This window comes from Salmo salar, chromosome 10, assembly GCF_965601325.2.
Source record: "Salmo salar chromosome 10, fSalSal1, whole genome shotgun sequence".
In the NCBI taxonomy this organism is placed as follows: Eukaryota; Metazoa; Chordata; class Actinopteri; order Salmoniformes; family Salmonidae; genus Salmo; species Salmo salar.
In genome coordinates, this window is record NC_138300.1 from 20,157,782 (window position 1) to 20,446,139 (window position 288,358).

Sequence of the window (288,358 nt, forward strand, 5' to 3'; positions counted from 1 at the left end):
GAATGGCACACATACACAATCCATGTCTCAATTGCCTCAAGGTTTAAAAATCCTTCATTAACCTGTCTCCTCCCCTTCATCTACACTGATTGAAGTGGATTTAACAAGTGACATCAATAAGGGATCACAACTCTCACCTGGATTCACCTGGTCAGTCTGCGTCTTAGAAAGATTTTTTCTACGCTCAGTGTAGTTGTCTATGTAATGTGATTAACAGCAGACTGGGTTCAATTTTGTTTAATCACAGGCTTGTCTGGAGTCAACAGAAAGGATTGACAGGGAGTGTCCCTCAGATATCAGCAGAGTGATTGAGGTCTTCAGTCCAATCAGTCTGAATCTCCAGTGGCCCAGGGAGGAAGGAGTTCAGGCTCCCCTAGCCGAGGAGGGACCAACCAGGCAAGAAATTGCATGTTCAGGCCCCTGAACCAACTGCCACCAGCTCCATCCAACCACTGACTAAACAAATCCTCATCTAAAATTAAAGCCCATCAAAAAGCAATTATTTGACAGAGTTTAAGATGACAGTTGACTAGACAAATTGCATTTTTTGTGTATTTACTGCAACTTTAAAATTAAGCATTACCTGCCATGAGGTCATCAATAATGGAATGCATAACTTATGAGTGAAGGAGTTCTGGAGGTAATTATGTTGGGCCAAATGGATTTCTGCAGCAAAACTAAAGTGTGATATTTATTGATAGGGACTCTCCTGATTGCATGGGGGAAATCACTGAGTCAAGCAGTGTCCATAGACTGGTGATTTGTCCCTCAAAATTCACAGTTATTAGGATAAAGTCTGAGGAAAGCCCATAAGAGTTCTTCAAGGGGGAAGTTCAGATTTTGAATGACCATTTGATCACAGTTGACCTGACCATGAACACCTGACCATGAACACCTGACTGAATACAATGAATTAAGTTTAGTCGCGCTGAGGTTGGCAGGTCAGAGGAAAATCCCTTGTTAGTCTGGGAACCGACCTGACCTGTGTGGTGTTAGCTGAAGCAAACGCACAAGAAACTTCTAAGGAGCCATGAAGGAATTCACTAGACTAGACCAGGGTGAAGTGCAGAGAGAGGGAGAGGGAGAGAGGGAGAGAGGGGGAGAGAGAGAGAGAGAGAGAGAGAGAGAGAGAGAGAGAGAGAGAGAGAGAGAGAGAGAGAGAGAGAGAGAAGGAGGGGGAGGGAGGAGTGGGAGCATTAACATTTCTAATTGGCTCTGCTGTTTCCATCAGTCACCAGTAAAGGGAGGTGGTGTGGACATCGGGTTGATTTTGATATTTTTATCTGGGATTTAATTTCCTCCCTTTTCATATTTTATCAAAAGCTTCCCCTGCTTCCTAAATCTCCTCCCTCCTCCTCCCCTCCTATCTCCCTGCTCCCCTGCGCCTGCTATCCATCGTGCGATCTGACTTTAATATGCTTTAGCGAGGAATATAAGACATTCATCACGCTGGCGAGGCCCAGGCACTGCCATGCGACACATTTCATAGGCCAGTAAGAGGCGGCGGAGGCCAGCTGTAGCGCCGCTAATACTGCCATTTATTCCGACAGGCAGAGCCGGATACATCCGTCACTCCCAGCTGTCTCACCAGACACCCCCGGCCACGCCTTTTGTGGAGCCATGAGCCGCTCCTTAGTAAACATTGTTTTGTCTCTTGATTGGCCTTTTGTATGGGAGAAAGGGAAGGGAAGAGGATAGGGCGAGGGGTAGAGGGAAAGAGTAGAGAGAGAGAGAAAAAAAGACAGACAGACAAACCGACACAGACAGAGAGTATGTCTGTAAGTCAAGGTGCACTTTGTGAATAGATACAGAGATACAGTAGTTATATACAAAGTACAGTAAGATTTAAAAATGAAACCCCTCAAGGTTTTACCATCAGGATCCTCCTGGGAAATCAGGGCTGGACTCACCTATAGGGTTTTTTAGCAGTATGACAGTATGGGACCTCAATATTCCAGGAATAATAAGTCACTAATACTTAAAAGTGCTAAAGCATAGATTTCAACGTCTGGAATTAGCATGCATAGTTATGTAAGTCACAGTGCTAATTAGCCATTTTTAATAAATGAAAGACACTATTATGACTGATAAATACTATACCATATAATTACAGTACAATGAATACAATAAATACAACTATGGGTTCAGTTCTTTAAACTCATTCCATATACTTCCCTATAATTAATTGTGTGTAGTTCACTATAACCCCAACACTCTCTCAATCTCTCAACTAATCCTTAATGAAATACAGTAAATTGTGCTGAGCAAAGCCAGCTGTAGCTAATTGTGGTGACATGGTTGTCTTGCTAGTTCTTGTAAAGTCACTCAACGGGTCTTTAAGTCTGACTAAAGACCTGACCGTCAGCAGTTTAATTTTACTCAACCCTTCCCCCTCCTCATACTCATACTCACGCACTTCCTTCAGCTGTCAAATGAATCTCACTCGCTGCTCACTATATAACCCTGACCTCCATTACTATTGATGATGGGAGCGCCATGTTTAATCCCTCCTGTCATTTCACAGTCATGCTAATAGTAAAGTACAGCAAACCAACCAGACTAAGGGGAAACCACTGTACCTTTTGAATGCATAGCTGCACTTAACCTAGTCCATTTCTCCTGTCAGAACACCTGGCTAGCACACAGCCTCTTAACTTGGGCTCCTCTACCTTCTCAGTCTCATTTGAACTCCTGGTCTATATTTCATCCTATCTTTCCTCTTCTCCTCCCATCTCAGAGTAGAAAAATGTATCGCAACGTTTCTAGTTACTTGTGTCTTTACAACAGTGGTCACCAACCCTTGCACTGGAGAGCTGCATGTTTTGTTCTAGCCCAGCTCAATAGGCCACTGCTTCAAGTAATTGCTCTTTGGGCTGTCTCTCCATCTGGATCTCCCCATGGTTTCTCTATGGATCTCCCCATGGTTTCTCTATGGATCTCCCCATGGTTTCTCTATGGATCTCCCCATGGTTTCTCTATGGATCTCCCCATGGTTTCTCTATGGATCTCCCCATGGTTTCTCTGGATCTCCCCATGGTTTCTCTGGATCTCCCCATGGTTTCTCTATGGATCTCCCCATGGTTTCTCTATGGATCTCCCCATGGTTTCTCTGGATCTCCCCATGGTTTCTCTATGGATCTCCCCATGGTTTCTCTGGATCTCCCCATGGTTTCTCTGGATCTCCCCATCTCCCCATGACTTGAGTTACCACCCAGCTGCTTCTACACGTTAATGAATGTCTGGTGGTGTTGAGGGTCTGCCCTGTTGTGATTTAGTGGGTCTCTGTAATAACTGAAATAGTGCCTGGGGCTGAGCGGAGTGGAAACGTAATCCAATAGGACCTCCATCACTATTAGGGTTATTGATATGGCATTGAGAGCAGGGACGGGGCTACCCTGTGGCCCACCCCACTGCTCCACACACTGATTTACTCTTACTGTCGTTGAACCAGAGCAAACAATAGCTTAAGGGAAGGGAAGGGGAGCCCCCACACATATTACTCACAAAGATACATATGGCTGGTGTATGGCAACCCCCAACACAGACAAGGCTTCTCTTCTCTCCTTCTCTTTACTCTCCTTTCACTCAACCTCAAAGCCATCTATTCCATTATTTCCATCATGGTGGAATGATGCCTGGTCACTGACTTTTCAATGGGATGCAATTTTCATACTGAAAGAGAAATACAGTCGAACATGTTGGCACAACATCCTCTCACCTGGGTAAGTGATTTCAATTACGAACCCATCACTTTGATATTCATGCACCAGCTTATAGACAGTACGCGTGCAATACTGCATCCCAGGTACACTGTCTGGGGCCTCTGCCAAAAGATAATGGCCGTGGCTGACTCTCCCAGACAACTTATGAAGCCATTTGTGTCTGGTTAAGACAGGAAGTTGTATTTACAGCCCGGCTCCTTTTGTACTTTTACAGAAATCATCTCTGTCTCCCTCCTGACAAAGGCAGATATGACTGGCCACTAAATCTTCTGAAAAATGGCCGCCCTAAACAGCACCAACAGAGACACAAGGGGAAGGAGACACTCAGATGGATGAAAACAGGATTTGTTCTCCTTTCTCACAGCAGAATCATGGATCCTCGTAAAGAATCCACCCTCACAATTGAAGGACTGTGTGTGTGTGTGTGTGTGTGTGTGTGTGTGTGTGTGTGTGTGTGTGTGTGTGTGTGTGTGTGTGTGTGTGTGTGTGTGTGTGTGTCTGTGTCTGTGTGTGTGTGTGTCTGTGTCTGTGTGTGTGTGTGTGTGTGCGGGAGAGAGAGAGAGAGAGAGATTGCGCCCAAGCTTGGCTGTTCTCCTCCTCTGCGCCTGATGCTAATGTGCGGGCTGTGAGTTACGGCATGTCCACCCTCCCCCCCGGTCCCCCTCGTCTCTCCGCCGAGATGGCAGGGACAGAGAGGAGACTGGTCAGTGCACAGTCCTAACACATTAGTGCTGAGCAGGCGTGCCGATGTCACACACTCTCCTAGACCCTGATCTCTAATGCAAAACAAAGAATGTGAATCTAAAATGGCCTATCTATTCGATAAGTGGTAGATATATTCATGACAGATGGTTTTCCCACCCATCTGATATCGCTGGCTTATCTTATAGGAGAGGAGAGGAGAGGAGAGGTATGAAAATGAGATAAGGTTATTATTTGACAGGGGATTTGATGAGGACAAAAAGTAGCTAAGCTGGAAAGTCCTGGAGAGCATCACTCACTCAAGCAATAACAAGATCGTCTTTATGAAAAGATGAGAATGAGGAGATGAGGAAGATAACTTTTAAGAACAAGTCATTGTAACAAAAAGCAATATCACCAAACAAAACTGAGGAAGTTGCAGAGGAATGTCCATTATCAGCATTTTTAGACCAAGATAATGCCACTACTGTCCTGCATGTTGAAGTAATAAAAGATGAATGTGATTTAACCTTGAAAGTGTTACAGAACACCAGTTAGACCATGGGCTTAATGAGACTGAATCTGGAGACTCGGGATAATGAGAAACCCAGTGAGAGGGATGAAGAATGACTGTGTTAGTCTCACAAGCCCAGACAGACAAATCAACTACCAGTCCCACTGTGCCTGCTCTCTGGTGTACAGCACACTGCCTTGTTACTATACTCTGACCGTACACAGTCACGGACACAGCCACCACCGCACACGGCAGCTCTCACACACACACACGCTCTCTCTCTCTTTCTCTCCCTGGCCTCTAGACCGTTCAGAGAAGTATGGTCCACTCGAGACAAATAGACGGATCTTTGGTTGTGTGGTCACCAAAAGCTTAATGAGCACCTTCCTGATTCGGAGGCTCTTTTCCAGAGTGAACATTTTAACAACATGATGACACCTGAGAAACATGCTCCTGGTTTTTACCTGAGGGGTTGAGCTTTCTCCTCACTGGCTTGCTCACCTCTGGCACTTCGTCTATTACAAACAGAGGGATAAAGGAGGGGGTGTTGCTGGATAGGGAGAAGGGTGCTGGGGGAACTCAATTTCAGCCAACTTAATAGAGCATCAGAAAAGGAGGAAGAGAGGGAGATTAAATTAATAGAATAATTGTATTTTTATTAAAAAGATATTTAACCTTTATTTAAGAATGACAGGCATGAAAAACTTAAACTTCACAGGTGGGCAAGTGTCAGAGATGGCCATTTGCCTGACTATAACCATGAATACTGAATATATCACGTAAAATAATATAGCTTCGCTGACAAGTGGTAGTGAATTGAATACTATAGTCAACTGACTTGAGGAATTACTTTCCAGTCATCTTCCATTAAATGCATTCCAATTGATTTGGTGTCCCTCAACTAGGGAAGATAACTGATGAAAAGTGGATATCGAAAGTACACTGAGTATACAAAACATTAAGAACACCTGCTCTTTCCATGACATAGACTGAACAGGTGAATCCAGGTGAAAGCTATGATCCCTTATTGATGTCACTTGTTAAATCCACTTCAATCAGTGAAAATGAAGGGAAGGAGACAGGTTAAATAATTATTTTTAAGCCTTGAGACAATTGAGACATGGATTGTGTTTGTGCTATTCAGAAGCTGAATGGGCAAGAAAAACATTCTAAGTACGTTTGAACGGGGTGAGGTAGTAGGTGCCAGGTGCACTGGTTTGTGTCAAGAACTGCAACGCTGCTGGGTTTCACGCTCAACAGTTTCCCTTGTGTATCAACAATGGTCCACCACCCATAGGACATCCAGCCAACTTGCAGGCCAGTCAAGTTCTTCCACAACGATCTAGACAAACCATTTCTTTATGGACCTCACTTTGTGCATGGGGGCATTGTCATGGTGAAACAGGAAAGGGCCTTCCCCAAACTATTGCCACAAAGTTGGAAGCACAGAATCGTCTAGAATGTCATTGTATGCTGTAGTATTAAGATTTCCCTTCACTGGAGCTAAGGGACCTAGCCCAAACTATGAAAAACAGCCCCAGACCATTATTCCTTCTCCACCAAACTTAACAGTTGGCACTATTCATTGGGGCAGGTAGCATTCTCCAAGCATCCGCCAAACCCAGATTCGTCCGTCAGACTGCCAGATGGTGAAGAGTGATTCATCACTCCAGAGAATGCATTTCCACTGCTCCAAAGTCCAATGGCGGTGAGCTTTACACCACTGCAGCTGACGCTTGGCATTGGGCATCTTAGACTTGTGTGTGGCTGCTCAGCCATGGAAACCCTGTGGCTCAGTTGGTAGAGCATGGGGTTTGCAACGCCAGCATGGTGTGTGCAACGCCAGGGTTGTGGGTTCGATTCCCATGGGGGGCCAGTAGTGGATAAGAGCGTCTGCTAAATGACTAAAATGTTTTTAAAAAATTAAGCTCCCGACAAACAGTTCTTGTGCTGATGTTGCTTCCAGAGGCAGTTTGGAAGTCGGTTGAGAGTGTTGCAACCGAGGACAGACTAATTTTACGCGCTACAGCACTCGGCAGTCCCGTTCTGTGAGCTTGTGTGGCCTACCACTTTGCTAGTGAGCCGTTGTTGCTCCTAGATGTTTCCACTTCATAATAACAGCACTTACAGTTGACAGGGGCAGCTCTAGCAGGGCAGAAATGTTACAAACTGACTTGTTGGAAAGGTGGCAACCTATGATGGTACCACGTTGAAGGTCGCTGAGCTCTTCAGTAAGGCCATTCTACTGCCAATGTTTGTATATGAAGTTTGCATGGCTGCGTGCTCGATTTTATACACCTATCAGCAACGGGTGTGGCTGAAATATCAGAATCCACTACTTTGAAGGCGTGTCCACATACTTTTGTATGCAGTGCATCCGGAAAGTATTCAGACCCCTTGGCTTTTTCCACGTTGTTACCTTACAGCCTTATTCTAAATTGGATTAAATAAATGTTCCTCATCAATCTGCACACAATACCCCATTATTACAAAGCGAAACCAGGTTTTTAGAATTTTTTGCAAATGTATTGAAAATAAAAAACAGAAATACCTTACTTACATAAGTATTCAGACCCTTTACTCAGTACTTTGTTGAAGCATCTTTGGCAGCAATTACAGCCTCGAGTCTTCTTGGGTATGATGCTACAAGCTTGGCACACCTGTATTTGGGGAGTTACTCCCATTCTTCTCTGCAGATTCTCTCAAGCTCTGTCAGGTTTGATGGGGAGCGTCGCTGCACAGCTAATTTCAGGTCTCTCCAGAGATGTTCGACTGGGTACAAGTCCGGGCTCTGGCTGGGCCAATCAAGTTCATTCAGAGACTTGTCCCGAAGCCACTCCTGCATTGTCCTGTTGGAAGGTGAACCTTCGCCCTAGTCTGAGGTCCTTAGCAGGTTTTCATCAAGGAGCTCTCTGTACTTTGCTCCATTCATCTTTCCCTCGATCCTGACTAGTCTCCGAGTCCCTGCCGTGTGCCCAAAAGTTTGGACACACCTACTCATTCAAGAGTTTTTATTTTTACTCTTTTCTACATTGTAGAATAATAGTGAAGACATCAAAACTATGAAATAACATTTGGAATCATGTAGTAACCCAAAGATATATACATATGAGATTCTTCAAAGTAGCCACCCTTTGCCATGACAGCTTTGCACACTCTTGACATTCTCTCAACCAGTTTCATGAGGAATGCTTTTCCAAGTCTTGAAGGAGTTCCCACATATGCTGAGCACTTGTTGGCTGCTTTTCCTTCACTCTGCAGTCCAACTCATCCCAAACGATCTCAACTGTGTAGCACACCAGCTAGGGGAATCCATCATCACAGACAGCCCTGAAATAGGTTGGCTACTTACTACCATGTATGAATCAATAAGCAGGAGGTGTGCTTGTTCATCAGTTTTCCCAAGGCCCGGGTAATCAATCCTGGTGCATCAGAGCTGGTAGCATCCACATCCACCCACTGTCCTCAGCAAGCCCCGCTGCTCTGCATTCCACTAGCTGTGCTGGACGCCCTCACAGGGGTAATGGGTGACATCAGTCATGATAAGGACCACTTTCCATGTATTGTAGCGTACTCTACAGTCAGACTTTCACATGCAGGAAAGGACAATTAAGGACACTGGCTTACAGGGAGTCTATAGAACATATTGTCTCTCTGTTTTGAAATGTATTCAGTTGTTCAGTCAGAGAATAAAAAGCATGCACATCCTCAGTTGGGAAACTTTACAAGTGTGCTCATATTCTCAGGTTTCAAAATGGCAGCCTGTTATGACACTCATGGGCTGAAGTTCAACAAGTTACATTAACCAAAACAAGTTTGGCATTAAAAACAAATCATATGGTTGGAATTTAGAAAAGTTTATTAATTTGACTCATTTTGGCCATGACATAACGAGAAACTACCATCATAAAAATTCACCAGTATGTGGAGCCTTCTGTCTATGCCAAGTGGGCTTGATATAAAAACAAACACTCAAGTATGACATACATTGATCTCTGGGGGGAAAAAAAGCTAAATAGCAGCAAATCACAATACAATGACTTGTCAGAAGAGTGGTGGATCCACGTGTACATAAACGTCTGTATTAATAATGAGGTCTGACTAGCCCCTTGCGTGGCACCATTGTGTTAGGACTGTTTAGCAGCATGGCGTTGTTTGGAGGCCTTATAAAAAACAATGGAATTCCAAATCGACTGTGTGCCATACCACCAAGTTCACAGATGCTAAATGGCTGAATGCTAATTAGTGACACTAAAACAATAGTGTTAATATTTGGTGCAACAGAAAATCTTTTAGGATTTATGTCCTCTAAAAAATAAAAAGCTCATGCCATACATTGAAGTCCCAATTCGTTGAGGTTTTAATAATAAACAGTTTGCCGTCAAAAATATCAGCAGAAATGTCCAAGTTTATTTAAGGCAAGCCTAAACATTTTACAGCAAATGGGTACAAAAAAACTCCTCAAACAAGATGTCTGAAGGTGAAGCAGGGTTTTTATTTTTTTTAATAATAAATATAGATTTTCTCAATTCAATAATTAGACTGGGCTATCATAGAAAATGTGTGTATAGGGCACTGGTGGACCACATGGCATCCAAAATGTCCTCCCCAAACTGGGAAGGGATCGACAGAGAAGCATTAAAGACACCCTTCACTTTATCGTCAATCCTCCAGTTAACAGAATTATGTCTGGGAGAGGAGGAGGACAGTATCAACTTATCTGACTATGGTGTGACAGACAGAAGGACAGAGCGACTGCTCTGAGTGGACTACTGCCCCTAGAGTCACCCAGTGGGAACACAGGTCTATCCAGTCTGGGTCTCCTCTATCCTGGTCTGTGAACACTGCCAGTCTGGTACATGAGGGGCAGCCATAAGAGACAGTCCCCAGTGGGCCACCCAAAACCATGCTGGAGGAGGAGTTAGCTGGGTTGCTGAAAGGGTCCGCACTGCTTGTTCATGTCCCTGTGGAAATTCCATGCTCCTCAGTCTTCCAGCCCTGGGTGTATGTGTGTGTTGGTCTCAGAGGATCTGTTCAGTGCTGGAGGCAGAGATATCCAGGAGTCTCCAGGCTGCGTAGGGGTTGAGCTCCTCTTGGTCTCGACACAGGGCCCACACGTACATCATCCTCAGCACCTTGTCCTGTGGGCCAAACAGACAAAGGTATTGGCAAGTTGAAAATTAAGTCACTTTTCAATGCTTTTGAGCAGGTGTCCAAAGTGTACAACCCTCCCTGCTAGCCTGTCCAGCTTATCCTCTCAGTGAGAGACAAGGGGGAAAAAAACGTTGTGTCATCAACAATAGAACAAATAAAACGCCCAGCCTCCCTAAATCCCCTGGCAGTACCTTGCGGTAGACTGAGGGAGTGCCAGTTTCTTGCGGCTGAGTGGATGCCCTCACATTATGCCGAGCCCCCCCCCCCCCCCCTCCTCCTCCTCCTCCAATCCAAAGACTCCCTGAGGTACCCTCATTGGCCTATCAGACAGATTTACAGCTCAGGAGGCTTTCATGTGGAGTCTGGCTGACAGTCAGCCGAGCATCAATAGACTAGTCTGGCTTCCTCTCTTTCGTTCCTTCGAAAGACAAAGGGAGGAAGCCACTTTAGACTATAAGAGATGCACCCCCAGGTCTGAAACATTGCCATGTCTGATTAGCCAAGCTCAGAGACAAACAGAGCCCTGTTTGAATACTTTTACAATTGATCCTCATTTCCAGAGTAGAGATGGAGGGTGTATTCTACTCACAGGGTCTCCCTCTATGACATCTCCTTTAGTGTTGCGGATCACCATGACCAGCTGGGCCTGGAAGGTGATGATCAGCACCGGGCCCTGCTCCATCATCTTCCCCATGGCCAGCTGAACACACACACACACACACACACACACACACACAATTAAAATACACTATTAGAAAAGCAAATCCCACAAACAAATATTAGGATGAGACTGTCATAAAGGCCTAGGGTAACTCGCATCAATGTTGTCTATGTCCAGGATCTTAGAGTGGAAGTGCAGGCCCATAGCCTTGGCCTGTTGAATGGGGTGGGCCAGCTGGCTGTAAGTCTACACATAAGACAGAGAGGTGTGGGTTAGGAACAGCAAGGGCAGGGGGGAAAAAAATAACTGAAAATCTCAACATCACTATTGCAGGTCTACATTTACATGACTTCAAAAATAATCAATTCATCTTCAGCCGGTGTCCAAATGAATAGTCAATAAACTGGTCAATAAAAAAAGTGCTTACCGCTTCATAACACCAGTCCTTCAGAACCTCCAGCTCCCCTCGGATCATAGCCTGCAGACAGAGAGGTAATGCAGACAGAGGGGTCAGAGTAGGGTGATATCCACACCTCAAGAGGCACTGCAGACATAGACAAAAAAACCTAAACAATAAAATGTATCTGAACAGCAGGGAAAGAAGTGCTCCATTGATTTTACAATTTGTCTGGATATTCATCAGATTTAAGTGAGACTGAGACTAATGTTTCATGTAATGTTCAAGATCGCAGATCAAAAAGTGGATAGTCTCTAACTGCAGTGACATAACTGTTACATGAAAGGTTCTCTCCCCCAAGTGTCTTCAGCTCAAAACGAGAAACCCGTTTTCAAACTGTATGCCTTCAACACAATCTGTACCGCCCCAATGTCAGGGAGGAGAGATCTTTCTTTACCTCCAGGACGTTGGGTATGATGTCCAATTCACACTGCTTGAGGAAGACATCTTTGTCGAATGACGGATCCACCTTCAGAATCTCTGTCAGCACCTCAGACATCTCGGTCTTGGAGAAGAGCCCACCTGACCAGACATACACACAACTTTAAAGCAAGAACAAAGACCGAGCGCACCTACCCAATACGTGATTGGGGTTAGGGTTGGTGGCATGGAGAAGTTAGTAGGTTACCTAGGAGGTCGGTCATTTTATCTGTGACGGCACGAGACGCTCTGACGAGGGCATTCTCGCTCTCGTCATATTTCATCTTCATTTCGAAGAACCCTGGGAAGAGAGCGCAAATGGTGAGTCATCTCATTTAGTTGCAGTGCATCAACGTCAAACAAAGAGTAACAGGCTGGGGGAAGATGTCGTTTGGACTCAGCATAAGTAGTGTTACCCCAAGGTCAGGGCATTGAGTTGGATTGTATGGATCAAACACAGGGACTGAGCTGTGGGTCGCTGTACAGTATCGCTTTGATATGTGATTGATTACTTACTGTACTTCGCTTGCACATTCTCTGATAACACACGCAGTACCAACATACCCAGATTGGATTCCATTATGTATTTACAGCGGCAGGCAAGTGGTGATGTGACAATAAGAAAGAAACTTGATACAATTTATTTCTATTGACTTTGCACAATGTCCTTACTGTAGATCATAGGTCCTTTCCACAAGTCAGAAACATGATTTATATTCGGTGCAGTTTCCTTAGGTAATGCTTAATTGCTTGCTCCCTGTATAAGGCTACGGTGAAAACCCACAACAGGAACAGTCGTTTTCAAGGTGCCTAGTAAAAAAAATGTTTTGAAGAAAAAGACACTGCTCCCCAGTCTCTCATACCCGACCCCTAGGAAGTCCCTGGGCTCCCATTACCTGCTGCTCGTTAGTGAGGGCCCATTAGCACCAAGGTTTTAATAGGAGCAGGACACTGTTCACCAGTCTGATACAGCAGTCAATAAGCTAGCAGAGGGATCCCATCTACACTAGGTTTGGATCCCTTACAATGTGCACCCTCAAGACTATGATTTTGGAGACCGGAACGTTTCTGACTGCCAACCATGACGACAGTTCGAATTTGGAAATGTTCAAGGTAAAGTCAAAAGTTAAGGACAACGGGCACTTAGTAAAGATAAACGCACCACGCCCAGCAGAGTAACAAGCACTAAGCCACTGATAGGTAGTTTATACACTTAGCCCCATCTACTGGACAAACGTTTTACAGCGGCAGACATGCATACCATTCTTTGACGTAGCAATAATGTAATATTTTAGAGTAATAACTCGGTCTTCATCATATAAATATCATCATCTTCCTACATTATGAGTCGGAAAGGGTGATACTGAGACTGCAATGACTACGGCAGGCATCAGAAAGGTTAACAAACTGATAGTGAGACAGGCTGTCCTTACTGTTGAAAACCATGTTGTTATCCTTGAAGTCCTTCCACTGTGCGTACCATTTGGAGTCCTTGTGCAGCACCACCCCCATGGCCTCCCTAGAAAACAGATCACTGCTCAGTGCTCACGGCCATGCCACTACACACACACACACACACACACACACACACACACGTCTAGACTAGAACTGATTTTCACCCTTACTGTGAATCCAAATTATACTTGCAAGTACAATTTGGGCACTGATAAACATTGTGTGATATTGAGCTCGTCTGAGAGACAAATTTTGAGTTCTAAAGATAATTCTGCTCAAATAAAAATCTAGAGCTCTACCGAAACAGAATGAGAGTGGGAGACTGTCAGCACATACTCATTGGCCTCGAAGACCTTGTTCTCATTTTCTGCAGCCTTAGATGAAAAGTCACTCCTCTTCCGTAGTCTTTTGGGGGCCCGGTAGGGCCCACTCTGATTAAGGTCATCAATCTCCTTCTTCACACTCTCTATACCCTGTATGTGCACATACAGCAGGCTTTAGGGAAATGCATGGGCTGTTGTGATGAGCTCCCTCAGCAATGGGTTGTTTCTGTACATTCCCTCCTGATCATTTGACTTGCTTAGTTTATGCAGTGACAACCCCAAACAGATGGAGCAAGTGACTTCTATAATGCAGTGAACATGACCAAACCCAGTATTTGACTTTGAAGTGCTGAATTGGTCCTTTTGGACCTAGGAGAACCTATCCAGTTCGCACCTGAGATATTGCCCTGAAGGCACCGGTCTTTCCCAGTTTCTCTCCACTCTTGGACACAGACTCCGCAGACGTCTTGGCTGTCTTCGCTGCTTCCTCCACGCCCTCCTTGATCTTCCTCCCTATATCTGTACGACTGACCTCTTCCAGACCCTAAAAACAAACAGACACTAACTTTGTCTGAAACACTCACACACCGTTTCTGTTAACATGCCCAAGGCATAGACCTACATACAGTGCATTCTGAAAGTATTCAGACCCCTTAACTTTCTCCACATTTTGCTACATTACAGCCTTATTCTAAAATGGATAAAATAGTTTACTCCCCCTCAAACTACACAAAATACCTCATAATGACAAAGCAAAACCAGGTTTAGAGATTTTTGCAAATGTATAAAAAACTGAAATATCATATTTACATAAGTATTCAGACCCTTTACTCAGTACTTTGAAGCACCTTTGGCAGTGAAATCAGCCTTGTGTATGACGATACAAGCTTGGCACACCTGTATTTAGGGAGTTTCTCCCATTATTCTCTGCAGATCCTCTCAAGCGCTGTCAGTTTGGATGGGGAGTGTCGTTGCGAAGGTATTTTCAGGTCTTTCCAGTGATGTTCGATCGGGTTCAAGTCAGGGCTCTGGACTTAAGGACATTCAGAGACTTTTTCCAAAGACTCTTCTGCAATGTCTTGGCTGTGTGCTTAGGGTCATTGTCCTGTTGGAAGATGAATCTTCACCCCAGTCTGAGGTCCTGAGCGCTCTGTACTTTACTTGGTTCATCTTTCCCTTGATCCTGACTGCCGCTGAAAAACAAACCCCACAGCATGATGCTGCCACCCCCATGGTTCATGTGATGCTTGGCATTCAGGCCAAAGAGTTCAATCTTGGTTTCATTAGACCAGATAACCTTGTTTCTCATGGTCAGAGTCTTTAAGTACCTTTTGGCAAAACTCCAAGCGGGCTGTCATGTTAGTCTTAATGACAGGCGGCCAGCTCTAGGAAGAGTCTTGGTGGTTCTAAAATTCTTCCATTTAAGAATGATGGAGGCCACTGTTTTCTTGGGGACCTTTAATGCCGCAGACATTTTTTGGTACCCTTCCCCAGATCTGTGCCTCGACACAATCCTGTGTCGGAGCTCTACGGACAATTCCTTCAACCTCATGGCTTGGTTTTTGCTCTGACATGCACTGTCAACCGTGGGACCTTATATAGACAGGTGTGTGCCTTTCCAAATCAATGAATTGATTTTCCCACAGGTGGACACCAATTAAGTTGTAGAAACATCTCAAGGATGATCAATAGAAACAAATGCACCTGAGCTCAATTTTGAGTGTCATAGCAAAGGGCCTGAATACTTATGTAAATAAGGTATCTGTTTTTATTTTTAATACATTTGCAAACATTTCTAAAACCCTATTTTCGCTTTGTCATTCTGGGGTAAAACGAGAGGAAAAAATAATTTAATCAATTTTAGAATAAGGCCGTAACGTAACAAAATGTGGAAAAAGTCAAGGGGTCTGTATACTTTCCGATGGCACTATGTAATTCATGTCAATGTTTCCATTTAATTGACAACATGCAGCTCTACATTTACCATGCTCAAGTTTAGTCATCAAGGCTGATGAGTAACTAAACAGCAATTCATGTACCTCTTTCACAGTCTCTGAGAAGGTCCCTAACTTCTTCTTCAGAACTTCAGACGTCTTCACAGTTTCAGACTCTATGGTTTGCTAAGGAAGTAAAATAGTGATGGAAAGAAATCAAGTAATTATTCAATCCAACCTGCCTAACAACATCCTTTGTCCAATGTGACAATGAAACAACGCGTGACATGAGCTTCAAATTATTTGCTGGGCCACAAATGTCCACCTGAAGATAAAGGAATAAAGCTGGTCAATATATGGGAGCACTTACATATTTCCTCCGAGCTTGCTTCAGAGCTTCTGATTCCTCCAACTTTTTGGCTTCCTCACGAAACTTCTTGATGTTCTCCTTCATTTCCTTGTTCTTGCTGAGTTCCTGTTTGAGGTTGTCCAAGAACCCCCCAAAGAAGCCCTTTCGGCCACCTCCCCTGTCTGATGCATATCGTACCTAGAGCAAGATATGGGCATTGCATGGGTTGGAGAAAAGGGAACACACACACATATATATACATATACACACACAAAAGTATGTGGACACCCCATTGAAATTTGTGGATTCAGCTATTTCAGCCACACCTGTTGCTGACAGGTGTATACAATCAAGCACACAGCCATGCAATCTCCATAGCTGCATTGCCAGTAGAAGGTCCTTACTGAAGAGCTCAGTGACTTTCAATGTGGCACCGTCATTGGATGCCACTTCTCCAACAAGTCCGTTTGTCAAATTCCTGGCCTGGTCAACTATAAGTGCTGTTATTGTGAAGTGGAAACGTCTAGGAGCAACAACAGCTCAGACGTGAAGTGGTAGCCCACACAAGCACACAGAACAGGACTGTTGAGTGCTGAAGCGGTCCATACAGAAATGGTTTGTTGAGATCGGTGTGGAAGAACTTGACTGGCCTGCACAGAGCCCTGACCTCAATCCTATCGAACACCTTTGAGATAAATTGGAACACTGACTGCAAACCAGGCCTAATCACCCAACATCAGTGCCCGACCACACTAATGCTCTTGTAGCTGAATGGAAGCAAGTCCCCGCAGCAATGTTACAACATCTAGTGGAAAGCCTTCCCAGAAGAGTGGAGGCTGTTATAACAGCAAAGGGGGGACCAACTCCATATTCATGACCATGATTTTGGAATGTGATGTATGACGAGCAGGTGTACACATACTTTTGGTCGTGTATTTCTGCATAGGAATCAAAGAATTTTGGTTATCTGTCTACTTCTGCATTCAACAACAGTACATTGTTGGAGAAAACAAGTTGGCTAAAGCAGAAATGGGATTTACACAGCCTGCACTTTGAATGTTAAAAATAAGAACTCTGAAATATAAAACTGAAGGGAAGTAGGGTACAATTCAAATTGTCTACTAGTACGCAATTAATGATTATCACAAGCGGAACAGTCACGGTTACCTGTAAAGAACTTGTGAGAGACCCACATATCCTGTATACGTGAGGTCTGTTGTGTAGGAGCAAATATGAAGGACAGGAGACAAGCAAACTTCTTCTGACACACAGCTGGAGAGAGAAATACACAATTAGAAATAATCATTATAAAATTGTGTTCTGGCCACATTATGATTGGCAGAGAAACTTTGTTACACCTACAATTTAAGTGCCCAAGAGAATTGATGTTGCCACCTCAGAGATTATGATTGCAAAAATGTTGAAGACAACATAGCCTTTATTGCTTGTGAAATTAACAGATTCCTCCTACTAGCTACAATTGTTAACTTTGGCCTATGCATTGTTTTTTCATTTTCAAAAATTACTTTGAGGGTTAAAAAAAACCTTCAGAGTCTTGTCACATTCAATTGTTGCACATGTAAACGATATCCATGTCATCTGTCTATGCTATTGAAATAAGTGCGCAAAAGTGTAAATAATGCATATTCGAAATGTGCATACAGAGAGCCGCAAACTACTGCTTGGTACACATTTTATACGGTTATGAATCAAGGGCCAAACACCGGCATGACACAAGATTCCATTCAGAGAAGTCTTGCTGCTAAGTTAGTCTGAATCGGCGTTAAAACGTATTGCAGTGGAGAAGACGGTTCGAGTATATAGGCATTCCATCGCTATTTTCAATAATAGATTACGTTAATTATATCTGGTTAAAAGACAATGTGGAAAAATATGTTTTAATGACAACTAACCTGATAACAGTGACACAAGGAGGCCGCCATCTTGGTTGCATTGCCTGTGACCTTTCCCGCTGATGACCTTCTGACGTATATGTGGAGGAGCCTGAAGAAGGTTGGACATTTTCGCCTTAAGCGAAAAATAAATTGTTCGGCTCGGATGAAAGCACCAACTTTGTCACATAGGCAGATGCATGCATCATGATTAAAAATATATTATTTTCAAAAATAGCAAAAATCCAGCCCAGGAGAGGTGTTAGCAGTAGCGCCAACTGTGGCTCGGACAAGGATAGAACAATGTGTTAGTTATAAGAATCTTTGGTTTTGTATAAAAGTAACCAAACAGACGCTGACAGCAACACGTAGAAATAAGTAATGCCGGATAATGCGCAAGTACTGTATCACTGCCGCTTTAGGCTCTGGTCCATATGCTGAATGAGAAAGAAAAGAATCGGTTGTTTAAAAAAAACTCGAAACCATACAAGAGGGTGAAAATTTGAACACTGCAGCGACAGGGTCGAGGTCAAGTTAGCTAGATATTTATCCAACATTAGCATGCTAACTAGCAAACATTTCCGCAATACCATTGCTTTTACTTTCAGAGAAAGAACATATGGGATTCTCTCCGAACTCACAAGCTTCCCTCTTCGAGAAGGTATTGTACAAAAAGAACCGGCAGACTACATTTCGAGCATCACACGAGGGATTTCTAATCTCCTGACCCCCAAGGCATTTGAACTGACATTCATTGAGGAAAGTAGTTAGCTGCCATCACATGTTGCTATGATAAACAAATGGCTTCTCCATTCTATTCCATAGTGTACACTCACAAGCTTAGTAACTTCTTGCTTAGCCAAATGATCGTTCTTCAGATAGCTAGCCAGTTATGATTGTTTCTGTGTTGAAGGATATGGATGCATCAGATGACATCCGCTCACCTATTGCAGAGAACTACCTCAGGCCTAGTGTGAGTAACAGCGGGACAACAGTAATGAGCCTGACGTGCAGGTTGAAAAGTGAAAGCTCTGCAGTTCCAGCCACATTTCGCCTAGAAGAGAAGCTTGGAGAAATTGTCAGACCTTCCAGCGTGAACAGACAGTGTTCGTGTTACTGGGCGTCTAATTTATATATTCTATAGTGCTTTGTTTATACCCAGTGACAAGTCGCGTTTGCATATTTATTTTGCACAAATAAGCGGCAGGTGACTGCACCGATTAGCTGGCACCTGTTTTTTCCTCCCTTACGTTACCCTGTCCGATGTCCCAAAATGTTTCGACTACTTTACTAATGCCACTGGCAAAGACCTCCATGGTGACGTGCTTGATTATCACCCAGTGGCAGGGTCTTGAAATAGATAAGTGTTTCATTTCATACATGCAGTACACATGTTGACTAGAATAGTAAAACAAACCTCTACTCCATTGGGATTCCACGCTACGATAGTACATTTGATTGGCAAGGAAGAGACGGAAAACAAAATTCCATTGATATTTATTATCAAAACACCTCAGAACAAAAGGCAATGAAGTGAAGCATTAAGTAAAATAAAGAAATACAATTTGGTCACTAAAAAAAAATGCACGGATGGGCAATAACTAAAATTACACATTTGCACTGTTACAGATGTCCAACAAACCAAGAAATATGCAAATATCAGGGTCAAAATGACAATCTGTGGACGATTATGCGTTTCTATCAATTCTGACGTCGATCTCTCTTCCATTCAGCCTATAGCCATTCATGGTGCGACAGGCTCTCTCGGCAGTCTCCGGGTTGTCGAAGCGAACCACGCCACAGCCCTTGGACTTGCCATTCTCTGTCTTGATGTCAGCATATTGGACCATACCTGCAGAAGAAAGCACATACGGGTTAAAATCATTTGGCTGAAGTTTCAATTGAATCTTGTTTTTCCAATTCTGTTAAATTACATTTATGATGATTACGTCAACATTGCAATAGACTTGACTCCCTAGAACTCAACCAGAGGGGAATGCGTCAGAAAATCTCTTGGTTGCAGATTTAACATACTAACTACAACAGCAAATGTTGCAAGAGCTGTAATATCTAGTTACCCTTAAAGTAACAATTCAGTTTTTTTGTTTTAAATTGTTGGACCACAGCTTTTAGGGACTTCTGACTCGAGTTTAAATGACTAACACTAGGGACTACAGATGTTTAGTGACTTGACTATAGCACTGGTCTTTTGGGTGCAAGAAAGTCCTTACGTACAGTACCAGTCAAATTGACCAACTCATTCAAGGTCTTTTTAATTTTTTTACATTGTAGAATAGAAGACATCAAATCTATGAAAACACATGGAATCATGTAGTAACCCAAAAAGCATCAAACAAATCAAAATACATTTTAGATTATTCTTTGCACATGCCTGGCATTCTCTCAACCAGCATCACCTGGAATGCTTTTCCAACAGTCTTGAAGGAGTTCCCACATATGCTGAGCACTTGTTTGCTGCTTTTCCTTCACTCGGCGGTCCAACTTAAACTTGACCATTTTATCCCAGTCAGACTCAATCATGGACACTCTTACTGACAGTTGTGGCTGCTTTGAGTGATGTATGGTTGTCTCTACCTTCTTGCCCTTTGTGCCGTTGTCTGTGCCAATAATGTTTGTACCATGTTTTGTAATGCTACCATGTGCTGCTGCCACATGTTCCTACCGTGTTGTCGTCTTAGGTCTCTTTATGTAATGTTGTCCTATATTTTTAATCCCCCGTCCCCGCAGGAGGCCTTTTGGTAGGCCGTCATTCTAAATAAGATTTTGTGTGTGCAAAGCTTTCATCAAGGCACAGGGTGGCTACTTTGAAGAATCTCAAATATATTTTGATTTGCTTAACACTTTGTTACTACATGATTCCATGTGTTATTTAAATAGCTGATGTCTTCACTATTATTCTACAATGTAGAAAACAGTAAAAATAAAATAAAAACCCTTGAATTAGTAGGTCTGTCCAAACTTTTGACTAGTACTGTATGTGGAACTCCTTCAAGACTGTTGGAAAAGTATTCCAGGTGAAGCTGGTTGAGACAATGCCAAGAGTGTGCAAAGCTGTCATCAAGGCAAAGGGTGGCTACAAGCATTTAGGTTTAGGGTTGTAGTTCATGGTTTCTACATGATTCCATGCGTTAGTTGTCTTCACTATTATTGTACAATGTAGAAAATAGTAAAAAAGCCTCCTGAGTGGCACAGTATCGCAGTGCTAGCTGTGCCACTAGAGATTCTGGGTTCGAGTCCAGGATCTGTCGAAGCCGGCAGTGACCAGGAGACCCATGGGGAGGCGCATAATTGGTCGCCAGGTGTACGGTGTTTCCGCTGGCACATTGGTGCGGCTGGCTTCCGGGTTAAGTGAGCATTGTGTCAAGAACCAGTGTGGCTTGGTTGGGTTTCGGGGACGCACGGCTCTCAACCTTCGCCAGGAGTTGCAGTGATGAGACAAGTGGATACCACAAATTTAAGAGAAAAAAATGTTAAGATTATGTTCTTACCGCATGTATTGAAGGTATCCTTCAGCACCTTCCAGGTGAAGTCATAGGGCAGCTACAAGAGAAGAGTCAAATCGATCAGTTGAAGTTTACAATGGTGACTGTCAAATACTAGTTCAATATGCTTTAACCACAACAAAATCGGGACACTTATTTCTCTAGAGACACTTACATTCCGGACAAAGATCTGACAGCCCTTCCTGGCGTTGGCTCCGGCTCCTCCAAAGCCGTTTCCGCCAAAGCCCCCACGTTCCATCTCAGCAGGCCGGTCATACTGGCCTCCAACACCGGCAGCGCCCATGTGGTCCATGGCGGAGCCCATGCGGTCAAGCCCGGTGGTCGGGAAGCGGTCCATGCCAGCAGACCCCATGCGGTCAAAGTTGGTTCCCATCCTCTCCATGCCGGTGTTCATGCGGTCCGCCATGCCCATGGGGGAGGCGAAGTCCAGGCCGGTGGACATGCGGTCTAGACTGGATGGGCCTAGGCAGTCAAACCCAGCTGGGCCCAGGCGGTCCATGCTGGAGCTCATACGATCCAGGCCAGAACCAAGTCTGTCCATACTGGGACCCAGCCGGTCCAGCCCAGAGCCCATACGGTCAAAGCCAGAGCCCCCCAGCCTGTCCAGATCAGACACACGGTCCATCCTCTCCATCCCACCCAGACGGTCCATTCCACCACCCAGGCGATCCATGCCAGAGCTCATGCGGTCCATGCCCAGTGAGCTACCTGTAAGTCGAGGGAAAAAAGAAAACACAGAAAAGAAAAGACAATGACAGGTGAGGCAGAGTTTAGGTCCTGTGAGAAATCAGCTCCAGGCGTGTTTAACACATCAGCAAGAAATGTTGCAAATCCTTAAAGTACTAACCCATTCCTCTATCAAAGGACTCTCCAAAATTATTGCGAGACATGCCCATTTCATTTCGACCACACTCCCGGTCAAAAGCACCACCAATCCCATGGTCCATATCTGACAACACAAGAGATGAAACTATTAGAAGACCAGCCAAACGTGAATGTTCCACGTCAGAGTGAAATTAATTTCCTTACCATTCATACGTCCCATTCCTGATGGTCCAAAGCGCTCCATGTTGTTCATTCCTCCACCAAAGTTATCCATGCCTTGGGAAAAAAATCCGAACAAAATGTAATCTTTAACACTCAAATGTATTAGGAAAAAACGATGCAAACGATTTGATAAACTGTATTCATTCAATGCAGTACAAAACATACAAACCTCCCATTCTACCCATGCCACCACCGAAGCCCATGCCATCCATGCCTATAAACCAAACAATCAGTGAGTGACTGAAGTCAAATTAAAGTTCAATGTGAAGGAGGATCACAAAGACAGCCCCTTACCCCCAGGTCCCATGTTGCCCATTCCTCCACCACCACCTCTGTTCAGTGCGGTGGCGTCAATGGGTTGGCCACCAGGCCCCAGTCCCTGCCCAATGCCACTCAGGCCACCTGAGGGAAAAGCAATGGATGACTGAGAGAAACAAATACTACCAGCCCTTCTATTGAAGATCCTATGGAAGCTAGCCTTGAAGATACTCAACATTTTGGACAGATTAGTTTCTGTTTTTCATTGACTTTAGGGGGTGGGGGGGTGGTGACACATTGTACATACGGGGTAGTGCTGGGGGTCTCTCCGGTGGTGCAAAGTCTCCTTTTGGCAAGGACTTCTCATCCTGAAATATCCAACACAAGCATTGCTTAAAATGTGTACAGTTTGTACACTTACTAAAATGAACAAATGTTAGTCTCTAGAATATGTTGCTTACCAGCTTGACATGCATGACCCGATTGAACAGTAGTTGACCGTTGAACATGCTGACGGCTTGGACAGCTTCAATAGGCATGTCAAAGGTGACAGTGCCCATGCCCCTGCTATTCCCATCCTTGTCCTCCAAGATGTCAGTACGCACCACCACTCCTGCCATGCCAAACACCTCCTTCAGCTTCTTCCAGCCAACCTTGTAGTCCAGCTGGAAACAACATTGCATTGACAATAGGGATGCACGATATATCGGTGAGCATATCGGAATCCACCGATATTAGCTAAAAATGCCAACATCGGCCCGATGTCTAGTTTAACGCCGATGTGCAAAACCGATGTCAAAGCTGACGTGCATACCTCTAACGTAGGTAGATTATGTAATGGCGCCAAGAAAAATACAGCGCTCCCACGCAGAAACATACTAAGCGTACACTTCCAACAACTAAACAAGTTCAAGTCGAGCAGTCATTTGAAAGAGTAAGAACATTTCTGCGAGACAGCTCAAAGGCGAAATCAATTAACGGCAAGATAATGGAATTCATTGCCCTTGACAATCAACCGTTCTGTCGTAGATGTTGGCTTTCGCCGACTGGTCGAACACCTCGAGCCCCGGCTGTACCAAGTAGGTGCTATTTTTCAGATGCTTCCCTACCGGAGTTACACAGTATTATTGAAACGCACATCCCTGAGCTACTTGCTATGGGCGTCACTGCTATTAGCTTCACGACTGACATTTGGACCAGCGATGTCAGCCCCATGAGCATGCAGAGTTTGACAGCACAGTGGGTTGACAAGGACTTCGTACTGAGGGAATCCGTATTGCATGCTCAAGAATGTGCTGGTTCTCATTCCACTGCTGCCATTTCAATGGCATTTGAGAACATGAACACACTCCTAGCTCCAGTCGAACAACTGACTGGAGAAATAAGCTCATCAACTGTGTCTTCAGCAGACGTGATACCCTCTGTCATGGCATTGAAACGCCTGCTCAACAAAAATGCCAACAGACCGTCGGGTTAACTTGGAAAAGTACTCTACTATAGGCTGTGAACAAGCGAGTCGGGAGCATTCTCTGAGACAGTGCGCACCAGAGGAAGAGAGGCCACGGACAGACAGACAGCTGAAACTTCGCTGCTTGACATGCATGATGAAGTCCTGGTTGAGACTGAACAAATGAACAATGAAACAGCACAACGAGTGAAAGAAATAGGTTTTGATTATGTTTTACTGGTAATGGGGACATGCGTAAATGCCAACTAATTAACTTTTTGGCAGTGCGTGTGTGTTTGAATTATTTAACTTTACTAGAATGCTTAAAAGGCAGCAAAAATTTTAAATATCAGTATCTTTTTTTGGCAAGGAAAATATAGGATATCGGTATCGGCCAAAAATGTCATATCGGTGCATCCCTAATTGACAAGGTTAAAATACTTGCAATAACATATACTGCAATATAACTTCAACTGATATTTTTTTTAACTATGTATATTGGCATACTGGACTACAATCCGCAACTTACGTTAGCTACGAAGACCGTGCTTCCGATCTTGCCAGCCTGCAGCCCGTGGATGATCTCATTGGGGATGTTAGAGTTGTTCATGAGGCTGGGGGGGATGTTGACCATGGGTGGGCCGCCCGGTCCTGGGCCCATGCAGTCCATGTTCATCCGCTCCATATTCATGCGATCCATCCCCATCCCCATGTTCATTCCACCATGGCCGCCTGGGGGGCCACCACCACCTCCACCACCACCCTGGGCCCTGTGTAAATCCCTCTGGGCAATCACACCATCTGGGTCCTGGGGAAATAGGATTAGAGAAACATTGGCAACATTACCAAACAGGAAATACAAGCCTATTGATAGATTAGTTTTATTTCTGGTGTGACGTGTCAGTAGCTTAAAAACAATATTGCTTACCTCTTTAACCTTCAGGGGCCGACCATTCAGGTTGTGCTTGTTGACCTTCTCCACAGCCTTCTTCATCAGCTCCTCAGTCCTGAACTCAACAATCCTGTTGAGACAAACCATGATGAATATCAGAAACTTAAAACTTTGAGGCATCTATTAGAATAAAGACTGAATGAAGAAAATACTTACGCACAACCCTTTGTTGATTGAAGACCGCACAACAGCATCATTGAAGTAGAAAAACAACATTTGAGTTAGTAATCAGTCGTGGCAATGTAGAGAACAATGACTTCATGCATATTCAATAACAATGTTAAACACATTCTACTCACTTGTATGGCCTTAGCCTAGAACAGTCAGCTACTCTTTCAAAATGAGCTGACAGCTTAAAAGCTGGTCACCAGACAATATAACAAAATGCAGAAGTCTGGTGAATCTAAACCCTTAAAACATTGTCCACATCAAAAGCAGAAGTCCCACAGACAAAATGGACTCTTGAAGGAAATATCTGTACCACAAAAACAATTCAATGGACTCAAATCTATTGCATGTTACAACCTCTTGGGGGCTGGGCCCCACTTTAGTCCCAGATGAACAAATCTGCAGCAAAATGGACTTTCCAAACTACTGGAACCTGAATTCCCAATACGCCGCCAACCCATGAGATGACGTCATTCAGCGCCAGACTGCAACATGTTCTGTTCAGAGTCACCCACTTGACACGCTTTCATCAAAACTCCATGTCTGAAAATCCCCACAGTTAAAGGAAACTCAAGCTGACAAACACAGGTTTGTCTATTGCACTTACCCTTGATTTGCCTTCTCCATCCATTAAGTGTTCCACGTACGTTACCTCACCCACTACAAATCAGATTCCAGACGACACACACCAAGGGAGAGAAGCCGAGAGAACAATGGGGGTTTAGAGCAGACACACAAGCGGTTGGTGACCGTGAGCTCGGCCTGCTACTCCAGAGCCTCCCCCGAAGCACCTCAATAGCACAATTCTGGTACAGATCTACAAAAAGCTCTTAATGGATCTTAAAATGGCTTCTTAGCCTGTCCTTGCCGAGTCCCGAAACACAAAGACCAATAGAATGAAAAGAACAATAGTCAAATAGCTACCAGCCCTGTTATCGGATGGATTGTCATCATGGACGAACCCTTTTCTAAATATAAACTTGACAGAATGAAAGTTTGCGAAGCCTTTTGAAACCACGAGTCCACCCTTCCAAAATCCATGTTCCTTGTTAAATGTATTTAGAACCACTGACTGATACAACGGTTCTACCGCACCTTTGAATGAATACACACAAAAAAAACTAAAAATTGTACCAACTCAGCTATCTCCAATGTCTGAAGAACATGGAATGACATTTTTGGAAAGTTGTACATACATTGGACCTGGAGGCACAAGTGGCCAACTTTGTAACTAACAGAGGGACAACCATTGCTAATTCGAGCAAATGAGTCAGCACCATAAATGGACATGAACCAATCCTCAGCTGAAACAAGAACAGGCGTAAGAAGATGCTTCATTTTGTAGACCTGTACCCCAAGAAATCGCAAACACACATCCGTGATCGGTACAACATGGAGATCTGCGGAAACAACAAACCTAAAAAAGAGAATGCAATTTAACGCCACATTCAATTATATCCAAACACTAAATTCTGTTTCTGAAAAGCATTGGTAACCTCAGAACACCTATGCTTTATTGTGATTAAAAGCAGGTACTATTTACTACATTCGTTCTAACATCTATAGCTTTGCCAAAAACATGTAAACGTCTGTTTAAACTGTTAGATAAACAGTACACCGTTGCTTTTGTTGCAGGATTCAAATTGAAGTTGAGGACAACTGATCCATGCTGCAAATTAAGATTACAGAACCATTTATCAAACATTATAAAATTCTTACATTTGACAATCTCCAAGAAAAGGATCACGCAGAACATAAGCAGCAAGAACCGCTTTAACAATTGTAGCGTAAGCACCTGAGAGCAATTCATTATGTCTCAAGGTAATAAGTACGTTTATCTATTTTTCTGCATTTGTGAGAAACGCAATTTGCTATATACCATTCAAGACCCAACACAGGAATTGATTGCCCATATACTATAAGCTCTGTACTTCATTTGAATTAGAGCCCCCTTTAGTTGGTAGATTCCCACTGTTCAATCAAGTACTCCAAAGTTGAGCACAAATTTATAATGCTATTCGCAGCACTATAAAAATGACTAGCCAAAGGCAGAAATCACAGAACTGTTCTGAAATCTGAAACACCCCGGAGAGTTAGCAGAACACAGGCCAATCCATGGAAAAAGCCACTCCCCTTTGAAGTTTTGCCGCATAGTCCGCATACCAAGAACCTCATCGCTAATAATTGCAACTTGGGTCCTTTACAGGCCAGAGGCCTTCCAGTCAACATGGTGAAGTGGTTCAACACAAATGACCAGTTATGGGAGGCTTCATAAGCCTTGCTGGTCTTCATATCTACAGCGGATCCAACACGACTCTTAACTTCTTATGGATGGTGGCAGTATTGAGTCGCTTGGATGACTGACGTGCCCAGAGTAAACTGCCTCCTACTCACTCCCAGAAACTAAGATATGCATATTATTAGTAGATTTGGATAGAAAACTCTGAAGTTTCTAAAACAGTTTGAATGATGTCTGTGAGTATAACAGAACTCATATGGCAGGCAAAAACCTGAGAAAAAGTCCAACCAGGAAGTGATTTGTAGTTCTATCTAATCCCTGTTCAAACTAGTGTCTGTGGGGTCATTTTGCACTTCCTAAGGCTTCCATTGGCTGTCAACAGCCTTTAGAAACTTGTTTCATGCGTCTCCTGTTACTGGGCAGAGAATAGGAGCTCAGTCTATCAGTGGACTGCCTGGAACCAGTGAGTTGTTTACTGCGCAGGCACGTTTGGCGCGCCGCTCATTCTTTTTCTTCTGTAATGAATACGCTATTGTCCGGTTGGAATATTATCGACGGTTTAGGTTAAAAAGACCCTAAGGATTGATTGTAAACATCGTTTGACATGTTTCTACGAACGGTAATGGAACGATTTGACTTTGTCTCTTATTTTACGCTCACGTGTTATGCCTTTGGATAGTTATCTGTACGCACGAACAAAACGGGAGGTATTTGGACATAAATATGGAGTATTTCGAACAAAAATTACATATCTTGTGGAAGTAGGAGTCCTGGTAGTGCAATCCGACCAAGATCAGCTAAGGTAAGGGAATATTTATAATACTAATTCTGAGTTTAGTTGACTCCAGAACTTTGCTGGTATCTGTATAGCTTGCTTTGATGGTTGAGCTCTGTACTCAGAATATTGACAAAATGTGCTTTCGCCGAAAATCTATTTTAAAATCTGACACATACCAACGTTTATGATGAGTATTTTTGTAAATTGATGTGCTCATTCACCGGACGTTTTGGTGGGAATACATTTTCTGAACATCACGCGCCTATGTAAAATGGGGTTTATGGATATACATATGAACTTTATCGAACAAAACATACATATATTTTGTAACATTGAGTCCTGGGAGTGTCATCTGAAGAAGATCAAAGGTTAATAATTAATTTTAGCTGACTTGTTTTTGTGATGCCTCTGCTTGCATGGAAAATGGCTGTGTGGTTTTTCTTGTTTAGGTGCTGTCCTAACACAATCTAATGTTTTGCTTTTGCCATAAAGCCTTTTTGAAATCGGACACTGTGGTTAGATTGAGAATCTTATCTTTAAAATGGTGTATAATACTTGTAGGAGAAATTTTGTTCGAGAAATTTTAATTATGAGATTTTTGTTGTTTTGAATTTGCCGCCGTGCACTTTCACTGGCTGTCGTCATATCGATCCCGCTAACGGGATTCAAGCCATAAGAAGTTAACACCTTACCTTTTTCTTTCATTAGATCTTTGAGTGCCTGCCATTTCACATCGTATGGGATGTTGCTGACAAACACACGGTATCTCTTTGATGGGTTTCCATAGGGCTCAAAGCGACCACCTCCACGCTTCTGGGGCCTCTCTTTCCTGGTATTGGGTTCATGCTTGGCCTTGCCGTTCATTTCCCTTTGTAAAGAAAAAAACACAGCTAGATAGTTAACTAATACATACATACGAATAGATGAACTCATTAAGACTTTAGTTAGCTGGCTAGCTAAATTAGCTGCAACAAAATCAGACCGCTTTGCTAGCTGCCCGACCGATAAGCCTAGCTACCTGGAGTGGAGCCTGATATCGCACTCACAATCATGGTAGGGAGGTCGAATTAATGGGCTGCTGCACAGTCATTATGGGGAGCTCTTTCTAGAGCGTCCGGTTAAATTGTGCATAACAGCATTTTTTACATTTCTAAATTGCTAAACTTATGATAAAATTATTAATGAAATCTGAGTTTGCTTCATTACTATCAGACCAAATTAAGACAATTTTACCATATCTAATTAATGTATATTACGCTACTTTCCATGATGCGGACAGTATGCGTTAGTACACTGCTCAAAAAAATAAAGGGAACACTAAAATAACACATCCTAGATCTGAATGAATGAATCTTATTAAGTACTTTTTTCTTTACATAGTTGAATGTGCTGACAACAAAAATCACACAAAAATAATCAATGGAAATCCAATTTATCAACCCATGGAGGTCTGGATTTGGAGTCACACTCAAAATTAAAGTGGAAAACCACACGACAGGCTGATCCAACTTTGATGTAATGTCCTTAAAACAAGTCAAAATGAGGCTCAGTAGTGTGTGTGGCTTCCACGTGGCTGTATGACCTCCCTACAACGCCTGGGCATGCTCCTGATGAGGTGGCAGATGGTCTCCTGAGGGATCTCCTCCTAGACCTGGACTAAAGCATCCGTCAACTCCTGGACAGTCTGTGGTGCAACGTGGCGTTGGTGGATGGAGTGAGACATGATGTCCCAGATGTGCTCAATTGGATTCAGGTCCGAGGAACGGGCGGGCCAGTCCATAGCATCAATGCCTTCCTCTTGCAGGAACTGCTGACACACTCCAGCCACATGAGGTCTACGCTCGTCTGCATGTATTAGCTCTAGAATTGCCACAGTTATCCAAGTAACGTTGGAGCGATCAAAGGAACCATAACTGATTTAATGAGCCATTCGCAGTTTCACTGTACCGGCCGTGTGTACTTAGACTTGCATGGCTTAATCTTTGAGACAAGCATATGCTAGCATTGTCTTGCATTAGGAGGAACCAACCGCACCAGCATATGGTCTCACAAGGGGTCTGAGGATCTCATCTCAGTACCTTATGGCAGTCAGGCTACCTCTGGCGAGCACATTGAGGGCTGTGCGGCCCCCCGAAGAAATGCCACCCCACACCATGACTGACCCACCACCAAACCGGTCATGCTGGAGGATGTTGCAGGCAGCAGAACGTTCTCCACGGCATCTCCAGACTGTCACGTCTGTCACATGTGCTCAGTGTGAACCTGCTTTCATCTGTGAAGAGCACAGGGCGCCAGTGGCGAATTTGCCAATCTTGGTGTTCTCTGGCAAATGCCAAATGTCCTGCACGGTGTTGGGCTGTAAGCACAACCCCCACCTGTGGACGTCGGGCCCTCATACCACCCTCATGGAGTCTGTTTCTGACCGTTTGAGCAGACACATGCACATTTGTGGCCTGCTGGAGGTCATTTTGCAGGGCTCTGGCAGTGCTCCTCCTGCTCCTCCTTGCACAAAGGCGGAGGTAGCGGTCCTGCTGCTGGGTTGTTGCCCTCCTACGGCCTCCTCCACGTCTCCTGATGTACTGGCCTGTCTCCTGGTAGCCCCTCCATGCTCTGGACACTACGCTGACAGACACAGCAAACCTTCTTGCCACAGCTCGCATTGATGTGCCATCCTGGATGAGCTGCACTACCTGAGCCACTTGTGTGGGTTGTAGACTCCGTCTCATGCTACCACTAGAGTGAAAGCACCGCCAGCATTCAAAAGTGACCAAAACATCAGCCAGGAAGCATAGGAACTGAGAAGTGGTCTGTGGTCACCACCTGCAGAACCACTCCTTTATTGGGGGTGTCTTGCTAATTGCCTATAATTTCCACCTGTTGTCTATTCCATTTGCACAACAGCATGTGAAATTTATTGTCAATCAGTGTTGCTTCCTAAGTGGACAGTTTGATTTCACAGAAGTGTGATTGACTTGGAGTTACATTGTGTTGTTTAAGTGTTCCCTGTATTTTTTTGAGCAGTGTACATTACACAAGCTGATGTTTAGACCACATCGAAATGGGGGGAATTACACATCCTTTTTACCTCAGATTGTGTTTACTATAAACTTTTATACTAACATCACCAATGACAAGATCAATTGCTTAAAAACAGATCATTATCTTCCCCCCCACATACGCACACACTGGGGGTCGCAATACTTAGAACGCTATCATTTCCCCCCTTCAAATGGCACGGATAATTCAGGGCAGTATCCAGATTGTCATACCAACCATGTGCCATCACGGGATATTTGGTAACACTGAGCTTCTAATACCAAAGATTACCAATGCTAACAAGTATATGTAAAAGCAATCTTTATCGCATTTACTTCAAATGCAGCTACAAAGACTCAAATGTATATAAAAAAAATAAAACACCCTCTGGCTATTTCCAAATACCCCGGTTTGCAGTATAAACGGTATACCGCCCAAGCCTCTAAAAGTCGCTGGCCAAACACCAATACACTGATTCGACAGTCAAACTATCACTTAAATAGCAGCTAACCATTGTCACTGTTGATATCCTATGGCGGGTCATGATTCGTTGAAGTTAACAGTTTGTTCCCTGTTCCGTGATGGCAGCCTCCCAAAACCATCATTCCAAAATATAGATAAGACAAGTTCTCATTTAACTAACCATGTATATGTTATTCCAAGTTTCCTTGTGGCCTTTGAATTAGGACTCTACGATATGGCCTAAAAAGCATATTGATTTTGTTGAACTTATGGGCGATTCATGATATACTTAAAATTAATATATGACCAACTAATAATTTAAAGTGCAATATGCAGAAAATCACACCGCCATTTACCGCTTTCTAAAATTCAAATAGTTTGTCTAATTTCAGTTTGACAAAACTAGTGTAGAGAATCATTGTACCATCGAAACCGCTGTGAAATATATTCTCAATAACCAAAAATGTATTTTTGGCTGGTGAACAAACCCAAAAGATGCAAAAACAAATGTAACGGGAAGCATAGAAATAGCCCACAAAGAACAGATCTACTTGTAGAGGCATTATAGAGAATGAACACAGGTCTCAAACAATCTCTCAAGCACAAGCCCACGTGCTTGGGATTAGCCAGCTAATCTTCATATTTCAAGTTTAGCCAACTTCGATCTGCTAGCTAACAAGGTACAAGAGTTGAATTGTTATGTACACACCCTTGTCTGTCTCCAACTGTTTGAACAGCATGCTAGTCTGTCCACTTTGTTCAGACGTTGAAATCAAGTGGCAAAGTTTATTTCTCAGAATGAGAACGAGTTGCCAATTCCTTATATAAATTGTGTTTTATGCTTATTGCACATTTATAAAACAGACCAGACAGCTAGTAAGTCTTTGGTTAAAATGCAGCTAGAGGTACTGCAAAACCGCACGTGGCAAACTGGGCATTAATATTCCAGAATCAATGTTCATTGATACTCCTGCTTTAGTAGTGTCTGCTCTGAACAATTTGAGGAGTTTAGACATAAAAAAAAGGTATCGTTAGAAAGGTTAACTACTCCGCTATTACAGTAAAATAAAGTCTAAATGTATTTCGGTGTCCATATGATTTTGTGTTGTAGATATGTGGTAGTCGAGTAGTGGCCCGAGGGACACGCTTAATGTGTTGTGAAATGTATTGTAATGTTCAAAATTGTATTTAACTGCCTAAATTTTGCTGGACCCCAGGAAAAGTAGCTGCTGCCTTGATAATAAATTCAAATTACTGATCGTTGGACCAAACCTCAAATGCAAGTTTAAACCTCTTGTCAGAGATGAAGTGATCTCGCATCTTTGTTGTGACTGGCAGGGGCTTGGTCTGTGTGAGTAAATGGAAAGGTGCACATGGCACAGAATGGAGACAAGACAAAAAGATATGAGAACAAGGGGACATAAAAGCTAATTCTTGTGATAGGCATTGGGAATATCGCACCAAAACATGAATGTAAATTAATTTGATATAACCCAGTTCTACTTTGAATAGGCTGCACAGAGATGCAAGAGATTTAACTTCACTGAGTTTGCACTATATAGATAAAAGTTTGATCAAATCAACATTATAAATCAGCCCCTTTTCAATGCAACAAACCAAAACAAATCTAACTTTGCAATATTGAGTCTGACTTTGTTGTAGGCAGAGCGCAAAGGAGTAGAATTCTATCGGCGGGGATCTCTTTCAATTACCCACAAGTGAATGCGCTTTTCAGATCAGAGCCTCGCGTGTGCACATTGGTTGCTATTCTTTGCGAGTTATAACCCAGTTATAGATAAGTATAGATCAGCAATGGGTAGTTACTGCTTCCTAGAAGAGCACCAAACATGTAGGCTACATTTCTTTGAAAATTCTTGGTAAAAAGCTTGTCTTAATTTAACCTGTTGGGGCTAGGGGGCAGTATTTGCACGGCCGGATAAAAAAACGTACCCTTTTTAATCTGGTTACTACTCCTGCCCAGTAACTAGAATATGCATATAATTATTGGCTTTGGATAGAAAACACCCTGAGTATAACAGAACTCATTTGGCAGGCCAAAACCTGAAAAGATACCTTACAGGAAGTGGCCTGTCTGACCATTTCTTGCCCTCCTTGATCATCTCTAACAAATACAGGGGGATCTCTGGCATGACGTGACACTTCCTACGGCTCCCATGGGCTCTCAGAAGGCGGGAAAAAGCTGAACGATGTAATTCCATCCCCAGGCTGAAACACATTAGCGCGTTTGGCAAGTGCTCTATCAGAGGGCCATTAGACTGAGGCTCGTGCATGAGGGGATAGCATGCTTTTACTTTCACTCTTTTTGTAATAAAAACGATTTCCCGGTCGGAATATTATCGCTTTTTTACGAGAAAAATTGCATAAAAATTGATTTTAAACAGCGGTTGACATGCTTCGAAGTACGGTAATGGAATATTTAGAAAAATGTTGTCACGAAATGCGCCATGCTCGTCACCCTTATTTACCCTTTCGGATAGTGTCTTGAACGCACGAACAAAACGCCGCTATTTGGATATAACAACGGATTATTTGGGACCAAACCAACATGTGTTATTGAAGTAGAAGTCCTGGGAGTGCATTCTGACGAAGAACAGCCAAGGTAATAACATTTTCTTATAGTAAATCTGACTTTGGTGAATGCTAAACTTGCTGGGTGTCTAAATAGCAAGCCCTGTGATGCCGGGCTATCTACTGAGAATATTGCAAAATGTGCTTTCACCGAAAAGCTATTTTAAAATCGGACATAGCGAGTGCATAGAGGAGTTCTGTATCTATAATTTTTAAAATAATTATGTTTTTTGTGAACGTTTATCGTGAGTAATTTAGTAAATTCGCCGGCAGTGTTCGTGGGAATGCTAGTCACATGCTAATGTAAAAAGCTGGTTTTTGATATAAATATGAACTTGATTGAACAAAACATGCATGTATTGTATAACATAATGTCCTAGGGTTGTCATCTGATGAAGATCAAAGGTTAGTGCTGCATTTAGCTGTGGTTTGGGTTTATGTGACATATGCTAGCTTGAAAAATGGGTGTCTGATTATTTCTGGCTGGGTACTCTGCTGACATAATCTAATGTTTTGCTTTCGTTGTAAAGCCTTTTTGAAATCGGACAGTGTGGTTAGATTAACGAGTCTTGTCTTTAAAATGGTGTAAAATAGTCATATGTTTGAAAAATTGAAGTTTTTGCATTTGAGGTATTCGAATATCGCGCCACGGGATTACACTGGCTGTTGAGTAGGTGGGTAGCCCATAGAGGTTAAGGGGCAGTGTTGTATTTTGAGAGGCTTGAATATGCAAATAAGCCAATAGCCAGAGGGGTAGCCTATATTGTCTAATTATCTGCATGGTAATTACTTTGTGGTTTCTTGCGTCATACAATGCAATTTACAGTCAAGTAAAATTATTTAATGGCAAGCCCTTCATAATGTAAAAAAAGAGAAATTAGTCTCATGCAATGTAGGCCTGCATTGAACACCACATACAGGCTACTGCAGGCTCTCTCAGAAATCCAAAACGATTTCCAAGTGGAAATCCATTGGTTTTGTTGGTAGACCTACATTATGCTCAAATAGCCACAATGGCCTATTGGCTACAACTGTACTGGTACAGCCTCAGTGCTCACAGTAAACGTGCACCGGAAGTTGCATAAAGTTCTCACAACGTTCTAGTTTCTGCTCACAAGACCTAAAATATGTCCTCAGTGCCCCAGAAAATTAGAGGAAACATTGATGACGTGTTGCTTTTCTCTTTGTTTTGGTGACCCTGTATCAAAACGCAACATTCCAAAATGTAGCTGACTGTCCTCTAACCAGTGATGTAAAAGTCTCCAGTTCCCATGTATTTTTCGAATCTCCCGATCAATGAGAGAAGACTTGAAATAGACAAGATGGCGGAGTACACATTGTTGGATTACTTAAATGACCAATTTTTTTTTTAAATAAACGCAGCATTTTATGAGACCCGTCTCCACGAATTGATGAAGATATTTTCAACTAACCTGGTATGGATGATACTCTCTGGTGACATTTTGTATAGCCACACCTATAACTACCAGTATAATGGTCCAAATATTTTTGATTTAAATCACATCTGGTGTAACAATCTGTAGCTATTGATTGATGAGTCGGTCTGATGGTGAACAAGAGTTGAAACGTCCACTTACCAAAAAAATGGCTAGCTACCCTTTGTATTGATGTCTAGAAATGTAGCTGTAATTTATTAGCTAGCTAAATGCAAACTCTTCACTCGTGTTGTATTGGTTATTCTTAGACCAACTTCAAGAGCCTGTCAGAGTTTTTCTGGCCTGGTCTAACCAGTTGCTCTAGCTAGCTAAGGAGTCACGACTTGGCTACAACTCCCATACAAGCTGGCTAACTAAAGGCACTGACAGACAGCACGCGGCGGACGGGGTGGCTCAATCATTTTCAATGAAGCCTAGGCGGAGGGCAAAATTCTATCCAGGTGAAGCAGTCGGCGGTGCTCGTGGAAGCTGCTCAGCAGAGGCGGAGAAAATTGGATTCTGCTCAATTTTTTTCCCAAGCGATGCAGTTGTTGTTGACCAATCACAGTAGAAAACAGTCTGCGTGGTTAAACAGTGTTTATGTCCACTCTAGCTAGCAATTTTTTTTATTAATCATTTCTGATGAATGTAAATTCATTTTAATGCATGCTTATGGTGTCAAAGCGCACATTTTTTCAAACGTCAATATTTATTTAGCTGCTATGGTCACTGTTGGCTGTCAGCTAGTGCCTTCAAAACACAAGGATGCTTTGACTAGAGGGGCAAGTAGCGTACTCGGCGGGGAACTCTGCAATATTCTGCTGGCTGTCTGAAAAGAGCTTAGTTTCCCTTTCGCCCTAGCCAATTAAACTCAACTCCAAGATTTACAATGGAGTGGAGCAGGGAGTAGTGTGGGTGTACTGAAGCACCGATGTCACAAAATGTAGTTAACAAAAACTACTGATTTTAGCACCCAAAGAATAGCCCGAAATTACACATTGTAGTTGAGGGCTTTTCTTTGGGTGCTAATCAGAAGACTGCTAAAACCTTCCATTGTATGTGATGTCGAAGCTACAGTCCACCCACACTAGTCACTGCTCAGCTCCATCGTAAATTGTGGCGAGGTTTAGTCTGCTACTTTCACCCCTTTTCCAGATATGCAATATATTCCATAGATGGGTTAGCTGACAAAAACGATGTGCATGGAGCAGAAGTCTGCGTGTTCTGATTCTGAATGGCCAGATCACTGCAAGAACAAGATGAAACAAGCTAGTTTCTTGTCATTGATACCATGTCTTATTTTGAGGTGACTGATTTCATGTCAATAACAATGTATTTGAGAGAAGTGCTGAATGTGCAAATATATATTATTTGTAAATATTGAAGACGAAATATAGCTTACATGTTGTCAACAACCTAAACCAACCCTGTCTGTTTTTCCCCATAGTTGCGTACGGCTCAGTTATTGCTAAACAATCCCATCTCGTGTTTGAATAACTAGCTAGTTGGCTATTACGCAAGTCCAAATACACTGAACAAAAATATAAAAAAACGCAACATACATACTGAGTTACACTTAATAAGGAAATCAGTCAATTGAAATAAATGAATTAGGCCCTAATCTATGGATTTCATATAACTGAATACAGATATGCATATGTTGATCACAGATACCCTCAAAAGAATGGTAGGAGCGTGATCAGAAAACCAGTCAGTATCTGGTGTGACCACCATTTACCTCAGAGTGACACATCTTCAGTTGATCAGGCTGTTGATTGTGGCCTGTGGAATGTTGTCCCCCTCTTCAATGGCTGTGCAAACTTGCTGGATATTGGCGGTAACTGGAACTCGTCATGGTATCTCTGTGCATTCAAATTGCCATCGATAAAATGCAGTTGTTTGTGTTGTCCGTAACTTATGCCTGCCCATCACAACTTTGAGATTAGCAAACTGCTCTCCCACACAACACCATACACGCTATGCTGTCTGCCATCTGCCCAGTACAGTTGATACCGGGATTCATCTGTGAAGAGCACATTTCTCCTGCAAGGCCGAACTGCAGTCAGGTCAAGACCCTGGTTAGGGCGACAAGCATGCAGATGAGCTTCCTTGAGAAGTTCTGACAGTTTGTACAGAAATTCTTCAGTTTTGCAAACCCACTGTTTCATCAGCTGTCAGGGTGGCTGGTCTCAGAAGGTGGCTGGTCTCAGAAGCAGGTGAAGAAGCCGGATGTGAAAGTCCTGGGCTGGCGTAGTTACACGTGGTCTGCGTTTGTGAGGCCGGTTGGACATACAGCCAAATTCTCTAAAATGACTTGAGGCGGCTTATGGTAGAGAATGTAATATTAAATGATCTGGCAACAGCTCTGGTGGACAATTGGCAGTAAGCATCTGTGGCATTGTGTTGTGACAAAACTGCACATTTAAGAAAGGCCTTTTATTGTCCCCAGCACAAGGTGCTGTTTAATCAGCTTCTTGATATGCTACACCTGTCAGGTGGATGGATTATCTTGGCAAATGAGAAGTGCTCACTAACAGGGTTACATTTGTGCACAAAATTGAAAAATAAGCTTTCTGGGATCTTTTATTTCAGCTCATGAAACGTTAATAAACCCCCCCCAAAAAAATTAAAATCAGTGTAGCAAGTGATGCGTACTTCACAAAAAAAAAAATAGGGGGGCGAGGACAAGTTGGTCAGTTAGCTAACGTTAGTTAATTTGTGTGTGGGGGGGCTAACTAGTTGCTGTAGCTAATTTGCAAATCTCATGCCAGTGCAAGGACGCACGCACATTTGTGGCTAACGTTAGCAGAATCAATTGATTAGCTAGTTAGTGGTGATTAGCCAGTTAGATAACCATTAAGCTAACTGCTACTAGGTAGTTGAAGACAATGTACACGTAGCCAAACCTTAGCGATCAGGAAGGTAAGTTAACTAGTTTAGTTAGCCAACTAGCTAACAAAAGAATAAATTAATGAAACGTTACCCCTGGCCTGGTTTCTCCGTAGCAGCGGCCTCGGTCGACATCTTAGCAGCTTATCCTGTTTCCGCTGTTTTGTTGCTGAATGAATTTGCGGTCAGTAGAGAACCTCAACAAAGTTATTAAAATATTGCTTAAGTTCGGCAGTGGACCTTCACTTACGCAGTATTGAATAAATATCGTGTTTAATGTATGACTTTGGAGAGGCTGGCCGGCTGCACGCTAGTGAAATGGCGGATGAAGTCTTCTTTGGGTTTTATGGCTAACTGCACTCAAAAGGTATATTGTTGTCGCCACCAACTGGCCGGAGAAATGCATCCGTTTGGGAGAGGCTATAGACGGATTAGCTGAGAACTTCATGAAAACGATGCCCACGCAAATGACAACAATGAGAAAAACACATCTTTCAAAAATACATATAAAAAAAATACATAAATAAAATAAAAAACAAATAAAAACAGGGTCAGTTCCGGGACTACAGAATCATGGGAGATTGAGTTGCACAGTCCCGTCACTGACCGCGCGCCACTTTTAAGTCATAATATGAGTCTGAAATAAATACATCGCTAAAAAGTATTTCCATGTGCTTACACAACTTGTATTATTGTCTTTTTACATAAATTATAAAAGCTATTAGATTTTTAAACAGCTAGCTAAAAGGCCAGCTAACGCTAACCTTAGCATACAACACTGTTTGCCAGAGCGAATAAAGATCACTTCCTGTCTACAAGATAAAGCAATACACGTAACTGATTAAAATAAAATTGTTTAGAATTATGCGGGAAGAAATACAGAAAATATTAGATTATTGATTATCGGAAAATGTACCTCGCTTTTCACGGTCAAATAGCTAGCTACGTCCAAATAAGCAGTTGTGTTTATTTATACTACAGCACAAACTCCGAGTGGATGGAGTTATGGGGTTAAGAAGGCGTGGCATTGATCGAGTTCGATGTTCCATGAATAAGCATGGTTGCACCGAGGTAAAGATGGTTTTGTATTCACACATTCGGACATTCAACAGACAATCAGACATTCGCCAAATGCCATTTAAATTTTTTGAAATCAATAACTAATTCACCGTTTGTCACAGAATCATCAAACTATGTATGATTTATTCTATAAATGTCTAGCATACTTTTACAACCTTTGTTTCGAGGAAAAATTCTAGTTTTAATTTAATAGAAATACATAAAATCTATAACATTTAATTTAAAGCGGTAAAAATCAATAACTAATTCATCGTTTGTCACAGAAACATCAAACTATATATGATTTATTCTATAAATGTATGGCATACATTTACAACCTTTGTTTTGAGGAAAAATTACAGTTTTGATTTTATAGAAACACATTCGACATTCAACAGACATTCGCCAAAAGCCATTAAAAAATGTAAAAATCAATAACTAATTCAGCCGTTTGTCACAGAATCATCAAGCTAGATATAATTTATTCTATAAATGTCTAGCATACTTTTACAACCTTTGTTTTGAGTAGAAATTCCAGTTTTGACTTGATATAAATACATAACATCTATAAAATGCCATTTAAAGCTATATAAATCAATAACGTTTTCACTGATTATGACAGTATCATCAAACTAGGTACAATTTATTCTATAAATGTCTAGTGTACTTTTACAAACTTTGCTTTGAGTAGAAATTCCAGTATTGATTTGATAGAAATACATAAAATCTCAAATATTGCATTTAAAGATGAAGAAATCTAATTCAGTGATTGTCTCAGAAGAAAGTGAAAATATGCATTTATTTGCAATAACTTTAAAGAAATGTTAATTTCAAGTGCAATTTGTTCTATATGAAGTTAGACAATGTTTACATAATGTTGTACAATGTTTACAATCTTAAATTGTATGCCAAGTCAATGTTCGCATTTTTAGTGCAACAGCTCCACATTTTAAAGTAGTTACAAGGCACAACAGTCATTTATTAATAGGTCTCTAATTTAACAGCAAAGAGGCCCCTTCCAATCATTTTCTGTTTTGGCTTTGTTGAAGTTCTTCTTTGTCATCCCCAGACAAGCTGAATGGTACCATCTCTGGCACACAGAGCATTCTATCTGCAGTATTAAAAACATAAAACAGTGTTATGTTTATTTACATGTAAATTACAGTTCTGGAATACCCAAATTCTGTTACATGCTTTTGCAATTAGGAACATTTTCAAATTGAATTGGATTTTTGTTCAATTGCTAAATTGACTTTAAATGACATGCATTTGACCACAACCCTGACAGAAGCACACATAACTGTGGTGTTAATCATCGTTGAGTATTCAGGAAATATAAATCATATTGTAATAAAGGCATAAAAAAGGTATCACACATCAATGTTGAAATATCAAACATTACAATAATTCCTGTCTTTGAAATACAAATCAGTTTAATCGTAACTTGTGCCAGATACAACGTGTGTTGAAATTTTCCATGGAAAGTTGGGGAGTTTTGTGAATTTTACTTAAATCCATCAAAAAATGTAGCTTATAACAATGAACCTTTTTTGTGGGATACACATAAGGAAATTCTAGGTCTTGTGGCATATTTTGGTTAAACTATCCCCAAGTCAATGGAATTGCAACCCTCTGCATTCACAGTGCATTCTTCCATCGCATGTGCAGTGCACTCTTCCATCACATGTACAGCTGCTTCTCAAGAACTTTCACACTAATGAGACGCTATTGAGCCCACACTACTAGACTGTCTGAGCCAAGGACTACATGTTTTCTGGTAACTTTGAATTACAATACTGGGTGGGGTTGTCACGACACCGACGGATGGTGGCGCCCCTCCTCGACCGGGCGGCGCTCGGCGGTCGTCGTCGTCGGCCTACTAGCTGCCATCGATCCTTTTTGTTTCACTTTCTGTTGGTTAGGTCTAGGTAGGCACGCACCTGTTTTGGTTTAGTTATTAGTAGGGGGGGTTATTTAGTCTAGCAAGGTATGTCTGTGTTTGTGCGTGATTATTTTCGTCAGGTTGTACGCCTGGGGAACAGGTGTTTTTTCCCTTCTGCCTGTAGGTTTTGTGGCAGTGTGTTTTGGGCTGCGTCCCTACGCTGTGCTCGGGCTGTTTATGGGTATTTGTTTTACCTTGCCCTGCCCTACCTGTTTTTGGCAAGCGTGGATTATTTATTAAAAAGAAACGAGTGTTCACGGACTTGTGTCTCCTGCGCCTGACTTCAACCCTCCTGCTTCCTTGAGCAGTCTGACAGGGGTGAATATATTTTATATGACATACATAATATTTTGTTAACTAGTAAATAGTAGCCTACAGCAAAGTGTGTTTAAATAATTTCTAACTTGTTAACAATTTCTGCTGGTTAGTTTTTGCTACCATGTGGGGTTTAGCTTGCTTGAGCCTGCTAACTGAGGAGTGTTAATTCACCTGTTTCCATACATGTTTCATTTTAAAACATTTATCTTACAATGGAGTTGTTTAATCTAACTGCTTAACTATTTGTCTGTACATGGAATTGTATTTGTTTTTTTTGTTACTCATTGTTTTCTAATCTTTACAGGAAAATGCCACGGGCACTATCTGATGTGTGGAGACATTTCACTGCATCTAATGTAGAAGGAAAAGCTGTGTACATTTGCAAATACTGTGCCAAATCATTTGTGAAGAATGCAACAAAGATGCAGAATCATCTGGCCAAGTGCATAAAGTTCCCTCAGCGCTCACAACAAGCAACCTCTGACAAAAGTCCCTCTACTTCTACTCGAGGTGAAAATGATGAATCAGACACCTTATCGATAGCAACAGGTCATGGTCCTCCTGGAATCAGAAGTTTTTTTGACTCAATGGAGGAACATAGACAGAGAAATGCTGATGAATGTCTCGAGCTGTGGTTGCAACTGGTTCACCTCTGATGCTCACAGGCAATGTGTATTGGAAGAGATTTCTGAATGTTCTTCTCCCAGCATACACCCCTCCAACCAGACATCCTTTATCTACTAATTTGCTGGATGCAGAGTTCAACAGAGTTCAAGTGAAGGTCAAGCAAATCATAGAGAAAGCAGACTGTATTGCAATCATCTCTGATGGGTGGTCGAATGTTCGTTGGCAAGGAATAATTAACTACATCATCTCCACCCCTCAACCAGTATTCTACAAGAGCACAGACACCGGGGACAACAGACACACCAGTCTCTACATTGCAGATGAGCTGAAGGCAGTCATCAATGACCTTGGACCACAGAAGGTATTTTGGTTGCTTGGTCTAAAGAGGAGGAGTCCTACCCTCACATCACACCCACTGGCTGTGCTGCTCATGCATTGAATCTGCTCCTCAAGGATATCATGGCACTGAAAACAATGGACACACTCTACAAGAGAGCCAAGGAAATGGTTAGGTATGTGAAGGGTCATCAAGTTTTAGCAGCAATCTACCTCACCAAGCAAAGTGAGAAGAATAAGAGCACCACATTGAAGTTGCCCAGTGGTGTTGTCATCATGTTTGACAGTCTCCTGTCTGCCGATATGGACAGCCCCATCAAGAGGATCTTCCTGGATGATGTATTTTGGGAGAGAGTGGTAAGCAACCTGAAACTCCTGAAACCTATAGCAGTAGCCATTGCACAGATTGACGGAGACAATGCCATCCTGTCTGATGTTCAGACTCCGTACTGCCCTGCCCACTTCACTGTTGCTCCAAGCAGAGGAAACTGCAGTTCTAAAATACATCGAAAAGCGTGAAGACTTCTGCCTGAAGACCACACATGCCGCAGCATACATGTTGGACCCCAAGTATGCTGGCAAGAGTATCCTGTCTGGTGCAGAGATCAACAAGGCCTATGGTGTCATCACTACCATGTCTCTCCACTATGGCCTGGATGACGGCAAGGTTCTTGGCAGTCTGGCGAAGTACACTTCCAAGCAAGGGCTTTGGAATGGAGATGCAATATGGCAGTCTTTCCAAACATATCTCATCAGACACCTGGTGGAAGAGACTTTGTGGATCTGAGGCTGTTCCGCTGTTGCCTCCATCATCCTCCAAATCCCACCAACATCAGCTGCCTCAGAGCGCAACTGGTCCTTGTTTGGGATCACACACCAAAGCACGCAACAGGCTAACCAATACAAGAGTTGAAAAATTGGTGGCCATCCAGGCAAATTTTAGGCTTTTTGAGCCTGACAACGAGCCATCCTCAACCAGGTTGAAAAGTGACAGTAAAGATGAGGCCTCAGAGTCTGATGTTCAAGAATTAGACATTGAGGAGGTCCAGGGAGAAGACATGGCAGCCTTAGAGGAAGACAACCAAAGCTTTAGTTTCTAGACTATCATTTTACAGATAGATGTATGTTGAAAACATTTTTGGGAGATGGGATGGATCATTGGGGATCATTCAATATTCCCTTTCTTTTGTTGTTCTGTGAAATCATCCCATGTGAAGAGTCAACTCATTCAAATAAAGTTCAATTCGTAACTAAATTTTTTTTTAAAATACTATTGGAAGGATTTAGTAATATGCAATTTGTCTACTTATGATAAGGTAAGATATTTATATTTCTGACTCCATATGATATGGTAAATATATTCAAAGCAAAAAACATCTACATATAAATGGTATTAATATTAAATTGCATATATTTCCGTTAATTCCCATATATTCCCTTTAATTCCCATATATGCCCGTTAATTCCCACTGAACATTTCCACCTCTGAATATTTCCCAAATTGTGCAACCCAAGCAATAACACAAGGATAACCTTGATAAAAAAAGTTTCAAGACAAAATTTCATACTTCTAAATGTCTTGAAGGATGAAACTACATGAGTTTTCATAGCCTACTGTTATATTACACAAAGACAAACCCAGTTAGTCACATGATCATCGGTTTTCTCTGGATGATGCAAAGCACACATTGATTGGTCTTGCTCCGCATTGAAGACTGGAAAAAAAGAGGACCGCATTTGTATGCATTGTTGACACATTTAAAGACGCTTTCTGGAACCCATAGTTCTAAAGGTTGTGCTTCAACAACAAAATCTGTCCCTCACAGCTGCATACTACATTGTTCTCTCACTGTCTGTGCTTTGCCCCCTTGTTGAATCTGACAATTAATCTGGATGGTTGTACAGTCGTCTCAAATAAAACTGTGAAGGACCTCGGCGTTACTCTGGACCCTGATCTCTCTTTTGAAGAACAAATCAAGACTGTTTCAAGGACAGCTTTTTTCCATCTACGTAACATTGCAAAAATCAGAAACTTTCTGTCCAAAAATGACGCAGAAAAATTTATCCATGCCTTTGTTACTTCTAGGTTGGACTACTGCAATGCTCTACTTTCCGGCTACCCGGATAAAGCACTAAATAAACTTCAGTTAGTGCTAAATATGGCTGCTAGAATCCTGACTATAACCCAAAAATTTGATCATATTACTCCAGTGCTAGCCTCCCTACACTGGCTTCCTGTTAAGGCAAGGGCTGATTTCAAGGTTTTACTGCTAACCTACAAAGCATTACATGGGCTTGCTCCTACCTATCTTTCCGATTTGGTCCTTCCGTACATACCTACACGTACACTACGGTCACAAGACTCGGGCCTCCTAATTGTTCCTAGAATTTCTAAGCAAACAGCTGGAGGCAGGGCTTTCTCCTATAGAGCTCCATTTTTTATGGAATTGTCTGCCTACCCATGTGAGAGACGCAGACTCAGTCTCAACCTTTAAGTCTTTACTGAAGACATATCTCTTCAGTAGGTCCTATGATTAAGTGTAGTCTGGCCCAGGGGTGTGAAGGTGAACGGAAAGGCTGGAGCAACGAACCGCCCTTGCTGTCTCTGCCTGGCCGTTTTCCCCTCTTTCCACTGGGATTCTCTGCCTCTACCCCTATTACGGGGGCTGAGTCACTGGCTTACTGGTGTTCTTCCATGCCGTCCCTGGGAGGGGTGCGTCACTTGAGTGGGTTGAGTCACTGACGTGGTCTTCCTGTCTGAGTTGGCGCCTCCCCTTGGGCTGTGCCGTGGCGGAGATCTTTGTGGGCTATACTCGGCCTTGTCCCGGGATGGTATGTTGGTGGTTGGAGATATCCCTCCAGTGGTGTGGAGGCTGTGCTTTGGCAAAGTGGGTGGGGTTATATCCTACCTGTTTGGCCCTGTCCGGGGGTTTCATCGGATGGGGCCACAGTGTCTCCTGACCCCTCCTGTCTCAGCCACCAGTATTTATGCTGCAGTAGTTTATGTGTCGGGGGGGCTAGGGTCAGTCTGTCACATCTGGAGTATTTCTCTTGTCTTTTCCTGTGTCCTGTGTGAATTTAAATATGCTCTCTCTAATCTCTCTTTCTCTTTCTTTCTTTCTCTCTCTCGGAGGACCTGAGCCCTAGAACCATGCCTCAGGACTACCTGGCTTGATGACTCCTTGCTGTCCCCAGTTCACCTGGCCGTGCTGCTGCTCCAGTTCCAACTGTTCTGCCTGCAGCTATGGAACCCTGACCTGTTCACCAGACGTGCTACCTGTCCCAGACCTGTTGTCCCAGACCTGCTGGAACCCTGACCTATTCACCGGATGTGCTACCTGTCCCAGACCTGCTGTTTGCAACTCTCTAGAGACAGCAGGGGCGGTAGAGATACTCTCAAAGATCGGCTATGAAAATGCCAACTGACACTTACTCTTGTGTTACTGACTTGTTGCACCCTCAACAACTACTATGATTATTATTATTTGACAATACTGGTCATTTATGAACATTTGAACATCTAGGCCATGTGCTGTTATAATCTCCACCCGGCACAGCCAGAAGAGGACTGGCCACCCCTCATAGCCTGGTTCCTCTCTAGGTTTCTTCCTAGGTTTTGGCCTTTCTAGGGAGTTTTTCCTAGCCACCGTGCTTCTACACCTGCATTGCTTGCTGTTTGGGGTTTTAGGCTGGGTTTCTGTACAGCACTTTGTGATATCAGCTGATGTAAGAAGGGCTATATAAATACATTTGATTTGATTTGATTCCCACACCCTGCAGCAAAGGGTACCCCAAAGATCATCTTTCTGCTTACACGACCCATTGGAGCCAAAAGTTTACCTTGAAAACACCTAGTCAACCTTGTTGTAAGGTACTGTAAGTCTGAGAATTTCCCTCCTTTTTCTGTATTTCCTGTTAGCCTAATGCAGAATAAAAATAACACCTCCTCCTAATGGCTAAGACATAAAAACAGCAAGGTTCCATGAGATCACCATGTGGGATTTAGAAATATATATAACACGAATTACAATAATTATAGTAGGTACATCAAACCTACATCAAAGTACATTAAACCTCCCAAAATGTATTTTCCAGTATCAGTATTTCCTTTTTCAGGCTTTTTTCCTGAGGTAATAGATTCAACTGTTCAACACTTACAGCCAAATGTTTAATACCCAGGGTATTCCCAGAACACATTCTGGAAAGTCTATAGATTCAGTGGTCACTTTATTAGGGAAAACCCCCTATGCATCTAGAACATCTTGAATTCAAAACAGTTGATGAAACTGGGAAAGGAGATAGACTGTTCAAGTCCAGTTGGAGTTTATTACAGTTAGTACAAGCTGAGTGTTGGAATTATTAAAAAAACTGTTGTAACTCTTCTGAGTTACAAAAGACCATCACAGACTGTGCTGTCATTTTGCACTTTCTAAAGTTCAAACAAACAGTAACAGAATACCTGAATACTTCTCTGCATGCTTTAGTGTCTAGCAAGCCAAGACCACGGGACTTGGTGTATGTAAGAGCAATTTATTTTCGTGAATAGGGTGGTGAACCTAATAAAGTGGCAACTGAGTGTAGATATCACAAACAAGTCCCTTTGAGCAGTGTCTGTCTGTTATACGTTTGATCAATGGGTATAATGGTAAATCTGATCCCCAAGGTCCTCATAGGCTCACTTGGATATATAGAGTTGGAGGTAAAGAAAAAAACATGAAACTAGGACATTTAAACACTGGCAGAATGCTTTCATCCACATCCATCCACATAACATATGTATTTTAAAGTATAAATACCCTTCTAAGACCACTGTCTTTCTGGACGTTTTAAAAGGTTTGCAAATAGTTGTTTCTGCAAGGAATGTGAATTGAAAAGGAATTGGTAATATCTGTGTAGGTGACGTAGTTTCTACACTGGAAAATGGGTATAGTGTGTGGTAGTTGCACACCTCCCTGCTGAATTACGAGCTGATTTGGGCCAGTTTTCATGATCTTTTGTGATTTTTGTTTTTTTCACATAGGATTTGTGCTAGCAGTTTAAGAGAGAGAGAGAGAGAGAGAGAGAGAGCAAATAGCATAGGGACAGCCTGGTTGAAGTCCTAGTTTTTAATGGTTAGTGCCAGTAGATTGCAGAGGGGTTCACATACAGTTCAGAGGCAAATCATAATGTATACATTTAGCCCAAAAACAAAACATGTACCATCTACTTCTTATATTAGTGTTTTTTTTTTAATCCAGCCTCTGGTATCGTTCAATACCCATGCTAATATATATATATATATATATAGAAAAAAAGGAAAACTAAGAGTGAAACATAACATACGTCGTATATACTGTATATATACTGTGTATATATATATATATATATATATATATATATATATATATATATATATATATATATATATATATATATACACAGTATATATACAGTATATACGACGTATGTTATGTTTCACTCTTAGTTTTCCTTTTTTTCTATCTCTCATGCCATATTGCCATTGCTAACATTATAGTTTTGCTATTCCATTACTTCCGTTCCATTGCTATAGTTTCTGTAGTCTGGTGGCCAGTTAGTAAATGAAAAGAAGAAAAATATTTCCATTCTTCCCATCACGGACTGGTAGAGCTGGGACACCAGGTGGGTGCAATAATTATTAAGTAGAACAGAAAAACAGCCGTACTCAGAACCTCCCTACACGTACCTCTAGCCGCTGTCCTCTAAATGTATTTCTACGACAGCAAAACTCTCGTTGTAGTGAACGGGACTATGACGCAACTTTTACAAAATCGGTATCACTTCTAGCAATGACTGCTACCAGAGGGGAAGAGGCAAAGCGAGAGGGATAACCGGCAGCAAAATCTATCTTCTCCAGCAGGTGGCGTTTTTTTTCGCATACCAAGCGAGGAGTTTTTGTATGGCCAATGAGAGAATATCGAATTTGGTTAATCGGAATCGGTGTCCCAGCCACGGGACGGTTGAGCTAATGTAGGCTAATGCGATTAGTATGAGGTTGTAAGTTGCCCCCCATCTATCTTCTGAGCTCATGCTACTAGGTGGCCTAAACTGGGACATGCTTAACACCCCGGCCATCCTACAATCTAAGCTTGATGCCTTCAATCTCACACAAATTATCAATGAACCTACCAGGTACAACCCCAAATCCGTAAACACGGGCACCCTCATAGATGTCATCCTAACTTGCTCGCCCTCCAAATACACCTCTGCTGTTTTCAATCAAGATCTCAGCGATCACTGCCTCATTGCCTGCATCCGTAATGGGTCTGCGACCAAACAACCACCCCTCATCACTGTCAAACGCTCCCTAAAACACTTCTGCGAGCAGGCCTTTCTAATTGACCTGGCCAGGGTATCCTGGAATGACATTGACCTCATCCCATCAGTAGATGATGCCTGGCTATTCTTTAAAAGCGCCTTCCTCACCATCTTAAATAAGCATGCCCCACTCAAAAAATGTAGAACTAGGAATAGATATAGTCCTTGGTTCACTCCAGACCTGTCTGCCCTTGATCAGCACAAAAACATCCTGTGGCGTTCTGCATTAGCATCGAATAGCCCCCGTGATATGCAACTTTTCAGGGAAGTTAGGAACAAATATACACAGGCAGTTAGAAAAGCTAAGGCTAGCTTTTTCAAACAGAAATTTGCATCCTGTAGTACTAACTCAAAAAAGTTCTGGGACACTGTAAAGTCCATGGAGAATAAGAGCACCTCCTCCCAGCTGCCCACTGCTCTGAGGCTAGGAAACACTGTTACCACCGATAAATCCACTACAATTGAGAATTTCAATAAGCATTTCTCTACGGCTGATCATGCTTTCCACCTGGCTACCCCTACCCCGGTCAACTGCCCGGCACCCTCCATAGCAACCCGCCAAAGCCCCCACCATTTCTCCTTCACCCAAATCCAGATAGCTGATGTTCTGAAAGAGCTGCAAAATCTGGACCCCTACAAATCAGCCGGGCAAGACAATCTGGTCCCTCTCTTTCTAAAATGATCTGCTGAAATTGTTGCAACCCCTATTACTAGCCTGTTCAACCTCTCTTTTGTATCGTCTGAGATTCCCAAAGATTGGAAAGCTGCCGCGGTCATCCCCCTCTTCAAAGGGGGTGACACTCTAGACCCAAACTGCTACAGACCTATATCTATCCTACCATGTCTTTCTAAGGTCTTCAAAAGCCAAGTTAACAAACAGATTACCGACCATTCCGAATCCCACCGTACCTTCTCCGCTATGCAATCTGGTTTCAGAGCTGGTCATGGGTGCATCTCAGCCACGATCAAGTTCCTAAACGACATCATAACCGCCATCGATAAGAGACATTACTGTGCAGCCGTATTCATCGACCTGGCCAAGGCTTTCGACTCTGTCAATCACCACATTCTTATTGGCAGACTCGACAGCCTTTTTTTCTCAAATGATTGCCTCGCCTGGTTTACCAACTACTTCTCTGATAGAGTTCAGTGTGTCAAATCGGAGGGCCTGTTGTCCGGACCTCTGGCAGTCTCTATGGGTGTGCCACAGGGCTCAATTCTTGGGCCGACTCTCTTCTCTGTATACATCAATGATGTTGCTCTTGCTGCTGGTGATTCTCTGATCCACCTCTACGCAGACGACACCATTCTGTATACTTCTGGCCCCTCTTTGGACACTGTGTTAACTAACCTCCAGACGAGCTTCAATGCCACACAACTCTCCTTCTGTGGCTTCCAACTGCTCTTAAACGCAGGTAAAACTAAATGCATGCTATTCAATCGTTCACTGCCCGCACCTGCTCGCCCGTCCAGCATCACTACTCTGGACGGCTCTGACTTAGAATATGTGGACAACTACAAATACCTGGGTGTCTGGTTAGACTGTAAACTCTCCTTCCAGACTCACATTAAGCATATCCAATCCAAAATTAAATCTAGAATCGGCTTCCTATATCGCAACAAAGCATCCTTCACTCATGCTGCTAAACACACCCTCGTAAAACTGACCATCCTACCGATCCTCGACTTCGGTGATGTCGTCTATAAAATAGCCTCCAACACTCTACTCAACAAACTGGATGCAGTCTATCACAGTGCCATCCATTTTGTCACCAAAGCCCCATACACTACCCACCATTGCGACCTGTACGCTCTCGTTGGTTGGCCCTCGCTTCATACTCGTCGCCAAACCCACTGGCTACAGGTTATCTACAAGTCTCTGCTAGGTAAAGCCCCGCCTTATCTCAGCTTACTGGTCACCATAGCAGCACCCACCCGTAGCACGTGCTCCAGCAGTTATATCTCACTGGTCACCCCCAAAGCCAATTCCTCCTTTGGTCGTCTTTCCTTCCAGTTCTCTGCTGCCAATGACTGGAACGAACTGCGAAAATCTCTGAAGCTGGAGACTCATATCTCGCTCACTAGCTTTAAGCACCAACTGTCAGAGCAGCTCACAGATCACTGCACATGTACATAGCCCATCTGTAAACAGCCCATCTATCTACCTACCTTATCCCCATACTGTATTTATTTATTTATCTTGCTCCTTTACACCCCAGTATCTCTACTTGCACATTAATTTTCTGCACATCTACCATTCCAGTGTTTTAATTGCTATATTGTAATTACTTCACCACCATGGCCTATTTGCCTCAACTTACCTCATTTGCACTCACTGTATATAGACTTTTTTTGTTCTACTGTATTATTGATTGTATGTTTGTTTATTCCATGTGTAACTCTGTGTTGTTGTATGTGTCAAATTGCTACGCTTTATCTTGGCCAGGTCGCAGTTGCAAATGAGAACTTGTTGTCAACTAGCCTACCTGGTTAAATAAAGGTGCAATAAAAAATAAAAGTAACAAACATTTCCCAGGACATAGACATATCTGATATTGGCAGAAAGCTTAAATTGTTGTTAATATAACTGAACTGTCCACTTTACAGTAGCTATTACAGTGAAAGAATACCATGCTATTGTTTGAGGAGTGCACAATTTTTAACATGAAAAGTTATTAATAAACAAATTTGGCACATTTGGCCAGTCTTGATACAGAAATGCAATGGTTCATTGGATCTGTCTAAACCTTTGCACATACACTGCTGCTAGCTAGTGGCCAAAATCTAAATTGCACCTGGGCTGGAATAATACATTATGGCCTTTCTCTTGCATTTCAAGCACGATGGTACAAAAAAATACAAAAGAACAGTTGGGTTTTTCTTTGTATTATCTTTTACCAGATCTATTGTGTTATATTCTCCTACATTCCTTTCATATTTCCACAAACTTTAAGGTTTCCTTTCAAATGGTACCAAGAATATGCATATCCTTGCTTCAGGGCCTGAGCTACAGGCAGTTAGATTTGGGTATGTCATTTTAGGTGAAAATTGAAAAAAAGGGGCGGATCCTTAAGAGGTTTTTAACAAAAAAATGTAATCTCTTATTTGTTACGTGTGACTTATTTGATCGAATAGAAGTTTCGTAATGATTAGGGTGTTACGAGTGTACTGATATTGTAGGACACATGACATCCCGGCAACTTTGAGAGAAAAAAAACACTTTATATCGTGCCTGGTCATCACGAGTTACCAGCCAGAGTCCTAAACCCTGCCTATTTCTACAATTGATCTTCTTAAAATTTTATTTTGAACCTAACATTGACCACACTGCTAACCTTATGCCTAACCTTAAATTAAAACTAAAGCCCCGTTTCATTGGCATTTTGACGTCAACCCTTGGGCTGGCCTTGGTGGGCTAGCTCAAAGTGCACTACTTCTTGACACAATGCCCACTTAACCTGGAAGCCAGCCGCACCAATGTGTCGGAAGAAACACTGTACACCTGGGGATTGTGTCAGCGTGCACTGCGCTCGGCTGGGGTCGCTAGTGCGCGATGGGACAAGGACATCCCTGCTGGCCAAACCCTCCCCTAACCCAGACGGCACTGCGACAATTCTGCGCCGCCCCATGGGTCTCCCGGTTGCGGCCGGCTGCAACAGAGCCTGGACTTGAACCCAGAATCTCTAGTGGCACAGCTAACACTGCGATGCAGTGCCTTAGACCACGGCGCCACTCGGGAGGCTGGCCTCCATCATTCTTAAATGGAAGTTTGGAACCACCCAGACTCTTCCTAGAGTTGGCCGCCCGGCCAAATTGAGCAATTGGGGGAGAAGGGCCTTGGTCAGGGAGGTGACTGAGAATCCGATGGTCACTCTGACAGAGCTTCAGAGTTCCTCTGTGGAGATGGAACAATCTTCCAGAAGGTCAACCATCTCTACAGCACTCCACCAATCAGGCCTTTATGGTAGAGTGGCCAGACGGAAGCCACTTCTCAGTAAAAGGCACATGACAGCCCGCTTGGAGTTTGCCAAAAGGCACCTAAAGGACTCTCAGACCATAAGAAAAGATTCTCTGGTCTGATGAAACCAAGATTGAACTCTTTGGCCTGAATGCCAAGCGCCACGTCTTGGAGGAAACCAGGCACCATCCCTACGGTGAAGCATGGTGGTGGCAGCATCATGCTGTGGGGATGTTTTTCAGTGGCAGGGACTGGGGGAGACCAGTCAGGATTGAGGGAAAGATGAATGGAGCAATGTACAGAGAGATCCTTGATGACAACCTGCTCAGGACCTCAGACAGGACAACGACTCTAAGCACACAGCCAAGACAACGCAGGAGGGGCTTCGGGACAAGTCTAAATGTTCTTGAGTGACCCAGCCAGAGCCCGGACTTGAACCCGATTGTACATCTCGGGAGAGACCTGAAAATAGCTGTGCAGCGACTGTCTCCATCCGACCTGACAGAGGTTGAGAGGATCTGCAGAGAAAAATGGGAGAAACTCCCCAAATACAGGTGTGCCAAGCTTGTAGCGTCATACCCAAGAAGACTCAAGGCTGTAATCGCTGCCAAAAGTGCTTCAAACAATGTACTGAGGTCTGAATACTTATGTAAATGTGATATTTCAGTTTTTTATTTTAAATACATTTGCAAAAAATTCTAAAAACCAGTTTTTGCTTTGTCATTATGGGGTATTGTGTGTAGATTGATGAGGGGGAAAAAACGATTTAATACATTTTAGAATAAGGCTGCAACATAACAAAATGTGGAAAAAGTCAAGGAGTCTGAAGACTTTCCGAATGCACTGTATGCTTAGTTCAATACACTGAAAACAAACTTAAAGATACCAAAAACATTTTAGTCCAATCAATGTTGCTAAATCTCCTACTAGGCTATAGACAATCTGATGCTGTCTGGAAAGAAAGAGAATGACATGTTCCCGGCCTAGCATTTGATTGATTGATGCTAGCAAGCATTTGGCTTCCCTTGATAAAAAATTTACTAAATAATTAACCAATCAGCATTGAGCTGAGCTCAACTGTGGTTTCTCCTGGTGCAGCAAAACACCCCCCAAGGTAGGCCGGTTTGGATTTTGCTTCACACTAATCAAATCACATCCTAAGCTAAACGTCATTATTGTCAGACAAATGTGACTGTTTCTGGTCTGCTTGTGTTAATGTCCTGCAGTAGCTAGCTTGCTAAAGCAGTCCTTTCCTAAGCCATGGAGGGAGATGTGGATTTGGACTTGTGGTTTGGACTGAATTCTCTGTAAAGGCTAATGATTGTGAAAGCGATTCTGATCTAACCATAAATTCCTATATTGTGCCACATGCCTGAGACGATTGAAGTCACGTGTACAAGTACAGTGAAATGTCTTTCATGCTTGCTCTTTCCCAACAATGCAGTAATCAATATCAGTAGCAGTGGTGGAAAATGTACCCAATTGTCATAGTTGAGTAAAAGTCAAGATACCTTAATAGAAAATGAGTAAAAGTAAAAGTCATCCAGTAAAATACTACTTGAGTAAAAGTCTAAAAGTATTTGGTTTTAAATCTACTTAAGTATCAAAAGTAAAAGTAGAAATCAAATTCCTTAAATTAAGCAAACCAGACGGCACCATTTTCTTGTTTTTTTAATTTACGGAGAGCCAGGGGAACACTCCAACACTCAGACATCACTTACAAAGGAAGCATTTGTGTTTCATGAGTCCGTCAGATTGGAGGCAGTAGGGATGACCAGGGACGGTCTCTTGAGTGTGTGAATTGGACAGTTTTCCTGCCCTGCTAAGCATTCAAAACGTAAGAAGTACTTTTGGGTGTCAGGGAAATGTATGTCATAAAAAGTACATTATTTTCTTTAGGAATGCAGTGAAGTAAAAGCAAAAGTTGTTAAAAATATAAATAGTAAAGTATAGATACCCAGATACTACTTAAGTAGTACTTGAAAGTATTTTTACTTAATTACTTTACAACTGTGATCAGTAGTACTATAATAATAAGTCAAATAGAACAAAAACACAAAAGAAATAGAAATAAGAAGAACACGAGAAAGTAAGTAAGCTATATACAGGGTCAGTTCCAGGGTTAGTTTCATTACCATATTTCCGATGTGCAGGGATGCTGGAGTTAGAGGGTTAGATATGTGTAGGAGTAAGGTGACTGGGCATCTGGATATACTGACTCATGTGTGTAGAGTCAGTATGAATGTGTGTGCGTGTAATGAAGTGGACATGTCTAACTATACTTGTGGGGACCAGAAGTCCCCACAAGAATAGTAAACATACAAATTATTTGACTAACTGGGGACATTTTATTAGACCCCACAAGGTCAAATGCTATCTCTAGTGGGTTAAGGTTAGAATTAGTGTTAGGGTTAGAATTAAGTTTAGGTTTAGGAGCTAGGGTTAGATTTATAGTTAGAAGCTAGAGTTAGGTTTAGGGTTAAGTTTAGGTTTTGGGTTAGGGTTTAGGGAAAATAGGATTTTGAATTGGGTTAGGGTTAGGTCCTGTACCCTACCTGCCCTAAGCTCTCTCCTGGCCCCTTACACTAAATCTGAATTTTTCCTGTTAGGTGACCTAAACTGGGACATGCTTAAACCACCTGACCAAGTCCTAAAGCAATGGGACTCCCTAAATATTTCTCAGATTATCACCAATCCCACAAGGTATGACTCCAAACACCCAGAAAAGGCTACTCTCCTCGATGTTATCCAAATCAAATCAAATTTGATCATCCTCACAAATAATCCTGATAGGTATCAGTCTGGTCTTTTCTGTAATGACCTTAGTAATCACTGTTTTACAGCCTGTGTTCGTAATGGCTGCTCAGTGAAACGACCTGTCCTGATTTGTCATAGACGCTTGCTAAAAAACTTTAATGAGCAAGCCTTCTTTCATGAACTGGCCTCTGTAAAATGGTATAGAATCAGCTTGATCCCTCTGTCGAAGACGCTTGGACGTTCTTTTTGATATTTTCAGTGATATTGTTAACAAATACGCCCCCATAAAGAAAATGAGAATTAAAAACAGGTTCATCCCCTGGTTCGACCATGACCTTGCAGAGTTAATCCACCTCAAGATTTGAGGTTTGATGAATGGCTCGGCACACACATACTCAGGCTGACTGGCTCTCGTTCAGGAAAATGAGAAATAAGTGCACTCAGACTATCCGGAAGGCCAAAGTTAGTTACTTTAAGGAGCAGTCTCTCTCTCTCTCTCTCTCTCTGTGGGTCTAACCCCAAGAAGTTCTTAAACGGTTAAAGACCGGTAGAATAAACCCTCCTCCTCACAGCTGCCCATGTCCTTTAATGTTGATGATGTGGTTGTTACTGACAAGAAACACATGGCTGAGCTCTTTAATCACCACTTCATTAATTAAGTCAGGATTCCTATTTGACTCAGCCTTGCCTCTTTGCCCGTCCAACATTTCCTCATCTCCCACCCCTTCTAATGCGACTATCCCTGATGCTTCTACCTCTTTTTCCTCTGCCCTGCTACAAAGTTTCTCCCTGCAAGCAGTCACTGAGTCCGAAGTGCTAAAGGAGCTCCTTAAATTTGACCCCCAAAAAACATCTGGGTCAGATGGTTTAGACCCTTTCTTCTTTAAGGTTGCTGCCCCTATCATCGCAAAGCCTATCTCCAACCTTTTTAACCTGTCTCTCCTTTCTGGGGAGGTTCCCATTGCTTGGAAGGCAGCCACAGTTCGTCCTTTATTGAAAGGGGGAGATCAAGCTGATCCTAACTGTTAATAGGCCTATTTCTATTTTGCCTTGTTTATCAAAAGTGTTGGAAAAACTTGTCAATAATCAACTGACTGGCTTTCTTTATGTCTATAGTTTTCTCTCGGGTATGTAATCTGGTTTCCACTCAGGTTATGGATGTGTCACTGCAACCTTAAAGGTCCTCAATGATGTCAACATTGCCCTTGATGCTAAGCAATATTGTGCTGCTATTTTTTTTGACCTGGCCAAAGCTTTTGATACGGTAGACCATTCCATTCTTGTGGGTCGCCTAAGGAGTATTGGTGTCTCAGAGGGGTGTTTGGCCTGGTTTTCTAACTACCTCTCTCAAAGAGTGCAGTGTATAAAGTCAGAAAATCTGCTGTCTCAGCCACTGCCTGTCACCAAGGGAGTACCCCAAGGCTCGATCCTAGGCCCCACGCTCTTCTCAATTTACATCAACAGCATAGCTCAGGCAGTAGGAAGCTCTCTCATCCATTTATATGCAGATGATACAGTCTTATGCTCAGCTGGCCCCTCCCCGGATTTTGTGTTAAATGCTCTACAACAAAGCTTTCTTAGTGTCCAACAAGCTTTCTCTACCCTTAACCTTGTTCTGAACACCTCCAAAACAAAGGTCATGTGGTTTGGTAAGAAGAAGGCTCCTCTTTTTGATAAACAAGGCAAAACCCTCTTGGGCTGTGCCGTGTCGGAGATCTTTGTGGGCTTTACTCGGCCTTGTCCCGGGATGGTATGTTGGTGGTTGGAGATATCCCTCCAGTGGTGTGGAGGCTGTGCTTTGGCAAAGTGGGTGGGGTTATATCCTACCTGTTTGGCCCTGTCCGGGGGTTTCATCGGATGGGGCCACAGTGTCTCCTGACCCCTCCTGTCTCAGCCTCCAGTATTTATGCTGCAGTAGTTTATGTGTCGGGGGGCTAGGGTCAGTCTGTCACATCTGGAATATTTCTCTTGTCTTTTCCGGTGTCCTGTGTGAATTTAAATATGCTCTCTCTAATTCTCTCTTTCTCTTTCTTTCTGTCTCTCTCTCGGAGGACCTGAGCCCTAGGACCATGCCTCAGGACTACCTGGCTTGATGACCCCTTGCTGTCCCCAGTTCACCTGGCCGTGCTGCTGCTCCAGTTCCAACTGTTCTGCCTGCAGCTATGGAACCCTGACCTGTTCACCGGACGTGCTACCTGTCCCAGACCTGTTGTCCTAGACCTGCTGGAACCCTGACCTATTCACCGGACGTGCTACCTGTCCCAGACCTGCTGTTTTCAACTCTCTAGAGACAGCAGGAGCGGTAGAGATACTCTCAAAGATCGGCTATGAAAAAGCCAACTGACACTTACTCTTGTGTTACTGACTTGTTGCACCCTCGACAACTACTATGATTATTATTATTTGACAATGCTGGTCATTTATGAACATTTGAACATCTAGACCATGTGCTTTTATAATCTCCACCCGGCACAGCCAAAAGAGGACTGGCCACCCCTCATAGCCTGGTTCCTCTCTAGGTTTCTTCCTAGGTTTTGGCCTTTCTAGGGAGTTTTTCCTAGCCACCGTGCTTCTACACCTGCATTGCTTGCTGTTTGGGGTTTTAGGCTGGGTTTCTGTACAGCACTTTGAGATATCAGCTGATGTAAGAAGGGCTATATAAATACATTTGATCTTCCCACAGGTGTGATTACTACCTCTGAGGGTTTAGAGCTTGAGGTAGTCACCACATACAAGTACTTGGGAGTATGGCTATACGGTGCACTGTCCTTCTCTCAGCACATATCAAAGCTGCAGGCTAAAGTTGAATCTAGACTTGGTTTCCTCTATCTTAATCGCTTCTCTTTCACCCCAGCTGCCAAATTAACCCTGATTCAGATGACCATCCTACCCGTGCTAGACTACGGAGACGTAATTTATAGATCGGTAGGTAAGGGTGCTCTCGAGCGACTAGATGTTCTTTACCATTCGGCCATCAGATTTGCCACCAATGCTCCTTATAGGACACATCACTGCACTCTACACTCCTCTGTAAACTGGTTATCTCTGAATACCCGTCGCAGGACCCACTGGTTGATGCTTATTTATAAAACCCTCTTAGGCCTCACTCCCCCCTATCTGAGATATCTACTGCAGCCCTCATTCCCTACATACAACACCCATTCTGCCAGTCACATTCGGTTAAAGGTCCCCAAAGCGCACACATCTCTGGGTCGCTCCTCTTTTCAGTTTTCTGAAGCTAGCTACTGGAATGAGCTGCAACAAATACTCAAACTGGACAGTTTTATCTCAATCTCTTCATTCAAAGACTCAATCATGGACAGTCTTACTGACAGTTGTGCCTGCTTTGTATGATGTATTGTTGTCTCTACCTTTTTGACCTTTGTGCTGTTGTCTTTGCCCAATAATGTTTGTACCATGTTTTTGTTCTCCTACCATGTGTTTCTACCATGTTGTTGTCATGTTGTTTTTCTACCATGTTGTTGTCATGTTGTTTTTCTACCATGTTGTTGTCATGTTGACAAGACGGAGCTGCTCTTCCTCCCGGGGAAGGACTGCCCGTTCCATGATCTCGCCATCACGGTTGACAACTCCCTTGTGTCCTCCTCCCAGAGTGCTAAGAACCTTGGCGTGATCCTGGACAACACCCTGTCGTTCTCCACTAACATCAAGGCGGTGACCCGATCCTGTAGGTTCATGCTCTACAACATTCGCAGAGTACGACCCTGCCTCACACAGGAAGCGGCGCAGGTCCTAATCCAGGCACTTGTCATCTCCCGTCTGGATTACTGCAACTCGCTGTTGGCTGGGCTCCCTGCCTGTGCCATTAAACCCCTACAACTCATCCAGAACGCCGCAGCCCGTCTGGTGTTCAACCTTCCCAAGTTCTCTCACGTCACCCCGCTCCTCCGCTCTCTCCACTGGCTTCCAGTTGAAGCTCGCATCCGCTACAAGACCATGGTGATTGCCTACGGAGCTGTGAAGGGAATGGCACCTCCATACCTTCAGGCTCTGATCAGGCCCTACACCCAAACAAGGGCACTGTGTTCATCCACCTCTGGCCTGCTGGCCCCCCTACCTCTGAGGAAGCACAGTTCCCGCTCAGCCCAGTCAAAACTGTTCGCTGCTCTGGCACCCCAATGGTGGAACAAGCTCCCTCACGACGCCAGGACAGCGGAGTCAATCACCACCTTCCGGAGACACCTGAAACCCCACCTCTTTAAGGAATACCTAGGATAGGATAAAGTAATCCTTCTAACCCCCCCCCCCCCCCCCCTTAAAAGATTTAGATGCACTATTGTAAAGTGGTTGTTCCACTGGATATCATAAGGTGAATGCACCATTTTGTAAGTCGCTCTGGATAAGAGCGTCTGCTAAATGACTTAAATGTAAATGTTGTGTTTCTACCATGTTGTTGTCATGTTGTTTTTCTACCATGTTGTTGTCATGTTGTGTTTCTACCATGTTGTTGTTATGTTGTTTTCTACCATGTTGTTGTCATGTTGTGTTGCTACCATGTTGTTGTCATGTTGTTTTTCTACCATGTTGTTGTCATGTTGTGTTTCTACCATGTTGTTGTTATGTTGTTTTCTACCATGTTGTTGTCATGTTGTGTTTCTACCATGTTGTTGTTATGTTGTTTTCTACCATGTTGTTGTCATGTTGTGTTTCTACCATGTTGTTGTTATGTTGTTTTCTACCATGTTGTTGTCATGTTGTGTTGCTACCATGTTGTTGTCATGTTGTTTTGCTACCATGTTGTTGTCATGTTGTTTTTCTACCATGTTGTTGTCATGTTGTTTTGCTACCATGCTGTGTTATGTTGTTTTTCTACCATGTTGTTGTCATGTTGTTTTTCTACCATGCTGTGTTATGTTGTTTTGCTACCATGTTGTTGTCATGTTGTGTTTCTACCATGTTGTTGTTATGTTGTTTTCTACCATGTTGTTGTCATGTTGTTTTGCTACCATGTTGTTGTCATGTTGTTTTTCTACCATGCTGTGTTATGTTGTTTTGCTACCATGTTGTTGTCATGTTGTTTTTCTACCATGTTGTTGTCATGTTGTTTTTCTACCATGTTGTTGTCATGTTGTGTTTCTACCATGTTGTTGTCATGTTGTTTTTCTACCATGTTGTTGTCATATTGTTTTTCTACCATGTTGTGTTATGTGTTTCTGCCTTGTTATGCTATCTTAGGTCTCTCTTTATGTATTGTTGTGTCTCTCATGTTGTGATGTGTGTTTTGTCCTATATTTATATTGTATTTATTTAATTTTGTTTAATCCCAGGCCCTGTCCTGCAGGTATCCTTTTGCCTTTTGGTAGGCCGTCATTGTAAATAACAATTTGTTCTTAACTGACTTGCCTAGTTAAATAAAATAAAATAAAAATAGGGTTAAGGGGAATAGTGTCCCCACAAGGTTAGTTATACAAGAGTGTGTGTGTGTGTGAGTAAGTGCATAGAGTGAGTGTGCATAGAAGGGTCAATGCAAATAGTCATTGTAGCCATTTTGTTAGCTATTTAGCAGTCTTATGGCTTTGGCATAGAAACTGTTCAGACGGCTGTTGGTGTCAGACTTGCCGTTCAAAAGCAGAGAGAACAATCGATGGCTTGAGTGGCTGAAATCTTTAACAATTTTCTGGGCCTTTCTTTCACATTGCCTGATGTAGAGGTCCTGGATGGCAGGGAGCTCGGCCTCAGTGATGTACTAGGCTGTCCGCACCACCCTCAGACTCGTACAGTTGCCATAACAAGTACTGATGCAGCCAGTCAAGATGCTCTCAATGGTGCAGCTGTAGAACTTCTTGAGGATCTGAGTAGACCCTTGATAAAGTATAATTTGACAGGAGTGGTCATCAGATGAAAAAAGAAGCCAGCATTCTTTAACCACCAACTGTAGATATTATCACTGATATAGCCTAGCTATGTAGGCCTATTACTACTGTAATGGAATGCCATGAATATTGTAGTAGAGTTTACATTGGCGCCAGTGAACTCCTCCCCTTCTGCAGAGCCAGGAAGATCCCCTCTCTTCCTGCGGTCGGTTGGAGACTGTGACAGCCAAGGCATTGTTTCGCGCATTGGGTTACAGGGGGAAAAAAAGGGACGGAGAAAACACTACAACCAACAGCTGAAACGCTAGACCAGGAATATATCGCAATTAAATTGGAATCAGACGATTTTAAAGACATGGGTAACCGAGATGATGAATACGATTTCTTGTTCAAAGGTAAACTAACTGTCATCCATGTCTACACATCTAGCTGTAGCTAGCTGCTTTTTGTGGTAGCTACAACAAATAGAATTGGTCTGATTTTGTTAATTACGTTAGAGGAAGCGCCCACAATGTATTTTATTATAACAGATTGTTTTAGAATGTAGATAGATTTAGCAAGCCTCCATCTGATCTGGTGGCATGCTAATTCTTAGTTTTGTCGCATTGTGTTGACAAATGCACAGTTCTAACTTGTCTAACGACAGAGGATTTCTCAGGTCTCGTTCCTTTATAACACCTTCATCATACTCAAAAGGTGCTGGCCAGCAACATGCAGATTTCTTCAAATACAAATCATAGCTAGGATTCTTTTCACAAGTGTACCAAAGGTCAAACCTGAAATGGGTGATTCATTAAGTCATTGTCATTTTTTTATTTGTTGTATATGTAACTTATAGGTAATACCCATAAAGAATACACCTAATAGAAATACTGTTATATTTGTTCATCCCATAAACAGTTTGCTTAGATTATAATGTGACTGACAGTATGCGATGTAGCTGAACATGACTATCCCTGATAATAGACTGCCCATTTAATTGTATCAGATAGGAATGGGATAATGAGCAGGAAGGAAGTCCCCGGCACAAGAAACCACATTTGTCAAAATCTTACAGATACCCATTTATTACCCTACTGATGAGTTCCTGTTAGATGTTTCAATCCCACAGAAGCACACCACACCCGTTACCAGTCTAGTGTAGTATACAGCAATATTCAACATGAGACATTCCAAATGACACTTAAAACATGATGATATAAAATGTCATCAAAGGGACAGAGTGAGAACAGAGGATTTCCAAGTGATTCAGAGGGTGAATCACTGGAGAAGACAGGAAAGGAAGAGGCCCTCTGAAAGTGTTAACTCAGGTTTCCCAGTAGGAACAGGTTCTCAGCTTCCTGCAGCATGACTTCAGAAGGACAAAGTTCACAACGTTTTCCTCCACTAAAAAGACAGAGCAGCACTTTCTACTCATTTAACCACTTTATTTCTGTTAAGAATGCTTTTCTGTTGTTTTTCGTCATCTTGGCAAGGCCATGCAAACAGCGGTATTCAATCAATGAACATATTGTCTTTCCAAAGCATTCAAAGAAGTCAGACATTCACAGATCCATTTGATTACGGCCATTTTCCTAAGTAATCCACTTGGCCTACTTGGTTTTGGTAATTGGTTTACTGTATATGATCTGTTATGTGGTCTAACATTTTCCACTGTACTGAACATACAGCAGCAGCCTGTCATTGCAATGCTAAATGTGTGTTTTGTTGCCAGTGGTGCTGATCGGAGACTCTGGTGTGGGGAAGAGTAACCTGCTGTCCCGTTTCACACGGAATGAGTTCAACCTGGAGAGCAAAAGCACCATCGGTGTGGAATTCGCCACCCGCAGCATCCAGGTGGACGGCAAAATGATAAAGGCCCAGATCTGGGATACAGCTGGACAGGAGCGCTACAGAGCCATCACCTCAGCGTGAGTGGAAGAGGGAGCTCACTGTTCAATAATGTTAAGGATGCTCGTCTTGGAACTAGCATATTTTGATAGCACTGAAACCATTGTGTGAAATCCTTCTCTATCTTAGTCTCACAACCTATGACCTCGTATCCTCCCTGCTCTGTCCCAATCAGGTACTACCGGGGGGCGGTGGGGGCACTCCTAGTGTACGACATTGCCAAGCATCTAACCTATGAAAATGTGGAGCGCTGGCTGAAGGAGCTGAGGGATCATGCTGATAACAACATCGTCATCATGCTGGTGGGCAACAAAAGTGACCTGCGCCACCTCAGGGCAGTGCCCACAGACGAGGCTCGCGCTTTCGCAGGTAAACAACAAAAACACTGGAGTAGATGACAGCTCACTCCGTGGACAAAAATGGTTAAGAAGACACCCCTGTTTGTCTCAATGCAATCTTTTCTCTTTTTCTCCCTCAGAAAAGAATACGCTATCATTTATTGAGACCTCAGCTTTGGACTCCACTAATGTAGAAGAGGCGTTCAAGAACATCCTCACAGGTAAGAAGAGGGAGCCACGACACACCTCACATTACTGGAAACAAACTAGTGTATAAGGTATGTATTATTGGCACATTGTATTTTCAGTTACTGTCTCTTCTTTTTCCTCCAGAAATCTACCGAATCGTATCACAGAAGCAGATAGCTGACAGATCAGCACATGACGAGTCTCCAGGCAACAATGTAGTGGACATCAGTGTCCCCCCCACCACCGATGGGCAGAAAAACAAACTACCGTGCTGCCAAAGCCTGTGACCCTCAGCACTCCTCTGACCCCCTTTCCCCAACCCCCCTCCACTTCCACCATCACACTGTCTTATCCTGTACCGCCCATTCTGTCTTTGTTACCATATGTGGCGACGCCCTACTCAACCCTCCCTCCCTGTATACAAAACTTACTTTTTATTACTTGTGAACTCACATATGCTCTTCTGCCATGAAGTGAAACTTAAAAAAGCCTTCCATTCACTTTTTCAGTTATTCATGGGTTCAACATTGAGGTTCCTGCAGTGTAGCAACAGGACTGTGAAATGGGATGAGCTGGATTTGAAGTGCTGTAGTGTTTTGGACTCTTGAGATTTGAACAATGACCACTAGATGGTGCTGTGTATATACCCACTCACAGTTTCTCTTGAATAAGGCAGTATTATTACATTGGTATATGCATTTAGTTAGTTATCATGCCAGAAATGACCTTCATTGTGTATTTATTCAAATGTTTGTCTCACCTTTTCATTGTTTTATTTTCAATAATCACTGTAAGACTTTACAATAAACTCAATGACAAAGTAATAAGTCATTCATTGATCTTTAACATATTCTACCCTTATTAGTGTGCTGTACAGTACTGGAATTCAAAATGCTCAACTTTAGATGTATGCAGGTAGACTGTCTTGTCCTGTGTGTGTGTCTGTCCTTATGGAGGCTTGTTGTTGTAGTGGCAGGAGTCTACAGGAGGTTGTTTACGTTTCCTCCAGGCCCAGTCCTGTTCCTCTGCTCTAGGACAGCGCCACACCCCATTAGAGCTAGCCTAGTGTCAAGCATGATGCTACAGCAGCATATGAAAAATATTAGAGCCGTGTTTATTGTAAGCCCCTTAAAGGCCTATCTGCCAGGCATTGCATGGGAGGGAGATCCAGGAACTAACTGTTCACAGGGATTCAATTCAACATTTCATCAGTTGTTGACCTCTGTGTAAGCCAGTAGTGGAAAACAGAATTGAATTATCGAATGACATGACCCTCTCATCTTTGGCGGTCTATTTTAGGAGGATGGAGGATGGATTAGAAAAGAGCCTTAGATGGAGAAGAGTTTTATATACTGAACAAAAATATAAATGCAACGTGCAACAATTTCAATAATTTTACTATGTCACAGTTCATATAAGGAAATCAGTCAATTGAACTAAATTCATTAGACCCTAATCTATGGTTTTCACATGACCGGGCATGAGCGCAGCCATGGATGGGCCTGGGTGTGCATAGGCCCAAGCCAAGCCAATCAGAATTTGTTTTTTCCCCACAAAAGGGCTTTATTACAGACAGAAATACTCCTGTTTCATCAGCTGTCTGGGTGGCTGGGCTCAGACGATCCGGCAGGTGAAGATGCCGGATGTGGATGTCCTTGGCTGACCGTAGTCTGTGGTTGAAAGGCAGGTTGGACATACTGCCAAATTCTCTAAAATGACGTTGGAGGCAGCTTATGGTAGAGAAATGAACATTCAATTCTGACAACAGCTCTGGTGGACATTCCTGCAGTCAGCATGCCAATTGCACGCTCCCTCAACACTTGAGACATCTGTGTTGTGACAAAGCTGCACATTTTAGAGTGGCCTTTTATTGTTCCCAGCACAAGTTGCACCTGTGTAATGATTATGCTGTTTAATCAGCTTCTTGATATGCCACACCTGTCCTATGGATCAATTATCTTGGCAAAGGAGAAATGCTTTTTGTGCATATGGAACATTTCAGGGATTTTGTATTTCAGTTCATGAAACATGGGACCAACATTTTACATATTTATATTTCTGTTCAGTATAAGTTGAGAATGTAACCAGTAAGTGAACGTACATGACATGGGACATTTTGTTGATATGTTGACCCTCTTGTTGACCTGAGAGTGACTGGAAACCAGAGCACTGGATACCAAACAAATTCTACATTTTCCATGTGAACAAAAAGTGCAAAACCCCTATCAAGAGTAATGTGACCTAAGATAGTTCATGCAAATATTGTGTGGACTTTGGAAAAGTTCATGTGATCAAGGAAGATGACAGTTCAACCAACATTTTGCAAACAATTCTATTTTGACTGAATGTGTTAACTGTTGCAGATAACCGTAAAGTCTGAAATAACATCAAATAAGAGGCCTGTGTAGTACATGCAAGTGTCCACATCATTAAGAAGACAAAAGGAGTCGATGTTTATCCATTCTGTAGCTTCATTTTTAAATTTGCTTTGCACACTTTTCTTGGCTGATTGCAAGCACCAACATATTTTGGTGAAGACATCTTTCTTTTTTACATTGCACAACATAAATGTTTTGAAATACTATAGTGTAAGATTGATACAAATCCTGTGCTTCAAGGAATAATTGAAACAAATTACAAATGATACACATGAATATATTAAAAACTGTGGTAAAACGAACACGAGATTAAATCATTAACAAAAACAAGTCTACAAAGCTGGTATGTTGCTCCTTTTACATACGAGCATGACAATGCCCTGGACCCTTGGTTTCATCTTCAAATCAAAAACGAAATCAGAGGAGCAATATCCGAACATCAGAAACAGGGAAAATTGTACAATATCAGTAACACTTTTAAATCCCTTTCAAAGTCTGTATTAGGAGATAATATAAACAACCACACTGTATTCATTTCCATTATAGTTTTGTGAAAGTGCCGTTTGATATACTGGTATAAAACACAAGAATCAATGCTTCTTTGGAGAGAAGGAACTGTTTGAGTTAGCGGTTATAACACTGGAGTTTAATGTCTCTGAGCATATTGTAGGCAACTCAAGACTCGCATAGAAAAATCCAACATCCTATCGTGACCTTCTCAGCCTGCACAAGTGAGCGAACTGCTATGATCCTTCATATGCACTTACTTCTACATTATACTTCTGCTTTCATTACATATTGTTAAGATTATAGGTAAGAATTGCATTGTAAAGTGATCAAATTGCACACTTGCTGTAACTACACCCTACATTGCTGACGACGTAGGTAAGAACTCTCTCCACCCTGAAAGATCCTCAACACGGTTCCACACCACCACACACACACACACAGGAAAATAACCTCATACTAAGCTCCAGTATTACTATTGCACAACGTTATCTACCCTTTAACACCAGATGAGGATTCCTTCAGAGTGACAATCGCCACTTTACAACAACAAAAACATTTCTATCCATTTTCAGAATGGGTCTCCCAACAGGACACTACACTGAACTGAACTGGGCTGACTAGTGTCCATCTATGCTGAGGATGACTTCCTACTTTGTTTACTGTAGATCACCATTGTCCCCCCAAGCTTAATCTGATTTCAGAATGCCACTCCCACAACCAGGTTTCTTGCAGCTGCATAAATAAACCTTCCAGTGCATAGCTGTTCCACCGCAAAGCCCTTCAGGTGATCAACCCTCAGGTCCCGGAGGAGTTGAACTTGCCCCTACAGATGAGCAGTAGATAGGAGCATGATTGCTATGAAGGGGTTAAAATAAAAGAGTGACAAATCTAGACCTATGTTTTTGGCTTCTGTGCACCATGACGTGAGCTTCCCCTACTGAGGAGGATATTTGCATTAATCCTCCTCTCTTTAGGCCTGTTAACAGCTTTTAAGATTCAGGGACAATACTTGTATGGTCAACCAAGGACACTATGATTAACAACACATATACAAATATGTCGAAATGAAGCTTCGCTAAGACAGAGGGTGTCTGAAAGGTCCATACAGCGTACAGGGAAGAAATCAAATGCACAAAACCCACACAAAGAGCTATGCTGTTTTTGCACATCTCTCTCATACAGAGGTCACCTCATATGTTTTAAAGTTGTGGCAGATGGATAAGAACAAAACTCATAAGAGTCTAGAACCAGACACTGGGTTCTACTGTCAAGGTACAGTCTGTAGGTACGTCTGAGTGTAGGCGTCCGAGTCTGGTCGACTGCATATCGGAGGGAATACAACTTCTACAAAACCTGAAGTAACATCAACCAACCAATCTATGCTCTTGCTGGATGTGATTACTAGCTATTGTTACGTGACGACACCAAAAGAAAACACACCAATACCAAAAAACACACCAACTAAAAGCTTTTCATTGGAATCTCATCATAGGAGAGCAATGTACTATTGATTTCCTGTAACCAGTTTCCCCTCAACCACAACAAGTTTGAAATTCATGTTTGTGGAATACACATTTCCATAAAGGTTTTTCTTCATCAGTGGCATCTAGACCTACTGTACATAGATCAGCTCACTCTATAGGAACAGTTTTTTCTATTAAGTGCTGACAGTATGAGACCTCTATACTCCCAGGGAGGAAACCTTGATCAACATACAAACTAGCAACACTAATCAACGGAAGCTCGACCAACCGATCTTTCAATCCCCCAAAGTAAAAAAAAAAAGTAAACAATATTCCCCCCCACCCCAACAAAATGAAAACATAAACAGTGCATCGCATGCATGCAAAACTGTGCGTGTTGGGAGCAGTCTCCTCACATACTGCGAGAGCACCCGCGTCCACAGTGTTTTATTGCACAATTCCTGCTCACCCCAAGGGGAAAACAGATGGGAGTTAAATTGAAGGGAGTCAACTGAATTGCGTATAAAAATGGCATGAGCATATATAATCCCCCAGTGGAATAGCCTGTGGCTGGTGAACCGGAGTCAAAACTTCTCACTTCTGCACTCAGTGGTTAGGGAATCAACTGCTGGATGAATCGCCTTAGATCAGCATCAACGATCCATGCCTCACTTTTATAGTCGGTTGTGGAGAACTGAAAATAAAGAGAGTAAATGTTCACTTAAACGCTAGGTCGTGGTTTTAAGGCTTCAGCAGCCATCTCCACTGAGCATCAGTCCAATCCTTTGTCGTCTCCTTGCAGGGCCCAGTGGAGTACCATCCAATCAACTGCCCATTTCCAAACCTTCACAAAACACTCTACTGCACGGTACTGAATGGCCTCTAACATAATGCTTTCTTTACCTGATCAATATAAAAACACCAGTAGAGGCTATAACACGACTAAATAAAAACGAAAGGTATTAAATGAAGAGCTGATGATGATACACGTAGGTAAAAAAGGATTTAAACTGAAAAATAAAAAAATCTGCATCCACAAGTGCTTAGGCTCTGGTTGGAGACTTGGTTTTTTTTGCCACAAACCTCCAGCACACGGAGAAGAACCCTAACATCAATTTTCCCACCTTTGACCTCATACTATGGTCTCGTCAGCTGTCTTTTTCAGCAGCTTCGTGGAGAGCAAGGAATGCTGGCTAGAATGCCCACCCTTCGCGTCTGGAAGGAGCAGGCGCACTTTCTGGTTGGTTCGTCTCCACTCAGAGTAGAGCTGACAGTGGTAGCGGAATGAAACCTGCAGGGGAGATGGGGGTTGAGGAGGAGAGATGGGGGTTGAGGAGGAGAGATGGGGGTTGAGGAGGAGAGAAGGGGGTTGAGGAGGAGAGATGGGGGTTGAGGAGGAGAGATGGGGGTTGAGGAGGAGAGAAGGGGGTTGAGGAGGAGAGATGGGGGTTGAGGAGGAGAGATGGGGGTTGAGGAGGAGAGATGGGGGTTGAGGAGGAGAGATGGGGGTTGAGGAGGAGAGATGGGGGTTGAGGAGGAGAGATGGGGGTTGAGGAGGAGAGAAGGGGGTTGAGGAGGAGAGATGGGGGTTGAGGAGGAGAGATGGGGGTTGAGGAGGAGAGAAGGGGGTTGAGGAGGAGAGAAGGGGGTTGAGGAGGAGAGAAGGGGGTTGAGGAGGAGAGAAGGGGGTTGAGGAGGAGAGAAGGGGGTTGAGGAGGAGAGAAGGGGGTTGAGGAGGAGAGAAGGGGGTTGAGGAGGAGAGAAGGGGGTTGAGGAGGAGAGAAGGGGGTTGAGGAGGAGAGAATATTGATGCTCCTCCAAGGCTAAAAACAAACAAACTGGCACGCTAAAGGTTTGAGAACTGCTGTCCAAGCACATTCAGGAGTTGAAACATTACAACTGGTAAATACAAAACAGACTCGATCAAAGTCCATTTCTGTCTTTTAAAGCAAAGTCTTTTTAGTAGCAACAGGCATGACAAAAGACTCATAAAAACAAATCAATTACACATCAAATGTAAGTGGGACTGTCTTGGACGGTCTTGTTGTCCCACTAAGTATTTAAAGTGTGATTAGTCAAAGACAGGCTGCTAGTTTCCCAACCATGATATAGCATGCTGAGACGCTGATCTAAGGTCAGTTCTAGCCGGTCCTAGATGTGGGCCTACTTACCAGAGTCCAGAGGACGTAAATGGTGAAGAGGGCGATGGTGAGTGCGATGAGGCCCACGGCCTCCAGTCTGCTGTTGAAGTGCAGGTGGTCCTGAGCTCCCCTCAGACACAGCCAGCCAGAGATGGCTGCCAGGGGCGTGATGAACAGGAAGCACAGCATGTCACAGAACAAAGTGCGCTTCTCGTTCCGAGGGCCCGGATCCCGCATCCACTGTGAAGACAGAAGAGAGGGGAGAGAAGAGAAAGAAATAAAGTGTACTGAGCATGCACTACAGGCCCAACAGGGTCACTGGAGGACTCACACTGCTTTTTCCTCTTCTTCTGGGTTTGGTTTATTGAGATTCGCATTAGTAGATGAATGACTTCCTGGGTTCAAACATCATTCATTACACGAACACATGATGATACATTACAATAAATAACTAAAACAAAATCCATAATCCCTCCCTAACTAGATTTCCGTTGACATATTCAGCATTTACTACACAACTAAGTCAAACTAAGCCAACATTGCTTCATGTTTTTGACCCATGAGCAAGGCCCAAAATTCTATATCAACACAGAAGTATTGCAGCTACAAGCACAATGTTTGCATTGAGTAATCTACGCAAGCAGAAAGAGACAAAGAAGAGTGAATCATGCTCATGTGTTTTGACACAGCATAAGCAGAACCACACACACACCGCAGGCAGAGGAATGCTGACAAAGGCAAAAGCAAGCAGCAGCAGTCTCTCACACACACACACACACACACACACACACACACACACACACACACACACACACACACACACACACACACACACACACACACACACACACACACACACACACACACACACAAGCTAAAGGCATTGACCTTTGTTACCTCTGTGAGGGACCTGGGCTTGCGCTCAATTGTGAACTCTGTGTGGCACAGCTCACAGTAACTGGTGTTGGAGGAGGAGAGCCACTTCTCTAGGCAGCTCTTGTGCACCGTGCCCAAAGTCCCTGTGCAGTCGCAGGGGGACAGGAGGCCCTCGCCGTTGGCCCCCTCGTGACAGATCCGGCAGATTGGCCCATCGCTGGAGGAAACAGAAAGGTCCTGAACAGGATACTTAGACTGGGTTTACTTACTACAGCCTGCCAAATATTACTTAGACTGGGTTTACTTACTACAGCCTGCCAAATATTACTTAGACTGGGTTTACTTACTACAGCCTGCCAAATATTACTTAGACTGGGTTTACTTACTACAGCCTGCCAAATATTACTTAGACTGGGTTTACTTACTACAGCCTGCCAAATATTACTTAGACTGGGTTTACTTACTACAGCCTGCCAAATATTACTTAGACTGGGTTTACTTACTACAGCCTGCCAAATATTACTTAGACTGGGTTTACTTACTACAGCCTGCCAAATATTACTTAGACTGGGTTTACTTACTACAGCCTGCCAAATATTACTTAGGCTAACATAACATTTCAGTCTTAACAGCTAAGCAAATTCTCATCAATTCTGAGGCTAACTGTGAGACATCTTTCCGGACACATACTCCCAAACATTCACGAGTTCCAGATATGACTAGGATAACTACTATAACAGCCTGTTATAAAAGCCCTAAACATCTCATAAATGCTCAGCTCTGAAAGTGAGTTTTCAGCCACAGTACCTCTGTGTGCTCACGGGTTTGATGACAGTGGAGAGCAGCCGTCCATCTTTGGCTGTGACCTGGGTGACATACTGTGATCTGCAGTTATCCGACTCCTCCACGCTTTTGGACAGGGCAGCGTTGCCAGTGCAGTCACACAGAGAGCCCGGGAGGTGGCAACACTCCCCCGTCGTCATGGTTACGTCGTCCAGGGGGTCAGGGGTCAAGGGAATGATGAGGAACAGACTCAGCTCAGAGCAGTTAGGCCTAACAGCTGGAGTGATGCGAAGGAGTTAGGACCTCATTCACTTCATACAATACACTTCTACTACTAGTTACATCACAGAGCTTATTATGAGACAAATAGTGAGGTTTAAAATATAATATCATTTTCTTTGACCAACATTATTAGAACACTGAGCTGAATGAGGCCTAAATTATGACAACATGAAAAAGGCTCTTAAAATGTTTTCACAACACTGAGAATTTGTATTGTAGGAAATAAAATAATGATATTGTCTGAACTGTAGGCCTATTTGCCCCAAAATCCAGTTGAGCCAATTTGGCAAAACACAACACAGCTACTTCTAAAATTCTATCTCTGTATGAGCAGCAGGGCACAAGGGAGTGACCGCCGATCCCGGCCAAGCTGTCTCCTAGATATCCTCACCCAGATAATTGGCTACTCAGACACTGGATTCATATATCTGTCTGTATGGGATGTCAGCATCTTACAGTTTCTAGGAAATATACTGACATGACCAAATTATATATTTTGAAAAATAACAATTTAAATGAAAACCTTTGATCAAAGAATTCTTATTTGACCCTCAAAATACAATACAGACACCATTATCTATCCAGATATGTTTTTATTTAACCTTTATTTAACTAGGTGAGTCAGTTAAGAACAAATTCTTATTTTACAATGACGGCCTAACCCTCCCCTAACCTGGACGACGCTGGGCCAATTGTGCGCCACCCTATGAGACACCCGATCGTGATACAGCCCGGGATCGAACAAGGGTCTGTAGTGATGCCTCTAGCACAGAAATGCAGTGTCTTAGATCGCTGCGCCACTCCGGAACCCTCAGATAGCACAATATCAGGGGGTGGCTAGACATTCCCTGGTCTTTCCAAAATGACAGAGTATCATCAAGTCTACCAATCATTATGTTTTGTAACGTTAGATATCAGGAAAACATATCATCTTGATTTGATGGTGATTAATCAATGTGGTTACTACAAACAAACATAGTTAGAACGCTAGCTAGCTACATCATGCTTGAAGTGTCGAATCCCGACGAGAACACACACACACACACACACACACACACACTCAAATACAGACACAAAACCCCGACCGAAGGACACAGCTGGATAATTTGGTCAGCCAGCTGTGTTTAGCTCTAGCTACAGTAGCTAGTGCAGGAAAGAATAGCAACCATACTGATTGCTACATGACAATGGATTATGGTTTAATTGTGTTTACAGTATCGTTCATTTATTAAGCTAATGCCTTCTACTAGGAAAACGGTCTAGTGAGCCAGCTAACTTTATTTTAGCTAACTATAGTAGCTATTTGTTAGCCGCTAACTTAGCTACTGTAACGTTACTAGTTAGCGAGCCGACAAAGACCGTAGAAGAAAATACTCACCGGGTTCCTTCTTTTTTCATTTTAACAGCTGATATGTGGGTTTGTCAATGTATAAAATAGTCCTCTATAGAAACCATCAATGTTGAGAATTGCTTTATTTCCTTTCTGATGTCTCGCTAGCTATGCCAGTTCTCGTCTAGCTGTCAGACAACAGTAGCACAGAGTTTCTAAACCCAGAAGCGCAACATCGCGAGACTACCGGGAACGCTTGCGAAACAGACCAAGCAGACACATGCTGGGGTTTGGGATTGGAGAAGTCAAAGAGCTTGTTCGACATTGCAAGCGACTGCCGACTGACTGATCTTCAAATCACTTTGCATCAAAAATAACTACTCATTAATATTTGTAGATCAGCCAGTCACAATTTACCCACAATGCATCATGGATTTGATGCTCTCGAACAAGGACAATATGTCCATGTGATCTGGGATCAGTGAGAGAAGTGAAAATATATTCCTTAGTTCATTTTCTAGAAATCTAAAGGCACAACCTAGATTCCAGGCAATTTCTTAAAAGATGTTGAACATGTTATTACTCCAATCTCGTGAAACTGACACGTTTTCATTTTCGTCAAACACAACTTTATATTGAAGGAGTGCCTTTGATTTGACGGCATGCACATGCGCAGTTCGGCGCGAGACGACGGTCAGACCCGATGACGTATATCTGCGCATGAGCTTAGATAGCCAAAGCCTCCATGACATCGCCCTCAAGTGTGATCCGGGATTTCTATTGGAGAAGCAGTTTATGCCTAACTTCATTATTGGTCAGTGATCTTCATACTGTACGGTCTTTGACAGAGCCTCCTCCACATACGGACGGCGTTTCCGATCAGCATAGCTTGTCATCTTTCTCGCCAACTGGATGTGCACGTTCTTTTTTTGTAAATTGTTTGGCATTCTTCTCCCGATTGATAGGATATAAAAAAAATTAACATGGAAACCTGATAGAAATTCAATATCTCACCCATTTGAATGTGAAATAAAACAGATTAAGTTATAGGTATTTTTCCATATGGAAGAAAAGCACCTTTATTTTATATAATGTAAACAAACACCAGAAGCAAGCATACATTTTGTTTGTCAATGTATTTATCTACGTTTAATTGTTCACAAATTAAGCGATTTATATTTACATAGTGGATTGCACCTAGAATAAATGAAATACCCTCATTTTCTTAATCTGATTTTTTTTCTAAAATAAAATCAACTATTCAGAAAGACTGAAATTAATGACTGTAAAGGGAATCAGGCATAAAGTAAAAGAACAATTCTGATAATATATCAAAGTAGTTGCAATTCACTTAATATCTAATGAACACACTTCTGGTGAGCATGTACAGTATTTTGAAGTTACGTGTTGTAACTTATTCAAGTAAGTCTACCACAACATTTCAGTGCACTCTAAATGTTTCTGCATTCAATTCTTCAAAATGTGTAAATAAGTCTCAAATTGCACTTTAAAGTTGCAATTGGGATATTGGTCCTACTGATAGCAGTTACGTGAACATGTATTTCTTTATCACACATTCAACGTTATAACTAACTACACCACTAGAAGTTCTGCAGGATATGTTTCAGCATTATAAGACTTGAGAGGAAAACTTGATGTTCAAAGAAAATGTCTGTCAACAAGTGACATTCATTTGGTTTATTTCCATTTCAATGCTCCCTGATGAAAAGGCAAATTAACACGTGTTTATTGATTTAAAAGTTGGACCTGTGACAGAAAATTACATACAGGCAATTCTACTAGAAAGGAGAGACATAAGGCGTTATAGCCAACCATACAAAAGCAACCTTCCTTTCTTACAAATTCCACTGTCAACTACATTTTAGAGGCTTAATGGTTTGAGTAGAGTGAAGCAATGAAAACATCCTCCACCCTAGATATTGAGTGTTACTGTATATCAGCCCCCCCCCCCCCTCAAACCAAGCAATCTAAGTGTTGTCATTTAAAAGATGTTAGTCCTTCGGAATTAGTTGTTGATTTTACATGGCGAGTTCCATTGAAATGATTGGCAGGACACAAGATGCATATTTACGTTTGCTTTCAACTGTAGTCAGACTACTGGATCAATTCATAGTATGATCTAATTACAGAGAGAACACAGTGGCTGCGTCTAACAATAGTGAAACAAAGTGCATGATACAATTGGAAAAAGTCCAATTTTGACAAAAGTGCCTCTCTGCAAGTTTACTGTTTAGATTAGATTATTTTAGATTGAAAATGATCACAGCCACACTTTGGCATCTCTTTGAACCATAGGCGTAACAAAAAAAACACTTAATATCAGCCCAAGTCGGTCACTACCCCGGGTCTCTGTTCTTGCCCCTTTCATGCCACACTCAGGACAGGGACTGAGGACAGCAGCAAGGCAACCAGAAGCACAGGACAAACTGATCTCTCACCATTCCTTCTACAGGATTGGGTCACACGATCAGAGCCTGAATTCAAAATAGACAAAAATCCTATCACTTGGTAAAAGACATGCGCTTTGAGGTTAGAAGAGGATAGCATACAGACAAAAAAGGGAGAAAGGACTTATCTAGAAAGTCTGATTTCCCTAAGAGACTTCTAAAACACATGGAGGAATAGAGACCGCAGAAGTTCAACAACCAGGACAAAAGAAAGATGAGTGAGGGGTGGGGGTAGGAAGGTGGTATTGCAGGTCACAGGCTTTGGCAGCACGGTAGTTTGTTTTTCTGCCCATCGGTGGTGGGGGGGACACTGATGTCCACTACATTGTTGCCTGGAGACTCGTCATGTGCTGATCTGTCAGCTATCTGCTTCTGTGATACGATTCGGTGGATTTCTGTGGAGAAAATATAAATCAGTTACTCATTATTAAATATGCCATTGCATTCATGTGTAAGAAATCAAACAATTTGACTTGAAACTAACTAATCTAAATAGCCTCGTATAGTGGCCCCTGCCCATTACCTGTGAGGATGTTCTTGAACGCCTCTTCTACATTAGTGGAGTCCAAAGCTGAGGTCTCAATAAATGATAGCGTATTCTTTTCTGAGGGAGAAAAAGAGAAAAGATTGCATTGAGACAAGCAGGGGTGTCTTCTTAACCATTTTTGTCCACGGAGTGAGCTGTCATCTACTCCAGTGTTTTTGTTGTTTACCTGCGAAAGCGCGAGCCTCGTCTGTGGGCACTGCCCTGAGGTGGCGCAGGTCACTCTTGTTGCCCACCAGCATGATGACGATGTTGTTATCAGCATGATCCCTCAGCTCCTTCAGCCAGCGCTCCACATTTTCATAGGTTAGATGCTTGGCAATGTCGTACACTAGGAGTGCCCCCACCGCCCCCCGGTAGTACCTGATTGGGACAGAGCAGGGAGGATACGAGGTCATAGGTTGTGAGACTAAGATAGAGAAGGATTTCACACAATGGTTTCAGTGCTATCAAAATATGCTAGTTCCAAGACGAGCATCCTTAACATTATTGAACAGTGAGCTCCCTCTTCCACTCACGCTGAGGTGATGGCTCTGTAGCGCTCCTGTCCAGCTGTATCCCAGATCTGGGCCTTTATCATTTTGCCGTCCACCTGGATGCTGCGGGTGGCGAATTCCACACCGATGGTGCTTTTGCTCTCCAGGTTGAACTCATTCCGTGTGAAACGGGACAGCAGGTTACTCTTCCCCACACCAGAGTCTCCGATCAGCACCACTGGCAAAAAAATAAAAATAAATATCGGAACTGCAATGACAGGCTACTATGTCAGTGGAAACGATTGGGGCTGAGAGATGACTAGTACAGAGCCATTTGTTCAACAATGACTAAATTGAAGCCCATACCTACTGAGCATGTTTTTCCTGGTAGCTAGTCATTTAACCACTATCATGATAGATACCAGTCATGATGACTGGTGCAGCCACTTAGAGGGGTCGAAATTTACAGAATGATTACCTGTGAGGAAAATGGGAGAGGGTCATGCTTTTTCAATTTCAGTCAAGGGGAGAGTTTAGTTTTTTTAATCTAGTCCAGGGGAGGGTCATGTCATTTGCAAATGATTAACCTCTTTGCGCTGGGGGGGGGGGGGGGGCAGTATTTTCACGTTCGGATGAAAAGCGTGCCCAGAGTAAACTGCCTGCTACTAAGGCCCAGAAGCTAAGATATGCATATTATTAGTAGATTTGGATAGAAAACACTCAAGTTTCGAAAACTGTTTGAATGATGTCTGTGAGTATAACAGAACTCATATGGCAGGCAAAAAGCGGAGAAAAATCCAACCAGGAAGTGGGAAATCTGAGGTTTGTAGTTTTTCAAGTGATTGCCTATCCAATATACAGTGTAAATTTGGTCAGATTGCACTTCCTAAGGCTTCCACTAGATGTCAACAGTCTTTGGAATGTTTCAGGCTTCTATTGAGAAAGGGGAGCGAATAAGAGCTGTTTGAACCAGTGGTCTGGCTGAAAGCCTTTAGTTTAGTCATGCGGCGGCCGTGCGCACGAGCTCTGTTCCCTTTCATTTCTAAAGACAAAGGAATATTATTGAAGATTTATGATAAAAACATTCTAAAGATTGATTCTATACATCGTTTGACATGTTTCTACAAACTGTAATGGAACTTTTTTTGACTTTTCGTCTGGACTTAGTGCCCGCGCCTAGTGCATTTGGAATAGTGAACTAAAAGCGTGAACAAAAAGGAGGTATTTGGACATAAAGATTAACTTTATCGAACAAAACGAACATTTATTGTGGAACTGGGATTCCTGGGAGTGCATTCCGATGAAGATCAAAGGTAAGTGAATATTTATAACGCTATTTCTGACTTTTACTGACTCCGCAACATGGTGGGTATCTGTATGGCTTGTTTTGGTGGCTGAGCGCTGTACTCAGATTATCGCATGGTGTGCTTTTACCGTAAAGCTTTTTTTAAATCTGACACAGCGGTTGCATTAAGGAGAAGTTTATCTTTAAATTACAATATTTCTGAATGTTTTGGAATTAGTTGCTTATTAGGATTATATATCAACTCAGCCAAAAAAGAAACGTCCCTTTTTCAGGACCCGGTCTTTCAAAGATAATTTGTAAAAATCGAAATAACTTCACAGATCTTCATTGTAAAGGGTTTAAACACTGTTTCCCATGCTTGTTCAATGAACCATAAACATTTAATGAACATGCACCTGTGGAACGGTCATTAAGTTTTCTGAAAATAAACAGCTGACAGTGAGAGGACGTTTCTTTTTTTGGTGGTAGATATACAGTTTAATTTGGAAGTTTACATACACTTAGGTTGGAGTAATTTAAACTCGTTTTTCAACCATACTATTTCTGATCGTCTTAACTCACCATCACGGTGGGGAGCTTCTCAAAGTAATTTTTTCTTCTCCTCAAACAGCAAGTAAACAAAGTCTGTTTTTTCATCCATTGAGAATGACAATTTGAAAAATCTTTCCAGCGCTCTCCCTTTCAATAACTACTCAGCATGAAAGGAGGAGAAAAAAAAAAAGAGTCATGCTCTGATCTGGTGGAAACATCATAAAATAGTTACTTCTTATCCCTTGCGCAAATAGCCTACAGTTGTGTCTGTACAGAGCTCACTGGCCTGGGAAACTGAGGACCCAGAATATTTTATATAATGTTGCAAGTTTGCTAGCTCCAGCCTCAGGCTGACCAAATTAATGGTTTAAAAAATGTTTCAAAATTCCTTGCAGACAGGCCATGCATAGCCAATGTGATTCATAGAAAATATCCTAATAAAAATAAATATTCTATCTGTGGGCTGCAATCTTTTTATTTGTTGGTTTTATGTAGGTTATTTTGACATATTGGCAATAGAAGTTACTTTTAGATGTGTATCATTTTCATTTAGCTAGTTTTGATTAACCACATGACATTGATAACCAGGCGGCGAATCGCATCTCTGCATGTCTGTCAGACATATCAGTGTGGATGACGGATCACCACCTCAAGCTGAACCTCGGCAAGACGGAGCTGCTCTTCCTCCCGGGGAAGGACTGCCCGTTCCATGATCTCGCCATCACGGTTGACAACTCCCTTGTGTCCTCCTCCCAGAGTGCTAAGAACCTTGGCGTGATCCTGGACAACACCCTGTCGTTCTCCACTAACATCAAGGCGGTGACCCGATCCTGTAGGTTCATGCTCTACAACATTCGCAGAGTACGACCCTGCCTCACACAGGAAGCGGCGCAGGTCCTAATCCAGGCACTTGTCATCTCCCGTCTGGATTACTGCAACTCGCTGTTGGCTGGGCTCCCTGCCTGTGCCATTAAACCCCTACAACTCATCCAGAACGCCGCAGCCCGTCTGGTGTTCAACCTTCCCAAGTTCTCTCACGTCACCCCGCTCCTCCGCTCTCTCCACTGGCTTCCAGTTGAAGCTCGCATCCGCTACAAGACCATGGTGATTGCCTACGGAGCTGTGAAGGGAACGGCACCTCCATACCTTCAGGCTCTGATCAGGCCCTACACCCAAACAAGGGCACTGCGTTCATCCACCTCTGGCCTGCTGGCCCCCCTACCTCTGAGGAAGCACAGTTCCCGCTCAGCCCAGTCAAAACTGTTCGCTGCTCTGGCACCCCAATGGTGGAACAAGCTCCCTCACGACGCCAGGACAGCGGAGTCAATCACCACCTTCCGGAGACACCTGAAACCCCACCTCTTTAAGGAATACCTAGGATAGGATAAAGTAATCCTTCTAACCCCCCCCCCCCCTTAAAAGATTTAGATGCACTATTGTAAAGTGGTTGTTCCACTGGATATCATAAGGTGAATGCACCAATTTGTAAGTCGCTCTGGATAAGAGCGTCTGCTAAATGACTTAAATGTAATGTAAATGTATTGATTTTGAAATATGAAGACGTTATTATAAAATGAAATTAAACTGTTCCACGAAAATGTGCATATGAAAATCATAACTGGCACGCCGTAGAAATGTTTCGATAACTTGGCACCCCAAATGGAAAAGTTTGCCGACCGCTGGTGTAGCCTATTACTGACAACTTCAGGAGCTTAAAGGCAGAATCTGTGAAGGACAGCGGAATTGGGCAGCAGGAGTTTTTTTTAAACTTCTGGTTAGGCTATATTAGTCTCCGGCTCCCTATTCAGTAATTTTCATTTTTAATATCGCAGTGCTTAAACGCATCAGAGAAGCTCAGTAGCCTACATATAGTTGATTTTATTCAAAACATAGGGTGTGTCTATATGGAAAAATACACTTAAAAATTGACCAATCGATTAGTCGAAAGAATAGATGACTGAACAGAGCAAAGTTACATTTCTAAAACAGCTGCTGGGATGGTGTAAATACAACTAGGCTGCATTACACAATGCAAGGATATTCCAACACAGAGCCCCAGGTTGCTCTGCTCTTGCTGCTTGTGAGCAGCCTAACCAATGGCTGTGTTGTGTAAGCCTACAGTGGCAGTTCCGGAGAAGCAAAGGCTTCTTAGGAAAATAATTTTCTTATTAGATCTAGTCAACAACAAAAAAAAACGCGCTCTTACATGCGGACTAGGCTATGGCCTATGTTCTGTTCAGTTTGAGGAGAGCGTGAAGATACGGAGGATTGGAGGTCAACTTTGATAGCTTGCTATAGCTACTATAATTGATTTTATTAAAAACAATGTTTCTAGCCCATGATGTATTTATCAGTTCTTACAGCCTTATTCAAAAATGTAATTGTTTTTTCCCCCCTCAATCTACAAACTGAAAAATAAACATTTGCATAACTATTTAGACCCTTTACTGTACTTTGTTGAAGCACCTTTGGCAGCGATTACAGCCTAGAGAGTCTTCTTGGGTATGACCATGAGAGCTTGGCACACCTGTATTTGGTGAGTTTCTCCCATTCTTCTCTGTAGATCCTCTCAAGCGCTGTCAGGTTGGATAAGGAGCGTAGCTGTACAGCTATTTTCAGGTCTCTCCAGAGATGTTCGATTGGGTTCAAGTCCAGGCTCTGGCTGGGCCATTCAAGGACATTCAGAGACTTGTCCAGAAGCCACGCCTGCGTTGTCTTGGCTGTGTGCTTAGGGTCATTGTCCTGTTGGAAGGTGAACCTTTGCCAGTCTGAGGTCCTGAGCGCTCTGGAGCAGGTTTTCATCAAGGATCTCTGTACTTTGCTCAATTAATCTTTCCCTCGATCCCAACTAGTCTCCCAGTCCCTGCCGCTGAAAAACATCCCCACAGCATGATGCTGCCACCACGCTTCACGATAGGGATGATGCCAGGTTTCCTCCAGACGTAACACTTGGCATTCAGGCCAAGTTGGTTTCATCAGATCAGAGAATCTTGTTTCTCATGGTCTGAGAGTCCTCTAGGTGCCTTTTGGCAAACTCCAAGTGGTCTGTCATGTGCCTTTTACTTAAGAGTGGCTTCCGTCTGGCCACTCTACCATAAAGGCCTGATTGGTGGAGTGCTTCAGAGATGGTTGTACTTCTGGAAGCTTTAAGAATGATGGAGGCCACTGTGTTCTAGGGGACCTTCAATGCTGCAGACATTTTTTGGTACCCTTCCCCAGATCTTTGCCTCGACACAATCCTGTCTCAGAGCTTTCCAAATCATGTCCAATCAATTGAAGTTACCACAGGGGGAATTGAGTCTCTTAACAAAGGGCCTGAATACTTATGTAAATATGGTATTTATAAATTATTTTAATAAATTAGCAAAAAAAAAAAGTTTTTAAATGTTTTTGCTTTGTCATTAAGGGATATTGTTTGTAGATGGATAAAACATTTTTTTAACGCAGCCTTGAAATATGGGACCTGTTAATGATGGGTCGCGACGTGTCATAGTAAATGTATAATTATTTCATGAATTACTGGAATTGATTTGGTCAAGTGCAACTGTACGCTCGGTTCAGTGCACTCTATGCTTAGCAGCGGTCTCCAGGGTTGCCAGGTCAAGCTAAAATTTCTAACCAATGACCACTCAAAACCTGCCCAAAAGGCCTGAAACTAGCCACATTTATAAAATAAACCCTTTTTCGATAACATTATCGAGCAAATTAACCGACATGGGATAGGTGTCCCTAAACCGGGACGATTGTTGCTAACGTGCGCTAATGTGACTAGATTGTATACAACAGCCAACTTTCTGGGACATAGACATGTCTTATCTGGGCAGAAAGCTTCAATTCTTGTTAACTTGTTATGGATAGGGGGCAGTATTTTCACGACCAGATAAAAAACGTACCCGATCTCTGCTGTAACGTGACATTTTCTAACGCTCCCATAGGCTCTCAGAAGGCGCCAGAATGTTGAATGATGACTTTGCAGGCCATGGCTGAAAAACAGTAGCGCATTTGGATAGTGGTCGATCTGAGAACAATGAGACTGGCGCACGCGTGCACGAGAAGGGTCCATTTTACTTTCTCTGTCTTTGAACGAAAACAACGACTCCCGGTCGGAATATTATCGCTTTTTTACGAGAAAAATCGCATAAAAATTGATTTTAAACAGCGTTTGACATGCTTCAAAGTACGGTAATGGAATATTTTGACATTTTTTGTCATGAAACGCGTCGGGCGCGTCACCCTTCGGATAGTGTCTTGAACGCACGAACAAAACGCCGCTATTTGGATATAACTATGGATTATTTGGAACCAAAACAACATTGGGTGATGAAGTAGAAGTCCTGGGAGTGCATTCTGACAAAGAACAGCAAAGGTAATCCAATTTTTCTTATAGTAAATCTGAGTTTGGTGAGTACCAAACTTGGTGGGTGTCAAAATAGCTAGCCATGATGGCCGGGCTATCTACTCAGAATATTGCAAATGTGCTTTCACCGAAAAGCTATTTTAAAATCGGACACCGCGATTGCATAAAGGAGTTCTGTATCTATAATTCTTAAAATAATTGTTATGTTTTTTGTGAACGTTTATCGTGAGTAATTTAGTAAATTCACCGGAAGTGTTCGGTGGGAATGCTAATTCTGAACGTCACATGCTAATGTAAAAAGCTGTTTTTTGATATAAATATTAACTTGATTGAACAAAACATGCATGTATTGTATAAAATAATGTCCTAGGAGTGTCATCTGATGAAGATCATCAAAGGTTAGTGCTGCATTTAGCTGTGGTTTTGTTTTTTGTGACATTATATGCTAGCTTGAAAAATGGGTGTCTGATTATTTCTGGCTGGGTACTCTGCTGACATAATCGAATGTTTTGCTTTCGCTGTAAAACCTTTTTGAAATCGGACAGTGTGGTTAGATAAAGGAGAGTCTTGTCTTTAAAATGGTGTAAAATAGTCATATGTTTTAAAAATTGAAGTTTTCGGATTTTCGAGGACTTTGTATTTCGCGCCACGCCTATCATTGGATATTGGAGCAGGTGTTCCGCTAGCGGAACGTCTAGATGTAAGAGGTTAATCTAACGGCAGTGTCCAATTAACAGCAGCTATTACAGTGAATAAAATACCATGCTATTGTTTGAGGAGAGTGCACAACAAAAAACGTTTCATGGCAACTGGTTTGATATATTCACCTCTGAAGGTAAATAAATGTACTTACATTCAGTAATCTTGTTCTGATTTGTCCTCCGGAGGGTCCCAGAGATAAAAATGTAGCATAGTTTTGTTAGATAAAATCAATTTTTATGTTAACTTTTTAGTGACAGGGGGCACTATTTGGAAATTCAGATGAATGACGTGCCCAAAGTAAACTGCCTGTTACTCAGGCCCAGAAGCTAGAACATGCATATAATTGGTAGATTTGGATAGAAAAGTCTAAAGTTTCCAAAAATGTTAAAATAATGTCTGTGAGTATAACAGAACTGATATGGCAGGCAAAAATCTGAGGAAAATCCATCCAGGAAGTGGGATTTCTTTGATGTGGGTGGTTTTCAATTGAATGCCTATTGAGTATCTAATGGGTTAGGACCCAGATTGCAGTTCCTATGGCTTCCACTAGATGTCAACAGTCTTCAGACATTGTTTCAGGCTTGTTTTCTGATAAATGAAGAACAATAAGACATTTCTGTCAGGGGACTGTAGAATCATGCAGTGCTGGTTTGCGCAAGTGACCGTGTATGCGCCCTTCGTTGTTTTTCCTTCCTATTGAATACGCTATTGTCCGGTTGAAATATTATCGATTATTTAGACAATTGCCAACCTGAGGATTAACTATAAACATCGTTTGACATGTTTCGACGAACTTTACCGGTACTATTAGGATGTATTCGTCTGCATGTTTTGACCGCCTTTGAGCCAATGGATTACTGAACAAAACGCGCCAACAAAACTGAGTTTTTGGGATATAAAGAGGGACTTTATCGAACAAAACTAACACTTATTGTGTAGCTGGGACTCTTGTGACTTCAACCATATGAACATCTTCAAAGGTAAGTGATTAATTTGATTGATGGTTGGAAAATGTTTGTATGCTTTTGTAAGCGGGGCGCTGTCCTCAGATAATCGCATGGTATGTTGAATCTGACAATTAATCTTGATGGTTGTACAGCCATCTCAAATAAAACTGTGAAGGACTTCGGCGTTACTCTGGACCCTGATCTCTCTTTTGACGAACATATCAAGACTGTTTCAAGGACAGCTTTTTTCCATTTACGTAACATTGCAAAAAATCTAAACATTTCTGTCCAAAAATTATGCAGAAAAAATAATCCATGCTTTTGTTACTTCTAGGTTAAACTACTGCAATGCTCTACTTTCCGGCTACCCAGATAAAGCACTAAATAAACTTCAGTTAGTGCTAAATACGTCTGCTAGAATCCTGACTAAAACCCCCCAAAAAGTATCATATTACTCCAGTGCTAGCCTCCTGTTAAGGCAAGGGCTGATTTCAAAGTTTTACTGCTAACCTACAAAGCATTACATGGGCTTGCTCCTACCCATCTTTCCGATTTGTTCCTGCCGTACATACCTACACGTATGCTACGGTCACAAGACGCAGGCCTCCTAATTGTCCCTAGAATTTCTAAGCAAACAGCTGGAGGCAGGGCTTTCTCCTATAGAGCTCCATTTTTATGGAATGGTCTGCCTACCCATGTGAGAGACGCAGACTCGGTCTCAACCTTTATGTCTTTACTGAAGACTCATCTCTTCAGTAGGTCCTATGATTGAGTGTAGTCTGGCCCAGGAGTTAAATCCTGCCTGTTTGGCCCAGTCGGGGGTATCATCGGATGGGGCCACAGTGTCTCCTGACCCCTCCTGTCTTAGCCTCCATTTATGCTGCAGTAGTTTGTGTCGGGGAGCTAGGGTCAGTCTTATATCTGGAGTATTTCTCCTGTCTTATCTGGTGTCCTGTGTGAATTTAAGTATGCTCGCTCTCTCTCTCGGAGGACCTGAGCCCAAGGACCATCCCTCAGGACTACCTGGCATGATGACTCCTTGTTGTCCCCAGTCCATCTGGCCGTGCTGCTGCTCCAGTTTCAACTGTTCTGCCTGCGGCTATGGAACCCTGACCTGTTCACTGTGATTACTATTATTTGGCCATGCTGGTCATTTATGAACATCTTAGCGGCCATGTTCTGTTATAATCTCCACCCGGCACAGCCAGAAGAGGACTGGCCACCCCTCATAGCCTGGTTCCTCTCTAGGTTTCGGCCTATCTAGGGAGTTTTTCCCTTGCCACCGTGCTTCTACACCTGCATTGCTTGCTATTTGGGGTTTTAGGCTGGGTTTCTGTACAGCACTTTGATATATCAGCTGATGTAAGTATATATAAATACATTTGAAATTTGATTTATGCTTTTTTTGTAAAGCCTTTTTGAAATCTGACAAAGTTGCTGGATTAACCTCTATGGGCTAGGTGGGACGCTTGCCAGTGTAATCCCGTGGCGCGTTATTCAAATACCTCAAAAATGCAAAAACGTAAATTTTTCAAACATATGACTATTTTACACCATTTTAAAGACAAGACTCTCGTTAATCTAACCACACTGTCCGATTTGAAAAAGGCTTTACAGCGAAAGCAAAACATTAGATTATGTCAGCAGAGTACCCAGCCAGAAATAATCAGACACCCATTTTTCAAGCTATCATATAATGTCACATAAACCCAAACCACAGCTAAATGCAGCACTAACCTTTCATGATCTTCATCAGATGACAACCCTAGGACATTATGTTATACAATACATGCATGTTTTGTTCAATCAAGTTCATATTTATATCAAAAACCAGCTTTTTACATTAGCATGTGACTAGCATGTGACTAGCATTCCCACCGAACACTGCCGGCGAATTTACTAAATTACTCACGATAAACGTTCACAAAAAACATAATTATTTTAAGAATTATAGATACAGAACTCCTCTATTCACTCGATATGTCCGATTTTAAAATAGTAGATAGCCCGGCATCACAGGGCTAGCTATTTAGACACCCAGCAAGTTTAGCACTCACCAAAGTCAGATTTACTATAAGAAAAATGTTATTACCTTTGCTGTTCTTCGTCAGAATGCACTCCCAGGACTTCTACTTCAATAACAAATGTTGGTTTGGTCCCAAATAATCCATTGTTATATCCAAATAGCGGCGTTTTGTTTGTGCGTTCAAGACACTATCCGAAAGGGTAAATAAGGGTGACGAGCACGGCGCATTTCGTGACAAAAAAATTCTAAATATTCCATTACCGTACTTCGAAGCATGTCAACCGCTGTTTAAAATCAATTTTTATGCCATTTTTCTCGTAAAAAAGCGATAATATTCCAACCGGGAATCTGGGTTTAGGTAAACAGACGAAAGAAAATAAAGCATGGGGTCGACTCGGGCACGCGCCTAAGCCCATAGTACTCTGATTGGCCACTTGCCATACGCGATAATGTGTTTCAGCCAGAGGATGCCTCGATATCATTCTGCTTTTTCCCGGGCTCTGAGAGCCTATGGGAGCCGTTGGAAGTGTCACGTTATAGCAAAGATCCTCAGTCTTCAATAAAAAGATCCAAGTGAACAACAACTTGTCAGACAGGCCACTTCCTGCATGGAATCTTCTCAGGTTTTGGCCTGCCATATGAGTTCTGTTATACTCACAGAAACCATTCAAACAGTTTTAGAAACTTTAGGGTGTTTTCTATCCAAAGCCAATAATTATATGCATATTCTAGTTACTGGGCAGGAGTAGTAATCAGATTAAATCGGGTATGTTTTTTTTATCCGGTCGTGTCAATACTGCCCCCTAGCCCTAACAGATTAACAAGAAGTTAATCTTTAAGCCGATGTATAATACTTGTATTTTTATGAATGTTTATTATGACTATTTCTGTATTTTGAATTTGGCGCTCTGCAATTTCACCGGATGTTGTCGAGCGGCACACCTGCGCCAGAGAGGTTAATGTAGAAACTGGGGGTCTACAGTTTGACGCCACTGCTGACACTGGATCCACACCCACCCTGCCATCTAGATGTGTGAATGTTAGTGTATAAACTAATGATCCATCATGTATGGCATTCCTGGGAGTGTGTAAAACTTTTTTTTTTATTACCATAGCATTTTTACATGTTCTATAGGCAACCTCCTGGCAGACTTGATACAAAATATTGTGCAGAAATGTTATTCTTCACTGGATCAGTCTGAAACTTTGTAACCACCAGATGGCAGCAGTGTGTGCAATCTAAAATTACTCTTGCATTTGAAAGATAATCTGTTAACCTCAAAACCTTAAAAATCCTATTACTTCAATTTCTCAAACATATGACTATTTTACAGCCATTTAAAGACAAGACTCTCGTTAATCTAACCACACTGTCCGATTTCAAAAAGGCTTTACAACGAAAGCAAAACATTAGATTATGTCAGCAGAGTACCAAGCCAGAAATAATCAGACACCTATTTTTGAAGCCAGCATATAATGTCACCAAAACCCAGAAGACAGCTAAATGCAGCACTCACCTTTGATGATCTTCATCAGATGACAACCCTAGGACATTATGTTATACAATACATGCATGTTTTGTTCAATCAAGTTCATATTTATATCAAAAACCAGCTTTTTACATTAGCATGTGACGTTCAGAACTAGCATACTTCCGGGGAATTCGCTAACATTTTACTAAATTACTCACGATAAACGTTCACAAAAAGCATAACAATTATTTTAAGAATTATAGATACAGACCTCCTCTATGCACTCGATATGTCCGATTTTAAAATAGCTTTTTGGTGAAAGCACATTTTGCAATATTCTAAGTACATAGCCCAGGCATCACGGGCTCGCTATTTAGACACCCGGCAAGTTTAGCACTCACCATAATCATATTTACTATTATAAAAGTTTGATTACCTTTTGTCTTCGTCAGAATGCACACCCAGGACTGCTACTTCAATAACAAATGTTGGTTTGGTCCAAAATAATCCATCGTTATATCCGAATAGCGGCGTTTTGTTCGTGCGTTCCAGACACTATCCGAAATAGTAAAGAAGTGTCACGCGCATGGCGCAATTCGTGACAATAAAATTCTAAATATTCCATTACCGTACTTCGAAGCATGTCAACCGCTGTTTAAAATCAATTTTTACGACATTTTTCTCGTAGAAAAGCGATAATATTCCGACAGGGAATCTCCTTTTCGGCAAACAGAGGAAAAAATCCCAATGGCGGGGGTGGTCGGGGTCACGCGCATAAGCCCGTGTCCCTTGATCGGCCACTTGAGAAAGGCGATAATGTGTTTCAGCCTGGGGCTGGAATGACGACATTCTGTTTTTTCCCGGGCTCTGAGCGCCTATGGACGACGTGGGAAGTGTCACGTTAGAGCAGAGATCCTTAGTAAATGATAGAGATGGAAAAGAAGAAGTTCAAGAAATGGTCAGACAGGCCACTTCCTGTAAAGGAATCTCTCAGGTTTTGACCTGCCATTTGAGTTCTGTTATACTCACAGACACCATTCAAACAGTTTTAGAAAATTTAGGGTGTTTTCTATCCATATGTAATAAGTATATGCATATTCTAGTTACTGGGTAGGAGTGGTAACCAGATTAAATCGGGTATGTTTTTTATCCAGCCGTGTCAATACTGCCCCCTAGCCCTAACAGGTTAAAAAAAAAAGGAAAAAAAAGATAGATCTTTTACCAGATCTAAATGGGTTATTTTCTCCTACATTCCTTTCACATTTCCACAAACTCCAAAGTGTTCCCTTTCAAATGGTATGAAGAATATCTCTGCTTCAGGTCCTGAGCTACAAGCAGTTAGATTAGGCTGTGTCATTTTAGGGGTAAACTGGGAAGGAAAAAAAGGGTATTATCCTTAAAGAATATCGACGTAACTTGTCAAGACAGAAGCAAAATTTGATTTATCAAAATAACAATTATTGCAAACTATGACATGACATAATAAGCAACAAAAAAAATATATAAAAAATAAGAGAGCTAGGGACAAATTCTTATTTACAATGACGGCCTACCCGGTCAAACCCTAACGATGCTGGGCCAATTGTGCGCCGCCCTTTGTGATACAGCCTGGAATCGAACAAGGGTCTGTAGTGACGCCTCTAGCACTGAGATGCAGTGCCTTAGACCGCTGCGCCACTCGGGAGCCCATGGCGGCCGTGGTGCAAGTATACCCAAAACCAATACATTTTTCACCCACGACAAAGTTTTCCAAGTAACCCAATATCAGGAAAACCGCAGACATCGCAACCCTGGGTGTCTTTGCTCAGTTTGGCAGCTGCACGAGTGGGTGGAAGATGCCAGTGTGCTTCGTGGTTTACCAGATGTTTTTTTCCGGCAGTTTTCTGGAAGATCAGTCCGCGACCCAGACGCTGCAGCACTGTCGTTCAGCAGCAGCCGATGCGCTGTCAGCCACTGACTTGTCATTCCCATTCGCCGTCACTCACCGCTGTCATCAAATGGACTCAAGCTAGCCACAAGTTCTGACTAAGTTCAATTGTCATGAAATGCAAATACAGTGATGAGTTTCTCTCTTGGTTTAATACAAGCTTTGAGAAATAACGAGAAGCGCACACGTTTTGTGCGGGAAGTGCTTAGTAATGGGTCTCAAAATGAACAAATTAAAAATGACACATCCTGATCAAACATTGACAGCATGACGGTAAACCCAGGGAGTTATATCAGATCAGGGCAGAATGCCTCAGGAAACAGTGCTCTGACAATGGAAGAGTAAGTCAGCAAGCAAGGCATTGTTGTCATTTTGTAACAGGTAATAAGCTGAAATAAAGGAGTACTGTCTCTCATAGTAGTTGATGTGAGTTTCTCTTTCAAACAATCCCCTTGTACAGAGCTAATAGCTAGCTAGCTAACGTTAACCAAAGCAAGCTAGGTAGCTACTAAGTAACAGTACAGATGAACAATCATCAGGCCTACTGTACATCTTACTGTAGAAATTGTTGAAAACAAGTCTAAGTTGGAACTGTTGCTGTTAAAATACAGTTGAAGTCGGAAGTTTACATACACTTAGGTTGGAGTCATTAAAATTCGTTTTTAAACCACTCCACAAATTTCTTGTTAACAAACTATAGATTTGGCAAGTCAGTTAGGACATCAACTTTGTGCATGACAAGTAATTTTTCCAACAATTGTTTACAGATTATTTCACTTATAAATCACTGTATCACAATTCCAGTGGGTCAGAAGTTTACATACACTGAGTTGACTGTGCCTTTAAACAGCTTGGAAAAATCCAGAAAATTAAGTCATGGCTTTGGAAGCTTCTGATAGGCTAATTGACATCATTTGAGTCAATTGGAGGTGTACCTGTGGATGTATTTCAAGGCCTACCTTAAAACTCAGTGCCTCTTTGCTTGACATCATAGGAAAATAAAAAGAAATCAGCCAAGACCTCAGAAGAAAAAAAATTGTAGACCTCCACAAATCTAGTTCATCCTTGGGAGCAATTTCTAAATACCTGAAGGTGCCACGTTCATCTGTACAAACAATAGTACGCAAGTATAAACACCCAGCCGTCATAGCGCTCAGGAAGGAGACGCGTTCTGTCTCCTAGAGATGAACGTTCTTTGGTGCGAAAAGTGCAAATCAATCCCAGAACAACAGCAAAGGACCTTGTGAAGATGCTAGAGCAAACAGGGACAAAAGTATCTATATCCACAGTAAAACGATTCCTACATCGACATAACCTGAAAGGCCGCTCAGCAAGGAAGAAGCCACTGCTCCAAAACCTGCACAAAAAAGCCAGACTACGGTTTGCAACTGCACATGGGGACAAAGATCGTACTTTTGGAGAATTGTCCTCTGGTCTGATGAAACAAAAATAGAACATTTTGGCCATAAAGATGTTATGTTAGGAGGAAAAAGGGGAACGCTTGCAAGCTGAAGAACACCATCCCAACCGTGATGCACGGGGTTGGCAACATCATGTTGTGGGGGTGCTTTGCTGCAGGAGGGATTGGTGCACTTCACAAAATACATGGCATCATGAGGATGGAAAATTATGTGGATATATTGAAGCAACATCAAGACATCAGTCAGGAAGTTAAAGCTTGGTCGCAAATGGGTCTTCCAAATGGACAATGACCCCAAGCATACTTCCAAAGTTGTGGCAAAATGGCTTAAGGACAACAAAGTCAAGGTATTGGAGTGGCCATCACAAAGCCCTGACCTCAATCCTATAGAAAATGTGTGGGCAGAACTGAAAAAGCGTGTGCGAGCAAGGAGGCCTACAAACCTGACTCAGTTACACCAGCTCTGTCAGGAGGAATGGGCCAAAGTTCACCCAACTTATTGTGGGAAGCTTGTGGAAGTCTACCCAAAACGTTTGACCTAAGTTAAACAATTTAAAGGCAATGCTACCAAATATTAATTGAGTATATGTAAACTTCTGACCCACTGGGAATGTGATGAAAGAAATAAAAGCTGAAATGAATCACTAATATTATGACATTTCAGATTCTTAAAATAAAGTGGTGATCCTAACTGACCTAAGACAGTAAATGTTTACTAGGATTAAATGTCAGGAATGTGAAAAACTATGTTTAAATGTATTTGGCTAAGGTGTACGTAAACTTCCAACTTCAACTGTACAATGAATCATTTTTATTCTGAACTGGAATAAAGTGATTGTAAGAATGCTGTTCATTGACTATAGCTCAGCATGCAACGTCATAGTACCCTCCAAGGTCATCATTAAGCTCGAGGCACTGCCCGGTCTGTACCCCGCCCTGTGCAACTGGGTCCTGGACTTCCTGATGGGCCGCCCCCAGGTGGTGAAGGTAGGAAACACCTCCACTTCGCTGATCCTCAACACTGGGGACCCACAAGGGTGTGTGCTCAGCCCTCTCCTGTACTCCCTGTTCACCCACCATGACTGTGTGGCCACACGCGCCTCCAACTCAATCATCAATTTTGCAGACGACACAACAGCAGTAGGGTTGATTACCAACAATGAGACAGCCTACAGGGAGGAGGAAAATAACCTGTCACCCAATGTCAACAAAACAAAGGAGATGATCGTGGACTTCAGGAAACAGCAGAGAGAGCACCCCCCCTATCCACATCGACGGGACCACAGTGGAGAAGGTGGAAAGCTTCAAGTTCAGGAGGCTGAAGAAAAGAAAATAACTAAAACCCTCACTCTTACAGATGCACAATTGAGAGCATCCTGTCGGGCTGTATCACTGCCTGGTACAGCAACTGCACCGCCCGCAACCGCAGGGCACTCCAGAGTGTAGTGCCGTCTGCCCAACGCATCACCGGGGGCAAACTACCTGCCCTCCAGGACACCTACAACACCCGATGTCACAGGTAGGCAAAAAAGACCATCAAAGACAACAACCACCTGAGCCACTGCCTGTTCACCCCGCTATCATCCAGAAGGCGAGGTCAGTACAGGTGCATCAAAGCTGGGACCGAGAGACTGAAAAACAGCTTTTATCTCAAGGCCATCCGACTGTTAAACAGCCATCACTAGCACATAGAGGCTGCTGCCTATATACATAGACTTGAAATCATTGGCCACTTTAAACAGAACACTAGTCATTTTAATAATGTTTACATATTTTGCATTACTCATGTCATGTATATACTGTATTCCATTCTACTGCATCTTTCGTCTTTGCCGCTCATTGCTCGTCCATATATTCTTAATTCCATTCCTTTACTTAGATTTGTGTTTATTGGGTATATGTTGTGAAACTGTTAAGATATTATTTGTTAGATATTACTGCACTGTCAGAGCTAGAAAGAAGTATTTCGCTACACCCGCAATAACATCTGCTAAACACGTGTATGTGATAAATAAAATTTGATTTGAAGCAAGATGCTTTTTGAGGCAAACACTCAGTTCTGGGTTGCTCATCTACAGCAGGAAGCATTCTCCTGTCTGACTGAGAAAGCAGTAGATTTTTTGATCTGGTTTGGATCACATTTCTACAGCAAGATGTACAGTCGGCCTGAATTTTTCATCTGTACTGTTACTTAGGGTTGCACTATCAAAACCTGAGGCTGTGTGTGTTCTGTTTTACATCTGTGTGATCAGTCAGTTTTTTCTGGGTCAGAATGAAAATGATTTATTGTATTTTAACTGCAACAGTTCCAACCTAGACAGATATATGAGAGTGTTTTTATTGGGGAAAAATAAACATGAATAGCTATTTATATGGGTATTTCATTTCATTGTTATTTGTCAATACTGCATTTGTTTTAGGCATAAGGGCAATGAAATGTACCAATAGTTGCATGTTTTCATAAGCTTGGGTCCCAGGAAAACACAGAATAAAAATTAAAAAAAACCTGCTGTAATGTAACAAAATGTGGAAAAAGTCAAGGGGTCTGAATACTTTCCGAATGCACTGTATATAAAGTGATCTATAAGAGTGCTTTGGTCCGCGATGCTTTATGCTAGAAACAAGCTGTAAAATACAGGGAAAGATGCGACTCCAATGTATATGGGAATATCATTGTGTCATTTCTTTGACATTGAGGCTGAGCTACAACCTTCTATAGCCGAGGAGACAAAACATTGACTTTGCTTGGGAAGTAATCTAATTCTGTCACTATCAACGGATTAAGCTATTCACTTTCTGTACAATAGAAGATTCTTAAACCCAGACAGCTTTTAGGGAAACACTTGTGACCTTCTCTCATTGGGTTAAGCCACAGAAGAACAGTAGCCAGCAGTTAAAGCTTACATTTTTCTGAGTCGGTAGGCCTACTGTCTGGGGTGGAAATGTAGACCTAACTTTTGAAAGTACCATGCTCAGATTCCTAATGATTTCTCAGATGTAATTATTTGCAAACAGGGACAGTTACGTTGCAAACAAAACACAGATTTGGCATTGGAGAAATATGATAAGAAACTAATAGGCCTCTGTCCATTCTTAGCCTGTAATTTCTGTAATTTGTGCAGTATTTAAGCAGCAAGGCCCGAAGGGGTGTGGTATATGGCCAATGTACCATGGCTAAGGGCTGTTCTTATCCACGACACAACACGGGACTTCCTGGACACAGCCCTTAGCCTTGGTATTCTGGCCATATATCACAAATCCCGAGGTGCCTTACTGCCATTATAAACTGGTTACCAAGGTAATTAGAGACGTAACAATAAATGCTTTGTCATACCCGTGGTATACGGTCTGATATACCACGGCTGTCAGCCAATCAGGAGATGGAGATGGTGGAGGAGATGATTGTGGACTACAGGAAAAGGAGGGCGGGGCTGTAGTGGAGCAGGTTGAGAGCTTCAAGTTCCATGTTGTCCACATCACCAACAATCTAGAATGTTCCAAACATACCAAGACAGTCGTGAAGAGGGCACGACAAAGCCTATTCCCCCTCAGGAAACTAAAAAGATTTGGCATGGGTCCTCAGATCCTCAAAAGGTTCAACAGCTGCAACATCGGGAGCATCCTGACTGGTTGCATTACTGCCTGGTACGGCAATTGCTCGGCCTCCGACCACAAGGCAGAGGGTGGTGCGTACGGCCCAGTACATCACTGGGGCCATCCAGGACCTCTACACCAGGTGGTGTCAGAGGAAGGCCCTAGAAATTGTCAAAGACCCCAGCCACCCCAGACATAGACTTCTCTCTACTACCGCATGGCAAGCGGTACAGGAGTGCCAAGTCTAAGACAAAAAGGCTTCAACAGTTTTTACCCCCAAGCCATACGATTCCTGAACAGGTAATCAAATGGCTACCAGGACTATTTGCATTGTGTGCCCCCCCAACCCCTCTTTTACGCTGCTGCTACTCTCTGTTTATCATATATGCATAGTCACTTTAACTATACATTCACGTACATACGACCTCAATTGGCCCGACCAACCAGTGCCCCCGCACATTGGCTAAGCGGGCTATCTGCATTGTGTCCCACCACCCCCTCTTCTATGCTATTGCTACTCTCTGTTTATCATATATGCATCGTCACTTTAACCATATCTACATGTACATACTACCTCAATCTGCCTACTAACCAGTGCCTGTATGTAGCCTCGCTACTGTATATAGCCTCCCTACTGTTTTTTTTTTTTCCACTGTCCTTTTACTGTTGTTTTATTTCTTTACTTGCCTATTGTTCACCTAATACCTTTTTTACACTGTTGGATAGAGCCTGTAAGTAAGCATTTCACTGTAAGGTCTACAGTATACTACCTGTTGTATTCGGCGCACAAGACAAATAAACTTTGATTTGATTAGCATTCAGGGCTCGAACCCCCCCCCAGTTCATTTACATTTACATTTTAGTCATTTAGCAGACGCTCTTATCCAGAGCGACTTACAGTAGTGAATGCATACATTTCATTCCATGCTCTATCGACTGAGCCACACCGTAATACAAATATTCTGCTAATATGTAAAATGACGTAGAACCACATGAAATGTTTATAGAAGGCATATTTTTTTCTCTGACCTGCAAATACAATGATAGATTCATGCAATGTTTTTACTGTAAAATACATATTTCCACCCCTACTCTTGTCCACGGTGGTAGGCGAACCCACAACCTGGTCCACAGCCCTGTGCGCTATCAAAATTCCTGCGTTGCCATGTGATGCTTACCGGATGACGAACAGTTGCTAAAACTGCATATCTAAGGCTCTGTCCAAGAAGTGAGGGGTAAACATGTTCTCTGGTCTCCACTTTTTTTTAAATTATTATTTTGGGTATAGGGGATGGTCACTTGTTTAGATAAATTAATTTGCTTAAGGGAGGGCCATCCATTTTAATTTACAAAAAGGTCCGATTTTCTTCATGTAACCCTTATTATAAATAATGTTCACTCCCTTTGGGCAAAGTTAGTTGTGAGAGAAAACATTTCATATCTTGGATACAGACGTTTTCAGTCATAATGGTTCTTCATATTTCAGACAAGTGGTGACCAAGCTATACTAACATCGTAGTTACTAATATACTGCAGTCTGTTATGGCTAGCCTAGCACATCGCCAGTGGCTTTGGCTAACATAACACCAAATATTTATATCTGTGCTCATACCAGCTGATTGTCATACATTAGCAAACTAACGTTAGCCGTTTGCTATCCACTCCAGTAGAATAAAGGAGAACTAGCTAAATCTTATAAACGTTTATAACTAGTAGCTATTTTTCTCCACATTGTCTATATGTAGCTTACGTTAGCTAGCAAACTAAAAATGGTGATGAGACGCTTATTAGGCCACAGATAACCGCTTGTTAGCTAGCTTGATAACATGTTAGCAAGCTAGTTTGGCTAACGTTAGCTAGCTGAGCAGTAAGTTAAGGCAGTGGAGACGTCATCATCTGCTTTGAACTTCAACTACTGAGAAAACAAGTAAATGGTTCCTATACTAACTAAACTTCTGGGGCGCGTCTTACCTTTGAATAGATAGTCGTATTCGTCGTCTCGGGTTCCCATTTTGACGATTCCCACTTTATTAAAATATTAGACTGCCAAAGAAATTCTCCGGACTCCTAAATGCAGTAAAACAGTCTCGGGAAGGAATACGCACGTGAGCTGAGGGACAACTGCTTTGACCAATTAGAGGTACATCTCTGTTAATTGACAGATACATTGACAAATAATACCCTTCACCATGTAATATTGACCAATGGCCATAGGTAAGGGCGTGATCAGATGGAGAAGGAAAAAAAACCTCTGCAAATCTACATTCTAGAAAATGTGAATTGAGCAATCATTTTTTCCGCAATAACAGTATTTCAGTTCATACATGAATTTGATGGCTTAGGAATGTGATATTATTGAAAATAAAAGACGACAAAAATGGACTAGAACCAATTATTTATTTGCCATGAATTCATTCTGATTATTTTAACAATTCTCAAATTGTCTGGTATTTTAAAATGATGGGGTTTCCCTCAGTTGTAAAGTAATTCAATGGTCCAAAAGAGTCTCGCTGCTGGTGCTATGATGTCCGGAGTAAACCCTTGATATTCCTCTGGAATTCAACTAAGACAAAACAAATTCATGCTGCATTCATAACTTACAATTCAGCGAAAAGTTCAATTCATAGTCTAAAATGATTAACCAAATAATTTGGTGGAACAAATGCCAGAACAAGGGCAAACATTGGCCTACTTCTGTCATAATGAAGGCCTCTAAGCTTTTGTTGTGTAAACGAAAGCAAAACAATGGGATATCAGGCCATATAATTAGTAAAATATGCCTTTCTGTAATTCAATGGTCTCTTAATTTTGTGAATCCTTTTTTCCTATCAAAAAGTTCCATTGTTATGACTGACCTGGAATTGACGACGGGGTGGAGCCCGTCTACGAAGAGGTCAATGGATGTATGTCATCTACATATTCTCTGTGATAGCTTAACGTGATTACTTTTTACCTGACTGGAGGTTCTTCAGTCTTTTTTGGATTGTTAGTAAATGCTGCATGCCTTCAGAATCATTCAACCCACGGAGGGAGCTAGACCCAAGCCTCTTCCCCTGGCCTAAATTTAGCCTGTGAAGAAAAGATGACTGAACAATACATACAGATCTGTAATGGCACTCAATAATGTAAAAGCATAAAACCCCAGAACCTTCTATCCACTCTCCCAGGAGACAGCAAATTGAGCATGAAAAGAAAAGATCTGGGCTAAACTATGAAATCTATGCAGAGATGTGGATTAGATTACCCATAGGGATATGGAGAAGCAGGCCTCGTAGAGAGGTTCCTCTGGGGAATCGTCTCAGCAGAAGGGGAACGGATAGAGGGTGATGCTCCACTTTTCCATGCTCCTGCTCTATATTGGTACCTTTCATCCCCTCCTTCTTCCAGCAGCTGGTAACTCTGCAGAGAATCTAAACTGTCCACCTGCAGAAAAAAAAGGTACATAAAGCCAACAACTTCGTCAAACTGCAATACTGATGCAGAAATTCTAAGTATTCTGTGGATTGTGAAACCTCAGCTGTGCTTCTTCATTAAATTATGCTACTAAGGTAATGTAACAAGTATAGTAGCAATACATTGAAAGTGATTCTTTAGTCTGAGCAACCGTGCTGTGAGCAAAATATACCAATGTGTATCGATTGTCCATTATTTATAGTCTCACCAGTTTTTCTGCCCTTTTCTCCCGTTCCTTGCTCTCATCTAACACCTGCACCCAATCTTGCCTCCCCGGGTCGTCTCTCCCAGCCTCCTTCTCCAGGACGGAGTGCAGGCTGGTTCTCAGGTGGAAGAACTCCTCCTTCAGGCCACCCTTGCGGGGGGCTAAGTGCTGCGGTCCCTTCTCCTTGCCACAGACCTGGCTGCACCTCTGCAGGTCTGCCTGTAGGTGGCGCTGTACATCTGCCAGGTCCTTCTGACGCATCCTCAGGCTATTCAGAGCAAACCCCTTCTCTTCAGTTTGAGTTCTCAGATTCTTCCTGTCAGAGTGGAGAAAGGGGACATAAGGGAGTGAGTAATGTCCAACCATTGGCTAGGGTGACTATTTGTATCAATAAAGGAAAGTCTGTGTGTGTGCTGGTGTTTACCTGAGAATCTTGATAGTGTCTTGCAGCTCTTTCTCATATCCAATGGATCTTTCAAGGTCCTTGCTTGCCTTTGACTGCTCCTCCAGCAATTTAGTGTTCAAGGCAGCAACTAACAGAACCAATATAAAATCAAGTTTACACAGTTAAAGGGAAACATCTGATATAATCTTAAACATTATTTTGGTGGATTTTCACATTGACGAAGCAAAATTATCAATTTCACTCACTCTGGCTGTGCAGCTCCTGCTCTCTTGAAGACAATTTCTTTGCAGCTCTGTTCAGTTTCTCTTGAAGCTGCCCCACCTCCTTCACATGCCCAGACTCAGTCCTGTTCACTGCATCCTGCAGAATCTCCACCTTCTCCCTGGCACTCTGAAGACCCACCTGCAGGTCCTGCACTGTGCGGTGGTGCTCCACCTCAGTGACCCTGAGAGTCTGCATCAAACTCTTGATCCTCTCCTCCAGCTCCTCTTTGCATTTCTCCAGAGACTGCTGCTGGGCCTTGGTTGCCCTGATCCAGCTCTCATTGACCCCCAGGGCCTCCTGTAAGGACTGGTTCTTCTTCTCTGAAGATCTGAGAGCTTCCTTCAGGGCTTTGGCTTTCTCATCTGTAGCCTTGAGCCAATGTTGTGTCGACTGGAGCTTTTCCTCTGAGGAGTTGAGGCTCTGCTGCAGGGACTGGGCTCTCTCATCCAAGGCCCAATGGTCATGTTGGAGGGATAAGACCTTCTCCTCTGAAGACTTCAGGCTCTGCTGCAGGAGAGAGACCTTTTCCTCAGAAGAGCCGAGGGTCTGCTGCAGAGACTTGACCCTCTCCTCAGACTTCCAGTTATTGTGCTGAAGGAAGTCAACCTTTTTCTCTGAAGCGCTAAGGTTCTGGCTAAGGCACTGGTTGTTCTTCTCAAAGGAAGCCAGGTTATGTTGCAGAGTCTGGTTCCTCTCTTGGGAGTCCCCAAGGATTTGCTGCAGGCTTTGGCCTCTCTTCTCAGACTCGTCCAGGTCCTGCTGAAGGGACTGGAGCCTATTGTCAGAGAACTGGAGGGTTTTCTGCAGACTCTGAGTCCTTTCATTGGAGCCCATGAGATTGTGCTGCAAGGACAGGACCTGTCCTTCAAACTCCTTGAGTTTCTGCTCCATGGAGTTTACCTTGCCCTCAGACAGTCTGAGGTTCTGCTGGAGTGTGAGCTTGGAGCTCTTATTCTCTTGTTCAGCAGAGTGAAGGGAAAGGTGCAGGCTCTTCATCACAGTCTCATGTCGAGACTTTGCATCTCTGAGCTCCATTTTCAGGGCATCGTTCTCAGAGAGTAGGAATGTTCGGTCGGACGAGATCAGGTAACTCTGCACGTCATCCTTCAGTCAAACAAAGCACAGAGGTTACATGCATGATGGTCATATATGACTATGGAAATGATCCTATAGCCTCACATCAAAAACACAGTCCTAAATCAAGAGGGAAACACGCCCAGAGTACCTACCGAGTTTTTGGTAAAGGCTAATTTCAAAAGGAGCTCTTGGAGGGAGGGGATGTATAAGAGAATGTGTCTGTCCTGCTGGTCTTTCCTGGGACAGCCATCCTCCAATGCTGATGACTTAATCACCAATTTACATGCATCTGAACGAATTTGATCCAAAATAGGCTGAGAACACAAAACATTACTGGATACTAAAGAAAACCATTAGAAAAAAGAAGTCAAACAGTCATTTGCTACTATGCATCATCATACCTTCATGTGGGCTTGGACCATAGCCTCTACTTCTTTGTATGACATTTTGGACCGGTCTATTTCATCATGAAGCTGTCTTATTATAACATAATGGGATTCTAGTAAATAAAAAGAGTGAATTAGCCTACAACTTTAACATTAGATTTTTTTAATATTTGTTATATGAATTTTTAGAATTGTATCCAAAAGGCCCAAATCCAATACAATGTTAGTTTTACCACTGGGTTGATTTTCCTCGTCACTAAGAACTCCATATGCTGGACTTGAGCATCTACTATTGCTTGCATTTGACATTTTGTCTCCAAGACCCTGGAACAAACCAGATACAGTTACTGAGTAAGACAAATATAAAATAAACATATTTGCTAATGAACAAAGTTTTGATGAGAGGACAACAAACCTTGCAAGACTGGTCCTCAAATGTGTGGAGAGTGTTAGTGAAGTCTCCGTTGTCCATCATCATGCCAAAAATGGGTGAATAACCTTATCGCTTGATTAAAATAGGACACTTCCAATTGTCATTGTTAGACAACTTATGCGCTAGCTAGATTATATTGGCCACATTTTTACAAAATAAAAAAGTTCCAGAATGCGCTAGTGATAAAATATCACTACTTTTCAAAATGTATGTTGTTCTCCAAGGAAACCTGACGTATGATTCTATAATTCCATTCGACCATTCCCGCCCTCTTAGCTCTGTTCTTGATCCGAATGTAGCGGTATGGAAACGTAGAATGGCTGACGCGACACCCACGTGGTTACACAGCGCCCTGGGGCCTGTAGCTAAACGTTTTGCAACAGAAACAGTTTCTATTGAACAAATTCGGGCACAACGCTCCCCGTATGATTCCGTTTAATCCGCTTACTTCCGTTTGGTTCTATGTGTACAGTGCGTTCGGAAAGTATTCAGGCTCCTTCACTTTTTCCATATTTTGTTACGTTACGCAGACCCGGGCATTTCTAGTCCTCCAGGGCCTGATTGGTGTCAGACTTTTCCCCTATCCCTAGCAAACACAGCTGATTTAAACTAATTGCATTCTAAACTGAAGATCATTAGCCGGGACTGGGGCACGGTTATGGCCTTTTTCTAAAATGAATTAAATAATTGTTTTACGTCATCAATATACACACAATACCCCATAATGAAAAAGTAAAAACAGGTTTTTAGAAAATGTTGCAAATGTGTTAAAGATTTTTTTTTAAATACCTTATTTACTTAAGTATTCAGATCCTTTGCTATGAGACTTGAAATTGAGCTCATGTGCATCCTGTTTCCATCGATCATTCTTGAGATGTTTTTACAACTTGGAGTCCACCTGTGGTAAATGTAATTGATTGGACATGATTTGTCTATATAAGGTCCCACAGTTGACTGCATGTCAGATCAAAAACCAAGCCATGAAGTCAAAGGAATTGTCTGTAGAGCTCCGAGACAGGATCGTGTCGAGGGACAGATCTGGGGAAGGGTACCAAAAAATGTCTGCAACATTGAAGGTCCCCAAGAACACAGTGGCCTCCATCATTCTTAAAATGGAAGAAGTTTGGAACCACCAAGACTCATCTTAGAGCTGGCCTCCCGGGGGAGAAGGGCCTTGGTCAGGGAGGTGACCAAGAACCCGATGGTCACTCTGACAGAGCTCCAAAGTTCCTCTGTGGAAATGGTTGTCCTTCTGGAAAGTTGTCCCATCTCTGCAGCACTCCTCCAATCAGGCATTTATGGTAAAGTGTCCAGACAGAAGACACTCCTCAGTAAAAGGCACATGACAGCCCGCTTGGAGTTTGCCAAAAGGCATCTAAAGGACTCTCAGACCATGAGAAACAAGGTTCTCTGGTCTGATGAAACCAAGATTAACTCTTTGGCCTGGATGCCAAGCATCACGTCTGGAGGAAACCAGGCACATCTCATCACCTGGCCAATGCCATCCCCTACGTTGAAGCATGGTGGTGGTAGCATCATGCTGTGGGGATGTTTTCAGCTGCAGAGACTGGGAGACTAGTCAGGATTGAGGGAAAGATTAACGGAGCAAAGTACAGAGAGATCCTTGATGAAAACCTGCTCCAGAGCTATCAGGACCTCAGACTGGGGCGAAGGTTCACCGTTCAACAGGACAACGACCCTAACTAGGAGTGGCTTCAGGACAAGTCTCTGAATGTCCTTGAGTGTCCCAGCCAGAGCCTGGACTTGAACCCAATCTAACATCTCTGGAGAGGCCTGAAAATACCAGTGCAGTGACAATCCCCATCCAATCTGACAGAGCTTGAGAGGATCTGCAGAGAAGAATGGAAGAAACTCCCCAAAAACCGGTGTGCCAAGCTTGTAGCGTCATACCCAAGAAGACTCGGCTGTAATCGCTGCCAAAGGTGCTTCAACAAATTACTGAGTAAAGGCTCCGCATACTGATATTTCAGTTTCATTTTTTATACATTTGCAAAAATGTATAAAAACCTGTTTTTGCTTTTCCATTATGGGGTGTTGTGTGTAGATTTGAGGGTGGAAAAAACAATTGATTACATTTTAGGATAAGGCTGTAACATAACAAAATGTGGAAAAAGTGAAGGGGTCTGAACATTTTCCGAATGCACTGTACATATCTACCTCAATTCCCTCTTACCCCTACACATTGACTCGGTACTGGTACCCTATGTATATAGCCAAGTTATCATTAGTCATTGTGTATTTATTCCTTGTTATTATTTCTCTTTCTCTCTGCATTGTTGGAAAGGGCCCATAAGTAAGCATTTCACTGTTAATCTAGTCCTGTTTACGAAGCATGTGACAAATACAATTTGATTTAAACGGAAAACTGTTTACGTTGCAAGGGGTAGGCCTAATGAATACCCCCTGGTGTTAGCAAGACTAATGCCAAGTTCAAAACAACTGGGAACTCGGAAGAAAACAAGCTCCAACTGGGAAAAACCTTTTGAACAGTCTTCCAACTCGAAATTCAAAGTCGGAAACTCAGGCATCTTTCTAGAGCTCCAACTTTCTGACCTGAAGATCACTGACATTATGATTTGACCTCGTTTCTTTTCCGAGTTCCCAGTTATCTTGTGCCGCGTTCACATGCTAGGCGGAACTAGGAAACGTAGACATTTTTCGACTTGCTAACTGGTTGAATGGGGCACATGTATAACTACAACCAATTAACAAGTTGGAAATTTACTAGTAGCACGTGAATGCGGCATTTAAAGCACCATATTAAAAACACGTCACCGACAGAAAGACAAAATTTATGTTGGCATTCATTTTGGAACTTTATTTTTTTTCCCCCACCTATTTGATTGACATAAATTAAGAGAAGGTTGTACAATTGAATTTCATCCCTGCTCTTTGACAGTTGAATTCGGTTGACAATACATTTTAATGTCACTTCACTCTGATATAGCTCAATGTTTTAATGAGAGGGCTCTTTCACAGGGAATATTTTCTCTATGTAAAACATTCAAGCAAAATACTAACAAAAAGACAAAACCAATCAAAACAAAGATCATGTAGCCACAATATGAGAGACACTCTTTTCACGGCACTTTGATACAGCTACACCCGGAAGTGATTTTCGTAGCAGGTTAGGAGCGCATTTTCCAAAGCCCTAACCCTTAATAACGTTAGCCTAATTCTCCCAACCTGCTATGTTAATTCTCCTAACCCGCTACGAAAGTTACTTCCGGTCGTAGCAGTATCAATATTTGGGTAGGTAACAGTGCAAACAGCTTTTGAGAGCATGCATGACATTTTGTTAGAACAGGGAAATTATGGACCAATGTCAAAATATTTCCTAAGGACCTCATATTTGACGTAATAAAAAATGATTGATTGCATAACACATTTGAACATTTTCCCTCTGTTGTATTGTGTTATAGCAGTACTACTTTTCAAAAAGCTGTAACGTGTAAACAACAGTCCAGTAAGTATGATCTCCATTTGTGGGCCACGCCCACCATAATAAATTAGCTCAGATGACAACTGACTGGTAGACTCAAACATTTCTGTTTTGATGAGGACCAATCATAGTAGTGTCATGAAACATTTTCTTTATACCTTCCTCATTCACCAGTGTTGCTTCAGATAAGATGGCATAAATCAAAAGAAAGACATTCTTAGGTAGCGTGTTGCTATTCTCACCAGTTGAAAATATTGAATTCTATACTAGGCTGGTCAATATGCTTCTCTTACAATGCATCTTCTGTGAGCCTTCTTGCAGAATAGGGGGAAAAGGCCACACAAAAATCAAGCACGGCACAATTATGTTTTTCACAGCATGCGCTGAACAGTAGCACAAGAGAGACACATGGAGGGAATTTCCTTGCTTGCAAACATCAGCAATATAGACATGGAAGTCAACAGACAACTTTGGAAGCATGAACAAATACACTATATCATAGACATAGAACTGCTTTATTTTGTATTCATTCTCATCGTAAGAGTCCAAACACACACAGACTTACAGCCATCTATTTATCCTCATGTATAAATAGATGAATATACACAGATATACATAAATACATATTTCTGATATGCATATTCATTTTTAAACCATGCTATGTCTCTGTAAAGGAGGGCACACTGTGATTTGAAAACATGTACACTAAACTGGTACAGTAAAACTGACAACTCTTCAGTAACGGATATCATACAAAAAAACAAAAAAAAACAGCGGTGATTTATAAACCATAAATCGAGCTGCATCGTGTCAACACCTTGAAGAACATGGTACAGTAAATCATGTATAGCTCTTAATCATTTTCTGCCAGCAGCAAAAAATGTAATCAAATAAAAATAATATTCTCCAATTCAAATGGAAAATATATTTATATATTCTTTATATATGTATTTATAATTGTATATACACATTTTCTGGCTCACAATTACAGTATTGAAAAAAGAAATGACTTAAATAATAAATACAACAGCACTACTATGAGAAAAACATCGACATGATATGTTTTAATTTCTCAATAAGGCAATTAAAACTAACTAAGACTGCACCTGTACTGTACAACATACTGCTGCTACGGTCTCTTGATGACATGGACAACAGCAACTGGTTACAACTGGCCACTGCACATTATGATAGAATGATCAGTATTTTACAAGTTTTGACATTGACACCTTCTGTCACGCACAGACATACAAAACACACCAACTAACTTAAACAGCCAAGTGTGAAACAGAAAAAGAATAAAAACATATTGAAACACAACTTAAACCTTAAAACATGGAATTCGCATAAAGACTATAACAGATGATTATGATGAAGACCTCACTTTCACATCTGATGATGGTTGATACATAAAAGTGCTGTCTAAGAGCAGCCTGAAATCCCTCTCGGATGAACTATTACTAAATAACAGAAGTATTAATTAATTCTGGACATATGTGATACTGTGAGTTTTTTGGCCTAAGTAATCAAATCCATTAGCCTAAATCCCCTCCAGCAGAGCTAACATTCAGAGTCAAGGTTTGACTGCTGAAATATTGGTATTTCATGACATTATGACAGCTCAATGAATCATTATGCTTAGAAAATGATTTGTTTGCATTCCTCTGAAAGTTGGGCGGTTCTGGAAGACATTGTAATGATGTAGGATTTTGAAATGATTGACAATACCCAGCCTTATTTAGTGTTGCAATGATCTGGTTTTGAGGCTAGAAGCCTGTATCAATACTGTGATAGAAATGACAAAATAAACAAGAAATAAACAAACCTGTAAAATAATACAGTAGGCTTATCAGATTTACCAAATCATGTTTTCTGAAACACATTCTATAGATCATTTTTAATCTATTGGAAATAAAGTGTTCCCTCTCCAATGGTAAAGTACCATTCAACATAGCGGTAAAGCGGTAAAGTACCACTTCGATAGCGACGTTAAGATTGCTGCTAGAGCTACATTTGAAGCACACAACATAACTAAATATATTCACAGTACTAAAAAAATGTCTGAAAAAAGTGCACAAATAAAAAAGATAAAAAAACAAAATAATAAACTAAGAAAAATCACAATATAAATTAACATGATATCAATTAAATACATGTGACCATTTGACTGTATCGACATTTGGGAATGTGAGAGGAGTAGCAGAGTTGCCTCAATGCCCATGTTTTTATGGGGCATGCTAGATGTATAGCCTAGCAATTTGAGTTCCGGCTTTTCTTCTGCTATGGCAATTTGGGGTTGGTGTGGGTTGAAAGGAGGGGAATCGATCATATAGTACCATCACCACTGTGACTACGGGATGTCGAGGGGGTTTCCTCACAGTATTTAGTCTGTTTTGTTTTGTATCCATGGTTTAAAATACAGGTCTGGATTGGAACGCTTCCGCTGCCTGCCAATCAGAGGCCCGGGGATCAGTCTGATGGCTCCTCTCTCCACGGAATCATCCTCTCAGCTCTACGGAGGAGTGTTTATGGTTGGTTGAAGGAGAGAGAGAGAGAGGGAGAAAAAAAAGAGAGAAATAGAAGTTGTAAATCTTTGGCACATAATCCTGTCGAGTGTAAAATAAAATCTATTCTTCCCCCACAGCACGATATAACTGAGGTATAACTCTTATCAAAGCACATCTATTGATCAAAGGTATATCAATAATTTAAAGGGAAAGTCAGAGGACATAGTGAAAATAAGAGGGTAGAAAAATGTTGTATTTTCCTCTCAAATGAACATCCCCTCAACACAACTAAATAATGCATTTTTCCATGACATTTGTATTAATCTATTCATAGACAAACCCCAGGAGACAATCTACTTCCACTAGGCACTGTAATGCCATGTCCCACGGCTCTGATTCCACTTATTCCTCTGGCAGCTCCTGTCCCTGGGGGACGTGGAAGTGATGATTCTCTGTGTGTGTGTCTTCTCTATGGAGAATAATGGGACGGGGGAGGAGTGATTGTTCAATCCACTTCCTCCTTGCCACATACGAGTGCAGTGGGCTTTGACCAGGGGTTAGCCAGCCTGCTACAGCTCTGAGCTTCTACAACTACTGCAGCTTAGGACTGTTAAAATACCCTGGACGAAAAAAGCTCAGAGGGCGTAATAGGGTCATTTCATCTTCCCTACAAGATGAGTAGAATGGCCTTTAGTAACACTTTATTTGGATAGTTTCAAGTAGATGTTCAGTAGCTGTTCAATTACCGTCAACAGCATTTCAACTAACTATCCACTAACCCTAGCCATAACCTTAACCATTATCCTAACCCTAAACTTAACCCTAATCCTATACGTAACCTTTACCCTTATTTTAAACCTAGGCTAACAATAACCCTTACTTTAGCACGCAGTTGCTTATTAACGGTTTGTTGATAGTATAACCATCTGTAGATCATCTATATGGGACTATCCAAATAAAAATGTGACCTGGACTTTAATCATGACATTTGTCAATGAATTCATATATGTTTCTTTAAGAAACAAATGAGTGATTGCTCATCCATCTCCACCCAACCCTTGCCATAAACTAGAAGTCGCGTAATGGGATATGCCTGCTTAACTTTCCAAAGCCGTAATAGTAGGTTTAGTAATAAGAGTTTAATTTATAATTTATCTAAAATCTCAATTACAGAACATTCATGAGATTTGGCACTGAAAATACCCAGTGAAATAGAAGTCATCAGTAATATAACGGAGTTTGTACAAAGGGATCAATTATGGTGTCTCATAACACAAAGTCGTTTCTGATCATTTGTGCAGAGTGGCTGAAAGATGATCATCTGAAAGCAATACTGTCATATTATATGGATTCATGGACAAAGAAAACAGTTATTGGGTTTCATAGAGGAACTGTACAAATCAAATCAATTTATTACCATACTTGCCACCATTCATCTGACCAACTGCTTTGTGCTGTATGTGTCAAAGCGATTATATGTTGGTCAGTTGTTTCAGAAAAAACACATGACATTGACAACTGTAGCTGTGTGGGTTTGGGATCTGGCAATGGTGATGCATGAGCCAGGAGGAGGTAGGTTGCAAAATTCGGCTTACTTTCCCAAAAATCCCTGGTTCTCCAGAAATCCTGGTAGGGAGGAGCTGGATTTCTTGCTTATTCCCTCCTGATTCCGGGAATCTTCCAATCGGGATTCCGGGAAAACCTGGGACTTTTGGAAAAGCTACCGGAATTTTGCAACCCTAGCGGAGGAGACATGTACCAAGTTGCCAAACCACATGCAGCCAGACAGATCCAGGGTTGTGAAGAAACTGAACAGCATGCTGGGTGTTGCATGGTGAAAGGAGGGGGAACCAAATGGTCATAACTGGCACGGCCATACTGAGTGGGCATGACAGTCAGGCCGGCCAATACACACTGGTACTGGAGGTGTAATTCATACTACTTACTGTCTCGCTCTCCTCCCCTTCCCCATCCGGCAAGGTCTGAGACTCACTGCCGTAGTGCAGAGGGGAGTACACCCAGGTCTTGTCCTCAGGGGGCTGCACAAATGACACAGCAGAGGGCGCCAGAAAGAGAGGGCCATTGGATGCAGCACAGAGAGAAGCAGAGGCAGGCAAGAGAGATAGACAGGACAGGAAAACACAAGACAGGCAGGAAAATAAAATTAGAAATGCAAAAGGAGGAAATGCCATTACAGAAAGTGTGAGCTTGGAATATAGATTAGCCTAACCGTAGAAATGTGAAAATGAAACACTAGCAGTGAAATCCTATTGGAATACAGCCTAGAGCAGGGGTCTCAAATCTTTTCTAGCACGACAGCTAAATAAATGAAAAAATAGTCACATTCTTTTCTTTTACTCTGCAACTCTTCCTAGGTCCTTGGTGTACAATATATATTTTTTCTGTCAATATACCTGGTAAAATAATGCTTAATAAACAACTAAGTGGGACCCATAAAATTATATTTAGTATTATCCTAAATTATATTTTCTCAGTACATTTTTTCCAGGTTTGGGATTATTTTTTATTAGTTTTACAATTATTCATAGAGAAACATTGAAAATCTATGTTCTGAGTCCATGTCAATACTTAAAGGCCCAATGTAGATGTTTTTATATCATTTCTGGGTAACAATTAAGTACCTTACTGTAATAGATTTCCATGAAAATTGGCAAAAATAGCTTTTTAATTATTTTTTTTATCTCAAGCAATAATTTTGCTAGGACTGTCTGGGAGTGGTCTGAGTGGAGGGGGGGGGACTAGGTTTGGAACTCTATTAACCAGTTTACCGCATGGTGATGTCACCATAGAAAGCCGATGTTTGCGCCCATGCAGACCTGCTGATTGGAAAGTCCAGTGTAGATTGTATTTTCAACCAGCAACTATGAGGAAATAACACTGATACAAGTTTAATCAGATGTTGTACAATATGATATAAAACACAGGTAAAACTACATTTTGACTGCACTGGGCCTTTAAATCACATCAGAAGACAATTTTTTCAGTCTGAAAAAAATATATATATAACATTTATATTTTTGAGAGTAATTCACCTTTAATTGCACATCTAGCAAGAGAGGCATTTGTAGGTCTAGGATGTTTCTGCTGTGGCCTACTGCTGCAGCACATGTCATGGCAGAGTTTGCAAAACAATCACCACCCAATTGATACAAATAATCATGATATAGTTCTGTCAGGTAATACTACTTTGCAGTTAACATTTAATATAGTTTTTTTAAAAAAGTATTTCTTCTGTCTACCCATAAGACAGTTATCATTAGCGTCGCTAACTGGCTGCATTCAGAGTGATAGACAAACGCAGGCACCAAACAGACAGACGGGAAATTGATTGGCAGATATTGTGTTATGTTTGGGTTTTTAAGCCAATAGTGACTAACCAAGGGTGGGATAATGTCAATGTGGCTTTGATTGGATAGTAGCCGGGAGCTTTATGTTTATGACAGTATGCGATGGAACACAGAATAGATTGGCGAGCTACTCATAAGTGGGCTGTGAGCTTGCGATCTACCTGTTGGGAGACCCCTGGCCTAGAGGTAGACTACATGTACTAACATCAACATTGCATTCAAAAGAATGTTAGTTCTTTCCTGCTATCACTTTCAAAACTCTTCATTTGTAATGCTGGCTGGGAGGCCTATGCATGTGACTAAGAATTGCTTTCTATGACTATGCTATTTCAAAAAAGCCAAGGTGAAGTGGACAAGAAAAATTATGAATCTGCAGTATGTATCAGCCAGAAAACAGGGTGGGAGTGGGTGGTTAGCGGTGGGTGGAAAGCGAGCGTGCCAGCACTGCCAACAGCCAAAAGGACATATTCTCCCAAAGCATCTTCCCCCCTTTCTTTCTTATTATGTGCATTAAGTGTTTAGCCCTGTCAGAGCCTCAGCGCTGCTCAGTCTCTGAGGCAGTGACCGTGGCCCCGTACGGTACTTTCCCTTTCAGAAAGAGCAGCAGCTGCCACACACTGCCTGTGATGACGTAGTTGGAAGCGGCACTGAGGTTTGACGTCACATACACACTTGTCGCTCACACACGCTCATACACACACCACACACACACCATATGCACACACACGCCACACTCACAGCGCAAGAGCTAACACACCATCCACAGGGAGACCCCTCAGGTGGAGAGAGAAAGTGAGAGAGGTGGGAATATAGGGAGTGAACGAGAGACAGATGGCCTCAAATGAGAAGTCAGAGCCCCCTCCTGTCACTCATCCGCCTCCTCCCTTCTTTCCCCATCTCTCCCCCCCTCTCTCTATACAGCCGGCCATGATTTGATTCAACATGAACAGGAACAGACGCCAAGGGGAGGAGGTATATAAATAATATTAACAAAGACATGATATGAAGGCAGAACAAAAAAAAGACCATGACCCCTTTTGTTACGAGAGGAAACACATGACATGATGAAATAAGAAAGGTCTAGAACAATACGTAGAGCATATAATGCGTCATGCCCTCTTACAAATCAAGTATCCCTTGAGAAAAGGAATATCAGTCCATAATGGATCTTGTCTAATTTTCACTGACATCTTTGGAAAACATTGAGAAGATCAACTGAGGAATCACTACAGTTACAGCACTAAGACTCAAAGTAAGCAGACTGGGGGACTAAGCTACAACAACTCCAGTCACAGCTATAGGCCATTGATGTTTGTATAAAAAGGTGCAACTAACTGAAGCATTGACTAAGCAGTTAGCAGAGCTACCAGCATGTCCCATAGACTTACACTGCATCTGAGAGCTGGTCTGGAGCTTTCTCCTCCGCAGGACAGGAGAGAACACCCAGGTTCTCCCTGCAAGCTGACAGCACATCCCCACAGAGAGATGGGAGACACCAGAGAGGGCAGAGGAGAGAGGGGTGAAAAGGATGGAGGGACAGACAAATGAGACAAAGCTGGAACATGGAGAGAAATGAAAAAGGTTAAGTATAGAGGTGATAGAAGAGATGATTGCTGGTTTGACTATGTTACGGTGAAGGGTGAAGAAATTAAATGTCAATCAGCCATGATGATGAATAAGTCAGGTGCTTTCTTTCACTCTCTCACCCTCCTCTCTCCACCTTGAAGGCGTCAGCATGCTTCAGTTCGGCTGGCGCCTAGCCGAACAAGTGTGCTCACATACTCCCTTAAAACACCTTCACTTGAAAAACTAGAAAAAAAGCACCAATAGTACTGTCGCCAAAATACAAGTATACATGCAGTGGACACTATATCCGTGCTTTAGAGCCCATAATGCAATTTCTCAGAAAATGGGCGTGGCTTCACAACGTTTTCAAATTTGAAGACAATGGCGGAAAATATGCAGCCGAAGACCGACGAGTGGATACAAATTCATTGCTTTAACTAATTATGAAAAAATGTTGGGCAAGGTTATAAAGTAAAATGTAAATCATTTTATAACATTTTTGACATGCGTTTTTCTGGATTTCTTTGTTGTTATTCTGTCTCTCACTGTTCAAATAAACCTCCCATTAAAATTATACACTGATCATTTCTTTGTCAGTGGGCAAACGTACAAAATCAGCAGGGGATCAAATACTTTTTCCCCCTCACTGTAGCATTACAGCAGTATGTACCAGTATGTTTGCTTGTTACTTAACGTTAGTTGGCTACTAATACATCGAACTTGTCAGGCAGTATATTAACTAATCTGCTATTTAACTAACTACCCAACGTTTATTGACTTGATTATTCACATTCTTAGCTAAGTGGTATAGTCGTTGTGCGTTTCAATGGACATCGTTAATTCTGGCTATCTACTCAGATTTCAGAGCACTCTCGCACAGAATAACTCAACACCCGTTGTATATGGCCGTTGTCAGTAAATGTCGGCAAAAAAAAGTGTCATTAAATTGTTGCCAGCAGCACAGTTACAGTCACCAACGCTCTGGATAAAATGAAAACAGCCTAACCAGCTCTGCTAGGGCGAGTAAGATGGTCAGAGTGAGGTGTTAGTCATTTGTTATGCTAACAAGCTAGCAAGAGGTTGCATAGCAACAGCATCAACTTCCGGTAGACATGCGAAGCTCTAGTACTCTCAACTGAAACGATAGCGTTCGTTTACAGTATACTAAAATGAACTAATAGCAGTGGTCTAAAGTACTTAAGTAAAAATACTACTAAAGTACTACTTAAGTAGTTTTTTGGGGTATCTGTACTTTACTATTTATATTTTTGACAACTTTTACTTCACTACATTCCTAAATAAAATGATGTACTTTTTACTCCATACATTTTCCCTGACACCCAAAAGTACTTGTTACATTTTCAATGCTTAGCAGGACAGGAAAATTGTCTAAATCACACACTTATCAAGAGAACATCCCTGGTCATCCCTACTACATCTGATCTGGCGAACTCACTAAACACATTTTGTAAATGATGTTTGAGTGTTGGAGCGTGCCCCTGGCTATCCATAAATAAAACAAATAATATGGTGGTCTGGTTTGCTTAATATAATGAATTTTAAATTATTTATACTTTTACTTTTGATAGTTAAGTATATTTAAAACCAAATACTTTTATACTTTTACTAGGTAACTCTCACTTTTACTTGAGTAAAACCGAAGTCCAAAACGAACAAAAACGTCACAAAATGTTGTCGTAATATATGCACGAACTCTACCGAACTGTTTTCGGTTGGGAAGCATGCGGATGCCTTAAGCCTCCATCATAGCAAGACAGAGAGAGAAGAGAGAGTGTGAAAGACAGCAATAGAGAAAGGGAGGTGGTGACTACTAGGGTAGGGCGGTATCCAGATTTTCATATCGTCCTTCTCTCATCCCGGGATTCACATCATTATCGGCTTAGTACTACAAGGGGGCGCCAAAAATGCAAAGAATACCATTGGGTGTCAGTTACCAGTAATAACGAATTTCCATGGAGGCTAAATATGCAAACATAAATATGCAAACCAAAATAAACAAATTGCAAAGACAGTCAATTCAGCTCAAAAAGTTACACATATATAGGTAGGAGCTAACGAATGTCATTTTTTGTGAGTTTGGACATTTACAAGCGAATGTGAACAAGAGACATTGTGCCAATGAAAAAAGTTGACGCGTGCTTGTCTGAAGGAAGAACAGTACTGGCTCTGAAGCAGCATGTGTAGGCCTAAATGCTGTGTCTGTGTGGAGTCTGGAGTCGCTAGGGAAACGAGCTTGCCTGCTCTGCTCTGAGAAGATGGGGAGGAGCAGAAGGGCCGAGAACAGAAAGGAGAAAAAAAACGCAAGGAAATCAAAAGATATCTGTACAGCTGCCACTGCTAACTCATCCAAAGGGCTTTGACTTCTCAAACAGAGAGCTTATACAATTCACTTTAAGCAAAACATTAAGAAATATAGCTGCCTACATTCTAGCTATGATAAACAGACATTTTTGCAAAAAAGGCCTTGCTTTTTCATTGTAAGCTCATTTACTTGTGTGGCTGCCAGTCAAATAGCATTGAACTTCTGTTGTCATCTGATGAAAATTAAGCTATTTTCTGCCAAATGTGTTGCACTAATGTATTTTCTGTGAAGGAAAACTACAGTTGAAGTCGGAAGTTTACATACACTTATGTTGGAGTCATTAAAACTCATTTATCAACCATTCCACAAATTTCTTGTTAACAAACTATAGTTTTGGCAAGTAAGTTAGGACATCTACTTTGTGCATGACACAAGTCATTTTTCCAACAATTGTTTACACACAGATTATTTCACTTATAATTCACTGTATCACAATTCCAGTGGGTCAGAAGTTTACATACACTAAGCTGACTGTGCCTTTAAACAGATTGGAAAATTCCAGAAAATGATGTCAGGCTTTATAAGCTTCTGATAGGCTAATTGACATAATTTTAGTCAATTGGAGGTGTACCTGTGGATGTATTTCAAGGCCTACCTTTAAACTCTGACTCTTCACTTGACATAATGGGAAAATCAAAATAAATCAGCCAAGACCTCAGAAAATAATTGTAGACCTCCACAAGTCTGGTTCATCCTTGGGAGCAATTTCCAACAGCCTGAAGGTACCACGTTCATCTGTACAAACAATAGTACGCAAGTATAAACACCATGGGACCACGCAGCCGTCATACCGCTCAGGAAGGAGATGCGTTCTGTCCCCTAGAGATGAATGTACTTTGGTGCGAAAAGTGCAAATCAATCCCAGAACAGCAGCAAGGGACCTTGGGAAGATGCTGGAGGAAACAGGTACAAAAGTATCTATATCCACAGTGAAACGAGTCCTATATCGACATAACCTGAAAGGCTGCTCAGCAAGGACGAAGCCACTGCTCCAAAACCACCATAAAAGATCCAGACTATGGTTTGCAACTGCACATGGGGACAAAGATAGTACTTTTTGGAGAAATGTCCTCTGGTCTGATGAAACAAAAATAGAACATTTTGGCCATAATGACCACCGTTATGTTTGGATGAAAAAGGGCTTGCAAGCCGAAAAACACCATCCCAACCGTGAAGCACAGTGGTGGCAGAATCATGTTGTGGGGGTGCTTTGCTGCAGGAGGTACTGGTGCACTTCACAAAATAGATGGCATCATGAGGGAGGAAAATTATGTGGATATATTGAAGCAACATCAAGACATCAGTCAGGAAGTTAAAGCTTGGTCACAAATGGGTCTTCCAAATGGACAATGACCCCAAGCATACTTCAAAAGTTGTGGCAAAATGGCTTAAGGACAACAAAGTCAAGGTATTGGAGTGGCCTAAGACAGGGAATGTTTACTAGGATAAAATGTCAGGAATTGTGAAAACAGAGTTGAAATGTAGTTGCCTAAGGTGTATGTAAACTTCCGACTTCAACTGTATATAGTTACTCGTCCCTGATCGCTCTATTGAAGCAAAAAAACACTTGACTTTCAATATAAAACGCAACCCCTGTCAATACACAGCTGTACTCCTGCTTTCTCCCGTTGTGCTATTTACAAACAAACATGACTGGTGTGAGAGCAAAATTGCAAGATTATGTTATAATACTTTCATTGCATCAAATGGTTGCTTTATGCAACATAATAGAGGGTTCTTATAACTCTATTGTGTCTGTGTGAACTGAAAATGGGCCACTGGGAGAACACTGACAGGAGATTTACGATGTCTTTGGGTGATACCACATTCCAGAGCATGAGTTAATGTTTCTGTTCTATAAGGTACCAGGGAGAGATGACCCCAGGGCCGGACCCTGGTCTCTACACAATGACATACTGTCTGCTGTGAATTAGAAGTATCTTTCATACAAATCTTAACCTTGTGACCCATTCCATACATCTGTTGGTTGTCAAGAACATCCAGGAGGATGGACTTTGCTGTAAAAATGAGTTCTCAGTGATCACCTCCAGGGGTGATTACCGACCAGCTCCATTACCGCAGTAATGAAATAATAACGTTTGATTGTTTTGAAGAAATGTAAGAGTTTCTCCTTTCGATTACAATATTTCCACCACACTTGCTCAACTGTTCTGGGGAACTATGGTTAGCTTCATAATGTAAAATAAAGAATGAGATCTGCTTTAACTCCTAACGTATTGCACAAGTTGACTGCAGGTATTTACTTAAAAAGTAGCTACAAATATGAACATTTATTGAAAAACTTAAAAGAAATTGTTTCAAATGGTATTGAACAACCATCCTGTGGCTATTTCCAAATGCTTCAGTATACGGTATACCGCCCAAGCCTAGTGACTGCTGATGATAAATTAATAATTCAGGCTGTAGCCACTCAACAGGGGCTTGTGAAGCGCTCTTCGACCATCTTCCCAACACCTGCTCGGACCAGAACAATCACTTAAGCCTTCTCTCCAAGGGCTCTCAGAGTAATGTCCACTCTGTCTCTCAGGACTGGTGCAATCTCCCATGAATTGTTTTGATGAAGTCATCTCTGCTTTTACCAGTCAAATAATCATCTGTTTATGCTACCCAGAAGACAATCCTCTGTTTGTTTATGCTACCCAGAAGACAATCCTCTGCTTATGCTACCCAGAAGACAATCCTCTGTTTGTTTATGCTACCCAGAAGACAATCCTCTGTTTGTTTATGCTACCCAGAAGACAATCCTCTGTTTATGCTACCCAGAAGACAATCCTCTGTTTGTTTATGCTACCCAGAAGACAATCCTCTGTTTATGCTACCCAGAAGACAATCCTGTTTGTTTATGCTACCCAGAAGACAATCCTCTGTTTGTTTATGCTACCCAGAAGACAATCCTCTGTTAATGCTACCCAGAAGACAATCCTCTGTTTGTTTATGCTACCCAGAAGACAATCCTCTGTTTGTTTATGCTACCCAGAAGACAATCCTCTGTTTATGCTACCCAGAAGACAATCCTCTGTTTATGCTACCCAGAAGACAATCCTCTGTTTATGCTACCCAGAAGACAATCCTCTGTTTATGCTACCCAGAAGACAATCCTCTGTTTGTTTATGCTACCCAGAAGACAATCCTCTGTTTATGCTACCCAGAAGACAATCCTCGTGTTTATGCTACCCAGAAGACAATCCTCTGTTTATGCTGTCTACTAGTATTTGCTTCGTATATTCATACGATATGGCCATATTGTACAACCTCATAGCGTACTAGACTTCAGCCATTTAAAAGCACTCTACAAATAAAATAATGTTCCATTAAAATACAAAATGACCTAATCTGTGTCTGTTGGCTAAAATGTAAATGGCCACAGATGCATACTGCATACAGAGACAGAGGTGATATAGTGGTTGTCTAGGAGTGTTGCCTTGCTGTTTGCTACAGATCTTCTCTGTGTCTCCGCGTCTCTATTTTCTACGTCTCCTGACCTGAGCTACTGCACATGAAGAGAGAAGCAGAGCAGAGCAGGTGAAATGGTCATAAACGCAACAGACAGCTGCTAAACAGACAGACAGACCTACTGACGCTCAGGGCCACAGACAGACCTACTGGGCTACAGTGTGAGGCGTTTGATTGCAGGAGAGACTGTCCACCAGTCAGAGCAATGCCAGAGGAGACTTCCCTATCCGGCCTTCTCATCCCTTATAACCAGAGGCTCATCCATTAATGCATGGCTTTGGCTCTGAAATCTGTCGTAGAACCAAACATATGGAATTGTTTTAAGATGGTCATACCAAGGATCATTTAACTATTTCATTCAGAATTTTAGGACCCCCTGAGGTATAAAAATATATCTCATTTTTTTGTTGATGAAACATTGAGTTTGGCCTTGCTGCTTTTAGCCTATAGAAACGCATTGAACAACAGCTTCTTATATGGATAAACAGACAGTAAAAAAAAATCAAAAGGGAGTTTAGTAATGTTACCTGGCAACCTTCAGACTAGTCTTGTGAGGCTTGTGGCCCTCCAAGAGACTCACCTTTCCATGAAGGGATCATATTAGTGTGTGGCCCTCCAAGAGACTCACCTTTCCATGAAGGGATCATATTAGTGTGTGGCCCTCCTAGAGACTCACCTTTCCATGAAGGGATCATATTAGTGTGTGGCCCTCCTAGAGACTCACCTTTCCATGAAGGGATCATATTAGTGTGTGGCCCTCCTAGAGACTCACCTTTCCATGAAGGGATCATATTAGTGTGTGGCCCTCCTAGAGACTCACCTTTCAATGAAGGGATCATATTAGTGTGTGGCCCTCCTAGAGACTCACCTTTCCATGAAGGGATCATATTAGTGTGTGGCCCTCCAAGAGACTCACCTTTCCATGAAGGGATCATATTAGTGTGTAGGCCCGTTCGAACGCTACAGACGTTTTCGTGAGAAGACTGATTTTCGGGATGTCTCATGGTCTGACAAACACAGCTCTAGCTCTGCCACCTTTCACAGCAGATACGGAAGGGCGACGTCGGCAGATGCGGTGGATTTAGACGCATTCCAATGGAAAAGAAAACATATCTCTAGCTTAAACTGATGGATTTTGATGGAGATTTTGTTATTATGCTAGTTAGATTTCCACGGAGACATCGACTCTAGGGTTAACCCTTAACCCTCTACAGACTCACCCTCTCTGCTCCCTCTGGGGTCCAACTGTCAAAGCTTCTGTAGAAAGGCATCCAACTCACTCACACATACATACCCTCCCATGACCCAACACTAACAACACACACTCTGACCATCTGCATTACGGGTGGCGATGATGAGTGACACACACGGACAAACAATATTTGACAAAGCAAAAATGGAAATGATGGCCAATGGAGATGTAAGCTATCTGTGTCTAGTTTACCATCTGCTGTTGTCTATATCATGTTAGTGCAGTATGCCTGCTGACGGACAAACCTAGGATCTATTTAGTAGCTAGGATACTGTAGTATTTAGCTATTTACCCTGCTGTAAGTGGGCTGGAAGCCTATAGACGTAGGGCTAGTAGTATTTAGCGTCTATCATAACTGTGTCCAGGGTCGTATTCATTAGGCACCAAACGTAACACAACAGACTGAAACAGGCAGGGACTACCTGGACTTTGATTTCCGTTACAAAATGTTTTCTGTTGCATGCCCTAAGGAATACGATCGGGGGTGTGTGTGTGTGTGTGTGTGTGTGTGTGTGTGTGTGTGTGTGTGTGCGTGAGCCAATGAAAGCACAGCTTACAAAGTAGATGTCTGTGATTGGCACGTCATCCTCGTCGTCCTGGGAGGCTTGGCTGGTGCATCCGGACCCAGACACTGTGCTGCCCCGGCGGTCCCACTCAGCCTCCACCACCACAACCTTGGGACTGACAGCGGCCTCTGGGCCAGGGGTCTCAGCAGCAGGGGCCTCAGTAGAGGCTTCAGCAGGGGCCCCAGGGGCTGGGGGAGAGGAGGAGGAGGGGGGTGGGGCAGCAGCCTCCGCTTCCTCACTGAGAAAAGAGACAGAGGGGGGTGGGGGGGGGTCAGACACACCTGCTCATACACAACCACAGACGTGATAAGACATACTGTACATACCTGTTCTCTAACACACATACACACCCCCCCCCCCCCACACACACACACACACACCTGCTCTCGCTACTCGCTCTCTTCTCTCACGCACAGGATAGAATAGCTGTACAGACAAATGATCAGGGCCACTTCCTATTAAGCCCTTCTAATGAACAAGAACAGCCCAGCCAGGCAGAGCTGAGACTGACCCGTTAGATCAGAAGGAACAGGCTCCAGGGTGGTTTATGATGACGGGACTAACCCAGACTTACAGCACCAGATGGCATGGTGCCGCGCCACCACAATCCCTCTATTGTCCAGGCCCAGATCATTGACTATTAGGAACGACAAGCTTATCCCAGATTGCTTTCTCAGCCTTGTGTGTTTAGAGCTTAGGCTGAAAAACCTGGAGCCTGGCATTCCTAAAGAGCAATGACAGCATCTCAGACTCAGAGACAGACCTGATTGGTTGGGAAGAAGTCTTTAAAATGGGTGGACTTGGTGTTGTGGTTACCATGCAGCCATGGACCTTGCAGTCTCTCTCTTTTATTCTCTCTTGCCCTCACCTCTCACTCTCTCCCCCAGCAGGGGTCTCTGAGGCTGCTTTGAGGAGCCGGGTCTCCAGATGGCTAATTTCCCAGTACCCCGTTGGCCTGCCGGTCCACTTCACCCTTCTACCCCACCCAGCCCCCCTGAGGCCATATGTCTGGCCCTGTCTCAGCCTCTCAGCCCAACCTTAGCCACAGACCCTCTGACCTAGTTCCACGACTTTCCCAATGCACTCCTGTCTGTCTGTCTCACCCTTTTAGCCTGTCTCTCACCCTACTCCACTCTCTTAACCTAATTAGATGGCTGCTCCAGAGAACATCCGCAGGCAGCGCTTATCTGTCCATAATAATGGATTTATAGCAACAGCCCACAACCACTCCAATAACCAAATGGGACTTAGAGTAAGGTGGGGACTTAATATCGTCGCCGCCCTATCAACCAAATGGGACCACAGCTGCCCCACTTCCCAGAGCTAACCAAGGTGTTATCCTGTCGCAGGTGAGACATTTTCAGTTTATTTTTAGTGAAAAGTGCAGAAGCAACTGCGGCACGGTTCTTATTGGGGTCGTAACAGGTCTGTAACCTGACAACCCCTTCAGAAAGGTAGCAATCTGGGACACTTTATACCCACGACGCCCTGTGTTACAGGGAGCGCTTATAAGAACTAGCGAGCATGTTAGGTACCGAGATGGTGGCCGTTGAAAGGTTAATAACTCTGTAAATGTATGGACCTGGTTTCAGCGAGTGTGTTGGATGCTAGGTGTGCTGCTCAGTAGAGTTGAGCCTCACTTTTCAGGGCTTTGTGTGATACATCTTGGTCTATGTAGAGTAAGGCTGAGGCTGTGTACCTGGTCTCTGGAGAGGGCTGTGGGACCGTGATGATGGGCTCGCTGTCGTGTCTCTTCACCTCCACCTCCACCGTGATGGTCTGCTGCTCCTCCTCACGCACCTCCTCCTGAGTCCTACACACAAAAATGCGTAACGTAAGTACACACGCACACATACACACATACAGTGAGCTCCAAAAGTATGGAACAGTGACAAATCGTGTGTTGTTTCGGCTCTTTACTCCAGCACTTTGGATTTGAAATGATACTATGACTATGAGGTTAAAGTTCAAACTGTCAGCTTTAACACACACACAGGAAATACAACTGAGCGACAGGAAGGGTGGTCACGCCCATAAAAACACAGACCAACAGGCAGACCTGACACACCCTAGCCTAGTAGCCTTCCTCACTGGTCAGAGACAGAATGACTAGCGCTGTAAGAACACTAAACTACCAAGTCCTTTATGCAACGGGATAAGTTGTGCATTTCATACAGGCCATGCAGAGTAGTGCTCTTACCTCCCGTCATGGCTGACAGACTGGGTGTGCCTCCTGCAGAGAAACAGACGGACAGAGACACCACTGGAAGTTAATGGCGTTATAAGCCAGGGTGGGGTACATAAAATAGGCTCTATAGCTTTCACAGTTCAACACAATCAGTTATTGTTGGTTATTCAGTCATGAACATAACCATTATATTATGAACTGGGTGGTTTGAGTCCTGAATGCTGATTGGCTGACAGCCATGGTATATCAGACCGTATTCCACGGATATGACAAAACATTTATTTTTACTGCTCTAATTACGTTGGTAACCAGTTTATAATAGCAATAAGGCACTTTGGGGGTTTGTGGTATATGGCCAATATACCACGGCTAACGGCTGTATGCAGGCACTCCGCGTTGCGTCGTGCATAAGAACAGTCCTTAGCCGTGGTATATTGACCATATACCACACCTCCGCGTGCCTTATTGCTTGATTATACATCTTGACTTATTTTCTTCTTCTTGTTTTCTTCTCATGAAAAGGACATGCTCCACATGCGTCATGAATACATGCTCCAGAAATAGGACATTGTGTCCATAACGGTACCTTCTCTCAGAGCTGTTGTTCTGGTACCTGTAGCGGGGGTGCTCTGCTCCAGCGTCTGAGGGAGACCTCTCTGGGATGGACAGAGAGGTGGTGGAGGAGAGCGTGGTGGCGATGGAGGCTGTGGTCGCCTCCTCAAATGACGGAGGGGTGCAGGGGAGGAGGTCTGGTCGCCCTGAGAGAAAGAGAGAAGGGGGAGAGAGAATCAGAACAGGTTGACAAAACACCTGCATCCAGTCTCCGTTACCAGCTAGGTTAAAATGATAGGGCTGTGTGAAGGTGGAGTGTGTGAATGTGATTGGGGGGGAGGGGGTTTGCATGGTCTAGTACCCCCTACCCTCGTCCTCCAGCGTGGGGAAGCTGCGTGCTCCTCTCAGGTCGTAGATGTTGTTGTCTCTCTCCGAGGGCAGCTGGCTGGCTGACCAGGCGGCCCCGGGGCCAGTGTACTTAGTCACCGTCAGGCCCACACGGCCCTTCTTAATGGGAGAAGACTTCAAGGCTGCAGAACACACACAGAGGAATAACATCAGTAAGGGAACACTTGTCTTCTTATTCCCAAAGGGAACAGTACTGCTGAACAATTCATCAAATGGCCACGGGACTATTACATTGACACCCCCCCATTTGTTTTGTACACTGCTGCTACTCGCTGTTTATTGATTGAGTGTTCAATCTTTTCTAATACCGGCCAGTACAAAATACATAACGGAGTATTTGCAGTTCAAGTGAAAAAGTACATCCATTCATAAGACATCAAGTTAATAGCCAACAGCAACCTTCAAGCATAACAATAAGTGAATTAAGCAGTGGAAGCGGTGTGTCTGTCAGTCTGACTGACAGGTAGTCTAGTCTGATCAGGTCTACTCACAGGAGCTCTTCTTAAACACAGTGCTGCTCATAAATTTGAAGAACCTGTCTGCATAGAAGCCTGGCCGATGGACTGATACGGTGTCCTGAGAGAGAGAGAAAGCACAAGAGCGACAAAGAAAGAAAGATGGAGGAGAGGCAGAGAAAAATGGTATGAGGAGAGAAAGACAAAGCGAATGAGAGAGCGGTAGAGGGAGAGAGAACAAAACACGTTTAAATACTGCGTCTCCCCACATGCTCTGTGTCCCTCTGCATGGCCTAGTCTGTGAATCCTCTCGCTCTCTCTACAGGGGGCCAGAAAAAAACAACACTTCCTCATCCCATTATTCAGAGGAAGACAACGAGAGCATCGCTGCAGCTGAATAAATCCCGATGTGTGTATGTGTTGGTTGTGTTAACTCTGAGAATACAGTGGGGGGAAAAAAGTATTTGATCCCCTGCTGATTTTGTACGTTTGCCCACTGACAAAGAAATGATCAGTCTATAATTTTAATGGTAGGTTTATTTGAACAGTGAGAGACAGAATAACAACAAAAAAATCCAGAAAAACGCATGTCAAATGTCATAAATTGATTTGCATTTTAATAAAAAGTAGATTTCTGGCTCCCAGGTGTCTTTTATACAGCTAACGAGCTGAGATTAGGAGCACACTCTTAAAGGGAGTGCTCCTAATCTCAACTTGTTACCTGTATAAAAGACACCTGTCCACAGAAGCAATCAATCAGATTCCAAACTCTCCACCATGGCCAAGACCAAAGAGCTCTCCAAGGATGTCAGGGACAAGATTGTAGACCTACACAAGGCTGGAATGGGCTACAAGACCATCGCCAAGCAGCTTGGTGAGAAGGTGACAACAGTTGGTGCGATTATTCGCAAATGGAAGAAACCCCAAAAAACTGTCAATATCCCTTGGCCTGGGGCTCCATGCAAGATCTCACCTCGTGGAGTTTGGAGGAGGAGGAATGCTGCCTATGACCCCAAGAACACCATCCCCACCGTCAAACATGGAGGTGGAAACATTATGCTTTGGGGGTGTTTTTCTGCTAAGGGGACAGGACAACTTCACCGCATCAAAGGGACGATGGATGGGGCCATGTACCGTCAAATCTTGGGTGAGAACCTCCTTCCCTCAGCCAGGGCTTTGAAAATGGGTTGTGGATGGGTATCCCAGCATGACAATGACCCAAAACACATGGCCAAGGCAACAAAGGAGTGGCTCAAGAAGAAGCACATTAAGGTCCTGGAGTGGCCTAGCCAGTCTCCAGACCTTAATCCCATAGAGAATCTGTGGAGGGAGCTGAAGGTTCGAGTTGCCAAATGTCAACCTCGAAACCTTAATGACTTGGAGAAGATCTACAAAATCCCTCCTGAGATGTGTGCAAACCTGGTGGCCAACTACAAGAAACGTCTGACCTCTGTGATTGCCAACAAGGGTTTTGCCACCAAGTACTAAGTCATGTTTTGCAGAGGGGTCAAATACTTATTTCCCTCATTAAAATGCAAATCATTTTATAACATTTTTGACATGCGTTTTTCTGGATTTTTTGTTGTTGTTATTCTGTCTCTCACTGTTCATATAAACCTACCATTAAAATTATAGACTGATCATTTCTTTGTCAGTGGGCAAACGTACAAAATCAGCAGGGGATCAAATACTTTTCCCCCCTCACTGTATATAGCCCTTCATCATTCACTCATTATGCTGGTTTCACAACACATCACAGAGACAGGGTGAGAACATAAGATGATGTACACCAGGCTTGTTAGACAAGAGGGGGAGGGAAAAATAAGAAAGAAGGAAAGAGCAAAAAATGAGCGAGAGCGAGAGACTGTGGTTACTAGGAGCATCCTGGAGCTGATGTCTGAGAGGAAAGGGGGAGTGTGAGGTGCTTGAGGTCAGAACCAGAGGATCTGTTAGAGATGAGGAGGAGGGGGAGGAGGGAGATCTTACTGGGTCACTGTGTACATGTGTATTGGACAGATTCAATAAGGAGGCTACACACACACACACTACTTAGACAAGTGGCCCGAAGGACCTGTATTGTTGCAATGATACACAAGGCCAAACACACACAAAGGGCTACTCTGCTTCTCCTCAATAGCTCAACCTGTCTGTATAGCGGTGACTTCGTCAATAAATGCATGAGGGAAAAGAATGGCAGGGTATAGCGTACTCCCAGACGGGGGGGGGGGGGGGGGGGACAGACGCTAGCTTGCTGTTCAATGATTAAAACCACAGCTGGTCACAGCTGTTTGTCTGGGAGGGGCTGGAGTAAGACAGACTGTCTTGTCCATAAAAAGGACTAGGGACCAGGAGTTTTTCCTCAGCACATGACCTGAGCGGGAAAAACTCTGGGCTCTACTCACAGGTCACATGATCAGGAAAGTCTTGGCCCCTAAGCATGACCTAAGAAAACCTCGACCAGTCACAAGACTTGGCAATAGAATAGCTCCTAAGATGAAAACATAGTGTTACATAACCCATAAGCCAGAGAAGAAACGCATATTGGAAATGATTATGTTCATAAAGAGCTCAGATATGATTACAGAGTCCACTGTAATAAGAAATACAAACGAAGAGGGATTATGATGAACGTGGAACTCACTCCATCGTGAACCATAGCCTTCCATGTGTGCTCCAGCTTCTTTATTAGCCTGGAACCGGAAAGAAATAACAGTCAAACGTTTGATATTCAAAATGCATTAAGGTCACAGAGACAAATGTAAACAGCGGCAGCCATCCACGGCTACAGGCTTTTTTCTACACTGACGGAGGCTGAATATGTTGTTACTCTTATGAAGCTGGGAGACTGGTTCTACATGACAGAGAGTGGCTGAATGAGTCATAATATATACTGAGTAAAAACAAACGCAACACGCAACAATTTCAAAGATTTTACTGAATTACAGTTCATATAAGGAAATCAGCCAATTGAAATGTATTCATTAGGCCCTAATCTATGGATTTTACATGACTGGGTATACAGTCAACCCTACGAACAGATACCTTAAAAAGAAAAGGTAAGGGCCTGGATCAAAAAAACAGTCAGTATCTGGTGTGGCCACCATTTGCCTCATGCCTCTTCGCATAGAGTTGATCAGGCTTTTGATTGTGGCCTGTGAAATGTTGTCCCACTCCTCTTCAATGGCGGTGCAAAGTTTCTGGATATTGGTGGGAACTGGAACACGCTGTCGTACACGTTGATCCAGAGCATCCCAAACATGCTCAATGGGTGACATGTCTGGGGAGTATGCAGGCCATGGAAGAACTGGGACATTTTCAGCTTCCAGGAATTGTGTACAGATCCTTGCGAAATGGGGCTGTGCATTATCATGCTGAAACATGAGGTGATGGCGGATGAATGGCACAACAATGGGCCTCATAATCTCGTCACGTTATCTCAGTGCATTCAAATTGCCATCGATAAAATGCAATTGTGTTCGTTGTCTGTAGCTTATGCCTGCCCATACCATAACCCCACCGCCACCATTGAAATCAGCAAACTGCTCGCCCACACAACGCCATACACATGGTCTGCGGTTGTGAGGCTGGTTGGACACACTGCCAAATTTTCTAAAACGACAAGGCGGCTTATGGTAGAGAAAATGAACATTCAGTTGTCTGGCAACAACTCTGGTGGACATTCCTGCAGTAAGCATGCCAATTGCTTGCTCCCTCAAAACTTGAGACATCTACGGCATTGTGCTGTGACAAAACTGCACATTTTAGAGTGGCCTTTTATTGTCCCCAGCACAAGGTGCACCTGTTTAATGATCATGCTGTTTAATCAGTTTCTTGCTATGCCACACCTGTTAGGTGGATGGATTATCTAGGCAAAGGATAAATTGCTCACTAACAGGGATGTAAACAAATTTGTGCAAAATATTTGAGAGAAATAAGCTTTTTGTGCAAATGGAACATTTCTGGCATCTTTTATTTCCACTCATGCAACATGGGACAAACAATTTACATGTTGCATTTATATTTTTGTTCAGTGTAATTACCTGGGTCACATTCATTAGGCCCCATACTGAAGAAAAGAGGGACTATCTGAACTTCAATAAGAAATGTACGTTTTCATTTCCGTTCCAAAACGTTTTGCTACAGTGTGCCCTAATGAACACGACTGTATAATTGATATGATGTATGGGTACGTGTATGACTGAATGATGTGTGATTATTACCTGTAGGATTGCAGGATGTCTATGATTCCGATGTAGAGGAGTAGACGCTCTCCTTTCCCATTGACTGCTGGAATGCCACCCATCCTACAAACATGACAAACATGAAGAGATAGAGTGAGATACAAAAACTGACACCGACAAAGATAGGAGACAACAAGCAACACTCATACACACACACACCCAGCCTGTCACACGTGTCAGTCACTCACGTGTCGTCTGTTTCGATAGACTCCCCGCAGGCAGCCCCTCCCTGGATAGACTCCATGGCAGTGGAGTAGAGGGCCTTCTGGGCCACGGGCCTCTTCTCATCCTTCTCTCCTCCCTCCATCTGCTGCTCCCTCTCTGCCTGGTCGATGTTATGGACCCCCAGCAGCAAGCTGTAGTCCATGATCTTAAAGCTCTCCAGCACCTGGGAACATACACAGAGACATGGGACTGAGCCAGGCCGATCAAGCCTACGAACAGGTCCACAGGTCAATGGGGTCCTTCTCAATGATATTTTCTATTACAGTTCAGGGCATTAAAAAGTTAACCTGTACTGCAGTGACATATGACACATTTGCAACACAGTGGATGACGTAATCGCACAGTCAGGGGCATATTTCAGAAATGTATTTAATCATGAACTTGCTGCTTGGCGTGTAAGAGAGTTTGTCATATTACATTTGTCCTCAACTGTACATGCTAGGTTTCAAACTAGGTCAATGTTTAAACCCTTATAGCAATGTCTCCTAAACCCGGCTGGTTTTCCTCACCAGACAGTCTCTCTGCAGGGTCTTGACCAGAGCGCTGTACATATCCTGGTCCAGCATCAGGCCATCCTGCAGGTCCTGCATGAAGTCCAGGTCTTTGAAGGTGGGCTTGGCTTTCTGTCTCTCCTTCTTCGAGGCACAGCGTTTGTACGTGGAGCCCTTCAGGTCAAACTTGAGGTGCATGCGGACGGCGCGCGGTAGAACATTGTTCATGACCACCATGCGGATGTTCTTACCGCCAGATTGGATGCAGTACAGGCCGAAGAACTTGGGAAGCAGGGTGCGAGGGTTCTGGTTGAGGTTCTGGAGAGCGAGAGAGACAGTGTGAGAAAAAGACCGAAGGTACCAAGACCAGACCAAGTGCACAGGGCAGTATTGGAACAAACAGTCCATGATTTGGTACCACCTGATTCTTCAAGACCAAACTAACCTTCAAAATATTCAAAACACATGAATAGGCAAAAAAAGACCGAAAGCAGTAACCCAAAGCACGAGCTGTTTAAACAAATCTAATTCACCCTTCAGTAAAAATATCTCATCAATCTTCCCCTTTAAATTAGGTTAACCAAGCGACACGTTGCAAAAACATTGACCTTAACCTCCTGAATCCCATTAAAGTAATGACAGAGGAGCCTGCTCCTTATCCACTCAAAAACAACCACTGCTGGCAGACTGGCAGACAGACAGAGATATATATATATATATATATATATATCTCGAGAGGGGAAGAGAGGGGCAACAGACAGGGGCCGGAGGGGGCCAGAGGGGCCGCAGGGCTCCAACAGCAGCCTGCTGAGGGGCTTTCAGGCTTTTAGGCAAAAGCCAGTGACCTTCAAAGGAGATACCGACTGAGGCATGATAGAGAGTAGGCGGAAGAGAGGAATGGAGAGAAACAGAGGGAGAGAGAGAGGGAACCCATATCCTCCAGCCACAGACGACCCATCTGTCCATGAGTGGAGGGCACAGCGCTGACAAGTCAACAACAGACACGTGAGAGAGAGAGAGAGAGAGAGAGAGAGAGAGCGGGGGAGGAAAGACAGGGATAGAGAAAGAGAGATGTGAGAGGATGAGAACAAGTGAAACCGTAACAGAGAATAGAGCTTGGCACGGAAACATTTTAAATGATGGGGGGGGGGGACAGGCAAGGAAAATAATAGCATGAGTGTGTAAAACAAGTGTGAGGGGTAAAAGTGAGAGGGTGGCACGGACATCTGTTACATCACCATGCTTTACATTATGCCGCCAGCCCAACCCAGTCCTGTCAGATGCAGCAGGCGTGTAGAGTTGCTCTACTGCCTGTGTGTGTGTGTGTGTGTGTGTGTGTGTGTGTGTGTGTGTGTGTGTGTGTGTGTGTGTGTGTGTGTGTGTGTGTGTGTGTGTGTGTCTCCCCACTGTGTCTCAGTCAGTCAGTCTCAGTCTGTTATGGCTTCAGGCTATAGACAACCTGCATGGCTCAGAATCTCTCTGGGCTCCTTAACTCGTATACCTAAAACACCCATAAGAATCGTGCAACTGCAATGGTCTGGAGCCCAAATTGTGGAAAAGGTCAGTGTAAATGTGTGAGTCTACCCTGTTCTCATGCACTAATGCTCTGTTGGTACACGAATTTACACAAGCTTCGCCCCACCAGGAACCTAAAATAGAAACATGGACATACATGGAGCTGTTGCTATTTAAACAGAGTTCTACTGAAGTGTGACCAGCATGGCTAACAGAGGCTCAACAACATCCTGCTTCTGTTACACAGTGACAAGAGCCTTACAAGGCTCGATGACCTCCAGTTATCTGCAGTCTAGACCAGGAATAGGCAACTGGCGACCCAGGCCCTCTGATCAATTTAGTCAGGGTCTCAACTTCGCTGCGAGGTAGAATACACACGGTGCAATTTTGAAATTTAGTTGTGCATCCATAGTTTCTCTCTTATGTCGGTCTCTGATTGTTACTCAATTAGCCCATGTCAGATAATTATGTTTAGATTGGTAAGTTAGCTGGCCGCTAGACTAACTAAACTTGTAGTGATCAAGGTCAAATTACTGCAAACATTTCTCTCCATCCTATGGTAAAATGTGTATATTTGCAGCAAACTAGCTGTAAAACAGCAACATTTTCTCTACAGCACATGGCAAAACGTGTAGATTTGCAGCAAACTAGCTTTAAAACAGCAACATTTTCTCTACAGCATATGGCAAAATGTGTAGATTTGCAGCAAACTAGCTTTAAAACAGCAACATTCTCTACAGCACATGGCAAAATGTGTAGAATTGCACGAAATTAACTCGAAAACACATGGAGTTCAGATGTTGTGGCCCTCCACCCCCATCAAAGTCGCCAATCCCTGGTCTAGACAATGAATGTACCAAGGTGTAAAGCAGGTAGGTAGAGTTTGGGATTGGAGCAATGAAGTGCATAAGGATGGGATCAGTAAAAACATGGGCCTCATGTTCCTTTGTGTCAGAAAAGAAGGAATTTCAGATTCATAAGGAAAGATTGCGTCTCTGGTTGTAGAGTGAGTGTGTAGTATGTTAGTGAGTGGGATTACAATGAAGAGTGTAGTATGTGAAAGAATTATGCAGGGTGTGTGCGCACGTGCATGCACGGGTATCTGTACGTGCATGCTTGTGTGTGTGTGTGTTTCTGTATATGCGTGAACACATGCGTTTGTGTATGTGTACGTGCGTGCATGTGTGCGTATTGCGTGTGTGTATTGCGAGTGCGTATTGCGTGTGCGTATTGCGAGTGCGTATTGCGAGTGCGTATTGCGAGTGTGTGGGGTCACATCTCACCATGTAGTATCCAGGCAGCAGCTTCTGCAGAAACTCTGCCTCCTTGTGCATGACGGTCTTGATGATGAACTCATCGTCCTTGGTCAGGTAGAACACAGAGCCACTGGCCCCGGGGTTGGACAACTCAATCAGGGGCTCGTTACACAAGGAGTACTAGAGACACAGAGATAAAAGCAGAGGGACACTGGTCAGATTGGGTAAAAACACTGAAAAACTTAAATAAAACATTTCTGTTTGAAAACAAATATCACTTATGGGGGTTAGATAATAATCCTCCTTAGAAAAGCAGTGAATCAAGACAATAGTTTCACCATAATCCATTACCTACGCCTTCTTGCGCTCTGTTATTTTCTTTAGAGACAGCAAAACGATATCTGAAAAGCCTGTCTATGTGGTAGTGGAAATGAGATGGTCTAATAAAGTGAGACGAAACGAGGACAAGCTAGAAACAACACCTTGTTGAAACACGCACAGCAGGAGACTGATGCATAAACATCCCAATCAGACAGTATTGGGAATGAGGGATGGAAGGACAGTCGGGAGGGAAGGACGGGATGGATGGAGAGAACGACTGAGAGAGAGAGGATGAGAAAGGGGAAAAAAGAGAGGAAGAGAGAGGAGTGAGGGAGATAGAGGTAGAGAGAGGAAGCGAGAGTAAGAGAGAAGGGACCCTGAGTGCAGAGAGCACGAGCACTGGCCCCAGGCACTGTGATGAATCACTGAGGCAGGAACACCTCGCACACACACGTGGCCAGTCTCACACACACATTACATTTTTATTTTACCTTTATTTAACTGGACAAGCCAGTTAAGAACAAATTCTTATTTACAATGCCGGCTTACACTGGCCAAACCCAGACGACGCTGGGCCAATTGTGTGCCGCCCTATGGGACTCCCAATCATGGCCGTATGTTTAGAGGTCGACCGATAAAATCGGAATGGCCGATTAATTAGGGCCGATTTCGAGTTTTCATAACAAATCGGTAATCGGAATTTTTGGACTCCGATTACATTGCACTCCACGAGGAGACTAAGCGGCAGGCTGACTATCTGTATGCGAGTGCAGCAAGGAGCCAAGGTAAGGTGCTAGCTAGCGTTAAACATATCTTATAAAACACAATCAATCTTAACATAATCACTAGTTAACTACACATGGTTGATATTACCAGTTTATCTAGCTTGTCCTGCGTTGCATATAATCGATGTGGTGCCTGTTAATTTATCATTGAATCATAGCCTACTTCGCCAAACAGGTGATTTAACAAGCGCATTCGCGAAAAAAGCTGTGTCGTTGCACCAATGTGTACCTAACCATAAACATCAATGGCTTTCTTAAAATCAATACACAAGTATGTATTTTTAAACCTGTATGAATTCACTACTGTAAGTCGCTCTGGATAAGAGCTTCTGCTAAATGACTAAAATGTAAAAATGTAAAATGTATGACTTCAAGCCTATCAACTCCCGAGATTAGGCTGGCAATACTAAAGTACCTATTAGAACATCCAATAGTCAAAGGTATATGAAATACAAATGGTATAGAGAGAAATAGTCCTATAATAACTACAACCTAAAACTTCTTACCTGGGAATATTGAAGACTCATGTTAAAAGGAACCACCAGCTTTCATATGTTCTGAGCAAGGAACTAACATACATTAGCTTTTTTACATGGCACATATTGCACTTTTACTTGCTTCTCCAACACTTTATTTTTGCATTATTTAAACCAAATTGAACATGTTTCATTATTTATTTGAGACTAAATTGATTTTATTAAGTTAAAATAAGTGTTCATTCAGTATTGTTGTAATTGTCATTACTACAAACATAATATATATAAAAAAAAATAAAAAAATGTTTTATTTAAAATTGGCCGATTAATCGGCAGCGGCTTTTTTTTGGGGCCCTCCAATAATCGGTATCGGCGTTGAAAAATCATAATCGGTCGACCTCTAGTTGTGATACAGCCTGGATACGAACCAGGGTGGCTGTAGTGACGCCTCAAGCATTGAGATGCAGTGCCTTAGACTGCCGCGCCACTCGGGAGCCCCGAATGCAGACCGATACACCTAATGCACAGAGGATCTTAAAATAGCCCAGGCCCATATGTTTATACATGAGATGGTCTGTTCCTTCAGGGGCTTCTGTAACAAGCTGCTCAGGTTGGACTGACATCTCATCTCTGCTGTGTTCCGCTGTGTGTGTCTAGACCAGAACCCCAGTGTGCTTAACACATAACCAACCCTAGGTTAATGACAGAGACGCTTCACGATTCACTGCCCCAACGAATTGTGAACGCAGCCCCCGGCGCGGTTAGCCCTTGTGGCTTGGACCATGGATTGTCCTGGGCTTGTTGCTGCCCTGCAACACCACCAGGTCTATTTTGCTCCAGAGAAGTAGCTCATTTTTCTCGTTGGCGCCATCTTCCCTGCGACCTGTCCTGTCTGCAACCACGAGGGTAACAGTGTAGCCTACGTTGCTACCATGACAAAGACCAAAGCTGGTGAGAGTACTGTTGAGGACAGTGGAGTCTCTCGATCACAGGTGAAGGATCTTTTAAACGAACAAAAATAGTTCTACAAGCAGTTGTTTTCAACAACAAGAAAATAGCTTTAAAGTGTTGTGTCCAAACACCGGTGGAGTCAACTACTAAAAGAATGGACAACCTGACCAGAGGTCCAGGACCTGAAGAACAGTTTGCAGTTCTCCCATGGTCAGCTCGATGAGTCTAAACAGGAGAACACCAAGATGACAGCAATCCATAAGTCATTGAGAGAGGACATCAGTTCTGTATGTGAATCCATGATAACAATGGAGAAATTAGCTTATCTCAAGGGAAAATAAAGATGGAACAACATTGTTGTGGACGGAATTGCAGAATCTCCACGAGACCTGGACGGAGTTTGAAGACAAAGTGAGGGAAATTATTATTGAGAAACTGAAGCTGGACAACAGGAAGATTGAGATCAAGCGCGCCCACAGGACTGGAAAACCCACCACCGGCCCAGGTGACAAGCCCAGGCCGATAGTGGTCAATTTCCTGAGGTTCAAGGACAAGCTAGCTGTTCTGGACAGAAACAAAAACTTCAGAGGGACGTACATCTTCCTCAACGAGGACTATCCTGAAGCTGTGCGCCAGAAGAGGGAAAAACGTATCCCAGCCATTAAAGCTGCCAGAGTGTGTGGGGACATTACTTACAGTACATCCGCTATGGCAGGCTCATTGTCCACCCTCCCTCCCAAAAGCCTGGAAGGGATAAGAGAGCCAAGTCTATGGGTTTGTAGCTTCAACCCGGCAGCACACACACACACCAACTGATTAATGGACTGCTGAAGTTTTTGGTTTTTTTCTCATATATATATATGTAAGGTTCATGAAATCAATAACTTGCTAACATCAGATAACATTCATATATTAGTAATTTCCCGAGACTCACTTAGATAATTCCTTTGATTATACAGCAGTAGCAATACAAAGAGATAACATTTACAGAAGAGACAGGAATGCTTATGGGGGAGATATATATATGTATTCAGTGCCATATCCCTGTAATGCTTACAGAAGATCTCATGTCAACTGTTATTGGAGTGTTGTGGTTGCAGGTTCACCTGCCTCTTTCCACTGACTCAGATCTTTTCGACTCATTCAGTAAAAAAAAAAGAATCTTTCAGAGGAGCGCGTATTAATCCTGCTGTAAAATCAATTGCGGCCAGCAGGTCAAACGAATGACTAATATAATCACTTGTAAAAACGAATTGTGGCTCACGAGTCAGTAAAAATAAAAACTTGTTCGTGAACTGCATATCACAAATTATTTTCAAGTGCTAACAGTCAGTATCTAGATATGCTTGATAGTGTATGTGATGTAAACAGAGAGGTCTACTTTCTTGGGGACCTAAATATTGACTGGTTTTCATAAAGCTGTCCGCTCAAGAGAAAGCTTCTCACTGTAACCAGTGCCTATAATCTGGTTCAGGTTATTAATCAACCTAGCAGGGTGTTTACAAACACTACAGGAACTAGATCGCCACATGTATTTGTCACATTTTTACTAATACTGTAGAACTTTGTTCTAAAGCTGTATCCCTACCCATTGGATGCAGTGATCACAATATAGTGGCTATATCCAGGAAAGTCAAAGTTCCAAAAGCTGGGCCTAAAATAGTGTATAAGAGATCATACAAAAGATTTAGCTGTTACTCTTATGTGGTTGATGTAAAAAAAATATGTCACTAAACTCAACAAAAAGAAGACGAAACTGTATTATGAAGCCAAGATCAATGATAATGATAAATGAGTACTTTAAAGTACTTTAAATTAAAAGACAAATTCAACTCCATCTTTCATCAAATCAGATGGCTTATTCATCACAAAACCATTTGATATTGCCAATTATTTTTCTGATTCTATTTTTCTGATTCTATTTTCTGATTTATACTTCATTGGCAAAGTGGGCAAACTTAGGCAGGAAATGCCTACAACGAACAGTGAGCCATCTTATTCATGCCTAAAAAAATTAATCATGAAAGAAAAGCATTGAAAGTTTTAATTTTGTAAAGTTAGTGTTGGAGAGGTGGAAAAATTGTTATCGATCAATAATGACAAACCTCCTGGCATTGACAACTTAGATGGAAACCTACTGAGGATAGTAGCTGGCTGTATAACCACTCCTGTCATATTTTTAATCTGAGCCGAGAGGAAATTGTTTGCCCTCAGGCCTGGAGGGAAGCCAAAGTCATTACGCTTACCAAGAATGGTAAAGCGGCCTTTACTGGTTCTAACAGCCGACCGATCAACTTGCTGCCAGCTCTTAGTAAACTGTTAGAAAATGTCTCTGCAAACAAATTAAAAGACTTTCGGTATGCCTTTAGAGAAGGGCACTCAACATTTACTGTACTCACACAAATGACCGGGGTCGCAACTTTCACTGGGGACGAGGGGGACATGACCCTCCCACATGAATTTGGTGTGCTTTAGGACCATGCGGACACCTCAGATCGGTAGGGTAGGTTGTTTTCCGGTTTCAGCCGGCTGAATTTAGGACCGCACAGACACCACAGAGCATACGCGGACAGGCTGTGTGAAGGCAAAACTTCTGATAGGCGGGCGTATAGAACCAGCACGAGAGATATGAATCAAATCAAATTTGATTAGTCACATGCGCCGAATACAACAGGTGTAGACCTTACAGTGAAATGCTTACTTAAGAGCCCCTAACCAACCGTGCAGTTAAAAAAAATACGGATAAGAATAAGAAATAAAAAAGTAACAAGTCATTAAAGAGCAGCAGTAAAATAACAATTGCGAGACTATATACAGGGGGGTACCGGTACAGAGTCAATGTGCGGGGGCACTGGTTAGTTGAGGTAATATGTACATGTAGATAGAGTTATTAAAGTGAATATGCATAGATGACAGAGAGTAGCAACTGTGTAAAAGAGGGAGGGGGGACAATGCAAATAGTCTGGGTAGCCATTTGATTAGATGTTCAGGAGTCATATGGCTTGGGGGTAGAAGCTGTTTAGAAGCTTCTTGGACCTAGACTTGGCGCTCCAGTACCGCTTTCCATGCAGTAGCAGAGAGAACAGTCTATGATTAGGGTGGCTGGAGTCTTTGACAATTTTTAGGGCCTTCCTCTGAGACCGCCTGGTATAGAGGTCCTGGATGGCAGGAAGCTTGGCCCCAGTGATGTAGTGGGCCGTTCGCACTACCCTCTGTAGTGCCTTGCGGTCGGAGGCCGAGCAGTTGCCATACCAGGCAGTGATGCAACCAGAAATCGAATAAAATTGTATTGGTCACATACACATGGTTAGCATGTGTTAATGCGAGTGTAGCTAAATGCTTGTGCTTCTAGTTCCGACTGTGCAGTAATATCTAACAAGTAATCTAACAATTTCACAACTACCTTATACACACAAAAGTGTAAAGGAATGAATAAGAATATGTACATATAAATATATGGATGAGCAATGGCCGAACGGCATAGGCAAGATGCAGTAGATGGTATAGAATACATTATATACATATGAGATGAGTAATGTAGGGTATGTAACATTATATAAAGTGGCATTGTTTAAAGTGACTAGTGATACATTTTTTACATCCAATTTTTAATTATTAAAGTGGATAGAGATTTGTGTCAGTATGTTGGCAGCAGCCACTCAATGTTAGTGATGGCTGTTTAACAGTCTGATGGCCTTGAGATAGAAGCTGTTTAACAGCCTCTCGGTCCCAGCTTTGATGCACCTGTACTGACTTCGCCTTCTGGATGATAGCGGGGTGAACAGGCAGTGACTCGGGTGGTTGTTGTCCTTGATGATCTTTTTGGCCTTCCTGTGACATCGGGTGGTGTAGGTGTTCTAGAGGGCAGGTAGTTTGCCCCAGGTGATGCGTTGTGCAGACCGCACTACCCTCTGGAGAGCCTTACGGTTGTGGGCGGAGCAGTTGTCGTAACAGGCGGAGATACAGCCCGACAGGATGCTCTCGATTGTGCATCTGTAAAAGTTTGTGAGTGTTTTTGGTGACAAGCCAAATTTCTTCAGCCTCCTGAGGTTGAAGAGGCACTATTGAGTGGGTGGGTGGACCATTTCAGTTTGTCCGTGATGTGTACGCCGAGGAACTTAAAACTTTGGAGTCGTGGTCAGATTTGCCAGTCAGGATGCTCTTGATGGTGCAGCTGTAGAACCTTTTGAGGATCTGAGGACCCATGCCAAATCTTTTCAGTCTCCTGAGGGGAAATAGGTTTTGTCGTGCCCTCTTCACGACTGTCTTGGTGTACTTGGACCATGTTAGTTTGTTGGTGATGTGGACACCAAGGAACTTGAAGCTCTCAACCTGCTCCGCTGCAGCCCAGTCGATGAGAATGGGGGTGTGCTCGGTCCTCTTTTTCCTGTAGTCCACAATTATCTCCTTTTTCTATGAACAGAGGCAGCTGCTGTCTGTGTTGCGCTTTTTCTCGGAGTTGTAAAAACAAGCAGAGCAGAAACTGGCTACTCTTTAGTTGACTGATCTAGCTGGGACGTTAACTGCTGTTTGACAGATAAATATAGCTATTATTTTTTTCCTCAATCACAGTAGACTTGAATCAAACGATTGAAACCAGCGGCTAAACGATTGCAAACCAATATTTTTTTTTCAGCGCAATGTGAGTTTTAATTAGTCAGTATAGCAATGTAACATTATTGATCTGTCAGTTTCCCTAGTGAATTCCCTACTTTTCACACTGACATGGTATAAACAGCTCTACAGGCATCACTGTCATGGTTCACAGTCAGTACACAACACTATGCTCATCATGTCTTAGCAGGATCAGATGGTGACAGGTGTCCCAGCAGGGTCAGACAGCCAGATAAGACCAGTCTACGGAGCGCACGTGAATTTTGCAGTATATTAGAACAATCAGTGAATGGATACAAAGTTCCATCTTGAGTTGATGGGTTGGCTACAGTCTGGGATCTGGGAATAATGGTCATTTCAATTGTTGAACCATTATATTATTCATGGATGGAATCAATGTATAAATGTACACCAAAGTAATTCTTTGTCATGCCTCATCTGAGCAGGGTCAGATGGTGACAGGGGTCTCAGCAGGGTCAGGCAGCCAGGGAAGACCAGTCTGACGGAGCGGAGGGGAATTTTTGCAGATACAACACTTTATTTTCTCTTTGCAGCAAACACTGGAAATGCAAGAAGCTTCAAAGATTCAAAGTATTTTAAGGCAGTATGGGAAACCTCTAAAGTTCATTTCCAAACTGTATCAAGGGTTGATAGAGGCTTTTCCCGATGACACAAAACATGTAAAACAAAAATGTGAGGAAGACCTGGGAGATGCTATTGATGATGAATGGATACAGATGTTAGAATGCCCAGTCATGTTCATATAATGACTGCAGTTTTAAGACCATCCATAGAACGTACTATATGCCAGTGAAACTGAATATCATGCACACAGAAATGTTATTATTCTGCTGGAGGTGTAAAACACAAAAGGGGACATATTTGCATATGTTATGGTCTGAAGGCTGGCTGAATTATGACAAAGAGTATGTCATTTTATCTCAGCATGTCTACAGATTCTCCCTTATCCCCGTTTTTGTTTGCTTGGAAATGTTGATACTGGAGACTGTTATCAGAAGAAACTGTGAAACCTAGCATTTATAGTGCCTAAGAAATGCATTGCAATTAACTGCAAGGTGGGTTATCCTCCCACAATGGATGGAAGTAATGTCAAGTTAAGTATCACTAGATTTGATTTATTACAAGAATAAGGAAATACTGGGCAATTTTCACAAGGTCTGGATGCCTTATATGGAATACAGCACGACAAAAGGAGTCTGTATTGAAAACATGCCCACATCAGCGGAGATACCTATTTAAGTAATCACTTGTTGCTGGGCTGCGCAGTCCTGGCCCTAGAGTTCTCCCATACTGTTGGCTGACACTCGGGCCTTGTGTTTCACTAAGATCCTAAAGCTGAGTGGGGTGTGTTGGGTTGGGGCGCTGCAGGGCCGTGGACACCTAGGGACAGGACGGGGTGACCCAGCTATATTGTGTGCAAGTAGAAAGAGATCTACAGTACTACTAGGCCTATGATATGAATTATATGGAGGGTGTACTGTTTCTGTGTGTTACTGTGTAGGTGTGTGTGTTTTTTGATAAAATATTTTCCAAACCTTTCCTTGAGACATAAAAAAAAAAGATGGGAAGGAAGTTGGGGAGAGAGTTATTTACTAGACTGGTGGGGGTTGGGTGTTCAGGTGGCTCAGGCAGGCTGGGCAGTCTGGCAGAAATTTGATATAGATGTCTTAATAAAAGACAATCAAAAGTCTTGGTACTTTATTTGTAAGATTTGTTCATTTGTTAGGCTATTGGTTAAAGTCGCAACACAATATTGATTATTGAATTATCATTGATCTAGTTCAGTATTATCAATCACTTAAACATATTTAATAATGATCCCTTACCTAGCTTGATGTCTGGGCATTTTTGCTTACTTTATGTTGTTCTAAATAGAGACAGCTAGAAAGGCCATGGGTCATATTAGATTGTGTAGAAATGCAGGAATTAGCTTCAGATGCAGAGGACCCCCAGACCCCTCACCAAGTTATGCCCCCCGCCCCCACTTCTAAAACCAAAGTTGTGCCCCTGCAAATGACTGATGATCAGTTGAAAGAAATGTATAATAAGAAGATTGTGGGAGCTGTACTGTTAGATTTCAGTGCAGCCTTTGATATTATTGGCCATAACCTGTTGTTGAAAAAACGTATGCGTTATGGCTTTTCAACCTCTGCCATATCGTGGATTCAGAGCCTTGCAAAATTAAAGGACCACTTTAAGCTGTACACTCCACAGAGCGAAGCATGGTGGTGGCAGTATCATGCTGTGGGGATGTTTTTCCATCGGCAGGGACTGGGAAACTGGTCAGAACTGAAGGAATGAATACAGCTAAATACAGGGAAATTCTTGAGGGAAACCTGTTTCAGTCTTCCAGAGATTTACATTTACCTTTACATTTTAGTAATTTAGCAGACGCTCTTATCCAGAGCGACTTACAGTAGTGAATGCATACATTTCATACATTTTTTTTTTCATTTTACATTTTTTTTACTGTTTTTTTACCGATTTGAGAATGGGACGGAGGTTCACCTTCCAGCAGGACAATGGCCCTAAGGATACTGCTGAAGCTACACTTGAGTTGTTTAAGGGGAAACACTTAAATGTCTTGGAATGGCCTAGTCAAAGCCCAGACCTCAATCCAACTGAGAATCTGTGGTGTGACTTAAATATTGTTGTACACCAGTGGAACCCATCCAACTTGAAGGAGCTGGAGCAGTTTTTCCTTAAAGAATGGGCAAAAATCCCAGTGGCTAGATGTGCCAAGCTTTGCATCTTCAAAGTAGTAGGCATGTTGTGTATATCAAATGATACAAACCCCCCAAAAAAATTAAATTACAGGTTGTAAGGAAACAAAATAGGGAAAATGCCAAGGGGGTGAATACTTTTGCAAGCCACTGTATCTTATAGAACACAGAGAAGAAGCCCATTTTTATTCTCAGCTACTTAACTAACTCATCAATAAGCTTTTTAAGAGACAGCTTTTCATCTATCCAGATGCCCAGATATTTGTAAGCAGGGACACTATCAATATGGACAAAGTACATATGCTTAAATCAAAGTTATTTTTATGCACTCTAGAGAACAACATATACTTAGTTTCACCTGCATTCAGTAGTAGTTTCAGGTCAATAAAGTTGTTCTGTAATACAATGATGGCAGTCTATAGTTCAGATAAAGCCTGGTCAACCGTGGGGGCAATAGCATACACAACAGTTTAATGGACAGTTTAACACTTTAATGGAAGCTTCTCTTGGCCCTCTATTCTTTTCTATTTTTACCAATGACCTGCCACTGGCATTAAACAAAGCCTGTGTGTTCATGTATGTTGATGATTCAACCCTATACGTGTCAGCAAGTAGTGAAGTCACTGCAACCCGAAACAAAGAGTTGCAGTCAGGTTTAGAATAGGTGGCCAGTAATAAACTGGTCCTGAACAGCTCTTAAACTAAGAACATTGAATTTGGTACAAATCATTCCCTAAGTTCTAAACCTCAGCTGAATCTGGTAATGAATGGTGTGGTTGTTGAGCAAGTTGAGGAGGCAAAATGACTTGCTGTTAACTTAGATTGTAAACTGTCATGGTCAAAACATATAGATTCAATCATTATAAAGATGGTGAGAGGTCTGTCCATGATAAAGAGATGCTCAGATTTTTTTACACCACACTCCACAAAGCAAGTCCTGCAGGCTCTAGTTTTATCTCATCTTGGTTATTGTCCAGTCATGTGGTCAAGTGCTGCAAAGAAATTCCTAGTTAAGCTGCAGCCGGCCCAGAACAGAGCGGCACGTTTTGCTCTTCATTGTAATCAGAGGGCTAATATCAATACTATGCATGCTAGTCTCTTGAGGAAAGGCTGACTGTCTCACTTCTTGTTTTTATAAGAAACATTAATGCGTTATATATTACAAATTGTTTTAATGGTCAACATATAGCGCTGATACACACTTACTCCACCAGACATGCCACCAGAGGTCTTTTCACAGTCCCCAGATCCAGAACACATTTAAAGAAGCGTACAGTATTATACAGAGCCATGAGTGCATGGAACTCCCTTCTATCTCATATAGCGCAAGTGAACAGCAAACCTGGTTTAAAAAAACAAATAAAGCAACACCTCTACCCCATGTGACCTATTTGTTGTGTTTATGTACTGACATGTATGTGTAACTGATAGATGCGCACACACACATACACACACTACATGTTCATGTTTTAAATGCATGTAAATTGTAAAGTCTTTTGTCTATAATGTCGGACCTCAGTAAGACTAGCTGTCGCCATTGGCGATGGCTAATGGGGATCCTAATCCTTTACTGTTGGCATGTGTGGTGGATGAATCAGAATTAGTTGGGTAACATAGATAATTAAGATGTTTTATTAGTATAATGTGCTTATGTGAGATACTTGTCATTAGAAAGTGTCCTTTAGACTCAGGTGTCTTTCAGTTGCACGTTTCCCTTAGCTGGGGCTCAGTCACTTGGGGCCCAGAGAGGGGAGAGGTCAGACTTGTTATTTACATGTCTCTGTTGCTATGCAGAATATCAGCAAGAGAGGAGGACAGAATGAAACATTGTCTTCATGTGAATGTGTCTTTACCTATTCTTAAACCATGTGAAGGGATGGCGTGATTAACGGGGAACCAATTATTTGTCTCCACAATGTCTGTGCGCAGGTCACTCCCCTCAGTGAGCTTGTCCAGGAGTGGGAACAAGAGGATGGGCCTCTATGAGATAGCACTGACAGAGGAGATTTATGGTGTATTTTGATAAGAACGCCTAAAAGCATTCCAGAGGACATGAGCTAATAGTTCTGTTCAATACCGTACCAGGGAGGGACGGTTCTAGGGAGACCAGACACCGGTCTATATAAGGAACACTGTTGAGATAGCAGTTGCTGTCTGCTGTGTTTTATAGATATCTTTTCATACAAAACGTAACCTTGTGACCCATTCTATGTATCTGTGGTTCGTCATGTACGTTGAGAGGGGTGGACCTTGAGTATAAAAGCTCTTTGTATTGAAGGTGTAGTCACCTTTTTCAATGGCATCATTGAAGGTCAAGTGCTTTTGCAAAAGTATCTTAATTATTAAAGATGTAGTTAACTCGGACTGGTGTGTTTGTAACTCTCCTCATTTGGTAATGCAGAAATTAGCCACCACACATGACACAGGACTGCCCCAAACAATCGGAAAGGGGATTCATCAGAGAAAATGACTTTACCCCAGTCCTCAGCAGTCCAATCCCTGTACCTTTTGCAGAATATCAGTCTGTCCCTGATGTTTTTCCTGGAGAGAAGTGGCTTCTTTGCTGCCCTTCTTGACACCAGGCCATCCTCCAAAAGTCTTCGCCTCACTGTGCGCGCACCTGCCTGCTGCCATTCCTGAGCAAGCTCTGTACTGGTGGTGCCCCGATCCCGCAGCTGAATCAACTTTAGGAGACGGTCCTGGCGCTTGCTGGACTTTCTTGGGCGCCCTGAAGCCTTCTTCACAACAATTGAACCGCTCTCCTTGAAGTTCTTGATGATCCGATAAATGGTTGATTTAGGTGCAATCTTACTGGCAGCAATATCCTTGCCTGTGAAGCCCTTTTTGTGCAAAGCAATGATGACGGCACATGTTTCCTTGCAGGTAACCATGGTTGACAGAGGAAGAACAATGATTCCAAGCACCACCCTCCTTTTGAAGCTTTCAGTCTGTTATTCGAACTCAAATCAGCATGACAGAGTGATCTCCAGCCTTGTCCTCGTCAACATTCACACCTGTGTTAACGAGAGAATCACTGACATGATGTCAGCTGGTCCTTTTGAGGCAGGGCTGAAATGCAGTGGAAATGTTTTTGGGGGATTCAGTTCATTCGCATGGCAAAGAGGGACTTTGCAATTAATTGCAATTCATCTGATCACTCTTCATAACATTCTGGAGTATATGCAAATTGCCATCATACAAACTGAGGCAGCAGACTTTGAGAACATTTATATTTGTGTCATTCTCAAAACTTTTGGCCACGACTGTACACTGCCATTTGCTATTCAGAAAATCAATACCAACTGAATTTGCCCATATACACTACTGTAGCTCTGTACATTGTTGTCCGAAATGGAACAAAGGAATAACTAAGACCTAATTCTTGCATTGTGTCTGTACATGTTGATACAAAGCCAAACACAATGCCAGTCAGCCAGCACAGATACAATGTGACAAGGGCCATGAGGTGTGACACTGTGTCTATCGCACGCACACATTATTATGTCATAGCTAGGGTTGGCAGGGTAATTGTATAACTGTTTTTTGTTGATTAACTTCATTTAAGTCGACAAACTTTACCCAAAAGCAGTAAAGTAAAAGTAAGCCTGGTCCACACCTAACAGCCAGTTTTAGAATTGTGTTGTAGAACAATTATAGTGCTTTAAACTGACTGAAGACGGGTCTGCAGGACATTAAAAAAATACAAGACCTGCGTGCAGTTGAGTCTGTTTCCACGGTAACATGGACTCTTTACAACGTGATGAAACTTTGTTGCTCCTTGTTTCAGAAAAGTGTTGTTGTAAACTAGTATGAGGAAATACATGCAACCAATGGCTTACCAAAAACAGGGAACACTGTGACTTGACCACAGAGCGTATAGTTAACAGCAGCACGCTATACCCTCAATTAGCTGTCAGCCTGGCTTGACAGTAAACATGGATCATCACGTCCCTGATTTGAGTCCTATGCAGTCGGGAGCAGCACAGGACAGGAGAAAATGCACGTTTTTATTTTATTTATTATAACGTGACTGCGGTCATATGGTTGACAATTAACTGTCATCCAAAATTCCATGACCGTCACAGCCCTAGTCATAGCGAAACACACAAGGACATGTATGTATCCTATTTGTCATGTACCCAGACATGAACACATGCCCAGACAGCTGACCGCTCAGGGAAGAGCAGTGACTCACTCTGCCTCCACACTGGTGGTGTGTGACAGGCCAACAGCAGCCCTCCTCGCCCTAACCACTTCCCCAGACCTCCGACGGGCCTAACCATCTCTCTACCCAGACCTCTTATAGCACCCACCAACCTTTCTCTGGCCCTCCCCAGCCTTCATCCTCTCTTCACCCTCCCCATCTCTGCTTCTCCTTGCCTAATATCCCTATTCATCCACACAGTATTTCTTAGCCCATTTCTTCCACCCTCCCAAACTCTCCAACCCTGCCAGTCCCTCCCCCGTCTCTCCTGATATTCTTCCCAATCTCTCTCCAGCCGTGACTCGTGCCCGCCTGTCTGGTGGAGGAAATCACACTCCCAGTCGTGGTGCTACATTGCCTGCTGTGCTGCTGGCAGCAGGCTGGACCGAGAGGGAGGGAATGGGCAGCAGGCTGTGGGAGTGTTGGCTAAGACCAGGACACAGCAGGTGGACTGGATACCTCAGTCTCTCTATACAGGGAGCCTCTGAACAGCTTTTGTACAGAGACCTGCTTCTGTCACCAAGGGAGTACCCCCAAGGCTCGATCCTAGGTATATGACTATCGTCTGCATGTAAATGGATTCTACTGCTTAAGCTATGTTGTTGATGTAACATCAACAACATAGCTCAGGAAGTAGGAAGCGCTCTCATCCATTTATATGCAGATGATTACAGTCTTATACTCAGCTGGCCCCTCCCCGGATGTTGTGTTAAATGCTCTACTACAAAGCTCTTAGTGTCCAACAAGCTTTCTCTACCCTTAACCTTGTTCTGAACACCTCCAAAAACAAAGGTCATGTGGTTTGGTAAGAAGAATGCCCCTCTCCCCACAGGTGTGATTACTACCTCTGAGGGTTTAGAGCTTGAGGTAGTCACCTCATACAAGTACTTGGAAGTATGGCTAGATGGTACACTGTCCTTCTCAAAGCACATATCAAAGCTGCAGGCTACGTTGAAATCTAGACTTGGAGTACTCTATCGTAATCACTCCTCTTTCACCCCAGCTGCCAAACTAAACCTGATTCAGATGACCATCCTACCCATGCAAGACTACGGAGACGTAATTTATAGATCTGTAGGTAAGGGTGCTCTCGAGCGGCTAGATGTTCTTTACCATTCGGCCATCAGATTTGCCACCAATGTTCCACATAGGACACATCACTGCACTCTACACTCCCGGTAAACTGGTCATCTTGGAATACCTGTCGCAAGACCCACTGGTTGATGCTTATTTATAAAACTCTTAGACCTCACTCCCCCCTATCTGAGATGTATACTGCAGCCCTCATCCTCCACATACAACACCCGTTCTGCCAGTCACAATCTGTTAAAAGGTCCCCAAAGCGCACACATCCCTGGGTCGCTCCTCTTTTCAGTTTGGTGCAGCTAGCGACTGGAACGAGCAGCAACAAACACTCAAACTGGACAGTTTTATCTCAATCTCTTCATTCAAAGACTCAGTCATGGACACTTACTGACAGTTGTGGCTGCTTTGTATGATGTATTGTTGTCTCTACCTTCTTGCCCTTTGTGCTGTTGTCTTTGCCCAATAATGTTTGTACCATGTTTTTGTGCTGCTACCATGTTGTGCTGCTGCCATGTTGTGTTGCTGCCATGCTATGTTGTCGTCTTAGGTCTCTCTTTATGTAGTGTTGTCTCTCTTGTCCTGATGTGTGTTATGTCCTATTTTTTATTATTAAAAAAATTATAATAATCCCAGCCCCTGTAGGAGGCCTTTTGCCTTTTGGTAGGCCGTCATTGTAAATAATCATTTGTTCTTAACTGACTTGCCTTGTTAAATAAAGGTTAAATAAATAAAATGAAATAAAATAAAAAAAGTGGGATCAGGAATTGGTGCACTAGCTACCCTAGAACCATTCCTTAACATTGGCCAATTAAATCAAATCAAATTGTATTTGTAATGCACTGAATACAACAGCTGTAGACCTTACAGTGAAATGCTTACTTACAAGCCCTTAACCAACAATGCTTTAAGAAGTTAAGAAAAATAACTGTTAGTAAAAAATAGAAAATGAATGCTCCTCTGTTCATTCTGGATATCTAATGTATGGTGACACCATGCCATGTGTTCATGTCTGTTGTCATGGTTGAAAAAGGGTAGAGTTACATGTTCTTACCAGGTAGTCATCAGGCCTGATCCCAAAGAGCTCCCTGAAGTAGCGGAAGGCCACGGGAGCGTACGTCTTGAAGCGGAAGTCTGGGAAGTGGTGGGCTGGAGTCAGGTTGCTGCCTTCACTGGGACCAGGAGAAAGGCTTTTAGATACGGGACAATTATCCTCCCCGGATATTGTGTTAAATGCTCTACAACAAAGCTTTCTTAGTGTCCAACAAGCTTTCTCTGCCATTAACGTTGTTCTGAACACCTCCAAAACAAAGGTCATGTGGTTTGGTAAGAAGAATGCCCCTCTCCCCACAGGTGTGATTACTACCTGTGAGGGTTTAGAGCTTGAGGTAGTCACCACATACAAGTACTTGGAAGTATGGCTAGACGGTACACTGTCCTTCTCAAAGCACATATCAAAGCTTCAGGCTAAGGTTAAATCTAGACTTGGTGTACTCTATCGTAATTGCTCCTCTTTCACCCCAGCTGCCAAACTAACCCTGATTCAGATGACCATCCTACCCATACTAGATTACGGAGACGTAATTTATAGATCGGCTAGATGTTTTTTACCATTCGGCCATCAGATTTGCTACCATTGCTCCACATAGGACACATCACTGCACTCTATACTCCTCTAAACTGGTCATCTCTGTATACCCGTCGCAAGACCCACTGGTTGATGCTTATTTATAAAACCCTCTTAGGCCTCACTCCCCCTATCTGAGATATCTACTGCAGTTCTCATTCTCCATATACTGCACCCGTTCTGCCAGTCACATTCTGTTAAAGGTCCCCAAAGCACACACATCCCTGGGTCGCTCCTCTTTTCTGTTTACTGTAGCTATTCAAAGAATCATGGACACTTAATGACAGTTGTGGCTGCTTCGCATGATGCATTGTTGTCTCTACCTTCTTGCCTTTGTGCTGCCAAATAATGTTTGTACCATGTTTTGTGCTGCTACCACGTTGTCATGTGTTTCTGCCATGCTATGTTGTTGTTTCTCTTTATGTAGTGTTGTGTTGTTTCTCTTGTTGTGATGTGTGTTTTGCCCTATATTTTTAATCCCAGCCTTCTGGTAGGCCATCATTGTGAATAACAATTTGTTCTTAATTGACTTGCCTAGTTAAATAAAGGTTAAAAAAATATTTTAAATTGAACCTTTATTTAACTAGGTGAGTCAGTTAAGAACAAATTCTTATTTACAACTACGGCATATCCCGGCCAAACCCGGACAACGCTGGGCCAACTGCACGCCGCCCTGTGGGACTCCCAAACACTTCCTGTGATACTTTTTATTTATTTATTTATTTCACCTTTATTTAACCAGGTAGGCTAGTTGAGAACAAGTTCTCATTTGCAACTGCGACCTGGCCAAGAAAAAGCAAAGCAGTGCGACACATAACACAGATTAACACATGGAATAAACAAACATACAGTCAATAATACAGTAGAAAAAAAGAAAACAAGAAGTCTATATACAGTGAGTGCAAATTAGGTAAAATAAGGTAATAAATAGGCCATGGTGGCGAAGTAATTACAATATAGCAATTAAACACTGGAATGGTAGATGTGCAGAAGGTGAATGTGCAAGTAGAGATACTGGGGTGCAAAGGAGCAAGATAGATAAAATAAATAAAGTATGGGGATGAGGTAGATAGATGGGCTGTTTAGATGGGCTATGTACAGGTGCAGCGATCTGTGAGCTGCTCTGACAGCTGGTGCTTAAAGCAAGTGAGGGAGATATGAGTCTCCAGCTTCAGTGATTTTTGCAGTTCGTTCCAGTCATTGGCAGCAGAGAACTGGAAGGAAAGGCGGCCAAAGTAGAAATTGGCTATGGGGGTGACCAGTGAAATACACTACTCAAAAAAATAAAGGGAATACTTAAACAACAATGTAACTCCAAGTCAATTACACTTCTGTGAAATCAAACTGTCCACTTAGGAAGCAACACTGATTGACAATAAATTTCACATGCTGTTGTGCAAATGGAATAGACAACAGGTGGAAATTATAGGCAATTAGCAAGACACCCCCAATAAAGGAGTGGTTCTGCAGGTGGGGACCACAGACCACTTCTCAGTTCCTATGCTTCCTGGCTGATGTTTTGGTCACTTTTGAATGCTGGCGGTGCTTTCACTCTAGTGGTAGCATGAGACGGAGTCTACAACCCACACAAGTGGCTCAGGTAGTGCAGCTCATCCAGGATGGCACATCTATGCGAGCTGTGGCAAGAAGGTTTGCTGTGTCTGTCAGCGTAGTGTCCAGAGCATGGAGGCGCTACCAGGAGACAGGCCAGTACATCAGGAGACGTGGAGGAAGCCGTAGGAGGGCAACAACCCAGCAGCAGGACCGCTACCGCCGCCTTTGTGCAAGGAGGAGCAGGAGGAGCACTGCCAGAGCCCTGCAAAATGACCTCCAGCAGGCCACAAATGTGCATGTGTCTGCTCAAACGGTCAGAAACAGACTCCATGAGGGTGGTATGAGGGCCCAACGTCCACAGGTGGGGGTTGTGCTTACAGCCCAACACCGTGCAGGACGTTTGGCATTTGTCAGAGAACACCAAGACTGGCAAATTAGCCACTGGTGCCCTGTGCTCTTCACAGATGAAAGCAGGTTCACACTGAGCACATGTGACAGACGTGACAGAGTCTGGAGACGCCGTGGAGAACGTTCTGCTGCCTGCAACATCCTCCAGCATGACCGGTTTGGCGGTGGGTCAGTCATGGTGTGGAGTGGCATTTCTTTGGGGGGCCGCACAGCCCTCCATGTGCTCGCCAGAGGTAGCCTGACTGCCATTAGGTACCGAGATGAGATCCTCAGACCCCTTGTGAGACCATATGCTGGTGTGGTTGGCCCTGGGTTCCTCCTAATGCAAGACAATGCTAGACCTCATGTGGCTGGAGTGTGTCAGCAGTTCCTGCAAGAGGAAGGCATTGATGCTATGGACTGGCCCGCCCGTTCCCCAGACCTGAATCCAATTGAGCACATCTGGGACATCATGTCTCGCTCCATCCACCAACGCCACGTTGTACCACAGACTGTCCAGGAGTTGGCAGATGCTTTAGTCCAGGTCTGGGAGGAGATCCTTCAGGAGACCATCCGCCACCTCATCAGGAGCATGCCCAGGCGTTGTAGGGAGGTCATACAGGCACGTGGAGGCCACACACACTACTGAGCCTCATTTTGACTTGTTTTAAGGACATTACATCAAAGTTGGATCAGCTTGTCGTGTGGTTTTCCACTTTAATTTTGAGTGTGACTCCAAATCCAGACCTCCATGGGTTGATAAATTGGATTTCCATTAATTATTTGTTTGTGATTTTATTGTCAGCACATTCAACTATGTAAAGAAAAAAGTATTTAATAAGAATATTTCATTCATTCAGATCTAGGATGTGTTATTTTAGTGTTCCCTTTATTTTTTTGAGCAGTATATACCTGCTGGAGCGCGTGCGACGGCTGGGTGCTGCTATGGTGACCAGTGAGCTGAGATAAGGCGGGGCTTTACCTAGCAGAGACTTGTAGATAACCTGGAGCCAGTGGGTTTGGCGACGAGTATGAAGCGAGGGCCAACCAACGAGAGCGTACAGGTCGCAGTGGTGGGTAGTGTATGGGGCTTTGGTGACAAAACGGATGGCACTGTGATAGACTGCATCCAGTTTGCTGAGTAGAGTGTTGGAGGCTATTTTATAGATGACATCGCCGAAGTCGAGGATCGGTAGGATGGTCAGTTTTACCAGGGTATGTTTGGCAGCATGAGTGCAGGATGCTTTGTTGCGATATAGGAAGCCGATTCTAGATTTAATTTTGGATTGGAAATGCTTGATGTGAGTCTGGAAGAAGAGATTACAGTCTAACCAGACACCTAGGTATTTGTAGTTGTCCACGTATTCTAAGTCAGAGCCGTCCAGAGTAGTGATGCTGGACGGGCGGGCAGCTGCGGGCAGCGATCGGTTGAAGAGCATGCATTTAGTTTTACTTTCATTTAAGAGCAGTTGGAGGCCACGGAAGGAGAGTTGTATGGCATTAAAGCTCGTCTGGAGGTTAGTTAACACAGTGTCCAAAGAGTGTACAGCCTGGAATCGAACCAGGGACTGTAGTGATGCCTCTTGCACTGAGATGCAATGCCTTAGACCGCTGCGCCACTATGAAGGAATCATTCTGGTGTAAATAATGAATGACTTTCAATCAAAAGAACATCTCCAGGATCAGAGTTGTGATCGCTCAGAAATCTCTGATATCTTTGAAACGCCTCATTCTAATAATGAAATAAAGCTGTGTGCTGCCCTGATGGTGTGGTTACCTAGTTACCTGGGGAAGAAAATGCTCTCCACCACATAGAAGTCCTGCATGAGAACGTCTCTCTCAGGCTTGGAGCTCAGGTTGCCCACCGTGTAGCCGATGCCCAGCTGGATGGCACCTTTCAGGGCAGAGGACGTGGTCTGGGGGAGAGGAGAGAGATGGTGGGGGTTAGTGAAATACTTAGACATTTCTGAGCTTGGTGGACTACCACTCATTTATATTCATTGAGAATATCTTACGATTTACACACTCCATTAGCTCAGCTCTCAGACGGGACTGAATTCTACACTAAAGAGGCAAAACATTGACTCACTCAGACACGCAAACCAGAATACCTATACTGTAACGTGCAAAAGACAGACAGGGTGGATGAATCGGGTCGGAGTAGATCTCTGTCAGGTTGGTTATCTGTGAGACACACTCGGATTGCTCTGCGGTGTCTTTTCTTCATGCCTTCTCACATATATAAGAAATACCCCAAAAATCTCTCAATGTGCCCTTGAGCAAGGCACTTAACCCTGATTTGCTCCGGGGGGGCCGTACTACGACTGACCCTGTAAAACAACACATTTCACTGCACCTATCAAGTGTGTGTGACCCATAAAACGTATAGTATAAGTGGAGAGTACAGTGTGCAGGCTTTCACAGTTACAGAGCTATGTCCCTTCTCTGCTTTGCCTGCACACAGCTGTAGCCTAACTGTGCATAAAGGACCATCGCTAAGTGCCTACCAAGGGAGTTTTTCCTTACCAAGGGAGTTTTTCCTTGCCAATGTCTTGGCTTGTTCTATTGGGGGTTTGGCCGCTTTGCTGTAAGGCATTTGTAAAAGGCGCAGGCACTATATGTGATCACTATATGATTGATTAATTAAATTGATTGACTGGCTAAAATCCGGGGAGATAGTGCCGACTGCCTACCTTCTTGTAGGTGGTCTCTCCGGACGCGTCCACTCCCCTGTGGCCCATCCTCTTCCCCTGGCCTGGTAGACCCGAGACACCAGGCAGCTGTTGGCCAGAGGATGGAGCAGAGTGGTTAAGACACATATTTAGATTGATCCTCACTATATGGGCTGACAACACTAACAACACGAACACCTGAGGTTAGTGTTAATCAAGCGTTTGCAGCACCAGTGTGAAGTTTGCACCTGTTCTTTTCAATAACAAACACATCAAATGAGGAAGGAAAGGTAAATCAAATCAAATGTATTTGTCACATGCGCCAGGTCTAGACTTTACCATGAAATGCTTACTTACTTAAAAAGGAAATAGTAACACAAAATAACAATAACGAGGCTATATACTGTACAAGGATGCCGAGTCAATGTGCAGGGGTACGAGGCAGTTGAGGTCATTTAGGTAATATGTACATATAGATTGGGGTAAAAGTGACTAGGCAATCAGGATAGACAAACAGCGTAGCAGCAGAGTATGTGAAAGTGAGTCTACAGTGCCTTCAGAAAGTATTCAGACCCCTTGACTTTTTCCACATTGTGTAGTGTTACAGCCTGAACTTAAAATGTATTGATTGTGTGTGGAGTCAAGGTGATCTAGAGTTTTCTCTGAATATCAATAGAGGTACAAGGACAGTTTCACGTTTTTCAGCTTCGATTTATTTTGTCCTGTATTCCCCTTTGAAAATCACAAGTGCAAACTTGACACAGGTGTGAACGCTTTGTAAATGTGTCACTAAGCCTTCTGAGTGGACCGAGTGTCCCTTCAAGCTCCTCTTTCTAACCTCTATCCTCCCAGATTACACAGACAAATTGAGAGTCCCTATGGAGATTCCATCACTACCCCTGAGCATACTGATGCTGAAGCCTGTATATGGAGTGTAGCAAACAGAGATCACACACCATGAGGATTGACGTGCAAGGGGATCAAAGTACACGGAGAAGGTGTGTGTACCAGTCAGAACACATATAGAGTATAGGGAAATGGTGTGTGTACCAGTCAGAACACATACAGAGTATAGGGAAATGGTGTGTGTGTATCAGTCAGAACACATACAGAGTATATGGAAATGGTGTGTGTGTGTGTGTATCAGAACACTTACAGAGTATAGGGAAATGGTGTGTGTGTGTATCAGTCAGAACACATACAGAGTATATGGAAATGGTGTGTGTGTACCAGTCAGAACACATACAGAGTATATGGAAATGGTGTGTGTGTATCAGTCAGAACACATACAGAGTATATGGAAATGGTGTGTGTGTGTGTGTGTATCAGTCAGAACACATACAGAGTATATGGAAATGGTGTGTGTGTATCAGTCAGAACACATATAGAGTATAGGGAAATGGTGTGTGTATCAGTCAGAACACATACAGAGTATAGGGAAATGGTGTGTGTGTGTATCAGTCAGAACACATACAGAGTATAGGGAAATGGTGTGTGTGTGTATCAGTCAGAACACATACAGAGTATAGGGAAATGGTGTGTGTGTGTATCAGTCAGAACACATACAGAGTATATGGAAATGGTGGGTGTAGGATCACAGTGAGGAGAGGGGCGGTTAATGTAGAGGGCAGAGGAAGAGTCAAATGTATTTCACGGTCATATGGGCTAAATAAAAGTAAAGTAAGCAAGTACATTACCTCTGTGATGTGTGCTTTTCTAGCAGAATAGTCTGTGTGAGAGAGAGAGAGAGAGACAGAGAGAGAGAGAGAGACAAAGAGAGAGAGAGAGAGAGAGAGAGAGAGAGAGAGAGAGAGAGAGAGAGAGACACCGTGAGTCCTACGAGGGGCTCCATTACTTCACATCATTAGTGCTAGAAGGAGCAAACAGAAGTCACATATGTTAAGTGTAATAAACCAGTGGGGGGCAGGTAGTGGAGGGGATGGTTACCAAATCACTATACCATGCCCATTCTTCCTGGTAGTCAGTACCATCCACCCATCCCCAGTCCCACTCTAGCATTTCTACCAGTCCATAAAGCCATGCGAAGTGAAGACGTAAACAATAAAGGAAGTAATCAGTGAGCTCTGCTGTTCTGTTCTCCCCAGCTAGCCTGAAATAGATCCATAATTGTAGCCAATTTTGACACTTAGCATAATGAAGGACAGAGAGGAGCTCAGATAGCACAACAACACAACACACTACTGGCTTGATTGATTCAGTTCACTCTTAGGAGTATTAACACCAGACGCCAGTGGGCTGATTACATCAAGAGTCAATACACTGACTGACTGAGGCATTCAAAACTGACAGTGGTTCACACCGACATTGTTATTATTAGGCTTGTCTATTTAACATGAGTAACAGGCAGACAGTAATAGTGCAATTTGAATGGCCTATAGAAATACATTCATTTAGATGGCTACACCAGGTGTGAAAGGCAACGGAAGTAAGCGATGTGATGACAGAGGGCCGCAAAGAGGAGAATCTACATGTTCTCTGAATATGTTTTTCTCCTTTAAGCTGCAGTGCTAAAGTCTGCCTGCCTGCTTCCTCTGGTTGCCCATGTGACTGAGGCAGCCCTCCTACCTCTCCTCCCCTCCAGCTCTCTGTAACTCACTCGCTCCCTCTGTCACACACAGCTTTTCTGAGGGATGAACAAGCCAAAACGTGCCAATGCAATCCTTCTGCAGGCTGGAACATTGCAAGAAGAAAAAGACATTACATCCAACCACGTTGACAATGCAGATGGTTAGAGTGAGAGGAGAGAGGTGCCTATCCTCCTTGTTACCGGGCAGACCCTAAGGCTTTCCTCCGTTCCTGTTTCCTTTATAAAAGCCCCCCTGTCATTTTGCCCTGTGAACAGCGGGCCCCTTTCCCTTGTATCTTACTAGACTAGAGCCATTTTGCTTCTGCATGCCTACAGCCGTTCAGACAGCCATGTGTTGTTATTATGCCACATTTGTTTTGTGAACCCTCCCTCAGATCTTTGCCACCATAAAGGTGTGACTGAGTGGTCGTAATCTATATGGATTTGCTCCACTGGTTTCTTTTCCATTTTGTTGCCTTCAAATCGATATGGTGGTGACTGGAGCACTTCTTCAGTCCATTTTCCAGTTCTTTGAGAGTATTGATTGCGTCATTGTGTGAAGAAGACCTTGAAACCTACAAGGCAGATATGGCGTTGGTGAGGTTTCCAATGGGATCGGTCACTCCCATGTGCTCCTGACCTAGGGAGGGAATGAGGTCTAGTCAATGAACCATGTCGATTACATGGCAGAACCAGTGAAGACCAGCACTATGTATTACAGCCACCAAAGCTGTGCAGGGGGATAAACAAATATAGCCTACTCATCACAATAAAAACCAACCAGTCCTGGGAAGTACTAAGCAGACCAGGTAATCTGTTATCTTTTTTGCCACATAAAGCCATTAGCAGCAAGTCCATTAGTAGTGGATGACAGGGAAGGACGGAGGGAGTCATGGACAAAGGCATTCTGGAGGTGTCCTGTCCTCTCGCTAATTTCCACGTGCATCAGTCACCTCCCTCAAGGTCACTCCGTCAGTGCCTCCCGGCCATCAGCTAAAATGAGCCCTCTCTCCTCTCCCTCTCAACCTTCACATTTCCTCACCCAAGTGTCTAAACTTAACAGACCAGGGGAGAATGAACAAGCCTACTGTGTGTGATAGTTCAGCTTCCCCTTACCGGCGTACCTCTCCCTATCACACGCTTAAACTGATAAATGTTTATTTACCTATTCTTGCTATGGGTTTGCAGACACAGCATATGTGTTTTAATAAAATCAACTTGTCTGATGCTTTAAGCACGCTGTTTGATTATATAACACACAAATGACTCAAGAGGGAGCAAGAGATTAATATAGCCTAACCAGAAGAAAAAGACCTGTTCCCGACCCTCCGACCCTCCTCCTTCCGCTGCTGATGGCCTTCGCAGATTCTGCAGTTACGATCCTGAAGTTGCCGGTAATACGCTACCGGTAATTTGCGACCACTGGGTCGGCAAACTTTCATGTGGAGTGCCAAGTCTTTGTATCTCAACATCATTGTCTGAGGTTAATCTACAGTCTAAATCTACACTAAACAAAAATCTTAAACAATTTTACTGAGTTACAGTTCATATAAGGAAATCAGTCAATTTAAATAAATTAATTAGGCCCCAATCTATGGATTTCACATGTATCAACTGGGTTGGCTGGAAACTTGTGCTAGCAAACTTGCAACATTGTATAAAATATTCTGGGCCTCAGAGTTTCCCACACCAGTGAGCTCGGGACAGACACAGCTGTAGGGGATAAGAAGTAAATCAGGTATTTTATGACGTTTCCACTGGATCAGAGCATTACATTTTTCGTTTTCATGGTTATTAAAAAAGAGCGAGCTGGAAACATTTTTCAAATACTTTTTAGGAACTATTGTCATTCTCAATTGATTCTAAAAAGACATAATTTACTTGCTGTTTGAGGTGAAGACATGTTTTGGGGGTAAGGCTCCACAGCTCATTAGTGGTAGTATAGACAATCAGAAATACTAAATCAAAACGTCCCTACATTATAGGCCTACATTTGCGTGCAGGCCATGTAGACTAGTCCTACTTCGATACGGGTGAACAAGTGCTCGTCCTTAGTCAACATTAACAGGAGCGTTTCAAACAAAAGACGATAAATTGACAAAACTCGTAAATGGAATAAAATAAACAAAAAACGTGTTTCTCACAAGTCTAGCATAGGTTGTGAGTTCTGCAAACAACGTGTCCACCCCGACAATGAGAACGGTAAACGACTGTAATAATAATAATAATAATAATAATAATAATAATAAATTGAATGCATTAACCGAAATACCATAACTAAACAAACAAACATACATTGCAAATTATGGGAATTAATGTTAAAATGTAGGCTAATACTAGTGATATGTAAATGGGGAATTGACAGACACAGCAAACAATGCACACAAGTTATGAAACAATGAATATGCACAAAATGGTGGGAGAGAGAGCGCATTCTGGAGAGACGTGCCGTGTGCAGCTGAGACACACTCCTTTTTCTTGGACCGTGGCACCCCCGCGGCTTCCTTAATGGATTAGTCCACAGAGAGAGGAGCAAATCAGACAGGTGTCTTGTGTGCAATGAAAAACATTTATGTCACTGCTCGACTAAAAACATCTGTCGACCAACAGCCAGCCTATCGACGAAACAACTCGACCAGTCGACTAAATGGGGTCAGCCCTATCACAAACAAAGCCAAATCCTCCTAGATGCAACTGCACACGCTCCCCTTGTCCACTCCCCATTCCCTGGTTTCCATGGCTCCCCAATTGAGGTCAACTGGATTTTATGAGTATGCACATGTACCTGGAATCAGACACATTCTGCCTTCATTCCACACACTAAATGTACATGTTGCGTTTATATTTTTGTTCAGTGTAGATTAGCTACACTAGGGTGTAGAGTGCCATTTTCATTGCTTGTTAGTAAATAAATACATCGGTCTTCTTTAAAAAAAGGTTGGAAGTGTCTGACTATTCATGAATTATTCATCAGCAGTCGACAAGGTCGTTCCGGCTCTGAGGCCCATAATGCACTAATGTTGTGTCAAATGAACAATGCACCAATCCTCTCCAACCTGGCATAATTTGATCCTGAATCTTTTCTTAATTTATAGACTAATAAATGCTGATCAGGCCCGGTCCTGGCCGATAGGCTGCCCTACGCGAGACAGAAAAATGACCGCCCTCCTATTCCTGCAAATAGAATAGTAGCCTAGGTTATACCGTGTTAGCCCACAATACACTTTTATGATTGCCCATTTGGTAGCCTACTGTTTGTAAAACAGGCCATTTACTGTTAATCCCTGTCATTTGGTTACATACATTTCTGTTAATACATGTATTAATTACAGCAATTTACCGCTCTCATTCTCGGAGGGGAATCGTTGTTGACAGAGTTCACAACCTGCTACACTTGTGAGAAAAAAGTTTTTGGTGAATTTCATACCATCATTTTCACCATCCATGTGTGCAATGAGCATGTGTCTTGTTTCTCTGTCATGTTGATGTAGACAGAGCCCTGCTAGGCTTCTCAGTCATTTTCTCTTCAGCTCACGCATTATAATGGTTACTCACAGTATTTGAAAAATCTTTCTAACACCCTCGATAATCAGCGTCGTTGATGAATAGGCTAGGCTACGGACATGTGTGTATTTGTTTCTATTTGAATGATTGTCAGTTTCATCTTCATACTATAGCATAGCTGTCCCCTTCATCATTTATTTTATAGCCTAATTTTGGAAAACGTTAAGGTAAGCCTAGGTTATGAGAAATATTTGCTTGTGTCTGAAATACGCTGGTGGCTTTGACTGACGGGTGCTTTTATGGAGGTGTGTGTTTGGGCAAGACAAAAGATTTAAAAAAAATCAGCATTCACACTGAATGGCACACATACACAATCCATGTCTCCAGGCTTAAAAATCCTTCTTTAACCCGTCTCCTCCCTTTCATCTACACTGATTGAAGTGGATTTAACAAGTGAAATCAATAAGGGATCATAGCTTTCACCTGGATTCACCTGGTCAGTCATGTCATGGAAAGAGCAGGTGTTCTTAATGTTTTGTATACTCAGTGTATACAGTAGCATTTGCCAAGTCATCAATAGGTATTGTTTCAATCCTAATGTTTTATACACTCATGGTAAGTGTATATGTCGATTCAGAAAGTTTCATAAAGTAGCCTGTCTGGACTCTTTAATAAGAATCAAAACGCTCCTGTCATGATTTAATCTTGTAAAAAGTCTTTAAGCTATATTACTTCTCATTATTTATCTCAATATGTCAATACCACTGCCATCGAATGACTGCAGCAGCAGTCCCAAATGTTTTGGGAAAAGTCAGAGAAAACCCATCGGACTTCGTTTAAATGGTTTTGTGCGTCGAATTAGGATCTGTATTAAAAAATAATATGCACAAAAGCCAACAGACAAGGTAGGCATACATCTTGATTTTGAGTCCCTTAATGTTGTGTCAATAAGAAAATGCTTAAGATCCTCTCCAACCCGGCATTTATTCATTTGTTGATTCATATTTATAAGTAATAACCTGAACAATAATAATGAAATGCCATGATAATAATGAAGTGTAATTGCTTGTTTAAAATACGTTTTAATTAAGAAGCATATCCATGTAAACAAGTTAAACAGAATTGTGACCCCCCCCCCCTTTTTATTTTACCTCCCCCTGAACGGTTATGTCGGTCACTGTGTACATTGGCCTGGCCAATTACCGTAACCTCAAATTCCAAGACCGTCACAGCCCTAGTCACACACAACAATTATATTTGCTGCTCGTGCCTTCAGTTTATGTAGGCCTATATTTTTCTCATTAATAAGTGCCTTTCTGCTACAATTAAAGTTAGGCCCAAACAAAAGCAGGGCAACAAAATGAGGTTTGAAAAAGAGCAAGGCCTGTATGTTGTTGATTATTGAATCCACAGAAGTAGACGGGCCACCACAAAACCCTGACGGTGGACAACACCGTGGTCTCTCTCTAGATCACAAGTTGCTCTCTCCTTCCCTCCTCTGTTTTTGGTCCAAGTCGGGATGGAAAGTTGCGGTAGTGAGGTAATTGACTCTGTCTGCTCCAGTGTGACCAAGACGTCACTAAATTGTCGGATTTCACCCATTCCTTCCCAACTGAGACTATCGAGTGACCACACTCATAATTAAGAAACCATCAACTTACAGTTACAGCAATTACAGTAACTGGCAGTATTACCCTGTATTACCCATACTCCAACAGATGGTATACCAGTAACCCACAGATAGAGAATGGCTGGACTAGCACTCCAAAACACATCTTAAATTGGCAAACCATACCACAACTTAAAACACAATTCATTCTTGCATTGAAATGATAGTCTAGTCTAGTCAACATAACATAACCACTTAGTGACATATGCAGTCAGTATATAGCTGACAGTGGATACAGCCTGTGCCTGGGGGAGATTTATAGCTTTTCACGAAGCCAACTGAGGCTCCATTTTGATCAATAGCAGCTCTGAGTTAATAAAAAGCAACAGTCATTGAGACCTATGTTGGGCTGAGCTGCTGCTCAATAGAGTCTGCCAGCACAGTCATCTCAGTGGAGTCTGGCCTTCTAAAGACACTAGCATTATACTGTGTGTTTGGGACACCAAAACATACAAAGGGCTGAGGTCAATTCCTTTTTAATTCAGTCAGTTCAGGGATTGAAAGAAACAACTAATATGAAAGTAATTTCAATTCACTAAAAAACAAATAGACACTGACATCTAAATTGGGATGTAGAATGTTCGATGGTGCAGCAATGGAGATAACTGCTAAAGTGACCTGAATAAGTCATCATGTTCAGCCCTATAAAATACTTTTTTTAGAAGCATATTGGGTTATGTGGTCTCTTTGTTCCATAATGGAGCTTCAAAATAGACAAACACTAGTCTAAGCAACATGGTGTCCCAGTCACTCAATGAGTAGTACTGTAATCCCCTAACTCACCCAGCTGAGATGAAGGACAGGACATAGTAGAGGCTTGTCAGGACAGGTAGGTGTTGTTTCCTTTGAAAGCAGGACAATAATATAGTGAAACTCAAGATGGAACCTGGTGTATTGGCACACTGACTACCATTGCCAAAAACAACATTTTTGTGGCCTTTCCTCTCCATGAAAGACGATGGCTAGGCTACATGGTCAATACTGCTTCTCTAACTTTTGACATTTTTAAAAGACTGATCCATTGAGACCAGATGGCAAAAGTGCTTAGTACATTTTCTTTCAAAACCACAACCCAAACTGAACTCAGCCATTGAGATGGAAATTCAAAGCAAATGAATACATTGTATCTTTATTAATACCTAGTCCGCTCTGCTGACTGCTGGGGTCTCACTGACTGTAGACTTAAAGACTCGTAACCTCCACAGACCTCCTGTGTCCTGCCATGGCCTGGAATGCGGTCACTTACAGCCAAATCCTCATTTAGGCTACTGCAAGATACACATTGGCAATTTGAACTTTCTCAAAAATGATGCATTGATGTACAAGTAAGGGCTTGACCCTTATAAAATGCAGCAGTAAAGGCAAGTCAGTCTCCCCAAGTCCACAATGCACTGCTTCACAGGGCTCTAACATTAACTCCTTAGGGCATAACTCTGCCTGCCTGAGTGGAGCCTCTGCTGTCTCTGACCCTGGCTGCCCTCTGACTCAATACCCAGTCTCCTATCTGTCTCAATGGGAATGATGGACAGTATGCTGGAGATGGACCCAGCATGACTCTGTCATTCACCCAGAAACCCTGCTTGGCTGGGACAGACAAAGACCCGTGGTCTGATAAACAACATGCTCCAGCACACACAGATGTCAACACACATTAACATGGATTGGCGTGCTTAATCATAGCCAGTTTCTCTAACCAAATGTTGTGACATAACAGGGTGTGGTGTGCTGATGAATAGGACTCATCCATTCCAAGACCTACAGTAGACAGGATACGACCATCTGCAGAGCACGATGTGTCAATACTGGGCCGACTAATTATGTGAATCTGTCAGGAGGATGGGTGTACTGAGAACACATCTAGACCATGTTGTAAAAATACACCTCTCCCTTTTAAAAGGACTTTGGTTTACTTCCCCATACCGTCTAGTAGACAGCTGATTGTTTACCAAGTCCTATGCACACCAATTATTGTGTGTGTGTGTGTGCGTGTGTGTGTGTGTGTGCGTGTGTGCGTGTGTCAGCATATCCTCCCTGGAGATGTGTGCTCCTGTACGACCACTGGGCAGTAGCTTCAGGCTGAGAGAAGAGGGGGAAGGGGATTTCTCTCTCCCTTGCTCTTCCCCCTACCTTGTTTTTATCACTTACTGGGGCCTTGGATCAGAGCTGAGCAATTATCGATCCCTGAAACTGTCAAGAGAATTTGTGAGCAGCATGAAAGTCCTTTTAGGGTGAACAGAGGGGACCATGGCAGTTTAAAAACATGCGTAGTAGCTAGGTTCTGTTTCACTCAGTAGACCATAAATAATCATGGTGTTAGTTGCTGAGAGAAGCACATCTTGCTCTGGTGACTAAGAGCTAATGCTGTTGTTTACCTAGAGTCTGTCTGGCTCAGGATCCATAGCGTAAATGCTATATGGGTGCGACCGTAGCAGTGCACACCTTCCCAAACTCCTGGGTTAGGCTAGACATAACATCTGGACTCAGCAAGAGGCTGACCATATGTGGCTCAACCGCAGCTTCATATGGAGGAACTAGGGTTGAATAAGGAGCTAAAACATGTCCTTACAAACTCGGAGACAAACTTGTGAAATAGGTGGCCAGATGATTTGGGCTCGGATACGATACAGGAAAGGTACGATTCAGTTTCAGTGCGATTCGGTTTGATTAGAGAACCACCCCACTAACATTATCAGATTTTTTGGGGGGGGGGGGGGGGGGGGGGGGGGCAATGTAGCCGATGTTCTTTGTCCCCCCACTTTGGTTCTGAAATCACCATCTCCCAATAATTAACTTGTCATTTTTGCAGATTAAATGTTTAAACTATTAATGTATCAATATTTATCATTTACAAATTAGCTATGCCATAACCAATGAATATATAGCACAACTTTGGATTTCACCCCCCCTTACTTTTATAAAAATGTTAACAGGGCATAGATAACAAAAACCTAGCAAATGACACAGGTTGTCACTCAACTAATAAAGCCTAACATCACATACAGCCATTTTAGCATTCGATTGCTAAAGGTGCAGTGCAGTTGTGCAAGATCAGGAACAGGCCGCCTACCTCGCGTTGGTAAGCGTGCGAAACTGGGCACAGTTTGACTAGGCTACTGTTATTGCCTGGGGTTGTTCGGCATGCTAAATGACTTGTAGATCAACGACTGTCAACACAGTTACCTGCAGTTCAACACTGAAGGAGAGGACGCATCAGTTGTCACAAAAGATGAGGTATTTTTGGAAGGTAGAAAGAATGTAAAAAAGATAAATAAATTGGGTGAACCAGCGACTCAAAACGTTTGAATCGATTTTCTGACCGATGCATGCTACATTTGGATCGGTTTGGGGTCCGCGGACCGATGCACTTGTATCTTAAACATTTGAATCAGGGACCGACACCGATGTGAATCGTTACATTCCTATTAAATAGGCCTACATGTTTACACTGATCATGAATAGACCTAGACTATAGTACAGTCAGATGCATGTTGAGACAGAAGCTGTTTTTCAATCTCAAGGCCATCAGACTGTTAAATAGCCATCACTAGCACATTAGAGGCTGCTGCCCTAAATACATAGACTTGAAATCACTGGCCACTTTAATAATGTTTACATATTTTGCATTACTCATCTCATATGTATTTACAGTGTTCTATTCTACTGTATCTTAGTCTATGCCACTCTGACACTGCTCATCCAAATATTTATATATTCTTAATTCCATTCCTTTAGATTTGTGTGTTTTGTTGTGAAATTGTTAGTTGTTACTAGTTAGATATTACTGAAATGTTGGAGCTAGAAACACAAGCATTTCGCTACACTGGCAATAACATCTGCTAAACACGTGTATGTGACAAATAACACTTGATTTGATTTAATATTATGTCCACCCTGTGCAACAGCTTGAGGTCTGACTCGGTTTGACTCATACGTCCAAGATGTGATGTGAGTCTCATGCAATTTTCTCTAAAGCCCTCCTAGGTCTAGCCCGTGTGTAAAGGTGTCCTGCTTGCGCTCCCAGACAGAAATCATCGAACGTGTACTAAACCCAGCTGAATAGACCAAGACAGGGATCGGCAGTCTGACAGTGTAAATCTTGACTGTCTGAAAAAACAACCTGACATAATGTGACACAGCTGCTGATTAAGGATGAATTTGTAGAGGGGAGGATGGATGATAGTAGAGGTTGACCGATTATGATTTTTCAACGCCGATACCGATTATTGGAGGACCCCCAAAAAAAGCCGATGCCGATTAATCGGCCGATTTTTTTGTCTATTTTTTAAAACTTTTTATTATTATTTTTAATTATTTTATATATACATTTTTTTTCTTCTCTAATGACAGTTACAACAATACTGAATGAACACTTATTTTAACTTAATATAATACATCAATAAAATCTATTTAGCCTCAAATAAATAATGAAACATGTTCAATTTGGTTTAAATAATGCAAAAACAAAGTGTTGGAGAAGAAAGTAAAAGTGCAATATGTGCCATGTAAAAAAGCTAACGTTTAAGTTCCTTGCTCAGAACATGAGAACATATGAAAGCTGGTGGTTCCTTTTAACATGAGTCTTCAATATTCCCAGGTAAGATGTTTTAGGTTGTAGTTATTCTAGGAATTATAGGACTATTTCTCTCTATACGATTTGTATTTCATATACCTTTGACTATTGGATGTTCTTATAGGCACTTTAGTATTGCCAGTGTAACAGTATAGCTTCTGTCCCTCTCCTCGCTCCTACCTGGGCTCGAACCAGGAACACATCGACAACAGCCACCCTCGAAGCAGCGTTACCCATGCAGAGCAAGGGGAACAACTACTCCAAGCCTCAGAGCGAGTGACGTTTGAAACGCTATTAGCGCGCACCCCGCTAACTAGCTAGCCATTTCACATCGGTTACACCAGCCTAATCTTGGGAGTTGATAGGCTTGAAGTCATAAACAGCGCAATGCTTGAAGCACAGTGAAGAGCTGCTGGCAAAACGCACGAAAGTGCTGTTTGAATGAATGCTTACAAGCCTGCTGCTGCCTACCACCGCTCAGACTGCTCTATCAAATCATAGACTTAATTATAATAAACACACAGAAATACGAGCCTTAGGTCATTAATATGGTCGAATCCGGAAACTATCATCTAGAAAAACAAAACGTTTTTCCTTTCAGTGAAATACGTAACCGTTCCGTATTTTATCTAACGGGTGGCATCCCTAAGTCTAAATATTCCTGTTACATTGCACAACCTTCAATGTTATGTCATTGTAACTGATGTGAAATGGCTAGCTACTTAACGGTGGTGCGCGCTAATAGCGTTTCAATCGGTGACGTCACTTGCTCCGAGACATGAAGTAGTTCTTCCCCTTGCTCTGCAAGAGCCGCGGCTTTTGTGGCGCGATGGGTAACGATTGTCACGTCCTGACCAGTATAGAGGATTATTTGTATTATTTGGTCAGGGCGTGGCAGAGGTATGTTTGTTTTGTATGGGGGGGGGGGGGGGGGGGGTTTGTGTATAGCTTAGAGGGGTGTGTTTTTTTATGTGTTCCGGGGTTTTGTGGTTTATGTTTTAGTATGAGTAGGTTCTAGGTTAAGTTTTCTATGTGCAGATTTGGTTGCTGGACTCTCAATTGGAGGCAGGTGTTTCTAGTTGCCTCTGATCGGGAGTCCTATAAGTAGGTGTGTGTTTTGTTTGTCACTTGTGGGTAGTTGTATTTCGCACTGCTAGTGAATGTATAGCCTGTGATACTGTCACTAGTCATTCTTGTTTATTGTTTTCCCGTGTATGCTTTATTCAAAATAAATATAAAGATGAGCATTCACATCCCGGCTGCGTTTTGGTCGATTCAACACGGCTACACCTGTGACAACGATGCTTCGTGGGTGTCAGTTCTTGATGTGTGCAGATGTCCCTGGTTCAAGCCCAGGTTGGGGCGAGGAGAGGGACGGAAGCTAAACTGTTACATCATAATTACGTAAAATTCTGGCAAATTAGTTCGCAACGAGCCAGGCGGCCCAAACTGTTGCATATACCCTGACACTGCGTGCAATGAACGCAAGAGAAATGACAATTTCACCTGGTTAATATTGCCTGCTAACCTGGATTATTTTAGCTAAATATGCAGGTTTAAAAATATATACTTCTGTGTATTGATTTTAAGAAAGGCATTGATATTTATGGTTAGGTACAGTCGTGCAACGATTGTGCTTTTTTCGCAAATGCGCTTTTGTTAAATCATCCCCCGTTTGGCGAAGTCGGCTGTCTTTGTTAGGAAGAAATAGTCTTCACAGTTCGCAACGAGCCAGGCGGCCCAAACTGCTGCATATACCCTGACTCTGTTTGCAAGAGAAGTGACACATTTTCCATAGTTAAAAGAAATTCATGTTAGCAGGCAATATTAACTAAATATGCAGGTTTAAAAATGTATACTTGTGTATTGATTTTAAGAAAGGCATTGATGTTTATGGTTAGGTACACGTTGGAGCAACGTGTACCTAAGCGATTATATGCAACGCAGGACAGGCTAGATAAACTAGTAATATCATCAACCATGTGTAGTTAACTAGTGATTATGATTGATTGTTTTTTATAAGATAAGTTTAATGCTAGCTAGTAACTTACCTTGGCTTCTTACTGCATTCGCGTAACAGGCAGGCTCCTCGTGGAGTGCAATGTAAAGCAGGTGGTTAGAGCGTTGGACTAGTTAACCGTAAGGTTGCAAGATTGAATCCCCGAGCTGATAAGGTAAAAATCTGTCGTTCTGCCCATGAAAGAGGCAGTTAACCCACCGTTCCTAGGCCGTCATTGAAAATAAGAATGTGTTCTTAACTGACTTGCCTAGTTAAATAAAGGTGTAAAAAAAATAATAATAATTAATCGGCGTCCAAAAATACCGATTTCCGATTGTTATGAAAACTTGAAATCGGCCCTAATTAATCGGCCATTCCGATTAAAGTTAAAACATTTAAACGTGTTAACCCTCGCAAGGCTGCCGACCCAGACCGCATCCCTAGCCGTGTCCTCAGAGCATGTGCAGACCAGCTGGCTGGTATGTTTACGGACATATTCAATCAATCCCTATCCCAGTCTGCTGTCCCCACATGCTTAAAGATGGCCACCATTGTTCCTGTCCCAAGAAAACTAAGGTAACTGAAATGACTAGCACTCACTTCTGTCATCATGAAGTGCTTTGAGAGACTTGTCAAAGATCATATCACCTCCACCCTACCTGTTACCCTAGACCCACTCCAATTTGCTTACCGACCGAATAGGTCCAGAGACGATGCAATCACCATCACACTGCCCTATCCCATCAGGACAAGAGGAATACCTATGTAAGAATGCTGTTTATTGACTACAGCTCAGCATTCAACACCATAGTGCCCTCCAAACTCATAATTAAGCTTGAGACCCTGGGTCTCGACCCCGCCCTGTGTAACTGGGTCCTGGACTTCCTGACGGGCCACCCCCAGGTGGTGAAGGTAGAAAACAGCAGATCCACTCCACTGATCCTCAACACTGGGGCCCCACAAGGGTGCGTTCTCAGCTCTCCTGTACTCCCTGTTCATCCATGACTGCGTGGCCATGCACGCCTCCAACTCAATCATCACGTTTGTAGACGACACTACAGCAGTAGGCCTGATTACCAACAACGACAAGACAGCCAACAGGGAGGTGGTGAGGGCCTTCGGAGTGTGGTGTCAGCGAAACAACCTCTCACTCAATGTCAGCAAAACAAAAGAGATGATCGTGGACTTCAGGAAACAGCAAAGTGAGCACCCCCCTATCCACATCGACGGGACAGCAGTGGAGAAGGTGTAAAGTTTTAAGTTCCTCGGTGTACATATCACCGACAAACAAAATGGTCCACGCACACAGACTGTGGTGAAGAAGGCGCAACAGCACCTCTTCAACCTCAGGAGGCTGAAAAAAATGTGGCTTGTCACCGAAAACCCTCACTAACTTTTACAGGTACACAATTGAGAGCATCCTGCCGGGCTGTACCGCCGCCTGGTACGGCAACTGCACCGCCCACAACCGCAGGGCTCTCCTGAGGGTGGTGTGATCTGCACAATGCATCACCGGGGGCAAACTACATGCCCCCCAGGACACCAACAACACCCGATTTGTCACAGGGATGACGCTGGAGAGGCGAAGCAGGTACGAGGAGTCCAACATTTAATAAAGAACAGACATGGAACGAGACAGGAACAGCGTCAGCACACGGGTAACACAGACAAATAACAATCAATGCATCAGCGGGGAACTGACAAATATAGGGGAGGTAATAAACAGGTGATGAGTGAGTCCAGGTGAGTCCAATATCGCTAATGCGCGTGACAAGGGAAGGCAGGTGTGCGTAATAGATGGCAGGAGTGAGTGATGCAGGGCAGCCTGGCGGGCGGGGGGGGGGAGCAGGAGCAGGCATGACACGATGTCACAGAAAGGCAAAAAATATCATCAAGGACAATAACAACCCGAGCCACTGCCTGTTCACCCCACTATCATCCAGAAGGTGAGGTCAGTACAGCTGCATCAAAGCTGGGAGAGAGAGATTGAAAAACAGCGACTATCTCAAGGCCATCAGATTGTTAAACAGCCACGACTAGCACAGAGAGGCTGCTGCCTACCTACTGATTTGATATCATTGGCCACTTTAATAAATGGAACACTAGTCACTTTAATAATGCCACTTTATGAATGTTTACATCTCGCATTACTCATCTCATGTGTACATACTGTATCCTTCACTATCTATTCTTTACTAGCTATTGCATCTTAGCCGCTCTGTCACTGCTCATCCATATATTTTATACTTATATATTCTCATTCCATTCCTTTACTAGATTGTGTGTATTAGGTTTTGTTGTGGAATTTGTTAGATATTACCATTTCGGCACACTCGCAATAACATCTGCTAACCACGTGTATGTGACCAATAAAATGTGATTTTCTAATACCTAGCTAGCTGTGTCATTGTCTTGCAAGCTACACGCTAACCCTACATTTAGCTAATGTGTGTACGAACTAGAAAAAACCTTTAATTGTCTGCTCATGCTTGTGAATTATTTCATTACTCAAGAGTAATATGGTTTGGTTGCATTATTCAAGAGTGTAGCTAGCTAATATGTTCCAGAGGAAAAGTTACTTGCATTGTTGAATAGCTTGCAAGCTTACTGGCTAGTCAGTGGCTACTGTGATACTGATATTTATGGTAAATGTGGAGCAGCAGAGCCAGAATGACACATTGCCAGCCTCAACAAAAGGTTAGGCAAGGATGTAACGTAAATTGAAAAGTTTCTGTACATTTTATGTAAATTTAAATCTCGTCGCGCTGCCTCTCCTTAAAATGTTTGTCAATGAGAATATAGCCTTTAAAATCAATCAATGACTAGAGTCAACTGCATGCCCTAAGTCATGAATGATAGATGGTTTTGAATGAATAGCAAACAGTGGAGAGAAGGTTCAGTAAGTTCGCCAGCTGTATAATGAATGAACTTCCTTCAGTAAGTTCGCCAGCTGTATAATGAATGAACTTCCTTCAGTAAGTTCGCCAGCTGTATAATGAATGAACTTCCTTCAGTAAGTTCGCCAGCTGTATAATGAATGAACTTCCTTCAGTAAGTTCGCCAGCTGTATAATGAATGAACTTCCTTCAGTAAGTTCGCCAGCTGTATAATGAATGAACTTCCTCACTGTTCAATCCCATTACAGATTCATAACCCCCCCAGCATCTCTATACTTTGTGAAACATTGCGTCAATGATGCCCTGACTGTCAACTCTGCATTCATCAGTAACAGAATATTCAGGGTGGTAAATGATTGACTGAGTTAGACTAAACCTGCCATCTGACTAACCCAGAATTCAGATCTAGTTCACTAGAGCAAGTTGTGTTCTTGTGGTGCTTTGAGGTCAGTGCAGAATGGCTGCTAGTAGTCCAGTAACATGGAGTATGTTTACAGACACTCATAATTCGATACTAAAAACAGATTATGGCAGTAAATCGAGTATGGAAATAGTAATGTAAACACCTTGAGCCGGGTGTACACTACACGATTTTGGCCCCGATTTAGCTTTTGCCAGACCAGTTTGAGATCGGAGACACAATCTCCACCATGTCGCCTGCTCGGGGTGCACGACCGTCACCGACGCTCATTTCATGTGAGCGGGTCATAGACGCAATCTGAGGGCTACCGATCCCGTCTTTGGGCAGATCCAGACGCCCTGACATCTTCAAACATGTTTGATTTTAAAATCGGCAGAAAATCTGCAATGCTCTTGTGGCGTGAGATTTGCAATTACAATAATTGAGAACGATGATCAGCAATAGCCATTGAGAGCTCGCCTGAGAAAAAGTCCGTGAGATGCAGGGTCTCTCGTCACCCAGAATGTGTAGACTCTCGCGCAGAAGCTTTGACTACTACTGTTATGCGTGTGTACTTGCCAAAGTGACAAATCGCTACAGCTCTGACAAGCTCTTTACACACAATGTTATTCAATTCCAAATATATTGGCGAGATATTTCAACTCTGTATGGCAAGCGTGAATGTCTGCCTGAAAACATTTGAGGCTGCTTTGAGCCACAGCTCGTTGTAACTATCACATCCTTGTTTTCAGGAAACAGCGTGGCATCGAGGATCCTCATAACCAAGTGAATAACCTTGTAGTGTGACCCCCCCCATCTGCGCCACATTGTTTAGTGTGCCCACCACTACGTTGGCAAGACTACAACAACAAAAATACAGGAAATAATGATGTTTAATGTGAGGATGTTCAGCGATGTTAGGATTTTAAAAGTCGTGTAGTGTCCGCCTGGCATTACTCTGCTCATCTTAAATCGGCCTGAGGTCAAAATAAAAGTGAGCATACGCCGATTAAAACACCTGGTTTTATGAGCAATCTTTCTAATTAGGACATGTAAACAGCTAAAAATCAGAGTTCCAGCTGTGTATTTGATCTGCACATGTGCCAGCACCAGTAGCGCAAGCCTCCCTCTTATTCGCGAGTTTGGGAAAAACTGAAAGTATGCATTTTAGAAAGTTTTCACATAACGTTATACTGTACGTTTGAACCTCAGATTCAAATAGCCTTCGCAAAAATAACATGGTCTGTGGTAGAACATTTATTATAATTGGCAATTTTCTGCATTTATAAAAATACCCATCATGTAGCCTGATTTCAGGTGTGTCCATGTAAACAGTATTATTAGGGAAATCGTTCTTCTTGCAAAGCATGTAAACGTTTTAAAACAAACTATTACATGAATCTGACTATTCACAATCATATTATTGTGTGCATGTAACTGCTCATAGTTGACGTTACTAACCCCTGAGGAGTTCTAGGATAATGTCTGGATTCTGACCCATAATGATGAGAGATTGAATGATACTGGCATAAGTAATCCAGTGTGCCACAGCATCCTTAGCATTAGCACAGATGGCTACTACTCTCAAATGACCCCTGTATGTGTACTAACATCCCCTGAATCCCTCCCATGCTTAAGAGAAACTGTTGCTCCATCTACTTTCATATTTACAGACCAGTAAAGCAGTCAAGACTGTGATATAAGCCCTCCTCATGCCTTTGTGCATGGATATAAAATGTTCTTCCGCCAGCCTGACTTAAGCACTGATACAGAAAATTCACAGTCCAAAGAATTTCACTGTATCATGCAGACTCTGGAGGGGATTTTTAAATAACTTTGAAGTTGTAAAGTATTTGAAGATAAAATACAGAGGAATTAGAGTGGGAGACAGAGGAGCCGTTTTGATAGTCGGTTTAGTGGGGACGAGCTAGGTTCAAACAGCTCTGGATTATCTGACTTTAGTACCAGGATGTGAAATAATAACAGCTCCAATTGGCAGTGTGCACAGCGCTGTGTAATTAGAGTCAGCAGCAACCTTTGATTTGGGTACACAACAGGGCAGCGTGATAGTGATGTCATCTGTGTAATAAAGTCTGAAGCTGAGCTCTGTCCTCACGTGCAGACTGGCAACGACACATGCAGAGGGGATGGTGCCTCCATGGTTCTTCAATATAATTCAACTGGAAAACTGGCCCTACGTGAAAACCCACAGACAAGGGTAGCCAAAAAACAAAGACATTCATTCCCATCTAGTCAATTTACCCACATAACCTGAGGCAATGCCAACATCTGAATATGCAAGCAAAAGCACACAATTAGCCTGTTATAAGATGACGCAAAAAGATCAGAGAGGACTCCGGTCAAAGCTCTGTCCAGCTAGATTTACGGAAATCCTGAGAGTAGCACGTCGCTCGGGAGGTAGAAAGAGGAGAGAACGGGAGGAAGGCAAATGGATCAATGGCAAATTACGCAGCGAAGCACACCATTATGCCTCTGTCAGCATTTCTGACAGCAGCCTACAGCAAAGAACAGACGGAGAGATAAGGAACGAGGGATGGATGCTGAGGAACGGATGCTGAGGAACGAGTGGCTAAGCCAAGGGATTCACTGACTCACAATGGAGAGGAGGTACTGAAGTGTGGACTCTGGGGGGGGGCATGGGGACCAAGGAGAAGCGATGGGCCTTAGTGAGATTAATTCTGTCGGCCTGACAAGGTGACTGTTCATTGATCTAAAGAGAGAAATTATGGTTGCTTGAGTGTGAAGGCCTGAATGGAACAAAATGGTGAGATGATTATTTAACAAACCACAGTGACTCCCACACCATGTTCTCACTAAGTACGTGATGATCTCGTGTACAACAAACTCAACAACATGGTGAGGCCATATGTTACAGCTGACATTGTCACGGAACAATGGGCCCAATCAACCAATCATTTTGATTTTATCCTTATTCAGCAGTGACAATCTGATCATCTTTGTTTCACTTTCCATAAGTGATGCTGATGTAATTAATAACCTTGGCTTATTGGTGGGCTGGCTAAGGCTAGTTTACTTATTTTCAATCGTAAAGCTGTCAAGACAGAATGCACTTTTATGATCTCTTATCCGACCAAACATTGGCCAAAGAAAGACCCTTTTAGAGCAAGCAACAGCAGACTGAAGAGGTCTGTGGAGCACCTACAACCACTCCATTATGGCTTATCAACGACAACAGCTGAACCTTTGAAATCGGAAGCTCTACACCAGAAGAGGAAACACACATGACCTTATTGTGCGTGTGGTGAAAGTATGAGTAAAATACTAAATTTAGACTCAACTGTGAAGTCAAGATAGCACAGTGAAAGGACCTGTAATGTTAGAAAAATCCTTCCTTACATAAGCTAGCTTCAATAAACAAGAAAATATCAGCAGGGAAGCTGAATTATCTCCAGTAGAATATTTCCACAACAGTAGCGTCTGCTTGGGGAGATGTTGGGGAACTGTTCTGTCACCAGTAGCCTACATTATCAACCATTAAAGTCACATTGTCTATGTCTTGAAAAATAATGCTGATTTGCTCTCCAAAGAGCTCAAATGGACAATAGCCTTTGAACATTCTGTCTTGCAGATTCATTCAGACAGAATGTAGCTAGCGATATCAATCTGCCTGAGAGACTTTGATCAAGCTATATCAAAAATGACTGTGGGTCCCCAGAGATGCTAATGGTTCTGTGACTGCGTGAGAAAAAAATGATACATCATATGTCCGTTGACATTCCTACACAGAAAGCTTTCATTGCATGTCTGTGGAAAGCAATATTTGCCTATTTGCTAGTAGGATTGAGTCTAAATTAAACATCACTAGCCAAATTGCTAACACTCCATCAGTAAGCCTATTTATGTAATAGGCTATAAAAGTACAAATCCCAATGGCAGAATAGCATGACTTCTGTTTAGTCTACACATGTATAAAGATCATGCACTCCTGTACATGTATGTATATTCAGTGCAATGTGCACACTGATGCAGCTGACACCGGCTGGGGCCCCCCTAGCAAACTGAACTCTCATTTTCACCCATAGCTGAGCAGCAGTCGCTCAGACTGATTCATGGGAGTTTTGTCCTGAATTATTGGCTTGCCTCTTGTCAAAGTCAGCGCTTTTCCCCACAAAGGACATGGTCAAATCTCCCAGCCTTGCAGTACAGTTTAGAAGACCAGCTAAAATAACTTGACTGACAACCGTCTCAACACCTCCACACACACACACACACACACACACATCTTTAAGAGGCAAGCCATTGAACAGATTCCTGACCTAGCACATGTATTACTCAGACATTAAAGTATGTTGTGTAACATGACATGTTGACTGCACTGTAAATAGTTAGGCCTACGTTTTAATGTGAAATACAAGCTTGTGCTTGCAAACATCTCTAATGTATCAATAAATATCCCCAAAGAGTGAAATTGGGCTGGGATTAATAAGTGAGACATTTCTTCACCTCATTTAGTTGACATGGACACTACACATTACTCAACATATTCTGTTCTCATGTCAGTGTTAAACTGCTAGTTATCTATGAAGCTATTTTTCAGCCGTATTCCCTGAGCAGGCTAAAACGGATTAAATGTGTCAACAACAGTTCAATACAAACATACAAAATGAGACGGAAGAGTGGTATTAGGCTACATAGTTGTATTTGAGAAAGTGATCATAAAGAATCTATAATATAAAACTGCAATGGCCTGGTAGGCAAATACTTCTTCTGAACCATGGAGGTCATTTTCAGTTCCGCTTCCAAAAATACAGTGATAAGGAAAGTGATTTCAAAGAGAGCCAATCTACTATCACCAACATTGAAGAGATGAGCCAAACCTCCACAAACCTAATTTCCAGAGCCCTTAACAGAGAAGCCACATGCAGAAATTGGAGGGTAAAGGGATTTGGAATCAGTCCACAGTGTTGACAGCTGAGAAAAATAAAAAGAGGGAAAAAAACCTAGACTGTGTATTCAAATTCAGCTTGTGTGAAAGGTTTCAAAAGTGTTCCACAGGGATACTGGCCCATGCTGACTCCAATGCTTCCAACAGTTCTGTCAAGTTGGCTGGATGTCCTTTGGGTGGTGGGATCATTCTTGATACAAACTTTTAAGTGTGAAAAACCCAGCAGCTTTGTAGTTCTTGACACAAACCGGTGCACCAAGGACACCTATTACCATACCCGTTTCAAAGGCACACAAATCTTTTGTCTTGCACACATACACAATACATGTCTCAAGGCTTAAAAATCCTTCTTTAACCTGTCTCCTTCCCTTCAATCACAATGATTGAAGTGGATTTAACAAGTGACATCAATAGTGGATTATAACTTTCACCTGGCCAGTCTGTCATGGAAAGAGCAGGTGTTCATAATGTTTTGTACACTCAGTGTATGCTACCTAGGCAATAGAGCCCCACAGTGGAGGTGTCATAATACCCATAAAACCAAGCGTCACACAGGGAAATGGTTCCAATCGTTTTAACACCATTAATTTTTTTTTTTAGAAACACTTTAAATAAGGGCTGTGTTTCATGTAGGCTTACCCTGGCGTGACGTTTTGGTAACCATGTAAATCCATCTTTTGGACAAGGTGACTTTTAATCAATATATTTGGCTCTATCAACTCTCAGATTTGAAAATGCTAATTAGCGTCAAAGTAGACATCATGCAAAACTACAAATCCCTTCAAGCTCCTGCACGTCATTTCTAGCGGACACCTTTGCTAACAGGTATTGTGTCAATTTAAAACTTGCACAAGACAGTTCACAGAATTGTCAATTTAAAGAAATGTTGCTTATTTATTAATTACAACATTTTGCTAACATTAGATAGTTAATCCAGAGATTCTTACATTTGCCTCAATTCGTCAGTCTCGTCCAGATCATTGTGGCATTTTTAGTTCTTTATGATATCCACATCAGCAGATATTTCGCATTTTATTTTGGGGGGGGTAAATACTGATAAGTCACCTTGTCCTAGAGATTTACACAGTTACCAAAACGTCACACCAGGGTAAGCCTACATGAAACACAGCCATTATTTTAAGTGTTTCTAAAATCCTCTATGGGAAACTATATGGTGGAAAAACGATTAGAACCATTTCCTTGTTTGACCTCTAGGTTTTATGGGTATTATGACTCATACTGTGGTACTCTATAACTCAAAGTATGGGATCATGGCCTTGGTTGATAGCAAAATTAGCCTATGAGGATCTTTGCAGTCACCGTCTGTTTTGCTCAGAATTTCCACAGGTAGTAATGTATTTGTTCAAAGTCCAGGGCCTTGGCGAAAAAAACGTTATGAAGTGAATACAACCATGAAATTTGGTACAAACATTCCTCAGATGATATGAAAATATCCTAGAAGGGGTGCTTATTTCAAAATTAACCAAGATGCGGAATTCAAAATGGACTCCAATGGAGATGGTAATGAATCCATAGTTATTTAAAACAGCTTATCAAGTAATAATACACCAATTGTATTCCTTAAATTCTGATTAGTGAAGAAAATGAAAGATTGCATGACAATCGAGCATCCAGACATTGACACTCTAGAGAACCGAAAGCTCACTTTTGCAGCCCCACATTAGGAATTCTCTGCAAGCTTTGCCAGCCTCTGGTAAGTGTCCACAAAAGTGTCCAGGAATCAACTGTTTTAGACCATCCGACTCTTTCTGGTGAAGGTGACGATTGGATGGCTTTCAGACTTGTTGATCAAATGCTTGCTTGGTCCACTGCTCGGTTTGAATTTTATAGCTTCGAGAAGTGATCCTTCCTCAGATCATTGACACAATCTAGGCTGGTTGTCTTGTCATAGAGAAGGTGTATCTTTCAAGCAATGTGAAAGTGGACAAATCCAAATCAAGGGGTTGAAATGGTTCAGCTGCCATGAACTTCCATAAACTCCAAGCTGTCTTTATGCCCTTTCCACAAAGGGTTGTAACCTGTAAATGCATGAAAGCCAAACTCTTGTGCATTCCAAGCTTCTCATAGATGGTGTTTATGTAAATCTCCTGTTAGTTTTTACCCTTTCCAAAAGCAACCCACAGCTTTATGGTTGGATAATCCTTGGTAAATTGGAAGAACAGCTCAGCAAGGAGGACAATGATGTCTGTTTCCACTGTCTGAATGATAATTGTTTGTGCACCCATTGAAAGGGCATATTTAAGATGAAGGAATACTCGTGTCTGCCTCTTCATGGTCACATTCCAGCATTGATGTCAGATAACCCTTTGAGACCAGACTCATCAATTGTAGCATAGATCTCTTTTTCATCTTCAAATTCATTGGTCCACACCTTCTGTGTGAACCTTTTGTAAAGCTCATGTTTGTTATTAGGATTTCCGAGAAAATCAGAGAACTTACATGGAAGCTTTGTTGTCTCTCAAACATTCTTTTCGGACACCTCGTTTTGGACAACTTATTTGTATGTGTCCCACACTATCGATTCTATTGCAGTTTTTCAATTGGTGCTATACCCAAGGCAGCAAGACAATAGAGCAATTCCATAGTAAGGTCAACCTGAGCAATAGCTTATTTCATAATTAAACTACTTTCATATTTACCTTGAATGTGTGTATTTAAGTAAAGACTACATATTTGCCAAATTGAATATTATTGTTAGTACAAAGGATACTAAGTCCCGAAATAAGTATTTTCAGTTCAACCAGGTTTTACTGCTTTTGGCAATGGCTCACGTAACTTGTTTTGGTACTCACATCTGTCCCCCTGTGTTTCTGACCAAGTCGTAAGGTTAATAAAACAATATCAAACACATTTTTGTCCATTGACCGCTAGTTCTACAATCTAGCAAAGATAGAACACTGATTTGGACAGGCAGTGTCACATCCGTAACATTTTTGAGGAAAGGTTGTTATTGTGGATGTGTTTCGAGTATGATTGTATGCAAACGTTCTGTGCAAAGCTAACTTTCATCAAGGGCTTAGGTGATGTATAATTGGTTTCCTTTCTCTCTTTGTCAGTACTTGTTCTAAGAGTTACGGATGTGACCGTTACGGATGTTTCCTAACATGATCAATAACTCACTTATCAGCATTAGTGCATAACGCGATAATGATAAATTGTTCATGCCCTTCATACTGCTTCCGAAGTGTGTATATGTTAGCAAACAAGCTAGTGGGCAATCTTTATCTGTGTGAACTACACTGCTCAAAAAAATTAAGGGAACACTAAAATAACACATCCTAGATCTGAATGAATGAAATAATCTTATTAAATACTTTTTTCTTTACATAGTTGAATGTGCTGACAACAAAATCACACAAAAATAATCAATGGAAATCCAATTTATCAACCCATGGAGGTCTGGATTTGGAGTCACACTCAAAATTAAAGTGGAAAACCACACTACAGGCTGATCCAACTTTGATGTAGTGTCCTTAAAACAAGTCAAAATGAGGCTCAGAAGTGTGTGTGTGGCCTCCACGTGCCTGTATGACCTCCCTACAACGCCTGGGCATGCTCCTGATGAGGTGGCGGATGGTCTCCTGAGGGATCTCCTCCCAGACCTGGACTAAAGCATCCGCCAACTCCTGGACAGTCTGTGGTTCAACGTGGCGTTGGTGGATGGAGCGGAGACATGATGTCCCAGATGTGCTCAATTGGATTCAGGTCTGGGGAACGGGCGGGCCAGTCCATAGCATCAATGCCTTCCTCTTGCAGGAACTGCTGACACACTCCAGCCACATGAGGTCTAGCATTGTCTTGCATTAGGAGGAACCCAGGGCCAACCACACCAGCATATGGTCTCACAAGGGGTCTGAGGATCTCATCTCGGTACCTAATGGCAGTCAGGCTACCTCTGGCGAGCACATGGAGGGCTGTGCGGCCCCACAAAGAAATGCCACCCCACACCATGACTGACCCACCGCCAAACCGGTCATGCTGGAGGATGTTGCAGGCAGCAGAACGTTCTCCACGGTGTCCCCAGACTGTCACATGTGCTCAGTGTGAACCTGCTTTCATCTGTGAAGAGCACAGGGCGCCAGTGGCGAATTTGCCAATCTTGGTGTTCTCTGGCAAATGCCAAACGTCCTGCACAGTGTTGGGCTGTATCTGTGGACGTCGGGCCCTCATACCACCCTCATGGAGTCTGTTTCTGACCGTTTGAGCAGACACATGCACATTTGTGGCCTGCTGGAGGTCATTTTGCAGGGCTCTGGCAGTGCTCCTCCTGCTCCTCCTTGCACAAAGGCGGAGGTAGCGGTCCTGCTGCTGGGTTGTTGCCCTCCTACGGCCTACTCCACGTCTCCTGATGTACTGGCCTGTCTCCTGGTAGCGCCTCCATGCTCTGGACACTACGCTGACAGACACAGCAAACCTTCTTGCCACAGCTCGCATTGATGTGCCATCCTGGATGAGCTGCACTACCTGAGCCACTTGTGTGGGTTGTAGACTCCATCTCATGCTACCACTAGAGTGAAAGCACCGCCAGCATTCAAAAGTGACCAAAACAGTTTTGCTTCCTAAGTGGACAGTTTGATTTCACAGAAGTGTGATTGACTTGGAGTTACATTGTGTTGTTTAAGTGTTCCCTTTATTTTTTTCAGCAGTATATTTCAGGTGTACTCACGTTCTCATTTGAACTGCAATCATGTGTTCTGCGAACTGGAGCATTTTTTTTTATTAACCTTTATTTAACTAGGAAGGAAAATTATGTGGATATATTGAAGCAACATCTCAAGACATCAGTGAGGAAGTTAAAGCTTGGTCACAAATGGGTCTTCCAAATGGACAATGACCCCAAGCACACTTTCAAAGTTGTTGCAAAATGGCTAAGGACAACAAAGTCAAGGTAGTTAAACAATTTAAAGGCAATGCTACCAAATACTAATTGAGTGTATGTAAACTTCTGACCCACTGGGAATGTGAGGAAAGAAATGAAAGCTGAAATAAATCATTCTCACATTTCACATTCTTAAAATAAAGTGGTGATCCTAACTGACCTAAGACAGGGAATTTTTACTAGGATTAAATGTCAGGAATTGTGAAAAACTGAGTTTAAATGTATTTGGCTAAGGTGTATATAAACTTCCGACTTCAACTGTATTTGACTCTTTTTTGGTACTTTGTAACCCTTTTTCTCCCCAATTTCATTATGTCCAAATAGTACTTCCAGTCTTGTCCCATCGCTGCAATTCCTGTAAGAAGTTCAGGAGCCATGCGTCCTCTGAAACATGACCCTGCCAGCCGCACCAACCTGTCAGAGGAAACCCCGTACAGCCGGCGACCGACGTCAGCGCACATGCGCCTGGCCCGCCACAAGGAGTCCCTAGAGCATGATGGGACAAGGACATCCTGGCCGGTCAAACCCTCCCTCCCCATCTTCTCGTTTCAATTATGTTTCTAGAGACAATATCTCTCTCATCATCACTTAATGCCTAGGTTTACCTCCACTGTATTCACATCCTACCATACCTTTGTCTGTACATTATACCTTGAAGCTATTTTATCGCCCCCAGAAACCTGCACCTTTTACTCTCTATTCTGGACGTCATAGACGACCAGTTCTCATAGCTTTTAGCCGTACACTTATTCTACTCCTCCTCTGTTCCTCTGGTGATGTAGAGGTGAATCCAGGCCCTGCAGTGCCTAGCTTCACTCCTATTCCCCAGGCGCTCTCTTTTGATGACTTCTGCAACTGTAATAGCCTTGGTTTCATGCATGTTAACATTAGAAGCCTTGTCCCTAAGTTTGTTTTATTCACTGCTTTAGCACACTCTGCCAACCTGGATGTCCTAGCCGTGTCTGAATCCTGGCTTAGGAAGTCCACCAAAAACTCTGAAATCTTCATCCCTAACTACAACATTTTCAGACAAGAAACATTTTAGCGAGCAAGCCTTTCTAATCGACCTGGCCCGGGTATCCTGGAAGGATATTGACCTCATCCCGTCAGTATAGGATGCTTGGTTATTTTTTTTAAATGCCTTCCTCACCGTCTTAAATAAGCATGCCCCATTCAAGAAATATAGAACCAGGAACAGATATAGTCCTTGGTTCTCTCCAGACCTGACTGCCCTTAACCAACACAGAAACATCCTGTGGCATTCTGCATTAGCATCAAACAGCCCTCGTGATATGCAACTTTTCAGGGAAGTTAGAAATCAATATACACAGGCAGTTAGAAAAGCCAAGGCTAGCTTTGTCAAGCAGAAATTTGCTTCCTGCAAAACAAACTCAAAAAACATTCTGGGACACTGTAAAGTCCATGGAGAATAAGAACACCTCCTCCCAGCTGCACTGAAGATAGGAAACTCTGTCACCTCTGATAAATCCACTATAATTGAGAATTTCAATAAGCATTTTTCTACGGCTGGCCATGCTTTCCACCTGGCTACCCCTACCGCGGTCAACAGCTACTCGCCCAAGCCTTCCCCATTTCTCCTTCTCCCAAATCCAGTCAGCTGATGTTCTGAAAGAGCTGCAAAATCTGGACCCCTACAAATCAGCCGGGCTAGACAATCTGGACCCTTTATTTCAAAAATTATCTGCCGAAATTGTTGCAACCCCTATTACTAGCCTGTTCAACTCTCTTTCGTGTCGTCTGAGATTCCAAAAGATTGGAAAGCAGCTGCTGTCATCCCCCTCTTCAAAGGAAGGGACACTATTGACCCAAACTGCTACAGACGTATATCTATCCTACCCTGCCTTTCTAAGGTCTTCGAAAGCCAAGTCAACAAACAAATTACCGACCATTTCGAATCCTACCGCACCTTCTCCGCTATGCAATCTGGTTTCAGAGTTGGTCATGGGTGCACCTCGGCCACACTCAAGGTCCTAAACGATATCGTAACCGCATCGATAAGAAATACTGTGCTGCCGTATTCATTGACCTGGTCAAGGCTTTCAACTCTGTCAATCACCACATCCTCATCAGCAGACTCAATAGCCTTGGTTTCTCAAATGATTGCCTCGCCTGGTTCACCAACTACTTCTCTGATAGAGTTCAATGTGTCAAATCGGATGGCCTGTTGTCCGGGCCTCTGGTAGTCTCTATGGGGGTGCCACAGGGTTCAATTCTTGGGCCAACTCTTTTCTCTGTATACATCAATGATGTCGCTCTTGCTGCTGGTGAGTCTCTGATCCACCTCTACGCAGACGACACCATTCTGTATACTTCTGGCCCTTTGGACACTGTTAACAACCATCCAGACAAGCTTCAATGCCATACAACTCTCCTTCCGTGGCCTCCAACTGCTCTTAAATACAAGTAAAACTAAATGCATGCTCTTCAACCGATCACTGCCCACACCTGCCCGCCCGTCCAGTTCTTACTTAGAATATGTGGACAACTACAAATACCTAGGTGTCTGGTTAGACTGTAAGCTCTCCTTCCAGACTCACATCAAACATCTCCAATCCAAAGTTAAATCTAGAATTGGCTTCCTATTTCGCAACAAAGCATCCTTCACTCATGCTGCCAAACATACCCTCGTAAAACTGACCATCCTACCGATCCTTGACTTCGGCGATGTCATTTACAAAATAGCCTCCAATACCCTACTCAATAAACTGGATGCAGTCTATCACAGTGCCATCCGTTTTGTCACCAAAGCCCCATATACTACCCACCACTGCGACCTGTACGCTCTTGTTGGCTGGCCCTCGCTTCATACTCGTCGCCAAACCCACTGGCTCCAGGTCATCTACAAGACCCTGCTAGGTAAAGTCCCCCCTTATCTCAGCTCACTGGTCACCATAGCAGCACCCACCTGTAGCACGCGCTTCAGCAGGTATATCTCTCTGGTCACCCCCAAAGCCAATTCCTCCTTTGGCCGTCTCTCCTTCCAGTTCTCTGCTGCCAATGACTGGAACGAACTACAAAAATCTCTGAAACTGGAAACACTCATCTCCCTCACTAGCTTTAAGCACCAGCTGTCAGAGCAGCTCACAGATCACTGCCCCTGAACATAGCCCATCTATAATTTAGCCCACACAACTACCTCTTCCCCTACTGTATTTATTTATTTATTTATTTATTTATTTTGCTCCTTTGCACCCCATTATTTCTATTTTGCACTTTCTTCCACTACAAATCTACCATTCCAGTGTTTTACTTGCTATATTGTATTTACTTTGCCACCATCTCCTTTTTTGCCTTTACCTCCCTTCTCTCACCTCATTTGCTCACATTGTATATGGACTTATTTTTCTACTGTATTATTGACTGTATGTTTGTTTTACTCCATGTGTAACTCTGTGTTGTTGTATGTGTCGAACTGCTTTGCTTTATCTTGGCCAGGTCGCAATTGTAAATAAGAACTTGTTCTCAACTTGCCTACCTGGTTAAATAAAGGTGAAATAAATAAAATAAAAAACCCAGACAACGCTGGGCCAATTGTGCACCGACTCACGGGTCTCCCGGTCGCGGATGGCTACGACAGTCTGGGATCGAACCCAGGTCTGTAGTGACGCCTCTAGCACTGTCATCAAAAGAGACAGCTGTGCCACTCGGGAGGCCCCTTTGATAAGTCAATTCTATGAGACATTTTGTTTCTCATTTTGTCTGCAAATGTCACATTTATGATGACCCTCCTACCTGGGCCCGGGTGTGTCCCGGGAGAAAATACTCCTTTTCCCCATTCATTGAGGAAACTCTCTCCATGCAGACACGCTGTTGGATTTTGGTTGTGGCATTTTTGTGGCTTTGGCACCCTTCAACACCCCTCATTATCACATATTTGCACACAACCACTCACTTACACTACTAACACCATTGTTTATTGTATATAGGTTACTTCAGTTACTAAATATATATTTTTTATTCCTTATCTCCACGTTGTCTCCCATTTTTTTGTTACGAGCTTCGAGCCGGTTCGTGACATATCCATACCACTGGAATTGCCCACTACTGCCATATTTGCCAAATGTGGAAACTTGGTGGGTAGGCAAGGAATGGACAATGAAAGCTCCATCAGTGGTTTTGGCATCAAAAGAAGAGGGCACAGGTGGGTAGGAATCTACAGCGATCAAACCTAGCAGATCAGATTTTTGGGTTGGCAGGTTAAGCATTCTGTTATTTGAAAGGGCTGGAGGACATTGGTGTATTCTAATGAGAGACAAACTTGTCCAGGTTTCCATCTCGGAAGTTGCTCGCAGTGAAATATAGGCTGACAAGTCTACAATCACTTTTTAATGCTGATAGTTGCTTTATCTCTTTTGTGACTGGCTTTGCTTTAGCATTTTTAAGCAGTGGTAAATGAATGCTATGATGGATGGAAGTGTTCCTATCCACAACAACTTCCTTGGGCTATTTTTTTATATTGAGAAGTGCCTAGTTAATCAATGGTGCGGTCAGTGGTAATGACATCTTTGCTTGCACAACTGCATGTATCCAAAACCAGAAGCTCTGGACATTTATCTACAGTAGGAATGGGCTCCCCATGCTTGAGATTGTGTTGGACAAGCTGGCCACTTATTTTTTGAATGCTTGCTGGTGTGATGGACTCTATATTCAAAAGCTGGGATTCAAAATCAACCAGTAGTTTGGCCAGCTCAGGTCCCGCTACCATCTATCTCTGGAAGGCAGTGGGGTTCTCTGTTAAAAAAAAAACATTTTTTATGGAAAGACACTTAGTGTTAACTTAAACGACTAAACCCTGATATAAAGTATGTCGAAAAGATAGGTACACTATCATTTCTAAATAATCTTAGAGAACTAACAATCCCCCAAAAAACACCTACACAGCAGGGATATTAAATTCTCAAAACAATGAATTTAACAGTAATGATTTTGTTATCAGGTTTGACCAAAAGAACAGCATTAGCCATGGCAAAATGCATAGAATTGCAGGAATTTCTTTAAAACGGCAACATTTTCTCTCAGCTCCAAGGCAAAATGTGTAGACTTGCAGGAAATTAACTAACACTGCAAAGGTGTATCTTGGCTCCGAGGAGAATTGCATAAAATTGGCTTAAAAATTATAAAATTGCTAACAAAAAAATAAAACAAGTAAGGCCTTTAAAATGTTCTAACATTATGCTGTGCTGACAGCGCCCATTGCAGCACCCTGTCACACCCACCACTTAAGCCCCTTTTTGATCCAGAAAAAAACATGAATTTTCAATTGAGACTTCACTAAGGTTATTGTTGTAACCTCGGACAATGTTTTGCTGGGAAGCCCAATTCCCCATTTAACCACTGGTGAAATCCCCTCGCAGTGATCTCAACCTGTTTCTAATACACAATGAAATGAATTAAACACAGACTACCCCTTGCTAATCAGGATTCTCTTGGGTATGTTGTGGAGGACTGTAGGGTAGGGCGGTATCCAGATTTTCATATCGTCATACCGTCTTTCTCTCATCCCGGAATATACGGTATTATCGGCTAAGTACACAAGGGTGCACCAAAAACGTTTTCATAATCGGAAATTGGTATTTTTGGACGCTGATTCGGGCATTTTTTTTTTTTTTACATTTTTAAATATATATATTTTTTAGACCTTTATTTAACTAGGCAAGTCAGTTAAGAACACATTCTTATTTTCAATGACGGCCTAGGAACGGTGGGTTAACTGCCTTGTTCAGGGGCAGAACGACAGATTTTTAACCTTGTCAGCTCAGGGATTCAATCTTGCAACCTTACGGTTAACTAGTCCAACGCTCTAACCACCTGCTTTACATTGCACTCCACGAGGAGCCTGCCTGTTACGCGAATGCATTAAGAAGCCAAGGTAAGTTGCTAGCTAGCATTAAACTTATCTTATAAAAATCAATCATAATCACTAGTTAACTACACATGGTTGATGATATTACTAGTTTATCTAGCCTGTCCTGCGTGGCATTTAATCGCTCAGGTACACGTTGCTCCAACCATAAACATCAATGCCTTTCTTAAAATCAATACACAGAAGTATATATTTTTAAACCTGCATATTTAGCTAAAAGAAATCCAGGTTAGCAGGCAATATTAACCAGGTGAAATTGTGTCAGTTCTCTTGCGTTCATTGCACGCAGAGTCAGGGTATATGCAACAGTTTGGGCCGCCTGGCTCGTTGCGAACTAATTTGCCAGAATTTTACGTAATTATGACATAACATTGAAGGTTGTGCAATGTAACAGGAATATTTAGACTTATGGATGCCACCCGTTAGATAAAATACGGAACGGTTCCGTATTTCACTGAAAGAAAAAACGTGATAGTTTACGGATTCGACCATATTAATGACCTAAGGCTCGTATTTCTGTGTGTTATTATGTTATAATTAAGTCTATGATTTGATAGAGCAGTCTGACTGAGCGGTGGTAGGCAGCAGCAGGCTCGTAAGCGTTCATTCAAACAGCACTTTCGTGCGTTTGCAGGCAGCCCTTCGCAATGCATTGCGCTGTTTATGACTTCAAGCCTGTCAACTCCCAAGATTAGGCTGGTGTAACCGATGTGAAATGGCTAGCTAGTTAGCCAGGTGCGCGCTAATAGCGTTTCAAACGTCACTCGCTCTGAGACTTGGAGTAGTTTTTCCCCTTGTTCTACATGGGTAACGCTGCTTCGAGGGTGGCTGTTGTCGATGTGTTCCTGGTTCCAGCCCAGGTAAGAGCGAGGAGAGGGACGGAAGCTATACTGTTACACTGGCAATACTAAAGTGCCTATAAGAACATCCAATAGTCAAAGGTATATGAAAAACAAATCGTATAGAGAGAAATAGTCCTATAATTCCTATAATAACTACAACCTAAAACTTCTTACCTGGGAATATTAAAGACTCATGTTAAAAGGAATCACCAGCTTTCATATGTTCTGAGCAAGGAACTTAAACGTTAGCTTTTTTACATGGCACATATTGCACTTTTACTTCTCCAACACTTTGTTTTTGCATTATATAAACCAAATTGAACATGTTTCATTATTGATTTTATTGATGTATTATATTACGTTAAAATAAGTGTTCATTCAGTATTGTTGTAATTGTCATTATTACAAATAAATAAAGAAAAAAAGAAGGGAAAAAAGACAAAAATAAGAAAAGGGGAAGAAAAATACAAATAAAATAAAACTTCGGCCGAATATTCGGCAGCGGCTTTTTTTGGTCCTCCAATAATCGGTGTTGAAAAGTCATAATCGGTCGACCTCTAGTACAGAATATACATATGAGATGAGTAATGTAGGGTATGTAAACATTATATGAAGTGGCATTGTTTAAGTGACTAGTGATACATTTATTACATCTAATTATTAAAGTGGCTAGAGATTGAGTCTGTATGTTGGCATAAGCCACTCAATGTTAGTGATGGCTGTTTAACAGACTGATGGCCTTGAGATAGAAGCTGTTTTTCAGTCTCTCGGTCCCAGCTTTGATGCACCTGTACTGACCTCGCCTTATGGATGATAGCGGGGTGAACAGGCAGTGGCTCGGGTGGTTGTTGTCCTTGATCTTTTTGGCCTTCCTGTGACATTGGGTGGTGTAGGTGTCCTGGAGGACAGGTAGTTTGTAGATGTTATTTCCTATCCTCACCACCTGGGGGCGGCCCGTCAGAAAGTCCAGGACCCAGTTGCACAGGGCGGGGTTCAGACCCAGGGCCTCAAGCTTAATGACGAGTTTGGAGGGTACTATGGTGTTAAATGCTGAGCTGTAATCGATGAACAGCATTCTTACATAGGTATTCCTCTTGTCCAGATGGGTTAGGGCAGTGTGCAGTGTGGTTGTGGTTGCGTCGTCTGTGGACCTATTGGGGCGGTAAGCAAATTGGAGTGGGTCTAGTGTCAGGTAGGGTGGAGGTGATATGATCCTTGACTAGTCTCTCAAAGCACTTCATGATGACGGAAGTGAGTGCTACGGGTCATTTAGCTCAGTTACCTTCGCTTTCTTAAGAACAGGAACAATGGTGGCCCTCTTGAAGCATGTGGGAACAGCAGACTGGGATAGGGATTGATTGAATATGTCCGTAAACGCACCAGCCAGCTGGTCTGCGCATGCTCTGAGGACGCGGCTAGGGATGCCACCTGGGCCGGCAGTCTTGCGAGGATTAACACGTTTAAATGTTTTACTCACGTTCGCTGGGATGAAGGAGAGCCCACAGGTTTTGGTAGCGGGCCGTGTCAGTGGCACTGTATTGTCCTCAAAGTGAGCAAAGAAGTTGTTTAGTATGTCTGGGAGCAAGACATCTGTGTAACATGACTGGTTTTCTTTTTGTAGTCCGTGATTAACTGTAGACCCTGCCACATACGTCTCGTGTCTGAGCCGTTGAGTTGCGACTCTACTTTGTCTCTATACTGACGCTTAGCTTGTTTGATTGCCTTGCGGAGGGAATAGCTACACTGTTGGTATCCGGTCATGTTTCCGGTCGACTTGCCATGATTAAAAGCAGTGGTTCGCACTTTCAGTTTTTCCTGAATGATGCCATCAATCCACGGTTTCTGGTTGGGGGAGGATTTAATGGTCACCGTGGGTACCACATCACCGATGCACTTGCTAATAAACTCGCTCACCGAATCAGCGTATACATCAATGTTATTGCCCGATGCTATCCGGAACATATCCCAGTCCACGTGATCGAAGCAATCTTGAAGCGTGGAATCAGATTGGTCAGACCAGCGTTGAACAGACCTGAGCACGGGTGTTCCCTGTTTTAGTTTCTGTCTATAGGGTGGGAGCAACAAAATGGAGTCATGGTCAGATTTGCCGAAAGGAGGGCGAGGGAGGGCTTTGTATGCGTCGCGGAAATTGAAGTAGCAATGATCCAGGGTGTTGCCAGCTCGGGTCACGCATTCGATATGCTGATAAAATTTAGGGAGCCTTGTTTTCAGATTAGCTTTGTTAAAATCCCCAGCTACAATAAATTCAGCCTCAGGAAATGTGGTTTCCAGTTTACATAGAGTCCAATGAAGTTCTTTCAGGGCCGTCGAGGTGTCTGCTTGGGGGGGATATACACGGCTGTGATTATAATAGAAGAGAATTCTCTTGGTAGATAATGCAGTTGGCATTTGATCGTAAGGAATTCTAGGTCAGGTGAACAAAAGGACTTGAGTTCCTGTATGTTGTTATGATCACACCACGACTCGTTAATCATAAGGCATACACCCCCGCCATTCTTCTTACCAGAGAGAAGTTTGTTTCTGTCGGCGCGATGCATGAAGAAACCGGGAGGCTGTACCGACTCTGATAACGTATACCGAGTGAGCCATGTTTCCATGAAACAAAGAATGTTACCATCTCTGATGTCTCTCTGGAAGGCAACCCTTTCTCGAATTTCGTCTACCTTGTTGTCAAGAGACTGGACATTGGCGAGTAGTATACTCGGGAGCGGTGTGCCAGTCTACGGAGCCTGACCAGAAGACCGCTCCGTCTGCCCCTTCTGCGGCTCCGTTGTTTTGGGTCGCCTACTGGGATCCGATCCATTGTCCTGGGTGGTGGTCCAAATAGAGGATCCGCTTCGGGAAAGTCGTATTCCTGGTCGTAATGTTGGTGAGTTGACGTTGCTCTTATATCCAATAGTTACTCCCGGCTGTATGTAATAAGACTTAAGATTTCCTGGTGTAACAGTGTAAGAAATAATCCGTAAAAAAACAAAATACTGCATAGTGTCTTAAGAACGTGAAGCGAGGCGTCCATCTCTGTCAGCACCAAACACCTTCACCAGAATGCTAACAAAATTAGCTCAATTAATAGCAAATTTCCATTAAATCAGCAAGCTAAATATTTTAACAAGGGCAAACGAAAAAAATAACTAATTGCAAAGACAGGCAATCCAGCTCAAAGTTATTGGTAGGAGCTACCAAATGTCATTTTTGGTGAGTTTGAACATTTTACAAAATGAATGTGAATGAGACACATTATGTAAATGAGCAAAGTTTGGACGCATGCTTGTCTGAAGTAAGAACAGTACTGGCTCTGGTGCAGCATGTGTAGGCCTACATGCTGTGTCTGTGTGGAGTCTGGAGTCGCTAGGGCAACGGGCCTGCCTGCTATGTTCAGGGAAGATGGGGGAGGAGCTGATGGGTCAAAAACGGAGAGGAGAAAAAAAACTTAAGAAAATCAAGATAGTGGCAGCTGTACAAATAACTCACCCAAAAGAGCTATGACTTCTCAAACACGGCTCAGAGCTAACACAATATGATGCCCCGTCACCTTACTAATTAAGCCACTTACATAGATAACTAGCAAGTTAAACTTAGGAGTCACGTTAACATTTCTGCGTTTTTCTTGCAGGAAAATAGATAACTTAAAAATATCTTGATGCGTTTTGTAAATGTAGATCTAAAATGCTTCTTATTGTAATTTTTGCTCAGCATCAGACAGACAAATTCTGCGCTTCAGTTGCACTTCTCCACTCGGATGAGAATTCACAAAAGAGCATTCTTTCAGCAGACAGTGCTCTGACTGATGTGTAGCTACTTTTCTCGGTGTAGCCAGCCTACTGTTCTCCTGTAAAATGTAAGATTAACTTTAAGCAAATCATTAGGAAATGTAGCTGGCATTCTTTCTATGATAAAGATTAGAAATATGATGGCCATGCATTTTTGCAAAAAATACCATGGTTTTTCATTGTAAGCTAATTTAATTGTGTGGCTGCCAACCAAATAGCGTTGCACTTCTGCTGTCATCTGATGAAAATTAAGCTATTTTCTGCTGAATTTGTTGCACTAATGTATTTTCTGTGAAGGAAAACTATAGTTGCACATACCTGATCACTCTATTGAAGCAAAAAAAAAAACACGACTTTCAATATAAAACACAACCCCTGTTAATACACAGTTAGACTCACCTGCTCCCGCTTTCTCCTGTTGTGCTATTTACAAACACATGACTGGCTCAGTAACGTTCATAATGTAAAATAATGTGACAGTTGAAATGAAGAACGCATTCTGCATTATCTCCTAACGTATTGCACAGGTTGACTGCAGGTATTTACTTAAAAAGTATATATAAATATAAAAATGCATTGAAAAACTTAAAATAAATAGTTAACGGTATTGAAAAACCATCCCGTGGCTATTTCCAAATACCCAGTACACGGTATATATGGTATACCGCCCAAGCCTAGTGGACTGTCATTACAATTGCTTCACCGGAACCTAGTAAAATTGTTTGTAGTGTAGCTAGCCAATGAATGGTGCAGAATTCACTATCAACGTGCTGTCAAAGCTATAACCTATAACCAACGACTTTTGGAGCTAACTGTCACGGAGGCTCTCCGCACTGCTAAAGCTAACTCTCCTCTGCTCTCATCCTTCTAGACCTATCTGCTGCCTAAGATACTGTGAACCATCAGATCCTCCTCTCCACCCTCTCTGAGTTGGGCATCTCCGGCGCGGCTCACTCTTGGATTGCGTCCTACCTGACAGGTCGCTCCTACCAGGTGGCATGGCGAGAATCCGTATCACGTGCTCTCACCACTGGTGTCCCCCAGGGCTCAGTTCTAGGCCCTCTCCTATTCTCGCTATACACCAAGTCACTTGGCTCTGTCATATCCTCACATGGTCTCTCCTATCATTGCTACGCAGACGACACACAATTAATCTTCTCCTTTCCCCCTTCTGATAACCAGGTGGCAAATCGCATCTCTGCATGTCTGGCAGACATATCAGTGTGGATGACGGATCACCACCTCAAGCTGAACCTCGGCAAGACGGAGCTGCTCTTCCTCCCGGGGAAGGACCACCCGTTCAATGATCTCGCCATCACGGTTGACAACTCCATTGTGTCCTCCTCCGAGTGCTAAGAGCCTTGGCGTGACCCTGGACATCACCCTGTCATTCTCCGCTAACATCAAGGCGGTGACCCGATCCTGTAGGTTCATGCTCTACAACATTCGCAGAGTACGACCCTGCCTCACACAGGAAGCGGCGCAGGTCCTAATCCAGGCACTTGTCATCTCCCGTCTGGATTACTGCAACTCGCTGTTGGCGGGGCTCCCTGCCTGTGCCATCAAACCCCTACAACTCATCCAGAACGCCGCAGCCCGTCTGGTGTTCAACCTTCCCAAGTTCTCTCACGTCACCCCGCTCCTCCGCACACTCCACTGGCTTCCAGTTGAAGCTCGCATCTGCTACAAGACCATGGTGCTTGCCTATGGAGCTGTGAGGGGAACGGTACCTCCGTACCTTCAGGCTCTGATCAGTCCCTACACCCAAAGAAGGGCACTGCGTTCATCCACCTCTGGCCTGCTCGCCTCCCTACCTCTGCGAAGCACAGTTCCCGCTTAGTCCAGTCAAAACTGTTCGCTGCTCTGGCACCCCAATGGTGGAACAAGCTCCCTCACGACGCCAGGACAGCGGAGTCAATCACCAGCTTCCGGAGACACCTGAAACCCCACCTCTTTAAGGAATACCTGGGATAGGATTAAGTAATCCTTCTAAACCCCCCCCCCCAAAATATATAGATGTACTATTGTAAAGTGATTGTTCCACTGGATATCATAAGGTGAATGCACCAATTTGTAAGTCGCTCTGGATAAGAGCGTCTGCTACATGACGTAAATGTAATGTAAATGTAACTAGTGCTCTCAAATGATATACTGGTGTCAACAGCAGATGGGAGTTATATTACTTAGCCAACTAATATTTTGGGAAAACAAGTTATATTAAGTGGCTAGCTAGCTAGCTTTAGGAACGTTTGGTGGTTAATGATACAGAGCTAGCTAACCAGCTGAACTAGCAAACAATATAACAAAAATATAATTTCAGATTTAAAAAAATACTCCAATAGGCTCTGCATTTCAAGAATCACAGTTGCAAGTATCCCTGGTGCACTTTAAAATGCCTTCTTGTATTTCAAACGTGTCTGTGGTAAATTCTCCCTGACTGTCTACCTTTTGGTGATTGTTAGTTCTCAAAGATTATATTACTTACAAATACATAGCTCTATCTTTCCTACATACATTATATCTGGTTTTAGTTTAAGTTTACACTGAAAGTGTTTTCCAACCTGATTTTTGTATTTATTTTTAACACTGTTTGAACTTCAATGGCAGAAAAACCCTGCAAACTTAATAAAGTGGTGTTTTTAACCTTTTAAAGACATTTGTTGAGGTGTTTCATGTAATAGTTAAACAAAATTCCAGTGGCTTACAGGTTGATTTCTGATGTTTCCATGACATTTCTGCCACTTTAGGCTGGTTGCTTATGAAATATAATACCTGGCTGGCATATTGTTGAAGACTGGTCCACTACTCAAATATAATTTTTATCATATATGGCAACAATAATTCAATATCACCTTGCCAAAATCCGTAATGGCAGCCAAATTGGATTATGTAAATACATATTTGGGGTGCCATGCCTCAATTTTTGGGCACCCCTTCTAATATCAATTAATACATTGCAAAGAGCATCTGTACTTCACTTTTTGAGCTGCCCCGGACTATCAGACCTGTTTAGTTATATGACAAAACATACAAATCAAAGGTCTCATGATTCAGTAGCTCTCTACATCTTGAGCGAATGATTCAGGTGGAGCAGTAAGAAAAGCAGGATCAGGCAGACAAGTATTTCATCCTGTACTAGATAAGATAAATGGGGGAAAAAAGGCAAATAAAATAGCATTTTTAAGATTAATTTCCAAGATAGTAGCTAGCTAAATAATGCCGGTCCTATTTTACACATTACAGGGCAGCAGCACTGGCATGCTTCTTCATCAAGCCTATGGATGATTGCTTTCTCTAACCGTCCACGCTAACCACGACCTGGAGCCCCCCGGTTTGGCAGCAATACAAGCTGAGAAATGTCCAAGCTAAAACCATTTGAAAAGTACTTATTTCCCCCCTGTATGTAGTTAAATGAACGTGCTATTTAGTGGGTTAGTTTGCTGCTAACTGTAATCTCAATGACTGCCGGCCTAATCTGATAGCTAGCTGAGTCAGTGTGGCTAACAGTTAGCTTCCGTTCCATGCATGGTTTATTGGCTAGCCATGTTACCTGGCTAAAAGTAGATGAACCACCGCCACGGCTGTAGCTGCATCAATATAGCTAATACAATGCCGGTTATAGATATAATCAATACAAATAAATAGTTACCCATGTCACTGTCCCTTCCGTAGCTAATTCCAATGACAGTGTCCGCATCCTCTGATGCTGTAGCCCCGGATAACGGTCTCGCTTCCCTGGCCTCTGACAGCCCAACTGCTCCCTCGGCTGCTGCTTCCATTCAGACTCCCGGAGAAAGGGCGAGCCCTCCAAATGAAGGACCAACAGCGATGGTGCAATTCTGAGAAACCAAACGGTTGTTATTCGACGTCCTACAGCTAAACCATACGATGATATGAAAAAATAAATGTCGGGTGATATCCGTTATGGCCCAGGGCCAGGCATCTGTGCGGTGGTTATCAGCGCGTTGGCGGCACAAACCCTCTCAGTTCGACTGCACTTGCTGCTGTAGACGCTGGCTTACCCTTTTCCGTCTGCCTCAGACTGATTTTTGAGGAACTACTGCTTTCCATTGGCTTGGGGTGTCACTAGTTACCACAGCCGCAAAGTAAAAATTAGCAATATAAAAACGGATGAAAACAAACATGGGTTTTTTGGTCTTAATTTTTAAGGTTACGATTATAGACATAAGGTTAACAAGTGTGGTTAGGATTAATTTCGGAAGTTTACATGCACCTTAGCCAAATACATTTAAACTCAGTTTTTCACAATTTCTTACACTTAATCCTAGTAAAAATTACCTGTTTATTTTAAGAATGTGAAATGTCATAATAACAGTAGAGAGAATGATTTATTTCAGCTTTTATTTATTTCATCACATTCCCAGTGGGTCAGAAGTTTACATACACTCAATTTGTATTTGGTACCATTGCCTTTAAATTGTTTAACTTGGGTCAAACGGTTCGGATAGCTTTCCACAAGCTTCCCACAATAAATTGGGTGAATTTTGGCCCATTCCTCCTGACAGAGCTGGTGTTTTCTATAGGATTGAGGTGAGGGTTTTGTGATAGCCACTCCAATACCTTGACTTTGCTATCCTTAAGCCATTTTGCCACAACTTTGGAAGTATGCTGGGGTCATTGTCCATTTGGAAGACCCATTTGCGACCAAGCTTTAACTTCCTGACTGATGTCTTGAGATGTTGCTTCAATATATCCACATAATTTTCCTTCCTCATAATGCCATGTATTTTGTGAAGTGCACCAGTCCCTCCTGCAGCAAAGCAACCCCACAACATGATGCTTCTACCCCCGTGCTTCACGGTTGGGATGGTGTTCTTCTGCTTGCAAGCTTCCCCCTTTTTCCTCCAAACATAACGATGGTCATTATGGCCAAACAGTTCTATTTTTGTTTCATCAGACCAGAGGACATTTCTCCAAAAAGTATGATTTTTGTCCCCATGTGCAATTGCAAACCGTAGTCTGGCTTTTTTTATGGCGATTTTGGAGCAGTGGCTTCTTCCTTGCTAAGCGACCTTTCAGGTTATGCCGATATAGGACTCGTTTTACTGTGGATAAAGATACTTTTGGCCCTGTTTCCTCCAGCATCTTCACAAGGTCCTTTGCTGTTGTTCTGGGATTGATTTGCACTTTTCGCACAAAAGTACGTTCATCTCTAGGAGACAGAATGTGTCTCCTTCCTGAGCGGAATGACGGCTGCATGGTCCCATGGTGTTTATACTTGCGTACTATTGTTTGTACAGATGAACATGGTACCTCAGGTGTTTGGAAATCGCTCCCAAGGATGAACCAGCCCTGCGGAGGTCTACAATTGCTTTTCTGAGGTCTTGGCTTATTCCTTTTGATTTTCCCATGATGTCAAGCAAAGAGGCACTGAATTTGAAGGTAGGCCTTGAAATACATCCACAGGTACACCTCCAATTGGCTCAAATGATGTCAATTAGCCTATCAGAAGCTTATAAAGCCATGACATCATTTTCTGGAATTTTCAAAGCTGTTTAAAGGCACAGTCAACTTGGTGTATGTAAACTTCTGACCTGCTGGAATTGTGATACAGTGAATTATAAGTGAAATAATCTGTCTATAAACAATTGTTGGAAAAATTACTTGTGTCATGCACAAAGTAGATGTCCTAACCGACTTGCCAAAACTATAGTTTGTTAACAAGAAATTTGTGGAGTGGTTGAAAAACGAGTTTTAATGACTCCAACCTAAGTGTAAGTAAACTTCCGATTTCAACTGTATGTTTAAAATGGCTTAGCTGTACACTAAACAAAAATGGCTACCAAACAAACTAATTTGATTGATTGATTGTTTTAAATGAAGAAAAAAGGTCAACAAGTTTTATCCACAAAAAAGGTGGGTGCATTGAGGGTAGCTGACCCCTGTCCATGACCTTTCAAAATGAAGGATGACCGAACGTACATCTATCCTACACAAATATGGAATACTCTCAGACTAACATATTGATTTAACCCCATAAACAAAAGCCAGGGATTGCCTTGGATAGGTCAGATATCCTTGGCATTGTGACAAGGTGCTGCTCCTCTTTCATCATTGAACAAGTTCAGGTTGCAGAATGACTGACAAACACCTGCAGGTAAGACAGTAAAAAGGAAAATAGTATTTGGAATTTTGTAGACTGGCTGGGCATTAAAGGGATGAAGGGACCCTGACCTTTGTTATTTTGTCGTCTATCAGATTGACCCTAGTACAACATTGACCCCTAGTGGTCTCAGTATTCACTTTGCTCTCAGGCCCTTCTTATGACCATATTTTCTGTGAACAGGTCTTGTAAATTAATGTATTCTTTCTACAGCTTATCAGCGTACACCCAGTATTGTTCCCCCTGTTGATTATGCTTATTATGCATTATGGTTGAACCAAAGATTACATGTAACAAAAACATTTAATGAAAATGGAAATATCTAAATATGTAGGTGAAATTAAATGAAACAATGTATGTTGATGCTAATGCTAACAATGTCATAATATATTCCATTTGCTGTGGGCCAGTGGTTCCCAAACTATTTATAGTCCCGTACCCCTTCAAACATTCAACCTCCCGCTGTGTACCCCCTCTAGCACCAGGGTCATTGCACTCTCAAATATTGTTTTTTGCCATCATTGTAAGCCTGCCACACACACACACTATATGATACATTTATTAAACATAAGAATGTGTGAGTTTTTGTCACAACCTGGCTTGTTGGAAGTGACAAAGAGCTCCTATAGGACCAGGGCACAAATAATAATATTATAATAATCAATCATTTTGCTCTTTAATTAGCCATCTTACATATAAAACGTTATTTGTTCATCGAAAATTTAGAATAACTCACCACAGGTTAATGAGAAGGGTGTGCTTGAAAGGATGCACATAACTCTGCAATGTTGGGTTGTATTGGAGAGAGTTTCAGTCTTAAATCATTTTCCACACACAGTCTGTGCCTGTATTTAGTTTTAATGCTAGTGAGGGCCGAGAATCCACTCTCACATAGGTACGTGGTTGCAAAGGGCATCAGTGTCTTAACAGCGTGATTTGCCAAGGCAGGATACTCTAAGCGCAGCCCAATCCAGAAATCTGGCAGAGGCTTCTGATTAAATTAAATTTTCACAGAACCACTTGTTGCAATTTTGATGAGGCTCTCTTGTTTAGTTATCGGTAAGTGGACTGGAGGCAGGGCATGAAAGGGATAACGAATCCAGTTGTTTGTGTAATCCGTTTCTGGAAAGTACCTGCGTAATTGCACACCCAACTCACTCAGGTGCTTCACTATATCACATTTGACATTGTCCATAAGCTTGAGTTCATTTGCACACACAAAATCATACAATGATGGAAAGACCTGTGTGTTGTCCTTGTTAATGCAGATAGAGAAGAGCTCCAACTTCTTAATCATAGACTAAATTTTGTCCCGAACAGTGAATATAGTTGTGGAGAGTCCCTGTAATCCTAGATTCAGATCATTCAGGAGAGAAAAAAACATCACCCAGATAGGCCAGTCATGTGAGAAACTCATCATAATGCAAGCGGTCAGACAAGTGAAAATTATGGTCAGTAAAGAAAACTTTAAGCTCGTCTCTCAATTACAAAAAAGTGTCAATACTTTGCCCCTTTATAACCAGCACACTTCTGTATGTTGTAAAAGCGTTACATGGTCGCTGCCCATATCATTGCATAATGCAGAAAATACACGAGAGTTCAGGGGCCTTGCTTTAACAAAGTTAACCATTTTCACTGTAGTGTCCAAAACGTCTTTCAAGCTGCCAGGCATTCCCTTGGCAGCAAGCGCCTCTCTGTGGATGTTGCAGTGTACCCAAATGGCCTCGGGAGAAACTGCTTGCACGTGTGTTACCACTCCACTATGTCTCCCTGTCATGGCTTTTGTGGCATCAGTACAGATACCAACACATCTTGACCACCAAAGTCCATTTGATGTCACAAAGCTGTCCAGTACTTAAAACATATCCTCTCCTGTTGTCCTGGTTTCCAGTGGTTTGCAGAAGAGGATGTCTTCCTTAATTGAACCCCGGAAAAATGTAACGGACATATACCAGGAGCTGTGCCAGGCCCGCCATGTCTGTTGACTCATCCAGCTGTAACGCATATAATTCACTGGCTTGTACGGAAGCAGTAATTGTTTCAAAATATCTCCTGCCATGTCACTGATGCATCGTGAAACGGTGTTTGAAGAAGTCATTGTCTGTATAGTTTTTTTGGCCTTTACCCCAGCATTGTCCCAACCATATCCGTGGCAGCAGGAAGAATTAAGTCATCCACAATACTATGGGGCTTGCCTGTCCTAGCCATTCGGTAGCTCACCATATAAGACACTTCTAGACCCATCTTTTTAATGGTATCTGTTGCTTTTATACATGTCTTACTACTCGAAAGTCGTCTTAATTCTCGCAAAAAAAAAAAAAAAACAGGCTTATTTTTCGAATTGGCATGTTTTGTTTCTAAATGTCTGAGCAAGAGTGAAGGTTTCTTCGAGTTGTGAAATAGTACTTTCGCACATATAACACAGGAGGAAAGGCACTACTCCCAACATAAGTGAACACCAAATCAATGTAGTTCTCATCATATTTGTGCCTCTTCGATGGTCCAACGTCCCTGTCTGTTGTTCGGTGCTTTGCAGGGTAAGGGAGCAGTAGCTCTTCGGCTGCATCAGATTCACAACTGTCAGTGTCCATGCTAGCTGGTCTAACAACAAATGTAGAATTACTGATTCTAGCATTGGATGTGCTCGTGGAAGCAGAACAACTTGTGTCGTCGACAGGTGCAAGTGTAGTACTGCTGGTATTAGCAGTGCTACCAGAAGAGCTGGTATGTGTCTCTGCGTGCCTTACTTTTTTTAACCATTAATCAATTTTCGAGCAAACGGAATAAGCAGCAGCTACGTTTGGCTACATACGGACCGTTAGTGGTATTCCCGCGAGAGAGTAACGGTTAATGTGATTGGATGTTAATTATTTGACTAGACTACCTGTATCTGACATTGTGTTGTTATTTTGCTGAACATTATTTTACTTTTGGTAGTGAAACGAGGCTACTCTGGCGACAGAAAAACCTCACCCAAATGTATAGCCCCGTTGGATAATCTAAATGGACTGTTTGAAAATGTGAATCACATTTTTATTTGGTGTACCCCCGATGGCATTGCGCGTACCCCAGTTTGGGTAAATCCTGCTGTGGGCTATTGTCTTTTAACAGATTCGCTCAGTTCATTCTGATCAAACTAGCAATTACGACACACCCTTAAGTATTGTCATTGGTTGCACTGTTTGTCTACTATATAACCTGGTTCAATCATTCATGACATTACCCTGAAGACGGCACAGTGATGCCGAAACGTTGGTGTTTTTTTACCCAATAAATGACTGTGAGGTTACACATACGGAGTGTGCGACTCTTTGTTTTTATAGTTTATCAGGTCTTCAAGGTTATTTTGATCCACAAAGGGCTCTTCTTTAGATATTCCATTTTTTTATTAACCTTTATTTAACTAAGCAAGTCAGTTAAGAATAAATTCTTATTTACAATGACGGCCTATCCCGGCCAAACCCTAAGAACACTGGGGCAATTGTGCACCGCCCTAATCCGGTTGTGATACACCCTGGAATTGAGCCAGGGTTTCTAGCACTGAGATGCAGTGCCTTAGACCGCTGCACCACTTGGGAGCCCTACTGAAAGACTAGCTGTTGTGAATGACAATGTGAACTGCATTTCTAACAACTAACCTGACCCATCCATAGTCCATCTAATTTGTTTCAATCTGATTAGGGTTAGATGATGTATCAAATGCAGGTGCGTCATGTGTGTTCATTTGAAAATATAAACTCAGTGGCCAACAGTCTCTCTCAACAGAGCAAAGGGACAACAGGCAAGTGACTATGGTTGTAACATAAAACATTTTGCTCTCAAATCCAGTAGAGGGCAGTGTAACATGTATTTCAGCAGAATAGATTCACAAATTAAATTTCAGACACAACTATCAGATCCACTATCATATGAAGGAATGCTCTCAGGTGATGAATCAAAATACATGTATTGCTTTTTAGGTAATTAGTAACTTGAATTAGTTCTTGTTGCATCACATGGAACAACCTTGTCCACATCAACTCATGGCAAAACATCAGCATAGCAAAACACGTTACTAACAGTGACCATGGTTTTAGTACTGTTCTATACTTGTGTAGTGGGAATTCAACACAAAAACAAAAAGACATTGAAATTCCTTACCCCAAGACACTTCAACTGATGAGTACTCCGGAAAATAAATTAGCACTCTTATGCATAAATCTGAATGATTTATTGACGGGACATACAAACAGGCTTACGTTTCGGCATTAACACCTTCATCAGAGCCTTGTGTAGGAAAAGGTAAGAGGCACCATAGCCTCTCAAGGGAGTGTCCCACGCACCATATCAATCAATCATGTCAAAATGATAGCAACTAGACATGGGCTATTAAAAACAAGTGTATGAGTAAATTGAGTATAATGTTTTGGGGAATTTAAGTGCCTCAGTCAGTCAAGCACCTGATTACTTTTTTGTTATAGCTGGGCTGAAGCACGTTTACACTTGTTTGTTACGTTGAAAGATAGTATTCCCCATAAACACACTGGACAACAGAATTAGCACAAAAGCGTTACGTTTATTATGGAATATGACACTAAGATCATATTTTCAGGGGGTCAGGATTCTTCTCCGGTGCTGGCTGGCTATGCCTAAAGCGGGTCCTCCCAGGGGATTGGTTGCACGCCATTTTCATCAGGTCTGTCCTACCAGTCAGGCTGGTTTGCGGACAGACTGTCACTGGTCTGGGGAATGGACCCACTTCCAGGCATTGGCTCACCGGAGAGGGAGGGATAGATGCAGTATCAATGCATAAGACAGTCAGTGATGGAAGAATTACAGGTACTTGGGAAGATCCTTCTCCACCGCCTGAAATGGAGAATAAATAGTTGTGATGAATTGCATCCATGCCTTTTAGTTTCTCTCCTTATATGGATTTAATATAATTGCATTTCATTTGTTAGGTAAGAGCTGAACCAGTAGGCCTATCTGTGCATTAGACATCTCTAACACAAAGAAAGCTCAGATTCAAACTCCCATTCAAATCAAATTGTATTTGTCACATGCTCCGAATACAACAGGTGTAGTAGACCTTACCATGAAAAGCTTACTTACAAGCCCTTAACCAACAATGCAGTTAAGAAAATAGAGTTAAGAAAATATTTACTAAATAAACTATGAAAGAAATTTAAATAGTAAAAAAAAGAAACAAAATAAAATAACAATAATGAGGCTATATTCAGGGTGTACCGGTACCAAGTCAATGTGTGTAAGTACAGGTTAGTCGAGGTAATTTGTACATGTAGGTTGGCGTAAAGTGACTATGCATAGATAATAAACAGTGAGTAGCAGCAGTGTAAAAACAAAGGGGTGTCAATGCAAATAGTCCAGGTGGCCATTTGATTAATTGTTCAGCAGTCTTATGTCTTGGGGATAGAAGCTGTTAAGGAGCCTTTTGGACCTAGACTTGGCGCTCCATTGGCATGCGGTAGCAGAGAGAACAGTTTATGACTTGGGTGACTGGAGTCTGACAATTTTTTGGGCCTTCCTCTAACAACGCCTAGTATATAGGTCCTGGATGGCAAGAAGCTTGGCTCCAGTGATGTACTGGGCTGTACACACTACCCTCTGTAGCGCCTTACGGTCAGATGCCGAGCAGTTGCCATACCAGGTGGTGATGCAACCGGTCAGGATCCTCTCAATGGTGCAGCTGTAGACATTTTTGAGGATCTGGGGACCCATGCTGAGGGGGAAAAAGCATTGTTGTGCCCTCTTCACGACTTTCTTGGTGTGTTTGGACCATGATAGTTTGTTGGTGATGTGGACACCAAGGACACCGCTCCACTACAGCCCTGTTGATGTGAATGGGGGCGTGTTCGGCCCTCCTTTTCCTGTAGTCCACGATCATCTACAGTGAGGGAAAAAAGTATTTGATCCCCTGCTGATTTTATACGTTTGCCCACTGACAAAGAAATTATCAGTCTATAATTTTAATGGTAGGTTTATTTGAACAGTGAGAGACAGAATAACAACAAAAATGTTATAAAATGATTTGCATTTTAATGAGGGAAATAAGTATTTGACCCCTCTGCAAAACATTACTTAGTACTTGGTGGCAAAACCCTTGTTGGCAATCACAGAGGTCAGATGTTTCTTGTAGTTGGCCACCAGGTTTGCACACATCTCAGGAGGGATTTTGTCCCACTCCTCTTTGCAGATCTTCTCCAAGTCATTAAGGTTTCGAGGCTGACGTTTGGCAACTTGAACCTTCAGCTCCCTCCACATATTTTCATTGGGATTAAGGTCTGGAGACTGGCTAGGCCACTCCACGACCTTAATGTGCTTCTTCTTGAGCCACTCCTTTGTTGCCTTGGCCGTGTGTTTTGGGTCATTGTCATGCTGGAATACCCATCCACGACCCGTTTTCAATGCCCTGGCTGAGGGAAGGAGGTTCTCACCGAAGATTTGACGGTACATGGCCCCGTCCATCGTCCCTTTGATGCGGTGAAGTTGTCCTGTCCCCTTAGCATAAAAACACCCCCAAAGCATAATGTTTCCACCTCCATGTTTGACGGTGGGGATGGTGTTCTTGGGGTCATAGGCAGCATTCCTCCTCCTCCAAACACGGCGAGTTGAGTTGATGCCAAAGAGCTCCATTTTGGTCTCATCTGACCATAACACTTTCACCCAGTTGTCCTCTGAATCATTCAGATGTTCATTGGCAAACTTCAGACGGGCATGTATATGTGCTTTCTTGAGCAGGGGGACCTTGCGGGCGCTGCAGGATTTCAGTCCTTCACGGCGTAGTGTGTTACCAATTGTTTTCTTGGTGACTATGGTCCCAGCTGCCTTGAGATCATTGACAAGATCCTCCCGTGTAGTTCTGGGCTGATTCCTCACCATTCTCCATGATCATGATCATTGCAACTCCACGAGGTGAGATCTTGCATGGAGCCCCAGGCCGAGGGAGATTGACAGTTCTTTTGTGTTTCTTCCATTTGCGAATAATCGCACCAACTGTTGTTACCTTCTCACCAAGCTGCTTGGCGATGGTCTTGTAGCCCATTCCAGCCTTTTGTAGGTCTACAATCTTGTCCCTGACATCCTTGGAAAGCTCTTTGGTCTTGGCCATGGTGGAGAGTTTGGAATCTGATTGATTGATTGCTTCTGTGGACAGGTGTCTTTTATACAGGTAACAAGCTGAGATTAGGAGCACTCCCCTCTCAATCTTTTTGATTGAGAGGGGGTCAAATACTTATTTCCCTCATTAAAATGCAAATCAATGTATAACATTTTTGACATGCGTTTCTCTGGATTTTTTTGTTGTTATTCTGTCTCACTGTTCAAATAAACCTACCATTAAAATTATAGACTGATCATTTCTTTGTCAGTGGGCAAACGTACAAAATCAGCAGGGGATCAAATACTTTTTTCCCTCACTGTACTTTGTCTTTCTTACATTTAGGGAGAGGTTGTTGTCCTGGCACCACACTGCCAGGTTTGTAACGACCTCCCTATCGGCTGTCTCGTTGTTGGTGATCAGACCTACCACCGTTGTGTCGTCAGCAAACTTAATGATGCTGTTGGAGTCGTGCTTGGCCATGCAGTTGTGTGTGATCAGGGAGTACAGTAGGGGACTAAGCACGCACCCCTGAGGGCCCCCCGTGTTGAGGATCAGCATGGCAGATGTGTTGTTGCCTACCCTTACCACCTGGGGGTGGCCCGTCAGGAAGTCCAGGATCCAGTTGCAGAGGGAGGTGTTTAGTCCCAGGATCCTTAGCTTAGTGATGAGCTTTGAGAGTACAATGGTGTTGAACGCTGAGCTGTATTCAATGAACAGCATTCTCACATAGGTGTTCCTTTTGTCCAGGTGGAAAAGGGCAGTGGGGAGTGCGATTGAGATTGCTTCATCTGTGGATCAGTTGAGATGGTATGTGATTTGGAGTAGGTCTAGGGTTTCAGGGATGATGGTGTTGATGTGAGCCATGACCAGCCTTTCAAAGCACGTCATGGCTACCTACGTGAGTGCTACGGGGTGGTAGTCATTTAGGCAGGTTACCTTAGTATTCTTGGGCACAGGGACTATGGTGGTCTGCTTTAAACATGTAGGTATTACAGACTCGGTCAGGGAGAGGTTGAAAATGTCAGTGAAGACACTTGCCAGTTGGTGCGCGCATGCTCTGAGTACATGTCCTGGTTATCCGTCTAGCCCCACGGCCTTGTGAATGTTAACTTGTTTCGAGGTCTACAGAGAGTGTGATCACAGTCGTCCGTAACAGCTGGTGCTCTCATGCATGCTTCAGTGTTGCTTGCCTCGAAGCGAGCATAAAAGGCATTTAGGACATCTGGAAGGCTCGCCTCACTGGGCAGCTCGCGGCTGGGTTTCGCTTTGTAGCCCGTAATAGTTTTCGGTGTCTGCAAGTGTCATGTCAAAATAGTTTAGTTGATCACTAAATATGGCGTTTCGCTGAACAACGATTTTCATTTACTCCCGTAACTGCTGGTATTTACTTCCAAAAAAGTTCTAAAATAGTTTTTACAAGCAACTTAAAAAATGCCTCTTCGACACCTCCAATGTATCGAGCTGTTGTAGGCTAGACTTCTGACCAGTGCGTGGAAGTAATGAGAGATTGGAGGTGTCGAATAGGCACTTTTTCAGTTGCTTGTACATTTTTATTTAGACCTTTTTTGGAAATACATACTGGCTGTAACAGGGGGTAGATCAAGATTGTTGTCACGACTCCTGCCGAGGGTGACTCCTCTCCCTGTTCGGGTGGCGCTCGGCGGTCGTCGTCACTGGCCTACTAGCTGCCACCGATCCCTTTTTCCCTTTTCTGTTGGTTTTGTCTTGATTGTTTGCACCTGTATATGATTAGTGTTTAGTTGAGTATTTAAGCCCGTTTCCCCACCTGTTCTGTGTGCGGGCTTACTTTCTGTTGTCGACTGTTGTTTATGCAGTGGTACGTGTTATTGGATCATTGTGTTTGTTGGATCACACCCAGTTGTGTTTTCGTGGGTGTACTTTTCTTTTACGGTGCAATTCATTAAAAGCCCGTTAGCAACTACTCCTGTTTCCTGCGCCTGACTCCACACCCACTACTGCATTCGTTACAATTGTTGTTCAGCGAAACTCCATATTTGGTGATCAACAAACGTATTTTCACATTATAACTTGCTGACCACACCGCCTGCGTTGCAAAATACTTTTACACATACGTCATTTAATAATTTCACTCAAACTGCTCGCGAGCTTCTGCGTAGCCCAGCGTTAAAATAGAACTTAGTTCTATTTTTGATGTGTGATGTGCTGCAAGTCCCGCCTCTCCCATCTCCTCATTGGTTTTTAGGAGCATATACCCACGTGGGTGATTGAATGCTCAGTAACTGAGGTCCACACTCCAGTCCAGTTGTTGGTGGTAATGCACCTTAAAGTTGGTTGCCAACCGCCATATAAAGTCCACAGAAGAAGACTGAAGGAGGAGAGATTACAAGAAACTAACTAGGTTTCCCCTTTTATCTTTGGATGAATTGTCGTAGTAGAGAACACATGATTTTGTGTGACTCAAAATGGGTCAAAATTCTACAAAGATCCAGGAAAATAAGACCTTTCCTGTAAAATAACAACACAATGTTTATATCCCAGGACAAATTAGCTAGCAACAGCAAGCTAGCGAGCTAAATGTCCATGAATGTTTCTTGTGTTTCAACATGTCCCACAAATCAATATAGTTCAGAGTTCGTTTTGATATTTTAACATGCGTGTCCTGATCCCGTCTGATGTGGATGGACAAAATCAACATGCGGATGCACGTGCGTGCCCGGTGTAATCAGCATGTACGGTAACGCTTGCAGAGCTGATGAATGGGAGTTTTAATCGCAGCTTCCTATGTGTTAGAGAGGTCTCTAACGCACATATACTGGTTCAGGTAAGAGCCATGACAGTAGCAGCTTTCTGTAGGGACATTATGAGATACGATGTCTGCCCTATATTCACATTGTCTGCGTGCTTGATAGAGGATCGCTGCCTGATCCCGATGCCAACACCCCGCTCATCATCACCCTCACATGATCTTAACCTCCGCCTCTTGTGTGTCCCTTCCAACCCCCCACTACAGCATTACCCCACTCTGTTCAACTGAGCAATTTCATCACTACCAACAATTTTATGGTGTTGTGAGCGCATGAAATGGTCAATAATGCATACTTTTCAGAGGCAAAGTAACAAGGTATAATGTTAGGGAGGGTGATTCCAGGCCGGGCCTGAGGTTATGGCTGAGTACTGCTGTCTCACATGGATGTGTCAGTTAGTCCATCATAGACCTGTGCTGTAATTAGAGTCAATGTGTGAGAGTAAAAGTCATTGACTTACGCTGGGATCACCCATCGGTCCATATCTCTTCATAACCTGGCCCTCTCTGTTGATAAGGAACTATAAAGCCAGAGAAAAGGAACTGAGTGATGGACATTTAAACTAATTCTGCACTTAACATCCCATTTCTAGCTGCAAAATCTGGTAATAATCAAAAGGTCTTGTTTTCAATTTGTTAGCCCAACAATTCATGAATCCTAAAATAGACATATAATTAAAGCTAGAATCCTTAATTTAAACAATGACAAAGTGGGCACCCTGCCACTGTTTTGGTTTAAAAGTAAGGGGATGGGCCTGGAAAAATGTAACCACTCAAATTCATAGATAGTGCTATGGATGCAACGATGGACCATCCATGATATCAACATGTATAGTTTTAATCATGTTTTGAGGCTATACAGTGTTTGTTTACATTTACATTGTTTACAAACAAAGGCGTACACAAGCTTCTATTTTGGGGTTTGAAAGTTGAACTATGCTAATGAGGCATTTATAAGTTATATTTTTCAAGAATCAATGGGTATATACAGTACCAGTCAAAAGTCTGGACTCACCTACTCATTCAAGGGTTTTTCTTTATTTTTACTATTTTCTACATTGTAGAATACATCAAAACTATGAAATAACACATATGGAATCATGTAGTAACCAAGTGTTAAACAAATCAAAATATATTTTATATTTGAGATTCTTCAAAGTAGCCACGCTTTGCCTTGATGACAGCTTTGCACACTCTTGGCATTCTCTCAACCAGCTTCACCTGGAATGCTTTTCCAACAGTCTTGAAGGAGTTCCCACAAATGCTGAGCCCGTGTTGGCTGCTTTTCCGTCACTCTGCGGTCCAACTCATCCCAAACCATCTCAATTGGGTTGAGGTTGGGTGATTGTAGTGGCCAGGTTATCTGATACAGTACCATCACTCTCCTTCTTGGTCAAATAGCCCTTACACAGCCTGGAGGTGTGTTTTGGGTCATTGTCCTGTTGAAAAACAAATGATAGTCCTACTAAGTGCAAACCAGATGGGATGGCGTATCGCTGCAGAATGCTGTGGTCGCCATGCTGGTTAAGTGTGCCTTGAATTCTAAATAAATCACTGACAGTGTCACCAGCAAAGCACCCCCACACCATCACACCTACTCCATGTTTCACGGTGGGAACCACAGATGCAGAGATCATCTGTTCACCTACTCTGTGTCTCACAGAGATACAGCGGTTAGAACCAAAAATCTCAAATTTGGACTCATCAGACCAAAGGACCGATTTCCACCGGTCTAATGTTCATTGCTCGTGTTTCTTGACCCAAGCAAGTCTCTTGTTATTGGTGTCATTTAGTAGTGGTTTCTTTGCAGCAATTCGACCATGTAGGCCTGATTCACACAGTCTCCTCTGAACAGCTGATGTTGAGATGTGTCTGTTACTTGAATTCTGTGAAGCATTTATTTGGGCTGTAATCTGAGGTGCAGTTAACTCTAATGAACTTGTCCTCTGCAGCAGAGGTAACTCTGGGTCTTCCTTTCCTGTGGCGGTCCTCATGAGAGCCAGTTTCATCATAGCGCTTGATGGTTTTTGCGACTGCACTTGAAGAAACTTGAAAAGTTCTTGACATTTTCCGTATTGACTGACCTTCAAATCTTAAAGTAATGATTGACTGTCGTTTCTCTTTGCTTATTTGAGCTGTTCTTGCCATAATATGGATTTGGTCTTTTACCAAATAGGGCTATCTTCTGTATACCACCCCTACAGCACCTTGTCACACAATGCGTTTGAGCCAATCAGTTAAGAACTAAATAAATTCCACAAATTAACTTTTAACAAGGCACACCTGTTAATTGAAATGCATTCCAGGTGACTACTTCGTGAAGCTGGTTGAGAGAATTTGTATTTATCCTTTATTTAACTAGGTAAGTCAGTTAAGAACATTCTTATTTGCAATGACGGCTTACCATAAGGCAAAAGGCCTCCTGGGGCTGGGGTTAAAAATTCCAAAAGGGGCTGGGATTAAAAATCATTAAAAAAATATATAAATATATGACAAAACACAACGAGAGACAACACTACATAACATAGCAAGGCAGCAACACATGACAACAAGGCGTGGTAGCAAAACAACATGACAACAACATGGTAGCAACACAACATAGTAGCAGCACAAAACATGGTACAAACATTATTGGGCACAGACAACAGCACAAAGGGAAAGAAGGTAGAGACAACAATACATCACGCGAAGCAGCCACAACTGTCAGTAAGTGTCCATGACTGAGTCTTTGAATGAAGAGATTAAGATAAAACTGTCCAGTTTGAGTGTTTGTTGCAGCTCGTTCCAGTCTCTAGCTGCAGCGAACTGAAAAGAGGAGCGACCCAGGGATGTGTGTGCTTTGGGGACCTTTAACAGAATGTGACTGGCAGAACGGGTGCAGTATATGGAGAATGAGGGCTGCAGTAGATATCTCAGATAGGGGGGAGTGAGGCCTAAGAGGGTTTTAAAAATAAGCATCAACCAGTGGGTCTTGCGACGGGTATACAGAGATGGCCAGTTTAGAGGAGTATAGAGTGCAGTGATGTGTCCTATAAGGAGCATTGGTGGCAAATCTGATGGCCGAATGGTAAAAAACATCTAGCCGCTCGAGAGCACCCTTACCCACCGATCTATAAATTACGTCTCCGTAATCTAGCATGGTTAGGATGGTCATCTGAATCAGGGTTAGTTTGGCAGCTGGGTTGAAATAGAAGCGATTACAATAGAGGAAAACAAGTCTAGATTTAACTTTAGCCTGCAGCTTTGATATGTGCTGAGATGTGCTGACAGTGTATCGTCTAGCCATACTCCCAAGCACTTGTGCGATGTGACTACCTCAAGCTCTAAACCCTCAGAGGTAATAATCACACCTGTGGGGAGAGGGGCATTCTTCTTGCCAAACCACATGACCTTTGTTTTGGAGGTGTTTAGAACAAGGTTAAGGGCAGAGTAAGCTTGTTGGACACTAAACGTTTTTTTGTAGAGCATTTAACACAACATCCGGGGAGGGGCCAGCTGAGTATAAGACTGTATCATCTGCATATAAATGGATGAGAGAGCTTCCTACTGCCTGAGCTATGTTGTTGATGTAAATTGAGAAGTGCGTGGGGCCTAGAATTGAGCCTTGGGCTACTCCCTTGGTGACAGGCAGCGGCTGAGACAGCAGATTTTCTGACTTTATACACTGCACTCTTTGAGAGAGGTAGTTAGCAAACCAGGCCATAGACCTCTCAGAGACACCAATACTCCTTAGCCGGCCCACAAGAATGGAATGGTCTACCGTATCAAAAGTTTATTTTTTTTAACTGTGCCTTCTTCAGGTGATGCCGAAACATTGGTGATTTAACCAATAAATTACTGTGAGTTTATATATGGAGTGTGTGTGACGCTCTTAATTTTTATGCTACTGTACATATAGCGTTCATTTAAAGTAAAAAATGGATGTAGCAATTAAGGATTCTAGCTTTAAGTTTGTATTTGTATTACTCTAGGCCCAGAAAGACCACAATAATACGACTACCTAATTAATGTTTTTTTTAAACAAAAATGGACATAGGCCAGGGGTATTCAAGCAGGGATCCGAGGAGGTACAGTAGGGGGTCCGAGAAATTTTATTTTTTTAAATGTATTTTTTATGAATATCGCTATCAACAGAATAATCACATTTTTAATTACATACCTACAGTAGAGAATATGATCATTTCTTTCTAATGATGTCAACTTTATTTCTTTACTCATAATATTGAGCAAATTACACTCATTGGAGCCAATTACTCTCACTGGAATGAGTACCTGACATAGGCTTTGAAAAAGCCCCCGTGAATAGGCTACCAGTGTGGCAAGTGCTGCTGGTAAGCTTTCTTGACTTGGACATTCATTTTTGCCAACACATGGCTAACCTTTTTTTCAACCAGTTAAACAGCTGCTCTTAGTTAAAATACAGTGCATTCAGAAAGTATTCAGAACCCTTCACCTTTTCCACATTTTGTTACATTACAGCCTTATTCTAAAATTGATGAAATTATTTTTTCCCCCTCAATCTACACATAATACCCCATAATGACAAAGCTAAAACAGGTTTTCTGAAATTTTTGCAATAAGGCTGTAAAGTACCAAAATGTGGAAAAAGTGAAGGGGTCTGAATATTTTCCGAATGCACTGTTTGTTTGGAGTTAGCCTATTAGCTAGAAAGGTATGTTAGAGTTTACACTTCCTCTTCCAATTATAATGTGGGGAGGTCAAAATAATGAAAAACTATCCACCAAATCTATTCATTTTAAAATATTGATTACTTTTCCTTGCCGTTATCATTCACTTGATGATAAGACATGCGAAAAATAAATGTTTTGTCAACGTATGATTGGGGTCCCTGGGTTTTCCTGGGAGGGGGTCCCTGGGTTTTCCTGGGAGGGGGTCCCTGGGTTTTCCTGGGAGGGGGTCCCTGGGTTTTCCTGGGAGGGTGTCCCTGGGTTTTCCTGGGAGGGGGTCCCTGGGCAAGAAAAGGTTGAAGAACCCTGACATAGGCTATAACGTTGAACTCGATGGGCATGGCACTGATCAACCTTTTCTTTCACGAGGGATATAATCTTGGCACAAAACTCTGGGTTACTCCAACTCGGCTGTGTCAACTTGTTCTGATGGGAATATCCGATGACTAATAAGAAATAAATATATACCTTAGTGAAATTCCACTTGATGTCACTGATGAGAAAAAAAACAAGATCATTAGATGAAGCAATCATTAACACAGTGACAATAACCAAACTCATACACGTTACATTTAGAACATCTACTTATAAACTGCATATAAGCCATTATGCTTATCTGAGCATTAGTAAGCAGTTGTAAATAATTAGATATCATGTGTTTTAAGTCTTAACATATTTTATATGAATGGTCAAAAAATAATCATATGTGATGAGTCTAACCACTCCATTAGTAACACGTCTCTCCAGAACGTCTCCACTTACTTTCCCAGGAAGCTTCTCCCCTTGGGCTGCTCCTTCAGCCACTTCCACACGGGGTGGGCGTTGGGCCCGTTCACATTGATCTTACTGAACATTGGGAAATCAGCATTGTAGGACTTGGCAAAATTCTTGATCTGAGATTCAGTGCCAGGTTCCTACAATTAACAGAAAATATACCATTGTAATAACATAATAATAATAATGTTGTAAAAATGCATAAGGTGGAGACTTGAGACTTTAAATAAATAAAAATGAGATGTAGCTACCTGTCTCCCGAACTGGTTGGAGGGGAAGGCCAGGATGCGTAAACCTTTCTCAGCGTACTTCGCGTGCATCGCCGCAAACTGAGAGTAGTTTACTGGGGTTTTACCTCATTTAGAGGCAACATTGACGATGATAACAACGTCGCCCCTACACACACACACATTAAAACACAGGAGATAACAGGTTGAAGACTTTTGGAAGGGGTATGGTGAATGATATTTAACATGATTGTGGTTATTTAGTAGGGCCGGGAACTAAACCACTATCGCGATACTCGTTAGTATAGTGGCAAGGAAACACTTCTTTAGGAAAACAGTCCTAATGTTGGAAACAAACATCATTATGTTGTCATCCTGAGTCACATTTATTTTCAAAGCTATAGCACACAATATTTAACATACATCAGGTTTTTAAAGGACCAAATAGTTGTTTTCATTTTTGCCATGAAAAATAATATCGCAATACTGGTATCGTCACAGCCCTATTATATAGTATTTGGGAATGCTGAGTAACTTCTTCCACCCTCTCACCTGTATTTCTCGAGGGAAACCTCGTTGCCATCAATATCCTTTGCAGAGAAGTCATAAATAGATGAGGCCGTCTGCCAGTCCTCTGTCGGAGCAGCCTGGGAAGGAAGAGAATAAAAGAAGAGATTGAGTCAATATGAATGTGTGTCCTGTTTGGTGCTCATGAATACCTGTCTGATGTGCGTGCAGGCACATACGTGCGCTCTCTCACGCTCACTGTAAAGAAAAACTAAGCCTGAGCCAGAATGTCAGCGAACCTCACTATCTCTCTCAAAGTGATAGTCAAAATTCAAATAAAATGCCTTTGCGCTGATCCATTCTACACCAAAATCTGTCACACCCTGATCTGTTTCACCTGTCCTTATTTTCCCCGGTGTATATATCCCTGTGTTTCATGTCTCTCTGTGCCAGTCCGTCTTGTTTGCCAAGTCAACCAGCGTTTTTCCTCGCTCCTATTTTTTCCCAGTCTCTTTTGGTTCTAGTCCTCCTGGTTTCGACCCTTGCCGAACTCACCTGCCTGACCACTCTGCCTGTTCTGTCTTCAAGCCTGCCTATCCCCTTGTACTGTTTGGACTCGTATCTGGTTACTGAACCCCTGTCTGGTCTGACCTCGAGACTGCCCTTCGTCTGGTACTGTTTTGGACTCTGACCCGGTTTATGAACTCTCACCTGTCCCCGACCTACCTTTTGCCTAACCCTTGGATGAATAAATATCGGAGCTCAACTATCTGCTTCCTGTGTCTGCATTTGGGTCTCGCCTTGTGTCCTTATAGAAATCCATTTAATAACATATTTGGAAAAGGTATTTGAATGACAGAAAAACAGCAATTCATATGTGTTAACGTTACTGATTACAAGGGTGTATTTTCCCCTCCAGCAATAAACACTATGCACTTGGCATACGTCCAGAGACAGACAGATTCGACAGCAGAAAACCTTCCATAGTCAATATCGACAAAACATTTTAATCAAAGTGCTGTTTTGAGCCACCATTCCTCAGTAATCTTACCAATGTCGAGAGCATGACAGAGAAAAGTACCCCGGACCCTAGTAGATGCATGACTGCCTTTCAGTAAGGTCCTCTGAAAAGGCAGAAAGCCTATCTCTCACACACCGTTGACAGTGAGCCTTTCGGTGCAGCATCCACTTTAATCCTCCAAGTTATGAAACACTGTAAATAATTAACTTGGAATATACAACATTCTTCTCTGATAGGATGCTTTTATGCTGACCACTGACAGGCAAAGGATGAGAACACCTACAGTCAGTGGTGCTCATAAAAAAAGTGTTCTCTTCCTAGAAGTGAGATATTAAAGCGTAACTTGCACAGAACAAAGGTAAACACATCTTACTCAATCTTTGGGAATTGACCTTGCTTAACACAGTAGTGCTCCTACTCCTCTCTGACTCAATGATCAGTAAGATTTCACATCAACATTAACATAAAAAAATGGACGGAGCAAAAGTCTAATGCTGAGTATTGTCACACCCTGATCTGTTTCACCTGTCTTGTGCTGGTCTCCACCACCCACCAGGTGTCTCCCATTTTCCCCATTCTCCCCTGTATATTTATACCTGCGTTTTCTGTATGTCTGTTTGTCCATGTTTTATGAGCTGAAATAAAAGATCCTCGAAATTTTCCATCTGCACAAAAATATTATTTCTCTCAGAATGTGCACAAATTTGTTTACATCCATGTTAGTGAGCATTTCTCCTTTGCCAAGATAATCCATTCACCTGATAGGTGCAGCATAGCAAGAAACTGATTAAACAGCATGATCATTAAACAGGTGCACCTTGTGCTGGGGACAATAAAAGGCCACTAAAATGTACAATTGTCACACAACACAATGCCACAGTTAAGGGAGCGTGCAATTGGCATGCAATTGGCATGCTGACTGCAGAAATGTCCACCAGAGCTGTTGACAGATAATTGAACGTTAATTTCTCTACTATAAGCTGCCTCCAACATCGTTTTAGAGAAATTGGCAGTACGTCCATCTGGCCTCACAACCGCAGACCACGTGTAACCACGTCAGCTCAGGACCTTCACATTCATCTTCTTCACCTGTGGAATTGTCTGGGGGGGTGGACTCATTCTGATTGGCTGGGCCTGGCTCACCAGTGGGTGGGCTGGCTGCCAAGTGGGTGGGCCAGTCATTGTCACGGCTGTCTGAAGAATGGGACCAAAGCGCAGCGTGTGTATCGTTCCACATTTTATTATAACTGTGAAACTATGCAAGACATACAAATAAACTAATGAACGAAACAACAAACCATGACGAAGTGGTGCAACAAACACTTACTCAAAATAATCTCCCACAAAACCTAGTGGGAAAACCAACAACTTAAATATGATCCCCAATTAGAGACAACGATGACCAGCTGCCTCTAATTGGAGTTCACCCCCCCCCAAAAAAAACATAGAAATACAGAAACTAGAACCCCACATAGAAATACAGAAACTAGACAAAACCCCCAACATAGAAAAATAAACTAGAACCAACATAGAAATAAATAAACTAGACAAAACCCCGGCACACCCTGATCTACTCTACCATAGAAAATAAAAGCTTTCTATGGTCAGAACGTGACAGTCACGTGAAATCCATAGATTAGGACCTAATACATTTATTTCAATTAAATTATTTCCTTATATTAATTGTAACTCAGTAAAATCTTTGAAATTGTTGCAATTATATTTTTGTTCAATATCATTTCATAACATCTTTAGAACAATATGTTATAGAATAGAAACAACAGATGTGCTTATGTTTGCATTTTCTAAGCAAGAGAGGATCTGAGAATCTGTCTTTTCATATGAGGGTGGTGGTGCCAGGCATTGCCTTATATAACATGCCTGCCGGTGGTAGGCAACAGAATTGATTCAGTAGAGGTCATTTCACCATTCTGATAAGGTGAAGCCAGAGGAAAATATGAACCTTTCACATGTTTCAACTTTACCACTCACTGATGTCATCTAACAAACAAGGTAAATCATATAGCCTACTCACTGATAAGATGGATATAAAGGAAGGTCCTGACACCATTAAGCAGGGATTGTCAATTAGATTCGGCTGGAACATAATTACAAATAATTTGTAGACCGCAAATGAACAGCAAGAAGCCCAAACAGATACAATATTTGACTAAAACAATAATTTCAAAACTTGCTTACATTTGTATACGGTCATATACACTGACTGTACAAAACATTAGGAATGCATTTTTACATGACATAGACTGCAGGTCAAAGCTATGATCCCTTATTGATTTCACCTGTTAAATCCACTTCAAATCAGTGTAGATGAAGGGAAGGAGACAGGTTAAAGAAGGATTTTTAAGCCTTGAGACATGGATTGTGTATGTGTGCCATTCAGAGGGTGAATGGGCAAGAAAAAATATTTAAGTGACATTGAACGGGGTATGGTAATAGGTGCCAGGCGCACCGGTTTGAGTGTGTCAAGAACTGCAACGCTGCTGGGTTTTTCCACACTCAACAGTTTCCCGTGTGTATCAAGAATGGTCCACCATCCAAAGGACATCCAGTCAACTTGACACAACTATGGGAAGCATTGGAGTCAATATGGGCCAGCATCCCTGTGGAACGCTTTCGACACCTTGTAGAGTCCATGCTCCGACGAATTGAGGCTGTTCTGAGGGCAAAAGGTGGTGCATTTCAATATTAGGAAAGTGTTACTAATGTTTTGTACACTCAGTGTATATATATATTTATATTTATATTATGCGTGGGAATACTTTGGAACACATTTCTAGAAAACTCGGGGAGCCAAATAAAAATCACCAACGGGCCGCCAGTTGGGGAACCCTGCCATATAGCCTACCCTCTGTATACCCCGATACCAAATAAACATCTAAACTGAAAACCAGCCAGATGATACTTGTCCATATTTTTTCCAATTTACAGACACAATATCCTTCGATACCCTATATTTCCATAGCTTTTTCACAGACATCAAACTATGAGTGCATCATCCAGAGTATAATGACATACTAAAACACAAAGTGCTAAATTGTGCTAATATGCACTGTAGGTTAGGCCACTTTGCTGATAGCAGGTTATCAGTACAAACCAGAAAGGCGGTGGAAGTAATGGTTTCATGACACATCCGGTGTCCCCAGTTAATCTAATGTAGCAGGGCTGAAATAAAGTCCCCCGTAAACAAGAAAAGGCAACAACAATACAATAGCTACAATCAACAAAGTTAGACACACTTGGAATTCAGTAAACTAATAATCTACATGTGTTTTTTATTAGATAGCTAACGGTAAATGTTATAATATCAAATTCTGAATATGACTAATTAGTCCTTTATACATCATTAATAAATACAATACCATCACAAGAAGGACTCCACAGCTTTCCAATGTCCCAAATATCAAGGCACGATTAATTTGCCACATTTTGTAACAACTAGATTGATGTAGCAATACATGGCTACATAAATAAGGGTTTGTTGGTTGTGAACATAGAGAATGATAGAGGCCTGTAGTGGGTATTACCATTGGCTGTGCCATTGAGGGCATCCACCATTTTTTATGTAATCTAGGGATTCATATCACAGATTAGTCATAAAAATCTTTGTTCATATTTTCCAGAAAATCTACCAAGTTTCAATACCGGGAATAAATCATAATTATCCCGAGAAATACCTTAAAAATCGCACCCAGGGTTATCCCAAAAGAAAAACAAACATTCTCTGCACCACTATGTAAAGGTTTCACAGCAAGTGAAAGTGATATTTAGTAATGATAGAGTAACTTTGATCACCAATGACATTGTGATTTGCGAAACAGGCCGTTCATAAATCCAGAGCGTTATCATGTTCCTCAATTAATTCAGCACATTTCAGCAGTAGACCTAGGCAATCTCGACACAGAGCACACCCCGAGTAGGCTATAGCGTTGTCGAATCATACAAAACGTGTAACTGCAGTCAAATGACCAAAGTTGCTGAGGTTGCTAGTAGTGATGTTGCGTTTGATACCGGAGCGCTGAGGCATGCGTTGAAATCGCTAAGGAGCCAACCTCGAAGCAGTGTGCCAAAAATGGCGCCGACAGACAGGGCTGCCGTGCTTCTAGCTCTTAGGAAACTTTGCAGTATTCTGTTTTTTTTATGTTATTTCTTACATTATTAGCCCATAATTTATTGGGTGTTATATCATACAGCCGGGAAGAACTTTTGGATATCAGAGCAGCGGTAACTCACCAGCATAACAACCAGGAATACGATTTTCCCGAATCGGATCCTTTGTTCGTACCCCCCAGGGCAATTGAACTGATTCCAGAGGCTGACCCAAAACACCGCCGGCAGAGGAGAGGTACTCGGAGTGGTCTTCTAGTCTGACTCAGGAGGCGCGCACACCACCCACAGCAAAGGTAAGCAAAGGTAACTGAACTAAATGACTATCTCCCCGTAGCTCTAGTCAAAGATCATATCCCCTCTACCTTACCTGACACCCTAGACCCACTGAAATGTTCTTACCGCCCAAGTAGATCCACAGACGATGCAATCGCCATCGCACTGCACACTGCCCTATCCCATCAGGACAAGAGGAATACCAATGTAAGAATGCTGTTCATTGACTATAGCTCAGCATTCAACACCATAGTACCCTCCAAGCTCATCATTAAGCCCGACGCCCTGGGTCTGAACCCCGCCTTGTGCAACTGGGTCCTGGACTTCCTGATGGGCCGCCCCCAGGTGGTGAAGGTAGGAAACAACACCTCCACTTCGCTGATGCTCAATACTGGGGCCCCACAAGGATGCGTGCTCAGCCTCCTCCTGTACTCCCTGTTCACCTATGACTGCGTGGCCACACACGCCTCCAACTCAATCATCAATTTTGCAGACGACACAACAGTACAGTCGTGGTCAAAAGTTTTGGGAATGACACAAATATTAATTTCCACAAAGTTTGCTGCTTCAGTGTCTTCAGATATTTTTGTCAGATGTTACTATGGAATGCTGAAGTATAGTTACAAGCATTTCATAAGTGTCAAAAGCTTTTATTGATAATTACATGAAGTTGATGCAAAGAGTCAATATTTGCAGTGTTGACCCTTCTTTTTCAAGACCTCTGCAATCCGCCCTGGCATGCTGTCAATTAACTTCTGGGCCACATCCTGACTGATGGCAGCCCATTCTTGCATAATCAATGCTTGGAGTTTGCCAGGAGTTTCCTGGCCATGGACCCAAAATATCGATGTTTTGTTCCCCGAGCCACTTAGTTATCACTTTTGCCTTATGGCAAGGTGCTCCATCATGCTGGAAAAGGCATTGTTTGTCACCAAACTGTTTGTGGATGGTTGGGAGAAGTTGCTCTCGGAGGATGTGTTGGTACCATTCTTTATTCATGGCTGTGTTCTTAGGCAAAATTGTGAGTGAGCCCACTCCCTTGGCTGAGAAGCAACCCCACACATGAATGGTCTCAGGATGCTTTACTGTTGGCATGACACAGGGCTGATGGTAGCGCTCACCTTGTCTTCTCCGGACAAGCTTTTCTCCGGATGCCCCAAACAATCGGAAAGGGGATTCATCAGAGAAAATGACTTTACCCCAGTCCTCAGCAGTCCAATCCCCGTACCCTTTGCAGAATATCAGTCTGTCCCTGATGTTTTTCCTGGAGAGAAGTGGCTTCTTTGCTGCCGTTCTTGACACCAGGCCATCCTCCAAAAGTCTTCGCCTCACTGTGTGTGCAGATGGACTCACACCTGCCTGCTGCCATTCCTGAGCAAGCTCTGTACTGGTGGTTCCCCAATCCCGCAGCTGAATCAACTTTAGGAGATGGTCCTGGCGCTTGCTGGACTTTCTTGGGCATCCTGAAGACTTCTTCACAACAATTGAACCGCTTTCCTTGAAGTTCTTGATGATCCGATAAATGGTTGATTTAGATGCAATCTTACTGGCAGCAATATCCTTGCCTGTGAAGCCCTTTTTGTGCAAAGTAATGATGACGGCACATGCTTCCTTGCAAGTAACCATGATTGACAGAGGAAGAACAATGATTCCAAGCACCACCCTCCTTTTGAAGCTTCTAGTCTGTTATTCAAACTCAATCAGCATGACAGAGTGATCTCCAGCCTTGTCCTCGTCAACACTCACACCTGTGTTAATGAAAAACCACAACCCCAAACAACAAAACAAAAATTCCTCTACTAAAAGGGAGGGAAGGGAGGGTGGCTGCCGTCAACGACGGCACTGTGCTACACCCCCCCTCCCCAACCCACCTATATCAGGAGGTGGCTCCGGTTCTGGCCGTCCCAGGCAGTCGGGCCACTCTGGCAGCTCGGGGCAGTCTGGCCAGTCTGGCAGCTCGGGGCAGTCTGGCAGCTCGGGGCAGTCTGGGCAGTCTGGCAGCTCGGGACAGTCTGGGCAGTCTGGCAGCTCGGGACAGTCTGGGCAGTCTGGCAGCTCGGGACAGTCTGGGCAGTCTGGCAGCTCGGGACAGTCTGGCAGCTCGGGGCAGTCTGGGCAGTCTGGCCGCTCGGGACAGTCTGGGCAGTCTGGCAGCTCGGGACAGTCTGGGCAGTCTGGCAGCTCGGGACAGTCTGGGCAGTCTGGCAGCTCGGGACAGTCTGGGCAGTCTGGCAGCTCGGGACAGTCTGGCCAGTCTGGCAGCTCGGGACATTCTGGCCAGTCTGGCAGCTCGGGGCAGTCTGGCCAGTCTGGCAGCTCGGGGCCGTCTGGCCACTCCGGCAGTTCGGGGCAGTCGGGCCACTCCGGCAGTTCAGGGCAGTCTGGCCACTCCGGCAGTTCAGGGCAGTCGGGCCACTCAGGCAGTTCAGGGCAGTCTGGCCACTCCGGCAGTTCAGGGCAGTCTGGCCACTCCGGCAGTTCCGGGCAGTCTGGCCACTCCGGCAGTTCCGGGCAGTCTGGCCACTCCGGCAGTTCCGGGCAGTCTGGCCACTCCGGCAGTTCCGGGCAGTCTGGCCACTCCGGCAGTTCCGGGCAGTCTGGCCACTCCGGCAGTTCCGGGCAGTCTGGCCACTCCGGCAGTTCCGGGCAGTCTGGCCACTCTGGCAGCTCCTGACTAGTGGGTGGCTCTGGCGACTCTTCACTGACGGGCGGCTCTGGCGATTCCTCACTGACGGGCGGCACTGGCGACTGTTGACTGGCGGGCAGCTCTGGCGACTGTTGGCTGGCGGGCAGCTCTGGCGACTGTTGACTGGCGGGCAGCTCTGGTGACTGTTGACTGGCGGGCAGCTCTGGTGACTGTTGACTGGCGGGCAGCTCTGGTGACTGTTGACTGGCGGGCAGCTCTGGTGACTGTTGACTGGCGGGCAGCTCTGGTGACTGTTGACTGGCGGGCAGCTCTGGTGACTGTTGACTGGCGGGCAGCTCTGGTGACTGTTGACTGGGTTTACGCACTTGAAGCCTGGTGCGTGGTGCTGGTACTGGGCGTACCAGATTGGGAACACGCACCTCCAGGCTAGTGCGGGGAGCGGGAACAGGACGAGTCGGACTGGGTTGACGCACTTCCGGGTCCGCACGAGAGACAGGAGCTGGAAACCCAGGGCTATGGAGGCGCACAGGCGGTCTTGATCTTACCTCCTGCACAACCCGTCCTGGATGGATGGAACTAGTAGCCCTGCACGAGCGGGGTGCTTGTACAGGGCGGACTGGGTTGTGCAGGGGCCTGATGGTAGCCGTGCGTAGAGCGGGAGTTGGGTAGCCTGGTCCTCGGAGGCGTACCGGCGACCAGATGCGCTGCGCAGGCATCCTCCTACCAGGCTGGATGCCTGCTCTAGCACGGCACCTGCGAGGGGCTGGAATAACGCGCACCGGACTGTGCGTGCGTATGGGTGAGATAGTGCGCTCCTCAGCGAAACATGGCGCTCTCCACCTCATACGCTCCTCCATATAACCATGGGTAGCTGGCTTCCGGCTCTTCCTAGGCCTAGCCAAACTACCCGTGTGCCCCCCCCAATTTTTTTATTGGGGGTGCCTCTCGTGCTTCACCTTCAGCGCGTTCAAGGCCTCGTACCTCCGCATCTCTGCCATGGCTGCCTCAATTTCCCACTGCGGGAGGCGATAATCCTCAGCCTGGTGCCAAGGTCCAGCCCCGTCCAGAACTTCCTCCCAGGTCCATCTCTCCCGCCAGTCCAACTCGAAGTCCCTTTTCTGCTGCTTGGTCTTTAGTTGGTGGGAGATTCTGTCACGGTTTTCGTCAGTTATGGAGGACCAACACGCAGCAGGTATGTGTATACTCATCTTCTTTATTTACGGGAAAAGAAGGGAAAAAACCAAACAAACACGTATACAAAAATAACGAAGCAATGAACGATGAAATAACAGTCTTGACGGCACCACAGCAATCCAAGAACAATCTCCCACAAATACAAGACAAACACACCCAACTAATATAGGACTTCCAATCAAAGGCAACACCAAACAGCTGACTTCAATTGGAAGTCCACCCCAATTAACTCAACATAGAAACACACTCACTAGACTACACATAGAAATACATAAACATAGACCATAACTCAAAACCCGGAAATAATAAATCAAACGCCCTCCTAACTAACACACCACCCTGAACCACATAAAACAAATACCCTCTGCCACGTCCTGACCAAACTACAATAACAATTAACCCTTATACTGGCCAGGACGTGACAGCTGCCCAATATACATAGACTTGAAATCATCACTGGCCACTAATAATGTTTACATATTTTGCATTACTCATCTCATATGTATACACTGTATTCTATTCTATTCTACTATACCTTAGTCTATGCCGCTCTGACATTGCTCTCCCAAATATTTAGATAATCTTAATTCCATTCCTTTACTTTAGATGTGTGTGTATTGTGTGTATTGTTGTGAAATTGTTAGATATTACTAGCAAGAAACACAAATATTTCACAATAACATCTGCTAAACGTGTATGTGACAAAAAAATATATTTGATTTGATGCATGTATATTTCTTCTTCTTCCAAAAAGGTGTATTGCTGTTTTGCTGTGTATTGCTGTCACCTACTGGGTGGGGTAAAAACAGATACTGTACAAAGCTTTGTTTGAGCACATGCTTTTTCAAACTGTGTGTTTTCGGCTTGTTTCTGGCGCTTTCTCCAATTACAGCTGCTTTCCAATATTTCAGTTGATTATAACTAAGGTGAGTTTCCCTCTCTAAGCTTTTTTCTAGGCCCAACGGCTGTTTCTTCGTCTACTCACTCCGTTGCCGCCTCCGCAGCTTTGTTCTCAATACCAGTTTAAATCAATATAGCCTACTGTTTCTCATTTCATTTCTGTGATGACCAGGCCTGGCCTCGGGCTTCAGCTCAACAGTTTTGGGTCGGACCGGGATTTACTTTTTCTCCCCCAATTTCGTGATATCCAATTGCGGTCAAATTACAATCTTGTCTCATCGCTGTAACTCCCCAAAGGGCTCGGGAGAGGCGAAGGTCGAGTCATGCGTCCTTCGAAACATCACTCACCAAACCGCTCTTCTTAACCCCTGGCCACTTAACCCGGAAGCCAGCCGCACCAATGTGTCGGAGGAAACACCATTAAACTGACGACCAAAGTCAGCCTGCAGGCGCCTGGCCCGCTACAAGGAGCCGCTAGAGCGCCAAGTAATGCCCCCTCCTCCAAACCCTCCCCTAACCCGGAGGATGCTGAGCCAATTGTGCGCTGCCCTACGGGACTCCCGTTTATGGTCGGGACTTCAGCCACCAAAGTCATCCGGCAAACGGTACCAGAGCATCCATTGGCTGTCGGACCAACCATCTCTGAGACAGCTTTTACCTGCTAAATAGCCATAAGACTGCTAAATAGTTTGTCGGGGTAACCATTTAATTATCTGCTTTGACCCCATCTTGTACAGACTCTATGCACACTCACAAGACTATGCACTAAGTGTACAAAACATTAGGAACACTATACTAATATTGAGTTACACCGCCTTTTAAACTCAGAACTGCCTCAATTCTTCTGGGCATGGACTCTACAAGGAGTCGAAATTGCTGGCCCATGTTGACACAAAGGTATATTTTCTGGGTGATTTCAATATTGACTGGCTTTCATCAAGCTGCCCACTCAAGAAAAAGCTTTAAACTGTAACCAGTCAACCTACCAGGGTAGTTACAAACATCACAGGAATTATATAATCAACATGTATTGATCACATCTTTACATATGCTGCAGAAGTGTGCTTTAAAACAATATCCAAATCCATCAGATGTATTGATCACAATATAGTAGCCATACTGTATCTAGGAAAACCAAAGTTCCAAAGGCTGGGCCTAATATAGGTGTATAAGAGGTCATACAATATGTTTTGTAGTGATTCCTATGTTGATGATGTAAAGAATATTTGCTGGGCTATGGTGTGTAATGAGGAGCAACCAGACACTGCACTTGACACATTTATGAAATTGTTTATTACAGTTACTAATAAGCATGCACCCATTAAGAAAATGACTGCAAAAACTTAAATTCCCTTGGATTGATGAGCAATTGAAAAATTTTATGGTTGAGAGGGATGAGGCAAAACAAATGGCAAATAAGTTTGGCTGCACAACCAAAATAAGAATCTGTACTATGAAACAAAGATAAATGATATAAAGAATGATAGTAAAAAGCTTCGAAGCACCTTAAATGACATTTTGGGCAACAAACGCAAACTCAGCACCATCATTCATTGAATCAGATGGCTCATTCATACCAAAACCCACTGATATTGCCAACTACTTTAAACAAAGGAGGTCGGTGACACCTTAATTGGAGAGAACGGGCTCGTGGTAATGGCTTGAGCAGAATGAGTGGAATGGTATCAAATACATGAAACATATGGTTTTCATGTGTTTGATGCCATTCCATTGGCTATGTTCCACCCAATATTATGACTCGTCCTCCCCTCAGCGGCTTCCACGGACTTTAATATTTTTTTCATTGGCAAGATTAGCAAACTTAGGCATGACATGCTGGCAACAAACACAGACACTACACATCCAAGTATAACTGACCAAATTATGAAAGACAAGCATTGTAATTTTGAATTCCGTAAAGTGAGCGTCGAAGAGAAGAAAATGATTGCTGTCTTATCAACAATGACAAGCCACCGGGGTGTGACAACTTGGATGGAAAATTACTAAGGATAATAGATGACGATATTGCCACTCCTATCAATCTCAAATCAAATTTTATTTGTCACATGCACCGAGTACAACAAGTGTAGACCTTAACGTGAAATGCTTACTTACAAGCCCTTAACCAACAGTGCAGTTCAAGAAGAGTTAAGAAAATATTTACCAAATAAACTAAAGTAAAAAATATTAAAAAGTAACACAATAAAATAACAATAACAAGGCTATATACAAGGGGTACCGGTACCGAGTCAGTGTGCGGCAGGGGTACAGGTTAGAGGTCATTTGTACATGTAGGTAGGGGAGAAGGGACTATGCATAGATAATAAACAGCGAATAGCAGCAGTGTACAAAACAAATTGGGGGGAAAGGGGGGTCAATGGAAATAGTCCGGTGGCCATTTGATTAATTGTTCAGCAGTCTTATGGCTTGGGGGTAGAAGCTGTTAAGGAGCCTTTTGGTCCTAGACTTGGCGCTCCGGTACCGCTTGTCGTGCGGTAGCAGAGAAAACAGTTTATGACTTGGGTGACTGGAGTCTTTGACAATTTTATGGGCTTTCCTCTGACACCGCCTATTATATAGGTCCTGGATGGCAGGAAGCTTGGCCCCAGTGATGTACTGGGCCATACGCACTACCCTCTGTAGCGCCTTACGGTCAGATGCCAAGCAGTTGCCATACCTGGTGGTGATGCAACCGGTCAGGATGCTCTTGATGGTGCAGCTGTAGAACATTTTGAGGCAAGGCAAAGGGTGGCTACTTTGAAGAATCTCAAATCTCAAATATATTTTGATTTGTTTAACACTTTTTTGGTTACTACATGATTCCATAAGTGTTATTTCATAGTGTTGATGTCTTCCCGATTATTCAACAATGTAGAAAATAGTAAAAAATAAAGTAAAACCCTTGAATAAATAGGTGTGTCCAAACTTTTGCCTAGTACTGTAAGTATTCACACCTCGAGTCAATACGTTGTAGAAGCATCTTTGGCCGCGATTACTGCTGTGAGTCTTCCTGGGTAAGTTTCTAAGAGCTTTCCACACCTGGATTGTGCAACATTTGTCCATTATTTTCAAAATTCTTCAAGCTCCGTCAAATTGGTTGTTGATCATTGCTACAACCGTTTTCAGGTTTTGCCAAGTAGATTTAACACAAAAATGTAACTCGGCCACTCAGGAACATTCACTGTCTTCTTGGTGAGCAACTCCAGTGTAGATTTGTCCTTGTGTTTTAAGCTATTGTCCTGCTGGAAGGTGAATCTGTCTCCCAGTGTCTGGGGGAAAGCAGATTGAACCAGGTTTTCCTCTAGGATTTTGCCTGTACTTAGCTCCATTCCGTTTCTTTTTTATCCTGAAAACATCTCCAGTCCTTAACGATTACAAGCATACCCATAACATGATGCAGGCACCACTATGTTTGAATGGAGAGTGGTACTTAGTAATGTTTTGTATTTGCCCCAAACATAACACCTTGTATTCAGGACAAAAGGTTTATACCTTTGCCACCTTTTTTGCAGTATTACTTTAGTACCTTGTTGCAAACAGGATGCATGTTTTGGAATATTTGCATTCTGTGCAGGCTTCCTTTTCACTCTGTCAATTAGGTTAGTATTATGGAGTATCTACAATGTTGTTGATCCATCCTCAGTATTCTCCTATCACAGCCATTAAACTCTGTAACTGTTTCAAAGTCACCATTGTGAAATCCCTGAGCGGTTTCCTTCCTCTCCAGCAACTGAGTTAGGCAGGATGCCTGAATCTTTGTAGTGACGACGAATTGATACACCATCCAAAGTGTAATTAATATTTTCACATGCTCAAAGGGATATTCAATGTCTGCTTTTTAAATTTTTACCCATCTACCAATAGGTGCCCTTCTTTGCGAGGCAATGGATAACCTCCCTGGTCTTTGTGGTTGAATCTGTGTTTGAAATTCACTGGTCAACTGAGGGACCTTACAGATAATTGTATGTGTGGGGTTTGAATACTTAGAGTCAAAATTGGCCCTGCACAGCTTCCAGAAAGACGCTTTCAAACTAGGGATTTCGTGGCTAGTTGGGGTTAGACAGTAATTCTGCTCATAGATTATGCATGTCTATAAACTACACATTGGTACATCCAGCCAAAAGCGGGAGGTTAAAAAAAGCCTTAGTCGTCGCCGGAGCATGTCTTTCCGGAGCATGTCTTTAATATTTTTATGGAATTACTCAACATCGGTGATGACGTTAAGTGTTTTAACTGGGCTCTTACTCTTTGCTGTGACAGGTAGTAAAGATCATCAGACCCAGTGAGACTGCTGGGTGATATATCACCTACAGGTCCAGTGAGGATTTCAATGTGAGTGTGAACATCTTGATTGCACTGTTATGGCTGTTTCCTAACCGGTTTCTCTGTATTGTTAATCATTTCTTAATTTATCTTTAAACAGACATCGTTGGAACAATACACAAATGGAAGTTGTTCACATTGATTGTGTCAAATTTCACATCACAATTGTTGTTAGGCTAATATAAAGGGGAACACAGTTAATAGATAACCTCTACTGGTGGAGTGCATAACACGTTTTAAAACTAGCAAGTAGAAATATAAGCCATGGGTGCCATTAGGCTGAAGGTGTTAATCTAATGACCTTAGCAAAAACTGCAATATACTGAATCATGATAGATTAACTGTAAAAAGTAAATGTCCACATACCTTTTTCCTGAAGTGAGCCATCTACTGTAGTGTGTATTGTAGTGTGTACTGTAGTGTGTATTGTAGTGTGGGCAGCTCAGACTGAGATAGGCAAAGGGCTTGGACAAAATTCAAATGTTGTGGATAATGTTTACGTCAATGGCCTTACAGGACTATTATTAAAACATTTGCCTTCCTGATTACTAAACCAGCCTTCATTCTTCGTTTAGTGGGGGGAGGGTGGTCAGTATGAGATGGACAGTAGACAACTGGCTTGGTTAACTTTCTGGTTCCTTCTTCCCTTTTTAATGCCAATCTCTCATTGAACAGTGATACCGCAATCACACTTAATACTGTAGTTGGTTAGTGCCCATAAGCCTCATTTACACCTTATGCTAACATGTGAGTTTCATGATCTGAGCATTATGATCCAATAACTATCTGATCAAGGTTTGTCACATCTACACATTGTATTAGAATGTCTCTTATCCGTCCACTGTGTCTGCATTGTGATCAGATTAGCTTGTGCCTCGCTGTATGCAAATTATTTGACAGATATTATTTCAAAATAATATGAATTTATTTTATGACAATTACTGCCTTAAGTTAATGCTGCTACCACTCAGTGGAGTTGAGGCCGGTATAATGATTTAAATAGTTTGACCATTCAGATCTGTTTACACTTGATTGATATCCAGACCAGTGGAGGCTGGTGGTAGGAATCAATGGAATGGTATCAAACGTATGGAAACTACATGTTTGACCTGGTTCCATTCATTTCAGTCCAGTCATTACAATGAGCCCGTCCTATAGCCCCTACCACCAGCCTTGACTGATCCAGACACAATACATGCCTGACTACCTCAGGTGGTGGTCAGGAAGATCTGATCACATTGTCTTAATCATCTACACCTGTCCTTAAAATGTGCCCAATCAGAATGTGGATAAGATCAGGACAAAGGGTTAGCGCCAGGTATTAACGGGGCTATAGTTTCAAGGAAAGAGATACAAGAACAAGGCATAACATTTATAATAGCACTCTTTATTACGAAACATTGACCAATAATGACAAATCCATCCAACATGAGGCAAAACGATACAATTTATACAAAAAACACAAAATGTAAAAATGCATTTTTTTTTTCAATTTTAGTGCTGAAATAAAACCAGCAGCACTTTAAATACCTGGAATAATTATCTTAGAAATGCATCGCACACACAAATCACACATACAAGACGAAGATCCCTCACTACTGGACATTATTCAAGCTTTAAAGAGCAACGTCCCTAAAGAAATATTTGAAATACAAACTGGCACAGCGATAATCTAGAAGGTACTTACTTTCCAAATTATTAAGTCACAGCTGGTTATAACTAGAATGAATGATGGCAGAAAACAGCTACAACTAAGTGTCTATGAGGGATGTGTCATGTAGTATATTCAATGCTGACATTCTAATACCAAAGCTAAAACTAGGATCCATCCTCTTGAAGTACATATAAAACTTTAACTTCATACATCATGCAATTCCAGTAAAGACTTTCAGTGAGGTTGACACATTGCACAGGTCGTGTTTACACAAACTCTGGCTCCCTGTCCCTCGGCACCAAACTGAGATTCGCTCCACACATGGCCCAGAACATAGTTGTTGGACTGATTCATGTTGAGTTCAGCCAGGGAGATGCTCAGCTCTTGCTCAGACACCTCCAGGTCCGGGGGCTCGCTGTCTGGGGGCTCAGGGGGGTCGTGGTTCGAGGCGTCGGGACCAGGACTCTCCTGGTCTTGGTCTGGATCCGGGTCGGTCTGGGGTACAGACTGGCTGGAGAGTTCCAGACTATCCCTGCAGTTCAGTTGGTCATCCTCTGTGCTGACCTCGCTCTCCTGTTTGACCAGGCAGTGTGGGCGGTGTGTGGACCCCCTCCCAGTCTCATCCAGCTCTGAGTCAGAGTCCACAATCTGCTCACTGGAGCTCAGGGAACCTGGAAAACTGCCTGCATGGAGAAAAAGTGAAGGGCTGTAATGAAGTGGGACTGGTCACCTGGATTAATACAAGTTATAAAGACGTAACTCAAATCAAAGGCAAAAGTGTAGTAATTCTTCTTCAAATCCATCTAAACACCTCTTACCACAGCCCTCCTCCATCTTGTCAGAGTCTGTTCTGCTCTGTTCCTCTTTGGCTTCCTGTTCCTCTCCTTCAGCTACCACGGCACTGCTGCCCTCATCAACATCCACACTGACACTCTGCACCAGCAGTGGGAGACAAACATCAGTTAAAACAGGGAACTTGAGTTCAAACCTTCCAACTCTGGCATTGGTTGAGCTATTGGGTGTGGTTGAAATGAAAGCATTCACATTCTTCCTGTATGTTCCAAATATTATTAACGTCACGCAGACACACACCTGTTGGATGGAGATGGAGGATGGGCGACTGCTGGTGCTGGAGGATTTGGACTGGAAGATGGCTGTGTAGAATACGATGAGAGTCTCTATGATGCGGGCCTGGTGGGGGTAGTCCACTAGAGAGGACAGGGACACTGTGGCCCCTGTGGGCCGGGGCCTTATCAGAGAGGGGCCAAACACGATGCCCAGGTTACTGGGACTCATCTTATTGTCCTGCTCCAACTCCGCAATCCTGACGACAGAGATGGGGAAGAACGACGATATGACGGAGGTTAAAACAAGTAATACATGATCACAGTTGTGAATCCTCGTTTGTAATGATCTGTGTCAGAAAAAAAAAAAAAAAAAAGTGAGTAAGCAATGTAGTATGCTCTTCTGAGCTGCTCACCTGCGCAGGTGGCGTACGATGTAGCGCAGCGTGGCTACGTTAGCCTTGGGCAGCTCTTTCACCAGCTCCCTAAGTCTATCCACCACGGCCAGGACCGCTGGGTCCGTATCTGGTCCTAGGTCCACCAGCTCTGGCCCCTTCCCCGTCCCGGCCTCCCCTCCCTCAGTTTGCAGGCTCTCCTTGGCTAACCCCATGAGGCTGTTGTACAGGCGGAATGGCATGATGGGCTCTGGAAGCTGTAGAGGACAGAGCGGGAGATTTTTTTTTATCTTCGTTTGTAGCCATCTTATCCAAAGACAACCCATGATAAGCGCAATCAAATATGGAGGCTGAAACAGCTACAAGGTACCTGTCGGAGGTAGAGCTTGAGGACGTTGCTGATGTCGTGGGGGGAACACTGCGAGAGCTCCACTAGTTCCTTGCCGTTCTCAAAGGCCTGACACAGCTTCTCTACACGAGTCTTCACCCCATTTACTCTGTAGATACCCTGCAGAGAGAGATGGAGACCAATGGGGAAGAGAGGGAAAATGTTTTGAGAGAAGGATAGAGAAGGAGAAAGAAAATAATGCATTCATACAGCCAACCATTACACTCCTTTCAAGAAACAGACCCTTCATCCCCCGTTCCCTCACCTTCGTCTTCAGGGCTCGTCTCTCGATCTCGGAAATGCACTTAGTGATGATGAAGGGGATGCTGTCAGAGCTGCCGCTGGACACCTGGGAGAAGTCTCGGCCGAACAGCTGGAGTCTACCCTGCAACTTCTTATGGCCACACTGGATGGCTAACGTCTCCAGACACCGCTTATGACATGCCAGGAAACACTGGTATAGAGGACAGGGGGCATACAGTAGGTCAAGGGGTTAGAGGTCTGTATGATAACCAATGAAAGTCAGATGTCACTCACACAGCAAAACAGACGTAATCAGCTAATCGAGCAGCCAAAGACTATTGCTTTCAAAGGAGATGGTTTTATCTCTCACCTCCTCACACTCTGCTCCCTGGAAGTACACGTAGCTGTCGCACTCCCGACACTTGGACGGGGTGCGGAGTTTACGCAGCCGGTGAGTCTGGGCGGCTTTGGAGAGCCCAATGTTCCGGAAAGGTCCGGTTGGAACCGCAATCTCAGGCTCCATGCCATTTATGTCTGCGGATGAAGATTGATTGATAAATTGATAACTGCATGAATTATGTAATAACTGGCAAACAGAGAGGAGGTAGACCTCAGGTCTTACTTGGTGCCTCGAAGGAGGCCACGTTCCCGTCCTTCTCATCTGGATCCTCGTTGGACGACATAGTCCCGGTGGAGGAGGTGCGTGCCATTTTACTGATGTCACCTAAAACGTACAAAACAATAACACACACACACACACACAGCTACAGTACTGCAGGAGATGGAGGGAGACAGAGAGACAGAGAGAGACAGAGAATGCCTTACCTGAACTGGTGGTAGGAGATTCCAGGCCACCTTCCCCTTCTACACTGTCTGCATCACTCACTGTAGAACCCCACGATTTGTGGCCTTGTCCTGGGAAGGGGACACAAGATTATCATGGACAGCACAAATATCTCATGTAGGTCTACATTGTTTTGTCTTGACTTAACGTCTTGCATGGTGAGACGGCACAAGACAGTAAGAACCGCATCAATATCATCCAAAATGACATACTCTTTCTGGCGTTTTCAGCGCTTAGGTCCTCCCCTGTCGTGGTCTCTCCGGTGCTGGGTTGACCCTCAGAGCTGCTCTGCTGGTCTGTGTTGAAGCTGTCATTAAGGGGTCGAGCTGGATGCCTGAATTAACAGATATAAAACCAGTCAAAAAACATTATACTCATGTAAATCTATTACCTCTTCTTTATTACTTGGTGTAAAGTGACCGAGTGCCCATAGACACCTAACAAACCAAAAGCTTTTAATTATGCTTTGAGGCTAGGAGTGACTCACTGTGTGGAGGCTGCAGTGGCAGTGTAGGGCTCAAATTGGTAGGTGACCTCAGGCTCCTCAGTGAGCTGCAGGTCTCTGACGTGTGCAGCGTACTGCTGTCCCGGGTCATACAGCTTACTGCTCTCACACAGAGTCTGGTAGTGTACCGGCAACACCACCGTCTGCATGTGCATTATCTGGTAGTACGAGATGGTGGCCTGGAGGGAAGGAGAGGAATGGTGGAGGAGAAGGTTTAGCTTACATTCCATCACAGGGAGTGCAAGGAGTGGAATGTAAGCTAACAGACTAGCCACAAGGCGAAGGCGCGCTGAACAAATTGTCCGCGTGTCTGTGTGTGTGCGTACTGACCGAGCGCAGTGTCTGGTCACTCTGTTTGATGACCTCCTGCAGCAGTCGGAGCACATTGACCTTGACGTGTTCCAGCTCCTGCTGCTGGGTGGTGGCATCTGCTATACATGTCCTGTAGGTGGCCTCTGCCTCTTCAGCCTGAACACACACGGCGGTCAATTCTCAGCTAGGCTAATGGCATACACACTCAATGAAATATGGCCATAGGCTTTGACAATGACTTGCAGTCATTCTGCTTTTTAGCAGATTTCCCTGGAGAGGCGAGGGAGAGAAGAGACTAGGCGAGACATGGAGAGGAGAGATGGGGGGAGGTGAGATGAGTAGAAGAGTGGAGAGGAGAGAGAATGGAGGAAAAAGAACATATGCAGTGATGGGGACCTTGTTGCGAGCGTCTTCCTCCACTCGTAACTTTTTGCCCAGAGACTTGGTGGTAGAGCCTCCTCCATCCTCCTCTGCTGCTCTGCTAGCAGCTGCTTTGGCCTTGTCGTGCTCCTCACAGCGAGCCATGTAGGCATGCTTGGCCTTTCGCAGGTTTGACTCACATTCCATCTGGATCCCAAACACATAGGTACACAGAATCAGTCCTTGGGCACAAATTGGGCAACATCTTGAGAGAGAAAACAACGTTTTTTTTTTTTAAAGATACTTTTTGTTGATTTATTGTCAAATCATTCTCAGAATGTTAAAACATGTATACCTGTAAACATCATGGCAACGTGAGAGAGATAATATAAATAGAGAGATAACATACTGCATAAATAGCACTAGCAAGGAACTGACCAGTTTCCTCTTGGCGCGGTACCACTGTTCCTTGACCTCCTTGCGTTTCTTCTCATGCTCGTGTTTACGCTGCATCAGAGGCTGTAGGAAGGTCTGGTTGTGCAGTGTGGAGGTGGCCTGCTGCATCCCACTGCTCTGCTCCAAGTCCTGCTCCAGAGCCAGAGAGTAGATGGAGTAGAAGGGCATGTGGGGCTGAGAGATAGGGAGTGGTGAGAGGGGAAATAGCATTGTCATCACAGGAGCCTCTTGAATTGGATGTAATCACTTTGACAAGAGTGAATTTGGTATTATTTTCCTTAATTCCTTCTACTATAGAATACAATATCACTAGGGCTTACATGTGTGATGCTGTGCTTGCTGGACTGGTACAGTCTTTGTAATCCCTTGGCAAACTCCACCTCTGGGTGGGGAAAGATACATGGGTGAATCAACAAATCAATAATACGTTACATTCAGGTTCTAAGTGTCTATCTACCCACCCAGTGAGGTCCTCTTCTCCACGTAGCTCATCAGGTCCTTCATGTATTTAGAGATGGTCTTGGCGTAGGCCAGAGCAGAGTCCACTCCCCCTTCACTATGCTGCAACATGATGTCTACCTCTTCGGCCCGGCCAAAGTCCTGCAGGTCACCCCTCATCTGAGCTCCCTCTAGCCCCTGACCCGACACCCCGTACAGGTTCTCCATAGACTGGACACACAGAGAGAAAGAGTTTCAGACCACTCAAGAATACTGAGAACAGTATCTTATTCTGTACTATATAGCAGAAATTCCAATTCAATTATTTAATTCAATCATGAAGTGAAGAACTTAGGTTGAATTCTAATTTCAACAATCTTCAAGTTATGAAATGGGAATAGAATTGGAATGAGACTGTTTATATTTTAATTGAAATTGTTAAAACATTTGATCTTTGGAATTGAATTGGAATTCAATATTTTTACATTTCCCAGTTATTGGAATGAATGCACTTAGTATAAAAACAATTAACGGCAGGATTTGTTTTAAATCATTTCAACACGTATTTCTGTATTTCCAATACAGCTAGAATGTCTGAACAGTTCCATGATCAGCCTGAAAGCCTTAATAAGGAATTGGAAATTGAATTCTTGGAAATGACCTAACATTGGAGTTGAGAGGAATTTAATTCTCTGAATTGAAAGACTGACCTTGAATTTGAATTAAATGGAATTTACAGGGAGAATTTGTGGAATTAACCCCAAACTTGCTATATTGTATATTATAAACTGGGTGCGTCGAGTCTTGAATGCTGATTGGCTGACAGCCATGGTATATCAGACCGTATACCACGGGTATGACAAAACATGCATTTTTACTGCTCTAATTACATTAGTAACCAGTTTATAATAGCAACAAGGCATGTCGAGGTTTGGGGTATATGGCCAATATACCACGGCTAAGGGCTGTGTCCAGCCACTCCGCGTTGCACATAAGAGCAGCCCTTAGCCGTGGTATATTGACCAAATACCACACCTCCTTGGACCTTATTGCTTCATTATTCGGTACACCATGTTTACAAGAGCCAATACAAATAATGACGGAACAGAGCAATGCCAAGTGGCATCTCAGGGATGGACATGTACAATTGAATGATGGATATTAAATACTGCACAATTTTAAACACTTGCTGCCTAATCCCCCCCCTTCCCCAAAACATGTGTAAATATTAGACTATAAATATTGCCTTCCTGTTTTATACTTCTGCTAAAATATTTATTCTATTGAGCCATTTACTTTATGTTCATATTCTTATCTTTCATTATTTGTTATTGCATTGTCGAGGAGGAACCTGCAAGTAAGTATCCTGTACATATGACTAATGAAAACTTGAAACTTCCAATGAAAATAGGATTTGGCACATAGACTGTGGGCAATAATAACCCCAGTGTTTGTGGACAGGCCTGTTGAATTTAGTGTGTCAGTATTGGAGCTGCATTGATGAATGAGATAGAAGGAACTGTGTTATGTGGAGTCTCAGAGGCGGCCTGTGTGTGTTGTTATAACAGGAGAGCGAGTGAGAGGAACAGGCAGAGATAAAGACACACTGTGTCACTGCCAGGAAGCTGGCCTTGCTGCCCACAAACATCCGCTCTGAGAGCCGACACCTCCTGCCACATGCACACCAAGAAAGCCAAATGAACCCCCACTCACTCTGCTCTTCTCCGTTGGCAGCAGGGACAGTAGGGTACTGCTGTCCACCTCCCCCATCAGCAGCTCTGACACACTGAGGAGGACAGAGACAGAGGCCATTACACAGACAGTACTTCCATCAGAGATGGAGAGCGAGAAAGGACTAAAATAAAAAGGGAACATTTGTAGATCAAATAGGATTTGACAGGTTAAAGCAATGTGAAGGGTACATTTCGGGTTCATTCCCCTACCGGTGGTCATAGAAAGAAAAGGAAACAAGGAACGGAGACAAGGAGAGAAAAAAAACGTCAGGAAGTGGTTGATGCCAGCCTCTGTGCAATCGCACCGGCCATATAACTTCCTGTCTTCTTTGCCCTGTTGCGGTTGTATGTACTGTGCAGGGCCAGGAAGTGAACAAGCATTCTTTTGAATTATGTATGCATATTCCTATTTAAAATTTTAAATAGACCTATGTACAATATATAGTGTACACATATCAGAGCATATGTTTTAGCTTGGCAATATGTGGCTGGGGTTTATAACATTTCTTTCACATGACCCATTAATTTTGACAAGTGTGTCTGGGTAAGCTCATCTAATATTTACAAAATATTTTATCTGGAAACTTCCTGTTTAACTGGAATTGTTCCTTCTTGTAGGCTACTACTTTTACCACTTCTAGTCTTAATCTTTACTTCACTACTCACTGTTTAGCACATGACCTCACATGTGAATCCTTAAAGAGATAGATGGGGATGGCTTAAGAGGGTGTGAACAATGCTGAATGGTTGTAGACAAAGGAGAGCTCTCCAGTAGGTACCAAAACATTCAAAGGCCATTTCCTCAAAAAGTGAGTTTACAAGTTCATCAACTTTCAAAGCAGAATTACTTTCCCATTGTTCCTCAAATGCAGTGTATGATAGACCATTTTGTAGCACCGAGTCTCTACTTTTATCCAATGTAAAAAAAAAAAAAAAAACACCATTTCAAATGTTGCAACATAAGACCTATTTGATCCAGTTGGTCGCAAATGTATTTGTATTTTTTTGAGAGTGATATGTTTGTATCCAAACGACCATTATCACACATACACATTGTATCCGAGGATAAAAGCACCTATTCTCTGTCTGTAAATAATCTGTTGAGACAACAGACGCCAAATGGCTGCGTTTTGGTTTTGTGTCCTAGGTTACGGAAGAGAAGAAAACCACCACTACACTTCCTGTTTTCTACTGAGCCACATGCAAATGTCTCACTGTGTTTCGCTCTACACTCCACTTCTCTATCGCACATGTGCACAAACACGTACATTGTACTTCTACAGTTGTACTGTCGTCATGCACCACCACCCCGACCTGACCACTGAGGACACATGGTCATGTCCCATTACTCTGTACCAGAGAAGTGTACTTGCATCGCAAGAAAAAAAAAGTTAAAAGAAAAAGCATTGTGAGGTACAGTGTCCCCTTTGGTTTATTTCAGGATCCATGAAATACTGTTACTAGCTCATGACAATACATACTGAGAAACGGATGTAACAAATACTTACCTGCTACTAAAAGCAACAGCAATGGTTTCAATGGCCTTCTCAAAGTCCTTCTTTTCTGTGTCATTACACGTCTCATAGTGAAATCCTGCAATCAAAATAATGAATGTGTTCATTCTAGGCCATCTCGGCCATTTTAACTCATTGACTTTGTGCTAAAAACATGGACTTTTTGACCCTAGGTAGTAGACCACTGATTGGTCCAGCCAGTAGTCTTACCTTTAACCTTAGATATGAGTTTGCCTGCAGCAGTAAGGGTCTCCACAGTGTTGAGGAGAGGGTAGGTGCTGATGACCTGTCGTAGGACCCTCAGGACCTCCCCCAGGCACTCATGGGCCAGAGGGCGACGGTTCTCCTGCTTGTCTACAGACAGAGAGAGCGAAAGAGACAGAGGACAGTCAGAGACACAGACAGGAGAGACATGGATCCTGTGCCATTCATAATACACAGCACTCCACTTGTCTACAGCCGCACACAAAGAGGACTGAGCCTAACCTACCATTTTGTACATCTATCGAGTACTAGTTACAACCGGAAGTGATAGGGTTGGTGTTGGGGAGATAGAAGGCTGTGTTTGCGGTCTGACAGGGCTCACCATCACAACACGGAATCCATATAACATGGAGATCATCTTTATAGACAGACAATTAGGGTTGGTCACAGGATTAGAGGTCATTACAGGTTATTAGAGGTTGAGAGGGAGTGATTCATGACCAATGTCTGGACATTATGAATAGTAACACGGACGGCAGACAGATGGGTTGTAGGGACAGATTTTATGTCAGCAGTGACGTCTGCAGGCCACTTCCTCTTGTCTCTCGCTCTCACAGACAGCAGATCCTTTGGCCGGTAGAGCCATCCTTCCTCCTCTTTTCCCCTTTGGCCCTCAATGTCCATGTCTCAATGTCCATGTCTGTCAAAGTGGCTGGCCCATGGAATGGGACCAGGAGGCCATAGCGGGTGGACTAGTTAGAGGGCGTGTCAGAAGGAGAATGGTAAAGGCTCCCAGACACTTACTATAGAAACTGAAACTAGCTAAATGAACATGTTGTGACATTATGTGACTCTGTGCATAGACTTGTATGTCGAATTAGTTCCTGGATAATCTCGTATCAAATATATTTCAGTATTAGATGGTTGTGGTTTGTCAGAATTTAACTCAGAGATAGGTTCATAACTTAAGGGCGCACATCCTTTCAGATATTGACCATGTGATAGGTTCAAACGGGGAGATGTTAATCTCAGACCATCACAAGGATGGACTGGAAGCAGTCTTGTGATATTGACGGTGTCACAGGTCAGACTAACACAGTGGACTATGTGAGGAGGAAGTCTGAACGAGGTCGCTCTGCCATGCATCATAGCTTCCTGTTTAGATTAATACGACAGTCACGGGGGGGGGGGGTTACAATAAGTTAAGGTATAGACACCCTAACCATTCCATCGCTTTTAGAGAAAACAACCCATGTTCCAAAGTGAGACCATTTTTGTTGGCCTAACTCTCTCAAGTTGAAAATTGTTACATCACTTGTTACCACATCTTGTATTATATTGCATCAATACAGTAAATTACACATTATCAGCCTGCCTCATGAAAATGGAAAAAATCCTTTATCTGAGGTAACTATGACTGTTTTTGGGCCTAATTCCCTGAAGTCATATTTGCTGAAAAACCGTTGGACCAGCCATTTTGCTTGAGAAATTGCAGTAAACAGGAGACTGGTTTCCTGCTGGAGTGTGGTCGCTGTTACATCTCGAGCAAGAGAACTGGGTCGCTTGTGCAAAGCCAGCCAGCCCGCCCTTCCCCTCCCACACGCAACACGTGGTGTACAGGAGGGGAACCAAAACAGCATTGTTCTGAGCGCATGCAGGCCATGTGGCGCATCAGGTAGGAGTAGTGGAGAATTTAGACATCCACACAGAGAACAATAAGACTGGGAAACAATAGCAGATGGTCACGATGCAGCCAAAATAACAAAGGCATATCAAAATAGTAATACATCTAGCATACTCTTTTATCCAAAGCGACTTACAGTCATGCGTGCATACATACATTTTATATACGGGTGGTCCCGGAAATCGAACCCACTATCCTGGCACTGCAAGCTCCACATTCTACCAATTGACCTTCAGAGGACCACTCAATCATGTGCACAATGAAATATCTGACTCCAGTTCTGAAGAGAAGTTGTCCCATCGATAAGCTCTTATGCCTCTCTAAAAGTCTTAGAGGAGCCAAATGAATATCAAGACTCCAGAGACTGAGCATAGTTGGTTAACTGTATTTTGAAAAGGCACCCCCCCTGCCCCCTTTTACAATCTAAAGTGCTCTGAGCATTGGAGAAGCACCATGTTCAAACATGGCCTTTGTGTCCTCTAACTCTCCGAGAGCTAACCCTTAACCAGACAAAGGAGAAGTGCACAAACCTATGTGAACCTATATCCACTCACCTTCCCCCAATACAACGTCCTTCAACTTCTCTACAGCCTCAGCAAAGCGGGCCACATTACTTAACAGAGAGGGGATGTCCTCCACCTCGATGGCCATGCTCTCTGAGCTGTCTTGGGGGGTGTTGGGGGTGATAGCCCCCTTCCCCTGGCCCTTGGTGAACACCCATGAGTGGATAGGGAACCCCGCGGCGCTGGCATGACGGCTGAGGCCGGTGGGCCTCTTCATGGTGGCCCCTGGGGACGGGCAACCCACCCCCAGCTTGCTGTGCTGGGCACTTGGGGTGCCAGGGCAGGAAACGGAGGAGTCCGATGGGGCACCGGGAATGGGGAAGAGGGTGGAGGAGGATGAGGTTGAGGAAGGGGTGGTGTCGATAGCATCACGACGAGGCTGCTCCTGGAGAATAGACAGCTGGGTAAGAGAGAGGAGGGGGTGGGGGGGGGGGGGGGGGGGGGGGGGGAGAGAGGGAGAAGGACTTGTGACATCTGTGGGAACACAAAAACATCAGGACAATAATGTGACTGATATTTTTGGCCAGTGGTTGGCAGGCTGTTGTTGGTAAACAGGCGAACAGAGACTTCAACAAGAGCCTGTGTTGTGTAACACTTCCTGACTCCGCTTCTTGCCACACCCTGAAACAGCTCTCCGAAAACAGAAACTAGGGCCACTTTAAGCAACATCAATTTGTACGGTTTGATGACACATGACGGAAAAGTTATGAAATCAACCCATCAAGTGTCCCAACTTGTCCATGGACTACAACACACCTAACATAAATGCCAGAGTTGATTAAATAATAGCTAAATCAGAGTCTCGCTGTTACAAGTCGTGGACGCGGTGATGTAGTGTAGAGGCCTGAAACGTACACACCTAAAGTCTAAACAGTATCAATGGCAGGTGCATGGTGTGGTTATGAAGCAGAACATGGCAGCAGCTTCACACCCTGCCAGTAGGAGGCGCGACTAAGACAACTAGAGCAGACCTTGCATCATGTTATTCCAGGAACACCTTTTATGGTACTGCATTTTAAACTTGAAAGTGTAGCATACTGTATGAAGCAGATACATGTTTTATAAACGGTAAATAAGTATTTGAAGGACAGATCGTCTCAAAGCAATGAGAATAATAACTAATTCCTTCTCATGAGGAACATGTATAAAAGCTAGGTGGCTACCTGAGTCGGTCGGTAGTGTTTGACATACCTGTTTGAGCCAGACGGTGGGTCTATTGGGATGTTTGTCCAACTTGTTCTTGGCTTTAGCCTCCTCTCTCTTAACTCTCTGGCCCGTAGAGTATGGGTTGTAACTATTCTTGCTACCACGTTTCAGCATGGTTTCTGTCCCTATTGTTTTAACATCACCTTTAGCAGAAGTCACTTTTTAAAAAACTTGACTCATCTTGCAAGTGACGAAGCAATACTGGCTTACTAACCCACAAAAACATTTTCCAATGAATGAGAAACGAAAAAAAAATGAGTCATTCTGCAGACAACGTTTATCAGTGACTAACAGGTTTATTTTGAATTGGCTAATCCAACTATAAGTATTCATCAACAATGTCCTCAAATATTCAACCAAATATCCCAATAGTATAACGTCTCTCTCCCACTAGCCTACTTTAAATGAATTAAATGATAGGCTACTGCCCATATAAACCACCTAAAATGCTCACCTTTAGCCTTCAAAACACCCCACTAAACATGTCATTGCTGGTCCATAACCTATGATAAGTGAAGTCCATTTAATTGAGGTCAGGTCTAAACAATCTACTGAGGTTTGACATCTGTCAGGCTGTCCCCCAACTCCCCAAGCTTCTCAGCAGCGGACAGACAGGATAGGAAATCTGTCTTGAGTGACAGGAGGAAATCAGAGATGATGTGCTACTTACTGATGATGAGCTCTGTGGCCCGGGGCTTCCTGCTCGAGTCTTCTTCGAGATGGAAGGGGTTTTTATCAATTCCCTTTTCTTTCGGGAGAACATCTTCAATGTACCTTTGCCGTCCATCCCGACTTCTTTGAAATTCACATACAACCCCCCCACCCTCCCCCCGATTCTCCACTTCTTTGGTGCTCTGCCAGTTTACGGGCGCTGCTGTTCCATCGGTCCCAAGCTCCAGCCAAGCTTTCTGCTGCCTCGCTACCACACATTGAGCGTTGAAGCTCACTGACAGCTCACCACAAACAGTCAGTGCGCCGCGACATCCGCTCCAGTGTTTTTTTTTCTCAAGGGAAGAAAAGCGCATGTGATGTAACGCTCTCCATTTGATTGGGGCGCTAGAGGTTTGTAATACAATGTCTATAAAACATTTTTACAGGACATTTCTATAGTAAACCAGTAGAGTACAACGTATTCGATGCCTCCAAGAAGAGTTAAATAGCTCTAACACCGATTGAGAATGCTTCACTATCCCCTACTGTCAGAAGGGTCTGGCAGCAGTCCTGGGCTGCGTACAGTACGAGTTATGTTCTGTACGTTAAATTGAACGGAAAGGGTACTGTACTGAACGACCAATTGAAAATCGGGGAGGTTGTGGGTTGGAAAAACGCTGTCAGCATGGCCACTGCCCTTTAAATACGCCACTCATTGCTTCAAGCCACACCCATCAAACGGGAGCAAACGTACCTCAAAGTCCGTTCAAGAAGGTTGTGTGGAAACGTGTCATTCAGTACAAATCAAGCGAACTGAATTAACCTCTAGTCGGTCTGGAACTCACTCTATATCGCCGTGTTCCAGAGAATCAAAACCGTAATGTATCATAGGTAAATTATGACTGGCTGAATGATTTACAAATAACAATGAATAGTTATTTATGACGCAAGGTTATTTGTTGATCAGTCATTCGGCAGTCGCCTGCAATGTTCAACAAGCCCAATGTAGTCATAAAAAACGGAAATGAGTTGGCATTTTCTACTCTGGTCATAGACACGGGAAGTAGGGGTGCTGATGGGGCTGCAGCACCCCTTGAAAAATCGGAATAAAATAAAACATATATACTGAACAAAAATATAAATGCAACATATAAAGTGTTGGTCCCATGTTTTATGAGCTGAAATAAAATAACCCAGAAATGTTCCATAAGCACAAAAAGCTTATTTCTCTCAAATGTTGTGCACAAATTTGTTTATGTTCCTGTTAGTGAGCATTTCTCCTTGCCAAAATAATCCATCCACCTGACAGGTGTGGCATATCAAGAAGCTGATTAAACAGCATGATCATTACACAGGTGCATCTTGTGCTGGGAAGAATAAAAAGACACTCTAAAATGTGCAGCTTTCTCACACAACACAATGCCACAGATGTCTCAAGTTTTGAGAGTGTGCAATTGGCATGGTGACTGCAGGAATGTCCACCAGAGCTGTTGCCAGAGAATTGAATGTTCATTTCTCTACCAAAACCACCTCCATCGTTGTTTTAGAGTCCAACCGGCCTCAAAACCTCAGACCACGTGTAACCACGCCAGCCCAGGACATCCACATCTGGCTTCTTCACCTGTGGGATCGTCTGAGACCAGCCACCCAGACAGCTGATGAAACTGTGGTTTGTACAACCCAAGAATTTCTACACAAACTGTCAGAAACCGTCTCAGGAAAGCTCATATGTGTTCTCGTCGTCCTCACAAGGGTCTTGACCTGACAACAGTTCGACTTCAGTGGGCAAATGCTCACCTTCGGTGGCCACTGTCATGCTGTAGAAGTGTGCTCTTCATGGATGAATCCCAGTTTCAACTGTACTGGGCAGATGGTATGACGTCGTGTGGGCGAGCGGTTTGCTGATGTCAACGTTGTGAACAGAGTGCCCCTTGGTGTAGGTGGGGTTATGGTATGGGCAGGCATAAGCTAAGGACAATGAACACAATCGCATATTATCGCTGGCAATTTGAATGCACAGAGATATCGTGACGAGATCCTGAGGCCCATTGTTGTGCCATTCATCCACCGCCATCACCTCATGTTTCAGCATGATACTGCACAGTCCCATGTTGCAGGATCTGTATACAATTCCTGGAAGTTGAAAATGTCCCAGTTATTACATGGTCTGCATACCCACCAGACATATCAACCATTGAGCATGTGTGAGATGCTCTGATCGACATGTATGACAGCATGTCGATCAGCAACATCGCACAGCCATTGAAGAGGAGTGGGACAACATTCCACAGGTCACAATCAAGAGCCTGATCAACTGTATGCGAAGGAGATGTGTCGCAGCATGAGGCAAATGGTGGTCACACCAGATACGGACTGGTTTTCTGATCTACGCCTCTACCTTTTTTTTAAGGTATCTATGACCAACAGATGCATATCTGTATTCCCAGTCAGGGGGAAATCCATAGATTAGGGCCTAATAAATGTATTTCAATTGATTGATTTCCTTATGAACTGTAACTCAGTAAAATCTTTGAAATTGTTGCATATATATTTTTTTATTCTCACAAAAGCAGTGCACTGGGCCTTAACTACTACTGTATTAGTGGATCTATGTGTAAAGTGCAGGAAACATTTATCTTTCTCACGAAAGTAGTGCACTGGTCCTTTACTTTTCCTGTATTCAGGGCTGGTCCTGGCCATTCAGGGCTGGTCCTGGCCATTCAGGGCTGGTCTGCCACAAGGAGTTGCTAGAGCACAATGAGCCAAGGAAATCCCCCCCGGCCAAACCCTCCCCTAATGCGGATGATGCTGGGCGAATTGTATGCCACGCCATGGAGCTCCTGGTCACTGCCGGCTGGGACACAGCCTGGGATCGAACCCAAGGCTGAAGCGGCGCCTCAGCACTGCGATGTAGTGCCTTAGACCGCTGCACCCCTCAGGAAATGTCGCCCTCTTTAATCTGCCGCCATAGACCGCTGCCTTTAATCCTGCCTAATAAGTGAGCCGGCCTTGCCTGTATTAGCGGACCAATATAGCCCTCTGCAGCACTGGAAAAAATGTTTCTCTCACAAAAGTAGTGCACCGTCTGCAATGAGGGGGACCTCGGACTTTCTCATCCAATAGGTTTTGGGAAGGAGGCAAGGACAGAAAGAAGGCCGTGAGGAGTATACAATTGAGATTCTTCCTTTGTCGCAAAGGCGGAAAGGCAGGCGGGAGGAGGCGAGATCAGGTGGGAACATTCTAGCAAATGACATGTCACGTGCGTCCACTTACACTACATGACCGAAAGTATGTGGACATCTGCTTGTCATCTCATTCCAAAATCATGGGCATTAATATGGAGTTGGTCCACCCTTTGCTGCTATAACAGCATCCACTCTTCTAGGAGGCTTTCCACTAGTTGTTGGAATATTGCTGCGGGGACTGGCTTCCATTCAGCCACAAGAGCATTAGTGAGGTCGGGCACTGATGTTGGGCGATTAGGTCTGGCTCGCAGTCGGTGTTCCAATTCATCCCAAAGGTGTTCGATGGGGTTGAGGTCAGGGCTCTGTGTAGGCCAGTCAAGTTCTTCCACACAGATCTCAACAAACTATTTCTGTATGATCCTTGCTTTGTGCACGGGGCATTGTCATTCTGAAATAGGAAAGGGCCTTCCCCAAACTGTTGCCACAAAGTTGGAAGCATAGAATCGTCTGTTGTAGTGTTAAGATTTCCCTTCACTGGAACTAAGGGGGCTAGTCTGAACCATGAAAAACAGCCCCAGACCATTATTCCTCCTCCACCAAACTTTACAGTTGGCACGATGGAGTTGGGCAGGTTGCGTTCTCCTGGTATCCGCCAAACCCAGATTCCTCCTGTCAGATGGTGAAGCATGCTTTACACCACTCCAGCGGATTCTTGGTGATTTCATGGTGATTTTAGGCTTGTGAGCAGCTGCTCAGCCATGGAAACCCATTTCATGAAGCTCTCGACAAATAGTTATTGTGCTGATGTTGCTTCCAGAGGCAGTTTGGAACTTGGTGTTGAATGTTGCAACCGAGGGCAGACAATTTTTTACGCCTTACACAGCCCTGTTCTGTTTTTTATTTATTTAACCTTTATTTAACTAGGCAAGTCAGTTAAGAACAAATTCTCATTTACAATGACGGCCTAGGAACAATGGGTTAACTGCGTTGTTCAGGGGCAGAACGACAGATTTTTACCTTGTCAGCTCGGGGATTCGATCTAGCAGCCTTTCGGTTACTGGCCCAACGCTCTAACCACTAGGCTACCTGCCACCCCTCTGTGAGCTTGTGTGGACTACCACTTCGCGGCTGAGCCGTTGTGTCCTAGACATTTCCACTTTACAATAACAGCACTTACAGATGCCCGTGGCAGCTCTGGCAGGGCAGAAATTTGACAAACTGACTTGTTGGAAAGGTGGCATCCGATGACCGTGCCACGTTAAAAGTCACTGAGCTCTTCAGTAAAGCCATTCTAATGCCAACGTTTGTCTATGGAGATTGTGTGGCTGTGTGCTCGATTTAATACCTGTTAACAAGGGTGTGGCTGAAATAGCCAAATCAATTCTTTTGAAGGGGTGTCGACATACTTTTGTATATCAAATCAAACTTTATTTGTCACATGTGCCGAATACAACAAGTGTAGACCTTACCGTGAAATGCTTACTTACAAGCCTTTAACAAACAGTGCAGTTCAAGAAGAGTAAGAAAATATTTACCAAATAAACTAAAGTAAAAAAGAACATAACAATAATGAGGCTATATACAGGGGGTACCGGTACCGAGTCAGTGTGCGGCGGTACAGGTTAGTTGAGGTAATTTGTACATATCACTAAATTCATAACAACCTAAACATTAAACATATATTCAAAAAAAAATTTGTAATTCAATGTCTCCCAGTTTATCGTCGCGATCCATGCGGCGCATCACAACTAAAATGATCACAATACACATTAGCACTTTCTTGAGTGGTTTATCTACTTCCGTTTCTGATACCACACAGCAAAGCAACCCACAAGTTGGAAAAATCCAACGAATGCGACACACTGCATGCACCGCAACCTAGTCCGGCAGATGAGTTGCGGCGGCGCACATTGCCTCCCATTGAAATGAATGGACTTCCGCCGCAACGCATATGGTTCACCGCAGTTGGTGTGCATGAGGCTTTAAGGCTTTAAGGCAACCTGGTTGCGTTCGCCTGCTTAGACGTTGCATTCATCAGCCAATGGTTGCGTGCCACGTCATCGACTGTGCCGTTGGGTACCAGATTGCTATAACATGATGTGGTAAGCAGATAAATAAAATATCTATCCAGGCACTGTAAGATCTGGCAGGCATCAGTAAAGTCTGAGGAGAGGAACGCACCCAATGACCCTCAGTGCCTCGCACTTAAGATTATAGATGGTTCCCCCTCGTTATAATTGGTTGGCGTTAATAAAAAATTAAACAAGAGGACTTCATTTTTTGGGGTTTAAGAATTTAATGAGCTCAGACTGCCATTATATAAATCGCAGCTAAGCTGCGTTTCATTATTCCACTATCCAGAAACATGTTGGATCATTCAACCAAGATGTTTGGTAACACAGGGGTGTTAAAATTACAAAAGAGTGATGGGTGGTGGACGAGGTGAGGATTTTGTACTATGTTCTAGACATGATGAAAAACAATGACAAGAGCAGATATTTTTTCGCCAGATCTGTAACATTTAATGAACAAAATGTGTCATCTTTACAAATTAATCATAATTTAGAAAATGGAGCTTTGATATATTTAGTGTTCTGTGAATGTCCATAATTGTTTTTGAAGCAGTTCTCATGAAAGCTAGAATCCTTAGTTGCTACATAAATGGACTTATAAATGAATGATATAGCTATATGCATTGATTCTTGAAGAATAACTTATAAATGCCTAATGAGCTTTAGTTGAACTGTCGTACCCCATCAGAACCCAAAATATAAGCTTGTAATAATCACATTTTTGTAAACAAACACTGTGTAGCCTCAAAACAGGGTTAAAACTATAATTCTGATATCATGGAGGGTCAGTCCAATGCGCTCGCTTTGAATTTGCCCATCCCTCAGCTTTTTACCAAAACATAGGCGGTGTGACTGCTTTGTTTTTGTTTCAATTAAGGATTCCAGCTTTTAGTTCAATTGACATCCTTGACATCAAAGTTGCCAGTGTTGGTAAAATATCCATAGTTTTGATCAAAAATAGCATTCATTAAAAAGGTACATGCAATACAAATAAAATGCTTGCTTTACTGCAAGTACCAAACCATGATGTTTTTATTAGAATATCCAGCAAAATGAACTTCCTCTCTTGGAATTAGGCATTTAGAAAGGTGTGAGCCCTGGTTTGCAGAAGCCATTGTCTGAATTTCCATGTCTGAAGGCAGGTCTGACAGTGGCCTTCCAACCTACCTCTCCAAAGAAAATGTTATTCCAACAGAAAAAAAAGTTATCCTCGAAGGCTAAAGTTAATAGCATTTCACATCTCCCATTTAAGAGGCAAAGTCTGTACTCTGGAACTGTATTGTAGTTCTGTAGAACTGTAATTGTAGTTCTGCAGTTCTGGAACTTTGTGCCTTAGAGTTGTAGTTCTGGAATGGTGTGCTCCAGCATTCTGGTTTTGTAGTCCTGAAACTGTGTTTTCTAATCTAAAGTTCTGTAGCTGGACCCCACTCGAAGTCCTCAGTCTCGTTATTGTCATCGGAGCTGTCACTGCCTTGGATCTGAGTGCGTCTCGTCTGGACAGCCTGGTGGTGAGCCAACCTATGAGGAGATAGAAGTGAAAAACATAATTTACTCTCACTTCAGTCTTACTCAACTTGGATCGAACAATTTGGACTAGAAGTAGTTTCTCACCTTCCAGTTGCTAAGGTTGGTTTATAGACATGGATTTTGATGATTATCCAATTAAACAAATAGCGTCACACATATTAATATTATCAGATATAGGCCTACTTCACTTACACGATGAATGATGGGGAAGCTTTCCTCTCCTGAGGTTCCGCCATATGGGCCTGAAAGAGGGAACGTAGTCATGGGTCAAAATCACTGGAGACATAAGTTAACAGAGTATTTGAGCCTTTGGAAGTAAACTAAGAGCTTATGGAAGATCTGTAAGAGTTTAGTGATATGATGGACTGAGACAGTCCCATCAATACCTGTTGGAGTTTCTTCTCTATGACTGACATTGTGATGGATGGGGGGCTCTCTGGCAGCAGCTCGGCTGACGGGGGCTCAGGGACAAAGATTCTGGGGTCAGGGGCTATGAAGTCAGGGTGTTCGTCCGACTGGGTGGTGGGAACAGCCGGGTCAATGGCGCTGAAGTCCGAATCTGAAAAGCTATGATAGGACGGGGTGTCATCGGTGACGACATCGTGAGGAGAGCTGTCAGATGGACGACGGGTTGACCTGGGCTCAGGCACATGCATCAGGGGTGGGACCTCTCCCAGAGGCTCGGGGGATGGGTCGGGGCTGTGGTACTCGGCGGCAGGCTCTGAGGAGCGGGCCAGAGCGTTGGGCCTGGACATCCGGGGCTGGTTGCTGGAGTCAAATGGTTCCTCCAGGTCCTCATTGTCAGTGTAGACCTCTCCGTCTGTAAACGCCTCTCCATCCGTGTCCTCTAGGTCGCTGGCAGCACTCAGGTAGTCAGAGTGAGTCCGGTCCAACGCATCCAGCTCCTCCTCGCCGCCTCCCTCCAACTAAACACACAGACATGCATTTACTTTAGTCTTTATTCTGCCAGGTAATTCATTGAGAGCAAATTCCCGGTTTGACTGTGAGCTGGGATCTGTCTGTCTTACCGTGACTTCTGAGACCCAGACAGGTTTGGCCTGCTGGTGTCTGATCTTGTCTTTCAGAGTCTCATACCACACATTAGAGCTGGGCTGGAGGGCAATACGAGCTGGGAAGTATGGGAACGATGGGACATAGTTATGAATAAAACTATAAAACCACTTGACCTTTTTTAACAGATAAACTACTTAATAGCAAAAACAACACATACAGTTGAAGTCAGAAGTTTACATAAACAAGTTTTAATGACGCCAACCTAAGTGTTTCAACCACTCCACAAATTTATTGTTAACAAACTATAGTTTTGGCAAGTCGGTTAGGACATCTACTTTGTGCATGACAAGTAATGCAACAATTGTTTACAGACAGATTATTTCACTGTATCACAATTCCAGTGGGTCAGAAGTTTACATACACTAAGTTGACTGTGCCTTTAAACAGCTTGGAAAATTCCAGAAAATTATGTCATGGCTTTAGAAGCTTCTGATAGGCTAACTGACATCATTTGAGTCAATTGGAGGTGTACCTGTGGATGTATTTCAAGGCCTACTTTCAAACTCGGTGCCTCTTTGCTTGACATCATGGGAAAATCAAAAGAAATATGCCAAGACCTCAGAAAGAAAATTGTAGACCACCACAAGTCTGGTCATCCTTGGGAGCAATTTCCAAATGCCTGAAGGTACCACGTTCATCTGTACAAACAATAGTACGCAAGTATAACCACCATGGGACCATGCAGCCATCATACCGCTCAGGAAGGAGACGCGTTCTGTCTCCTAGAGATGAACGTACTGTGGTGCGAAAAGTGCAAATCAATCCCAGAACAACAGCAAAGGACCTTGTGAAGATGCTGGAGGAAACAGGTACAAAAGTATCTATATCCACAGTAAAACGAGTCCTATATCGACATAACCTGAAAGGCCGCTCAGCAAGGAAGAAGCCACTGCTCCAAAACCGCCATAAAAAAGCCAGACTACGGTTTGCAACTGCACATGGAGAAATGTCCTCTGGTCTGATGAAACAAAAATAGAACTGTTTGGCCATAATGACCATCGTTATGTTTGGAGGATAAAGGGGGAGGCTTGCAAGCCAAAGAACACCATCTCAAAATTCACCCAACTTATTGTGGGAAGCTTGTGGAAGGCTACCTGAAACGTTTGACCCAAGTTAAACAATTTAAAGGCAATGCTACCAAATACTAATTGAGTGTATGTAAACTTCTGACCCACTGGGAATGTGATGAAAGAAATAAAAGCTGAAATAAATAATTCTCTCTACTATTATACTGACATTTCACATTCTTAAAATAAAGTGGTGATCCTAACTGACCTAAGACAGGAATTGTGAAAAACTGAGTTTAAATGTATTTGGCTAAGGTGTATGTAAACTTTCGACTTCAACTGTATGTGATTTGATAACAGAGGTGTGTGTGTGTTTACCTGCGAACAGATGGCCGCAGTGCTTCCTCATCTTGAGGGCCTGTGCGTAGAGGCGTCTGGAGCTCTTGTTGGAGTTGGGGCACATCCTCTGCCTCATGGCCTTGACGTCCTTCCTACTGTGTGGGTCCAGGAACAGCACCATGGGGTGGTACTGGATGTAGTTCAGACGCTCCACTGCAGTAGGAGTAATGTCCAGCAGAGGGTGCTTGTTCTGGACACAGAGGCGTGACGAAACATACAATTAGGCATTGTTCTTCAGTTGCGAGGTGCAAAAATGGAGGAATTCAGATATTACGTTATTGTTTTAGCAATACCCACAGAGTTTTTAATCTACGGTGTGCGACATGGTTCAATGTGCCAATAAACCAGCACAATCTACTTGTTTTTTTTCTCTCCATTTGTCGCCGTCTTGGAGCTAGAGTTAACTTCTAATGCAGATACAAAAAAAGAGTAATGGAGAGCACAGTATAATACGGCGAACTTAGAAAATGAAACATTTGTGGTAAGTACATGGGAGCTGTCATCTTTATGCATGTCCGCCATTCTGGTCCTGGATAGACATACATAGACATATGCTTGTTTGTATGTCTCACACCACAACAGGTCACATCATCCCAGTTTGTTTCATCACCTTCTCTGCAATCCTTCGGACTGTGTCCAGCTTGATGACCGTGGAAGCGGTGTCTGCTCCGCTACTACGAGGAACCATCTCTGCCACCTCATATTCATCAGGCATCTCTCTGGCCAGTTTCTCCATGGCCACATCATTCAAAGGACCCAAGATGACGATTGGCCGTTTGAAATTAGCTGGAGATAAACATGGGTCCACGTACATGCGTTGATTCACAATACAAAATGTTTAGTACACAAACTTGTTTAAAAGTGTTTGACTATTATGTAATATAACCTTCTCTGAGCAGAACTCTCTCGTACGCTGGGAATTTGCCCTGGATAGTGAGTTGGAGCAGGTCATCACGGGTCCGGCGTACGTTCTTCTTAGCTCCTCTGAGCCCCCGTAGTTTCCAGAACTCTGCCCTGGGCCCTGAGACCTGGCGATCCCCTCCTCCTCCACTGGCCCTCTGAGCCTGCTCTATACTGGCCAGTGTCTCAGCCCTGGGTGAGAGAGAACGATTGTAGAATTACTGCTACCCTAATGACAGTATGAGGCTGCGTTTACATAGGCAGCTCAATTCTGATCTTTTTTTCTTTGACCAATCAGATCAGCCGTTTGCCAATAATTGGGTAAAATTTCAGAATTGGGCTGACTGTGTAAATGCAGCATAAGTATACAAATTGGAAATATGTTGCCATCAGATGTCATCCTTTTTAACCTAATGTATCATCTTTTTACGTTTGTCCTTTTACATCCAAATTCAAGCAATCATATAATCAATAACTCACTCATTCTAGTCTCAACTCACCCGGCCTGGTTGGGGATGGTGCCCTTGTCCAGCTCGTGCAGGTCGTTGCCCATGCGTATAGCCAGCCACTTCCCCAGCTTGCCCCTGTGCATGGTGTCCACCACCCTGAACACCTCTCCCCTGGTGAAGGCTAAGCTGTTGTGGCCCTCTGCCTCGTTGTCAAAGTGGGTCCGGATGTAGAACGAGTCCCCCAAGTTGGACTTCAGTATCTTCTTGTATACTGACAAGAGAGGAAGAATAATTTAGGAATAATTTAATCATTTGTATGTACCTTATTTGTTACTGGGTAGAGTTATTACAGAGTAATTGTCATACGGGCAAGTCCTCTGAAATCAACCGCAATTCTTCCCCCCTGCACCTGCTTCAGCCTCTAAGGACGTTATACTCACTGTCCATCTTGTTCTGAGTACGGATGTCCACCGGCTCCCCTCTCTTTATGTTGATCAGGAACATAGCAGCTTCCTCACGGTTGAAATGACCAAAGTCCACCCCATTTACCTACAACAAGACCATAGCCCATAAGTGGGTGGGAGATGTGTTGCATATACTTGTACTGTAGATAGTGACCACTGAAGTGCTGATTTACACTAACACTTGTCCCAGAGAGCTAGTGTGCACAGGCTTTTGCTTCAGCACGGCATAGAAAAAAACTGAATTAACTAATAAAGATCTTAATTGAATCAGATGTGTTAGTGCTGGGCAGGAACAAAAGCCTGCACACCATGTACCGGTGGTGACCGCTACAGTGAGTCTCACCTGCATGATCTGGTCCCCCTCCTTCATGCCTTGCTCATGGGCAGGACTGTTGGGCTGAACCCCCCCAACGAAGATGCCCACGTCATTACCCCCCACCAGCCTCAGGCCTACGCTGCCCTCCTTCACAAACGACACTGTGTTCAGATCGGAGCTGTATCTGAGAGAAGGTAGTACAGATCAAAAGGAGTATTTATGAAAAGGAGCATTGTCCAGTCATATTCAATAGACTACAGGATACCGAACAAATAAATCACTTATGGTGGTCTGCATTGCGAATGGGTTGTACATTTTTTACAAGGCTATACTGTATGGGTATAAATAAATTAACTTACCCAAAGTTAGGTGTGGGGATAGAGTCTGGGGGTAAGGAGTAGATGGGTTCCTCTGTCTTGGCTGAAATGGAAATAACAATTTAGACCTTCCTTCCATCCACAGAGTTACTAATACATTATAAAGAGGACATTGGAGAGCTGATATAAGAGAGTTGGTACTTACAGTAGGCTGGAGGGTTGCTCTTCACTGATATCCCATAGCGGACAGTTCCATTGGCTTTGCGTGGAATACTACAAAAGAGAAGAGATACCATTCACTGACATTTCCACAATAAGTGAGTTAGAGGTCAGAGAAGGTGGAAGTGTACACACACACACTTGTGATCAGATTGACTTGAATAGTGACATGACTTGTCACAGAGGACGTGTCTTGGAGGTGTGCATTCCTTTTGTTTATGGTGGTTTATTAAACTGTCCGTTCTTTACCTGGTTGTCTATAGTGGTTTCTAGAAGATACTGTAAACTGGTGTTTTACCTGTGGTTGCTCTCCACATCAGTACTCCCAGACCTCCGAGGGGGTGAAGGTGCACGGTCTGACTCAGAGGAATCTGAAGAGAGCAAAAACACAGAGGATGAGGATACAGACTTCCAACCCCAAGTTCCATCTTACTAGACAGTGCCCATCTTTCATAGGAGGGACACTGACCTGAGACTGGTCTGGAGGGGGTCATGCCTCGTTGAGGGGGGTCCTGTCTCACTACTGGAGCTGGAGAAGACTGCATCTCAGGCAGAGCTCTGGAAGAGAGAGAGGAGAGCAATCATACTCAATACAATGCCCTTATCGTGTCAACTACTATAGAAATCCTATAGTTAAATACTAGCTAATTGGACTGAAAGGGGTTATCAAGAGTGTGACGTTGACCGACTTCAAACAGTGTGTGATCTTAGCATGCAGAACTATGTATGTTAAATGTGTCAATGTTGATTCAGTTCCTTGTCCAAATAGACCAACCAGTCTAGCATCCTGGATTTATCCTCCGAACATATTATGTTCTGAAGCACTCAGCTATTGAAACAGTTTTTAATCAACATGTATGTGTACCAACGTCTTTAACTTGCCATTTTGCACTCAACTAAGTTTACGAATCGCAGAATTATCTTGGCCAGTTTCATCTCCTGTTAACGGGGTGGTGTGTTCGTCTGTCAGCATTACCTGTAACTGTTCTTGGATCGCCGGGAACTGGAGCCTCCACTGTCTGCAAATTCTTGTCGAGGTACAGATGCATAACTTGCCTCTGACTCTGATCCTGAGCGCTCTGGGGACATGGCCAGACACACATACAGTACCAGTCAAAGGTTTGGACACACCTACTCATTCAAGGGTTTTTCTTTATTTTTACTATTTTCTACATTGTAGAATAATAGTGAAGACATCAAAACTATGAAATAACACATATAGAACCATTCAAAGTAGCCACCCTTTGCCTTGATGACAGCTTTGCACACTCTTGGCATTCTCTCAACCAGCTTCATGAGGTAGTCACCTGGAATGCATTTCAATTAAGAGGTGTGCCATGTTAAAAGTTAATTTGTGGAATTTCTTTCATTCTTAATGCGTTTGAGCCAATCAGTTTTGTTGTGACAAGACAGTGGTGGTATACAGAAGATAGCCCTATATGGTAAAATATCAAGTCCATATTATGTCAAGAACAGCTCAAATAAGCAAAGAGAAACAGTCCATCATTACTTTAAGACATGAAGGTCAGTCAATCCGGAAAATGTCAAGAACTTTTCAAGTTTCTTCAAGTGCAGTCGCAAAAACATCTCAACAAACATCTCAACATCAACTGTTCAGAGAACACTGCATGAAATCAGGCCTTCGTGGTCGAATTGCTGCAAAGAATGCATGTATGGTTCCCACCGTGAAGCATGGAGGAGGTGGTGTGATGGTGTGGGGGTGCTTTGCTGGTGACACTGTGTGATTTATTTAGAATTCAAGGCACACTTAACCAGCATGGTTACCACAGCATTCTGCAGCGATATGCCATCCCATCTGGTTTGCACTTAGTGGACCTATCATTTGTTTTTCAACAAGACAATGACCCAAAACACACCTCCAGGCTGTGTAAGGACAATTTGACAAAGGAGGAGAGTGATGGAGTGCTGCATCAAATGACCTGGCCTCTACAATCACCCAACCTTTTATTTAACTAGGCAAGTCAGTTAAGAACAAATTCTTATTTACAATGACGGCCTACCCCAGCTAAACCCTAACCCGACGCTGGGCCAATTGTGTGCCACCCTATGGGACTCCCAATCATGGCCGGTTGTGATAAAGCCTGGAATCGAACCAGGGTCTGTAGTGACACCTCTAGCACTAAAATGCAGTGCCATAGACTGCTGCGCCACTTGAGATGGTTTGGGATGAGTTGGACTGCAGAGTGAAGGAAAAGCAGCCAACAAGGGCTCAGCATATGTGGGAACTCCTTCAAGACTGTTGGAAAAGCATTCCTCATGAAGCTGGTTGCGAGAATGCCAAGAGTGGGCAAAGCTGTCATCAAGGCAAAGGGTGGCTACTTTGAAGAACCTTAAATATAAAATATATTTTGATCCGTTTAACACTTTTTTGGTTACTACAGGATTCCATATGCGTTATTTCATAGTTTTGATGTCTTCACTATTATACTACAATGTAGAAAATAGTACAAATAAAGTAAAACCCTTGAATAAATCGATGTCCAAACTTTTGATTTGTACTGTAGGTAAACAAAAACAAAATCATAAACATACCAAACATGAACAATAATATAGGCATAAGTTACACGAAAGTAATTGTCAATATGCACACAGCGCACCTTTAGCATGGTTGCTCATTGTGACACTGGGGGCCTTCCACTTGGGGGGCTCCACTTGGGGCTCCACAGCTACTAAAGGAGTGGCTCTGGAATAGAAGAGGGAGTTGGGAGTGAGGGAGGAGGAAGACAATATATTCACCTCAGGACATCTGGGGGAGCTGTCTCACATAGCAAGACCCTACTGGCTGATCACAGTTGGTAATTAAGAATTACAAGGATCATTGTTGCTTTAAATGGGACAATTGCATTTTACTTGTTATCCATGCCGTGGATGCTAACCCTAACTCATCCATGTATAGTTCCAAATGCATTTGAGATCCTTTTCGAATTAGACCAATATAATGCTCATTCATTATCAGGCATTCTATGTTATCTTTATCATGCTGCTGATTACTTTGTAAGGGCCAGATTCAGCCACATATACAGTAGAGGGATGTGCTTAGTGAAAGTCGCTTTTATTTTATTGGCAAACAAAACCTCACAGTCTTGAGAGTTCTGATTAAAAACAGACAACCTCTCTTTCAAAACTCTGGTAAAAGACCAAGTCCATATTATAGCAAGAACAGCTCAAATAAGCAAAGAGAAATGACAGTCCATTACTTTAAGACATGAAGGTCAGTCAATAATGAATGAGTAGTTGTGTCCAAACTTTTGACTGGTACTTTACGTTCTACGTGAAGGCCTGGTATGGCAACTGCTCGGCCTCCGACCGCAAGGCACTACAGAGGGTAGTGCGTACGGCCCAGTACATCAGTGAGGCCAAGCTTCGTGCCATCAATGACCTCTATACCAGGCGGTGTCAGAGGAAGGCCCTAAAAATTGTCAGACTCCAACCACCCTAGTCATATACTGTTCTCTCTGTTACCGCACGGCAAGCGGTACCGGACCACCAAGTCTAGGTCCTAAAGGCTTCTACCCCCAAACCATAAGACTCCTTCATGTAATAGTACCTGCAAAACACCAGTCTCAACATCAACAGTGAAGAGGCGACTCCGGGATGCTGGCCTTCTAGGCAGAGTTGCAAAGAAAAAGCCATATCTCAGACTGGCCAATAAAAATAAAAGATTAAGATGGGCAAAAGAACAGACACTGGACAGAGGAACTCTGCCTAGAAGGCCAGCATCCTGGAGTCGCCTCTTCACTGTTGACGTTGAGACGAGTGTTTGACGGGTACCATTTAATGAAGCAGCCAGTTGAGGACTTGTGGTGTGTCTGTTTCTCAAACCAGACACTAATGTAGTTGTCCTCTTGCTCAGTTGCGCACCGGGGCCTCCCACTCCTCTTTCCATTCTGGTTAGAGCCAGTTTGCGCTGTTCTGTCAAGGGAGTAGTACACAGCGTTGTACGAGATCTTGAGTTTCTTTGCAATTTATCGCATGGAATAGCCTTCATTTCTCAGAACAAGAACAGACTGACGAGTTCCAGAAGAAAGTTATTTGTTTCTGGCCATTTTGAGCCTGTAATTGAACCCACAAATGCTGACGCTCCAGATACGAAACTAGTCTAAAGAAGGCCAGTTTTATTGCTTCTTTAAATCAGCACAACAGTTTTCAGCTGTGCTAACATAATTGCAAAAGGGTTTCCTAATGATCAATTAGGCTTAACTTGGATTACACAAGCTAACAACACAACGTGCCAATGGAACACAGGAGTGATAGTTGCTGATAATGGGCCTCTGTACGCCTATGTAGATATTCCATAAAAAAAAATAAGCTGCCGTTTCCAGCTACAATAGTCATTTACAACATTAACAATGTCTACACTGTTTTTCTGATCAATTTGATGTTATTTTAATGGACCAAAAATGAGCTTTTCTTTCAAAAACAAGGACATTTCTAAGTGACCCCAAATTTTTTAACGGTAGTGTACACATTACCTCGACTAACCGGTGCCCCCGCACATTGACTCTGTACCGGTACCCCCTGTATATAGCCTCGCTACTGTTATTTTACTGCTGCTCTTTAACTATGTTATTTTTATATTTTTTACTTAACAGTTATTTTTCTTAAAACTGCATTGTTGGTTAAGGGCTTGTAAGTAAGCATTTCACGGTAAGGTCTACACCTGTTGTATTCGGCGCATGTGACAAATTAAATTTGATTTGATTTGAGTTAGCACAAGTTAGGGGTTAGGCCTCATCTGTACCTGTATCTGCTCCGGGAGTCCTGCCTGTGGGTGGTGCCCTGTCTCTGGGGGGGCCCGGAGCTGCTGTCCGACTCAGTCTCAGAGTCTGGGGAGAGAGCAGGGGTAATGCTCCAATTATGTGGCCCTTTCTACCCCCTTTGAATGTACTTATAATGTTATGTCAAGGTGTTCCTGTTGTGGAAGTTGAGGCAAGGGGTGTAGCGTTACTGACCTGGAGGTGGGGCTTTGACAGGAGAGGAGACACGTCGGGGGGGATCCTGACGAATGGAGATGGGGGAGGCGCTCAGTGTTCCAGGGTGGGGCAGGTCAGGGAGCACTTTGTATCTGGAGTGGTCCTCTGTGACTCGGGAACTCTCTCCTCTTCTGGGGGGTGGCGAGGCACTGCGGTCCGAGTCCGACTCTGACACCACTGCACAGAGAGAGAAACAGGGAAGGAGAGAGAGAGAGAACATGTTATTATCATCATTATCAACTCATCGAGAATGTGTCATTTGATGAGATTTCCCTATAGTCCGTTGTGCGTTTACCTTTACGAGTTCGCAAGGCGGAGGAGGGACGGGAAGGACGTGGGGCGGCCCAGTCGAGGACGGCAGGTGAGGCTTTGGGGTTGGGGAGCATGGACAGCCCTGAAAGAGTTCTACAGCAAGAAAGAAACACACCTCAATGAAACACACAAACACAGATCTCAAAATATCTAAACAACAGTGTCTGGTTTGAGGTTGAACCCACCTGTATTTGTCAGCTATGTCTGGGCTTTCCTTCCTGACAAGAGGGGGTGAGGCACTGCGGTCAGACTCGGACTCTGAGGGGGCTGGAGAAAAACAACACACAGTTCAGGTCAAGCGCGACAGGGTACAGATTACACACGAGTGGGATGGGCCAATGTTCATGAAGGAGTTGAGACCCTCGTCTCTGGACTGACCTCGGCGAGAGGGATAGGCTTTAGCAGCAGGCCGGGACAGTGTCGAATGCACTGGGGATTGGTCACGAGACTTAGCTACTAGAGGTTGCTCAGCTCTTCTGCAACAGAACAGAGAGAGAAAGCCTCATCATACACACAGTTGAAGTCAGAAGTCTAAGACAAAAAGGCTTCTCAACAGTTTTTACCCCCAAGCCATAAGACTCCTGAACAGGTAATCAAATGGCTACCCGGACTATTTGCATTGTGTCCCACCCACCACCCGCCAACCCTTCTTTTACGCTACTGCTACTCTGTTCATCATATATGCATAGTCACTTTAACCATATCTACATGTACATACTACCTCAATCAGCCCGACTAACCGGTGTCTGTATGTAGCCTCGCTACTGTATATAGCCTGTCTTTTTACTGTTGTGTTATTTATTTACCTACCCATTGTTCACCTAATACCTTTTTTTTGCACTATTGGTTAGAGCCTGTAAGTAAGCATTTCACTGTAAGGTCTACACCTGTTGTATTCAGCGCACGTGACAAATAAACTTTGATTTGAGAAGTTTACATATACCTTAGCCAAATACATTTAAAAACTCAGTTTCACAATTCCTGACATTTAATCCTAGTAAAAATTCCCTGTACTAGGTCAGTTAGGATCACCACTTTATTTTAAGAATGTGAAAGTCAGTAGAGAGAGAATGATTTATTTCAGCTTTTATTTCTTTCATCACATTCCCAGTGTGTCAGAAGTTTACATACACTCAATTAGTATTTGGTAGCATTTCCTTTAAATTGTTTAACTTGGGTAAAATGTTTCAGGTAGCCTTCCACAAGCTTCCCACAATAAGTTGGGTGAATTTTGGCCCATTCCTCCTGACAGAGCTGGTCTAACTGAGTCAGGTTTGTAGGCCTCCTTGCTCGCACACACTTTTTCAGTTCTGCCCACAGATGTTATAGGATTGAGGTCAGGGCATTGGGATGGCCACTCCAATACCTTGACTTTGTTGTCCTTAAGCCATTTTGCCACAACTTTGGAAGTATGCTTGGGGTCATTGTACATTTGGAAGACCCATTTGCAACCAAGCTATAACTTCTTTGGGATAGGGGGCAGTATTTTCACGGACGGATAAAAAACATACCGATTTAATCTGGTTACTACTCTTGCTCAGAAATGAGAATATGCATGTAATTAGTAGATTTGGATAGAAAACACTAACGTTTCTAAAACTGTTTTAATGGTGTCTGTGAGTATAACAGAACTCATATGGCAGGCCAAAACTTGAGAAGATTCCATACAGGAAGTGCCCTGTCTGACAATTTGTTGTCCTTCTGTTGCATCTCTATCGAAAATACAGCATCTGTGCTGTAAGGTGACATTTAAGGCTTCCATTGGCTCCCTAAAGCCGCCAGAAAGTGGAATGGGGTGTCTGCTGTCTCTGGGCGAAGAACAGCAGCAGAATTTGTGAGTGGTCAGCCTGGGGACAGTGACACTGGAGATGCGGTCACGAGACTACTCCATTTTTTTCTTTCAGCCTTTGAATGAATACAACGTTGCCCGGTTGGAATATTATCGCTATTTTACGAGAAAAATAGCATAAAAATTGATTTTAAACAGCGTTTGACATGCTTCTAAGTACGGTAATGGAATACCCTTCGGATAGTGACCTGAACGCACGAACAAAACGGAGCCATTTGAATATAACTATGGATTATTTGGAACCAAAACAACATTTGTTGTTGAAGTAGAAGTCCTGGGAGTGCATTCTGATGAAGAACAGCAAAGGTAATCCAATTTTTCTAATAGTAATTCTGAGTTTAGGTTGTCCCAAACTTGGTGGGTGTCAAAATAGCTAGCCGTGATGGCCGAGCTATGTACTCAGAATATTGCAAAATGTGCTTTCGCCGAAAAGCTATTTTAAAATCTGACACCGCGATTGCATAAAGGAGTTTTGTATCTTTAATTCTTCAAATAATTGTTGTGTATTTTGTGAACGTTTATCATGAGTAATTTAGTAAATTCACCGGAAGTTTTCAGTGGGTATGCTAGTTCTGAACGTCACATGCTAATGTAAAAAGCTGGTTTTTGATATAAATATGAACTTGATTGAACAAAACATGCATGTATTGTATAACAATGTCCTAGGAGTGTCATCTGTTGAAGATCATCATAGGTTAGTGCTGCATTTAGCTGTGGTTTGGGTTTTTGTGACATATATGCTTGCTTTGAAAATGGCTGTGTGATTATTTTTTGGCTGGGTACTCTCCTGACATAATCTAATGTTTTGCTTTTGCTGTAAAGCCTTTTTGAAATCGGACAATGTGGTTAGATTAACGAGAGTCTTATCTTTAAAATGGTGTAAAATAGTTGATTGTTTAAGAAAATTGAATTGTGGTATTTTAGTTGGTTTTGTATTTCGCGCCGTGCGATGCCATTGGCTGTTGGCTAGGGGTTCCGCAGGCGGAATGTCTGTCCTCAACAGGTTAACTTCCTGACTGATGACTTGATGTTGCTTCAATATATCCACATCGTTTTCCTTCCTCATGATGCCATCTATTTTGTGAAGTGCACCAGTCCCTCCTGCAGCAAAACACCCCCACAACATGATGCTGCCACCCCCATGCTTCACGGTTGGTATGGTGTTCTTCGGCTTGCAAGCATTGCCCTTTTTCCTCCAAACATAACAATGGTCATTACGGCCAAACAAGTTCTATTTTTGTTTCATCAGACTAGAGAACATTTCTCCAAAAAGTACAATCTTTGTCCACATGTGCAGTTGTAAACCATAGTCTGGCTTTTTTATGGCGGTTTTGGAGCAATGGCTTCTTCCTTGCTGAGCGGCCTTTCAGGTTATGTCGATATAGGACTCATTTTACTGTGGATATAGATACTAGATATCTTCACAAGGTCCTTTGCTGTTGTTCTGGGATTGATTTGCACTTCTCGCACTAAAGTACGTTAATCTCTAGGAGACAGAACACGTCTCCTTCCTGAGCGGTATGACGGCTGCATGGTCCCAGGGTGTTTATACTTGCGTACTATTGTTTGTACAGATTAACGTGGTCCCTCCAGGCGTTTGGAAATTTCTCCCAAGGATGAACCAGACTTGTGGAGGTCTTCAATTTTTTTTCTGAGGTCTAGGCTGATTTATTTTGATTTTCCCATGATGTCAAGCAAAGAGGCACTGAGTTTGAAGGTAGGCCTTGAAATACATCCACAGATACACCTCCAATTGACTCAAATTACGTCAATTAGCCTATCAGAAGCTTCTAAAGCCATGACATCATTTTCTGGAATTTTCCAAGCCGTTTAAAAGCACAGTCAACTTAGTGTATGTAAACTTCTGACCCACCGGAATTGTGATACAGTGAATTATAAGTGAAATAATCTGTCTGTAAACAATTGATGGAAAAATTATGCATGCACAAAGTAGATGTCCTAACCGACTTGCCAAAACTATAGGTTTGTTAACAAGAAATTTGTGGAGTGGTTAAAAAACGAGTTTTAATGACTCCAACCTCAGTGTATGTAAACTTCCGACTTCAACTGTAGGTAAAAAGGAGACTTGTCACTTAAGGAAATGTTGGATCAAGTGCTGCAGACATCTCGATAAGATGATACTAGAAGTAGATCAGAATAGGTGAAATAAATATGTTTCAGGTGAGGTTACCTGCGTGTGCGTCGTTCTCTAGTGGCGGAGCGTGACACTCTGTTTCTAGGAGTGGGGATGTCTGTATCCAGGTCTGAAATGTCTGAGGAGAGCAGAGGAAAGCCATTAAAACACTGAGGAATCACATACTGGAGCAGCTGAAACAACTTTTACTTTGCTTTTCAGGAGCTGCTTCTGACACTACATTCATATCTCTCATCTACTACTTTCCTCCTTTTCGCCTTCCCCCTCTTACCTTCCCTTCTTTGCACCCTCCTCCTTCCAATCCTGAGGTGCTGATGCTACATTCTCTCACTCATACACTACTGTCACTATTGTCTTTCCCCTTTTCCCTCGCTCCCTCACCCTCCAGTTCAGAGCTGCTGTTGCCACGGCGGTCCTCCTCGCTGTTGGGGTCGCTGTCATCCACCTCAGGGATGCTGACCAGGAACTTGCGGTCGTCTCTCAGGACCATCATGGTCAGCTTCCCACGGGACTTCTCCACCAGGTGCTTGGTCTCAAGCAGGGAGAGGTTCTCTGTTGTCATCCCATTGATCTGGACAGGAAGTAGAAAAACTTCAAAGTTCACAGAATGCGGAAATCGTCCTTTGGCTTCATACAATGACATTGACGAAAACAGACATAATTAAAACACCAGGAACATCTGTCATCAAAAGCATTCTGGTTTATGGTGCCAGTATAGAATCATATCTATGTACAAAGCAAAGATGGAATGTTTTGTGATGAAATATCATATAGACCTTGAGAATGAGGTCTCCCTCCTGCAGAGTGCCCTCCTTGGCAGCCAGACCCGTCTCAGTCATGTGTTTGATGAAGATTTGGCTTCCCAACTTCAGTCCATACTCTGGAACAGGAAGAGAAAGGCAACATGAAATCGTTGTAACGGAGGCCTTGAATTCACTTGTCTATACAAGCACGTCCGATCTGTGATTACGATTTGAAACCTTTTGCTACGGCGTGGCCTAATGAACACAACCCAGATGTTATTCATCCTTACCATCTGTGAGTTTCTTCTTCAGCAGGGTGGTTTTGATTGGCTTGTCTAGGAAGTCCTGGTGTGGCAGCCGTTTGTACCCCGACATAAGTGGCAGGGCGTGAGCGGTCCCGTTGCGATCGGAGGTAGTGCTACGGGCGCTGTAGTGGTCAGGGTTGCGGGCCTGGTCGGAGCCATCAGAGTAGCGTCGGATCCTCCGTGGGGGGTCCTGATCCAGCAGGTTGGAGTGGGAGGCGGCACGCGACGGTCTGGTGCTGGCTGGGAGCTGGACCTTACGAGGACGCTTCACTGTCTGAGAGAGAGACCTGTATTACCTTTATTTTGTCTGGTAAGTGTACTGAAATTATGTTCTCACAGCAATAAGCTGGGGTTGGAGTTGCTCACAAATCACACGAAGATGGAAGAACCAACCATGTACAGTACATAAGGCTACTCACTATGTTGGCTGTTTTGCCACATGACTTAAGGTTCTGGATGGTGAAGGTAGAGTAGACATTCTCCATGGACACTCCATTGACCATGACGATCTGATCTCTGACGCTGTTGGAGAGGAACGAGAGGTAAAACAAGGTAATCGAGCCCTCCTATGGATCAAAGACATGCAATTTTAAGTTTGGTTGCGTGTGGGAGTTTACTGTATATACCCTGAAGTAAAACCCTTAGAGGCATGTGCCTGTATGCTTGAAGGGTATAGCTGTAGGGTGTTGGCGACTTACAACAGCCGTCCCATAGCGGGTCCGTTCCGCACCACATCTGAAACCATCACAGCTGTGCCCCCTGAGTCTGGGTTCGGCTTGTCTCTGCCTCCTGATATCGCAAAGCCAAACCCCATCTTGGAATCCTGCCATAGCAAGAGGAGGAGGGTGATAAGTGAGAAAGAGGCAGAGAGAGAACAAAATGAAAGAGAAAGAGCAGGTGAGAGAGAGAGAGAGATGGAGAAAGCAGGGAGAGCGAGTGATGGAAAAAGCAAGAGAAAAAAGAGAGGGTGATAAAGAACAAGGGAAGTAGGAAAGAGGTAGGGAGAGCACATTCCATCAGCACTGAAGTGTGTCACCTGACCTGCACCAAGAGTTACAGGGAGCAGTAGGGCGTGCCTTTGTTACTCAAACTTTCTGCAGTTAGCCACAGAAATTGATCGTTTTGAAGTCCATTCCAATTAAAGTGGTTCAGTATTTCTATCAGTACACCTTGAGTATGTCAAAGTACTGTCTGTAACTACATGCTGTTGTGTTTTAGGTTCACATCAAAGTATATCATCAAATGCAGACTGACAAAACAACAAAAGAGACACTTACTTTGCTTAGTGTTATAGTATGCTGCTCCCATATCATTAATTCTTCCATCTCTGGTTTCTGAAAAACAACATCCAACCTATTACAACATGTAAAACCAATCTTCATTTACCATCAACAAACCATAACATGAATAAACCCCAGCAACTTAATCACAACAGAAGCAGCAGTTGTTTCATGTCCTTACATTGACAGTTACCAAGCCCCATTGTGTTGTTTGTGAGACTGAGGAGAGGAGTCAAAATGAGCCGACTGCAGCGTGCTCTCACCTGTCTCATTCCATTCCTCTGACAGGTATGGGGGAGGGGCCACAAAAGGAGAGACCCAGCTGCCCGCCCTTGCTGTGACATACGACACCAGGGCATTGTTCAATGGGGTGCAACGTTATAGAACACTGCAGGTAGAAACTCAATGTATAGAGCTGACTAGACTTGTTCTCCATGGCTCTCTAGTTATATGGAATAGAGAATTATGTCTGTGCTACACAATGAATTTCTATCTGCAATGTTTTTCGTGCCTCATCCAATTGAACACGCCGCCGGATACAAACAGAGGACATTCACGAACCGACGACAGTGCCACACTAACATACTGAACACATTCCACATCTAATTTCAAAACTAAACAACATCGCAGGTCATATCTCTGATATTATAAACTGGGTGGTTCGAGCCCTGAATGCTGATTGGCTGACAGCCGTGGTATATCAGACCGTACACCATGGGTATGACAAAACATGTATTTTTACTGCTCTAAATATGTTGGTAACAAGTTTATAATAGCCATAAGGCACGTCGGGAGGTTTGTGGTATTTGGCCAGTATACCACGGCTGAGGGCTTTATCCAGGCACTCTGCGTTGTGCATAAGAACAACACTTAGCCGTGGTATGTTGGGCATATGCCACACCCCCTCGGGCATTATGGCTTAAGTATCCTACTCCTACTACAGTACTAACTGCCTAAACTGGTCCAGCAAGACGGACTACCCTGAAGGACAAGAGAAGTATTGCAGAGATGTGTGAAACCTTGCCCCCCCCACACACACACACACACACACACACACACACACACACACACTTCAAATGAACGTATTGGGACAAAGAAAGTTGTATTGTACACTACAGCAGAATACACATTTACAGCATCGGAAATTACATGTAACCGGAAGACGACTTTTACAATCAGAAATTCTGTGTATGCTTGACCATCTGTCTGACTCAATAATATACAAGCTAGAAATATCTTGTGCATGTTCCTACTACTCAACATAGGTTTAATTACACAAACAGGCATTGTTGCATTGAGATGAGTGTTAGTTGTCTGTGGGCAATTCCACGGTAACAGAATTATGCTGAGACTTATTTTTCACTTTAAAATGTATGCCAAACAAAAATCCTTGATTTCAAAGTCTAACAAACCATACAACTCTATGCACAATGACTACTTTGAACAATCTACACAGTAAATTCATTACAAAAACATTTACTGGAAATATTGTGCAGACGCAAAGTCAGTTATTTTACCAATGTTAAAATCTCGCTCAGTTTTATTCTGTTACCAAACTTTGTATCTGCATAGTTCTATTTGTAAATGGGCTTTTGTAAAATTGTCTGTGGAAATTGTTAAAAGTAGTCCTTGTGCATAGAGTTGTACAGTGCATAGAGTTTTACAGTTCGTTCAACTTTTAAAATCAATAGTTTTTGTTAGGTATACATTTGAAAATGAAAGATCTGAGTCTCAGCATAATTCTGTTACCATGGAATTGCCCTTTTGTTAACTGTCCTACAGGGTCAGGACAAACATACAGGTCAGAGAGGGGTCAACAAGGTGAGACAGACATGGTCAGGTAGCCACTGAGGAGGACAAGCATCCTCAATAAATCACTAGTATTTTACCAATGATAAGCAAGGACTCCATCTTAGAAGCTGCTGGCCAAGAGACAACGTCAATGAAATTACGGTGGTTTATCTCCAAAAATGACCCTAGAGCAACATAGATTTAATCATGGGTCAAGTCTATTATTGTAATAGAATTAAATGAATAAAGAGGATATAGTTGACATGCATCCTCCGGTGGACACCCTTCATCTGCTTTGAGAGGTCGAGGGGCCGACTACAAGTATGCAAATATCCTTGACGCTATCATTCTACAGTCTAATCAGGATGACTATTCCTGAAAACATGTCTGTCTCCGTGACTACAACATTAACAAAGAAGGGTAGTGAACAAGCATTCATGAGTGTATTTTGCTTGGGATTCTGACAAATCGACAATCTTGGCTTTGGTTGCTGAAACTCACTTTGTGCCCAAAATAATACAACTAGGTTACATGACGCAGCCATTATCAAGAAATCTACACAGAATTGCCCAACATTCTGCATCATCCCACTTGACAATTACTACGGTATATGTATACTTTAACAGCCATAAAGGTCACCAGCACAGGAAAACACTAACAGAATTGGCATGGGCAGGCCCAGTTAATGCCACCCTATAGCCAGTGTGCTGGCCTTGGCCCCAACATGAGGAATAAACCAAGCCTTTCCCTGACCACCAAGTATATTCATCCCTCACCTGGCTATTCCAGGGGAGATGCTCTATGTTAGAAATAACCTTTACCTACTGACCCTCAGCGGGGCCGCTAAGAAACGGATGCCTCCGGTTCAAAGGGGAAAAGGAAAGAGAGCCTGTGATGTCACTTCTGCTTTTGGATGTCACAAGGCGACACTCCATCTGAACTCCTCCTTCACATTTACTTAAATCGGTTGAGCAGTGCAGAAGAGAACCTCCCCCAACAGTTTTTTTTCCTCGTCAGGACCAGGAAGAGGCGTTTAATTTACACCTGCTACGTTAGGGTCTTACCTACTAGGCTGCATGATATTAAGGGAGGCTAGCCAGCCATAACAAGGCTAACTCTTTCAGACATAGGAAGTAGATAAGCTTGGAGAGTGAAAGTAAAAAGATAACACAGTAAAGCCTACATGACAAGATCAAAGAGGCCACTCTTTCTTAAAAAGGAAGCAACAAAATCCTCAGGTACTTTCCTGCCTTTCATAAAAGACCATAAAAGCTGTTTGTCCTTTTAACTCACCACTTCTTCTCTGAACCTCACTTCCATTCCCCACTGGGAGTTGAGCCTAGCAACACACACCTGTGGCTTCCTCACATTACCTCTACTCAAAAACACCCTGCTTTTTATTCCATGTCATAATCCATGTTGGGGGCCAAGAAATTAAAGACCCTGTGCTTCAAATCAAATAAATGTGGATTAGCAATAGCTAAGGGTCCTGAGCACTATAGCTTTGTGGGTAAAAAACACCTAGCAGAAACAAATGCCACCTGGATCAATGAGAGGCTCCTCCCCTTCCAGCACTTTCTATTGCCCCTTTGTTGCCAGGGATTTAAGGCGGAACCAATTTTGCCAGTGTGAAAACCTATATAGTGCCACGTGGAAAAGATGAAACACCTTAATTAAAAAGGTTTAGATGGAAAATATTACAGTATGTGAGTCACTGTAGTCCAGTCAACAGATAAACAGTTGTATGTGAAACTTAAACAAGACTAGAGAAATAACATACTCATTTAGACACATTATCATATTACTAAGGGGGCGTTACATCCAGGAAACTCACATTGTTTGATCATAACAGTACATAAGCCTTTAAGCACTTCCCTAACCTAATGGTTAGCTTAAATGGTGGTGACACGGATCGTAGACAAGACTGGTAAAACCAACTCAAAATGGAAAAAACGGATTACATTTTTACACCACACTATAAAATTAGATTTAGCAATTTCACAGAGGACTTGATTTTCCAGATACAAGATAACCCCCGGCGAGAGAGAGACAACTTACCGGCGGTGTCACTGAATAACTGACCTGTTTCAGCGCCTGTTTCAGATTCATGACAAATCAGTAAGGTCCTGTTTGGTTTCAACGACAACCGGCTGACAGAATATGACCGAGTTACCTCTGCTCCGTCCAGCTGACACACTGAAGCTGTACTAAGCACATGGTTGTCTGTCCCTGTGAGCTTTACACCTTATCTAAGCAAGCCACCCTCGCTGATACCCCCCAGTCCCCATACTGTCCAGGTGACACAGAAGAGACAGGTACTCTCCAAATGACACCTAGCCTCCACAGTTTGCAAAAGCTATTTCATAATCATATATCCGTTGGTGCTGGTATAGGCCTATGCACTGAGAGGAAGGATATTCCCATTCTGGCGTGAGCTCAGTCAGGTACTACTTTCCCATGGAAGCCCAGGTTATGGGACTGGATTAGTCATGCCTGGCACTATGGTTACCAGAGGGTATGAGTACACAGGGCTGTTAATAATTGAAAGAGTATTTACTTCACCAAAGTCCCTAGCAAAGGTCTCTTTATATAGACCACTGTCACTGTGCTTTGTGATGGGGAAGTACAAGAGTTTAGGTTGTATCTTTACATAATACATATTTATGCATGTTATTTATTTCTACCCATCTGCCCTATTTGGTTGGGGAGGAGGAGGGAGGGGTTAAATAGAGATTTGTAATTTGAAGGCCTTCAGAGGTAAATTGCAGGACCAAGGGGGCATTCTCTATTGTAAGACTTTGGTAGTAATAAGGAAGTAGGATCAGAACAGCTGCATAGCCTCACTGTTTTTACTCCGCTTACTTTAACTACTGGCCTTTGGACAGTCACAACACAGACCCTTACTGAATCATGAATTATTAATAGACCTGAGGAAAATAGAGGTAGAGTTTAAAAAAACACGAGTAGTATTCCTAGAAGCCTGCAAAAAAAGCAAACACCTCTTAAGAATAGGCGCTCCTACAGCAGGTAAACAATCACTCATACTTCAGTCAGTAGGCCCCAGCTGCACTAGGTTAGCACGCAGGGGCAAATACGTGTCATGTTCCTAGCAGAGCAAATATTGCACTGCTCAAGTTTACATCAACCTAGCAAACTACTGTTGCTCTACTACTGGGAAGCTTGCTTTCAGTGCAAGTGAGGGTTGCTGAGCTATGGCTAATGTTTTACTACATTAGGCCTAGTTCTACCACAATGTATAGTTGGAAATCTTCACAGTACACTGTCCAAGCATGCCAAGAATCTTCAGATATTTTGGAATGTAAAAGAAAACACTGATTGAGACCCATTTATGAAGACTCATTGTCATTTCTGTTTACATTGCTCCTAAAACCACCTCGGATGAGTCAAGAGTTCAACACAAAAGAAAGTTAGCATAAGTGAAAAACAGAAGTAAAAAGAGGATGCTATGTAGTCAGTGGCGATTTTAGCATGTAAATCTTGGTGGGGAAAACAAAAAAATGTGGGATGCATGCCAGCAAAGCCACTACACAACACTAAACAATATAAGAATTGCACTATAACGGTGACAAACGGTGCCCACAAACTGTTAGGGCCTACATAAAGCTGTCCCAACATCTTACCACTGCTACACCTGGCTATCAGCAGAGCTTTGTCTGGCAGCGAAACAGCTCATTCAGCCTTATTTACTGCCTTTAAAACAAAAAACATAGCTGATATGGCTGACTTGCTTAAACAAATGTGGTTTCTAATGACAACTGAGATGTACGAAATATGGCATAAGTTGAAGACAAGCGGATAAGAGGCAATCCGTAATTTCGATAATGAGCGAGCTAGGACAGACGTAGTCAATATAACTATTTGTTTAGCACTTTTGAAATGTACAGTGACAAAATTCAAAACATGGGCCGTTCTTACAGCGTTGTCCCTGTACACCAAGTCAGAACCGTAGGATAAATAAAGGGGGCATATAAGCAGACAATGACAGCTCTTACAAAATCCAATGATTACGTTTCTCTAAAACAGGTTATAGGCTACATGTGCACCACCAAGTCAGAACAGTCAGAGGGGTAAATAGACCAAATTATTAGGGTGAGGCACATGGGCTACTAACAGCTTATCACACAATATACACTTAGTATTACTTTCTTAGCTTCAGTATACATATCTCCCTGGCATATTAAATTATTTATGCAGTAGCATACAATACATTTGTGGACTCACCTTGTTGTGCTGTGCTCACTTGAACAGGAAGGTGGCACGGCGGTCCTTCGTGGGCAAATTTTCTCATCAAAGACTGGCATTCTCTGGATTTATGGTGCTTTCAAGACAACTGGGAACTCTGAATATTTAATTTTTTTTTTAAATCAAGATGACGTCATTGATCTTCAGGTCGTAGCTCTAGAAAGAGGCCGGATTTACAATTCTGAATTGTTCAAAATGTATTTCCCAGTCGCTGCTTGTTTTTACCCGAATCCCCACTTGTCTTGAACTCCCTGAAATCAAGTTTTCGCAGTTCCGAGTGAAGTTATTTTGAACGCGGCACAAATCATGCTTCATAAACTTGGAAAATAGTTCCTTAATCCTAGATTTGGGACCACACAGCCACTGTCACTGATTCATTGTTGAATTTGCGATTTCCAACTTGTGGTGTAATGTTTATGTCCAATGAGCACCGATGTTATCTATAATTTCTCTTCAATATTTATATTCATATGACAAGGATTAAAAAGTATTTGGCAGTAGATTGTCGACTTGATTCACAACGATGACTGCTAGCGAAGATTTTGAAAGTATGATGTTGACATGATCAGTCCAATAAAAAAAGTTACTGTATGTGATTTATCGTCATTTTATTTGTGGCCAATGACAATGAGCCTTCTTGGATGGGCACTGCTAATGTAACTCTATGGCAGCACCCAAGGGGCTAGAATTTATGTATTATCTGCTGGCTTGCCCCATCACCACAGAAAGCACTGAGCTAGGCTAAAACACCTGCATTTTGGAGCTGCCTTAAGAAAACAAAAAAAAGAGACCATGTTTGTATGTGGCTTTATTAACTTACACATATATATATATATATATATGGAAGTTAATAAAGCCACATACAAACATGGTCTCTTTTTTTTGTTTTCTTGAGTAAGGCAGCTAGATATATACATACACACATATACACACACACACACAGTTGAAGTCGGAAGTTTACCTTAGCCAAATACATTAAAACTCAGTTTTCACAATTCCTGACATTTAATCCTACTAAAAATTCCCTGTCTTAGGTCAGTTAGGATCACCACTTTATTTTAAGAATGTGAAATGTCAGAATAATAGTAGAGAGAATGATATTTCAGCTTTATTTCTTTCATCACATTCCCAGTGGGTCAGAAGTTTACATACACTCAATTAGTATTTGGTACCATTGTCTTTAAATTATTTAACTCAGGTCAAACGTTTTGGGTAGCCTTCCACAAGCTTCCCACAATAAGTTGGGTGAATTGTGGCCCATTCCTCCTGACAGATCTGGTGTAACTGAGTCAGGTTTGTAGCCCTCCTTGCTCACACGCCTTTTCAGTTCTACCCACACATTTTCTATAGGATTGAGGTCAGGGCTTTGTGATGGCTACTCCAACACCTTGACTTTGTTGTCCTATAGCCATTTTGACACAACTTTGGAAGTATGCTTGGGGTCATTATCCATTTGGCAGACCCATTTGCAACCAAGCTTTAACTTCCTGACTGATGTCTTGGGATGTTGCTTCAATATATCCACATCATTTCCTGCCTTATGATGCCATCTATTTTGTTGAAGTGCACCAGTCCCTCCTGCAGCAAAGCACCCCCACAACATGATGCTGCCACCCCGTGCTTCACCGTTGGGATGGTGTTCTTCGGCTTGCAAGCTTCCCCCTTTTTCCTCCAAACATAACGATGGTCATTATGGCCAAACAGTTCTATTTTGTTTCATCAGACCAGAGGACATTTCTACAAAAAGTGCGATCTTTGTCCCCATATGCAGTTGCAAACCGTAGTCTGGCTTTTTTTATGGCGATTACGTAGGCTACCACTGACAATTACATTGTTTGCAGAATATATACACTACATAACCAAAAGTATGTGGACACCTGCTCGTCAAACATCTCATTCCAAAATCATGGGCATTAATATGGAGTTGGTCCCCTCATTGCTGCTATAACAGCCTCCACTCTTCTGGGAAGGCTTTCCAGTAGATGTTTTAACATTGCTGCGGGAACTTGCTTCCATTCAGCCACAAGAGCATTAGTGAGGTTGGGCACGGGTGTTGGGCGATTAAGCCTGGCTCGCAGTCGGCGTTCCAATTCATCCCAAAGGTGTTCAATGGGGTTGAGGTCAGGGCTCTGCGCAGACCAGTCAAGTTCTTCCACACAGAGCTCGACAAACCATTTCTGTATGGACCTTGCTCCGTGCACGGGTACATTGTTATGCTGAAATAGGAAAGGGCCTTCCCCAAACTGCTGCCCCAAAGATGGAAGCACCCGTGCATTGTCAATAATGTCATTGTATGCTGTAGCCATAAGATTTCCCTTCACTGGGACTAAGTGGCCTGTGTGAGGCTGCTCGGCCCTGGAAACCCATTTCATAAAACTCCCGACGAACAGTTAATGTGCCGACGTTGCTTCCAGAGGCAGTTTGGAACTTGGTAGTGAGTGTTGCAACCGAGGACAGACTTTTTTTACACGCTACACGTTTCAGCGGTCCCGTTCTGTGAGTTTGTGTTGCCTACCACTTCGCGGCTAAGCCCCTGTTTACACTAGACCTTTCCACTTCACAATAACAACACTTACAGCTGACCGGGCAGCTCCAGCATGGTAGAAATTTGACGAACTGACTTGTTGGAAAGGTGGCATCCTATGATGGTGCTATGTTGAAAGTCACAGAGCTCTTTCTATAAGGCCATTCTATTTCCAATGTTTGTCTATGGAGATTGCATGGCTTTGTGCTCGATTTTATACACCGATCAGCCACGGGTGTGGCTGAAATAGCCGAATCCACTAATTCAAAGGGGTGTCCACATACTTTTGTATATATAGTGTACATTGTACAACCATTCACAACACGCTTTACAACTACAATAGGCCTATAATCTTAGGGAATGTGATTAATTACCATGGGCTTTCAATCTTAGATGAACTGCTTTAAAGAGCTGAGGATTACTAAACCACTTACATAGATTAAATTACCAGCGTATGTAAACAAACATTTATTGTTAACTCAATAATATGCTCATTGCTGTTAATGTGTGTGCATCCTGTGACATTAGCTTCAGTTACACCATGACTGGATAGTTTGAATGAGACAATTCCTGAGAAAGTCAATTGGCCAAAAAGCAACCTTGGATTTAGGTGAAACTAGAAGATTAGAGAGTAGATCTATGAAGCCAGCTTTGAACGAATCAACAGATAAGAGAAGACACAGCCATTTGGGAATGCAGTGTCGAAACTGTTGTGAAAGTCCTCGGCAGGCAGAAACCTGCATGTGTGGCAGAACCAGTAGGGTAGGGTGAGGAGGCGGGCGAGGGGAGTGGGACATTTAGCTGACAGCCTGGCCTCCCTCTCTCAAACACACACCAGCTACCTCTCAACCCGGTCACCCCAAAGTAAAGACAGGACCCCCTATACCGTTATCATTACAGAGGCTGACCCACTAGAGTTATCAACTGAACAGATTTACACCCCTTTAGACTGTACAGCAGTGTACACAATTCACTAGTGGAATGAGGCCTTCTAGCAAGCTATTTTGTTAAGCAAGCGTTATGAGAGTTATTGTATTGATTACTTTGACAGCCAGAGTCAGCAAATAATCAATGAATTGTAGAGCAGTTAGATACAATGTCATTGTCATCCCTAATTGCCATACATCTGTTTATACAACTTACTCAGTGGGACCTTCTAATAATCGCTTAACGAAACATAGAATACTATTGTCCTGACATTTCCCTAGCAAAAACTCCCAACAGTACAATGTTCAGGATACAGTTCAGTAATAGTTTGTGGACTAAAATGTTATCATGCTGCTATGAGTGTCATATGTAGAGGTGGAAAAAGTACCCAATTGTCATATTTGAGTAAAAGTAAAGATACCTTAAAATGACTCAAAATATACTTAAGAATAAAAATAAATCATAAATCATTTCACATTCCAAACGCACAATTTTCTTATTTTAATTTATGGATAGCCAGGGGCATACTCCAAGACTCAGACATCATTTACAAAGTATTTGTGTTTAGTGAGTCCGTCAGATCAGAGGCTTTAGGCATGACCAGGGATGTTCTCTTGATAAGTGCGTGAATTTGACTATGTTCCTGTCCTGCAAAGCATTAGAAATGTAACGAGTACTTTTGGGTGTCAGGGGAAATGAACATTGTTTTCTTTAGGAATGTAGCGGAGTAAAAGTTGTACAAAATATAAATAGTAAAGTACAGATACCACAAAAAACGAATTAAGTATGTAGTACTTTAAGTATTTTTACACCACTGGTCATATGACATGTTGACAGAGCTCAAACGAAAATGTTAATGGCTGTTGAGATAGAAAAAGTGTTCGAAATGTGTTTTCGTTGTCTACCTGTAAAACGTCACAGCAACTCCAGTAAAGTCGTCCAACTCAAAATAATAGTTCGTGGTTTAGACACTTGCCGCTGTCAACAGATTTAGCATAAAATAAATGAAATCGTTGAAAAAGCTACCTGAAGAGCATAAAGGGGTTTATCCATTTGGCGGTACAGCGTGCAGGTGAGTTTCTAGACGTCATCACACACGTTGTGTGACTTTCAGGAAGTAGGGCACTGCCCGTGTTTTTCTTCGGGAAACACTTTTCACGGAAAATCAAGTTTTGAATGTTGTATGTACAACAGTACAGTGAAATGCCTATCTTGCAAGCTCTAACCCCAACAATGCAGTGATTAACAACAATGTAATACTAAAAATAACAAGGTAGAACAAAAACACACGAGATATAAAAATAAGAACAACATGATAAAGGAAGTATAGTAAGCATACTAAATACAGGGTCAGTTCCAGGACTGTATTTACAATGGGCAGAGATACTGGATCGAGAGGTAGATATTTATAGGGTAAGGTGACTAGGCATCGGGATATATGATAAACAGAGTAGCAGCAGTTTATATGATGATTGTATGTGAGTGGGTTTGAGTGGAGTCAGTATAAATTTAAGTTTGTAATATGTGCGTGTGAGAAAATGATGGATTAGTGTTTATATGTGTGTTGGAGTATCAGTGTGAGTACTTTGTAGGGCCCTGTGAGTGTTCATAGAGAGTGCAAAAAGAATAATAAAATATAAAGGTCAATTCAGTCAGTGTAACCATTTTGTTAGCTATTTAGCAGTCTTCTGGTATGGGATAGAAGCTGTTCATGATCCTGCTGGTGTCAGACTTGATGCACCGGTACCGCTTGCTGTGCGGAAGCAGTGCAAACAGTCTATGGCTTGGGTGGTTGGAGTCTTTAACGATTTTCCAGGCCTTGCTTTCACACAGCCTGATATAGAGGTCCTGGATGGCAGGGAGCTCGGGCCCAGTGGTGTACTGGGCTGTCCAGACAACCCTCTGTAGCGCCATGCGATCGAGGGCGGTGCTATTGTCATAAGCAGTGATACAGCCAGTCAATATGCTCTCAATGGTACAGCTGTAGAACTTGTTGAGGATTTGAGGGCACAGGCCAAACCTTTTCAACCTCCTGAGGGGGAAGAGGCGCTGTCGTGACTTCTTCACGACTGTGTGAGTGAGTGTGGACCATTTTAAATCCTTAGTGATTCGGACACCATTTTAAGTCCTTAGTGATTCGGACACAACTTGAAGCACTCGACCCGTTCCACTGCAGCCCTGTCGATGTGAATGGGGCGTGCTTTCAGCATAACTACCATTTCTTGCCTTCTCAAATGTCAACCAAAACTTAACATACTTTGTCTATTGGGCTTCACCAAAGTGTAAGGCGTCAGTGGTCGACCGTCCAACTGTAGAAGATTGTTGGCTTCCACCGAAGTAACCCTAGGAAGACAAAGATACAAATATCAGTGTTAGGGAAACTAAAACTAGCTTCAAGTTATTTTGTGTGCAAATGCATATAGTTATTATCTGAGATTTATTTATATTCATTTTAACAGATGGTGACCCAAGCTAGGAGCGAAAGAGCAGCGAGGTTTTCCAGGTCTCATCTTCCTTTCGCGCTTCTTCCAAACCAAGTAATTTCCCCGGATGTTGTAGCACTTGGTCCCCTTCTTTATTCTGCTCTGGTAGTTCTCCTTCTGTTTCTCCTGCGCCTTGTCCATGTTCAGTCTCACCTTGATTGATAACAGGAATAAATGCAATTATATTTCATATTACAACTACATTTCTTACATATGCCTTGGAGGGCCAGAAAATAAAATAACAGCGGACAATAATATTTACCAGGTCAAAAATCTCCACATCCTTCTCAGCCCGTGCCTGAAAGTGGTCCTCGAAGGCGTTCTGATCTGGTTCCACAACTTCCACCAGATCAGGTGGAGTTTCAGTGATCTGAAAGCACGTTATACAAAAATAGCAATAGACAAACAACAACACTAAGTCAATCACATTTGAAAGACTACAGTATATGCAATAATTGTATATATAATTGCATTGTTTACCTCAGTCAACAGCTGCAGCCCCCAGTCCGTAGTCAGTGGAGGCCTGGATGCTGCTGTTGTGTGCAAAGAGAATTACCTTCAGGTTGTTCGCCCACCGTTCCTTGTACCAATCAAGGGACTTGCCCATGGCCGTCTTGAGGGTCTGGTTGGTCCATTCACCAAACCTGGAGGGGGTAGGAAGGCGATATCTATTGACAATGTAAGATAGTGAAATATGCCTGATTATGTACCATAGAAAAACAAAAACAAATTGTAAAAAATAAAACAAACCATTGGTTACAGAATATAAACTACTGTATAACATTTGTACCTTGTTCCAGCATTCCTAACCTTGGTCACTCAAGATGACCTCAGAAGAACCGTGGGTGTTGAAGATGTCCATCATTGCCTTGGAAGGGGCCTTGCCAGTCTCATCCTTGATGGGTATCATACAAAACAAAAATCAATTTTTGGTTCCATGCACCCTTTTTAATGGGTTACAGAAGGGAATTTAGATTTAAGCACGTACTCTTCCTTTACTGACCTTAATGGATATTGCCTCCAACCACTTGGTAAAGTGATCGGTCGCCGTCAGACACCAGCTGCTGCCATTCCTGGATTCAGTGAAGGGTCCTATAAGGTCCACCCCTAACATTTAAAGTGTTAGAGAGAAGATTACGTTATTCTTACCCATATCTGTGTCATACAGTATGCAGATTTTCATATTTGTAAGCATGCTGACACACATATACATTCTATAATATTTAACTCTGCTGTGGTCAAATAAAGCAACCATTAAAAAACAACTTATCAGGGCAAAATTTGAATTGGGACACTTACCGATCATGTGCCATGGTGAAACAACTTTGATGGGCTTCAACTCCGGCGCGACAGTCTTAGCCCTCTCAAACTTCTGGCAAGTAGACAGGGTACTGACCTTTAAGCAAAAAGTGACAAATTGAAACATTATGTGCTCTCTGAAATGACATTCATTGAAATCATAATAATTTCAGATATAATAGAATGTGATTGATAAACAAAAGGTTATTTCCCTTGCCCAGTTGTCCACCTCCTTGACAATTCCCCATCAGAAAAGCGTAGGTTGATTTTGGCAATCATGCGCTTCACTCTGAAATTGCCAGCATGCATCGGTCAGCACGGCCTCCTTCTCCTTAGTAAAAATCACCCTCCTTCCTTTGTAGGTACAAAGTTGGAAGAGAAGAGTTGTTGAAATACTCAAGTCGAAGTACATTTGCACTGATGTCTTTCTCTGTTTCTCTGTCTGTCTTCCACTCTCTTCCCCCCATCCGTTCTTTCTCACTTTCTTCCTCCCCCCCCTCTCTCTGTGTCTGTCTAGCGAAGACACCTAGTTAAGTGCATTTGGAATTACCATAATTGCTTACACCTATCCATTTGATTGATCAGGTTTAACTTATAGATACCTCAATATGACAGACTTATAACTATATCAGTGGAGGCTGCTGTGGGGAGGACGGCTCATTATAATAGCTGGAATGGAGTCAATGGACCACATGTGTTTGATACCTTTCCATTTACTCCATTCCAGACATTATTATTATGAGCCATCCTCCCCTCAGCAGCCTCCACTGAACTATATGTATAGCTAGCAACATGTAGATGACCAACTAGCTAGATGTAAAATGGTTGTTGAAAAATGGTTGTACAAAGCTAAATCTGTCCAGGTAGGTAATAGAAGTTAACTGCTTAACAAATTTCTCTGAATGTTGCGTCTCTTGAAGAGGTGCCTTCATAGTACTTCGCCTAGCTGGAAAGATAAAATAAAATCTCCTCAAGGAATGCCATTGAAGTGCAATCTACATACAATAACAGTTACAGTAGCTAGCTAGCTAACGTTAGTTTTATTTAGCTGTCTGGCTAGCTAGCTGGTGAGGTAAATAAGTACAGTAGCTAGCAATGTCAATCTAAAAACAGCTTAAATTGTTTTTGGCATGGGGACATGATTTGGCCTTTTCAACCTCCTGAGGGGGAAGAGGCGCTTTTGCAACTTCTTTACGACTGTGCGTGTGTGTACCATTTTAAATTCTTAGTGGACATGGAGGAACTTGAAGCTCTTAACCCGCTCCACTGCAGCCCGTCCATGGGACGTGCTCGCCCCCCGTTTCCTAATGTTGAGGGAGAGATTGTGGTTCCGGTCTCATCATCGCCAGTGATCAGGCCTACCACCGTTGTGTTGTCAGCAAACTTGATGTTGCAGTCGTGCGTGGCCACGCAGTCGTGGGTGAACAGGGAGTACAGAAGGGGACTAAGCACACACCCCTGTGGGGCCCCCGTGTTGAGGGTTAGCACAGGGGCGAAAATCTGATATCCACTTTGGAGGGGACAATTACATGACATTTTCTCAAGAGCAATTCCTGAGGGGGACACCAAAAGTAGTGCTGTAACACATAGCCTACATTAATATGGTAAATGTATATTGAGGAACCAAAGAAATAAGGTGTTTGCCGTACTCCTAACTACCGGTACCCAAAACTACACAACTAATCACAACAGCAATACCATTGCCTTTAACAAATCTTAATTCAGTCACCAGTTTAAGTTGAGAGTGGGGGTATCCATGGCATTTTCCAATTATGTTCCTATTTTACAAGTCAAAAAAAATGAGAACCTTTCATAATGTTGCCAAACAAAGACTCAACAAACTTACCTGAGACTCCCTGTCTCTGCCAGTCTGTCCCTGTATATCTGTCCCCAACTCTGCTGTCTGTGTGCCATCTGTTGCCTGCTCTGCCTAATGACATCATTGTGAAACATTTCCAATAGAATTTCATTTCTTTCTTATGAACATTTTATCAACTAGTCTTTGAGATATTAGGCTACTAGGGTTCTTACTATGCGTTTTGGTGTATTGAAAAATACTCTGATGTCCGTCTTTTATTTTTCTGCCATTTTTCTACCTGGCTGGCTACACACACAGTGTGTAGGTTATTTACAGTAGGAGATGGGCTTCTATCATCTTCAATCATTCTATTTGGGCTTCGATCTAAAAGGTAGCTAGCAAATGTGAAACGGATTAAAATGACAAGAGTTGACAGCTGTATGAGTACACCATTTACACAACATATGCTGCAACCTTTTGTAATTTTAATAGTTTGTTTCATATTGGCTGGCTTCCAACAATAGCTGAATTTGCAAAGCTAGCGAGCACCAATTCAGTTTCAGTGGTGTTTGCTATAATCTTTGCTACCCAGGTTAAATAAAGGTGAAATGAAATAAATAAATAAAAGTTCCCTTGTGACAATTTAGCTTTTGCAACGAGACCATTAAATATATTTAAGACAATGGTAGATGAGAGTGTAGTTCTGTTCAGTTTGGACTTCAGTTTATCGCTAACCTTATCACAGGGACTTTGAAGCACTAACTTACATCATCTGCATGCTGATTCCATCTTTGACGACGCCACATAAATGGAATAGGTACTAGCTAGCTTAATAGTTAATATTTGCGCGCTAGCTCTGCATATTCAGCTAGTGTGTGTGTGCGCGATTGACTGGATGAACCTCACGGCAGTTACGTAGCAAGCTAAGGAACTGGCAGTGGATCAAACCATTGTGAGGCAAAGGGCGGGGGGGTCGCAATCTTTTGAAACTTAAAAACGCGCTATTAAGTGTCTATAATCAGCACAATTGCTTTCATTGCGTATTATTAATATTATTTAAATTACATAGTTATGTTTCAGTGATATATTGGGGGGGACAAATCATATTTTTCCGAGGATGGGGGGGTTGTGTCCCCCCCGGGATTTCCGCCCCTGGGTTAGCAGGGCGCAGGTGATGTTTATACCGAAGTTACTTTTTCGTAGCAGGTTAGGATAATTAACATAGCAGATTAGGAGACTGAGGTTAAGGTTAGGGAAAATAAATTTGTATTGAAGTGTTGTGAAAAGACTGTGTCCCCCTTTTTCATCCTGTCCTGTCCTTTCATCCTGTCCTGCCTACTATCTACCAACCAAAAAGTCCTAACCCTGCCGTTTTCTACAATTTATCTTCTTAAAATCTGATTTTAAACCTATCCCTAACCACACTGCTGACCTTATGCCTAACCCTAACCTTATATTAAGACCTAAAATCATTCTTTTTTACAATATAGACAATTTTTACTTTGTGGCTGTTCTATCTAGTTGAAACCCTGCCCTGTACCTACATATTTGGATACCCTTTAGCCTGGTTCACATTGGCAATTTGAAGTGACTCAATCCAATTTTTTATATACAGTTGATGTCAGAAGTTTACATACACTTAGGTTGGAGTCATTAAAGCTCGTTTTTCAACCACTCCACAAATTTCTTGTTAACAAACTATAGTTTAGGACATCTACTTTCATTTTTCCAACAATTGTTTACAGACATTATTTCACTTATAATTCACTGTATCACAATTCCAGTGGGTCAGAAGTTTTCATACACTATGTTGGTTGTGCATTTAGATAGCTTGGAAAATACCCCCAAATTATGTCATGGCTTTAGATGTTTCTGATTGGCTAATTGACATAATTTGAGTCAATTGGAGGTGTACCTGTGGATGTATTTCAAGGCCTACCTTCAAACTTAGTGCCTCTTTGCTTGACATCATGGGAAAATCAAAATAAATCAGCCAAGACCTCAGAAAAAAAATTGTAGACCTCCACAAGTCTGGTTCAGTCCTTGGAAGCAATTTCCAAACACCTGAAGGTACCACGTTAATCTGTACAAACAATAGTACGCAAGTATAAACACCATGGGACCACGCAGCCGTCATACCGCTCAGGAAGGAGACGCGTTCTGTCTCCTAGAGATTAACGTACTTTGGTGCGAAAAGTGAAAATCAATCCCAGAACAGCAGCAAAGAACCTTGTGAAGATGCTGAAGGAAACAGGTACAAAAGTATCTATATCCACAGTAAAACGAGTCCTATATCGACATAACCTGAAAGGCCGCTCAGCAAGGAGGAAGCCATTGCTCCAAAACCGCCATAAAAAAACAGACTACGGTTTGCAACTGCATATGGGGACAAAGATCATACTATTTTGTAGAAATGTCCTTTGGTCTGATGAAACAAAAATAGAACTGTTTGGCCATAATGACCATCGTTATGTTTGGAGGAAAAAGGGGGAGGTTTGCAAGCCGAAGAACACCATCCCAACCGTGAAGCACGGGGGTGGCAGAATCATATTGGGGGAGTGCTTTGCTGCAGGAGGGTCTGGTGCACTTCACAAAATAGATGGCATCACGTGGAAGGAAAATTATGTGGATATATTGAAGCAACATCTCAAGACATCAGTCAGGAAGTTAAAGCTTGGTCGCAAATGGGTCTTCTAAATGGACAATGACCCCAAGCATACTTCCAAAGTTGTGGTAGCAAAATGGCTTAAGGACAACAAAGTCAAGTTATTGGAGTGGCCATCACAAAGCCCTGACCTCAATCCTATAGAAAATGTGTGGGCATAACTGAAAAAGCGTGTGCGAGCAAGGAGGCCTACAAACCTGACTCAGTTACACCAGCTCTGTCAGGAGGAATGGGCCAAAATTCACCCAAGTTATTGTGGGAAGCTTGTGGAAAGCTACCTGAAACGTTTGACCCAAGTTAAACAATTTAAAGGCAATTCTACCAAATACTAATTGAGTGTATGTAAACTTCTGACCCACTGGGAATGTGACGAAAGAAATAAAGCTGAAATAAATCATTCTCTCTACTATTATTCTGACATTTCACATTCTTAAAATAAAGTGGTGATCCTAACTAACCTAACACAAGGAATTTTTACTAGGATTAAATGTCAGAAATGGTGAAAAACTGAGTTTAAATGTATTTGGCTAAGGTGTATGGAAACTTCCGACTTCAACTGTATATCCGTTTATTATCTGTTATTTTTCCTGCAGTTTGAACAGCCAAAAAGCACATGGAATCTTTCAAGATATTTCAAGGAACATTTCAAACTACCTGTGTAGGAGGTTTGAAGTTAGATACAAATCTGATTTATTTGCCCTCAAGTAGTTATTAGACTTTTATATGGCATATCTTGTTGCTTGCTAGCTACTCTGTTGACAGTTTGACAAGAACATGTGGTAGCTAACTAGCTAGCTTTTTAATTGTTAACAAATAAGTTATTGAATGTGCTAGAAAGCTAAATAGCAAAGTTACCAACAGTAGCTATTTGACTGCTGTGGCTAGTCAAAAATGAATAGTTTTGAAGGTTGGATTATGATCTTATCGTTTGAGGCTTCTAAAGTGTTCGTACACTATGATTTTGAACATTCATAGCAATTGGGAAACGCCCATGGCATGCATTGTTGTCACCTTTGATTGCTACATAACTTTGAAACACGAGCACCACCACCAGGGTAGACCTTGAAACTAGCCCAAACATTTTTTTTTTTCGCAGCAAGAGAGGAGTTGCCACATTTAGCCTATAAACACTTCCCCATAACGTTATCGAGTGGATTAAGAAGAAATCTGGATTTAACTCCTAATGACCTAAGAAGCGAAATTGGGGTTTCAATCAAAATAATAATTATTGTGAGCTAATGTGACTAATAAAGGAATTTGGATATGTCGCAAGACAAAATATAATTCGCCCTTATTAAACGGAAACAAATCGAATGTTAGGCTATTTTCTGTCAATTGTGTCGTTATTACACAAACCGTTATAAATGGCCTATTTACGAGATTGACTTCTCATTTCAATAGACAGTGCTAGGCCTACTGACTAAAATACAGGTAACATATAGCACTTGATAGGCCTACATCTAATTTCAGATAACCTACAGTAGCCTGGGAAAAATGAACGATTTAGCAGCTTGCTTCGTTCAAAATGATAGACTAGTTTGTTTAACAGGCAATTTGAGGCAATTTCGAGGTAGAAATATTAAAATATGGATATGAACAACAACAGCTTGTCAACAACAGTGTTTTAAAAAAAAACCTGTAGCCAAATCTAACTGTTATTTTCAATCTAATGCATTCTAACAACAGCTGATCGGGAATTGCGATAGAATTGTGACCATGATCATAAATGACTTCCAATTTCATTAACTAAACATGGCCATTAATAATTGCATAATAGCACAAGGCTACAACAACAATAAACTGAAGTTATAGGCTATTAAATCCATTTGCCAGCTCCAGGTAGGCTACACAAGTGCCACAAATTGATTTGGAATGACTCCATTGATATAGTCATTCAACATATGTATTGAATACAATGGTAGGCTACAGTAGCCTACATAAGCATAGTAATGAATAGGCTAATTGATGGACAACATATGCAAATGTATCATTCTCTACATTTAAAGCTTCATTGTGGACTTTTACCCATAACAGAAGCACGCAAGACAGTTCCATAACTTCCAATTCGCTCAGTGCTCGATACCAAAGAACTGAGCATGCGTAAAAACCTTCGCTTGGTATGGTTTCCCATAACAAAAGTCGACATTATAATTCAGTTTAAAGCACCTCAGAGCGAATGTATATAATCCGTCTAAGGTCGTTTTCTGTGCTTTTGTCACCGTTATTTATTGATGCGCATCAGTTCTAGAGCGTCAATCTGTTTTATAGAAAAAGGGTTGGAAATAGCTGTCTCCATAATGACAATGTAAATAGTCTACCTAAAACTGGTAACAAGTTTTCACGAGTTGGGCGTGCTGCTCTGTCTCCCCTCACTCACGAGACACATGCCAGCTGCAGCGCTCAGTCTCAACACACACACACACACACCCCTCCAGCCCTCCCCACCGGTTAATTCAGTTCAATTCAAAGGGCTTTATTGGTATGGGAAATATATGTTCACATTTCCAAAGGAAGTGAACTAGATAAACAAAAGTGAAATAAACAATACAAAATGTACAGTAAACATTACACTCACAAAAGGTCCAAAGGAATAGAGACATTTCAAATGTTATATTATGGCTATATACAGTGTTGTAACGATGTGCAAAAAAGTTATAAAAAAAGTACAAAAGGGAAAATAAATTAACAAATATGGGTTGTATTTCTCACTGCGTCTGAACATGGTCAAAGCTTTCCTTCATTTTGGGTCAGTCCCAGTGGTCAGGTATTCTACCATTATGTACTCTCTGTTTAGGGCCAAATAGCATTGTAGTTTGCACTGTTTTTTGTTGTTAATTCTTTCCAATTTGTCAAGTAATTATATTTTGGTTTTCTCATGATTTGGTTGGGTCTAATTGTGTTATTTTTTTATTTCACCTGTATTTAACCAGGTAGGCCAGTTGAGAACAAGTTCTCAATTACAACTGCGACCTGGCCAAGATAAAGCAAAGCAGTGTGACAAAAACAACAGAGTTACACATGGGATAAACAAACGTACAGTCAATAACACAGTATAAAAATCTATATACAGTGTGTGCAAATGTAAGATTAGGGAGGTAAGGCAATAAATAGGCCATAGGGCAAAATAATTACAATTTAGCATTAACACTGGAGTGATAGTTGTGCAGATGATGATGTGCACGTAGAGATACTAGGGTGCAAAAGAGCAAAAATAAATAACAATATGGGGTTGAGGTAGTTGGGTGGGCTATTTACAGATGGGCTGTGTACAGGTGCAGTGACCGGTAAACTGGTCTGACAGCTGATGCTTAAAGTTAGTGAGGGAGATATGAGTCTCCAGCTTCAGAGATTTTTGCAATTCGTTCCAGTCATTGGCAGCAGAGAACTGGAAGGAAAGGCAGCCAAAGGGGGTGTTGGCTTTGGGGATGACCAGTGAAGTATACCTGCTGGAGCGCGTGCTACGGGTGGGTGTTGCTATGGTGACCAGTGAGCTGCGATAAGGCGGGGCTTTACCTAGCAAATACTTATAGATGACCTGGAGCCAGTGGGTTTGGTGACGAATATGAAGCGGAGGGCCAGCCAACGAGAGCATACAGGTCGCAGTGGTGGGTAGTATATGGGGCTTTGGTGACAAAATGGAGCACTGTGATAGATTGCATCCAATTTGCTGAGTAGAGTGCTGGAGGCTATTTTATAGATGACATCGCCGAAGTCAAGGATCGGTAGGATAGTCAGTTTTACAAGGGTATGTTTGGCAGCATGAGTGAAGGATGCTTTGTTACAAAATAGGAATCCGATTCTAGATTTAATTTTGGATTGGAGATGCTTAACGTGAGTCTGGAAGGAGAGTTTACAGTCTAACCAGACACCTAGGTATTTGTAGTTGTCCACATATTATAAGTCAGAACCGTCCAGAGTAGTGATGCTGGACGGCCCGGCACGTTCGGGCAGCGATCGGTTGAAGAGCATGCATTTAGTTTTACTTACATTTAAGAGTAGATATGCAAACTCTGCACGTTTTTCTTTTTGCACGAACACTACAAATTTGATTGAAAGCGTGATGATTATTTGAATCAGCTGTGTAGTGCTAGGGAAAAAAACTAAACCCTGCCTGAACCATTTTAAATGTCAACCTCAAATGGTGTAGGGATGTCCCAAGGATCCCTGACAGCAACGACCCTTTCTCTGAACACACAAATCCGATTTGATCACTTCTAACTTGCTGTTTGGACAGTCAGTATTCCAAAACGGATTTGAAAAACAACATTGATTTGAGCATTGAAGCCTGCAGTGTGAACAATGCTTTTGAAGCCTCAAATTTGTTAGATATAAGTGGGACCATAAAGAACTAGCTTAATTTGGGGTCAGTTATAGTGGCTATTGTTGAGTTTACACAGGCAGCCTAATTCAGATTTTTATCCACTAATTGTTATTTTTACCAATCAGATCAGCTGCAGAATTGGGCTGTTTGTATAAACGCTGCCTGTGTGTGTTGATGTAGACCTACAAACTTGGTCATGTTTGTCACATTTGGAACATAAAACTATGGATTATCAAGGCATGACACCCAACTGTTTATATGCCCAGTAAATAGGGGGGATCATTTTACTCTACAAAAGGTCAAATGTATTTGTAAAAACAATAAAACAGTTTACATACAGACAGACTACAAGAAAAGATACAACTGTACTGCCCAATGTGTATAAATCCTGGATGACTGACAGGGGGCGCTGTGTTTAAACCACCACGCAGCCATTTAGGAATCTATATAAATGGATTTATTAATACCTACATTCATTTTTGACAAGTATGTTCGATTACAGACACCTTAATGCATACTTTTAAATTATATTATGTGAACAGATCATGTAATTTTGTGCTTGAAACATTGAAATACCTGAGAAATCCAATCTGGGGTGGCAGGTTGCCTAGTGGTTAGAGCTTTGGACTAGTAACCGAAAGGTTGCAAGATTGAATCCCCGAGCTGACAAGGTAAAAATCTGTCGTTCTGCCCCTGAACAAGGCAGTTAACCCACTGTTCCTAGGCTGTCATTGAAAATAAGATTTTGTTCTTAACTGACTTGCCTAGTTAAATAAAGGTAAAATAAAAA

The 288,358-nt window shown here is 42.8% G+C and overlaps 9 protein-coding genes, 1 long non-coding RNA gene and 1 pseudogene across 23 annotated transcripts; 2 read left to right on the top strand and 9 right to left on the bottom strand.

Annotated features, from left to right (window-relative positions):
• Positions 1-8,758: 8,758 nt before the first annotated feature.
• On the bottom strand, positions 8,759-18,471 carry LOC106613715 (mitochondrial import inner membrane translocase subunit TIM44). Its single transcript, XM_014216251.3, has 13 exons — positions 17,584-18,471; positions 16,838-16,942; positions 15,692-15,868; positions 15,427-15,507; positions 13,782-13,931; positions 13,401-13,537; positions 13,043-13,128; positions 11,818-11,910; positions 11,587-11,711; positions 11,160-11,210; positions 10,889-10,978; positions 10,661-10,771; positions 8,759-10,058 (listed from the first exon to the last, which is right to left on the bottom strand). Exons 1-13 carry the CDS (start codon positions 17,611-17,613, stop codon positions 9,939-9,941), a joined length of 1,356 nt encoding a protein of 451 aa, XP_014071726.2. The 5' UTR covers positions 17,614-18,471; the 3' UTR covers positions 8,759-9,938.
• A 576-nt stretch (positions 18,472-19,047) lies between these two features.
• On the bottom strand, positions 19,048-38,706 carry hnrpm (Heterogeneous nuclear ribonucleoprotein M). Its single transcript, NM_001140168.1, is given in 15 exon segments — positions 19,048-19,414; positions 21,072-21,123; positions 21,241-21,794; positions 21,934-22,035; positions 22,116-22,187; positions 22,303-22,347; positions 22,428-22,535; positions 22,699-22,759; positions 22,853-23,056; positions 24,368-24,646; positions 24,767-24,860; positions 24,947-24,954; positions 25,566-25,618; positions 28,668-28,843; positions 38,482-38,706. Coding segments are annotated over 15 exon segments (2,013 nt in total). The 5' UTR covers positions 38,523-38,706; the 3' UTR covers positions 19,048-19,250.
• A 1,222-nt stretch (positions 38,707-39,928) lies between these two features.
• On the top strand, positions 39,929-46,756 carry LOC145858571 (uncharacterized). Its single transcript, XR_014378991.1, has 2 exons — positions 39,929-41,706; positions 42,011-46,756. It is a non-coding gene; the product is annotated as an uncharacterized LOC145858571 (long non-coding RNA).
• Positions 46,757-61,717: 14,961 nt separating this feature from the next.
• LOC106613716 (ras-related protein Rab-11B) lies at positions 61,718-64,798 on the top strand. The gene is made up of 5 exons (XM_014216252.3): positions 61,718-61,949; positions 63,269-63,464; positions 63,620-63,813; positions 63,923-64,003; positions 64,116-64,798. The coding sequence occupies exons 1-5, from the start codon at positions 61,910-61,912 to the stop codon at positions 64,256-64,258; spliced, it is 654 nt and encodes a 217-aa protein (XP_014071727.1). The 5' UTR covers positions 61,718-61,909; the 3' UTR covers positions 64,259-64,798.
• Positions 64,799-66,424: 1,626 nt separating this feature from the next.
• Positions 66,425-74,252, bottom strand: LOC106613717 (E3 ubiquitin-protein ligase MARCHF2). Of its 3 annotated transcripts, none has more exons than XM_045687460.2 (6): positions 73,783-74,252; positions 72,147-72,399; positions 71,352-71,556; positions 70,494-70,703; positions 69,529-69,613; positions 66,425-69,016 (listed from the first exon to the last, which is right to left on the bottom strand). In XM_045687460.2, exons 2-6 carry the CDS (start codon positions 72,320-72,322, stop codon positions 68,997-68,999), a joined length of 696 nt encoding a protein of 231 aa, XP_045543416.1. In that variant the 5' UTR covers positions 72,323-72,399; positions 73,783-74,252; the 3' UTR covers positions 66,425-68,996. The 3 variants fall into 3 exon arrangements, with proteins under 3 accessions (XP_045543416.1, XP_014071728.2, XP_014071730.2); XM_014216253.3 differs by having other exon boundaries at positions 69,447-69,613; positions 73,783-74,240; XM_014216255.3 differs by having other exon boundaries at positions 69,447-69,613; positions 71,361-71,556; positions 73,783-74,220.
• Positions 74,253-75,392: 1,140 nt separating this feature from the next.
• Positions 75,393-97,564, bottom strand: rb11b (Ras-related protein Rab-11B). The gene is given in 5 exon segments (NM_001140412.1): positions 75,393-76,597; positions 76,726-76,806; positions 76,916-77,109; positions 77,265-77,460; positions 97,476-97,564. Coding segments are annotated over 5 exon segments (654 nt in total). The 5' UTR covers positions 97,516-97,564; the 3' UTR covers positions 75,393-76,454.
• A 323-nt stretch (positions 97,565-97,887) lies between these two features.
• On the bottom strand, positions 97,888-102,290 carry LOC106613718 (uncharacterized). The gene is made up of 10 exons (XM_014216256.3): positions 101,711-102,290; positions 101,529-101,619; positions 101,311-101,408; positions 101,062-101,223; positions 99,814-100,936; positions 99,587-99,695; positions 99,166-99,478; positions 98,749-98,927; positions 98,458-98,573; positions 97,888-98,067 (listed from the first exon to the last, which is right to left on the bottom strand). Exons 1-10 carry the CDS (start codon positions 101,771-101,773, stop codon positions 98,024-98,026), a joined length of 2,298 nt encoding a protein of 765 aa, XP_014071731.2. The 5' UTR covers positions 101,774-102,290; the 3' UTR covers positions 97,888-98,023.
• A 3,397-nt stretch (positions 102,291-105,687) lies between these two features.
• On the bottom strand, positions 105,688-195,088 carry pip5k1ca (phosphatidylinositol-4-phosphate 5-kinase, type I, gamma a). 3 transcript variants are annotated; one of them, XM_045687461.2, is made up of 18 exons: positions 194,676-195,088; positions 154,754-154,785; positions 153,078-153,164; positions 152,170-152,300; positions 147,871-147,988; positions 131,666-131,818; positions 128,886-129,185; positions 128,340-128,539; positions 128,131-128,214; positions 126,552-126,600; positions 123,947-124,031; positions 123,416-123,577; positions 123,109-123,253; positions 122,508-122,540; positions 122,007-122,120; positions 120,299-120,545; positions 109,645-109,737; positions 105,688-107,703 (listed from the first exon to the last, which is right to left on the bottom strand). In XM_045687461.2, exons 1-18 carry the CDS (start codon positions 194,803-194,805, stop codon positions 107,698-107,700), a joined length of 2,169 nt encoding a protein of 722 aa, XP_045543417.1. In that variant the 5' UTR covers positions 194,806-195,088; the 3' UTR covers positions 105,688-107,697. The 3 variants fall into 3 exon arrangements, with proteins under 3 accessions (XP_045543417.1, XP_014071735.1, XP_014071737.1); XM_014216260.3 differs by having other exon boundaries at positions 123,082-123,253; XM_014216262.3 differs by lacking the exon at positions 109,645-109,737 and having other exon boundaries at positions 123,082-123,253.
• Positions 195,089-201,685: 6,597 nt separating this feature from the next.
• LOC106614001 (phospholipid hydroperoxide glutathione peroxidase-like) lies at positions 201,686-228,212 on the bottom strand (annotated as a pseudogene). Of its 3 annotated transcripts, XR_014378992.1 has the most exons (8): positions 214,282-214,418; positions 213,276-213,370; positions 212,748-212,892; positions 212,485-212,636; positions 212,191-212,215; positions 209,439-212,003; positions 207,496-207,555; positions 201,686-201,995 (listed from the first exon to the last, which is right to left on the bottom strand). The product of XR_014378992.1 is annotated as a phospholipid hydroperoxide glutathione peroxidase-like, transcript variant X1 (transcript). The 3 variants fall into 3 exon arrangements; XR_014378994.1 differs by lacking the exons at positions 209,439-212,003; positions 214,282-214,418 and adding an exon at positions 228,083-228,212; XR_014378993.1 differs by lacking the exon at positions 209,439-212,003 and having other exon boundaries at positions 214,282-214,410.
• An 870-nt stretch (positions 228,213-229,082) lies between these two features.
• On the bottom strand, positions 229,083-242,531 carry LOC106613721 (rho GTPase-activating protein 45). 3 transcript variants are annotated; one of them, XM_014216264.3, is made up of 22 exons: positions 241,734-241,894; positions 241,265-241,404; positions 240,065-240,473; positions 237,833-237,976; positions 237,617-237,701; positions 236,089-236,161; positions 234,399-234,606; positions 234,258-234,319; positions 233,920-234,111; positions 233,518-233,688; positions 233,140-233,277; positions 232,792-232,988; positions 232,517-232,638; positions 232,286-232,375; positions 232,083-232,184; positions 231,831-231,994; positions 231,483-231,671; positions 231,200-231,337; positions 230,851-231,086; positions 230,463-230,694; positions 230,189-230,303; positions 229,083-230,053 (listed from the first exon to the last, which is right to left on the bottom strand). In XM_014216264.3, exons 2-22 carry the CDS (start codon positions 241,391-241,393, stop codon positions 229,605-229,607), a joined length of 3,645 nt encoding a protein of 1,214 aa, XP_014071739.1. In that variant the 5' UTR covers positions 241,394-241,404; positions 241,734-241,894; the 3' UTR covers positions 229,083-229,604. The 3 variants fall into 3 exon arrangements, with proteins under 3 accessions (XP_014071739.1, XP_014071741.1, XP_014071740.1); XM_014216266.3 differs by lacking the exons at positions 241,265-241,404; positions 241,734-241,894 and adding an exon at positions 241,950-242,531; XM_014216265.3 differs by having other exon boundaries at positions 241,265-241,887.
• Positions 242,532-247,611: 5,080 nt separating this feature from the next.
• On the bottom strand, positions 247,612-276,096 carry LOC106613722 (tight junction protein ZO-3). Of its 5 annotated transcripts, none has more exons than XM_014216272.3 (29): positions 275,908-276,096; positions 265,495-265,551; positions 264,916-265,040; positions 264,637-264,739; positions 264,203-264,491; positions 263,946-264,049; positions 263,551-263,740; positions 263,206-263,287; positions 259,544-259,641; positions 259,351-259,432; positions 259,149-259,258; positions 258,833-259,030; positions 258,622-258,706; positions 256,478-256,563; positions 254,836-254,938; positions 254,329-254,417; positions 254,158-254,230; positions 253,846-253,913; positions 253,683-253,743; positions 253,351-253,507; positions 252,984-253,092; positions 252,595-252,814; positions 252,081-252,286; positions 251,805-251,980; positions 251,174-251,384; positions 249,743-249,843; positions 249,101-249,640; positions 248,907-248,956; positions 247,612-248,705 (listed from the first exon to the last, which is right to left on the bottom strand). In XM_014216272.3, the coding sequence occupies exons 2-29, from the start codon at positions 265,540-265,542 to the stop codon at positions 248,591-248,593; spliced, it is 3,879 nt and encodes a 1,292-aa protein (XP_014071747.2). In that variant the 5' UTR covers positions 265,543-265,551; positions 275,908-276,096; the 3' UTR covers positions 247,612-248,590. The 5 variants fall into 5 exon arrangements, with proteins under 5 accessions (XP_014071747.2, XP_014071744.2, XP_014071742.2 ...); XM_014216269.3 differs by lacking the exon at positions 275,908-276,096 and adding an exon at positions 269,371-269,764; XM_014216267.3 differs by lacking the exon at positions 275,908-276,096 and adding an exon at positions 269,347-269,764.
• Between the last annotated feature and the right edge of the window lie 12,262 nt (positions 276,097-288,358).

Coding starts and splice junctions, on each gene's coding strand:
- LOC106613715 (XM_014216251.3), bottom strand. CDS start 17,613: ATGGCGGCCTCCTTGTGTCACTGTTATCAG. Junction 11,211..11,586: donor TCATACCCAACGTCCTGGAG/GTAAAGAAAGAT, acceptor CTCTGTCTGCAG/GCTATGATCCGAGGGGAGCT. Junction 10,059..10,660: donor ATGTCATAGAGGGAGACCCT/GTGAGTAGAATA, acceptor TTTGGCCCACAG/GACAAGGTGCTGAGGATGAT.
- LOC106613716 (XM_014216252.3), top strand. CDS start 61,910: ATGGGTAACCGAGATGATGAATACGATTTCTTGTTCAAAG. Junction 63,465..63,619: donor TACAGAGCCATCACCTCAGC/GTGAGTGGAAGA, acceptor TGTCCCAATCAG/GTACTACCGGGGGGCGGTGG. Junction 63,814..63,922: donor CGAGGCTCGCGCTTTCGCAG/GTAAACAACAAA, acceptor TTTCTCCCTCAG/AAAAGAATACGCTATCATTT.
- LOC106613717 (XM_014216253.3), bottom strand. CDS start 72,322: ATGACGACGGGGGAGTGTTGCCACCTCCCGGGCTCTCTGTGTGACTGC. Junction 70,704..71,351: donor CCCTCACAGAGGTAACAAAG/GTCAATGCCTTT, acceptor CTGTCTTCACAG/TGGATGCGGGATCCGGGCCC. Junction 69,614..70,493: donor TTTACGTCCTCTGGACTCTG/GTAAGTAGGCCC, acceptor TCTCCCCTGCAG/GTTTCATTCCGCTACCACTG.
- LOC106613718 (XM_014216256.3), bottom strand. CDS start 101,773: ATGATGATGGACAACGGAGACTTCACTAACACTCTCCACACATTTGAG. Junction 101,224..101,310: donor TGGTCCAAGCCCACATGAAG/GTATGATGATGC, acceptor TTGTGTTCTCAG/CCTATTTTGGATCAAATTCG. Junction 98,068..98,457: donor ACTGAAGAACCTCCAGTCAG/GTAAAAAGTAAT, acceptor GTTTTGTCTTAG/TTGAATTCCAGAGGAATATC.
- pip5k1ca (XM_014216260.3), bottom strand. CDS start 194,805: ATGGAAGCAGCAGCCGAGGGAGCAGTTGGGCTGTCAGAGGCCAGGGAA. Junction 152,301..153,077: donor GAGAGACCACCTACAAGAAG/GTAGGCAGTCGG, acceptor CCTCTCCCCCAG/ACCACGTCCTCTGCCCTGAA. Junction 128,215..128,339: donor TCTATCGAAACAGACGACAC/GTGAGTGACTGA, acceptor TCATGTTTGTAG/GATGGGTGGCATTCCAGCAG.
- LOC106613721 (XM_014216264.3), bottom strand. CDS start 241,393: ATGCTGAAACGTGGTAGCAAGAATAGTTACAACCCATACTCTACGGGC. Junction 234,320..234,398: donor GGAGAAGAGGACCTCACTGG/GTGGGTAGATAG, acceptor TTCCCCACCCAG/AGGTGGAGTTTGCCAAGGGA. Junction 233,278..233,517: donor AGGAAGACGCTCGCAACAAG/GTCCCCATCACT, acceptor GTGTGTGTTCAG/GCTGAAGAGGCAGAGGCCAC.
- LOC106613722 (XM_014216267.3), bottom strand. CDS start 269,397: ATGAATCTGAAACAGGCGCTGAAACAGGTCAGTTATTCAGTGACACCG. Junction 249,641..249,742: donor TCTGGGTCTCAGAAGTCACG/GTAAGACAGACA, acceptor CTGTGTGTTTAG/TTGGAGGGAGGCGGCGAGGA. Junction 248,706..248,906: donor GCTTCCCCATCATTCATCGT/GTAAGTGAAGTA, acceptor ATCTCCTCATAG/GTTGGCTCACCACCAGGCTG.